Consider the following 288,358-nt stretch of genomic DNA (forward strand, 5'->3'; position numbering starts at 1 on the left):
TTCTCACACCAGATTGCACATTTGAATTAAACCTGAAGTTTTTAGGTCTTCTCCCCTTACTGTGGAAATGCTCCCACTGCCAATTTAAGGAATTTTTGTGGGCCACAGGGCTCCAAGAACTAAATGCAAAGCTCTTGAGAGAGCGCAGGATTTATTTAAAGCTGCACTGCAATCGCAGTATTACAAGGACAAGAACTGCAGGAACGGTGGGAAGAAAGGAGGAAATAAGATTAAGGGCTAAGGTCTAGAAACTGGGTCTTTTCTGGATGTTTATGTAATATTTGTTGATATTTTCAGGGACTGGATGACTAGGAATAACATAGGTATCTAGACATCTGTATTTTCTACATGACAAGCGCAGCAGGAAGGTATGTACTGCATATGAACAGTAAATGATTTTCTGATTATAATCCATTTTCCTAACTATTTCCATATCAAATTTCCTCAAAATTTCTTAAATACTCTTGATCCAGTTGACTGAGAGTTTTTTGTCACCCTTAACACTGTAGTATGGGATTTCCTCCATACAGTTCAGAGACAAAATCCATATATATTATGGATTATAATCCATATAAAACAGCCCCTAGAAATCTCAGGATATTTCACACTTGATCTTCACAGTTTCCATGCTTTACCTCTCTTGCTTTCACCTCGCAAACTCCAGCTAACCTCACTTTCCACTTTGCTTTTAGGTTAAGTCATCTCGTTCCCTGCCTGAGACCCTGGCCACCACCAGGAGAAGTACTCCAGTCCTGTCCACGGTGGCTCTTCAGTGGCATGCAGATATTCACTTTGCTCAGGAATTAAAATCTCACCGAATTTGGGAAATCATAGCAGCCCTGTAAGATGTGTGTTTAATTAACAAAACCTGAAGGACCCTTTGGGGAGAGAAAGGAAAAGAAGCCACCCATATCAGGAAGGTTTTAGTGAGTTTAGCTTGAGCAGAGGACGAGATCCAAAGCCTCTCTGCAGAGAGTGAAGCAGGGGATCAATGTTTTTCCACCTCCTTCAAAGAGACCACCTTGTCCCCAAGGTGAGACCTGGGGACCAAGGGTTCTGTCAGGGCCACCAGGGTCAGCTCTTCCTGGGAGATGTCTTGTGGCTTGCTGTGGTGGCTTGTGTGGCTGGCCTCCCCCTGACCCTTCCTCCCTTCCCTGCCCGCACACCACAATTAGATTTCACTAAAAGACAAAACCTCTCTTCCTCCCTTTCACTGTAGGGGTCCTGGGGAGGGGGAAGGGATAGAAACATCATCTACATGGAAAATAATTTCCTGCTTGCCAGCGTATCTGAAATTGATGCAGCCAACAGCATTCCTTGCGAATGTTAAATTAATTTGGAAAGTCTCAATGTATTGTTCCTTACCATGAAAAGCACTCATCACTTCTGGCTGGCTATCTGCCCTGCCTAGGAAAAGGGGGGGACGTTTAACAGGCCACAGCAAAAACATTCATGGGACCACAGCCTGTGACTTAGCATGAGAGATGGGAAATACCTATCATCCAAAATATTGGGCAGCAATGACAGCTTTGTCTCGAATGCAGAGAATTCAGAATCTATTAATGCTGCTGCACCCACTGTGAAAGGAATATTGAATTGTCCTTAAAGGAAAATAAGTTAATTAATGATGTTCTTTTGGCTGCACGCTTATTTAAAGCCTGCTTAAAGGTGCGGTATCTAAAAGCTCTCCGGATAACAACTGTATAGTTATGGAAAATAATATTATCAAAATGTCAAAAGAACCTAGAAATATTTTAAAACCTAATAAATCATCTTCTGATTAGTTTGAACTGTGCATGTGAAATTGTACCGGGTTTGCTTAAATGCTATAAGGAAGCAAGAATGATTCAAATTAAATTCTGTAAAGCAGATTTCTTTCTTTGCTCTTTTAAAACCCACTATATTGTCAAAATCTGATTCTATATTATATTTAATTTTCTATTGCTGCTTTACCTCACTGTAGATGCCTCCAAGAGTAGCCAGCCTCTCTTCCAGTGCTTCTAGACTATTAGTTCTATTTATTTTTTTTACATTATTGAACTTCCTTCCACTTTCCACCTGCCTTATATTTCAGACGATGCTGTTACATATTAAGCCATTCTGTCTTTTACCTATCCAGTAATTTTAATTTTTTTTTCTTTCCCTCTCAGAATGGATTTTTTTTGTTATTAAATCCACTTTCCGCATCAGCCTGCTAAGTTGAAGATTGACCTTTAATTTCATTTTGGTTTTAGGCTTCCATTTCCTTCCCCAAAAACTATTTGTGGTATTTAATTTCTAATTAGAAGAGAGTCTGAGTTGCAAAAAATCTCTAACCCTTCTCAACCTCCTGAGCATTTAGATCCAGAGGTTTGGGCAGCCACAGCCAGGCTGACCACCTGTGGAGGCTGGATCTGGACCCAGGCTGTGATTCCAGTTGCCTGAAGGTCACAACTTTGGGAATTATCGTTTCCATGACAGTCATTATTTAGAGAGGGCCCAGCTACTGCTTACAGTACACTAACAAAAGGAGCATGACTTTGGGTTTCCCAGTGATTACCCAATTCCCATGCAAGAAAGAAAGGTCTCCTAGTTCACCCACTCAGGAACTAGAGTATTGCCTCATAAAACAGACCAGAACTCCCATGTTATTGCTTGGTTCATTCACTGAAGTTTAATTATGAGATATCATGAAAAGAAGCATTTTAAAAACCCATTTTAAGAAGTGGCCTCAATAACCCTCATAAGAGACCAGATCAGGAGACAAAACAAAATAGCTGAAACAGCATTATCTCCTTTATTCTGCAGAATGGGGAAGTGTCGTTCCAGGTGAGGGACCGTGTTAGGAAGCCAAAGGGTTGGCAGAGCTGCATTATCATTCATCTCGTCATTCCAGACAACGTTTGCTGTCTAACCAATTCTAAAATGCTAATTAGAGTAGGAGGTGACTCCTCCTTCCTGACCTCAAAATTTCCATCACGTCTGCTGAAAAGGTACAGCACATGTTAAACATATGTGTTTAATATGTTCAACATCCTAAATTACTTTCCCACTCTTCCCTCCCCCACGTTGCACCACCACATGCAGATGCCTCCTCCAGAGGTATGAATGGGCTTGCTGTCTTTTCTGACCTGTGCTTCAGTAGTAATACGGATAGCTGCCTATTCCAAACAGGGTTTTTTTTCAATTCCTGCCTTGCAAACAGAGCTTGTGCCCATCCGAGACCAAGAAACAAAGCTGGAAAGATTGAACTTCAGTCCTTCCATTTAAGATTTTTTAAGACTAATGGTGCCTCACAGCTCTATCCAAAAATCAACTCCTGTTTTACCAGAGATACCACAAATGGCTTGCAATTCTAGGCAGGCAGGGCAGACTAAAACTGGGAGTAAAGCAGTATTTCCATTTGATTCAGAGAAAAAAGACACAGAATGATCAAATGGCTTGCCAAGGGGAGGACCAAGAAGTAAAGCCACTTTTTCAAAGGTATGAGCTTCATGCCTTTAATATGAAGCCTTATTGTCCATATTTGCCAACAAAAAAAGCAATAGTACTAATGTTGAAGCAGGGGGAGAGGTCTAATCTGAATAATCTAGTCCTAAAGACAAATTAGTAAAGATAGCAAGAAAGGAAGCATGCTCCCCTGCTTTCATTTTCCAGTTCCACAATAAAGATTTCCGAACTGGGTTTACCTCATCTGAGGTGACCAGGAAAGCCAGGAAACATGGATTTTAATAGCACACACTGTCAGGTATATAGATCAATCACAGGGACAGAGAGAGACATATTCATGGCTTTGTATATTAATTAACTGAAGGTTACTTCCCATTAAAGGTGGGGGAAAGGCTACTTAAGCACCTTTGCTTAAGCAAAGATACTTTAGCAACCATATTGATTTCCTACATACACCTAAGCGGCAGTAACAGTTTTGCTTCACCAGCAAGGGCCTGACCTTCAGCCCTAGGTTTGCCTTCCCAGAGCATCCTATATAACACCAAATGATGATACATGATAACAGAAAGAAAGAAGAAAGATCTTAACAGGCCCCAAGTGCTTGACGGTTTTCAGGAAATGACTTCCCACATGTAGGTTGCCGGCTTCTGCTTAAAACCAACAATTCAATATACTGGATTGACATCAGCACACAAAGGCCTGGGCAAATCTCAGAAAAGCTAATCTGTCTCAGGGATCTTGAATATTACTCAGATCTCTGGAAAAATCAGTAAATCAAGCAATGAACACCTCTAACCTTCCTCTCATCATTGAATTGCAAGTAAAAAGGGTTTTTTTTCTGCAAAACCATCAGTTAAAGAGGAAAACATTTGCTGTTATCTCTGTGTCCCAATGTATATCTGTCACTAGAGAATTAACTCTGGTTATTATTTTTTTTATACACCATCTATTTTCACGTTGCCTGCTTCCCTTTTGTAGCCTGGCTATCTCAGAAGCTTTATTCCTAACCAACTTCTAACATAAACTTAAGCTAATTAGGTTTTTTGGGTGTATCACACGTTAGGTGAAAGACAAAAGAAATGAGTGCACTAGGTATGTCTGATCGAGTTTAAGGGTACAGCAAGGTGGTAGTGGAACAGTGTACATACAGTGTACCTGTGACTATCACGTGCAAAATCCACCCCCAGTTACTCCTTCCCATTGGTAGCCCTGGTCATGGAGAAGAACATGCTCACAAGTAATCAGAGAGGACACTTGCCATGATAGCTGATTGCTGAATAAAAGGAAATGCAAACTAACCAGAAACCCAGGTGCTTCTGTCCAATGGACCTATTTCATGAGGGTGAGGTTGATGTTAATGAGGGTCATATTTTAAGCATTCAGAAGGGGAAAAGTTGATCGCTGTTATGTATACTTTCCATCTGTGTACTTCTTGTATCAGATCATGTGGCCTGATTTCTTAAGCAAAGTGCTTACTGCAGAGCTAAGCTAGAGATGGAGAGATTTCTTTGTACCCAAGTCACAGCCCTTTAAATGAGATTTGAGCATGGCCTCCTGAACTTGCAATGCCTGTGTTTCCTTTGTATGTGAATCAGGTAGAGGTCCACAGGCCACATTAACTGGATTGCAATCTTCTAGTAATTACCAATAGGCAACCTGTCCCTTTGTGCATACCTGCTGGGAAAAATGGTATTTATCTGTATAACCTCTATCCCACATTTTAAAATCTCGCTACTTATTTAGATTAAATCTTACTGTCATTGTTTCTAGAAGCTATCAGGTCTTGTTGGGGAAGTAGTTATCTTGCTCCTCCAGTCTATTCTCAGTGCTAGAGACAAGGTTTTCAGGAGTTGCAAATCAGAATTTAAAAAATGTAACTCATCGGTCCATCAGGATTTTATGAAATCAGCTAATAGGTGACAGAAATAAGATGCATTGCTTTAGTAAATGAATAGAAAACAAACAAAGGAAATGCTTATCTTCCTGTTTTAATACATTACTTCACTTTTTTCTAATATTTAAATTCTGACCACCTGCAAAAGATTATCAAGAGCCTCTGTGGATTTGCAGGAATGCTTGCAGTACTTGGAGCAGATACGATACTCTCGCTAGCACACACTACTCCCTGTCATTCAGCGTGCTAACAGTGAGAGACAGGGCCATCAGCAATGCAATTGTTATTATTTAGTAAAAGCTGGTGGTGACTTATGAGTTTCAGAATGCAGCTTCCTCATTTGTTTAATGTTGAGAGATTACAGTTTCTATTCACTACGGTTTTATAACATGCAGGTGGGAAAAATCTCTTTTCCAAAAGCCTGTCAGCAACCCATGCCAATGCTGAAATATTCCTGCTCGATTCTCGCAAATGAACCTATGCCACGTTTGAGCACAACACAAGATCTAGATCCTGTAACCGATGCCTGCTGTCAGCTGCTGCCAGGGGCTTGGACACGGCGCCCATGGATGGGGCGTGCTGACACCACAGCCGGTCAGATGAGAGCCAGGCTGAGATCAGCCTCCAGTGAGTGCTGGGGCACAGCCAGCACTGGGTGGAGGTGGCTGGGTGTGCAGTAGGGCTGCCACACTGTCACAGCCCTCCAGCGTTGCCACCTGGCCCTGCCACCTGCCTGTCTCAGCTTCCCCAACACTGAGGGGGATAGAGTATTTCCTGATATTAGAGGGGTCCTGCACCAAGTAACTCTGATGTCCTGGAGGAGAGATCCATCTTTACACTAATGTTTTAAAGGGCAGGGGGATTTATTGGAATGCAAAACTGTAGGTCTGAACCACAAGATATTTGAGGCATGGGCCCTTCCAGCCTCTTTCCTCTGTAAAACCCCAGCCTGACAGCATGGCAGCAGAGATGGCTTCACGTGGGTGCCACCACCAGTGCTATGCCTCTGTTCTGCTCACCCATGTGGTGCCAGCCTACTGTCTGCCAAAACCAAGGCTTTGGTTTGGGACTTCAGGCTGAACTGTGTCTTCAGTACCTCAGTTCTACATCGCTTCAGATCAAAACCAGTCTGTTAAGCAGGTTGGCAGCCCCAAATCAGTTGGCCAGAGGGTGAGGATGGGCAAGTGGCTATGGGTTTCTGCCAGGGAGGATGTCACCTCACTCTGCTTGACTGCCTGTGCTCTGTTTACTCTCTCAAGAAGCAGAGTTGGCAGCTCCATAGTATCCCTGATGCAGCATGGAGGTGTGAAATAGGATGAGGCACTAACAGGGTTGCTGTTAGTAAAGCCTAAACAGGGCAAGTTGGTAAGACAAGTTTTAGGCAGGATAATACCCACAGTTCTCCACCAAGAGAGGTTCTTTCCTTCTTCACGGGAGAAGAGAAATCAGACACTCCCACCAGTGTTAAAAGGTCAGCACAGCTGGGTAAAGAAAATCTCCACGCTGAATGGGTCCCCACAAACATTTGCAGAGCGTGGGTACATAGAGGTGAAGACACATAACACATGTGCTGGCGCGTTATGTTTCAGGGATGACAAGGGGACTTGCAGTCTGATGCTGCCCTGCAGATTGATGGGTAACACTGGACTTTGGGCTGAACAGGCTCCAGCTAAGGGATGACCTAAAGGATGTTTGAATTATTACTGAGAACCAACAATAGGATATTGGGAGGGTGAGTTTGGGGTTACATTCAAAAGCCTTAAAGATCATGCTTCAAGTTGAATTCAGACTCAAAAAATAAAAGCCTGAAGTGGGTGGGTTAATAGCAGGATTGTGTGCTCAGTGCCCCTCCTTCTTCCCTCACTCATGTTTGCTCTTAATAGGAACAGTACCAATGTGAAATATAGGTTCTTAGCACTGATTTGAAAAATTGACTGCTGTGAGTTCCTGATAGATGACGAATGTGAGTATGTAGTCATAAGCATAACTTGGTTAGGGGACTTTGAATCTTTCTTTTGAGATCTGCTTGTATTCTCCAGCTTTGTACCATCACAACATCAGCCACTGCATGAAATCGGAGTGACGAAGGGGCCAGCCTGGAAGACCCTGGGTCAGCTTAGTGAAAAAGTCTCCACACTAGAGTGTCAAAGCAGTCCGATTCCCCTAAGCCCTGAACTCCAGTGAAAGTATGAGCCAGGTGTTGCTGCTATAGCTGATCTCAACTAAAAACCTCAGATGAAATCTGAGGTTAATCTTAGTCACATTAGCATTAACATTCTAAATATAGGCTTTCATTTTTCCCTCCTCATCAGTCTAAAGGTGCAGTGTATTTAGTGTGGTTTTCCTCACCTCTATACGAGGCAGATGCTATTCTACCCCTTTCTTCCTAGCAGGGAGCTGCTGAATGCTTCCATAGGGAATTTCCCCAGCAAAACATAGGTAGTTCATGAAAGGGCGAGGAGCCCTCCTGAGTCCTGTGCTTATTCACCACACCATTTCTCCTCTGTAGTTATGAGAAGGGTCAAAAAACAAATTCAGATTTCACAGCCTTCGTTTAGTCCCAAACAAGCTTGTAGAATACAATAGTTTCACACAGTGAGAACTGGCATTTTTGCCTTTTTAATGCTAAAACTTCTTTCCCATTGTTGTTCACAAATGCTGCAGAAGTGTGGACACTGATCTAAGCAGGTAAAAGATGAGAGCAAAGTTTGGAGGTTGGTGTGGGATTTAGTGTGGTACCTCACAGACCTTGTTAGCAGGTGTCAGTCTGGCCTTGCGGGCACAGGTGATGACCTTCATTTAGTCACCAACTCATGTTCGGGGAAACTGGAGCCTGTCATAGTTAGCCCTGAGATAGGGAGGACAACAAAACAATTGTATTCGCATGCCAGGAGATGAAGAGATTTTCCTTCAGATTTTAAGAACTGCTGAGGCAGGGATAGTTTACTTGTGCCTTAGAAAAGTAAACTTTTTCATTTGAAAAATAGTTATATATAAAAAGGAAGAAAGAAAATATGACTTAAAAGATTTCCTTTATAAGTCAGGTTGAAACAGACTGGTTGTCCATCCCTTCCCCCATACACAAAATTCTGCACTGTGTGTTTAATTATATCTCACATTTATTTTAGGCTTCATGTCCAAAGATATCCTAAGTCAAAGCAGAAAAATCACCCATCACTGAAATTCAGTCACCTCTGGGATGAAGAATGGCAGTCAAGGGGACAGCTAGTACACAGTAACCTTGGCCAAAAACCCAGGTGCAGAAATCTGCTACCACCAAAAGTGCCATGGGACCTAGCTTTTAAAGACTTTCCCACAGTAAATTAAATGAAAGTGCATTTATCTGCTTCAGCAAAATGAAATGTTGAGTTGACTGAGCCAAGCCTCAATCTCTTGTTCTAGAGACTCTGGGCATTTCGAGCATAACGCAGAAAACATTGTGCTCTGGCACTTCCAGCTTATGACAACAGTAGAAAAAAGTTGTAACAAATCAGTAATCAAGTAAGGCTTCCAATTTCTCCAGAATTTGCGCTCTCCAAAAACATGAGGTGATGGCAGATTCAGAGCTTAGATACCCCTGTTACATTTGCTCATCCATACCAGTAATACCAGTTATACCAGTTCAAAAAAAGAAAGATTGCTTTTGTCAGCGTTGGGACTCAGACATTTATCTGGCACAAGATACCAATACACATAACAAACATGCTAATTCATTGCCAGTTCAGTGCAATATCGTTCACCACACCAAATGATCCATTTACAAAGTTACTTAGACGCTTACGCATATAAGATTCTTCTGAACTAAAGATTCTCTTGTTTCAGTAAGTTTGTGATGGGGAAGAAAATTGATCCTGGCCTTCTGCACATATTTAGCAGAAGTACAGATAATGGGCACTGAGACATTACTGGTTTTTCTTGCAAGTACCGGATTTTTTCCTTCCATTTTTTTAGGCCCTAGAAAGACAAAATTTCATTGGAAAGGCAGATTTAATAAGTGATTAGAGGGTAATCACTATTCTCTTGTGATATGCAAAGGGCAGTTTTGGGTTGTGAGGTAGTCTGTGGGTCATGTGAATTTAATTGTCATATCCAGAGACTTATACCACATTAAGTGTATCCCTAGTGAAACAGCAGAGTTGTAAATCTGTGAGATAGATATATATATATATATGCACACTATTTTATAACAGAGCTATGGGAATAGTCCACTACCTATAAAATAAAGAAACACCGTTAAATATGCCAAATCAATTTCCTCATGAAACCAGCAACAAATACTTAGCTAGTTACTGCAAGAGACTCCAATATTCAGCTCAGGTTCCACGCACTGTCCCCCTTTCCACCATTTTAGCTAGTGCTTGCAATGCCGGTATAGAAAGTGTGAGGTTAAACAAACTATCTTGGAAGACGTATGAGGATAAAAATCATCTGTTAAGTTTCTTTTCCATACTTCTTTGAAAAAAACATCTTTACAGTAAGGGGAGCTAAAATAAGCAGAGAGGGACCACAAGATGGCTTGTACTCAAAAGCCATGATGCCCATCTTGTTTGTGACCTGGGGATCTGAAGCTGAAATCTTGACCCACTTGAAGTCAATGGGGATTCTGCCATAGCTCTAAATGGAATCCAGGATTATTCTGCATCCTCTGCAGCCTACACCTTGGCTCTTCTGCTGCTCACCCGGTATTGACTTTCCACTCCTTTACTCTGTCCCACTAGTGCAAGCAGACAAGCCTCCTACTTTCCACCACAGGCAACTCGGCTTTCTCCCTGAAAACTTCTTTCTCTGCTGCCTTCTGGAACTGTTAGATGATCTCCTTTCCAAGTTGTGGTTTAAGTAGAAGCTCAGCTAGATAATGTAAAAAAGCAGTTTTCAGACACAATAGTAGCTCAGTTTGTCAGTACAAGTCCTAAGATAGGAATCTTAAGGGTCTTTTAGTAGGCATTGCTGAAAAGACAACATTTGCCATTTCATGGTGATTACATTACTGTGATATCACCACTTCTACCTACGAGCAGATATCAGTTACCTCAGGTATCCAAAGCAAAGTGTTTGAGAAGTGTTTGCTGTAACAAAAGAGAGTAGTTTAAAAAGTGACTGAACAGAAGGGTGCTGTAAAGAAAAGAGGAGTCTGAAATCTAGTATGCCACTGCCCCCTTAATGCAAAATTTTTTGCGTTATTGTTACTATTTTGGCATAAGGCCTTGCACCGTGACCAGAGCTGCAGCCAGGATTTTCAGCCTTAACCCTGAATTTCCTGGCTTTTATGGGTTTAAAGCCAACCTTTAATGTTACTGAAATATGTAGCTGAATTGATTTAACACTGTGCTTTAGCTAAATGGAGAATCTCCATAGCAGTTACTTCAAGGGCCTCAGAAGCAGCTCACCTCCACTCGCAAAACTCCAAGGCACCCTTTCAAACGTGCCTTCCGATAACGTGCTAATTCCTGCAGTCCAGGGGCAGCCACTTCTACAGGAGACCTACGCTAAATATTATTCTTCTAATAGCAAAACAACCTGCTGGTTATTGTTTCACACAAACTGAAAGTTATTTGGGACCTACTGTTTTGCACAAGAGGACAGCAATGCCTACCTCACATTCTGCATCCATTCAACCGTTAATGAGCAGATCTAATGTTTCCAAGATGAACCTTTCCAATCCAAAGCTACTTGAAAAGTAATGCCAGTTATGCATGTGGGGACATGGGGTCGCAGCACTGAATGAAGAACCAGGTTATATGCATTGCACAGGATTTGGTGAATACATGACAGATGTGCAGCTTTAGGTAAAGGGGAATCGATTCAATATTTCTATTTGGAATTGTCCATGCTCAAAAAACCTTTTTTTTCTTTCTTGTTTTAAGTAACATTCTGCAGACAGAGATAAATATTCAAAAATTACTCTACAGTAAAGAAATGGTTTGAACTATGGTGTTACAGATATTAAGCATAAAAATGAGCAGTTGGCTAAGTTTTTCTTTCAACAAACCTCTTGTTTCTTTTTCTACAGGGTTTTGTTCTGACTTCTAGTTTTGTATTTTGTGAGCATAAAGCAATCCCACACACTATAGGGCCGAGTGTCTTTAAAACAAATCATGATTCAGAACTCTGGTGTGGAGATTTGAAGCTGATAATTATTGGCTTTGGCTTCTTACTGCCTATAGCTGAAAACATAAGCCTCACTTAAAAAGGGAAGGTTGTCCTCTGTAGAAACAAAACAACTATTTCAGAAGTGCCTAGTGCTTAAACTGAGCTAAAGGCACTATACACAGCACATACACGTGAAGAGAGTACACATGATCAAATGGGAGCACTTCTAGGTCTACACACCTGATCAGCTAAATCCCTTAAGAGTGTTCTGCTCTGTTGTGGAGTCCCAGGGTAGAAAGGCTTGGTTGCTTTTGTAAGTAATGAGAAAGGAGGAGGGAGGGGACCTTGTCCTCCAGGAAGATGGAAGGAATAAAGGGTATTCTTGTAAAATGTTATAAATGTTGCATTTAAATAGAAAAGTCTTAAATTGCAGAGCTGGTCCATGTAATAGAAGGATCAGTAATTTTAAAAGAGTGCCAGAAATGAGCCAATTTCACAAGCTATTTGAAGGATATTTTCATGTAACTTTTGGCCAAAGCAATGTTCCAAAAAGTCTGAAAATTGAATCCTAATTAGTTATAAGGATCCTTCTGGCTCAAGTTGACTATTATATTGTGCTCCATGCTCCCGAAGCAGATGAGAGCCATCACACCTTGCCAACATATGACAAGGAGAAAGGTAAACTCACCATGCCATTGCTTTCAGAAGAGTTTAAATCAAGAAAAGACAGAAAATTACACAAATCTTGAAGGAGAATTGCCATTCTTTCCACATAATAACAGTCATCTAGGATAATATGCCTGTATTTCACTTGTCAAAGCATGCTGTTTACTATTTGGACTTTTAATAGTGAATTTAGTGAACATTAAGAGACATTAAGGCAAAGCAAGCATTTTTATGTTCTATCAGCTCATTCCCTTGCCCCTCAATACACAGGTCTTTACATTCCTTTGTGTGTTCTGAAAAGACCTTATACATCTTTCCATATAGGTTAAGCTGACACTGCAGAAATGAACACGACCGATTTAAATCTTTATTAAAAATATAAATGTCCTGAATCATAAAGCTGCCTATTTATGAAACAGGGGCTTTGGCTCTTGCACGTGCTGAATAGGTTTGGGGGGTTTCTCTGGGGACAGGAGCATTCTTTGAGTTTTTGGTTAGTGTTCTCCCCCCACTACCTCCTCCTTGGGAATTTTTTCTTGTTGTTCTACAAGAAATGAAATGCTAATCTCAGCTCCACCTCTATTGGGTCATCTCCAGGTCAGCATATTAGAGAAATCAGAAGAAGAATGAAGACAGTCTACTCCAACTGCAGGGCAGGATGACCCAGTTATTAATCAATCTGATGGCAGCATTTGAACAATGACAGTCATCTGTCAGAAAGCAGGAGGTGGCTCCTCATTAACACACCACTCACCTGCCCTGAGCTACAACTCTTCTATAATAATATCTATCATTCATCTCCAAGGTGTTGCTTCTTTCTCTGGCTACATGAAATAACAGACACTATTTTCTGCCCCCTCCCTGATACTTAATTTCCTTGGAGCTTACTCAACCTCCATTGCCTTGCAACAAAAACAAAAACACACAAAAAAACAAACAAACAAACAAAAAAAAACCCAAAACAAAAAACCCAAAAAAAATACCAAAACTGAAAAAAACTAAAATACCCAAGCAAAATCAGAGAGACTGAAATTTCTTCTAATTAATTTTCTAAGACTTTCAAGCCTTGAAACTAAAATAAGTAAACTGAGTTTAAAATACCATTTTAACAAAGCAACATACCACCGTTATAAATTGGCCCCTTTCTTCCAAGTAACAGGTCAACCCTTATTTCTGCCAATCTGATTTCACCATGACTGTCCCAGCAGGTTCCTTCACACCAGCTTTATACTGTCACATACCTTTTAAAATTACTCTGTTTAGCTCTGCCAGTTTTCAATCCACATGCAGATGTTAAGCCAATATAATATTTTAAGCAAATAATTCTTTCATAAAACACTGCTTATCAACACACATTTTTGTTATTAGATGCACAGGCATGGAGGCCAGACACAGGGCTGATGACTAAGCACATGCAGACCCTGTTTTGCCATTAGCTATGCCTAGGAACAGGCTCACACCCATTTCCATCAGCCTCCTTGAAAATCTGGCCACAGGAGGTATCATTAAGGGGAAGGTAATATACAGGTAATATAAACCAAAATGCACCCCACCACTTGTATTCAGTATTATACACTAGACCAACAAGCTCCAAGGCACCTACAGATTTCTTGCTCCCTTGCCTTTGATTCCAAGTGCTTCAATCACTGTTCTCTCTTTAAAATCTCCTCAAAGCAAAAACTGGGGACCTATATAGCTTTTCATCAAAGAAAATGCCCATGGTGTTGGTTATAAGCACAATGGGCACTATAATTTCAACCCAAAGTTCCTACCCGCCCTACAGCTCCACATAACCTTCTCAGCAGCTCTCCCAACCCTTCAGCCCATGGTCTTCTCCCCGCTATTCCTGTAACCCCCCTGCTTCTGATTTCATGCAGGTTATTTGAGGATGAGCTTACACATCACAGGGGTCCTAAAGGACTGTGGATTCTCTGCAGTGGAAGTTGTAGCACCTCTCTTGAACCTAGAACTGGTGTTAAGTTGTTCCTGAAGTGACACCAAACAGCACAGCAGTCAAGGTGGGGCTCAGGTTTCTCAGCAACATTAGACTGCTACTAACCGTATAAAGTATGGCAAACTTCAGCGTGAACCAAGATCAGAAGCCTTGGTGCTGGGAGCAAGCTGGCTGGGGCTAACTATGCATTGTGAAAAGCTTGCAGTGAAAATGGACACGAGAAATGTGGTGGAGTGAACTTCCAAGCACAGCAAGCAATGTGTTTTTTAAGGTTGGTTTTTTTTAAAGTTTGCTGCCAACCTTACATGAGAGCTACTATGTCCGTTGTATAGTATACCATATATACAATATGGTATGAGAGCGCACCATACTGGATGTGCTTGTATAAGGGGGATCTACCCCAAGCTGTTCTGGGTGCCCTGTACCAGCCCCAACTGTGGACAAGTCACCTTCATCACACAAGCCAGCCCCTGGTGAGCAGACTAAGAAATGAAAGGCAGCCAGCTGCTTAGCAGTCCTTAGTAACAGGTAGTGCCTTGTCCACATGCTTCTGGAGGAGAGCTGCAATACAGCAGTTGGAGAGGAGGGATGAATCACTAACTCCGAGTGCCCCAAAAATATTGAGCCAAATCCCATCCAAACTAAGTCTGCCTGCTCAAATGGCCTGGAAATTCAACAGTGTCACAGAAGCACTGGTATTTCTCACCTCCTTTCCACTCCTACAGCAAGGACAGCATCTCGCAGGCTGTTGCCAATTCCAGTTCCAGTTGGGCATTAGTAGCACATACTAAAATGCAGAAAAAGCTACCTCCACAAATGCTTTCAATACTCAAAAAAAAAAAATCACTTCAAATTTGGGATCATTTTTTCTTCTCACTTTCTTGTTAGCAGGCATGCATTATACTTTTACTAAAAGGTGCAAATTCATATTTTAATTTTGATCACAAATCAAGGCAGCATTCTCTGTATTACACAGTTTCATAGCATTAGACACCAGCAAAATAACAACAAAAAGAACCCACAGCAAAACTTACCAAAATATCCAACAAGACAGACAAAAAAAAACCTGAAAAACAAACCAAATGGCCAAACACAACCACATATTAGAAACACTAGGGTCACAGTCTTTCTGTCTAAACTCTGTTTGTTTAGGCAGTTACATTGCCTGTTACTTACCCATGATGTTCTCCTTTTAGTTAGAGTGCTCTGTGGATGATTTGATGCTGCTAATGTCTAGTTTTCTGGGAGGAGAGTGGAGAAAGGAAACGTTGCTCCTGAACTGTGACCTGCATGGATGGCTTTCTGAGGAATGCACTCTACTAATTGTCTTCTTTTTGAGCTGCAGGCTCAAAATATAAGGCCTGTCTTTTGCTTGTGTTACTTTTTTACAGTACAGAACGGTACGTTCACAATGGTGCATTAAAGTAATAATAATGAAAATAGTATCCATCAAGTAATTTCAGTGCTGTTACCATGCCAGGCTGTAACCAGCCTGCAAGTCCTGTGTGGTTACACCCGGGCTCCATCCTCCTCCATGCCATTAGCCCTCCACCCTGGACAGCAGGGCAAACAGCACCCACCTCACAATTCCCAGGGTTGCAGCTTTTTTTTGTATCTAAAAGCATATTTGGCAGTGTAGTTTTTCCTCTCTCCTCTGCTATCAGCACACGTGCATTTTGGTGTGTGTGCAACTTCAGTGCAGCTAGAGCAGGAGCTCGTCAGGGAGAAGCACGCAAGCTTTCAGATTCACTCTCTTCTGAAGGAGAAAAATCTTATCATCGTGTTACAGGTGAACAATTTGATATATTTAAGTAATACAGCAAGCACTAGCATGTGAATTAGTTTAAAACTAATGAAGGTGGCCACACTGTTATTGAATCTTCTTCTCACTCTGCAGATGTGTCTGCAAATCCTTCGTGGCTGGCTGTTTGTGCAGAAGGGCCCTGCAGCACATGCTGGGGCTGGTTTCTCCCCTCATAGCTTTTTCCTCCAAATAGTCTTTTTCCCTAGGAAAAAAATCCACTTAATTCTTCCTCTTACTTTCATTTCCTCCTTCTATTGAACAGGGCTACTGTTAACACTAGTTCCAGACTAAAATGATGTGTCTTATATTTGGGGTTTTTTTCCCCAGTTTAAAACCCTACAAATGAAATATTCATGAGAGAATTTCCACCTGTCTTTTCCAATGTTGTATTCTTGACTAAAGTTTTTTTGTTATTTCATCAAGAAATTTGCATTAAAATCCTACTTTCTTTTAGTAATTTTGTTCAAGTGTATATGTTAATTTTTGTACAAGTATGCATGTATTTTTATACTGACTACCCTGTGCATACATACACACCTAGTCTCTCTATATATACAAATAATATAATAATAATACACATACCTCTTGTGTTCTTTGTGTTTATATACATATATATGTATGTGTGTGTATATAATCCCCTGTATGTATATATATATATATATATATATATAATTGCCTGGGCTTTACAAATGGATGCCAGCAAGTGAATACCTGTCTATTGCTCTGTCAAATGTGACTCGCTGGGAAAGCTATTGGGTTTATAGAAGAGGCAAACATTTCAGGCACGCCATTCTGGGGTAATGAAGCATGGCAACAAAATATACCTGTGCAACATTTGATAAAGATGAGCTGACACACCAGTCCAAATAGGTTCTTTTGTGTGTCTGCACGTGTCTACCATCATTGCTTTCATCTTAAAACAGGAAGGTAGCAATAGCAGCAGCAGCTGGCAGGAACCACAAGAGGAAGAGCAGCTCACACAATTAAACGTTGTTTACCTCTGGCCTTTATTTCACTCCTCTCTCCTCCTAATTTATTATGTGTTTTCTCCATCTCTATGCAAAAAACACAGGCTCAATTTTTCTTTCTGGTGCTATCTAGCTTTTTTTACAGGGGGACTAAACAAGACAATAGGTAAAATCCCATGGCATTTAGCTTTGGATCTTAACTTGAAATGCTTCTTAGTGGGGTTTTTATGGCCTTCATTGTTCTTTGATTAATGTAAAGTAAAATCAAACCCTACAGTTACACATTAGTACATCAACTAGAGAGAAGGCAAAACTGCACTGTGTACCTCACTTTACAGAAAACATCTTTTGTTGTGTTTAATCTTTGAAGCAAGGGAAGGGAAAAAGCCTCACGTGCTGCGGGGACCTTTGAAGGGAAGGGAAACATTGACTTCAGCTGCGGTGCTGAGCACTGCGAACAATCCACGTTACACCGCTCTCCTCCTTGGGGGCTAGGTAATAGCCCTTATTTAGGAACAGCTTCCATTAAAACCAGCAGGAATTGTCCTGCCATGTGAAACCCAGCAAAAAGGCTTTACAGGCTCTGTTTGACCCCCAAAGAAATTTGCTTTCCAAGGGGTGTGGTAACTAGAGATAACTAAATTTTATGGTAGTTGTTATGTGGGTCTCTACCATTTTTACCAAAAAGAGCTGGCTGCATAATTTTTTCTTCCAGGTTAAATTTAAAACCATGTTTTTATTGTGTAGAGATGCTATACATATGTGTATGCTTGCAAATGTTTGTGTTCGACTGAAATGAAAACTTAATTACATATAGTATTCTGGCTAACATCTACTGAACACGCTGAAGTCCTTCTATATATATTGTATATGGCACATACATGGTGGTGGATTTTTTTACTAGATATGCCCTGCTCTCATCTCTTCTTGCACAAAATCTCCTTGGTATGTGTGGCTTTTCACTCTACCGGCTAGTAAAATCATTTTTACTCTGGGTTTCCAGTGGTTCTTTTCTTCTTTCTCCACAGACATTTCTAAGCAGAATGCATAACAGTTCAGCTGAAGTAAAACTTTCAGCATTATGCCTTTTGAGTGGGGGAGTGAGACAGAATGAGTTTGGCCCCTTGTAAACTCTATACAGAAGCAACATATAACTGAAATAGATTTTTTTTTTTTTCCCTAGTAAAACTCCTGCTAAATCTGAAAGATGGGTCATAGATTTGACGTTGTGTTTTCCTCAGAGCAGCAGTATTTTTATTATTTACTACTAGTCACTGTGGCTGATAATAAATGCCTCTTAGAATGCTTATTCTTTTCAATTTTCATCAGTAGTCAGAGGATGGGAACTTCAATTTCAACCTCTGGTTGTCCCCCACCTCACACCCATTTCATGAAATCTATTGTATCTTTATCCAAGTTCACAAGTTAAATGACACATATGTGGCCTTTGTGTTCGTTTTATCTGACACTAAGACAATTCAATTGATGCTCCGCATAAAAAAAAAAAATCCCAAAATTACAGAGCATCTCTGCCAAGGGTAAGAGTAGGTCAAGAGCCAAAGGAATTTAAGCAAACTGTCTTTTATACACAGGAAGCTGTTAACATATGGAATAAAAGAACAAGGATAGCAATTGATGAAACATTTGGGAGAAACTTAGATAAACAATCATAAAAAAGATTTAGACAAGTGCTTGGAGTAGCCAAAAAAATAAATAAAACTAGTAGAGAGTGTGCAAGTCACTTCATCGTCCTTCCATTCTGAAATAGCTGAAATAAAATGACAATGAGCAGATAAACTGCAAAATATCATTATGCTTTAGTAGCCATTTCTTTCCATCAGAGCCACTGTTTTAATTTTCGTTCTTCCAAATTACAAAGTAACAATAAAATATCTTTTTCGATTTATGGCAATGAGACCCTTTTAATTGAATTTCAGAAATGAGTTGATTTGACTGATGGGTAGGTAATGGGGATATGCTATTTACAGTGGGAAACGCATTTCCAGTGGAAGGTTTTGAAAAAGCACAGCAAAATAGATATTTATAAGCAGGATTTGGGATGGCTTACATGCATACATACACACACACACACACACACAAATATATGTGTTCACCCTGAGGTACAACAAACAATATTTCTGTTAAATCCTAAAAGCCTCTACCAAAGAAAAAAAATTCATGAGCACTTAGATCATTTATTCCAGTAAAAGCCAAATGTACAATCGCTATGACCTCATTATAACTCTTAGTTTTTCTCACTGTGTATAGAGATATGGGATTGAGGGTGCTTTTTTCCTGAATGTTAAGCCAAATCTGGAAATACTGGCGACTTACAGGCCATCTTACTCTGCCCAAGAGTTAACGTGGAGTAGCCTACATCAGCCATCACTTTTTGCATTGCAATGGCAAAATTCCAGCTGACTTTAATGGAGCCAGAATTTCACCCCAGGTGCACTATTACAATTGACTAGGGTCTGATAGATTGATTCCTGAGATGCTCTGGATTCCAGATGTGGATCTCATAAAACTGTAGTGTGTGGTGTGTGCAAAGCTTCTTTTTTTTTTCTTTTTGCCCATTAAATAAATAATAATAATAAAACACAGTCCTTATAAGCAGTACAATGGAGAATGTGTGCTTGTTTTTTTCTCTGTCTTCCAAGAAACAGCTCCTTCTTCTTTCTCTACTACTTATGATCTCACATTTTTATAGCAAGGGGAACAAAACAAAACAAAAAAAAACCCAAAAAAAACAGCCAGTCAGCTGCATCTGGTTTAAAATATATGTAGAGGTAAGTCCATGTGTGCCTGCTGAAATTTTATCAGCGACACCTACAATAGAAAGTCTAATCAGAAGCCAACTGTGTTAAGCAACAGAGACTGAAAAATACCCTCAAAAGCCAGGCAGTCGACAGGACTGTAAGCCAGAATAGAGCAAAAGAAGCCTTCTCCTGCAGGAGAACATGGCATAACAAATAAAAGGAGAGGAAAGGAGGAGAGATATCCCACTCTAAAATAAGCCCTGAGAGACCTGGAAACCACATGGTGTCATCAGCAGGGCAGGTGTTTCCCATCCTGGGCCTGTCTTGCCTTGGGGAAGGGAGGGCTCCTGCCCTCTCATAACCAGGTATCTGGGCTGGTTCATCCAGTTGGCCTTCCTCTTCTCTTTTGCCCTTATAGATATTTGAGATAAGTCCATCTACATCCATCTCCATGTCTGTCAGGAGTCTAGGGAGAGGGAAAAAAAATTCTCTGCTCCTAGCAGCCAAGTAACTGTGGGACAGCTCCTGCTCAGTAAGGACATAAGGACAAAATCTGAGCCTTTTCCCTACTACATTCAGTAGTACCAGGGAGGAATATTCCTCACACCCCACAAGACAGAGATGGAGAGACAGGGACAATGGAAAAGCATGAAAGAGGAAGATGTGCAGTCAGCAGAGCTACCCTGCTGCTGCCTTTGGCATGCTAGGGTTTGGGAAGCTGAGGCAGAGCAGAAGTGCAGGAGCCCAGGCAGGGATGTGACACTTGGTGCAGCAGCGAGGGCTGGTCTCACCATGTTTTCACACAACTTGGTGGAGCACATATGTGCTGCACGTAAGTTAAAAACAGGCAGGAAGAGCATGGTCCATGTGTGTGAGCAACGGGAATGATGCTATGTAGCTTGTGAATCTTTCCTAGGGAGGATATGGCATCAAAAGCAGAGGACTGCAAAGGAAAATGAGTAAGGCAACCAAAAAAAGTAAACTGTCAAAAGGGGGATGCCTGATTTTGGAGTAATGTTACCCAGGGCTGTAGAATCTACCCCCACTCAAGTCACTGAGTGCAATAGCTGCAAAAGCAGGCTGCACATCATCAAGTAACATCCCAGAAATGGTTGCAGGGTGTGTTAGATGTGGTTGAAAGACAGAATGACAAAGAGGGAAGAGGTTTCATGAAGTTACATGGAGCACAGATTAAAAACACCATACTATATTAAAAAAACAACATATCCACCATCTATGCTATAAAGGCATGCCAAAAATAACTACAACTATCCCTCTGTTTGTGAGCAATACAGTGCTATTTAAAAACTCTCTGAAAAGTGCTCTGTAGCCACTGTATTAAAAGACATGACTGGTCTTGTATTTTTCAGCAAATGCCCCTGTTTACAATTCCTACTGTGGACACAGAGATATTTTGTGTGAATCTGTGTTTGTGTGGAATTATCAGATGCATCTGTCCATGGAAGGACAATCATGGACAAGGTCAAAGAAAAATATTCTTTAGAGTAGCCCTTAAGCAGGCAGAAGAATTAGGCCTGATTTATGAATGTATTTCCACAATTCACTTGAAAATTTGTAATGTCTGTGCAGCCTGGCAAGAAAAAAAGGTGAGGGTAATGTGAAGGAATGCTTCTATTCCACTTTATTGTAAAATTATCCCATGTTACCTGCTCTAATCCCCTGAAAACAAATTAAATCCTCACTAAGCTGACTTTAAATCAATAGTTTCATTTAAGAATAGTGTGACTTAATAAAAATAAAAAACTAACTGGTCCAGCCAATTTAAGAGGGGAATAAATCATTGCCCAAGGAAAAAAGCAGATTTGACTTGTATATGGGCCACAGTTTTGTTGAGGGGACTAACCTGCTGTCTAAATTAACTCAGGGTATATTACAAATCTCATCAGCCTCATTCAGAAATCTGCTCCACTGTACTAGAGAAGAAGATTGCCAAAAAAAAAACCAACCTGGAGATGTTATGAAATGAAACAATATTTCTGAGAACACTTAGTAAATCATATAAGAAAACACATCTTTGAATTGCCCTGAAAGATCACCTCACACTCCAGCATCTCCCTTGTCTAACTTGTTTGGAGAGGATGTTTGTGAAGTAAAAAGGATGCCATATTTGCAGCCATGGCAAGAGCAAAAATAGCTGGGTTAGAAACGGGAGAGAAAGGAGCAGAGCAATGAACAGACAGGCAAGCTGCCAGCTGTTTAATTCATTCATACAGCAAAACCAGTTAAAATAATAACTGAATAAATTATTTTAAAATCTATAGATTGAATTATCCATGCAATCTTTGCAGCTTGGTGAAGACATTACTTCAGTGTTATTAAGTGTGGATATATTTATCACTAATTTACTTTTTAAATGTTATGAAACTTGCCTAATAAAAGTCTTAAAGGTTCGGAAGACCAGAATATAAACAGAGGCCACAATGAAGCGGCTTACTCAATTCAGTACAAGTTATGCATTGCAAGTCACTGACAGCGGGAGAATTTAATAATCCTGACTCCAGTTGACTTATTCTAAGCGTTCCCGGATGAATACCTTTCTCTGTCACTTATCACATTTCCAGGCAAGCCTTTGAAAACTATCTTTTAAGTAACCTATGTAAGGGCACCCCACAAGTTGGCAACAAAGGACAGGACCGGCTTCTCCAGAAGCTCAAGAAATACTTTAACTATGCACCCGTCTTGCAGCCCACTGTGATAATCTGTAGGAGCTGACAACGTTTCTGGATTTTCTTCAAATACTTTGGTTCAAGGAAGGGATTGCGGTGAATCTGTGAGTTTACAGACCTGACTTAGAAGCAAGGACTTCTCATGCAGCACTCCTTTACATTTGTCTGATTCCCCCAACAAAATCCCAAAGAATGTCAATATCTTAATTTCATTTTCCTCCCTTACAAACATTCACGGACCAGGAGGAATAAACATTAAAGATTTTAGGGATAAGACCCCTAAGAAGTCATGTGGTGACTGGGGAAGAAAAATTAGGTACATGAAGGAACAATGACAGAGTATAGACTTTAATTTTGGCATCCTCCATGCTGTATCATCAGTGCAAGCTTGCCAGCATTGGCAGGTCCAACATAAAACTACCTTGCAGAAATGTTTCAGTGGAGAAGGAAAACAAGAAAAACACCCAAGTATAACATCCAAGTTTATAAAAATGAGGGAGCTGTTCTTCTTCAGTTAGTTTTATTCCTAAGCACAGACATTACCATAGCAAGTAAGAATATTTTTAAAAAAAAATAAAAATGCTCAGGAGTGCCCAAGTTTGGAAGGAACCCAAATGAGATGGACTTGGAGAGCTCCAGAGGAAACGGAGTTTATTACAGAGCAAAATGCTCCAAACTGCCCTGAACCTTCCTGACAGAATACTATATGACTGTGTGTTTACCAGGTAGTTTTGAGTTGCAGTTATCCATATTTGTATTCCCCTGTAAGTGCTCCTAGGCTCTGCTATCCCACTGTGATTTTGAGATATGAGGTCTTAAGGAGAGTTGGATCAAGTAGTGTCTCACAAGATCATCTGCACTGGGCCCTTTTTTCTTTTTTTCTTTTGGTTATCATTTTTCTTATCCTTTCTTGATTCTGAGCCTGCCTATTTATTTGTTATAGGGATAACCATCAGTGTTAGAGCTAGAATGAAGGATCGTCGTACATGTTACATTTGTATTTGATGGACTCCTTCTTGCTAGATAAAAATATAGTATGCTGTTGTACACTATATCAGACTGGAAAAAACAGAAGTTAGTTTTCTTTCTGTCTCTGAATTATTTAATGAGCTTTAGGACGAGCTTCCTATTCACAAAGAAGATTTATGGCCACATTCTCCCAAGTGGAAAGGCCTTCACTATCCTCTGAACTTTTCATTTCTTTTTTCCAAATTCCTTAGAAATGGGTGGTTCCCTTCATGTTAGCCAGAAGTCTCAAGAAATCTGTGACCATCTAGACTTGCCCCAATCATCAGGCCATCCAGTGCCCACATAACAATATTTTCAAAGCACACTCTCCTTTTGGGGTCCTCTATATCTTTTTAAAATTCAGGATCTCCATGCCACAATTAGGATGTTCAACAACCTACAATATCAGAAATGAGTGGTGGTTTTTTGAGCCAGGGAAACAAACATTTCTGTTTGCAAACCTTTTCTGCCTTACCGGTATTCCTCATGTTTTAAAACTGAATTTTCACCAAAAGGTATCTATTTTGCATTTGCAAGGTAACTTCAAATCAACTGTTGCTTGCAGTAACTTGTAATTTAATGTGCAAACTCAAGCCTAGTAAAGAGAGAAACATGAGGAATGCGAATCAGGGCAGAATCATACTGACAAAATGGTAACACTCAGAAAGCACTTGTAAGGCTGTACAAAAGGTCCAAATCTTGAAGCTGAATTTTGAATACTTGCCCTTTATTATAAGTTTAAGGCAGACCTTAGGGCTTCTTAACATTCAGTTTTGACAAGTGAATACATTACTAAGAGAATATAATTCATTGGTTTAAAATAAAGGGAGAATAAGTTAGTATGTAAAAACAATAGTAAATGATGCATTACAAACATCATCATTATGGTATTATGGATGATACTGTCCTGGAGCATAAGATCATTTATTTATTTATTTTCACCTAGTACAGAGCCAAGCACAGCTTCACCAGTTAAAAAGAACTAAATAAGCAGTAGTAATGAACTAATGTAGTGAACGTACCATATGCCTATATGGCATATACACTACATATGGGAAAGAAGCAAATAATTGTATCTTAAAACCAAACTGTTGCTAGAAGCTCTGCTTTGTCTAAGGGTCTCCTTGTTACTCATGCTTAAAGATTTTTCTTTCTCAAAATTCCAGGGTCCCATTATTTCTAAAAAGTGTTTGCAACCCAATGGAAAATTGTGTGCTTTGTTATTTAACAAGGTTTACAGATTCTAAGGGCCCTGGGACCATCCCATCTTCCTGGATTCACCATGCTGGTCAGACTTTCAGGATACACCTGGGTATACCAGTACACTGATGAACCAGTTGATGACACTACTTATTAAGCTGGGACAGCTTCATAAAGTACATTTTGTAATCTGTTTGCTTTTGCATTTTGATGTCCTTGTCATCTAAGGCACCATAATATTAATATTTAATCTGGATAACATAAACTACAAATGCTTAAATGTTCCTCATCACCTGGATGATTAGAAAATAGAAATAGTCATTCGAAGTTTTGGAGATTAAACCGCAAGAGTTACACATTTCTGAAGAGCTCTGGCACAATCTGTGGATGTGTTTAGCTAGTGCAGTCCACGGAGGGATGTTCTCCCTGCAAGTGGCCAGCTCAGGGGAAGGCTGTGTAGTGATTACAGAAACCCAGACACCCATTCCCATGACACAGAGCTTCTCGTGTCGCTTTCACATGCCTAATTCAATTGGAGCTGTATTTGTGGCATACAAATAGCTTCTCCTAAGAGAGCAAGATTTTGGGGACTCTGCAAAATTTCTTCTCAGTAAGGGTGTTTATTGTTAAATTGAAATAAACAAATGCTTTGAATCTTTAAATAACTCCTTCTTTCAATGTTTGTTTATGTAATCACAATAGATATTTGGGGTTCTGGATTACTTTTGCCCATTTCCCTTGTCATTGCCCATCATGTAGCTGACTATAATGGAAACTTAACAAGAGACCAAACAAAGAACTATAAATCTCTTTAGTTCTTGGTAATCTCATGCATTCCTGGCTCCCAGCTGATCTATCAAGAGGTCATTTGGTTGAAAGCCAACTTGCCAGACCTCCCTCCCTTGTCACTTTTTTAATTTCCTCTTTTGCTTGCTTTATTCTCAGTACTGGTACATTTTAAAAGAAATAGCATTTGCATCTTTTCAAGGAATGCCATTTTAAATAAGACATTCTTGGACAATAACAAAAAAGACCCTCTGTCTCTGAGGATGTGTCTTGACAACTTGTTTTTAGTGTTTGGGAACACATACCACTTTGTTCAGCCCTGCACAAGCAGATAGTTTCAGACAACTATTTAATAGTACCCTAAGAAAAAAAAGAAAAAAAGCAAAGGGAACACAAATCATTGGCTACTTATCCCAAGGCTTGATACTTACTGTAGACAGCAGTCTTCTCCCTGTCTGATGGCAGAAGTATTTTAAACACACAAGCAATATCTTCTCTTGCAGATTTGTATATAGTCTGACTCACAAGGAATCAGACACAGGATGGGGGGCAGCAGTCTTCCAGCATTGCAAGGGACAAACTTCTTGCCTGGCCAGTTTTCTTTTAGCTTTTATAAGTGAGAAGCACATCTTGGCCTTGATTGATCTAACAGTCTGGTTTTGGCTCTCTGGTCTTTGGTCTCTTTCCCAAGCTGGCTGTTGACAGGCAATGGAGTATTACACATGGGTTTTAATCTTCAGGAAACATAAAGCATATGTAGCTGGCTTCAAATCACCAGCTCTCCCATACCACAGAAGAGGAAAGATGGGGTTTAGGGGAAGGGCTAGAGTACAGAGGGGTGGGAATAGCAGGAGACTGCAAAGTATCGCATATAACCCCAGCCACTGCCACACTCCCACTGAGACTGAGGCATCTAAAATTACTTGACCAATGTCTCAGCTATTTGAAGCTAGGCCAGGAGCTGTTTGAGCTCTACAAATACCTGAAAAGATATAAAAAAGACAGCACGGTATTGTCTCTTCCTCTGCTCAACCGCAAGTATTTCCATTTACAAGCAGCTGGCACGTTCAGTCCAATATCACGTTTCGTGCTTACCTGAAATGCAGCTGGAAATCAAAACAGTCCTTCAGGCAGAAAAAGGGAAAACTTTGCTGCAGATGATGTCACTTCTCTCTCTCCTCTCCCAGCTTTTGTTGCTCTTGTCGTTCTTTGTGGTGAAGGGAAAAAGCCCAATGAACCCATCTGGTCTGCTGCCAGTCAGAGGATGGCAATGCTCTAATTTGCTCACATTCAGCCCCAAATTTGGGTGATGTGAGTTGAATCCTGTCCCAGATTCTGCAGCTCAGGCCCGTTTCTAGAGTACATCTCTCTCCAGCCAACAGTGCCAGAGCCCAGGGTGGGTAGCACCACCAGCTCAGCAAAGACCACTGTCGCCTCCTTTGACAAGTTCACAAAACAGGAGCTCTTTACTAAGTTACTTAGGAAATTCCCTGTATCTAGGCCAGCCTTTGACAGAAGAAATGCCTGTGGGTATTTGCATCGTCACAACACACTACGCAACATAATCCAGCAACGGGCCCAGCCTTTCTGTAATTAGACCAGAGGAATCCCAGCTCCTCCAGAATCCATGGCCTTTCTCCTTGAGCAACTCAACAGGTGAGGAGCAACCTCACAGATCGAGTTATGCCCCTGTCCCACTGCTATCTGATAGCTTTGGCAGGGGATAGGGGGTGTCAGTGGTTTATAAAGGCAATCCTCGAAGAAGGAGCCAGGAAAAAAGAGGTTCATGGGAGAGGCAGAGAGCTGTCAGATCAGCTACGCTAAAGGACAGGATTTCCTGCCTCCATCCAGCAAACACACTTTCAGATTTTTTACCCTTGTGCCTTTATATTATAGTATTATTACTCTTTATAGTTTAATAAGTTTCCCCATTGTTGTGACATGTGACAGCAGCGCCTGTGTTGGTGGATGAAGCAAAGTGGGAACAATGCCTTGTTGTCTGTAACAAATACCTGTCAATTCCAGATTGACAATTTCTACTTAAGCTAATTTACAAAAGGAAAGGTAAAACACCCTCTCTCAGGGTATTATGAAAAGAAATAATGCAACATTTGATATATGCTTTTACAATTAGAATAAAACCTAAAGCTTTAGCTTAACAGCATAAAAGAAAATAATAGAATGAAAAAAATTAATGAGACCTGATTGACAGTTGCTCAAAAAAAAAAAAAAAGTTATGTATCTGTGTATATATTCTCACTTATAAAACAAATTTATTCATCTGGAAACTGGGTGAAAATCTTCCTCCCTCTCTTCCTGACTGACCTAGATGTGCCACGAACCGCTCCAAAGGCCATGATCTGCAGGTGAAGAAAGTGGCTTTGGCCCCCAGGACCAAGCCGTTCCTGATTCACTCGCTCAGTGAACACGAGGCCATGTGGTTTTTATCAGTGCAGCTGGTATGTTTATAGCATTTAACGGAGCAGAGCGCAAGCTGTCCTAGAAAGGGCTGGGTATGCTTTGGAAAGGGAGTTCTTTACCAGTTCTCTCCTTCTTTTCTCGTCTTTTAGGGATTTAATGATGGAGTTTGGCTTTCTCGCTATGCTGACCGTCCTCGACTGAACCCAAACAGGGTGGAAAAAAACATTACATGTTATCCTTCAAACTCTTTGCACCAGCACGGCCAGGGGCATGCAGAAGGGTGCCCTGAAAGGGACAGTGATGAGCCCCCTCCCCTGCTGCTGTATATGCTCCAGCACCACGTGAACCATGGCAGCCCCAGACCCTGCAGGAGCACGTTGCGTCTAATGGACACGTTAGCGAGAGGCCACGTTTGCTGGTATATGGGCAGACAGACGGCATGTTTCAAGAATGCATTCTCTTAAACACATCGCTTTCCTATTTTCTACCTTCAGCAACTGAGAAAATGGGACTTCATTAATGTTATTCTAGACAAAGCGGCAGAGAATTGTAACTTTAGAAAAAAGCCTATATTTTTAAATTGAGAGAGACCAATTACAAAAGCTATAAACACTTTAATCATTTCTCTGAACATGTGGAAATACATACATTGTGAACCTTTTTCATAGGAAATGCTGAAATCTTTTCCTTAATGGCACATTTTCTTAATGGCTTTACAGTTTCTCAGTTCATTTCAAAGGGCTGTTATTTGTTATGTGGACATAAGTTTAGATTATGGTTTAGAACGCTGAGAGATGTTTGAAAGAATTATCTGGTGGATGGTGGCAGCTACTTTTGCGTTGCCTTCTGTTCTTGCTTTGAAATATATGGGGGTGGGGATGCAGGGGGCTGGAATGTCTGTATGCTAAATATTTCCCATAAAAATGTGGGGTGAAATCTTGTCCCCAGTCAAATCAGGAACATATCTTACATTTCTTCAACTGCCAGATTTTATCCAGGTATTTTACTTTATTAAGTGCTAAAGTAAAAATAAAGATTATAAAAAAGGATGTCTTCAGTTTTTGCAATAAGATATTTTTACCTTATGCTATGATTCTTTGATCTTTGGGGGCATAGTGATAGTAAGTACAAGGCTGAAAAAAGAAAATAAGTGTTGTATAAAAAGAAGTCACATCAGGGGCATTGCAGATAATGAAGTCAGAAAATTCGAAAACATTGATAATTTCTGGAAAAAAGAATACTCTTTGTAAAATATGAAATGAGGGCTACATGAGTGTCTTAGAATGATGTGGAGCTCTTGGATGAAATCCTAGCACTGTTGAATGCAATAGGAATTTTTCCTTTCACTGTAACAAAATCAGGTTTTCACTTGCCCCTCACTTTAAAAGCATGTGGAGGCGCAGTGCAATTTATTCTTTAGAAACAAATCTTGTCTGATTTAAACATTCTCATTCCTTTCCTGCCCTGCACTCTTCTCCTATGTCTTCCAGAGCTCTAAGCTTGAGCTCTTCACTACTCAAGTATCTCACAGAAGGAAATTCCCCCACGGGTCAGAGATTGCGCTCATTTACTGAATGCCTAATTGGTACAGTCTGCAGTGAATAACTACAGAGACCCCTCTACCACTGGTAAGAAGCCTCTTCCACTCACTCTGAGAGCATTTATACAAACTTGGGAAAGGCTGAATGAAATTTTTGGAGGTCCAGCAGATCACTCCCCATTACAAAACCCTTGTCCAAATGTCAAGTCTTGCTGGAAACAGTAGTCTTTTAGGGGTCTTCTGAATGGAAAAATGTAAAAAATAAAACAATGATGGCCCATTTTATGGTTAGGCCAGCCTTAGTGGCTGGATTTGCCATTACTTCAAAGCAAGGAGAGATAGCTAACACGATGCCACACACTGCTTATGTGAGAAACAAGAGCTGAAGCTTCCTTGGGAGCTCAGCCTCTGACCTAGCCTCTGACCAAGTGCCAGCTTGCCTTGAGCCTGTCTTTCCTCAGGGGGTACTTCTCCATCCCCTGTTCTGGTTTCCATTCCACTGTAAGGAGGAGGGATGCAATTGCTTGTGAATCCTAAAACATTTGGAGTCCTCAGCACTTTAAACATAACCTCTAAGAGGTTACTCCACTGTTATATGCTCTGTTACAAATATGTTGCTTGTGTTTGTTGATGGAAAGGCACACTCTGGGTCATTGCTCTGTTCTCTTCTATCACAAATCCAGATATTACACTAACACATCTTCTGAAATGACAAGGCAAATTTGACATGACCTGTGGGACTCCTCCTGTGAGGAGTCACCACTCAGTCCAAAACACAAAGAGTAAAGTTCAGCTGATGTGGACACAAATCAGTTAAAAGCTATTTTTTTCCCCCTACTGTGGTTGATTTCACAAGCAATGAAGACCTTTTTTTTTTTTTTTTTTTTTTTTTTTTTTTTAACAGTTAAGCCTGTAGCTTTCATTTCCCACCCCACCCCCACCCCACCACACACACACTGAATGTTCACCTGGTGTTTGGGAGAGGGCTACAGACCCCTCCATATTAGGCAGTAATTTGGAAGACCATAGCCCATTGCTTTTTTTTGTTTTGATGGAAGTGTCACGTTACTTATTCTACTTGCAGACTGCAGAGTCCTTGCAGTACTTATGCTCAGCAGAGTAGATCCAAATCTCCTCTCCATCTGCATCGTGGACTGTCACTTGCCACATGCAGGCTTTCTGCATGCCCAGTCAGCTCAATTACAGTGTTGACATGGCAAACGTTACCCAAAAGTTTTAAGGTAATTTATATAATTTTTGCAATTAATCTGTGGTTTACACATTGCATAAAATTATTGGAATGTCCTCACTTATTGGAGAAGAGCAGATGAATTCCCCAAATATCAGTCTCTAAAGAACATATTCAAACAATGATGTTGTTCTATGCCTGTGGGGGAGAAGACTGAGCCTGGCAACCAGATGTCCACCATGCTTCACACCCAGAGAAAGAAAATGCATGTGCTTGTGTGTGTGTCTGCATGTATGCGTGTGTGTATGTATGAGAGAGAGAGAACCCTGGGAAGGAATATTACTTTTAATAATATTTTTATAAAGTCTTTTAATAATAACATTTAGTTTTGATAATCTTCCTCACATTGAATAAAACACACTTAAAATACATTGAATTTGCCTTCCTCGTCTAGCACAACGATTCCTATATTTTAATCCTATTTCATTAAAATTTCAATCCAATGACTTCTTAGCTGTTTGCAACAAGCTGGGAGGTCTGCAATATCTCACGTTGCAGTTCCTCCCTCTAAGTTGTATTTCACATTTCATCTGTGGATTGCACATCTTAAGAACTATAACTAGTGCAACATGAGCTACTTCAAACCAACATGTAAATGGTGCCTGAAGAGCCAAAAGCTTCCCTCTCGGCATCAGATAGCCTGGGAATATCTATGAAGAGCTATGGTTGGAGCAGCATGCATGTGGCTCATGGAGAAATTACAGAGCTCTCTCAATGGTGATTTGATGGATATCACTTGGAAGGAGAAGAGGGTCCAAAGGATGTGCTGGGGAGAAGATCCTTGTGCTTTCCTCTCCTGGGACAGCAATACCAGTCACACAATGGTGCATGAAAGCCTTCGTAAGGCCCTGGGGGTTAAATTTTTTTGTGAGCGCTAATGTCCATGCTCATTCTGCCTGGGGAAGCTGAGAAGAGTACTTAGCATCTTCCAGGGAATGACCAGCATGCCTGCACCCATCAGATTCAATAAATGCATGCTTCCCACCTGAGGAAGGAAGGAAGGAAGGCAGAAGGAGCTTTATGCAAAAAAAGAAACATGCACCACTCACATAGTAAGAGAGAAGCAGTAACCGGACTCTCAGGAGGACCTTTAGCTCTGAGACTTCAGTGGATGCCTAGAAACACTGTGCACAGCCCAGACACATTTTGATCAATATACAAAAGGGGAACACAGAGCTCCTCGTGTCCAAGAAATCTACATAGCCATCAATAAGATTGGATAGTTTTATTGTTTTCATTAACCAGTGTCAGATTTTAATGCCAACTGAGGCAAATGTAAAGAAAGGCTTGCTTAAGATATAGTGCTGATGTGATTAGCCTTTCCACCCACCCCAGCTACCAGTGACCAGGCCACAGGTACTGACATGACTGTCTTAAAGTACTGCCCAGACACCACAAAACCTGTAATTTATTTCTTCCCCCTCACGCCTATAGGCAGGAGGCAGGGAAGTCCCATTACACCCATTTCACAAATAAGGAAAAAAAAATCACTGAGAAACTCAGCAGACAGACTCAGCCCAGAAGTTCACCCAGGATGAAAGAAGGTGCTAGAGTCCCTCCTAACAGGCTGGCCGAGCCTTCTTCTTCTTGACATCTGTATGCGATTTGCTAATATTCCCAGAAGTGCAGATGTTACAACAGCCTTCCCTCTCACCAGTTTGTGAGGATGCTGGGAGGCCCTTCCACTTTGAAGGTTTCAGGTCACATTTAGCCTAAATCCATCTCTTTGCAATCAAACAGAGAAACACCTGTCAGTTTTGGGGAGCACGTTTTGGCTTTAGGAGGTGAGGGACACTGAATGCGGAGAGAAGAACAAAAGAACATCTGCTGGTGCTCGCCTCAGGGCAGGAGATCAAAGATTACCCTTTTTCAAAGGTGGTCGTACTGTCCAGGAACATAAAACAAAATAAAAGGCAAACAGTGATTGATAAGTAGATTCTATCACTCCATAGACCCCTAACAACAGAGAAAATATTTATTTATATTTTTATATATCCCTTTATATATTGCTGCTTCTCTCCCTCAGCGCTTGTCTTTTGATTTCAGCTTGCTTATTATTCTTTTTCATTACTGTATTCCCCACACTTTGGATTCTGGTTTATGTTCAAGTTCTTGTTTTACTAGAAATGCTACATCCTGGTGGAATTAAAATCCAAATTGGATTTAGACCACTGCTTAATTTGAGCTCCAGTGTCCCAGATGTTGGTTAGGTGCTGCGAACACTGCAAAATCTAATAATGTTTCTCACCTAAAAAAGATCCATTAATATAATGCTAGGAATGTGACGTGCTGAGAGCCAATGGAAGCCAAAAGAAATCTGAGTAAATGTTGCCAAAGTGCTTTTTCTCCCCTTGGTTCCCACCTTTTCCCTGGGCTTTAGGTATTGCAGCACATGTGGAAGGCCCCTATAACACTAGGAAATGCTATACAGTTGCGATTTCGTAGAACAAAACAAATAGTCTTACCTCCTCTAATATTTAATCCAGATTTGTAGTTTCCCAGTGTGCCGCTGTAAAATCACCCCGTGTGGCGGGGTCCTTCGATAGCACGGCAGCGCCAAGTCTCAAGGTGGCTGAGCTGAGGGTTATGTTTCAATTTGGCAGTGTAACACCATTTCCATAGACAAATTAACATTGTTTCATTTCATTTTGACACCATAATGTCTTTTCCATAGACCTGCACTGACATTGTCGTGAAATCATTGCATCCCAATCAAGTGAATGGGAAATTAGCACCATGACACAAAACATACTGAGAAAGTAACCACAGCTTAGTTTATTTGTCAAACTGAAATACCTCAGCCACCTTCAAACACATTTTCTGAAGCACCAGAAGAGCTGAGTGCAGGAATCAACACAAACAAAACATATGCTGTAAAATATGTTCCTTCCATTCAAGATTTAGGAAAGCTGCTAAAAAAAACCGGCCCCTACAGCAGACTTTGCAGATTAGGGCTTATGCCCTCCCTTCCCTTCCTCTCTCCCTCTCTCAGCATTTATTTTTTGGTGCTTGCATCCGAGCTGAGGGTCTGTAACTCCAAGGAGCCAGTGTGACCTCTGTGTTCCCCAGCTGCTCAGTGCGCTCGGTGCGGCAGGTGCTGGGGGACGTGGCTGTTAGTATTTTGATCGGACCGCAATGGAAATCATCCTGGGGTTTCCAGGGTCTGAGCTCGAAAGCCTCGCTGAAAGCGCTACCATGAGAGCTAAACTGGAAACCACAAGAATCTCTGTTTATAGCAGAAATGTCCTGTTTACTTTAACATAGAGAACAAACAGAAAAAAAACCAGTAGCCCAAATCACGGATATCTTCAATTTTTTACTCTCAGACCCCATCCTAACAACAGAAAAAGTGCTCATGTCCCAGCCTAAGCATATTAAAGGGGTCACATATACAGTATTCCCTTATCTCAGTGATATGTTAAATGCTAGAATACCAACCTACATAACAATTTTCATTTCTCTTCATCCCATACACAAACATTAGAAGTAGCCGAGGTTACACAGCCACCACTCAGAAATGTCCAAAATTGCCTCTCTCACGTGTATCAAACACTATTACTCCACTCCTGGTATCTGTCACCTTTTTCTTTTGTGCCAGCCCATTAGCAGACCTCTCCCCACTCCCAGAACCTTCTCCCTCCTCATTGCAGCTCCCAGCCCTCTCTGCCCTCCCCTGTGCCTCAGTGTTTCCCCTGCCTCTCTCTTCCTGCAGCTTCTTCTGCACATCTTGTCCCTGCATCCCACATCCCTCCTGCCTCCCGTCATCTCACTCCTCAGCTTTTCAGGCAGCTGCACTGAGGGAACAAGGGACAACTCTTCTCATTTTCTGTCCTGTGACTGAAGCACACCACAGGTAAGTTACTGTAACTATAATAGCCAGAAGCAGCTTAAGGAAAGTCCTGCTCTGCCAGGGCTAGGCCAGACTCTGATGCCAAACTTGACTGTATCTCTGCTAAATGTGAGTAGAAGTAAGATTTTTATGGAAGATTACAGCCCAGTGAAACATGGGCAGATATTCTCATGGGTTTTAAACTTTAAGAGTTCACTTCATCTGTACCTGAACCATTTTTTCACATTGCTTTCCTAAAAAATGTGGTCTGAGACAAAGACCTGTTTTAGAAATATTTAGTCCAGAATGTTAAAGCTTAGCAACTGAAAACACATTAAAATAACGTGAACGTACTTAGCAGCCTTAACCATAGCTTTACAACGGACCCACAGCTGTAATAGCCTTACCATGTTTCTACAGGGTAACTGTGTACATGTTCATGGATGTGCCTCACCTAGAAAGCAGATGATTACCCTAAGTCAGTAACGGGACAGCAAACCCTGCAACTCACACTAGAGGAAGAGTCTGTTTGGGGCACTACAAATATATGGACTAAAACCAAAAAGGGTTCATGACAACACAAGGCTTGGAGCCAGAAGAGTAAAACCAGTTTGAATACAGAGACAAAAGTAGCTGGGCTCAGACACAGGAAGTATGTTGCACACATATGCATCACATATGTAAGACTGAACCATAGAATGAAGCTAAGTAGTTCAAGCCAGTAAAAGCAGATCCAGATTCTCCTTGCAGATCTGGACCCCATACCTCAAAATAGCCTTTCTTCAGTGTCTCCAGCCTGCAGGTATTTCAAGAGAAAGACTTGAGTCTGTGATCTGGACCTTGCTGATCTTCTACCTAAGCCTCAGAGAGCTCTGTCTGGGACATGCCCAACCTGTCCACCCCATTCAACAGAGGAAGTATCCCTGCTGCCCTGGGCTCCACTTCTGTGACATTGTCAGGTGAGAGCACCAAGTGATAAAGAATGGGTTTTACTTTGCCACAATTACATATTTTGGGCTTTTTGAACCCAAAACATCTGCACCACTTGCCAAAATCTGTGATTGCAATAGCTGCCTGCAAGACTTCAGTTCAGTAAAATGAATCTCTCCAGTAAGAGGAAGGTAGTACTTCTAAAAGTGATGGTAATTTGCATTTTGTGTATCAGCTCATACCTTGTGCTCCTTTTTGAGCTGCAGGGACCACGGGGATCATTTGAGCTATCAGCTTATTTAACACTCATTCACCCCATCCATGGATCCCTGCCAACATGATACTCCTGAAGAGGGTTCAGCAAAGGTGATGCCTGAGTGGGACTGTGCCATAAACCTCTCCTTGCAGCCTGGCCTCAGGCACTTTCGCTTGCTTGTACTTGTGCAAAAGGAAGGAAGAAGCACAAAGTGTGGGCATGGGGGGGGGGGGGGGGGGGGGGGGGGGAGCGGGGGAAGGAGTAATTAATTTCTACATTCAACGACAAGGTAATTGTGTTTCACTCCTGCCACCTCAATCTACTCTCCACTTTGCCTATGTAGGAAGTGAATTACATTGAGCCAAATTCACTGTTTTAAAAATCATCTAGGTATTGCCTTTTAATTTTCAGTGTCTTTTCCTCTTTGATGTGTTCATATAGTTTGCACTTACACTATGCAACAATCTCAGATATTCATGAAGAAGCAGCTGGGCCAACTCACCTGTCACTTCACTCTCTTTCGCGCTGCCCTGACAGCACGCAGCAGATGATCTCTAGTGGGTATCACCCTCTGGAAGATTTCTCTTGCCTGATGGGAACCCTCTGTTGTCATCAGGCTTTTGGCCAAAGCACTGACTTGGGAGGTGTTTGCCTCTTCCCAGCTGGCATCAAATTACTTTAACAGCCTCTCGGGTCTTCTAGAATAAGTAGGAGTTCAGGATTAAACTCCCGCCCCATGCGTAACAACTGTATCCAGAGCCACATTTCTTTTACCCATCCCGCCCCTAGGGTGAGTGCTCGGATGGAGCTGGGCCATGTCACGCTGCACAGACTCATCCCTCCCAGTTGGTGGCCCCAGGCTCACGGTGCTGCCTGGGGGCCTGGGAGCACCTCACTGAGCTGCCTCATCCCAAAAAAATGTACCCATACTCCCTCTCCCTCCGAGCAGGGAATCCTCAAAAGGCAAACTCTGACCCTCTGGCCCCATACTTGCACCCTCCATTGCTTTTTCAGCCAGAACCATGGTCTATAATGGTCCATGGACTATTTTACCCCTCTACAGTCTTTTTATACAGCTCTAAGTGGCCAGAACAGAGGCACAAATCTTGCTCCCAGACCTTGACCCTACTACTGTACATGGGTTTATTCAAAGTATTTCATGGTGAGGGACTAATTAGGAGTTTCTAACTATAATTCCCAATTCCTCCATTCCTTTACCTTAGCAAAATCACTTTTAGTTATATTATGTTCTAACTCTTTTGTATGGAGAATGCACCACAAAAATCCAGTCTGGCTTTTGTGATTATTTTGAATTGCCTTTCCAGCATTTTTTAGTCTCAAGTTTATGCTTATTCAAATTCTAGTTAGTCTGTTTATCAAAATCCTATGCAGAAAATATGCTAATTGGCAGAGAAGCCCTTTTTTTCAGTGTCAACTTGCTTGCACTGGATTCCTTACAAATGGAGCCACAGTTTATTTTACAGGATACCTCCAGCCCACAACTTCCTCAGGTATCCGATGCAAGCTGAGAAGTGCGCCCAGCTGACATCCTCCGGGGCCTGAGCTGATTCGTGGGCTGAAGCCACAACTGTAATAAGTGCACTGAAAAGATTACTAATGAGGAAGCTGCTTAGAACAAGGCTGTAAGCGGTCACGTTGCTTTCATTTTAAAAAAGCTAACCATGCAAGGTTGCCGCATCGATATAACTCTTCCAAAAACTGGCATTTGTGTGTTATTCAGGACCCACGTTGTTATTGTTGTTGTTTGGCTGGTAGCTTGGCTGGGAAAGGGAGACAGAGAAAAACAAAAAAATGAACTTGGGAATCATTTCAAGGCCTGAGATGCGGACAGGTTTGCCGAGAGATATCTTGGAACTGTACAAGGTAAACACGGTCTAAATCACCTGCTTTGGGAAGATAAGTACTGTGAGTTCTCTAAGCTAAATGTACACCGCTGAAATTTGATTGAAAACTTTGCGATGTGAAGACTGAAAATCACAAGAAGGAGGCAGGCAGCATTTAATCTCCTGTTGGATGACAATTCAAGATAGACTGATAGAGATACCTGCTGCCTGATAAACCAGTCAATATTGTAGATGGTAGATACTTGCAGGAAACAGACACTGCAAAGGAGGAAAAAATCCTCGGTATTTTTATATTTTCATCCTGTTTTCAGCTCCCTGCTAAGCAGGACGAGACTTGTATTTTTCTCTGTTAAGTTATCACACTTCAGATGCTGCAAGCATCCAGATTTCTTTTAAAGGGCATGTTGTTTAAGGTAGGAGTAACATGTATACAAAATGTATGCACGAAATGCAAGGAATTCTAAGTGCCTGAAAACCACAACATGACAGAAACCAAAGGTGACAGATCCTGCCACAGCTCCTTTTTCTTTTTTTTTTTTTTTTTTTTTTTTCCCTATTGTGGAAGAATCATTCGCACACTAACCTATTCCAAACTGAATGGGGGTGTTTTGTACAAGCAGTGGGTCTTTCAAACAAGCGTACCTGGCTGTAAGACCAAGAAGAAAAAAAAAAAAAAAAAGACAACAAACCAGGAAGTTTGAAAAAGCATGAGGAAATCACAGGCAAGCAGAAAGCGCTATTTACACTTCTGTTTGAAAGGACTTGGATAAGTCAGTATATATATATGTTCTCACCACAGCACTTCAGTTTTTGTGTGCACCTATCCTTCGCGTTACGTTTATTACGAGAGCTAAGACAGCAGGCTTTCTAACAGCTCTCTGCTGCTGCTGTCTTACTATGATTTTCCTATCTTTTAATTAAAAGTATATTTCACAGCCAAGCCAAATGTTTTATAATAACAAGAAGGAGACGCAGAGAAACAACAAGGAAAACTTCTGACCTGCTGTGGACTGAACATACTTCTTCTTGCCATGCAAGGAGACTAAATCATCACATGTGTTGCTGATGGACATTCATCATTATTTCTTCCCAAACTGGAGGCATATTTCATTTTCCTGAAGCCTGGATTTTCTCCAAGTTTTTCAGGAAAATGTTGCTGCCATTGGAGCTTGTTGCTGTATGTCACCACCTGCTGGCAAACATCAGTTGAGGGTTTCTGTCTTGATTGCGCAGCTGAAACAGTGTAGACAAGGACTTTTATCTTCCTTGATAGAGACAGATAGGTGGCCGCAAACAGAGCATATGTTATTTAAACAGATTTTTGGTCTTGAATGCATATATTCAGACCAAGCCTGTTTGTATAACATGCAATCTGGATCCTGCAAACCATTACTCAGACAACTAGTTCTTAATAAAGGAGAAGAGATGCGATTGAATAGAAAAGGTTACCAATGTGGGAAAATGTTCACGGACTCCACTCCCCTGTTTCACAGACCTGAGTTTGCTAGAAAAATAAACAAAAACTGCAAAAATACATTATATAGGCTGCTGCAATATTTAATTAAAAATAATGTAGAGTGAAAACTCACAATAACCTCCTAGAGGTAGTCTCAGATTTAAATTTCCTGTCCTATGCTATTTATTTTGCAGGCTTAACAATGACAGCTTGGACTTTTCTATTCTTCTTTTTTTTTTTTCTTCCCCCAGATGTTTTTACAAATCAGCCTTTTGAATATGAAAGTATGTTTTGAAGCACCTAATATTTATTCTACCCACCCTAATAGGTAAACGTGCATTGCAGTGTGTGTTCTAATGCTGATAATTCATATCATTTATCTGATAGATCAGGAGCCATTATGGCCTGTTGTGTAAATTCATATTTTGGCACTCTTTAAAAAGTGGATTATTATTGACCCGATAGACCGTAACAGCTTCAAAGAAGCCATTACTGTCTATTGTGTAAGTCCTTCATGGCGCATGTTTTATTGACCCTTTGGAGCCATCATGGTCTGTCTTGTCAATCCGGATGCCATGCAAGCGTATTAAGGCTGCCTGCGTAATATCCGTACAGAGCGGTAGTCACATTATTGATGCATGCTCCTATGAAATTACATTTTGAGCCACATCGGCCAGCTGTTTTTTCCTCAGGTTCTAAAACACCTATTGTTCTGGTTCACATCCTGAACTAGAGACTAGGGCTACAAAAATTGCCTGGAGATAATGAAGCCATTACTCTTTTTTTCTTAAAAAAAAAAAAAGTGAAAATCAGGCTCCCCTTCGCCAGGAAGAAAAGAGAAATGGCTGTGGGTGGCCAGACCACCACAGCTCTTCTTCATGACCCCCTCTCTGCTCCCAGCTGCACACATATAGGACGGTGCAGTGTAAAGGAAATGTCCCCTCCTCCTTTCATGGCCCATAAAAGCCACCTTACCGGACAGTAGGGTGGCTGGCTTGCCTGTGCAGGGGGAAGGCTGAGCAGGGTTTGCTTTCTGCAATAAGATGAGCAACCTGCACAAGGTGCGAGCAGGTTTGCATACAATGAGAGGCAAAAGGGTCATATGCACCCGTGTGCTCTGAGGTGCCTGGATGTGAGGGCTTTAATGAGAAACAGAAAGGGAAAAAAATGAGGCCCCAGTGGAAAGCTAGTCCTGAGGGAGTGCCTACTACTGCTTCCAGGCTGGAAACATTCCCCTGGCCAACTCTGCAAACCAAACTCCTGCAAATCCTTCCTGTTTGGCTAACCCCTCCATAGGGGAGCAGTGAAGTCCACCCTGAGCATCACTTTGCCCAGCACACATCCATCAAGGCCAACATGGCTCGTTGTCAGGAGCCTGTTACCTGCAGACTGTCTCACTCCTTTTCTTCAGTGAGTCCCAAATAAAGACCACACAGAAACCGCATAAACTGAACCCCCTCCAAAGCAAAGTCTTCTTGAGGCCAGATCAAATTCAGCTGAGTAGCCAGTGGGGCTAAGTTCAACCTGCAGCTGCCTATATGCTTGAATTATTCCTATGCCTGGCATAATAAAGATCTAGTGTTGGCAGTGGTTGCTTGTCTTATACATTCATAAATATTTATCCAAATATTAACGAGCAGAAAAAAAATTTATTTCTTTTTTTCCTAATTGTAACATCAATTCTAATATGTTTTGTTACTTAGTCACCCCCACAAGTAAATTGATTTTCTTATCCACCAATAGGTATTTAAATGTTTTACAAGTGCATGCCAGAATCCTGAAATGAGAACCATGTTTGGAACTCATAGCAGGGCTGGTATTTGTCGACTTCCCCCCCCCCCCCCCACCCCAACACAGCAGGAGTTATGTAATAAAAATGCATCATAAAGGATGGGTAGTGGGCTTATGCAATGTACATCTTGGAAGGAGACAGTACACAGATGCAATGTACACATGCAAAATGCATGGTGTGCTGCAGAAAAGCATTTGCTCCTACCGTTCCTCTACACACACATTTTCTCCTCTTTTCACACACACCACTCGTGCATAATATTGGCATAATTTACAATTTCCAATTGCAAGAGTAGATATCTGATTTCCAAGATGCCATTCAAGAACTCCTCATGAAATTTAGTTTCCAATTCAGCGGCCTTCTAAACCACTTGGCTGGTGTAATGCACACAAAGAGTCCCAGAAAAAAGTCAGCTACCTGCTTAGCCACCTTGCTAAATTGAGGCCTCACTTTTGATAGATCTCAACAACTTTTCATCACCCACCTAGATAATGAAAGATGCTGGTAATCTGACCTTGCATAGTAACTGAAAACTTTCTCATCGATATTACTTGTGACAGCTGTTTATTTCCTTGGAGGGGAAGACAAAGCCTTTGGTCTATGCAATTCACTAAAAGACCATTTTATTAGTCCAGCATTTCCTTGTGTGCAGCTGGAAATTTTATCGGGTGCTCACCAACAACCTGCTGTGCGTTAGTGTCAGAGGACCACAGCAAATAACCTCTGGTGCATATAAGAATTAGGCATGAGACCCTTGTCTTCCTGCATAGGTACCCATAAGCTCACTAAGTGGTATATATGGGAGACGGGGCTTGTCTGACCTTAGTGGAATTACATTAGTAATCCAGGAGGCTTATTTATTTTGGGCAGCCCAGAAATGACTCTCAGTGCCCTCTCAAATGAAGGAAATAGAAGGTTTTGTCTGTCTTTTGCATGGACACATTTCGTCATTTGCTTTTTATCCTGACAGTTGTTTATTTGGCATTATTCTGACAAAGAGAATAAAAAGGTCTCCCGATTTAGTAAAAGTATGCAAAATCATTTTGCCTTTTTCCCTAATAAGATTAAGAAGAATTTAGGTAGACCTGATATCGATGAAGTTCATACACAGGATACAATGTTTAGCAAATAAACACGTTTCTTTTATAAATGCTAGCTTTACCTCTTTTCTAATTCACTTATTTTTAGAGCTAGCAATTGATTTGTTCAGAGGTAAGAATAGCAGCTTCACCACCAGCTTCAGGGGAGTTATACCCGATACACACTGGTGTAAGCACAGGCAAAATTTCGACCCAGTATCCTGGCTTAAGGGCTCCTTTCCTTCTTCTCCAGCATTTCTGAGACAAGGGACAATTCATAACTTTGCCAAATGAATCCACTCCAAGGAGAGAGCAAGGGGATCCAGCAGAGCTCGAAGTCTATGACAGCCAGGTCTCAGTTTAAGTCAGGAATAAGGACTGCACCTCCTGGGCATGTTATGTACATCTTACTGGTCCCCATGTTAGCTACAGGAAAGGTTGACTAGACTAGGCAGCTTCATCTCAACACTATAAAAAACTGCACTCATACGCCCCACTCATATTCCCCCACTGCTACAGTTCAGATCAGAAAAATCCCAGAAAAACCTGCACTCACCACTGTCGCAGTTTTTCAGGGTTATAATAGAAACTACCAGGATCTGACACCCTTCTGGTTCAGTGCATAGCCTTATATATGCAAAAAAACAAATGCTCACAGTCTGGATTTTTATATTTACATTGTAATGTTCCACTTCTGTTCACAAAACCATGGACGAGCAAGCCTTTGCCTGGCTCTCTCAGGGCACACAGCTGATGAGCTGCCTGAAACAGCAGAGCCACTGAGAAAAAATACAACCAAAATATTCAGCATCAGGATCACCTCACTCATAAACTCCTGACAGACTGAACACACTGGAGCTGGAATTACTGGAAAGATGATGATTTACCTTCAGACTTCCCAACTGCAGCCGACTCTGAATCCTGCCACAAAAGGCAAACAAAAAACAAGAAAATATTTGATGACTTTGTGTTTTTCTATGACAACCAACATCATTTATGACCCATTATGTAATGACACGAGCATTATACATTGAAAAGCTGTCTTGAAAGACATTGTAAATAAACATTTCTGGTTTGCAAACAGGAAGCCAGAGATATTACTGTGGAAGCTGAGAGGATGGGGTTAGATTCTTGAAACATGAGTGATTTGTTTTTTCCTTCCATCTCTCCCAAACTCGTGGTGTAGTCATATTGTTACTAGCTAATGCATGTCATTTTCTCACCACCCTTATAGCTAAAATATAATTAGAAAAAAAAAAAAAAAAAGAACAGCAACAGAAAGACAGACTAGATAGATACAAGCTAAGGAAAAGTGGCAAAAAGATGAAATGGGAGGTATAAAGTATTTGGAGCCACAGGGATACAAACCAAGTGTGGGAAGAGTCTAACCTCCAGCAGCGGCCCACGGCAGTGACTTCAGCAGAAGGCACAAAATAACCAAGAATAAATATTCCCATGGGGAGACACCTACAAATTCCATATCGCATATGCAGGTATGTTCTGCACCATGTCAGGGAAGGGTTTTCAGATATGTGTCATCGTCTTGGCAATCAGATTTGTACAAAGAGAGGCAACGGTTTACATTAGCCTAAGCATTTCTGGAAAAAGCAGGGTTTGGGGCTCAGCATTCTTCTTTAGGGCTGAGACGAGCAAGAAACTTCAAGCTAGGCTTTGCTGCTTATTTTTCAGACCTGAAGTGCCCATGTGCTCAAAATCCTGTCTGGGTTTTGAGCTATGTTTCTCAGTCCAGTAACTATCTCTCCGCAAACCTGCTCGACTGCTACCCTTAAGACATTACAACTACCACAGCGCTACTAACTTACTGCCCTTGGCCTGAGTGAAGCGAATTCCTGACAGCAGTAGGTTTTCAGTGGCTGAACTGCACTCTCTCCTCACCGCAGCCTGCACAGGGGGTCACACCGCCGGCTCCAGCGCAGCCCCCCGGGCCAGCCAAGCATGGCCTGCCAGCCAACACGGCAGCCGGAGCAGGGCTAGCCACCAGCTTCCAGCAGAGCAGGATCAGGCGCTTTCTCCTTCTGACATATTTCAAAACATCCCCCTTTTTTCTGTGCTAACTGCTTAGAACAGTTGCCTGGCCCAGGCATCAAATAAACACTGGCTTTTATATCCCAGCACTGGTGTTATTGTGAAGGAAGTGTTCAGTCAAACAATACCGCTGAACAATATCTTTTCTCCTACTGATGTCGTGTAACAATTTTTTTTTTTTTGCTTTAACCTGTATTTCTAACCCATTTTAAACCTCCCATTTTTTCACACAGTAATGGGAAGATTTTTCCCCCCTCCTTTCTCTGCCTTTTTCCCCCCACCTTCAGTAGATGAACTTTAAATGCAATAGTGTGCTCATCCTGAGTGACCCTGCCTGCTGGGAGTAATTGTCTAGAGGAGAATAGAAGAATCTAAGAGCTTTTGTGCAAGGGAATAGAGAAGACAGACTTTATTATGATTCTGAATAGTAAGCGCACTCTCTTGTTTTTTTTTTTTTTCTTTCTCTCTCTCCCTTTCTTTTTATTTTTTTTTTGGGGGGGGGTCTAACAGCTGTTTCCCATCACAACCGGTGTTTGAAAGACACAGCAAAATTGAGTGTATCAGTATCACAATTAGTTTCACAGGCGGCTAATAACTTACTTGCCAGCCATGCCTGATTTAATCAGGACAGTCCTGATTTATGGTTGTTTGTCCCAGTGTCCGATTTTCCCTGCCAGCTCCATCACAAGGAGATGCACACAGCCTGCCTCTGCGCTCCATCAGGGCCACCGGTTCACTACAGTGGGCTCGCTGCACCGGAGGGGAAAAAGGAGGAGGCAGCTTAAATGAGAAGTCTGGAGTCCTCTAACACAACTCCGAAAACATATTCTTCTGACTGCGATAAACAGAGCAGCTCACAGTGGTGCAGGCGTGCCAGGCTGACTCGTAGGGGCTTGTACATTTATCAAGGTATCTCACAGTGGCCTGCTACCCTCCTCTCCGCCTGTGACCCGGAGGAACCTCCTGGGTTAGGGTCAAGAGGTGATTTTAGCAACACATTATCTCAAGCCTGCAAGGCCCCGAGCTGCTGCGAGTGGGTCTTCTGTCAATGGTGCCAAATTATGCGTGGCTCATTTTTGCAAAGTGATCTACTGCTGCTGCTCATTGGGGACAGAGCTGAGACCATCCAACTCATTTTTCTTAGGACTGCAAGCTGGTCTGGAGGAAGTCCCAGCAGCGAGAGCCCGCCTCATGCCTTTCTCACTCAGCAACTCTACTCCTTGGAGCTGAAAAAAATGTCCATGAGAAGCTATTTAATGAATCGGTTGTAGCACTTAAAAGATGAGGTCTGAAGTAGTCTTGCCTATGGATGCAAAAAGGAGAAAAGAGGTTTGTAGGAGGCTTTTAGCTAGGCTGTTCCTCTCTCTTAAAAGAAATAGGCAACTCCTTAAAGAACACAGAAAAGTAAGCGAAGCTGTGTTATAAACAGGCACCAGAATTAACACCTGCACAGCCCTTCAGGGTGGGTTTCCCCACAGTCACCTGCAGATAGCTCCAGTGCTTCCCTTCACATGCCTCTGCAAGGCTGTTTGCTGGGGTGGATGCCAGGCCAGAGCAGCGACTAAGCCACCACCCAGCCGAGCCCACTGCCCATTGCCGTCTCACTTTTACCTTGGGCTTCTCAAAGTAAGGCAAGGTAAAAAGTCTGTCTGTATTCACTGTTTTGCCTGTGTTTCTGAAATGGAGAGAAGGTTGAGGTCCAAATCCATGGCCGCAGTTTCTACATGCCACTACAGTAGCAATAACCCTCCGGGATTTCTAACGAGGAGAGCTGTAGCACATCCATGTCAGAGGGAGCCTGTGCATTGTTATTAGGAGTATTTCCAACCTGCAAACAGAGGTTTTCTGCTTTAGTTTGTAAGATTGTCATGGAAAATCCCGTGTCACCTGTTTTTAAAGAGGTACATTACACTCCTATAGTTAGCTCTGAAACATGAAAGACAAGATGTGCCTTGTCATCACCTTCTTAAGTCAGGGATCCAGAAATCTCAGGCCCCCGGTTTGAAAGGGGAGATGCAAACAGACACTTTGCATTTTCCTTATAGGCACTGGGGGATCACACTGCAAGGGCATTGCCTAGGGCTGGAGCACAGCCCTGGTCCTTGCCCTGAGGAGCTTACAGTTTGAGTAGAAAGGCAACAAACTCAGTGGGAAGCTTGAAAGGAGGGCTTTTTTTTTTATTATTTTCCTCTTTTCTTACCTTACATGTAGCATTTGGTAATGCATAACAGAGAACAGAACTATTTGAAGCATCACAACTAGCCAAGCCATAAGAGAGGATACTGACTAGTTCCCTAGATGACAAGACACAAGCAGAGACCACAGCACATGCTTTTCTCCAGCTGCAAGAGTCAAATCTACATTTGCAAACTTCTGTCTCCATGAGGAGCAAGAATGGGGGCATCTCATTTGCTAATTTCACTTAATTTAAAATAGATTGAAAATGCAAATTTGTGTTCAGGTTTTCCAGCTGAATAAAGGATGTCCTCCACAATACCTTTCACAGGAGGTATTCATGCTGCTTCAGATGGAACATTTCACTCTACCTCTTGGGTTTCCTATCAGCTGTTCCTAGTCAGCTCTCCCTTCAGGATGGAGACTTGCTGACTTGCCCTACAGCCTGGACCAGTCTCTCTATATGGTCCTTGGTGGAGGACCTAAGCTTTTCCCAGAGGACTTCTTTGTTTCAAGTTTCATGTTTCAAGCATGTTTCAAGTATCAAAACCTTAACTGAGGCCTCACTTTTAGGTTTTATGGTATTCAGCTTAGGTCCTAAAGCAGAACCTGGGTCTAATGTGTCCATACCAGCAGGTAGCCAAGCACTTGGATTTGAGTGCCAACGTCACCATCTTCTTTCAGAAGGGCATCATTGTTTTCTCATCAAAGGCAGCAGAAAGTGGGACTGGAGCTGCAGTAATTCCAGTAAGAAATCTGCACTTGGGATTACTTCTTGCCATTCTCTTTTCTTCCTCTGTTTACACAAAAGACAGACCACGTTCAATGGTATCAGTGCAACCCAACCACGATACTCATTGAGCAGTTAACACACAGGCACATACAAAGAGAAAAAGAAAAAGAAAAACTGACAGTCTATCCATCTCACTTGGCATGTTTATATGTCCTTCTTAACCATAAAAAAGAAGCCTGTTTACAAAGCAGAGTGTCGGTAACATTGTGTAAAGGAACACTTATCTGAGAAACTTTGATCTCCTCCTGAAGCACCATTACTCTGAGACTGAAGGGCTAATGGCTCTTTGGGTGGGAGAGAAAGTTTTTCAACAGGAAGAGAAGGAAGTTTATTGTGCTATCTAGTGGACACATTTAGAAAATCCTGTTCCTCGGAAATAAGTCGTGGCTGTGTCACCAGCAGCCTTATCCCACATTGTGCAGGCTGCTGAATGGGGGGGAAATAACAAGACGTTGAAGCCTCCTGTAATGGGATAGCGGGGAAGTTGTTACTCTAGGGCAGGCCTGCTATCTCACTCATTTAAGTAATGGACATATTAATGGAGCTGAGAGCTAAACCAGACACATGGCCTGCCTATTGGAGCTAAGGTTTTCCATTTACAGACTCCGGGCTGCATTTTACAATACTGATTCACATATCTAGGTCCTACTTGAGTGAGTAATCATACTGGCTTCAGAGCACAAGCAGAACATTGGCCTCAACAACAGGAGTAAAAACCACTGCCAGGAGAGTGATGGGATCAGATCCTAAACCGCCTAGTGATGAGTTATCATTAAAAATAAAAATATGCATGCTTTTTTTGAAAAGGATTGTGAATTTCTGGGATCCAAAAAGTGGGCTGAAGAACACACATCAGGCTAAGGTAGGCTCGCTTTCAGATAGGTCAGAAATTCCACAAGAACAACATCATTTACTCCACTGCTTTTGCAAAAATCACAAAAACTTGCCCAATCATTTTTTTTTCTTCCTAATTTCAAGTTTGCCAGCTCTCCCTAAGATGCTGAGGTTCACCTGACGCTTCACTGCAGTCAAATATTTGGGTATCTCCTATCCTTCCTGCAAACATCTTTCTCTAAAATGTTCGTTAAAATGCACTGTCAAATTGAAACTTAATAGCACAGACCTTCCTCACAAACATGAACAGCACCTCCGGAGGCTCACACATCACCGCCCTTCGCTTGCATCTGTCCTGCCACTCTCCATTTTATTTCTCCATGCTGCCGCTTGCACTTTTCAAATTCTTCTCTCTGTCGCCGAGTCCTTCATTCAAAGGCCGCTGAAATCCTTGGGAGCCCATCCAATACCTGCCGCTGGCTTCGGGCCCTGCCACGGCAATTCTGCTCTGCAAGCACTGAACTCGTCCTTCGAGGCGCTGAGCAACCCCATTAACTAATCTTGTTAAAAATACTCCTTCACTAGCCAGCCCGTGAATAGTCGCATCTATTGTGTAAATGTGTATTTCTCTTCTAAACATTCCTGGGGAGACAATGTCGAGATAGGCTGGAGCTGTCTTTTGCAAGTTGGCCTGTTGAAACAATTAGCTTGAAAGACAGACTTGAAAAGATGAGGGGTTTGCACCCCCAAAAGAAAAACAGTGGCTTCAAAAGAGTGTGATTTATTTGAAGGGGAGAGAAAAACAAAAGGAAGCAGATTAGTTGGGCTCACCGAGTTTCCACCCTGTAGTTTCCTTATTTTGCTAGACTGTGAGAGACCACGGCCGGGCTCTGTGGAGAGCGCACGTTTGAACCCAGGTTTACTCATGACGGATACAGCAGTCACAGACGTTCAATTTATATCTTTCTTCCGAAAAAACACGGCGTTCGTAAGCCGCCGTATTTTTTGGTGGGAGGCAAGTAAGGCAACTGTTATTGCGGGGTGTTTAAAATAGATGATACTCCATTTGGAAAGCAAGATGAAGTACCCTTCTATCTGGCATAGCCTTGAAACATTTACAGAAAGCCTTTTAATGGAGATTTAGTGCATGTATAATAATAACACAGAATCCGATACCCTCTAGGAAAAAACTGCCCGGTGCTCCCTTAACAACCACAATTGCCACACAACTTGTTATACCTCAAGTTAATAAACCGGAATTAAGGTTATGAATAAACTTTAGTAACCAGCAGGAGCCTGTGTCTTTTACCCCTTGTGACCGTCCCACAAGCAGTGACGCCCCTACCCTACGTTTATCCCTTGCTTTACCTTTCTTGGGGCATGCAGCCAGCCCCGAAAGCTCTGGCACTGACTGAGATATACTGGGGCCAAGCCAAAAACAAAAGAAAACAAAATAAAATTAAAAAAAAAAAAAAAAAAAACACAAAAAAACCCCAAAAGGACCAAAAAAAACCCCAAAACAAAATAAAGGAAAACAAAACAAATGGCAACAAAATAAAACAAATTAAACATAAAAGCAAGGCTAGGTTAAAAGAAAATAAATAGCGCACAGTAAAACGAAGGGCTGTTTTCTGCCGTGCCCCGGCACCCCCGGAGCCCCGCCGGGAGGGGCCCGGCCCGCAGGGGCGGTGGGAGCAGCGCGCAGCCGAGCGGCGCGGGCGACACCGTGTGGCGGCAGGCGGGAGCGCACCCCCCACCGCCCGTACCCGCGGGGCGCCCGCGGGGATTCCGGTGGCGGCAGCGCGGGTGGGCGCCTCCTGCCGCCTGTCGGGCGCCCCCTCTCGGCGCAGCCTCTCCCGCGCTCTCCCGGGGGCGGGCGCCCGCGCCTTCCCCTTGCGGGCCCGCGGTACTGGCAGGACGGGCGCTGCCGGCGGAGCGCTGCCGGGAGCCAGCGCCGCTGGAGCCGCCGGCCGCGCCTGCCGTGCCGCTCCGTTGCAGGCAGCTGCGGGCAGGGCAGCGGGGGGGGCGGTGTGCGGGAATGCGGCACTTGCCTTTGTCAGCAAGCCGGCGGGCTGGGCCAGGCAGGGGGAGGGGAAGCAGCCCCCCTGCACCCCCCCGTCCCCCACAGCTGCCCGCTTTGGAACCCAGCTGCCAGCGTGGGGACAGCAAGGTGGCCGCGCTCCGCCGGACCGTGCCCGGGCGGTTTCTGGGTCAGATGTCCTCGGGGGGGAGATGGCTTCATTTAGACAGAGTAGGTGATGATGAGAGATGGTCCATCGGGCCAACAGAATTACAATGCATGTGGCTGGGGCCTCTGCAAGTCTGTCCTCAATTATTTTTGTTTATTTTGGTGCTTCCCCAAGTCGTTCGGATCGAGTGTCTTCACTCATGCTTTTTGTTCTTTCAGGAACAGGCACGAGAATCCAAAACTCAGGCCCTGTCTGACAGCACATCCCGGTGCCAAACAGGCCAAGACGGCTGTAATTGCTGTCAGGAATGAGCTTTCAACAGGCCCCTGCGACAGAGGCAGTGAAGAAAAAAACAATCCTTGCTCCCCAAAATGCCCGTAAACTTGGATCTGCCGACAGAGAACGGCCAGCGGTGGAAAGGGCGTGCTGGGCATCACAGCCTTCGCTAATGGGCCTCCTGCTTATGAAGCTCTTCAGTACCGCCACCTGCTCTCCCCAGAGGTCTTAAATAAGCAAAACCAAAAATCTTAAAAAGCTTTGTAGCATAGGTGCCCTCACAGGTAGAAAAGGGGGCTAGATGCTTCGTGCTCTTCAGGTTATATTAAATTGGAAGTATATAAATATTCCGTGCTTACTGGTGAGCCTCCCGTCAGCTTTTCCCTCTGCTAATCACCACAGGAAAATTTCAGGTTGCTGAACACAGATGTCTAGCATGATTTCAGATGCTGTGGGCTTTCCCATATACTGCATGACCCGAAAGAGATGACATATGAGCTGCAGAAGACCCGCATCTTTCCAGAGAGGTGGCTGATTGCCAGGTGGGATAGTCAAGAACATCTAAAATGGCACTAGAAACACATGTTTAGGCAACTTTATTCCACCCAAGCATCCAACTCTTTTTGCCTCATACCTCTGTTAGGTACAGACACCCAAGAAGTCTGGGTGGGGCCTTTTAAACATCCTCAGTGCACAGCTGAGAAGAATCAAGGTGGAAGATCACCAAGAATCAGGTAGTATTTGTATGAGGACCAGCATGGGCTAAGAAGTCACTAGGGTTACAGTGGTGGTTGCTGCACCTCTGTGCTCATGTTCCAAGACTTCAGCACAGATTTTGCCTGCGACAGGGAAGCCTTCACCCCAGGTTTATAACCTGTTGTCTTAACCCTGAGCTGACCTTATTAGTTTGGTGGAAGGAGTATACCCAGTTCCTGTCCATCCAAACCTCATCTCAAGTGGCAGACATCAGAAGATTATCCACCTCCAGCTCTAACCAGGTCAAACAAAGCAGCCAGTGTCCACCCAAACCCTCTGTTTAGCTCTTTGTTTTGAGACAAATGTTAAGGACAGAAAGTAAGTCACTTTCACTCCAGCAAAATGCATGTTGAGATGACTGATCACAGAAGAGGAAACAAGGTCACAAAACAGAAAAATAATGAAGAGTATTTATAGGTATGGCCTTTCAGAATGGAGCTTTTCTCTTAAGATACAATGTCTAGGCATATAATGGGAAAGTCATCTCCTCTTCGGATCAGCGTAGAGAAATTATTGAAGTATCTTCTTCAGAAACAGGGCTTTCTTCCTGCCTCGTCCCTTAATCTAAGGAAATACCTCCAATGAGAACTCAAATCAACAGATACACAGAGAAAAGACCCTTCTTGAGCCTACTAGGAGCCATTGCACCTTTCTTCTCCTCCTCCCTGTGGTTCTGTTTAAAGCGAGAAATGTCTGGTGCCAGGAATAATGCAACTACAGCTTTATTTCTGTCACCCAGAGGAAAGAGGCTTCTTTCTTACTGTGGTGGTTCAGCTTCACCTGAAATCTGGTTCACTCCTCCTGCGGCATAAATGGAGCAAGGAGATTCTCAAACCTCCCTCACGAATTTGATTTAGGTAGCACGTTTTCTGCTAGTTGCAATACGTCATAATCATAATCTTAAAAATTAATTATTATATCAAACTATACATATATAATTTAACATTAAATGATAACACCATAGTTAACAGGTTGCCTCCAGCATAACAAAGAAGCCAAACACGACACGAAAGTATTCTGAATGCCCAAGGTGGGTATAGATGCGTTTATGTTAAGCACAGCTTGTTTGGGGGGACTTTTAAAATACCCTTGCTATACATGTGTTAAATGCACATTTATCATTAATCTCTGAAAGCTGGTGCCTACTGTCCTGTGCTACATTTCTAACACTGCACTCTGGAAGTAGCCATTGGAGATGTATGATGTTTTGTCTAAGGCTAGATATAGCGTGACACTTTTTGCCTTGCATTGTGTCCCTTGGACATAATATAATATGATGCAATATAATACAGTGTTAGAATACGAAAGACTAATATAACAACTTCTATTATTATAGTTGAATTTAAACTGCCTTCCCCAGCTGGTGACTTTTCTATTCTCTGGCACAATGGTGAATTCCTGCAGTTTATGCCATGATATGAAAGGAGAAGCAAGCGTCAGCACCTAAAAATACCATAGAGTTGTTGATTTGGTATCAGGGTGCATGGATCCATCAAGAGCACAAGTCTGTTCTGTGTGGTGTTTTGCAGCACTTTGGTAATTCAGGCATTGGGGCTCTTGCAGGAGGACTTCTGCTGGACAAGCACCTGGGTGTGGTGCATGTGGCCTGGGAAAGTGGTGGTCCCCCTGCCATGGTACTTCTGCCCTCCCTTTCTGGAGCCCACTGACACTGACCCCTCATCCATTTCTTTTTCTCCTCTCTGCCAAAGCAGAAAAGTCACAGAGTTATGATTGCCCCAGTTCTTTAGGAAGAGATTGGTGAAGGCCAGGGAAAAAGACAAGTACTACAAACACCGATGTAGTATCAGCACTCAATAGCTTTGCTATGGCAGACAGGGTCACGAGGTGGCTGTGATATCAGTACCTTATAGAACAGGGGTCCTCAATCCAGCCTCCGGTATTTACAGAACCCCCCCCACCCCCCTGCCAGGGGTTGGGGGGGAAACCCAGCAGCCGCAGATGACTGCCTGCCACTGCATCCATGCACCGGCCCCCTGGTTAAAAAGTTTGAGGACCCCTGTTGTAGAGGAATGAAGCTGGGTGAACTAACACTGATAATATACAGCTGTAGGCTCGCTTCAGCGGCAGCGGGTTGGCTGATGTGGACAAGGTGCAGCTGTGGCTGGTTCTGTTAAGGGGTTGGGCAGCCAAGGAAGAGAGAGGAGGGAGGGAGAAGAGTGAGAAAATGCCCTGGATGAGGAGACACAAGGAGAAGGCAGCAGAAGTGAGAATCAGAGGGACTGGCCTGAAGAGTATGTTGGTATCTGATGGTAAAAGACCTTGTTGCAGCTTGATAGTTTTGAGAGTGCTGCAACAGTACCTCACCTTTTCCATGTTATTCTCCATTTCAATGACTAATGTAGGAAGAAGGGCCACTGAATGCTCTCCTGTATACAGGGTTTGCAAAAGTAGGGGTTTTTCAACTCACCTAGAAGGTCTCAGAGGAATTGGTTGAGGTCGGTGCCTTCAGAGGGCTGGAATAACCCTTTCATTTCAGTAACTGGTCTTCTCCTTGCTCCTAGCCTACCTGTATTCATGTTCTGGGCTTGAAGTAATGTCATTGTGTATGGGATTTTTCAGACAGTCTGAATGATGAAATGAGCTCCCTGTTGATAGATTTGTGGTGAAGGAACTCCTTGGTATTTGCTCTTTACCTGTGTCTCAAAGCAGACAGTTGATAGCATCCAAAATTGTCTCAGTGCAGCTACATCACTAAATGGCTTACATTGATCTTTCAATCCTATTGCTAAGAAACATCTAGATAGCCATCAAAGGACAGCGCTGCCTGTCTTAAGTGTGGGAAGAGAGCTTCAGGAGGCTAGTAAAGTCAGAGTTAGTAAACCAAAGTGGATAAAATGTTACAGAGCAAGAATGCTTCCAGAAGTCTGGCAAGTCTGGACTTGTATCCCATTTCTAAAGAAGGAACCTCAGCTGTGGCACCTCTACTATCAACTCTGAATGTACGCCATGGATACCTTCATGTAAGGAAGACCTCACTCAGCTAAGTCCCTCAGCTACAGAGAACCACATCAGTGAAAGCCACCACACTGACTGTGACTGAAGACTTACTGGATCCCAGTTCAGACCACAGGACTACCAACAACCAGCTTACTACCCCTTGTACTCTACACTGACCTGAACTACCCTTGAAAATTCAAATACTCCATATTCCAAAAATCTCAAAAACATGAACATTTGTGCCATCTCAGGAAGAAAAAATTACACACCGTGTCTTGCCAGTACAAATGAGACCAGTATTCTTGACCACAGTTATTCTTTTGTGAGTAGGTACAGCCTAGAATTTAGCAAGATATAAAGGCACTCCTAGCTCTATGGCTGAGAAAAGTTTTACCAGTTCTTCTTCTTCATCTGAGCATTCAGGTTCATGTAATTAAACATGCCAACAGGGAAAAAAAATAAAAAGTCCTTTGTCAGATTGATAGTTAAGCCCTGACTTAAAACCATAGCCTCAAGTGTGTTTGAATCTGAAAATCCAATCTGGCTGACGTTTTGTCTTTTAACACATGCCGTCATAACTCCAAATTAAAGGCAACACTTAAAATGCACCAAGCTATATCACACACACTTTGGCATGTAAAGGAAGCATAGGGCAACAGAAGGATGGTGTCAGACCAAATTTTCAGCCTTCTTTTCTTGGCGTTTTGAATTTTACTCAGACTTTCAAGGTTATATACATTTCATGGTTTAATTTCTGTTATTCCCTAAGGCACTGGTGCATATTTACCCACTAACTACAATAATTCCTTTGAAACAAAATAATTTATAATAGGCATATTACGATCCTTTCAGACTTACTGTGATCTAATCACTAGGCATGTATTTAGGAAATCTAAAATCCTTTCAAGACTTTTACCTTGAGACAGGCTAAGAATGCACAGTGCATAAACACACATTCGGAACAGTTCACATTTTGGTAAGGTGATCCATTCTCCAAGTATATATTGTATATATACTTGTATATATATCCATTCAGCAAGTATATATAATAAAGTTAATTGAACATTAGCCACCTTTCAAACCTTAATTGCACTGCTTGCTTAAAAAAGAAGAGTTTGCAGAAACGTTTTTGTAAATCAAAGGCATGTTCAAACTGCAGACAGAGAGAGATGGGAAAAGTCAGGGTTGCCTGGACTGTCACTTTAGCATGATTTTGAGTTTACAGATTTAAGTCAGGATCTAAAATGCAACTTAAATAAAGGGTGGTTTATCCCTGTTGATGGCCAATCTTCAGGAGTTTGTTAACGCAAAATCAGAAGACTGCCTTATCACCCTATGTATCAAAACCACTTTTTCGTAGTTCGATCAGTTTCCCTGTAAGCTGGGTGAACCCTCAAGCAGCTCCCATCCCTGTTCAGTGGAGCTGTATCAGCAAAACAGAGTCATGGCACAAGTCAACACACCACACCATTTCTGCTCAGAAGACACTTTCTACAGTAGTGCTACACCAGCCTGAATGTACGCTGGGCCTGCTAAGGGACTGATGATGATAAACAAGTAACTACAGCAGGGTAAGCAGGTGACAAGAGCCAGAAAATCTGGTAAAGTAGTAATATTGCATTTTTATATGATGAATGGCTATATTTACTTCTCTCATGTCATGGGATACAGACCTCATACCTGAGTGGATGAACCTAACCTGTGACTACGGTGAGGCAGAGAAACTTTGGGACTGCAGCAAGTATGCTTGTTACGGCTAACAAGATATGTTCTCCCAACATTGCCTAGTGAAAGAAGTCTCTCCCACCACCATCTCATAATTAAACAAAACTTCATATTATACCACTACCTTTTTGTAAACCTCCACTTGCAAATATCTGCAAGGATGTCTGTCAGTCATGTTATTTTTTGAACGTAAATTTCTAATAATGACTGCAAGCTAAAGCTTGAAAACGTGAACACTGAAGATTATGATGCCAGCAGATAAGTAAAATAAATCCAAATCTTTCCAATTTTTAAAACATTTCTGTAATCTTTTGCATGTCTTCCTCCTTACCATCTTAATCCAAATCATTTTTTTATAACTGTTCTTCTCTAAGCACACACCTACAAAGCACATGACCTTTTATTCTTCTTTAGAAGGACAAAAGTTTTATACTCACCAGGAAAAAAAAAAAAAAAAAAAAAAAAAGCAGGCTAGAAAGTAGGCATTTCTGTTAAACCAGCCAAGTTCTTTGCTGGTATTTCCCTTATACAGTAAAGGTTAAAACAAAGGGATGGGTAAAGGTGATTCTTTGAAATTAACTGGAAAATGTATCCTATCCAGTGGTTTGATTTTCCAGACATTTTAATATTTTGCCTATTTAATCCATACTCCAGAGCACAGAATAAAAACCTGAAGCAAAATTCCTTTTTGAAAGCATCCCATGGATCTCACCATCCCATACTTCCTTATGCACTGAGCTCCCCCTCTTTGGTTCATCCCTGACATGCCATGCTCAGCAAGGAGAAGAAAGCATCTTAGAGAGGGACTTGATAAATTTTGGTGCTCTGCAAAGTTCTGTGGCTATACTAACATCTAAGTGTTGGGAGGTAGGAGGGCTGTGAAGAATACGGGAAGAAGAAAAAGCAGGGGACAGCAAGCCACTGGATTAGGAGGAAAAAATTGGAGAAAGAAAGACTGTTCCGTGACCCTCACCCATGACTGCCACTCTGGTTACCTAGATTTCAGATGTAGACATGGTTATGGGTGCCTCAGCTTGTAGATGTCCATCTTGAGGTATTTCCTAGTATCCTAAATAAACCGTGTGTCAGGTAAAGGGTTTTTCTACAGTGGTACCAGATTGTCAGCCTAAAGCAAAGAACCTTATTCCTCTTGACATCAGGGAGTTTTCCCTGGTGTTTTCTCAGTAGGCAGCAACAGGGACTGCATTAAACTCTAATCAAAGTCTATTGAAACTTAGATGGACTTTGGGTAAACCCTTCAGAGACAAAATTAAATAAAGATAGATAGACAGATATAGACAAAACAGCAACTTTTTGGCTGGGATTTGAATTTTCATTACAGATATGTACTTCCAGGTTAAACACACCATAAGCAGATGTCCTCCCCTCCTCCTTCTTCTGTGCAGCCCTGTGGGATAGGGCATAGCCTAACCTTACTCCAATTTCTCTGTTTTCAACTGCTGAGGGACAGTGAACAGATCAGGAAGCCTGTTATTCCAAATCTGAAATTCCAAGTGCATGACTTTTTCAAATTAAGCCATGTGATACTGTTTTAGTTCATTGATTTGACAACTGTGACATTTAAAACAATGTTTCTGATACAGAAACTGCTGGAAAAGCAAATGAAAAATGTCCCAAAAGCAAACCATTGTGGAAAGTAAGCACAGCTGGACCCTAATTCTTTAATAAATTGGAATGAATATTCCCAGAACAGATTTTCAGTATTTAGCTGTGTTTTTAAATTGCAAGACTTCTGAACTTGCATGACACCTGGAAGCCATACCGTCCTGACTCCCCAAACTGAGTATTTCAAGAACTTTTCCTGTCTGTATGAAAGAAAAGCATCTGAGTTCAAGCATGATTATCCCTATTTTTTAAGCATGAAGTTTAAAGCTACAATACACACAATTTTGAGATAATTTAAGCTTCTATTGGTACAAGTATTTGCTTACTGCGATTTTCAAAACTACCAAAACAACTTAAAATACCCCAAAGGTGCCTTTTGAAACGTCTTGCACGTCTACTTTCTGCCTTCCCATCTCCGGTCTTCTCTTGTCCCATTGTCTCCATTGCCAGCCTTTCTTCGATTACTTTCCTCCAAATCCCAGACTCAAAAACACTTTTGTTTTTCCCACCTATATCTCAGCACGTTGATCATACCTTTGCCTGTATTTCCAAGACCATTAAAATACATGCAGTCAGTGATGGATATAGTTGTACAGTTTGACCACATAAGCAACAATAGCCTAGCGTATCTGTAAGATGCAAAGGCACCATGAAAATAGAAGGGGGAAAAGAAAAATTAAGGTATTTTTATTCCTCCTAGGTGGAGGAAGAGATCAGCATGGAAGTTCAGTTTTCACACTCTCTCCCTGCCCAATTTGTTGGCCAGTCCTCTTTCTTTCCCACTCATCCATGAGGAGTTGAAAAGGGCAGAACCCAAGCAGCACGAAATGGGAGTAAGACGTGTAAAGACAATGAAACAAAATGAATAGACATAGGTAAAATAATCCTAAAACAATGACAGCTCTCTTTATTGTAAAAACCGAGATGATAAAACGGATAGTAAAACTTTTAATTGCCTCTTTACTGCACCGTGCAAGACTGCTGCCGTCAGGGTCCTGCAGTCAAGCCATGGCTAGGCTGAGCAGGTTTTTTAGAGTTTCATTCTTCATCTGCGGATTTCAGAAATGAAAGGATTGTTCCTAGGAGAGGAAGTTAAAATGTAAATTGCCTAATTTCTTCCTTAGGCTGGCATAAATCAGAAGTATCAATTGAGTTAGGCTGGTTGGAAAGAGCTCAAAATCTGGTCAGTAATCTTCAAAAGAAAATGCATTTCTATTGTACATTACTAGAAAATTAATTTTTGTTGCCTCCATAAGACAACCATAAGAAAGGAAGAGAAAAGAAAAAGTTCAAAGTACTGTACTATGTCCCCATGGTATCTTTTTGGAGCACCAGTCAGTCATCAGTCCTAAAATAAGGTCCTCCAAGGCTGCAAAGGACTCCAGCATTAAAGGAATCCCAAATCTGTGGCCAGAAGCCCAGGGTCCCTACAGCTGACCAGCAAAAAAGGGCAGACTTCCACCACAAACCTGTCAAGCTTGAAACACTTCCATGAAGCCTTTCAAGTTATACTAATCGTCCCTTTTTGAGTTTTGTCCTGGCTCTACTCAGCTGACCTGTAGTTGTGCCAGAAGATTTTTATAAGTGAAGAACAGGAAAGCCTGAATCAAAACCTTCCAATTTTAGATACAGATGATCTGCGAAGCCCTGTCGGAGTCTGGCCTGAGGGGGGTTCCAGCTCTTCATTTGCCATTTACAATTTTTTTCCCTACATTTATTTCAAAACCACAATCTTCCTCCTCTTTTAGTCTTGGATACATTTCATGAACTGAATGCAGGATGCCACTCCTGCTGACTGACTGATGAAGGCTGCATCTATTTCTAAATTAAAGTGGAGAGCAGACTACAGCGTACCTGAGCCAGGCTGGGGTGAGAGGAGTGCTTGAATGAGAGGGGTGGTTGTGGTAGAGGAGGGACAAGTTGGAGATTTAGGCTCTGTACTTGTTCTCGGGTTGGTGATTTGGGACAGACCGCTCTGCCCTTTACCAATAAAAGAAGAACAAAATTATCCCTCTGTCTGCTGCTCCATGACACAGGAACATGGGGAGGAGAAGGTATTTGTTTGCAGCATTCATCCATCCTATAGATCCTGGAGCCCACACCCCAGTGTTATGCCCAGGTCATGCTGCTGCATCCCAGCAGCAGCCCTTCTGGGAGCACAGGGGGCTCCAGGCTGCTGCCGTGTGTGCGACAGAACCGATAGGCACACTAAGATGGATTTGACACTTCTCCTCTTAACACAGGAGGAAAAAAAGATTAAAAGAAATGGGCAACAGGATGGCTAATAGTGCTGGTATGATCACTGGCAAGAGCAGCTGTTACAAAGTCATCCTTGGAGCGAGCTGTGGAGTGGTGATGTTACTTTATGCTTAGTAATGATCAGTGTTAACTAATATTTGTCTGCTGAATGCCTGCAGGTCGTTGTCAAGGATCAGGCCCCCACTCTGGCTGGCCCTGAATACAACCTAATAAAAAGCCACCATCCTCCAGAGCTTGAAATTGAAGCACAAGTCAAAAGACAATAAGCGAATTCTGCAAAGAAACAGGTGGACCCCAGGGTAAGAATGAAACAAATGTGTGATGACATGGCCTGAAAATGGCCAAAGAGTTACATGCAAGAGGATGAGAAATGCAGCTATTTCTGTTAATTTGAAGACTCCCTCGGACAGTCTATCCAAGTTAAAGCTGCCAGGTCTTTTGATGCTTTTTCAGAGTTGAAGTTCCCCTCCTGGTAAGCAGCTGTCAGGGAGGCAGGGAAGAGGTAGACTCTCTCTCGAGGTGACGTGAAGTGAATGTGGGAACAGCAATGTTGATACCTAAGGCTAACTCTCTGCACATAGTCCATTTGAACTGCATCTTCCAGAAGCCAAACCAGACTTCCCAGGCAGCTAATAAAAGGGATTTGTCTTCTGTACAAACTGGCTGCTGCCAAACGGCCACTGCAGGCTGAGGAGCCGGTCCTTCTGCAGGCTTATGCTCTTCAGAAAATAATGATGGCTTTGCTGTCTCTGCTGACCAGCTCTGTACTGAAATGGGAAAGGCTCCATACGTGTAATAGTAGCTCAGAGACCATGGTAATGAGTATGGTATAAAAAATGACAGATAGGTGGATGGACAGATATCTCTTTATCATTTCTCTGAGCCATCCAATTTCCCCAGGCACAGAATACACCCCGGAGATTTGGGTTTAAGGCAGAGAAAGCTTTACACGATGGATTGAGTGTTGTGTAAATATGTAAATAAAGAATAGCTCTTTAATTTTTTATGAGGAGTGCATTTTAAAGCCCTGCTTTGGCCTCCTTACTCAGGCAAAATTGCCACCTAACAAAATGGCAGTCATACCTGAACAAACATAACTAAGATCCACACATAAAAAAATCTGCATTAAAAATTAACTAATGAAAAAATATTTGGATAATATTAAGAAAAGCAAAAGACTTGTGCTGAATATCAGGTGACGGATTCCTGGGGTATGAAGCGCATTAGGCTGCGGAAGATTCTCTTCATAGGCCACACGCTGTGTGCTCAAATCCCAAATAAACAGGCTTTGCACAGGGTAGCTAATGGGGTTTGGGGGCAAGCGGAGTGTCAGAGTCACCCCAGTGCCATGCATGACGTGTCTTTAGGCCATCTGTGCACAGCAGCATGTGCTGGTGACACCATACAGGGCTGAGCTTTCCAGCAGCAAGAATGGCACCTGAGCATCCCGAAGGTGCTGGGCCCTCTGTACCCCCACCAGGCAGACTGCCAAGGCAGCCTGCGATGGGGTTTCGGCACACAGGCTCCCAAACTGGAAGCTGCAGTGCCAGCATGCCGGCTGGCCGAGGGAAGCCGAGGGCCAGTCCATCCCCGCCACTGCACTGGCCCTGTGCTGCTGGGTCCCAGGCCGGCACATCCGCACCCCACGTCTCAAACACACAGCCTGCGCCTCAGCGTGCCGGCTCAGGGGTCTCTGGTGTGACCCTGGGGGGTCTGGTTACGTACACCCTATGCAACTGGTTTCCGCTGCAGCGACAGTGTCCCTACACGATCCCTCTGCCTGCCTGGTCGTAAAGGGACCTGCATGGCTGTTCCCAGCTTCAAAGAGGAGACAGCAGCCTCCTGCCTGCCTGCCTTCCCCCATCTGGTCTGCCCTTACACACTGAAAAGGGACATGGCAGGGGCAGGGGAGGGAAGGGAAAGGGAAAGGGAAAGGGAAAGGGAAAGGGAAAGGGAAAGGGAAAGGGAAAGGGAAAGGGAAAGGGAAAGGGAAAGGGAAAGGGAAAGGGAAAGGGAAAGGGAAAGGGAAAGGGAAAGGGAAAAGGAGCCCCCAGAGCCATAAAGGACACGTTGCAAGTTATCTACATGAAGGGGGGCTAAGGCAAAGCAATGTATGTGACTGGGAACAATCCTGAGGTGGTAGGAGAGCAGACAAGATGGCCCACTCATAATTGCTTTATTCTCCCTCCAGTATCTCCAGCAAGATGTGAAAAGTTTCACCAATTGATCACCATCACTCAAAGAAAATTCTTTTTTTTTTTCCCCCAGAGCTCTGGTTCTGCTTGCATTTCAGAAAAAAAATCTCAGAACTGTTTTCCTGCAAGAAGACCAAGTGAAAATATCATCCACAAGGAGAGACTCTCTGTCATTAAAAACATCCGTGTTTTGTTCATACCACCAAAGACACAGTGTTCTGCCTAACTAAAGGTCACAAAACAGCAGAAATTTGAATGCTTCTATCAGCAATCCAAGAAATTTCACATAAAGCCTGTAACCCATCCAGTAAACATATATACATACATACATACATACATACATACATACATTCAGCTATACAGGTATTTATATACACACACATATAAGGAAGGAGAAAATTTTTCCTTTAATAACATGATCTTGTTGTTTGGCACCACTGTTTAAGAAAGGGGTTATTAATGAAGTCAGCAGAAGTGCAGCAGTGTTTGTTAAGGCAGCGAAAACACCCTTTCCTCCGTTTTTCAGCAGAACTGAAACCCTCACATACCATCCACACTCTTGCAGTATTTAGGTGTAAATAACACCCGGTGTGTACAAAGCTCCCCCTTTCATATTCATTACTGTCATAGCTTTGAAAGGAAAAAAGCAGAGGTCATTTATTAGAGGTTACTTTTCATGCAAAACACCCTGTGGTTGCTGTCATTCAGAAGTACTTAGTCTATGCCCACAGTCATCTATTAGCAGGGCTTCAGGTCATAACCTTTAGTGGCATTTGGAATCCCAGAACCTCTGATTAGTGCAGGATTTACATATCCTTCAGTAAAAAATGCTCAGCTATAGAAATGCATGAAGTGTTGTAAATTTGTTTGGCCTTTTGTCTGGAATACATATGAACTCTGCATTCAAAGCAGGGTGCATTAAACTATATTTGTTTATCATGTTATAGCTCCTCTATTACCGTGGCATCAGTTAACCCATTACAGACGAACCGCCCTTTCAAAATGGACTCCTAATTGAGCACAAAGAGGAGGTGGACGCTCGTGCAATTAATAGGTTCAGATTACGTGAGCCAACTGTTAGTGCTTCTTTAGGCCTGTTATACTTTTCTCAGAGAAGTAGCCATGCCCGTATCAAGTTTGATTTAATGGTCTCTGCTGGGATCCATATCGTGAAATTTTACTGGAAGGTGTGAGAATACTACTGCGTCGTTGCCTCGGCAGATGGTGGCAAGGTGTAACCAATCATGCACTTTTTGAGTTTCAGTAGCGCAGAAACATCATTCATTTGCAATACAGGATCAATACACGGTATTTTTTTTTTGTTGCTGGAATTTGGAAATAAAGCCAAATTGCACTGTTCTTCTAACAGAAATGTCACTAACAAGCATTAGCATGACTAATTGGTTGATTTAGCTCAGCAGGGAGGATTTGTCAAACAATACTAAGCTGGTTTCCCAGATATTTGAGTACTTGGGGTGCTCTTCTACATTCTCATGTATTTCAAGGAAAACATTTTTAAAGGGTATAACATTCACAGTGCACGACTAGATTCAGTCGTGTGTGTGTGAGAGGACCTCAACTGAACTGAAGTTCTCTAAGTCATACGCAGCGAGAGACCATCTGTATTTTATTCAGGTCAGTTATGACTCTCTTACCTGGAAGTGATTTCTAATAGCAATAACCAAAGGGGTGGCCTGGTGCGGTGGGGGCTTCTCTATACCATCACAGAGCTTCACCAGGATGTCCCAACCTTTGAGTCAAATAAAATTGCAGCTGGAAGATCATTTAGCCTGTGGTCTTCCTGCTGAGGTAGTTAATTCAGATGTCAGTGAGTGCCAGTGAATACACAGCAACCAAAATACTTGACAGGGGCACTTTCCACACACACACTTTGACTTTGAGTGGGTTTATGTCCCCTCTAGCTAAAGCTGGAGACATTTTCACCCTAAATTTTCCAAAACAAGTATTTAGGGTCTACCTCCTTACACTAAATAAATATATGGCCATGCATATGGGTTGGTAGACATCTTTGGCCCCCAGTTCCCTTCAATTTACAATCCAATTGAGAGGTGGCACTTGGAAGTCAGTATCAAAATTCTTTGTTCAAAGAGCAACTTCAGCCACCTCCCTGCCAAATCCAGCATTATTTCTGGATGTCTCAGTGTTTCATAAGCTCAGATGTGAGAGGAATTTCTTGATGTCCTGTGAATATCAATGAGAGACACAGTCTGGAGGGATGCTCCCTGCATGGACAGAGCTTTGGCAGACTGATCCGTAGTCAACAAAGAGGACACCACCTCTGCAGGTCTATGACATGTCTTAATAACCAAATGATTGCCCAGTTCTGTAGGTACTCTTTCACCTGTCTGCAACAAGTTGAAAACATCTGAATGGCCTGGCCTCCCGAGTATAAAACTTGAATTTTGATGTCACAGCTGTGCATTGTTTCATCCGGAGGCTGCAGATCTGGAGGAAGGAGGTCAAGCATTTAAATGTATCTCCTGGTTTAAACTGAACTCAGCCATAAAGAGCAGAGAGACTCCACATTGGGGTGATTTGCTGCAATGGCTTGGAACCAACCCACGCTCCAGGGGAGCAGAAGGACACAATCTCACCTTCAGATGGGCAGCAATGGGGAGAGACTACTGACACATGAACTGTATCTGAGGTGATAGTAAACTTGGTTTCTTTTAAATTTGAGAAAGTATTTCAAGGCATTAGGAGCTGAAATTGAGAACACAGGTCTAGTCATACTCCAAGAAGAACAACTGATCCTTTGGCTCCATCTTTCTTACTACAAAGGAGCAATACCTTTTCCATCATAAGAGATATCAAAAAGCCTATCTGTGACAGGCAGAAGTCTGTCTGGAATACCTACCTAGGAAATGTCATTTTCCTGCAACAGCAGGTTCTGGCATGGGTACCTTCGTTGATCAGGCTTCACAAGCCCCCAGGGATACCAAACTCAGTGGGGTGGAATCATGTGTGCCTCGTCTTATTTTACTTTCCACGTATCCAAATGCGCAGCAGAACCAAAGGAAAGGCAGATACCATTTTTCCATTCTGCAGGATTGGAAAAGGGTATGACGCAGAGCCAACAATCACATGAGCTCAGAAGCAAAGCTAAGGACATTTTCTATGGGAATCTGAGGTGGAGAATGTTCAGCTGCAGGACAGGCTGAAAATAACATCACGGGTCTAGCCATGCCCCCTGTTCATGGTTTGAAAGCCTGAAATGCTACCAATTTTCCAACATTGTAGTCAGGTTGTAGGAGGCAGGACACTGCCAGGTGAACAGAGTATCTGGTACACCTGGCCTACACAGAGGGAGCCTGAAATGCACAAGAAAGGATCTCTGCCACTCTCATCCAGATGCGGCACTGCCCCAGCATGCCCCAGCGCACTTTAATACCTAGAGTAAACACATAAAAAGCACACTAGTAAGTGTCAGGGTTGCTCTACAGGGACACAGATGAGAGCTAGTTTTCTGAGCTTTCATGGGATTTCAGAAAAAACTCATCAGTCATCCCCTGATGACAAAAGAAGTTTCATGCATGGGACAGTGCTCACCACCCACAGAATAAGAGCCCTGGGGGACATATCAAGGGTAAGGAAGGATTAATAATGGGAAACAATGACAAGTAATAGAGAATAGAAAGTAAGAAGCAGTAAAAGACATGAAGGAATGGGATCAAAGCAGTAAAACCGTGTTGAAAGCAAACTTTCTCACATGGTTGGTTGAAAAGAACAGGTGGCAGATGGGCACCCCTTCACTTATTCTAGCTGTTTGTCAGCACAAGTAGGAAGGCATACCCTTGAGCCTGACGACTTCTGGCTGCCTGTGGTATGTACATTTATTCAAAATTCAAGGGAGCAACACTCCAAAACGGAGATTGTTTTGATAACACAAAGAAAGAGAACTCGACTGACACCACAAACTCTGTTCCACACGGGCCAGTGATAGAAAAGGTGACCAACTCAAACAATTTGTAAGAGAAGCTGCTTTCTTCTACTAGTTAAGCAGTTAATCTGCATTCATCAAAGCTTTTACACCAACTTCAGACGTGGAACACCAACAGGCCTCTAGCCCACTTCTAGTTAAGCTGGAACAAAAATGTTTTGCTAAAATGAGACCAAAGGAAACCATTTGTTTACATAGAAGTCAGGGAATGCTTTTTGACCCACTTCAGCAACAGAAGACTTAATCCCATGTTGCATGGTTACAAATAATACGAAGAAAATGAATTTAATTTAGATATAATTTTGTTAAGATAAATACCATATTTGTTATCTCTTCCTTGAGTAAATCCTCTACCCTTTAAATATTTTCCTTAAAACCTTGTTACATAAAAGTACAATATTCAGGAAAATATTTGATACATTGTAAATGTTAAAACTGAAGGTGATAAATAAATTCAAGTGCTGGTCCGTCCCTGATCCTGAACAGGAGGAGCCACTGTTGGGGTCAGAACAGAGAAAAGCTGCCACCAGATCGCTACCATGTCCCATCGGTTACTCATGCAGTTTTGAAGTACCAGACACCCACTGTGATTTAGCTAGATGAGATATTTTTAGCTTCTGTTGGAACTTGAATGTGAATTACATATTCTCAACTAAATAAAGACATAAAATTAAATACAATTTTAATGAACTTTCTACCATAAATGAACGTTCTGTGCTTGTATATACAGACACTTATATCTCCATATATGCATATAGATTTTAGTGGATTATTCTGATCGTCTGCCTTACAGCTGCAGCACATTTCACTGTGTTTCAGAATGCCGCAACCCGTCCCCTGTGACTGTGAGAGCAGAAGACACATCCGTATGTTCTCCCCTGTGCTTTTCTCTCCTCTGCTTCATTACTCCCCCACATCCTGACACTTGCTCAGACAAGAAGGTCTGATATTTTCCCCACTTCACAGGTTAACTCAGTTTATTATACCACCATTCTTCAAAATTCGCCACCCCTGCCCATGTTTGCAGTGCCTGTGCACTACGGCGCCTTCAAAGATAACTCTCTTCTGTCTTAGGTGCTTGTGCATTGACCTTATCAACTTCCCTTGGAACCACAGTCATAAACAGCACTTTAAACACGAGGTTTATTTAAAAATGAAGTGATCAAGTGAGCACAGCATGACCAGGGCCCAGGGAACATGTTTTTTATCCCTAGCTTTCGCACTGACTGGCTATTAAGACTTCAGGCAAGTTACTGAGTTTCTCTATGCGTATGCTTAGTACTCAGACACGTCTCTCTTTAAACTTCACAGTCTCAGAGACAAGGACTGTCTTTTACTCCAGATTTGTAAAACGACTGGCACAGTAAAGCCTTGTTAGTAGTTGGGATCTGTAGCAATACCACAAACGCTGTTAACATTTTATAATCAAATACCATACTGCAAATGCATTTAGCGCCTGACAGTCAAGTAACATAATATGTCCTGGCCGCATAATCAACGTTAACTTTCACTTAGAGCCATAACACTAAAGAAGGCGTTAAAGTGTGGAAACCGGAGCAGAGTCGAGACACAGCCTCTGTGATGTTTGTCTGGCTTACACAAGCGTTTTCTGCCTCTACCTGAGCTGCCACAGCTTGACTTGCTGTCCCTCCCGGCAGGCCAGCCTGCAGGCGGTTTATCAGGGCTGCACACAGTGGCCAACCTGCCTGCAGGGCTGAGCTCAGGCTGGTGGTGGCCTTTTGGTCAGCCCAGCGTGGGGCAGCGTGGGTGCTTCTGCCTGAAAAAGGTGCCGTGTAGAAATAGCCTTACTCAGCAGAAGGCTGAGAGCGAAGCTGCTCAGGAGAGCAGGCTGTAGCATAGGTGAACAAACAGAGACAGGGGAGAGGCAATCACCCTCTCTAAACTGCCTGCAACACCGGGTCCTGCCAGGGCTCTGCTGTCTCCTCCTGCAAAGAGGAGGTTACGGTAGCTATGCAAACATCTACTGACCTCACTTCGAGACAGAAACCTGTGGCAGAGATAAAGTAGGTGACAAACGCCAAAGGCATGATTTGTCAGTTTTATTTATAATTTGTAGGCATACACACATATCGTAGCGCAGAACTGGGACCTAAACAATTTGTGTGCATTGATTTTTGCACTAGATTCAAGCTGTTTGGCTCACCTCTGACATCTCTTTGCAGAATTTTTTTAAAACTATCATGTGACACCAAGCAAAAAATCTCTGTTGAGCTGTCTCTATCACAAGTGTCTCCCCCTCTCTGAACTTTCCTAGTAAAACATCCATGAGAAACACAATAATGCCACTTTTAGTCATTGTCTCATTTTCCAGCTGTTGGTAATGGACACACTGCCTTAGCCCGTAATGATAAAACTGAAACCACACTCTCTGTGTTTACAGGCCTCCACTCTTTGGAAGTGGTGACATCTATGCCAAATGGCTACAGCTATGCTGTATGGCTACAGCTGGAAAAAAATACACCAATAAGACACTTAGCTGAAGTGTATTTTATCTCAAAGAGGTGAGAAGTATTATGTAAAAAAAAATAAAAAATCCTGTAAACAGAATGGTGCCTTTTTGTAATTTTTAAATACTAAAGATTTATAAGAAAAAGCAAAAAAACAGTTCTATAGTGGATTTGGTCTTTCTGTATTGTAGAGTGAAAAATCCCTTAAATCATTTATTTATAGGTGCTGCTCAGTGAAATATCTTCTAAAGTGGTTGGGTTGAGGGGTTTTTTTTGGAGGGGAGGGATGTGAACTCAGGAAATCCAGCCAGAACAACGTATTTACATTCTGTGTATGTGCAAACCAGTGCTGCTGGGACTGAGACTGCCTGGTGACCACTAAGGAAAAGGCTGTAGCCTGCAGTAGGGAGGGTCCTTCTCTTCTGTTCCTGTGAGTCTCACACATTGCCATAAATGACCATCTGAAGGCTTTTCCAAAGGACAATCCTTGATTAATGGACAGTTGAGATCATGGGTGGCATTTCAAAACCGGGAGATGGCACGGTCCCAGCTTGATGGACTCCAGCAACACACGGCTGATGGGAGAACCCCCGGGTCACTGGGTCACACGTGTGACTGCCCTAAATTACACCTGTAATGAACTGTTTTTCTGAGTGAGCCAAGATTTGAGAGACCTCAAAAAATACAACAAAGTTGGTTTTGCTGTGCCCCCCCACTGCCCCAGGTTGCACATCAAATGGTCCTTGGCTGGAGGCCCTCCTACCAACCAGAGTAATTTTGAAGGCGTGTTACCCACCAGTTACCCCTGCTAAACACTGCTGTGTTTATGCCTCCTTGTTTCACTACCCACAGGAGCAAGTGCAAAGCATGAAAAGAAACTTCTCTTCAAAAGCAAACAATGATAATACCCAGGAATTACTACCCCTTTTGTTTCCCATTATTATACCCATCGCAATCTGGATGACTGGGAGGTGGGGATGGGAGAAGAGAGAGCAGCAGATGTTTCCAAACCTCCCAGCCAAGCTGTCTGGGAGATGTTTCACATCTGGGAAGGAAACCGTGTATGAACTGCAGTAGTTACTTAATCCCTACACCCACAGAAAACTGGAGAAGAGCGTAAAGGCCGAGGCCGTTCTGTTTGTTCCCAGTGGAAGCCCCTGTTTTGGCAACCCAACGGTGAGCCTGGGCTGAAATGCACCGTTTCCTTCTTACCTCGCCCCTCCCTCCACCCCCTCAACCTCAATTTAAACTGGACACCAGGCAAATGTTTTTCTTAGACCTGCAAGCCTAATTCTTTGTAGGTTTGGGTTGCTGGGGTTTTTTTCAAATGAAAATGCCTAGTTATATGTAACATATGGAATTTATGAAGATGGCTATGTATTAAAGCTAAAACAGAAAAAGAAGGAATGGAGTTTATTATTTTGCACAGTGAAGTGGACACCCTATATGGCTAATTCTTGAGTTAAATGACTTTTCCAAGAAAATGTTTAGTCTTTCATTGAACAATTATTTTAAATACTTTGCCACCAAGAAAGTAAGGCAGTGTAAGTTTTACGAACAATTTTTTTTTTCCTTTCACGGAAACATTTGCTTGACTGATCCCTTACAGTTCCAGAAACAAATACGAGTGCATTTGCTTAAAATAACAAAACCACACACAATACTTAACTCATTAGGATGATTTAGCAGTGGTTCAGTATTTCTTTTGGCTGAGTGCTCTGGATTAAATCCCATGTATACAGTCCTGTATTTTACACCAATACTTTTACTTCAGGTTATACAGTGATCTGTCAGATGCTGTGCCCCAAGTACAGTATAAAAAGATATCTGCTTGTGGAATGTCTCTGTCAAAAGGGCATGTGCAAAATAGATTTTAAAAATGAAACTTGTTTAATGCATTACACTTTATGGGTGTTAGAGCAGAGAATTAACTGAGATAGTAAACCCATACTCCCCACCACTTAAAAGATAAACATAGTCACTGAGCAAAGGATATATTTGCAACTACGAGGAAAAATTTTGCCTCAATTCTAGAAAAACTATCTCAGACTGTCCCCTTTCCTCTTCATGCTGAACACACGTAGAAATAAAATCTGTAAAACTGTAAATTTAATTAAAAGACACCTCATAAAATATATTAGTACAATCTCTATGAGTACTCCTCTGTACCACTTTTATTGGCTTCCCTTTTTATGTACCAGAATAACCCTTTGTGAAATCTCTCCTTAAATATCTTTAATTTATCTCTCTCTGGCTGGTAGCACCCAGACTTAACACCCCCACGGTACGGGGACGGGTGAGGGCAGCCTGTGCGCTGTGTGTCGGGTGGTGAGGCACCCACTTTTCCAGCTGGAACTTGCCAAATGCCGCCCTATGACCCCACACAACTGCCTGCTGCTTGTGACCGCTGAGGTACCAAACCCTTACGCTGCCTGAGGAAGGGTGACAGAATCCTGCCCGAAAGAGGAGCATGTACGTACAGGTCCCATTCTGCCATCCTTCCGCAGATATGTGTCCTACTGGCTTAATTAGAGCTGCAGGGGAGCTTCTAATTTTTCTGGTCACACTTTATTATCCTCTGATTACTAGCCATTAGTATTCATCTTTCTCTAGGTTTTTTTTTGGGGGGGGTTGCTATTTTAAAAAATAAAATTTAGTATAATGGCCAAGAATGAAATATATGTTGAAAATCAATTTATCCTTTTGTCAAAGTAATTGCTAGCTGGGGGTGATAATTTCTTTCTTCGGAGCAGATACAGGACTATTGTCTTGGCCTTCTAAATTGGTACGCCATACCCCATGCTGTCTGCAAGTTATCAGTATGGAGCCATGCACAGTGGATGCTGAATATACTATGCAATGGAGGTGTCCCTGTCTAACAAAAACTAAATCTTTTTTTTTTTTTTTTTTTTTAAATGGAAGAGAAATAATGAGACAACTGCACGGCATTTTAGTCCACATTTCTCTATTTCCTTCCCATAAAAGCTCTCAAAGAAATGCAAAGCACCATTGAAGAGTTCAAAGACATACCTCAGAATGTGACTGCACATTCAAGGCACACTGACATATTCAAGACTGGATAGCTCTATTGGAGAGGGGGGAAAATAGAGAAAGAAAGAGGGAGAGAGAAAAGAAAGAAAAAGGCTCAGCATACAAAATACAATATCGAGTTCTACTGTGTGAAACTCACTGCATTCATTTTGCTCACTGAGCAAACTAGGTCCCAGAGTATAACACATACAATAAATCTAGCCATTTTTTTCCATAGGAGCTGATTTCTAGAGAAGCTAAAAATTACTTGGTGTAAATGATGCAGAGGCTGATGCAGCTGAATTTATAAATTGGGTTGAAAAGTTTGACATGCTGAATTAGATTATACCGTATAATGCATCACTAAGTAATTGATATGTACATTACGTGCAAAGAAAGCCCCGCTAACTCAAGTGTAACTTTTTTTTTTTTTTTTTTTTGCATTATTGTGCAACTTGGCCATCAGCTCATTGTCGGTTGAACAAATTTTCAAAAGGAGATCTTGTCCTTTACGAGCTGAAAAAAATACAATTTTGTTACATTCTGGTATTATAAAAATAAAATACAGGATAAAGATATATAAAAAGGTAGAAAATAAGTAGAAATGCATAAAAGCATTTAAAGGTCTTTTGTGGGTTTGTGGGTGTTTGGGTTTTTTTTCACTTTTAGGGAAGTTTTCCCTACATTTGTTCAAGAAATGTAAGAGTCCAGATGAAAGATGTGCAATACCACAGCACCAGCTGGAAAGGTGACGGGGAATGGATGGGAACGGGGAATATACGAATTCCCCAGTTAAAAACAAACAATGTAACACCAATGTCTGTGTTCTGGGAGCATAACAGAAATCTTAAAAAATCCTACCAGAAAGACATCTCAGTTTTATACTAGCTGTTCAGCATATTTCCAGCCTTCCACCGATGATCTGCATTTATTTCAAGGAGATGAGAGAATTTCCCTCTGCAATTACTAGCATATCTGCCCTGATCCAATGCTGGTTACAGCACAGGGTCTTAAATCTCTGTGATCTGTCTGAAATGTTATTAAATATTAGATTTCCATATGATTTGTTTTCTTATCACTTTACTTGTAACTTTACTGCCATTCACCTCCAAGAGACCGGAGGCTGCAGTTTTAATCTCAATTTGTTATACTAAAATGCAAAATTAAAGAAAAATGAAGATAGTTGATTACCAAGGAATGTAATTGATAACATTGTGTCATTTTTGAGTTTTAATATTATAAACTGAATTTTATGACACTCTACCCTAATGGTGACATATTTAACATTTTAAGGCTGGATATAATAATTTTATGGGACAAAATGGGTATTGTTAGAGGATTATACAGTAGTACTTTGTCAAGTCCTTGTATATTAAATACCAAAACACAACGATAAAATAATAGTAAGAGTCTCACCACTTCTTGGAGAAGAAAATCCATCCTTAATGTCTCATCTTGGCAGTGCTAGGTTAATGGTGTCTTGATGATCTTAAAGGTCTTTTCGAACCTAAATAATTCTATGATCTCTGGTTCAAGACCTCCTGGAGGTCTCTGGTCAGTGGAAGCACAGGGTGCAGCACGTGCCACTGCACCTCTGTGCATGGGGGTAACGGACAGCTAGCATTTACAGCGTACTGGCAGTGTTAGTTTGAAAGTGCAAAATGGGCATTTTTATATCTCAACAGCTTCTGCTTTGCTTCCAGACAATTTCAGGTTGGTATGGGCCCAAAGGACGTACACCAAAGGAAACAGGCACAAGTGGGATTTCAAACAGCACAGGTGCAGCCAGGAATGGATCACTTTGGTTTTCCTCCAGTGTCTGACCACTTCCCAAAAAACCCAAGATGCTCTCTTCCATATCACCAGCCAGGTTCAGACTTCCTTACAAACAAGTCCCTCTAATGCACTTCTGGCATGCTGCTGATAACGATGCTTGTTGATTTACATCGCATTTTCCTTCCGTTGTTCTCTTCCCCTGACCTCCATCTACCTCCCTCTCAGCCCATCCTTAAACTGTGGAGACTTGGGATACAAGGGAATAAAAAACACGTAGAAATCCAAACCTGTGTTCAGAGCAAGCTGCCTCACTGGAGTGTGTTAGGTCACCAACGATTACCACATTGGTACACATCTGTTGTGATGAAGGACGGTGACCTTCTGGACTGAGAAGAGGGAAACCAAAGAAAAACAATACATTGATAGCAATATTAGATGTTATGACTGCAGTATGCGATGCACAAATGGCAGTAACTCTGGAGAGTAGATGTAAATCATAAGTGCAGGCTACAGATGCACAAAGAGGAAGGATGGGTCAGGACCTGCAGCCATGGAATTCTGCAGATCAGGAGATGAACCGAGTGATTCCATTGTGCTTTGTCTGCCTGAATCACTATTCACCGTCATTCAAGCCATGTTCCTCCTTAACAGTCTATACTTAAAGTACATATAATAAAATGAGGCCACTGAGACTTGTACACGGCTGGCTCTCTCCACTGATTTTAATTCACTAAGTAGAAATGCTGCACAAGGTCAGTTTATGTGGAAAAAGTCTGTATCAGCAGAGGCACACATTGACCCTCCTTTCAGGAGGAAAGGATAGGATTTCAGATTGGGTTTTCTGTATAGATGAGTAGAGTCCCACAACGAGAAAGGTGTCTAGAAAAAAGAATGGCAACTGAGATTTTTATACATATATATATAAAGGATTTGAATAGCTATGTTATGTTTTTGTTAGTTACATAGGTCTCTTTGGGGATCTATAAAGATTGTGGATTCACAAAAATTAAACATTTGAGAGCTGTAAAATGAAAAGTGTCAGATAAATGAGGTCTGGGGGAGTTTCCGAGTCCATTCTAGCTGGGGGAAAAGCAAGAAAGGAAAAAAAAAAAAAAAAAAAGGCTTGAAGCCTATGCTTTGGATATCCCTAAATATGAAAAGACAATATAACTACATTTGATGTTCATGAAGGTGTTAATGTTAAAGTTGACTGCTCTAGAAAGTTCTGCCCAACAAACTCTGGTGCCCTTGATGTAGGGCCCCAAGCATGATATTTTATTGCTTAAATTGGTCATCTCTTACTGGTGAGACTGAGGGGCAGAGTTCTTTCCCTAAAGCCTCCCCACCAAATGCGAATCAACAAAGGTCTTACTAGCTGGTGTATTTTCCTGGCCTGCTTCCAGATTCACATCCCAGATGAATATCCTAACACCTCCACTGTCTTTGTCCTGCTCCCTCCCTGTCTTTTGTGTTACACACAAAGTGAAACACACTTCATTTTAATGTCAGATACAGTGTTTTGGTGTGGTTTTTTTTAATTTATTTTTTAATTCTAGAGTATCCTGGGATAGGAAAACTTTAGAGTACAGTTTAGGGAATTTTACAGGGATGCCTACCTATAGCAAGAGAAATAAAGTAGAGGTTAGTTCCTCCATCATATTCAGTTTAAACCTACCAGTAACCTTCACAAATATTAAGGACAAACTTCATCCAAAACAGAATCCAAATAGATTCCTTCTCCATCTACGGACAGTCCTGGAAAAAAAAAAGTCATGATTGTCTTCCAAGGGGAAGATGATCTCAAAATAATTTCTGATATGTTAGTTTCAAACAAATGTCAGTTCCCCTGCCTGCAACATTATCGCAAGGCTCAGCACAGAAGAGAAACATTTATTTAAACATGCCAGTTTGGTTCAGAGTGAAAGATAATTCCCCTAAAATCACTTTCAAAACAGAAATTAAGATCAATTAAAAAAAAAAAATCAGGCCACATTTGTGGAACAAGAAAGGAAATAAAACCTGTCTGATCACATTGAAAAAGTATGTGCTCATTTTGTAGTACAAAGCAAGGAAGTGAAGCTGGCTAATTTTCTCTGAGTTTTGCTTTTTTTTTTCTTTTCAGAAAACAAAGACAGAAAAAAAAAGAAAAGGAAAAATAAGCGGGGGTGGAAACGTGAAGGGAAAAGGAAACACTCTCTCACAAGAAGACTCTCTCTAATTCCACCTTTGGAGATGTCAGCAAACATAAAAAGCCACGCTGGCAGTGGCACAAACCGTTACAGATCCCAGCAGCCATATGCATGGCGCATGGGGCTGAGGTCCCAGGGGAGCAGCCGGCATCCCGAGGTTTAGTGCCTGGGACTGGGTGGGCAGAGCGGGCACTGGAAGGGGCTGGAAACCAGCAGGATGAGCCATTGCAGCGCCAGGGGCTGCAGCAAAAGGAAGAGGACTTGGTGTGCTTGCACACTGTGGGGTGCTGTTCTAAAAATGACTCTTCCTGACACATGATTGCTGTGACTTGGCTCACTGTTCCATCAGAATAGCAACAATAATAGAAAAAAAAAATACAAAAAAACCCAACAACCCCAAACCAGTCTTCTAGAAAAGTTATTTTCTTCCAGAAAAATTCTGGTTACGTTCAACTTGGAGACATAAAAGCCCAAGCACCTAAGAGGTCCACCCGAGAGCCATAGCACCCCAACCGTAATTAACGGGAACATTTTTACATTACGGCACAATATAGTCACAGTGTTTGGACTTGTCAAAACAAACAAACCATATTCAGTGAAATCTGTGGCACAAAAGAGCTAAACAAATTATGTGGTAGAGGCAAACGTGGCCACACCATCAGCATTCAAGACCTGAAGAAAAGAGTGGAAACTTTCAGGGTCTGAATGCGGGAGTGGAAAAGCTAATTGAGCACAAATGAAAGGATCCATTACGGCTGAAAGAATAAGTGAGAGTACAGGCAGGACAATACTCTCATTTATGATTCAGATATCCATGGATAGCGCAGTACAGCTTTAAATACAATTTACAGCCTTGATTACAAATGACTATGTGCATCAACTTGGAAGGAATGCAAAGACTGTGAGCGAGAGAAAGAGTCTGCCTTGTCAGAAAGGAAGGGGAAGGGAATAAGTGAAGGCAGAGCTGGGCTGGACACTCAGAAGCAATTGGAATGTGCAGAATTATGAAATAGCGCTTTTAAAAACTTGAAGATGAACTGATTAGTGGGCAAGAAGGCTCACATTTAAAATAACTGAATTGCCCAGTGATAAGATTATAAAGGGAGATTTATGTTAGATAATCACAGCCAGATCAGGGGGAAGGGAGTATCATTCTATCCCTGTGTCTTCCAAAAGCAAAATATAAAAATATGAATGTGGTAAAAATAATAAGTACTGGAAATGAAAAGCAAGGACAGGCTTCTACTTTTATGGAAAGCAGCAGCAGCTTTTTTCCTTAGTCTACAGGAGACCCAAAACTGGTCGGAAACCACCCAAGCTCTGAATTACTTTTCGCCCAGAAAATGTCTGTATCCTCACTATTCCCTTTTAAGCTGTGTTATGTTTTATGGACCAAGCACTACTTCTGTTAAATTGACAGATTTCCAAGAGTTTGAAATTTCTAAAAATCTTATGAAAATTGTAACATGATTCTGGCTGTGTAGCAAGCAAATTAGCACCAGCCTCTCATGGATGGACACTAGCACCAAAGACCGTGCACCCTGAGGTTGCACAGGCTGTATGTTCTCATGCTTTCTATTACACATCCATTCTGAGCTCCAAGGGACGTTGTGTCCCACAGCAGCTTGCAACAGTCAGGAAAAAGCCAACAACCCTCCACAGGTCACAATTTTCCAACACTCCCAGAGCATGCCTGAAACCAGAAACTCACTAAAAAAAACAACTGGTGGGAGCTACACCTCTGCAACAAGGAGACAGGCACAGGCAAAAGCAAACAGCAGGGTGAAGTTGTGACCTTCACACCTGCAGGACATCAGTGCCTGAGAACTCAACCCTGCTATGCTCTTTACTGGTATCGGCTATACAATAAGGGTAAAGATGCATTTACCCCTTTCCCTAGGTGGCTCTGAGATGTTGTTTCTTCCACGTGGAAATCACTTACTCAAAGTGATCTCTGCATCCATGATTGTCAGGCTTAATTACTGCCAGTGCACCATATGCCAGGAGTGAATCCCAAATTTAAAAAGCCTCCGTGCCTAGTGCAATATGCAGTAGTCCCTCAACTAAATAAAATCAAGGAACATATATCCCTGCAACATCCCAGCCAGCTCCCACCAAACGCTCTTCAGAATCGGTTTCCAAAATTTGCAAGTAGTGAGAACGATCAAATGTCAGGACCTACCTCTCCTCTCATAACCAAGAGCTGCATGTCTTCATGATTATGTGCATGGGAGTCTATAACTGTGTACCACGGAGGAAGAAAATGAGACACTTCTTTATGACTAATTCAAGATGATGGAGCCCTCATCTATCAGCCCAAAAAGTAACTGCACAAAGGACAAAACCAAAGTCTCCTCTGTTTTCCTCATCATACCATTCATTGCAAAGCACAATAATGCTGGGGCAAGTGTGTGTATTTTTACTTCTTTTGTAAGGATTCAGCTGGCACCTTTCTTAAGCAAGGCAGTTAGCATGAGTAGCCAAACATAGTACCATTTCCCCACAATTATTCATTTTTAAGGACATTGTTTTTGAAACAAAAAGAGAATGAAACTATATGGCATACGCTCCCAGTCTCAGATTGGGTGTGGAAGAAAATAATGGCCACACACTGCTATACAATTAGGTCTGTCTTGGAAAGGAATTATACTGATGTTTTTCTAAGCAATGCCAGGTGGTTTATTCACCAAATAATGAGACACTAAATGGATCTAAAGATTCTTGGCAACTGGTAAATGCTTACCTTGGACTCCCTATTCCTCTCTTCAAGAAACGGTTTGCTTTTCCCAAGAGTTTTCTTAAGCGGCTCCTCAGCTGTGATTAAAAGCAAATAACAGTGGACTGAAGGTTGGTTAACTTATACTTATTTAATGATACAGCTCAGGGAACTGTGAGTGCACATCAGATGTCTCTCACTGATTTAGTAAACAGCTTCAGCCATCAGAAGACTGTGTTTTCAAAGTCCATAATTCTCTTTTAAAAAAAACCAAACACAAATATCCTACTTAAGAAAATAATTAAATTTTGGCTACATTATTAGCAACAGCACAAAACCCATGCAATCCTTCCTCCCTGCGCTGCAGGAGGAGGGCAGACAGCCTCAGCAGCAGAGCACACCTGGGCGCAGGAGGTGGCTGTGTGGGTGCCCGCGGGCAGCAGCACAGCGAGGGCTGGCGGTGCCCATAGCCCAGCACGGAAGACCAGGGAAGCCAGGCTCCAACCTGCCTCCAAAGCTGAACAAGAAAAGGAAAGGCCGTATCTCCATGGGCTTACAGCAGCCTCCCCGCTCCATGTCAACTGTGAAGCGAATCTGCTCCATGTGGGTAAGAAGAAGGACTCTGAGTGGACCCAGCTCCAACGTCTGCCCAAGCGCCACTCATGGTGGGGCAGCCAAGGGCATTGTGGAAACTCTCAGGGTCACCCCATCCCCCCGGGCCCAGAGGATCACCAGCTGAACTATCCCTTTGATCACTGGGAAACACGATGTTTCAACAGCAGCTCTTGTCCCCCTGTATGTCTCCCCACCCTGTGCAGCTCCATCATTGAGAACTGGAAAGCAACCCTCTAGATCCAAAGAAAACCAACCTGGCAACGGTGCACCTCCCGTATATATACAAAGCAACATAACCCATAAACCCGGGGCTGATGAAGTCAGGCTTAAGTGCAGGTTTCTCCGTTTCCCCCACTGCTGCAGACAAGCACCCTGCAATGGCAGGGGTGGACAAGGCCTCGTGGGCTGGGGCAGATCCCAGGGTTGGGAGAAGCACCAGCATGCAGCAGGCAACAGCAGCTGGATGTCACTCAGGGGAAAGGCTTTGCAGAAATGCGCCGTTTTGTAACTACCAGCAGACAGCAAATTGATTAGCCGACAGATTTTTGCTTCCCTTTCTCTTTGTCAATTTAGGGAGCAAAGCACATTATTAAAAAAATTAATGATGTGAAAAAAAAAAATCCTGTGAATAATTCTTCACTTACGGCTTCTCCTCCAAATATTTGGTATTTAGAATTAGTATTGCTTTGGCCATCTCTGTCCACAGATCGCACCCATTTCAAGAGATGACTGTTCACAGCCAGCAATTCAGAATTTCATTTATGTGATTACAAATCAGTATCTATGTAAAATCCTACATCTCAAGTACATCTACTTAAAAGTAATTTCCTAGAATATTTCAAAAAACTCTAAACATACTGAACATTGCAAGGCTTCCCAAGAAGAACTAATTACAATGCCCAAATTAATATTTGAAGAAAATCTTGAAGCAATGGCTCTGTTCTCATTTAAATATGTGACTACTGCCTTTATAATGTGCAAAGCATTATAACCATTTATATATGTTCCAAGTGATATATTACCAAGTTGAACCTAGTTTCCCCTTCTTTTGTTCTGGGTTCATAACCTTGCTGTATTATCTTCCATAACTACAGCCTGCTAATGCATAATTCAAGCCTCTCCTATTGACAAAAGGCGACAGAAAGAAAGAATATTTCAATGCCACTTTCCCACGTAGATAGTATTGCTTTCACTTCAACTGGTATCATTTCCATACTAAAGCCAAATCATTTAAAGTATATTAAGTATCATTTTCACTGCTTCTTTGCAATTGATTTACTGGGACAACTACACCTGTTTACCTCCATCTTCTGAGACTGCTTTATTGCAAGTTTTTTGTTGGGGTTTTTTTGGTGGTTTTTTTTTTTAATAAGATGGGGGATTTTTTGCCAAAACAAGTAACTTCAGTTAAAAACATTATGAGCTCATGTATGACATCAGCTTCACACTAATCTCTTCATTTAGCTAAAGCCTGGCTTTAGGACGGGTGTCAGTTTCCCCAGATGTGGGTAGGGAGCAGGACCGTTTTGCAATCGTCCTGCAGTCCCTGTTCTAACCCCTTCCCTTCATAAAATAACTATGTAAATAGGCCTATATCAAATTTCTGTGCAGTGCATCATAGACTGGAAAACAAATGTGTCCTTACAATCAGCCATGCATCTATGCAAAAATCCCCTTGAAGTTAATGCTGTTGCTTCAAATACATGCAGGTGGGGAGAAGATAGTTTGCCCTTTTTAAACGTTGGCAAAGGATGGAGAACTCCAAAGGCTTTCAGTCTCTTCCCAGAAACAGCTTGCATCCTTCCAACAGTACAGAAGTGATATGGACTCACGGATAGACAAGAATAATTAAAAACCACCATTAAAGGCTCTATAGAAACAGCAAAGTATCAAACTTTCCACATTTACCTGGGCCAGTTAAGATTGTCAAGTTCTTGTGCCTCCACAGACCCCCACTCAGCCCAACATCCTCCTGTTAGAGCATCTTTTGGAAGGATACAAAGGACACAACTTACAAGTGCCTGTAGGGCAGTGAGCAGCTACTCTTCCTTTGTACCAGCCCAGTGGAGAGATTGTCACCGCACCCCTCAGGCACTGCTGTGGCCCAGCACACCGCACTATGCGGAGCTGTGCGGGCTGAGGCTCCTCCATAGCTTCCCACACACCTATGCGTTTAACTGGGCTGTGGAATCCTGCTCTCTCACATCTAACTTGCCCTGGTAGGCGGCCTAGGCTCAGCCCGAAGCCAGACTGCCTACACATCCTACCTGCCCTTGTGGCAAGCAATGTCCACCACCTAGCCAGCACCGCTTGTTTCGTATCTTGGTTGCAGTAAGAGCAGAAGTTCAGGGCAGATTGACTAAAACCCAAGAGTGCCTGGGCCCATCCCCATGGCAGGTAATGACTTTAGAGCACTGTGTGTGTCCCCTGTGCATTGCACCTCACTTCTCAAAGCAGCAATTCGTTTGCCAGGCGGCATAAAGGCATTCAACCAGTTAAATGAGGTGAGCAGAGAGTGAATTTGCCCTCAAGCCCAGCTCAGAGTCACTTCTGCATGGCAACCCACGTGCAGCTTCTGCATTGCAAAATACCTCTTACCATAACACACCGAGCACCGACAGACACCTACCTAAGAGGCCCTTTATATAATAAAGGAAACTGTAATCTTACAAAAAAAATCTTCCAAAAGCAGTATGAAAAAATATCAGAGGCCCTACAAGCCACCTGTACACCCTGGAGCCACATTTACCAAACCAGCCATAACATGGCCGAGTCAACACCCAGCCAGGTTTACAGACTTGGTGCTTCTTCCCCTGCCACCTCAGTGCTCACCTGTTTCTTGCAAGTTTAAATTCCTGAAGCGCTTTACTCTGGCTACAGTCAAAATCATTTCTCTAACCCCAAGAGCTTGTTTTTTTCTTTTCTAAAAACTCCCAAAGACTCGTTTTCTGCAAAATACTCAGAAAATACAACTTGAGAAACAAAATTAAGGTGGGTTTAATGGCGCCTCCAGCTGTGCCCCATTTTAAAGTCACTGTTAATTTAACAGAACCAATGCAAAGGAGAACATACTCAGTTACCCAATAATTTAAAGTCATGCTCTGAAAAATAGCATTTAGGACAGCAACACTTCTGCCGCTTGGACTATTCCCCCTTCTACTTGCCTCACCTTACAAGACAAGTAATTTCTCCTATCATGTGCTGTCAGAGGAGACAAAATGAAAATAACTTAAGTAACTTTGCAGGGAATTCCTTAGACATTTCTAACCCTGAAAGTGCTAAAACTTCCAGGGGCAGTGCAGGAAATGGAGCAGCCCATAAACAGTGTGTCAGCCTCGCCAGCAGAGAGTGAAAAGCCTATGTCATTTCTGACACTCGCTCACTACCTGTCCTTCCCCTACCCTCAACACTAACTGGCAAATTGCTTTGTCAAACATCACATACAACACTGGGCAAAGAACTAGGTCTATAAAATCACCCATCAGGCTATCTTCAGCAATAACAAATGGTGAATCCACTGGAATTTCATTTGGGTCTGCTTGATTTAACCCTAGTGCTGCACTCAGCCTAGCCCAGGAAGCTCCCACAGGCTCCCTGCAGGCCACTTCTGCCCATCGATGACCCCTGGCCAGTGTCGGGGAGCCCTTACTTGCCCCGGGCGAAGGCAAGAGCTGCAGTGAGCCTTTCCAGAAGTCACTGCCCAGAGCTTCAGTTGCTCATCACGCGCAGGGTCCCCCAGTGAGGCCTGGAACACTTCCCCAGGTAAAGAAGCTTGGGGCCGCTCCTGGGCTGCTCCCATTGTATGGTTGGCACAAAACACAGAAAACCAAAATGTAGCTGTGGCAAAGCAGAGACACCCTCCTCAATGGCAGGGCTCCAGCTAGTCCCGATCCCTTTCAGGGCTCTGTCTTGTGGATGCAGCTCATGGGACACGAGCGAGCTGAGCTTCCCTCTGCTTGCTGGCTGTGAGCTGGGAAAGCAAGCGGGTCAGGGAAGGGAGCCCAAGGAAGACCCATGCCCACGTGTCTCTGCTGGAGAAGCAGCAAGTGCACGGTCCCCAGCACCACCCCAGCACCAGCGCAGGGCCAGTGGCAGCAGGCTGCCTTGTGCCCTCAAGGCAGGGATGGTGAGCAACAACAGACCGAGCACCTGAGCAAATTTCCACGTCATTCCACCTTCTAGTTAGAAATTGCCACAAATCTGCCACTGCAAAAAGCCCCTAGAGCAGGGGTCCTCAAACTATGGCCCCCCAGGGTCCTCAATCCGGCCCCTGGTATTTACAGAACCCCCCCCTCCCCCAACCCCCCCGGCCGGGGTTGAGGGGGGAAACCCAGCAGCCGCAGATGACTGCCTGCCACTGCATCCACGCGCCGGCCCCCTGTTTAAAAAGTTTGAGGACCCCTGACCTAGAGCCTGCCAGTAGATCTATTATTCCTGCAGGTACAAAATGCACTTAATACTGCGTCTGCACTAGGCTTCCTCCAGACTGTCTCTCTAACAATGCAGTCCAGGGATGCTCTGTACTCTGTCAGTGAAAAAAAAGTGGGAAAAAGCAATCATTCCCATGTCCACAGCAAGCTTCTGTGCATTTCTGGGAGCATGGCCACACAACAACTGATTTGCCATCTGACAGGAGAGGCAACGAAGAAACCCCAGCAAGAGGGGACGGGATTCTTGGCAAACACCTGATGTGGACTTCTTACTGGCAGAAACTTCCCACCACTGCTCTGCAGATGTCACCTACTCCATGATGCAAGCATCCACCTGCATCTGTGTTCTCTAAGGATGGAGAGGAACACATGAAGAAGAAAAGTTTGAGAAAGCAGTAGACAGCAGACTGGTTACCGTTTAAGTCCACGGTCCTCCATGGGTGAGCTGACCTCACTGACGTCCCACCACTGGCTCCCATCTGGAAGAACAGACCCAGACCCAGCGTCCCTGCACCACCAGCATGACTCATGAAAGCTTGTGGTAAAAGCCAGAAATGGTTCAGTTCTCAATCTACCTTCAAGGGCGGTCCCTAGCAGAAGCAGGTTTATCAGAGCACCGCTCCAGTGCTCTGTGGCAAGCCGTAGGTTTCAGAAACCACTAGTGGCTCGTTAATTGTCTCAAGCAAGGCACAACACTGCCCTTTCCCAGAAAAGTAAGTTGCATTCTGGAAGTAAGATCAACTGGAGGGCCAGCGTCCCTTTTATTTTATGTCATACCAGAATAAGAAATATTTAGAAAATAAATAGTCATTTTTCTCTGCCTTGACAAATCTTCTAAGATTCCTGTGGTACTTCGGTTGATGATGATGAAGTATGACATGCAAAGATTTTCACTTACAGAACAGGAACATGGGTACCTCACATTTTCTAAACTCTTGACAAGTAACTCACCTTTGTAGATAACACTGATGACACAGGAACAAACAAATCCAGCCATCTGCACTGATCTTACATGAACCCCAACTTAGATTTGAGATACAAAGGATTTCACAAAGGAGACAGCCAAGTGTCTGAAGCCATTTTAATACCGGACATTTTTTCTTAACAGCTTTGAGCATCCCCAGCTCTTTTATCCAATATACTATGAGGCATCTTAAAATATTCTGTATTAGAGAACGCTATCTGAATGTACCCTCTAGCATCCTCAAAGGATTGCTCCAGTTCAGCATCTGCTTAAAACACTGCGCCTTCTTGCCTGCCTTGTGGTTTTTCCCTTTTTCCCTCCTGCTTGGGGCTGATCAGTCTGCTTGTTTCTTGAAAAGAGCAGTATGTTTTTCAAAATGCCCTGGGTATTGGAGAGACCCTTCAGTCCAGCCTCAGCTGGACTCACAATTATAGTCCTATCTCTGGTTCATCCATCAGTCAAGAGAGTAAAGATCCAAAAGGGCATTCCCGTATTTTCTGTCAGAACATCATTCAGGCTCATACCACAAAAGGACATTTTTGCAGCAAAAGATGATCCACTGAGTTTAAATTCTGTGCTTATTTACTGATGTTTCCAATCCATCTCCCCAGACACTGCCTCCGTATTCCTCCCCTCCCCTTCATCCAAATGGAAGCCCTTTGCAATGGGCACAGACCTCTTTTGGTTAGGTTTCAGAGTTTCTGCTCCATCTCCACATCCTTCTGATCTCTCACAATGTTGACTTTGCACATTTTGGCAATGTTTCCACTCTGGCAAGTCTCCTCTAAACTTCTCGCTCCGGTCCTGGCTTCGCCTTGGTCCTGGCCTCAGCTGTGGCCTTTCTCAGACACTGCCTTCTGTCTCCTTACTTGAATTTCAGAGGGTCAAAACAGCCTTTTACTGATCTTTCACGTGCTTTCTCCATCTCCTTTTCTTATGGCCCTATGGGCAACATCCACTTCAGTATTCAAACCTATACAGCTGGGTCATGTTAATGCTCTTGATCCCTCTACCCAAGGCACAATGAAACAATCGCCCGTTCTGCGCCTGCTTCCTAATCCCAACACATCATCTTTTTCTCTCTCAATAGCAAGAGTCCCTCATTTTGACTAGTAACAGGTAACCAGTTTGGAAATACTTGTTTATACCCAACACACAGGGATTTTTTTTTTCTTCCCATCTACAGATTGCCCTTCGTCCACCAGCCTCAAATTAAGGGCAATTTTTTTCTGGGGTTTAGGGTTGTTTTTTGTTCTTTTGGTCTTTCTTCCTTTCTCTCAAAGGCAGTGCTAATGAAGTTGAAGAAAAAAATATAGATATAAATAAATTTTCAACAGCTACTGTCTACCTTGACAGCTAAGGACATCAACACATGGTTGTAGTTCCTCTCGAGAACGCTAGCACACATGCAGCCCCACAGAAAGCAGCTAATAGGGGAGTATGTCTATGCTTTCACTGATCTTCAACTGTTTTACAACCCGAGCTGCTCCACAAACGATCACTTCATAATTTATAATGAAAAACTGAAGTGGAAAGAATTTTTATATATATTAACATACTCTATTTCATTTGAGCTACTCTCTAAATATTGGGATCAAGCAGGCTTTCCTTACCTACAAGCTCCCAGTGAATCCCCATGAGATTTGCCTCTGAACATTGGACTGCCCTGAAGTATGGGGCTGTCAAACACAGTGAAATAGAAAGGAGAGAGCACAAGGGAAAAGGACTCTATGCAATTCAGTGCTCTCCACAGAACTGCTGGCTTAAAAATACTGGCTTGCAGCAGGAGCGGGAAATTTGACTTGACATAAAATGCAACCTTTCCTACTTTTAACCCAACACATTTTAGGTAGCAAGAACTTAATAAAAAAGTTACCTCCTGCTTTGTTCCAACTCTTCTTGCAACAAGATTGCTTTTTTGGGAAAGCCCCAAATATATCAATGAATTCTAGCAATCCTGTTGGAGCTGCCTGAGATACATACAGTTTAAGTACCCCAGCATCGGAATACTGCAAGGAAGGAGAACAAAACCCAACACAGGCCTGGTCACAAACCTTTTGAGCATGAAAAAAGGAAACAGGGGGATCCACTCCCACTAGTTTTGTACACAATTTTGTACAATGGCTCAAAACGTCACGCACACTCTGATGTGCTGGGCACGACAAACATATGTATGGCCTCCACCACATGCAGTACCCCAAAGCACTAGAAGGCAGCAACACATCTACAGGGATTACCACAAAACATGCATGATGCCAACACCTGAAAATCCCTCCAGTGACATGACAGATTTTTTATCTGACAGTTAATAGTGGAACACGTTTTTGCACCAACAAGAAGATGCCATTTCCCAAAGGATAATTTTCTTAACTAGTAGTTCTCATACAAGCAGAGTCTTCCATAGGATGGGGGCTGCAATTTGCACTAAGGCTTTTCAGTAAGGACTTTAAGTGGTTTTGAAATACAAAACTAAAAACTGTTTTGGCTTTCTAATTTGCTTTCCATTTTGCAGTATGTACTGATTTATTCATAGCATTTCTGACAGAAGGAATTTCAAGAATTCCAACAGCACGATGGCAATGTAGTAGCTGATTAGCTCCATGGAAAAAGTTTCTCCAAGTTCGACTTTCGGTCAGTGCACACCATTCAGGATACAAAACCACTCTGGCAAGGAAGTCTTTCTTTCATTTTAGCTATAATAAAGAAGATCTTCTACACTCCAGCTATAATAAACCACACAAAAACCAGAGAGAGGGAGAGAGAAAGACAGAGAGAGATGGCAGATACACTGAGAATCTGCAGCGTAGATAATCAAACCCTTTATTGTCTAAGTTACATTAGACTTGCAACACCATAAAAACCTGTTAAGAAGAAGAAACAGTAGATTGGTAGAGGTAGTAGAAAGTCCCTGTAACAGTCATAAAAGGGCTTTACAGGAGCGTGTCATGCCAAAAAAAGTTATCACATTGCTTAAAAGAGCTGATCAAAGCCCACTGACTAAATAAATAAGGAACACAACTCATTTTAAATACTATGGCCTAACTAAAATAACAAATCAATACAATACAATGATAAAGAAGAAAACAGAAATCATGGGATTCGCTTCTGAAACGGTCTTTAAGGTTGGCTTTCCCCCACCCACTCTTATTTCTTGTTTAATTGAAAACCTCATTTCTGTGCTATACGCAGCATATAATTATTTAAACTGATTTCCCCTACTGTTGTTCTTCATGGACCTAAATTATGATTGTAAACTTTGCTGATTAGTACCCTGGTAATGGCAGTGACAGCACTAGCTTCTCTGTCAAGAGATTCTGGAAGAAAAGTTCCAGAAAGAAGCTTTTGGCTCTAAATATTAACTCGGACTTTCTAGATCAGCTTCCCAAAAAAATACAATTAAAAAAAAAAAGAAATTACAAATGTACACTACACTTTCGTGCCATTTTGGGTACATAGGCATTTTTAATAACTAAAACACAAACAAGTAGGCTAAGCAACTAGCTTTTGTGCATTCCTGAACTGTCACCATTACTTTCACTCATGGAAAATATGACTCAGAAAAGCAACAAAACAAAAGTGAAACAAAAAAACAAAACAAAACAAACAAACCAAGAAAGCTAGTGCAAACCCAAAATAATAATCATTAAGCAACACAGCAAAATATTTCATTTTTTCTTTTTTTCTCCTTTTTTCTTTTTTTTTTTTTTTTTTTTTTTTTTTGGTGTACAATGGAATGTGTCTATGCGACCTCCCTCAAAATAACTTCACAGAACAGTTAATTACAGTCACTTTTAAGTACTTGCACAGACATTCCTAACTACACCGAGACTTACAGAGATTTCTGGTATACATCTGGTGTAATAGCATAAGGAAAAAACTAGTTTAAAAAAAAATACATAAGAAAGTTAATTTGCATTGTTGCAAGTGTTGCAAAGTAACAAAACCTGTCAAGTATTTAAAACAAGTAACAAGTAGTATCCAGAACCAATTACTGACTAGATTTTTAAAAAAAGCAACCCCCCCACCCACCAAAACTGTTAGAACAGAAAGATCACGCTTCAAGGTTTTTTCTGCTTTTTTTTTTTAAAAACAAATCTTTGTGTCAGAAGCCCATTTCTACAAAAACAGCACTATTCCATTATTGTATTAAGTAAACTGTTGCTCTCACCTGTATTAAAGGTTAGCATCATTTCTGTACATGTAAAATTATTGCTTTTTTGAAAAATATATTTAGCATGCTAGGTTTTTTTTTAATCCATTTCCTGCCTTTACAAAATGTTACAATTTAAAAAAAAAAAAAAACTAGTAAAGCTTTTGCAAAAATTTTCACAGAACATTTTCTTTCAAGGCAGCAGTAACTTTTGATAATGCATAAAATTATATGTGCAAAATCTGAAACTCTCAGAAATATTACCATCACACATAGTGTCACAGCAATAAGAAAAGAAAATATTTATATCTGTGGAATACATTTTTAATTGCTTGCACTGCATGGTTTAAGAACCTGTTATGTGCCACAACCCCACCTTGAAAACTTGCAGTTAAAGAGTTACTGTAGAAGAGGTATATAAAGCTTTTTTTTTTCTTTTTTTTTCCTAACACCACCAGTGATCACCAAGTACAAGACACGACACATTTATATGAACATTAACCTGCCACCACAAAAGAAGTTCCTTGTCTTTCCAAAACGTCACTGGGCTCAAGGAGGAGCAGTAGCTGGCTTGCTGAACCAAACACAGGAGCAGAGAGTACCTTACAGGCCCAGAGCTCCCTGAACTTGTTCAGTGACACTGTTTCTCTTCTAAACATACAGATCAGCGGCGTTAAGACAGCTGAGCATTTTCTTTTTTTTCTTTTTTTTTCTTTTTTTTTTTTTTTTTTTGAAACGTGAAGACTTCCTTTGTGATCAGGTTGAAGAAAGTAGCCCTGTTACAAAAAAAGGTCCTGAGAGTAAAACACAGAAGCCTGATTTTTTCTTAGTGTTCGACTAGCTTTTCTTTTCCAAAGCAGAATAGAAGCTTTTCTCTGGAAGTGTTTCAATTTCCATATTCACATACTATTAATGGTGCGCAGTCAAGAGCAAGAGCACTAGAAATGCAAGTGGTCCCCAAACTGTAATGAAACAAACCATTGCAGAATGACGGTCTTTCTCTTCAGTCCCTTTAATCCTTCATCAAGCATTGCTTTCTCAGCACCGAATGCCACCTTTTTCCTGCACCCCCCATTCTTCCTCTCTCTGGTTTTGTTTTTTTCTAATTTGCTTTTCAGCATGACAGGCAGTGGCAGTTTCATTAATTAATACTTCTTCAGCTCTCAAATCCTCTGCTGTTTTTCAAATGTATCAAATAGTCATTGTGAGCATCAGGGAGGTTTTTGTTACAGTGCTTAACTTCTTCATGCTGTCCAAATCACATAAAGTTTAATTTTTCCAGTGTCTCAAACTTCTTCTTGATTAATATAGATGCCTTGTGCTGCCACAGTGCTTGCCAACTCCACTGTTTATTATAAAGGAAATAAGGAACCATGGGACTGATTAGTACGTCAATTTATATATATCTTGTGTAGCATCTTCATTTATTTTAAAATGATTAACAGCGCAGAGGCACCCCCCTCCTTGCAGAGCGCTGGTTTCAGTCTCGCGCAGCAGCTCCGGGTGAGGCGATGGCTGGCGGCGAGGCTGCTCCGCAGCCGCCGGAGCAGGGGGTGGCTGCGCGGGGGACTGCTGGTGCTGCCCGTCGGGGTGGGGGCCACTGGCGCGGGGGCTCCTCCGCTGGGGCTCTAGGTTCCCTTCCGGAGATGCATGTGGGTGACCTCCGCAACACCGTGGTCGCCCCCCTGCAAGAAGCATGACACAAGGAAAAGCTCATTCCCTCTGCTCCCATGCGCAAACCCTCCAGCAAGTCCTGCTGGCGTTCGTTACCCTTTATTAGCATGACATACATTAATTTTGGCCCACCACATCATAAGTTTGGGGATTTTTTGTAAGCATCTCCAGCAAGAGCAAAGTGTGTCAGGCCCACATAAAGTCCCTGATGGACTAGAAGAGCAAGTAAGAGCGTCTGACGGAGCAGTGCAAAAAAGGTTGAGAACAAGGAGGGGAAGAAGAAACCCCCAAAAAGCAGAATTTTGTGGTAGCCAAAAGGGATTCCTAACTAGATCAGCATTTTAAAAAGGCTGAAGCTTGAGGTCACAGAGGCAGCTAAAAGAAGAAAAACTGAATTCTTGTGCAGGTCTGCCAAATGCTAAGGCAGCTTTCCCCCCACCCCCCGCCTTGTCATCTTCCTTTTTATTTTTTTAGCCAATTTTCATGAATAATTACCACGTTGAACAAAAAAGCAGGGATATTCTAAAATCAAGTGAAATTAAAGATAACATCATTAATAAGTTGGAGCCTGCAGCTCCCAAGAAAAGCTTTAAAATGACATTTAGAACATCACTGTCAGAACAATGCAGTTTACAATCCTGATCCTAAAACAACATGGCAAGATTAATCTTACATAAATGCATTATCCTTAAGCTAAAGTCTTGATGAAGTGAAACAGACCATTTTAAATTAATGCAACATAAAATACGGCACCCATGTAAAATCCAAGCAAGTTTCAAGCTGTGCCTATGGCAGCCCTCGAAATAGCTAAAGAAAGCCCAGCTCTGGTTGACATAATGTATTAAGTGCATCTCTTTTGTTAATAGATTTAGAAAATTCCTAATTAAACCTGGCCCGAGATTCATGACATTTACCAGTCAAAGTTTGCTTTAAGTCGGAAAGATTTGCAACAAAATTAAAGAAAAAAAAAGCTGCTGTACAGACCACAGTATATTTGAAATGTAGGAAACAGTAACTGAATGAGAGATGTGATAAAACTTCCTTAGTTGGATGCTGAATTTCCTGCAGTAAACCAAGAAAGATGCTTTACATTTTTGCACGGCTGCATCATGCCTGAGAGACAGAGCCACAATTCCAGGAGGAGGCATTCATCATTAAAACGTCTCGTATCGAACCAGCTCTACATACACGGGGGAGTGCAGCAGGGTTTTGCCGAGCCAGGGCAGGAGGGAGGGAGGGGAGGGGATGGCAGGCGCCTTGGCCCGGTTTCCCTGGGTAAGAACTGAAGAAAGGGGTGTAAAGAGCAGCACTTTCGGGGGATGGATAGCCTGGGCAGTGGAGGGATGCCCTGTGAGTCTGGGCACCACCGGCCCACGGACCACGCAGCACAAGGGACCTGTAAAACAGCTAAACCATCCTCCTGCCTGGCAGGAAGGCAGAGATGGGTGGCTGGTGGTGGTGGGTGGGTGGGTGGGTGGTGGTGGTGGGTGGACCCCTCTGATCCACGGCTGTCCTCCCAGTTTCACTGGGAAACAGCACCTAAGCTCCACATGTGCCAAAGCCCAGCCAGTAGCTCACCCCCTTGTACTCACACCAGCTCAAGGGGCAGTCAGATTCTGAACCAGCTGATACGTAGCTGGATTGAATCCTTCCTAAAGCGAAACCTTTACCATTTTAAAAAGCAGGTTTTCTTCACTTTCAGCATTTTAAAGGGGAAAACCAGCAGATCTTTAAGTGAAACCTATAGCTTCCATGCCAAAAGCTGCTTTCATACCAACTTCTAGGGCTTTTCACCACTTAACAGGAAAAAAAATCAGTTTATGTGCATGTTAATATATTGCAGACAGATTACTGCATGATGTTGAAATAAATTGCAATGACCAGTTTGGAGCACAGATACTGCTCTGGTTTGCTGGCAAGGGGAAAGTGTTGGGACAAGAACTACAGCTGCTAATCCTATCTATAATGCTCAAACTAACGGACATACAGTACATGTGCATTACTCAGATGCCAATATAGCAGCCTCTGCGGTTCCTTGATTGTTTGCATTATAATCTCCATATGTATGAACGAGATAAATTAGGTTGCCATTTATTTGTTCATTATCTATTATTTTGATTAATGGAATTCTTGTTCTCAGAATAACTATTTAAAAATAACGTTTGCAATAATGAGGACTGAACTATTAATCATGATCTTAAGAAGAAACTCTGCAAGGAACTGGGGCAAGACATTTCATACGAACAAATGTCATAATTAGGACTTCTAACAGACAGTGCTAAAATTTCAAGTAAAAAAAAAAACCAACCCCAAAAACAAAAATAAACCAACTGAACTCAGAAACCAATGGTTTAAATAAACTTCTAACCTGGTTGGTTTGTTGGGGTTTTTTGCGCTCCTCCCTTCTCTCCAAAGTTGCCCTCAGCCTTTCCCCCAAGCTCCTTTACATTATACACGCACGCGTGTGTGTATGTATGTGTATATATATAATAGTGTTCTCTTGATGGCTCTTTTCCAATCTGTCTATCCCCCAAATTCTGACTATTCACATTTGCGCTATCTCAAGTATTGAACATTGCAAGAAATATTTTAAAATACTTACAGTGGAGAAAATTAAGGCTTATGAAAGAATTTTACCCCTGTCACGCAGGAGCTACATTGCATGCCTCTCTTTCCAGTGAATGAAGCCTAAGAACTGTGGTGTCCACCGGTCTTTCACAGAAAAGACCATCGCTGCCTTCTGGCACAGGGAAAGCTTCAGCCAGAGATACCCACGATACCAACAGTTCCATTTTTTTTCTGGACTGTAACTTTTAATTTATTTTCTGTGAGTAAAAGGGTGTTTTTCCAGAGAAGGAAAAGGTTGGAGTTTGGAGGTTTCACTTGTTTCACTTGCACAAAAGGCAGAGAACTTGGTGTCTCTGCCTCCAGCACTGAAAATATGCTTCACACACATATACTCGCAATTAGACGGAACTCCTCCTTCATTGCTGACCACCAAATCATACCTTTTGAACACCCAATTACTTGGCCCTTAAAATTTCTAGAGCATAATGTTTGACACAGAACGGATAGAAGATAAACTATATTCCTAAAGCGGGCCAAGTTTTTATGTTTTTAAAAATGCAGCAGCAGAAGTTAAATGCAAGGCATATGTACTAGAGATCGCTACCGCTGCTGTCACCATTTTGCAAAAGCAGGCTACAGACTGACTCCTGGGCTACTGAACACACTTGGGAATTGGCCTTCCGGCTGCAATGCTGCAGCATCAGGAGGCAGTGTCCCTGCAGTGACCCTGTGCTTCAGGAAAACTTTGCTTTGAGAGCTGCAGCGGCTTGGAGATACACCCAGTTGCAGGGACCCCTCTGAAGGGGAGACAGCTTTTGTCTTGCCATGTATAAGCAACCGGAGTACACTCCCCGAATTCATGCCTACTAAATCAGGTCTTTGGATGCTGCTTAGTGTATTCCAAATTAAGATACATATTCATTTTGGATAAGCAAGCTTAATTATGTATATATTGGGATATTTAGCATTTATAAGAATATTCAGAATATTCAGTAAGTTTAACATGGCAGCATTTCAAGAGACTCTACATGACTTTGCACAGATTGTATTGACTTGGGGTATGTAATGAGCATTTTTTGTCCTTTACACAAAGAAGAGTAGGAAATATTCCAAAGTTCATGGGAAATTCATTTGATGTAAAAACATCCTCCTTTTTTTAAAAAAAGCATTCAGGTAGAAGTAAGAAACCACAATAAATAATGTTATGAAGGAAATGAACATCTTATTCCCTACGATTTGTTTATATTCCATTGGTGCTGACAACAAAGCATGAAACACAGCCCAGTGCCAATATTATCAAAACTGGGGGTGTATGATCTTCTTTACACACCCCTATAGGTGGCCTATTTTTCAGTGACGCTGAAACCTGCTTCTCCTGTTGGTGGTTCACTACCCTAAAGTAGGTTTCCTATTTAGACACCTAAATATAGATTTAGCTGGCTCATTTTTGAAAAAGTCTGGATGCAGAACCTATTTTTAACATGTGGAATTAGAATTACTCTGTGAGAAAACTACTTTATAATGTAGCACTGTTGTAAGCTACTGTGCTGGGGGACTTTAAAAGCCCTATCTAACATTCGTTCATAGAGAAAGCCTTTAGAGATGATCTTCTGGTTGACTACAGAAGGCAATGGGGGAACTGTGAAATACTAATGTTAATATTTTTATTCTTTAGCAGACTACTCGGGGGAAGATATTTTACCTGTGAGGAAGAAACGTCATGTCAAATGAATCACTTAACATTTAAAAAAAAACATCTTCCATTCTCAAGCTACTGTACATTCGCAACTATTGTTTCTTGCTCGGAGCATGTGCATGGCACTTCTGTAACTTGAACTGACTGTACACCATAAACTTTCATGAATAGATCTGTCCCCAATTAAGAAACGAAATGAAGACACGAGTGACAATGCTTAAAGTGGGAAATCATAATGTTACCAGAATGCTGCAGGCATCGTTCTCAGTGCAAGCTCGTTTCAGTGCTGCTAAAGGCCCCTACAGCTGCAGGTAGAAATGAGCACATTCCCTCTCCAACACCCAGGGACTGTGCAGGTGGAGTCTTCCGGGGGAACGCAAAGCCTCCTTGTGATGGGAACAAGCAGAACAGCAGACAACTGAATAATCCTATCCGACACAGATGCTGACAACCTGAGACAAAGGCTGATACTGAAGAGCAAATAAGACAAAAGGAAGGGAACCATCTCCTGGAGAAGTGATCACACCACAGCTTCTGTGGAAGAAATACTAACTGGCAAGGGACGAAATGATTCATGAAGCTAACCCCTACCCAGTATTCTGCTGTATTACGAGATGCTGTAACTTCATTAACTACTCTGAAGACAGACTGACATGCACTGACACTGCAAGAGCAACGTACAATTGCCATCCAAGAAGTTAGCCAATAAAATCTTGCACGGCAATAGTTCACAAAGACAAGATTATAAGAAAATTTATTGTGCAGTAATATAACTGGAATTACAAAATTAGTCCAGATGTGGACTGAGCTGCCACATCTCTTTCTGGATAGGTACAGCCATTTCAGAATTTTTTGAAAGGTACTTCCAACTTTAACCTTACATTGTCTTTTCGAGGAAAAAAGCACAGATGCCTTCAGAATCCAATCTCAACTACATGAGACTAAATCATGAGCATGAAAAGATGGAAGAGCATTTTAAAGGTGCTTAGGCTTCTTAAACCTACATTACTAAACTGATGAGAACTAAACATTAGTTGAGCTAGTTTGCAGAGCTGCAGCGTTTCACTGTAACATACTTCTACTCAGAAGTATGTCTTTGCACAGTTTTATTAGATAAGCATCATAAGGACAGCGCTTTCTTCTACTTCTCCAACCTTAGCGTAACTTTGCTGCTACTGTCCCACAAAAGCAAAGCAAACATTGCCTGCAACTACTGAAGTGTTATGCCATCTTGAAAACTTTATGAGGAGAGTTGTTGGCCACTCCTATGGTCTGACAGCAACTCAGATACTCCTGTGGCAGCAGCTGGGTTCCCCATGTAGACTTTGGGCCAGAAAGACACAAGTGCAACAAAGAAAGTGCTAAGAGTCTCCACGAAGGGAGCTGCACATGAACTCTGCGATGTGGTGGTGCCTGGTGAGGATGTTTACTGAGCAAGTAGAAACCAACTCCTAAACTTCACAAAGGCGGGACTAACATTGGGATGCATTCTTTAAGCATGGCTGAAACCACACACCATCGTTCAGTGAAAGACAGGACAGGGAAAGTGCTGCAGTCAAAATTAAACTAAAGATGTGGATGAAAGGAAAAGTCAGTGACGCTGGAGGCAGTTTCACAATGAAAGAAAAACGCCCATGAGAAAGTGTGCCCTGAAACCCACTTGCCAAACTGGAAGATGGAGTGGGAAGGTCCGGGTTATGACACTGGTCTCCAAAGATAGAAGATACACGAAACAAACTCACTTTAATGGTTTTCTATGTAACATCTTTGTCATGTATAATTCAGAGTGCTGAGAAGTGTTTGTTAAGACAGGAAACTGTATACTAGAAACAGGAAAGCGCACCGTCACACAGTCCACAGAACTGGAGGATGAGAGCTTTTCAAAGGGCAGATACTGGGTATCAGGGTACAAATACTCTTCAGAAAAAGACAGACTAAACATTAATTGTATTGTTACAGCAGAAAACATCTTAGATGTAAAAGCAAATTATTTCTAGGAATTCCTCATGTACTACCTCACTATTACATTATCACTGCGCGTTACAGAGTTACCTATCCCTCCCAGTCCCCAGTAAGACAGTAACACGTTTATTTAAACACTAACTACCTGCCTTACAATTAACTGACTCTCTATATAAGAGACTTTGATAAAACACTTAAAAAATTTAAGAGCTAAAAATCAAGCAACACCACTATAATTTATGTGTGTTATAAAACGGTCCGTGCTTTAGTGATGAGTACTACTGTGCAACTTTTTCCCAGCTACCACATTAAAAACCAAACATCCAATTAATTGTAAAACATACTTGTTTTGGGGCGTCTGTGGAGGTGGTGTGAACTTCAGTACCTCGGAGTCCATTAGACTCAAATACCACTGTGGGAACAAGGGGGCTTGTTAACAGATGAACATTCAAGCTTCGTTAGTGTGTGTACATTATTTGAGACCATTACAGATTAACCACGTTCAAAAAAAAGACACCAGCTACTAGCCTGTGGCCGGAAAATACCAATTTACTGTAACACTTAGTGTAAGAGAGTGTGCTAATGGCAGCCTAGGGCCACTGCCCTTTTTAATTCAGACTTCAGCACTGAAGAAAGCAATCACTGACAACATTAATTATCAGTGTATGTGTAAAGGGACCCTCTTCTTGCATTACTTACCATTTGGCCTCTGTCATTTTGCATCAGACTGGCTTATGTATGCATCATTCACACTTTTCAGGAGGAACCCGCTAGTCTCACTGTCTCATGCAATGCTCAGGAGGTCTGTCGACACTGGTGGCTTTAGCTTTAGCCTCCTACAGTCTCAACCACACACCGCGCCAGGTGAAAAACGGCTGGTAGGGATTTCCCATTTTAGGGCTGACCGGTCTGTGGAAAAATCTCGTTTCCTGCAAAAATGTTCCTGTCAACAGCAACAATGAGGCAAAACAAAGCCTTATGTTGTGCTGAAAGGGGTACTTTGATTTCAATTTGTGCTGGTGGCAAAAGAATTCATTAGCATATTCATTTCTGAGTACCCTACTCTCTAATTAAAATAAAACATTTGCAAACAGACTTATCTTAAATGCATTGCCATTTTATGGAGTTCGGGCGGGGATCAGGTAAGCAATATCCGGAGAACAAGAGCAATAGTCGTAAAAATAAAAAACCTGTCTATTAGATTTAGGAACTGGAATTACTTAGGGTAACATGGTATGTGAAATGTAATTCTTGGCATTTTGTTAGCCGGATCCGAAAGCACAGAAGTGGGAAAGGGAGAAAGCAAGAGCGAGCGTGAAAAGGTACCTGTGTGGGACCTCTGGTGAGTCCTGAGGTGACTGGGTTGGGTAAAGCATTTTCCACATTCTCTGCAGACGCAGTCTCCTTGGCGTGTTTGTGTCCTGAGCATCCCTGTAGTCAGGAGGGAGGGAGGGAGGAGGGGGTGGGGGGGAGAGGAGAGAGGAAAGTTGAGAAGAAAACATTATGCCAGAAGAAAACATCATTAGTATGTCTAATGTGTCATTATGTGAGGCTACCTTCAGGCCCTGGATGACAACTGTCAGCCTTCATCTAGGCACTGGCTGACAGGCCAGGCACACACAGGACTGCAAGAATGCATAAATTACATTGAATTAAAAAATGCTCCCCATGATGTGCCCGCACCAGGACTGGCATGTCAGGTGTGCGCTTTTCAGAGCAGCTGGATCCACTTCTCAGCCATCACCCAGCTTTGTCAAGCAGTACATCAGGCAAATCAAAGTGACTCCAGCGTGGCGGAGACAAGTCACATGGATAATAGGAAGTGAGTAGGACCAGAGCCCGACTGTCCCCCCCAGGCGGCAATACCTCAGAGACAAATGCAGAGCGAGCGGAGCCATCGCAGACTGATCAAACCTTTCACCCCTGCCTACCTGCCTGCCGGTGCCGCTTTGACCCCAGACCTCTGAGGCACAGACGAAAGACATCTGTGAATGAAAGTGTCATTCCGGACATTTTGAGCTGATAGCAGCACAGCAGCCTTCCCCCAGCCCTGGGTAAACATGTTTTCTAGGCCATTAGCATTTGTGGAAAACCGCTCAAACCTCTCCTTTTTCTCCAAAGGTCAGTTTACAGCATCTGACTTAAAGGGCTGGTCTTTGTCTTTTTGCTGCTGATCAAAAAAGACACATTTGACTTTTATTGGGCCTTTTTATTACTAAAAAAAAAATAAAAGTATGTTTGAACATCATCTTTTCTATTTTGGTAAAACGGCCTCCTCAGAAGCAAAGAGTTGATGTTTCCATTTGCCAGTGGAATACTTTGACTTTTGAAGAAATTCTCAGATGGTTGTGAGTGGAAGCAAAGTTTCAGCTTTTCTTTCATTTTTTCCCCCCATTACAGCATTTAAAAAGAATAAAATTGTGAACAAAAAAAGGTGGCAACAAAAAACCTCCCCAGAATTGAAAAAAATCAACTGCTGGATGCCAGAGGGCTTATGTGAAATACAGATGCTGTACCTGAAAATGAATGGAAAAGAAGACAAGTTGCTGTTTACTCGGCTGGTATGGCACCCAGTGTCCTGCAATGATTTTCACCACAGCATCTACTGGAATGACTGGCTGCAAAAAAACCCCAACCCACTCACAAAATGTTATAAGCAGCGAAATTTTCTCTTTTTATAACAGCACTTCCTGCAGATGGCAGCACAGTCTGTATAATGCAGCTGAACACAGTCCCAGCAATTAAGTTCCTGGCAGTCAAACACAAGATCGTGATTTAGGGACAAAACCAGATCACACATACACCCCCCTCAAAGGAACACCACCACCCCACCCACCCCAAATCACATAAATTTCATTGAGAGCCTCACCGTACTATAATGACACCGATTTGCCTTGTACGGCAGTCAAGTTTAAAGCAGATTTTTTGGTCTTTTACTAGTATTTTCCCCTCACTGGCCAGAACTACATCTGCCAACTTGAAAGCAAAGCTGCGTGAAGCGTGTTGACGAACCAGACGGCCTTTGCTGGACCACCATGCCAACTGCTGGGACATGGAGGGACAGGCAGAGCACAGCTCCGCTACCCGCAGTGCAGCTCCCATGGAGCCCAGGAGACCTGGGTTCCTCAGGTGGTTTTTCTGCCACCTCTGGAAAGACATTTAACCTCTCCAGACCCCAGGTCTCTCCCTGTGAAAGGTGAATACATTTGCCTCAGCAGTCATCAAGGGCCCGATCTGACAGCCTGCATGGAAGCACTGCTCCCACTTGAGCTGTGCACGAGGGAAGGTTTAGGATTCTGTTGCAAGCCAACATACCCTGTACAAACACCAAAGGTGAGTGGGTTAAGACTTTCATCTAACCCCTCCCTGGCACTCACTTCACAGTAGTTATTTAAAAAGCAGGTGGGAGGAATGGATTGCTTCCAGGTATATTTGCCATTGTTGCATTTCCTAAGGAGCACCATAAGGCTGTTGATAGTTCAGAGGTTTCGGTGATGGGCATCATTGCCGCAAGACAATAACCCTATGAGTCATCTCTCAGGTTATCCTACATGTGAGCAAAAGAGGGTGGATGACTACAGGTGTTAGCAAGTTCAGGTAAATGAACGTGACTATCTGTATGGGAGCTCCTGCAAAAGTGATGCTCAAAGCTGGTCTCAAAGAAGCCCCAGGGGAAGAGTACATCTGCTGCCATAACCCATCCTTTCCTAATATGGCGATCACAAATAAAATAACCACTATTAAATATAACAGTAAGATCCTCTCTACGAGCATTTGAGAAGACTGGGCAGTGTAAAACAAACCTAGCCTAAGTGTAGTAAGCTTTGTGTTTGCAGCTGCGTGACAGTAGTACGTACAACTAACACAAATGTAAAAGGAAGGATCCCAGAAATAAATCCAGTCTCTCTAAAGTTGAACACTGCACTACCACACGCTAAAATACTCTAATGTGATCCAAGATGAGGTTGTTTACCAAACACCCAAGTCTTTTGGGGAAAAAAAATGTGACAAATAGTATACTGGAGTGGGATTTTTACTTGTCCTTTATGTCATGACTGTTATATTAAGACTAAATTGTTTGATGCATACTGATGCAAAGGGCTCGGTCTAGGGCTGCATTATTTCAGACAAAGTTCATTTACCCTCCTCCTCTGTCTGCAGTAGGTAGGATCTCGTTCCTTCTGCCCGCAGCAGGTTTTTGTTTTAGTACTACGAAAAAGAGCCATCACGCCAATTGGTTTGGAGAACCATCAACAACCTGGAAGTTGTATATAAAATGAAGACAAGCTACATTAAAAAAGAGGTTTCAGATTCCGAAAATTTGATTGCTGTAAAACACCTGGAATGAAAGAAGAGATTTCAAAGCAGAGATGGGCACTAAATAACTTCCAGTTAAAGTGTCTCTGGAAATCACTGACTGGAAAAAGCATTTTGGCAATAAAATCCCTCTTTTAAAAAGCAAGCAAATAGAGACCTCCTTGGAAACCCTGCCCCTACTTTACTTTGCCCCAACATTTCTCATGGTTTTCCCGGTGCCTGAATTCACTAAGCAAGCATCTAGTTCCTGGCTTTTACTGCTTCCCTCCAGCCCACTGGATCAGTAAGATTTCTCTGAGCAGGCCAACACAGTGTACTATTAAGTAACATCAAGGAGGGCACCCATGTGAATGTACCCCAAGTTAACGGTGGAACAATCAACTGGTATTTAGAGCAGGAAGTGGGCAGGGATTTTAGATAACATTCCTAGGCGACAGGATGGCAAAAGCCAAGTCAGCTGAACAAAGAGAGGAACACGGACTCTGCAGTTTCAGAAACTAGGCACGTCCTCCTCAGCTTCGTAACAAAAACCAGGAGCCTGATGTTAAGTTACTATCATCACGCAGCCTCTAACCACCTGTGAAATGATCTACTCAATAAAAAAGTCAGCTCCTACACAGCATTACTTTTTAAATGATTGAGCAAAACTGACAATGGAGTGGCTGAAAGGTACACTTCATGGACTATTTCAGACAGATCTTGCCTTCCTGTTTTCTCCCTAAGGTCTTTCACCAAGACCTGACCAAACGCTATGGCTTATTCCTTGCCTCACAGCTGCCAGAGCAGTCAACTTGCACACACCTCCCGGACACTAGACCATAGCTGTCCTTAGACTACCAGCTTCCCAATGTCCTGGGTTTCATCCCACTTGCAAAATGGGGTCACAAGCTCCATTTCACACATGCTTGTGACAAAACAGAGAGCATTATGTTTGGTGAGGACACTACAACGCTGGTCTGGAATGCGTGCTCTTTCCACGTGGGGTTCAGTTCTTGCACAACTTCTACAAAGTGAAGACGCGTACAAATAAACAGGATACTTTACGAATGGTGGGAGGTGGAACTATGGCTCCCATTCTCCCACCCTACACCCCTGCCCCATCTCAACAGCAATAGATTAGTGTGATTTTCAGTTTCCACCGAGACAAACTATTTCTGGCAAATGATCAGAAGAATATGGTTTCAAATGCAATACATAGGTTTCTTTTTTTTTTCTTTCTTTTTACATGGCAGTTGACTGTCAAGACACAGAAAGAAAGCTCCGATACTTCTTTAGTCCCTGAACGTTTAAACTGGCTATTTGCACAACTGCCTTTCCTGCCTCTGTGAATTAGCAGGCACATATTCGGCCCTACCTCTTTTTAATTATAAACATACAAAAAGATCAAAAGAATAATTTGAAAAATATGACAGCACTCTTTTTGATATGGACAAGGAAGATCTTAAGACTTTTGTCATGAAAGACAAAGGATACTGACAAATTATTATCTCTTGCTGTTGTTGGAAGATTTGTTTGCAGATGAAATTGAACAAAACCTCCAAAATAACATCACAGATAAGCCCCAGAGGATGTTTACTTTGCCCGAAGCAAAAAGATGATGATGTGTGCCAGCACCAGCACATCAGGGGGATCTTTGTGTGACAGCACATCTGTGTAACTTTAGCCTGCTTGAAGCGAGGGGACAAAGGAACAGTAATACTCCAAGTGGAACCAGATACATTTAACCTGCAACAGAAATGTGACACAGTGCACAAGGGGGGATGCTGCAATGTCAGAGATCAGTAAACAAACCTATTCAAGCCTATCCAGAAATGATAAAAACAATGAACTTGTAATCCCAACTGTTAAAGGGAGAGAAGGAAGAAACTGTGAAACTGTATTGTGGCTCTGAAAAAAGCAGGAACAAGCAAGCTGCGTCCTCAGATATGGAGGCTTATGAAAATCTTACCTGCGTGATCCAGGACAGGGCTGTTGGCACCGCAGGTTTGGTACAACGAAGCAAGGTCCTTTGGAATGTATGTTTTAAAAATATTTAAAATGTCCAAACGTTTCTCATGCCCATCTGATCCCAGATCCTGTTTGCTGGAGTGTAAAGCCGGAGAAACTCCCGCGGTGCTAGGCTGGGGCTGGAGCAGTGGACTTGCTCGTGCTACTGCTGTGCAGTTTGCCAATGTCCTCATCTCACTCCCAGCCTTCACGTGAGACTCCCTCTGAGGCACCAGTGGCTCTTCATGTTTAGTGTACTGCTCACTTTTACACAGAGGATGATACTGTGGTGGTGGGTTGAATTTGGCCTTCATGGAATCAGACGCACAGTGCTTACCTGGAGGGGCAAAACTAGTACTTCCTTGGGGAACCACATACTTCTCCACTTGCTTACTGTTGGTGGGCTGCGTGCTAGGCCTGGATATGACCGTTTGAGTAGGTGTTACACTTCTGCTACCGGCTCCCATTTGCGTAAGTTTGGAATTTGCTTCATATTTACTTTTTTGTTGTGCTGCTATGCTGTACTGCTCCTGGGAATGGTTTAACTTGGGCTGTCTGTACCCATCCAGACCTGGTAAGCGTGGACCACAGTGGCTGAAGGCATGACCGTCCTTTGACTGATGTGTACTTCCAGACTTGGCAGTCATCCCAACAGAAAGAGAGCTGCTTTTGGACCCTGGCAATGCACTTGGCACTTGAGTGCGCGTAAATCTGGCAATGGGCAAAGGCTGGCACTCCTTACCACCAAGAACAGGAGGGGGGCCGGTACGCCCACTCCTTGCCAGAAAGACCAGGCTGTTTTTAATACTCTTGAAGCCATTCTGTTGAACCCAAGGGGGTACCATTGAGTTACAGCTGATTTTGTGCAAAATTCTTTTGTGCATCCATAAGACTTCAGGGTAGTAGGTCTTGTGACTGCAGAAAGGACATGGGTAGACCATTAAAGCAGCCTGCAAAGATGTGTTCAAATTCTTATTGCATGAATTATCCCTTGTTGATTTTTCACTCAAATCGAGTGGAGCTACCTCTTGAGCTTCAGCACCTTTTTCTATCAGAGGATGTTCCCTGTGCAAGTCTAGCAAATTTTCTCTAGCACGACTAGCCTGCACTTCAAGTGATGTTTTCAAGTCCATGACGATGTTTGAGGATGTCTGGCCCACACCCAAAGCAAAGCTAGCAATGCGACTGGAGCAAGGAAGCCCTTGGCTGTGGTGAAATGCTGGCATCTTCCTGTCAGCAGAACCTTTCAGATCTTGGTATTTCAGAAAGGGCTCCTTGATGACACTCTCCAGTGCTGACACCAAGGCAGGGACCTCTGGTTTAGATTCCCTGGCTTCATTTTCTCTGGCATTGCGGCTTCCCAGCTTCGGGAATTCATCCAACTGAGATGTTACCATTGGAGCCTCCTCTTCAGAGAACTTGCAGTGGTATGGCTTTTCATCTGAATGGGACAAACAAACAAACAAACAACATTCCTTGTCATTTTATGCAAAAAGGTGCCAAAAAAACAGAGCAGAATTCAAGACTAGAATAAACTAGCAGGAGAAAAAACAAACTTTGGTATTAGTATCATAATGACATGCTACAGACTAAATGTACTGTATAAGCAAGAAAATCTTGAAATACGACATAACAGTTCAATTTACTTTTAAAGATGACTGCAAAATCTGGATAAACTCTCTAATGCTGCACATTCATGACATTTTGAAGAAAGAACAATTCAATAATATACCCACGCTGAAATTCTGGGACTGTGAGGAAAATAAACCAAGATAATGGAGGCAGATAAGACTGACCTAGTTAAAGGTCTGTCAGTGCTTCCATTACAAACCCCTATTTTCAAAGAGTTTTATAACTCAGCAATAAAAATTGGCTCCATGCAGAAAACAAGCACATAAGCAGGTACAGCAAACTGAATAAATTGCTCACTTAAGAGGGACTTTTTCAGTGGTCAAGTATAAAAGATGAGTTACGGAGGATGCAAATTTTGAAAATTTTGTCCATCAATTTAAAGTAGATATACTTGGTTTTTAACATACGTCTACATTTGATCCAACTTCAGGAAAATTTTGACCACTTGATTCACTGAGAGATAAGAAAGTAAACATTCTCAAGCCATTTAGATTACAGAATTCAAACCAGAGTTTTGAATCTTCTCATTTTCTTCTGAGCTTCTCAGCTCTCCAGAGTAAATTTATCTATTTAACACGTGTTCTGGAAAGGGAACACACTGGGCAGTAATTAAGGCTGTTAGGGTGAAAGAGGAGAACAGTAGGATTTGCTTTGCTGGGAGCATGGCTACTTCTGCCAGCTCTCCTGATGCCAATCTCTCAGAGCCACTGATGAAGCCGTTGAATCCCTCCAAATCAGTTCACAACTCAACTCCACAGAGATTTTCATCACAGCAGTAATGCTTACTGCACTGAATCCATTTAACATGTAACTGAATTGAATCATCTGACAAACTTTCAGTTTCAATTAGCATGCAGTTAATGAGCCACTGCCAGGCAAGTGTAAGGAGACTATGCTCCATCTAAAGTGTCACCAGTCGAAAGTGATCACCACATCTGCAGGAGGGGTGAGAATGGGAAAGGAGTGAACTGCTCTAGAGCTGCATATCCTCTTGCATCAACTCATAAAAGCCAGTGCTTCAGAAAATCACGCGCCGTTCTCGTTAGCTCAGCGTAGTGCCACAGGCATTATTCTGCACGGCACAATGGAAGAAGCATGTCTTCAGCTGGAGTTTCACTGCAAATGAAGTCTACTTAGCCTCGCCTTCATTTCAAGCAAAAAATTCTTAAGCTTTTGTTTAATTTGAGGTAATTAGGTTAAAAATAACCCCGTAGATTTGCAGCCTTGCAGAGCTGAGTGCGCACTCTGCTAAGAGCATTTTCCTTTCAAACCCTCTAAGGGGGGAAATTCAGGGGGGGAAAGCCCCCACAACCCAGAAACTTGTTTTTCCCGTGTTTCAGGAGGCAAGGTTTTGGGAAAGCACATGCCCAGCACTACTAGCCAAATTTACAGTTTGAAACAAAGACACTGCATGCAGCAGTGAAATCTGACACTGCACATCTGTGTTATTTTCAAAGCACATCTGTCAAAGCCCAAAATATTTGTGCTCTTAAATAAGATTTTCAGGCTTCTCTTTATGATCACAAGGAGTGGCTCCTTTGATCACTGCAGTAAATAATACAGCAAAGCAAAAACAAATCAGTTGGTTGTAGGAGTACTCGGCAGAGACTGAACCAACCTACAGGCTACGCTGAGCAGAGCGGGCAGAGGAGGGAGGTGGGGGACCACCACCAGCCCCGCTTTTGTGGCCCTCAGAGCCCCGAGGCTCCGGCCACTCCTCAGTCCATCTGTACAGCCGTGATGAAGGGGTGCATCAGCAGACACCGTTATCCCAGGTTGCTGCGTACCTCTGACACTCCTTGATGATTTCTGACTTGGTCAAAATTTTCATACTGCAATGTTACAGCAAAGAGGACAAAGTTGTACAGCCTGTGAGGTGGCACAGGTTAGGTCTGGGCTTGGTCTTTAGGTCTGGACTTGGGAAGCGGGGGAGGAGGACTAAGCAGAGAGTCAGACCACAGTCCTCAGCAGTCACCAGTATAAAGCCTGGGACTGCAAACCTCACGGTGGCTACAGGTCTTTTAGCCCTATTGCTTTAGTGCAGCCATCAAAGGAGAAGGGATTTTCCAGGCAGGAAGTGTAGCACAGAGTAGGAAAACTATGAAGACATTTCTCAGGTGTATCTCGGCCTGCAGTTGCCACAGTGCTGAAGGCACACAGTCAGTACAGCGTATGAAAATTTGTAAGGTTATTACAAAACACAGCTTCTAAAACCTCTTCGCAGCATCTTGCTGTATTTAATTCCTCTGATGTCTCACACGAACAGTATTGAACATACTAGGAATAATTTTAAAAGCTTAGATCAGAAGCCTCAATAGCAATATTTGTATTAACTGCTCAAGCTGCACTTCTAGCAAAAAAAAAAAAAAAAAAAAAAAAAACCAAACCACAAACACCACAAACACACACCCCCCAAAAAAAAACCCAAACCAAAACACAAAAAAAACCCCCAAAGCCATACCCCTATCCCCTTCCCTCGAGATTTGGACAGACTTTTCACCTGCAGGCCAACTCACACTTCTTCACCAGCACAAAGCACAGCTTAAGCTTTCCCCTAGCCCTATCCTGCCCTCCACCCAGGACCTGACACTCCAGATATCAATCAACACCCAAGCTGAAACGCTGCCACGTGCCATCCTCCCTGTCATGGGTGGTGGTCCAGGCTGGGCTGCGAGCAGGTAGCAAAAGCCAAGGAAGAAGAGGGGATGCAGGCAAGAGCAGGAGGAGATGGTATGCAACCCAATAATACAGGCAGCGCCTTTTTAGAAAAATAGGTTAAATTTATTTCTGCATGCTTCCAGCCGCTTGCCCCAGCTGAAAAGGGGTATTAACAATCCTTTTAAATTACTGGTATAAAATATTGCTCTAACCAGTGCAACACAGGCATTACTGTCACCAGAAACTTTCAAGATTTTATTATGGCCACGTCAAAGCAAAAAGCCATGAATGGGACGCCTTTTGCATGATCTCCAGGGACTATAACTCACATTACCCATTGAAAGAGTTCTTGGCTAAGCATGTTCTCACTTTTTATCCTACAGTCCTCATGTTTGTCTCAATTCTTTTGTTTCTTACCCAAAACAGCCATTTACCTGTTTACTGGAGAGTGAGAAAGGTCCTTTTACCTCATCCCTGAAGTGTTACAGTTTTTCTGTGGCATGGATACCTGGCCAACAGCTGAAGCAGAGGAATTGTACAAGGTGCCTAGCTAGGTGGTGACTGCTGACCCCATCTCGTGCCTTCAGTTTGGCCATAGCTTCAAATATTGATGGCATTGCCCATGGGAGAGCAAAGCTGGACAGCATGGAACCCTTACCTGTATGGGAAGCCATGGTCTAGACACACAGGAACATTCAGGGATTCAACCAGTTCTTCAGAAATATATGTAACTGCCATCACTCAGTTACATATCTTACACAGTCAGATGAAGTGACTCCCCTTCCCCATGCACACCTGTCTCTTCGCTCTCTTTCCTCCCCTCACATGTATAAACTCCATTTGTTTCCTCCCTAGATCTGTTTTTCCACAAAACCAAATTTCAGAATGGGCTGCACAGCTGTTTTATTTCATGAGGCTTCCTATAAAGTAAACCAGGCTACAAGCCTGAGGACAATGAAACCATGATTTCTATTCAGAAGTGTAGAACTGGCTAGAAATTGGCCCCTTTTCTGGCTAGCATTAATAGCACTAAGAGTCGATAGGAAAGGAGCAGATGTGATGTGTTTGATTCTTAGTAAACATTTGATAGTGATTTGCACTTTGAGATGAATGCTGTAGCTCGATTTGAAAACTGGCTGCAAATAAATCATGATAAAAGCAAAGGATAACAATGAAAGAAGGTGCAATGTTGCAAAGACCTGTATTAGGTCCTATTTCACTTGGTATTTTCTCTAATGATCCAGAAGAGACTCTAGACAGCACGGTAACTTAAATCGCCAGGAAACATTGCATTTGGAGGAGCTGCAAAAATAACGGGACAACGAAATAATGCACAGGGACTTGGAGAGAATAGAAATGCAGTCTGAAAATAATCAAATGAGATTCATTCTGGGAAAAAAAGCAGGCTAAGACAAGTGAAGGGAAACGATCCAAAAAACCCCATGCAGTGGGAGGGCGAAATCTGGGAAGCAGCAATGTTGAAAATAACAGATGTTACAAGAGATGGCAAGTTAAATATGAGTGTACTACGTGAGGTTCTTCAGCTTAGCTTTCACAAATAAATGTACAATTTATAAAAATAAAATTAAAACTATCCCTCAGAAGACAACACATGATGGCCACGCTGGTCACTTTATTTTTTATGTATATAGAGAGATATATAGATACATATAAACCAAAATACGTATACCATAGCAATAGGCAGTATGTAAGAGCCCAGAATATGCACAATACAATGGGGTATGGCAGGGGGAAAAAATAAAGGTATTTTATCCTTTGAAAGGAAAGTCCAAGAAAAATACTCCATGTCCCCAGAATGTGTGTGCAGATCTGCAAATACGGACAAGTCAGAAGGAGTTCAGAGAACTGCAACAGAAAAGTAACCAGCCAGAAAATAAATATGAAGAGTTAAATGTCCCTGACATGGCTGAGGGAAGACGGGAGGGTGACAGGCCAATGCCTGCAGCCTCCTCAGGAGCGCCAAGCTCCAAAAAGAATTATGTCATCCTGAGCACTGGAGTCTATCACAACAATCGGATATAATTGCACATAAGAAAACTCACAGTGAACAGAAAAAAACCCACACTATTATGTGTGTTTGCAGCTTGTGGAATAAATGTCAAGGGCAGAGGTGGAACAGCACTTGGACTGTAAAACCTGTATGGACAAAACACGGATTATCAACACATGATAAAAATTCATTCTTTTCACAGGGAGGCAGAAAGCATGACTTACTCCTTGCCTTCACTCTACCAGCACAGCAAACCAAAACCCCTCATAAGCTGATATCCATACGCTACAACAGCATTGTAGACATATGCCAAAACCAGACTTCCTTTCGTACTAATTTCCTATGTGCTTAGCTAAGGCAAGGACTGCTGGAGCATTCAGTGGTGAGCCTGTGACTCTCCTTAGCAGCAGGTTTATCATCTGAGCATAGGTCAGGCTGTCCAAAGAGACCCAGTATCTGTTTTGCAGAGGATGATTTGTCTTACACCAGCCATGGCCCCTGTTCTAGCTGCCCGCATGTCTAGTTTTCATACTCCACATGCTACCTGCCATCTCCCCTGGCTTTCCGCTCTGGCTGCATCACTCGGCAGATCCCCAGCGTGGTGGCAAAAGTGGCTGTAAGGTGAGAGACAACTCCTACAAACCCTCTTAGGTCATCTTACAGCCCAAGGCCACGTGCCGCATCTTTATACTTTGTTAGATGTTTTTAGAGGCAGCTATGCCAGCTCCCCAATAATTCCGAAAAAGAGATGACCAAGGATCAGACTGGAGTACTCAGTACTGCAGAACAGGTCAGACTGGCAGGTAAGAGGGTGATACTGAAGGGTAGAAAGCACACGATCAACTAATACCCCTGCTTTCTCTTGGACTAATTTTAGAACTGATGGTATTTTTGCCTGAGGTTTGAGGTTTTTATCAGGACAGCAACCCAACACAGCTCCTTGAGACACTGGTCGATGCAGGCAGTTCATCAGTCAGCCTGCTCAGCCCTCCCCACAGAGGTTTCACTTCGGCTATGCCAGGGCAAAAGGGAAGCGATGCCATCCTGCACCACAGCCCAGGAGCACACAGAAAACAAGTCCCAGGAGCCCCAGGAAATCCTGCCTTCACCACATTATCAGCAAGATGTTTCTTCTTTACACCACACTGCTTTTCCTTATTACTTCCCAGCATTTTTTTCCTCTATTTTTGTTGTGGCTAGATGTTGGGGAGTTGCCTTTTCACTTCCAATCAATCAGCTATAGATTTTTAACAACACTATACTTTCATCCTTAGCAAATAAACCCAGACCATGCATTTAGGAAATAAACCCAGATCATGGACTTACCAATCAGAACTAGCAGCCCTGTGGTCTAGTTTGCATTCACAGCCTCCATTCTCCTTTTCTACATCTACACCTTATAGTTCCTAAAATGACTTCTCATTGACTTTTCAAACTCACAGCCAACAATTCCAGGCCAAGGACGCAAGAGAGCAACTGTCAGCTTTCAACCAAGTATTTGTTGGGAAAGGATGCTCACTACAAAGAAGCATGATCTCACAAGTAGAGAGAGAACTGCAGTTTTGTATCTCTGTGTTTTGGGAGTGGGTCCAGGGAGGGGAAATTATTATCTGACCAATGCAATTTTAATTCTTTTAGGCACCCCAGAGTAATGAAATTTAGCGCTTCCCCCCGCCCCCGCCCCCCCCCCCCCCCTTTTCTTCCCAAATGGTACTACCACTGCAGCCACAATGATTAAATGACTAAAGCTTGGAGCCCTCAATTCAACCTTTTTTATGATCATGCTATTTTTCAGCTGTTTCTCTTGTACACTTGTTTTCAGGCTTTCCTCTATTGTTGGAACAACGTATGGATTTGTTCCCAAGTCCCGTCTGCTTCATTTCACTAACTTTACCCTCTGCAATTTCCAACTTTACCTGCAAGGTATTTTTTACCCTCACTGTTGAATGCTTAGAACATCCAACTGCCATGCCATGAGTGTGCAAACAGCTGGAAGGCCCCATTATATTTTTTGCCTCCCTTCCCTCTGCAGAACTGGAGGACACCGCAGGGGATGAAAGTGGGACAGGCCAGCCAAGCCCACCACTCCTAATGCTCCCTGGTCGCCATTTGACTAATCTCTCCAGTACTGTCTGGGAGGACATCAGCTGCTTGTGGAAACAAAACCCACTGAGCTCTTACATTATTATCTCTATTATCATCAGAGATATTGATTTCATTCATTTTGCATTTTGGAAAGAATTGGAAAGGTCACTGACATGATTGGGGAAAAAGCAAAAATTTTAGCTGATTAAATTTGAACCTTAACCTTTTAAGATGAATGAAATCTGTGTCTGACAACAGTTATGGTATAGGACATGAAAGACCCCTTTCTACAAGGTATTCCCTAGCTCAGTAAAATTACAAATTCCTTTACACAGCAGAAATGCTTTCCAGTTATGTCACACTTCAAGGAATAGGGTCTTTTTAAAAAAAAAAAAAAAATTTTTTTTTTTTTAAAAAAAGGGAGGCCTGAAACCATCCCCCATTGGAACAGCCACAGATGCACATGTCAGCAAGGTTACTGGAATTTCAAGCACAATCAGAAAATAGGCACCAACAAAGTAACTGGGGAACTAGTAGCGAAAGAGTATTGGGTCCAAAATCTGTCAGGCTGAAGTACACGTTGTTAGACACTGGAGGCATGATGGAAAAACAAGTCTGAAAGTTCACAATTAACTTTTCGACTCCAGCTACTTGCATGCAGTTTTTCCTTGAAGGATATTTGGCTTTGTTGTTATCTAGGATACCCATCCTACAAGCCTCCCAAAGGCCCACTGGCTGCAAGAGCAGCTCCATGTGCAAATTATTCACCCCTCACATAGTATCCTTTCATCACCCTCAGCTTCACACAGGTGCACATCAAGTGCAAAAAGCTTTCTGCTGAAGCCCAATCACAAACTCTCTTCTAGGGCCAGGTGCTTTGGGATCTGTCTCCCAGCTATCAGTATCAACCCTTCCAGAGTAATCACAGGCTGCACTTGAAGGTGAGGGAAGGAAAGCATCCACAGCAGAGCAGAGCACGTAACAAAGTCAAAGTGCACGTGTGGGTAAAATGGCTGCTGCTGGCAGTGTGCCACTGTCATGACATTTCCAGTGTTCATCACATCTCTCTGCACCTCCTCAGTGTGATTTTTTTGTAAGGTATTATATATACGGTGCACAGAATTCTGGACAGCAGCAGAGCTAGCAACAACCTACCAATCCTTTCACCTCGGTATTTCTCACAGAGGTCCATGAGAGTAATCTCTGCCCAGCAGCAGGGGAAAAGCCCCATGAAATAACGTGTACTTATCTGCAGGTGAAGCTGTAGCTCCTGTTATCAATAGTGCTTCCAAGTACCTTTTCCACCCTTCACCCACACTAGCTTGACTCAAGGATAGTTAAGACTTCAGTGGGGCTTTTGCTGGTTAAGAAGAAAGCTTTAAAGACCTGAGAAGAGGTGATACCGGCCTGTCCAGCCTCACCCAGCAAGGCTGCAGCTACGCATCCGATCCCCATGTTGTTGACACATCCTGCTCGCATCCCCAGCACGGTCCCTTCTGGGACTGGTCTTCCCAGCCATGCCCCACAGCCCCTCTTTGCCCTGTGAGCTTCCAGAGCATCCCCATGGCTTCCCACCTCACATAGGGCTGCTCCAGCTACAGCTGGGCAAAGCATGGTGCCGAGAAACCAAAGTCAGTTGTCCACATCACACATGGCTTTTTGCAACTGTGCCCCCAGCTCACAGAACTTCAAACCTGCCTTTCTTTCTTTAGGAACGTAACACTAAAGTGCGTAAGTGGATGCAGAGGAAAGGGTCCATCACTCCCACTGACCGACTAAACCAGAGCAAAGGCAGTATTATCAGCTTAAAACGTACAGACACCTTCACAGCTCCACATCACTGTCTGGATCCTGGAAAGTGCTCACCTATAAATTACAGGTAAAATAGAAGGAGAGATGAATACATACATAGGACCAATATGAAAACATTTGCAAGGACTGCTTGCCAAAATGAAAACTGTACAATTTGGCATTGCCTCAAATGTTGCTGCTCATAATATACTTAAAGAAAATTATGGGATATAAAACCCCTGGAATGCTCTGCAAAATTAGGAAGTGATTAGGCCAGATGATAGCAATTTGACTCGTAGTACAGCTTTGTCACAATTCCAGAGTTAATAGCAATACAGTATGAACTGGTCCAAAACCTAAGCGGAGCACATCCAGTATGCTCTGTAGCTGCTAGGCATTTCTCCCTGTGTGGCCCTGCCTGTGAAGTTTGGTGCAGGTAGAAGGAAGAAAAAGAAAGGGTGCAAGACCATTAACACAGCAGGATACATAATAACATTTGAGAGGGCTGGATCTGGGCAGAGGCTGTTGTGTTTTCTTAGGTTTTGATTCTTTTATTTACTTTTTTCCCCCCCTCTCTTTTTTTAGTCTAAGGCACAGAAAGGTAAGTGCAATTGGTTTTGATCGATCAGAACTACTTGCAGAGGAGATGGAAAATTATGACTCAGATTTTTAAATATTACTTTTTTTTTTTTTAAAGCAAGTGGCAGCTCGCCTGTACATCCACTCCAAACATAGACCCAAACAGTTGTAAATCTTCCTGGAAATTTTCCCTTTCGTTCCAACAGTCGGACTTGCCACAATGTCTGCTCCAGAGCATATTCTTGACCGCCACCTGTTCCTCTTCCTTCAAATGCATTAAGGAGAAAGAGGCTTTCCAGGCCAGGACTGCAGACTGGCAGCCACTCCATATAGCTTAACATTCCTCATCCAGTATTTCATTTCCCCTATCATTTGTTAAGTGTGGGTAGCATATTGCCATACATCATAAAGCTCTTTACTAGAGCTGCTCAGTCTAAAAACAGAGGGTACAGCTGTGCTGTAGGCTAGCATTCTGCAGAAATACCTAAGCTACAGCCAGCAAGCCCAGCATGGTAAGTGTGCTACCCCTGTTATGGAAATAAGGAGCTCTGCATGACCTAATTTACCTTGTTTCTCCTGCTGAAGGCCACGCTACCAACTAAGTTCACAGGCTTAAGGCAGTTAAGGACCACTACTGTGCATGTCAGTCACATCAAATACAGTGGCACATCATGGAAAGGTGAACTTAGATTATAAGTATTTCAAGTATGTAAAGTATGCACTTATACTGTACTTGGACAGAAAATCTACTTCCTCGTGTTAGCAATTTTTTTCAGGCCTTCAGAGGAAAGAGGGCTTTGGAAAGAGAATGGAAGAAAATAGGGCTGGAATAGGAAAAGTCAGATCAAATCTAAGACATATGCTATACAAACTGAACTATCATCACTGGAAACTGGATGCCCTTGGTGAGGGGTGACATTGCTGGATCATAGTTGCCTCCACTATGTGGTGTCACAAGGATGCGGCAGGGCAGATGAGGGGCTGAGCCCAGCAGGATGTGGGACATGCAGAGTTTCCTCAAGGTATAGGAAGGCTCTAAGCTACTGATAGATCAAAGGTTGATTTGAACAGCTCTGCCCTGGATGGACCAAAGGGAACCGGAGCTCCCAGGGAGGATGGGACTGCATGCACAAGGGCAGCCTCTGGCCACTTGGCCAAGGCCACTGACTCGGTCCCAGCTGCAGCTGAACTGCACTAAACGTGCTGTGTGCACACCACACAACCTACAGCCCTGAGCCAGAGGCCTCGAGAGAAGATACTCGGGTCCTGCCTGCCAGACCCAGCTCCCCTCCACCCAGCCTCTGGCTCCTACTGACCACGCATGGCAGGGGTATTTGCAGGTTAGCTAATTGCTAGGTGAGTAGCCTTTCCTTTCCCCTTCCTTTTCTTTCCTGTGTCCTCCCTTGCTCCTTTGTGTAGGAACAGAGGAAACGGTAACAATAACTATGGGAGGCACTTCCAGCAAAGTAAAAGGCCTTTCAGACCTGGCTTGAAACAACTCTGTGACAGCCTTACGCAGATCACTAAAGACATCAGCCATTTACTGGCAACTTCCATAATCCCCTTGAAGAGCTAACAGACAAAGCAGGCTGGAACCTACTGCCACCAGCACAGCGGCAGAAAGGGCAGCTGCCTGCAGGCAAAATGCACTCTAAAAGGGATTTGGAGTTTAAGCATTTTTCGTGACACTTTTCCTTTTATACTGAGAGATAAACTTGAGAGCTCACAAGAGCACCAAAGTTCCGGGCTCACTTAAATTCTTGTTTTTTGAAGTCTCACTAATCTGGAAAAAAACGTAAAGGGAAAAAAATCCCAACTTTTAAGATGTAATTTAAAAGACAAATAAATAAATTTCAGCATCTATTCATCACTGGTGTATAGGCTTCCCATTTCATAAAAGAGGAAGCCTTCTGTTTGGAAAGGAAGTCAGATGAGAATCATCCCACGGTGCACGATGTAGCTCAGAAAGGTCAGGAAACAAGGGAATGTCTCAAAAACGTGTTGAAAAAGGAAGAACCAGCTGCAAATGTGTTTTAATGAATCTTTCAAATAATACAAACATTGTTATGCTAAAGGAGGATGGGGGAAGAAATCAAATCCATTTGAAAAATGGCAACAGCAACCTTAAAATAAGCTTCATAAACAACAAAATAGTAATTCTGCACCTGTGAGTCTTGATTATTTATATCACAAACTCATTTTAATAAATAAAGAGCTTTGTTTTAATGCTAAAACGTTATTAAATACTGAAATTAACTATTGCATATAGCACATGGCAAGCCTGCCAACTTTTCCAATTAGCACTAAGGCTTAAGCTTTAAATGCAACAGAAGCAAAAGAAATGCTGAAAAACACTGCCACAGGCTGGCTTAATTTGGAATTTCTCCTTTTCAAAAGGATTAAAACACACACACACACACACATCCAGAAGGGCTGGAGAGTACTTCAGCTTTTTCTCCTTTCCCCAGCCCTCATTCTGTTATGCACCTTACAACCAAGCAGGAAAGTATGCTTAAGGGCAACTTACAAACTTGAGTTTGCTGGATAAGAACTTCTACATGTGTACCTGCAGCAGCCTGCAAACACCATTTTGGGCGAGAGGCTCAGTGAACTTCACTGACGTCTCTTGCCTCCATATTGAGAGCAAGCCCCTAGAAAGCAGCATAAAAAATCCCTGCGCCTGCCGCAGGATTAACAAAGGAAGATTTTAAAGTGTCGGTGATCGGCTATCTATATGAGGTGTCCTTAAACAGAAAGATGCCTGCCGCTTCGGTGCAAAGCTCAGACACGCAAACCTGGCAGGCTGGAGGAGCACACTGCTGGGAACAAGGAACAAGCTGCATCAGTTCTTGGGTGAGGGCTGGGGCCTGGTGTATTTTTGCTGGAAGCAGTACTGACACCTCCCCTCAGGAGCTTAAGTGTTAATTATTCCCCAGCGGTCAGGTCTTATGGGGACCCAATTTTCTGGAAACTCAGGAAGGCCATCTGCTTTCCCAGCAGCACACACAGGTCTGGTCAGAGACACTCCAGCAGGGCTAAACAATGCAATGGGGACGGATAAAGGGAACTGAGATAACCAAAGCACCTCCCCACCCCACCGCCCGAGACCTGTATCAGTTGCAGGGTCTGTTATGCATGTCAAACTCCACAGAAAAAAAAAAAAGAAAGAGGAAAAAACAAAAAAAAAAAAAGGAGGAGAATTAAGATACCAATAAAGGCAGAGCCCCTCAGATCACCTATATCAATTACTCGCCATTTTTCCACACTCTCCTGCCACAAAAGGCAGGACACCCACCATCCCAACCACAGCTGACTCCTTAAGACTGCTTCCAGACAAAAATAAGACTTGCCTAAAGGAGAATGGGTTTAAGACATTAATCTGGTTAATTCAGATTCTTACATAGCTGAGAATCATACAGAAAACCAGATGTTTGTGCAGGTATTTCCAAAACGAGAGATAAACAATTACACGGCGTGTGCATATGCATGTATCCCCAGTAGCATCACACACAAAAGTACTTACTGCCACAATTACTCTGGCAAAGAGATTAGGCCAACGTCAGGAAAAAAAAAAGTGTTTTCAAAATCCTCTTCAAAGTCAGAATCATTTTAAATCTATTCACTAAGACACATTTAATCCATTACTTAATCCACTCGCACACCTGACTACACACAAAGTCCAGGTGATAATTAGTCTTTACTGCACAGACATTGCATCAAGCCAATTTCAGTTTTCATTCTTTCATCAAAACACACAGCTTCCGACGTGACTCCGAGCAGTTACAAGAGAGGTTACGGGGCTAAGGGAATCACCTATCCCCATGAATTAAGGAATACACTCAGCACTACTAAGGCATACTTCACCTTGGCACCTTCACCTGCATACAGGTAATGCTTTCAGTTAAAATCCCACCCTACAAATTTATCACCCTGTGCAGCACATTTGACATCTTCCTGCCACGAACACACCGTTGCCCGCTGTCGTGTCCCCAAGAGCACAGTTAAACCAGATTTTCAACAGTACACCGCCTACGAGAAAACTGGTATTTTCACCGTCACGGAGAGCGCTGTTATTTTCCCTGCGTGCGCGTGTCAGCCCCTGGCTCGGCAGCAAGCAGGCACCGGGCAGCTGCGGACCGCAGGGCTGGCGGGCAGGCGGAGGAGGAGGGGCAAGGGGGAGCACCCGGCGCCGCCGCTCCGCCCGCCGCCGCCAGGTGGCGCCGCCGCCCAGCGGATGAGCCGCCGCCGCCGCCCGCTCCCCCCGGCGCTGCTGCCGCCGCAGGGGCCGGGCCGCCGCGGGCTGGAGCCGCTCGCCAAGCCACCGCCACACACCTTGCAAAACCGCCTTGTCGCCTTTGCGTTGGGCTACTCCGGGTGCTGCCCGGGCCTCTTGCTCCAAAACCCTACCCGCAGCGCAAACGTACCCCCAAACTAACAAAACCCCAAACAAAACAACAAGAAGAACAAAAAATGCCCACCAAAATACCCCCCAGGTGACAGCGCCCCCACCAGCGGCTGCCCTGGGCCACCAGCCCCAGGCACGGTTTAACGCAGCAGGTGGAACCTCCCTCCCCTCCGTGCGCACGAAGCCACCAGCACCCGGGGCCTCAGCTGGGCCCTGTGCACCGGGGGCCGCTGCCAAAGCTCGGGGGGGGGGAATAAAGTAAAACAGAACAAAACAAAAAGCCATCAAACACACCAACCAAACCAAAAATAAGGGCTTACCCCGCAGAAGCGTCCCCAGGCAGCAGCAGTGCCACGCAGGACACAGCTCCCAGGAGAGGCAGCGGGTCTCGTCTCCAGGGGGATTCCTCCCTGCTCCACCACCTGCTCGGGCAGCCCCATTCCTGCACTGAACGTGAGCGGGGTACATGAGCCATGCCAAGGCACTGTCACACACGTGAGTGCTCACCACCACACTTCCGAAGGACAGGGATGGGACCACCTTGCAGCACTGGAAGAGAACTAGCCATGGGACCAGGAAGGGGCAGCCAGCATCCCACAGATCTTCCCATTACACCTACCACCATCGCTGAACTTGGGAAACCTGGTCCCCTCTCCAGGGAAGTCTCTGAGCTGAGCTCCCCGCCATCCACAACCAAAACCATGCATGCTGTTAGCTGCTGTGTGAGGGGGATGCAAGTCACCCAGTGTCACCCAGCTTGCCAGTGCTGTGGGGTGGGGGGCAGCTCCATCCTCTCCAACAGCAAACGCTTCCTGCAGGACTGAGCTGTGCCAACACATTTAACAATGACAAACCACTCGCCCTAGGTCAACGTGTTTGTGACCACCAAGAAAACAGAGAAAGTAAAAACCTCCTCACAGCTGAAGCTGTGTCTGGTCCAGTGATGTGGGGTGTAATTACAGAAACACCCAGCACAGAGACAGAAAGCATGGTATTTTGATGGGGTCTTCTACATAATGTACTGTATTGTACCTTTTTTCTTTATGTTTTTTTTCAAACAAAAAACTCCCTTGAAATGAATAGCCCCCAATAGGCTAATACAGGTTACTTTACAGGAAGCACCATGTTTGCACATGGTAGAAAAGCATCCATTTTGAGGAAAACAAAATCTCCAACACAGAGGTTTTGTCTTTTGTTCAGTGCTCCTGCTATGTAGAAAGATCTCTGTCAAAACAGGTCAGAGTTTGGGCAGTCAGCAGCAGGATAAGGTAATGCCAACCCCTTTCTTTTCAGGGACTCCTTCTCGATGCATGGTAAGCGGTTAGCCTACACGCACCTCTGCAGGCAAGGATTGGCTCAACCTTCCTAACGCAGCCACTGGGGGAAACACAGAACCATGGCAGAAGAAAATACAAAGGCCTCACAAACACAAAAACCTTTGCCTGCCGAGTGCTGAGAGAAAATACTTGCAGATTTAAAAAGTTCTATAGGAGTGGAAGCACCTTCACTTACATACAACTCATCGGAAAATAAATCAATAAGCAGTAACATGCACAAGAAAACTGTTATCTGTGGAGATGGTATTCAACATTTGCAACCAGGTCAGTTTTTAACTACTCTGGACTGCTGGTTTATGGTCCGAGACAGACAAGCTAAGATGCTGCAGCAACACATTATTAAATTTAAAATATTTGGCGAGAGCGTGTGAACAAAAAAACTTCAGATGTTGTCAAATGTAGTGAGAAAAAGAAAAAAGGACATTTTTATGTTCTGAAAATTCAATTTCAAGCCCAAGACAAAGACCAGGAGTAAGATAAATGGAGCCAACCCTTTACTATCAGGAAAAAAAAAAAGAAAAAGAAAAAAAAGGGGTTGGGGGAGGAGTCTCCGATACAAAGGCCTAGGTTAGTTAAAGCAATGAAGGATTTTGGGTACTCCTGTTTTTTAGCACATACTTCATATGCTTTCCTTCACTGGGCATAGCTTTCAGCAGGAAAGTATATTTCATCATGTTCTGCAAAACGTGGAAACACAACCTGTCTCCAGGCACCCAGGTGCATTTGGTATTATGATTGGCATCTGTTTTCCATTTCAGCCTACTGAGGAACAAGAGCAAACCATGGACTCTTCCCTGATGCCGCACTTTTCCGTCTGATTATTAGGGAACGGAGAGCAACATTAGCAAAGTCAGAACATGTAATTTAAGGATGTTTTATGAAAGCTTAACAAAAAGCAGTGCTTCCAAAGTAAATTATAAAAAAAGTTGCCTGGTTTAAAGATTTAGGTTTAATTCACATAATAATACTTCCATTATTTCAGAATGGAAGTTCCCTGCAAAATATCATCATAAATGAGCACAGAGCTTACCAGGGACTTTCCAAGGCTCTGTCTTAATTTTGTGTATTTGTTGATGAAATACTGGCTTTCCCAAGCTCTCTGTTGACAATTATCTCCCCCCCACCTCTTTTTAAAAAAAAAAAATAAAAAGCCTTTAAAGTTTTCTTTTGCCTATAATTAAGAAATTCTATGCTATGAGGTACCTCTTTTCATCTCGTTTGGGGTTTGCAGGCAGGCTTCCCATGAGAAGGGAATCCTTAGCATGGTTTCTAGATTGTAGTGATCTGTCACAAGCGTGAAAGCCACCCTCCACAGCAGCATGCAGAACTCAGCAGTAAGTGCCCTCTGCTCACCAAGAAGCTGAGTCAATCTTTCAGTCTCTGCTGGGTTCCCACAAAAGGACTTTACCCAAACACTTTTCTCCTTTGCCTTTCCTGTTTGAATCCTCCTATCTTTCTGTATTATCCAGCCTACAAAAAAGTTAATTGTATCTAGTTTTGCCTTAGTCAAAACCATAGATATGCCTCTTGGAGCCCTTTCCCCCACACCCTTCCAGCATCTTGAGAACACATCGTTCTTGCTACTCATCAGTACTCTTTCTCTGTCCTTCTGCCTTGCTGCATCCTCTGCTTCACAAGAAAAAAACATTATCTCAGAGGGTGGATGGTTTTGTAGTTAAAGGCATCCCAAGACATTCCAAGTTAAGAGTTTTTGGTTTTACCACATAGTTTAGTCCCATAAAAAACTGTGAGAACGTTGTTGAATCCCTCTGAGATTAAAGCTGTCTATCCTCTAGAAGAGGAGAACTGTTACTTAGAAGCGAGTGTCTATTAGTTCCAACTAACTGAGATTTGTCCTCTACCTGACTCAACTCTCCACATAAGAGTCTCTGTTCAGTTGTGGTCCCTTGATGACCTGCCCTAGCCAGAACAGGGAACTTAATAAGCTGGTGCACTGCCAGTTTTTGGAGATGTAACGCACTGAGAACAGCCATACTGTTCATAACTCGAGTCTTTGTGATCTAGTACAACTGCGTATTTAAATTAGAGTTTGTAGTCTGGTTATTCCTTCTTTCCACTGAAGTTACCCAGTTGCAGTGAAACTCTTAAGTAATTATGTAAGGCAAAAAAAAGTCCCAGCCATTATGAAATAAAAGGTAAATTTAAAATAAACAGCACTTTACACTCTCTTCGCCCTTGTCCTCCCCCTAATATCTCTGAACCCCACTCAGTTTTCCCCATCATTCTTTACACTTTCAGCGTGTTATATCTGTGGTTATGTAAAGTCGAAAAACCTCCTTTAGGCAGTAACTCTTGCTGAATAAATTCATGCTCCCTGATCCTGAACATAAAATTCAGACTTTAATTAAACTACCAGGAATTTCATATAGCTGTATATTACCAGCACTTGCATTGTGCTAGATGTCTTCTTGCTGCTTAGTGCTGGACTTCAAAGTGAAGCAGAGTTTTACCCTAGAAATATTCTCAACAGAAACAACTTAAAACATTTAAGAGTACAGAGTACTTTTAATGTTGTGGTAAAATACAAACCTTGTTTTCAAACAAATCAAAAGTGCAAGTACCATAGCAGCTCTTCTAAAAAACTCTTCATGCTGTTTACCTAAAAAATGCATTTACTGCACTGTTGTACTCCTGTATTTACAATGAGAAGTGCCTTTAAAATGGAGCTGAATTTTTTATGTGTACCCTATTTTGGTTCAAAATTGATCCACTGCTATTGGTAGCAAATCTAAGCTGTAATGTTAAGAACATAAAACTACACTTTTAATAGGAACTGTTTCTATGTAACCTAATTAGCCAGGTTACTATCTGAGTCATCTTGTTACTAGGCTGAAAACCCACAAAAAACAAAGCAATACTTTGTCTAACAACAACATTACTGAATCACAAGAAATTAATTATTTTCTGTGGAAAGCAGTGATTTAAACATTATAATATCACACTGCTACAAACAGTACTTCTAAAATATGCATATTTGGATCTTCACTCATTTTAAGTAGCTTTCATGAAATTTTTCTAGCCTTCATTTTGAAATTAAGTATGAGAAATTTCATGTATCATCATAAGCTCACTTAAAGTTGCTTTCAAGTTCTAGACTGACGGGTTATACAATCCAAGCTGAAATGCACCAGGAGGGGCTGTGAAGAACTTCTCTACCCCTCTGCCAGTCTTCTCAAACCCAAATCCTTCCTGATTTAGTTTTCTCCATCCCGCAGACTCCCTCTGTGAGAGATGGCTGCACCCTCAAAATGGAGATCCACCACTGAACAAGTCTCACCTCTCTTTGAAACACCCTCTGAGGAGGCTTTCCATTCCCCCAAGGCCAGAAACTCACTATCAACAGCCTCTTTTACTGTGATTGTCTTATTGAGGGTGGGTGCCAACCTACCTCCTCTACCAAGCTCCTTCCTGCATCTAAGAGGATCTAAGAAATCCCTTATTTGGTGTGGCCTGTCCTCTAAGACACGAAGACTCGGGGTGATAATGGGTCAATACAATCTAAAGATAGATCAGCCTGCTTTAACAGCTTAAGAGCTGTTACAGGGAGCTGTGGCACGTAAGGCAAAGAACAACTCAGCTCCTGCAAGGTGCTGCTCGGAGTGGCAATTCCCAGCCTGGCCAAGAAATAAATAAGTAGAATAAAAATAAATAAATCTGAAAGAAACGAATACACATACAACTTGTGCTCATCACTATTTTACTACTCGTCACAAAGTTGACCTCAGAGCTGATGACCGTAACTGCACATCCCAGATGCAAAGCCCACGTTTACTAGGTGATGCTGGCCAGAGATAGAAAGGATAAACCACCTCTGCCTACTTGCTCACCGAACTCACTAATTGCTGGCAATGGATGCCATCTCCACCGCATCTCCTGATCATCAGTTTAAAGGGAAAATAGGAAAGCTGTTGGACTGGCAGCTCTTCCCCCTTCCCTTGCTGAACTCCAGCACCGGATCACCAGCTTGGCAGACTGTTACAGGTCTTCACCCAGTCTTAACCTACGTGCCTATCAAGCACTGCCAAGGAAGAGCCCTGACACCACACTGCAGCCTCGGGATACACGGTTTGGAAGAACGCAGAAGCTCGACCTTCTTAATTAGTTAATTCCCCAGAAGGAGTTCTTTCCATGAACATCTGCTCTTGCAGGGAATGTCAAGTTTTGCTGGAAGAACCAAAAGCAGTAACAAATCCACAGTACCCATAGGACTGACATTTTTAAATAAAACTTGCATGATAGTTACAATAAGGGCATTTTTCTTTAAGTGACCTTGTCGCAGCCCATCAGTTTAAGACCCCAGAGGCGGCCCACCTCTCTTACCCGAGGTTGCTAAATCGTCGCTCCTGCATGCCGTTTGCAGATCTGAAAAATCTTTAGGTTTGTATTTTGCAGGGAAAAGGTAATAAAGAACAGGCTATTGCAGGCATATCTAAAAAAACAACCAACAAAACGCAAAACCTGAAAAGTGCTAGTACTGCTAGATCACTGCAGATATTTGGTTCCAACTTCTTTCCGTATTAAAAAATATGATGATATTTTGGACCTGATAGCAAATAATCAAAATTGCTACAGTTCTTCTCTTGTGAGCAAAACAAGTCAGGAATAGAAATGTATGAGCCACTGCCCCATGTGTTCCAGTGGGACTTCGAGGCGCATCAGACTGTACTGAGCAGCGAAGCATCCCTGAAGCACTGTAACTCCAGTTAGAACTCGTAATTCAGAAATCTCCCAGTGACCCCATTATCAGTGTAGCATAGAGAAAACAGAGCTGGTCTCGGTATATGAAGGCAATGACTATTCAGGGAGCTTTAATCAGAAAGAATTTAACTGAACAAACAGCCATGGCTCCCAGAGAAGGGCTCAGTACTTATAAAAATTGAAAGTAGCTGACCGTACGCTTTAGAACAATAAGATAAAATTATTACGCTAAACCCCTTTAATTAATGCATGCGACAGAAGCTGTGATTTTTAAACCCTAATCTCCCTGTCATTTCAGTTTTTAAGAAATAGTAAGAAGCACCCATCTGCTCAAGCTGCCACATGAGGCCCAAAGTTCTGTTCTCACACCAGTTTTGTGCCGGATGTCTCAATAAATTTACTGCTTATTTACATCAGCCAAAACGAAGAAAGCTGCTGATCTCCCAAGTTTGCCCTCCTGCAAAAACGGCCGAAATACATTTTGCTGTTACACACACCATTTTCCCCCCAAAAGCAGGGCCTTGTTCCCCCTCCAAAGAAAAAACCCACAGGGCATTCTGAAAACCCTGACAGATGTTTAATTATAGGCACTAGCAGGCATTATTTTGAGAAGCTCAAACACAGAATGACTGTAGCTGACGACCAAATGGCTAAAGTGTCTGCTGTACCATAGTAAAGCAAAAACTCTGCTAATCCACATTTTGCTAACTCAAACACCTAATAATTCACATGCAAGCAAAAGGCTGCTGGTAGCACAACACGTCTGAATAACCATTTAATAGCAGGAATCTGTGGTGTGATCTCATGTTACTAGGGGTGTATGATTAAATACAGCAAACAGCAGTCAGTGTTATGTTATGAAATATCAAACCCAACTCTTACTCTCATCACCCAAGAACAAAGTACCTTTTGTAATGCAGGTGTCCCCTCTCTTCCCCCCGCCCCCCCCCCAATTCATGAAGTTCATTCATTTAAATAGGTCCTTTAGTCACTGATGTAAATGAACAGGGATCTACAGAACATCTGTGGGCTGTGTGGCAGGAAGAGAATAGAGATGGCACTGCCTTCTCCACTGTTATTTCCAGCTGTTTCTTACAAATTTCTCACTGCTCGCCTGAAAGTTCCCACACTAGCTTCCAATTAAAGAACTTTCTTTTATTCTGAAAGTTAGAAAAACCTATTTTGACTTATTACCAAAAAACCCAAAATAAAACAAAATCTGAAAATACAGACACCTGAACTTGTGACTAAAATTTCTTGGATTTGCCTCTAATGCAGCGAGACCTGCCCCTTCTTTGCCGAGTCAAATACAGTAGCAATTAATCTTCATCCCTCATCCACCTTCACAGCTGAGAGTGAGGTGTACCGCGCTTCGCCATGCTGTTGAATCGTGTACTGAGCACGCAGCAACATGAAATATTGTCTTAACAGATTTAAGCATGCCTCAAAGCACATTGTTCTGACAGCGCCTGGGTCTCCGTCATCACTCTCGTAACTATCAATGATTCTGGTTAATTTTACAATCACAAGAGGTACAAGCCTCCATCTGGTTAGTCTACATATTATTGCAGAGTTGGAATCATACTGATCAACAAAATATGTCGTCCAGTAACGCTCCGTTAAGGTGGACTGGTGAGTGGAGAACAGCCCTACTTTCAGCTATGCTGAAGACCCACGGTGAATACAAGGGAGCAGAGCACAAGGACTCGTGCTGTCCTGGGAGAGGCGCCTGGTGCTCCACTTCTGCCTGGGGAGGCACAGCACAGCAGCTGGATTAGGATTCAGGTGTGCTGGCAGGCCAGCATGGCAACCTAACACATCAGGTTCAGTCTCCTCCATGCCTGCAGCATATACGGCAAAAAGCTGCCACAGTTCCCTCCCTGGAATGAAGCTGAAGGAAAGAGATTTCCTGGTTTAATGCCTGTGACTGAAGTGACCTTGTGAGCACCGGTGGCCTGGTTTCCAAACACTTTTTGTTCCCTGCTTGCACAAATGCCAAGTAAACAGCACCCTTGCCCACAATGGAGTCGTGGCATAGCTGTTACTACAACGCAAGCCACCGCCAATGCCTGTCACCCCTCACCAAGAAGCCCTGTCTCATAGGTCTGATGGGGAGAGCAGCCACAGTGTCACTGCAAGAATCCTCACACCAAGAGTTCCAAGGCTACATCTGTGCCAGAAGCCAAAACCAGACACCCACAGGACTGTCGGCACGGATGCAGGTATCCCGGCAAGGCTGATGTTTGTGTTGTTACACCCAAAACCTCCTTCCTCTACACAAAACCCAGTTCAAAAGTGCCACTTGGCTGACACTGTTGCATGTGCACCAGGTGTCCCTTCCACTAGACCTATACTGATGACACTGCTATAAAAGCTAGCACAGACAATTCTGCTGGCAGAGCCTCCAACACAGAGCGCATCTAGGTCTCCTGCAGAAGAGATATTTCTTGCTCATCTTCCAATTTCAGGTTACTTTTGGCTGTTGTCACAGATCAGGACTCCCCTCCATCCCCTTCTTTCAGTACAGGGGCCAGTGTTGATTTCTCCAAAGTCTGGCTGAATTTTATTCTTACCTTCTAAATATGTCCTTCATGTGAACTGGTAAGCAGCATGTTCAACTGCAGAACTACATTTGTGCACATTTGTAGCTACAACACATTCTCAAATCAGCAAAAACCCAAATTACTGTGCTTATAAGCAATGTACTCCATAAGCAAAACAAATACAAAATTAAAGAGCCTTTTCTCATTTTGGACTTCAGAAAACACTTCTCCAGTAGGACACCGAGTAAACTGATTTAAATGTTCTTTAAATTCCAGCTTATTCTGTAATGCTAAATTTGCATCTGAGGCTCTTCACAGCCCAGTATACACAACATAAGATTATACAATGGAACTCCCTTATGCATATAGTCAGGAAGCAAAACACCTCAACCCTCGCCATTGTTTCAATCTGGGTTTTTTGTATTAATGAACCAGGCAAACAGAAACAGGCAATGAGCAAAAGGCAAGCACCCCTTTTTTTCTCTCCTTTTGTGGAGAACTCCCGCACAGCTCTACTCACATCTACTCACCACCAGCCACAGTACAGAATTCCCCAACCGTATTTTATTTCATTCACCTAATATTACTCTAAATGTCTGTAAGAAGCTTGTTATGATCCCACTGAAGTCACTGATGATACAACTATTAACCTCAAAGGAAGGAGAACTGGTCCAAAGAATATAAACAGGTAATAAGCAATAAATTCAGAGCCTCTCCCAGCTCTGGACAGCTGGAGTTTTTAAAAACCCAGTGGCTTCATGGCATAGGCAATGAAAACCAGGTTATAGAACTCAGCAACAGGAATTAATAAAAATGACCAAAGGTCATCTGTAGCCTATCAATCACTGTATCATTTACAGTTCATATTACAGTAGAAAGGTACGAATGTTGTCAGTGTCGTACACTGGCTACTCAGATCTATCATGAATAATTGATAGAGGTTATCCATTTGAGTCCCAGCCTATTATTCAAAATTCTAATCCTGCCGTTCACCAACAGTAAAGAGCACTGCAGATGACGGATGGAGGGGCACTATAGGGAACTATTTTCAATGATGCAAGCAGTGATGAGGGAATGCAGGTTATCTGAAAACAAAAGCTGAATTTTTCTGAAACCGAAGGCACTACCCTTTGTGAAGCAGCAAAAGCAGCATTTCATGTCTACCTATTTTGCAAAAATTTGCTGTCAATAATAAAATACGTCAGCTAAATCTGAACCCGAGGTTTCAGTTTTAAATCTCTTAAAAGCTTGGTTGTTTGAGTTGAAGGCTGGGAAGCGCATTTGCCTCACATTCCCTTATGTATTTTGCATTGAGCATCTAGTATGCATCTTACTAATAAAATGACTTTGACCTACAATCAAGGAATAAAGAGCCTTACTGTTACAGACCAAGGTTTTGATGTAACTTTTTAAGTAAGTAAATAATAAACCAGGAATAGCTATATTTACAAAGCACAGTGGATACCTGAGGAGCTAAGACTTGCAGCACAACCCACACTGTATTAACCCTAACACAGCCATTACCCAAGTAACTTTCTCCATGACAGCATTAATTCCAACAGTAGCAAATGGCAGCATACCTCTGAAATCTGGAGCAAGTTTAATACACAAAATAAGAATCTACTACCTGCTAACAGTCCTGCTAACTAAGCCTTGTAAGATAGGGCAATTTATTTACAGTTCACCGTGACTGAAGAACCACCATCTTGGACTCCCCAAGTCCATCCTGCAGGGTGCTAAAATTTCGTCTTAGATTTAAGGTCAAGCTCACTGAGCTGCCTCTGTATGGTTTACAATGTCAGAACAATCCTTTACTGCAATGACAGCCTGAGACATGGAATGGGATTGTCTAAAAAACAGCAGCCCCACTGTTTACTCCTTACAGCAGCAGCTCAGCAGCAGCATTGGAACAAGCCAAAATACAGTTACATCCTTTGACAAGCACCACCTGAAACGCCTTCCTTATCTTCACACATCGCAGGACCCCAGGACCCAACAGAAATGTAACATTTTTCCATTAAATGAGAGGCAAGTAGTCAAAAGAAAGACTTCTATGAAAATTCAGGGACACCAGAGCCTGCTTTTAATTCCCACTGCTGAAACACAAGGCCCTGTCTAGACACCAGCCTTAAGGCGCTCTCTTTGCATATAAGGCAAGCCAGGGTATACTGGAAGCGTGAGGATTGTCAAAAAACCTGTTTGGGCTTTGGCAAATTAGTAGTATATATTCTGTAGACAGCACAGTTCTTAGGCTTATGTCTGATAAGCAAAAAAATGCTACAGTCTTTTTGACAAACTTAAACCACCCTTGCCAAAAACTATCCTCTCTCCAGCTCACCCTGCTAGGAAACTAGGCTGAAGAAGGCTTTGTTCCAATCTCCACTTTTTCCTACCCAGAGATAAAACTCCTTTTATTTTGACTGAGTTTTGGAGCCTGCATACTTTGGTCTTGTGGACTCCAAGGTCAGTAACACTGGTTTTGTACCTGACTTCTTACAACCTCCCATTTATCATTTACACCAATTCCATGCTGCCACTTTTTGACTAGAAATGAATTAACATCCTGCCTGAACAGGACAGCAGCACCCACTCTTTCATGCTTCCTGTAAATCGCAGAATCAATCCCACTCCCATCTTCACTTTAAAACATTTTTCTCACACCAAGTTCTTGTACAACAGCTTGCATATAGTGGTCAGGATGTAGACACCTTACACATGTACAGTTGGTGGTTGCTTTTGATGGGTCAGATTCTCAGCTACTCCAGTCCTGAGGCTTATGGATACAGAATTCCAGGCAAGCGGATCAAACCGGTCTGAAACACCACTTTGGTGACAGGATAGTTGAAGAGACTGAACAGTTTTCACTAAGAAATTCACAGCTGAATTGGCTGAGCCCTTGGTACGGTGGCAGGGCGGGGAGAAGGGAAGACGGAGAGGGAAACAGATTTGATCGCACACAAATGATTTACCACTAACTTAACTCTGTTGCTTCCACATAATTCCTCAGCTAGTTACAAAGTCAAAAGGCCCATGCAATATTTGACATGGACAGGCAAATACAAACAGCAACATCTAGTGCATCAGTTGTGAAGATTGCCTTTGCCTTGCGACATCTGAGCAAAACGCAGTATCTAAAGGCCAAATCAACTTCCTAACGTTGGAAAAAACTAACTGCACTTAAAATGAAGCCTAGTAAAATTACTGCATAATCAGAAGGCAGTCATTTATTAATATGTGACGATCGTATATTTCTGGGTTTTTTTAGTTAGGGTTAGATCTGAAATATGAGCCTTATATGGAAAGAAGCTTTGATGATTGTCATTTATTTGGGAAAGCTTTTCCAGCCTTTTTTGTTCCATGCAAATGATCTGAACGTTTAAAGCATTTAAAGAATTTCATATCTAGGTACTAATAAAGAGATGTTATCTTTTCCATTTTTTATATTTTTATTAAGCTTTTAGTGAAAATGTGGCTTCTGAATTATAAGTGATTCAAAAATAATACATATACAAGCAAGAAGCCATTTTCACAGTCTGGCAAGCAACACATTTCCATAAATAACAAAACATACAGGGTCATAATATCAGCTGTTCAGCAATTTTTAAAAGTCTTAATGCATCTAATTTTGCAGTAACTATTTGCCAGACTGTTTTTATTTATGGTTTGAAACTGAATTTAGAAATGCTTTCCCTGCACTTTAAACACTATGCTTCCAACTGACTGGCTTTCTCTCTGTTTTCTCTCTCGGCTTCTATGTATCTGTGTCCACACTGAGTGGATGATACTGGCCCAGAAGCTGGGCTTACAAAGGTTTGTGAACATCTGAACCTGCTTCCCATGCATTTGTACGTGCAGACTGCATACACATGGGCTTATTTGTTTGCATACATGGTCAGCTGAGCTGCCCTTACCTGGCTGTTCAGATGCATAACATTAATTGCATTGTACATCAGCTTTAGATAATTAGACACAGCTGTATGTCTGAAAATAGTAACACGCAGTGGGAAATCCTGCTGGAAGATTCTGGTCATAAACACTTTCATAGTTCTCAGATACACCATTATCTACTCCTTATCTCCCTCTTTTGATCTCTATTTAAATTTTTCTTTTAGTTTTCCCTTGGGGACTTTAACAAGCATTCCACTTGAAAACGATCTTGTGACACTGTCACTCACCTTCTTTCTAATAGAAAAAATCATTTATCATATATATGTATATGTAAAATTCTGTGAAAATGGAAGCTGTTTCCTTAAAAGAACCAAGGAAAAAGGGGGAAAAAAAAGCCCAGCCAACAGTATTTTTAATCAACTGATTAAAAGAGCTGATGGACAAGAAAAGGTTGGGGTTTGTGGGGGTTTTTTTCTTTTAAATTACATGCATTTCACTTATTTCTCCCTCCCAAAAAAACCCTGACAATTTTTCCAGAAAAAGACCGGAAGCTCCTCTTCTGGGGTGGAACACCAACAGAAACACCACAACAAACACCAAAATTCTCCCAAATCTGCTCAATTAATCTTCTTCCACAAATGTAAATTACAAGTCATGTTAGCTTAGAAGCCGATTTCGACAGTCTCATCACCTCATAATTCAGGGTGACTAAAAAAAAAATTCCATGTTACATTTGTTCATGAAAATTATGAGACTATCTGTGTTACTTCTCATCTGAACATACAAACAAGTCACGTCTCGGACAGCTTGGAAGAATGGCTTTTTTCATTTTGTTGTACTGGCGAGAGTGTTTAAAAATAAAGGGGAAAAAGATTATACTGGCGATCACGAAAGCATGAGAAGTCAATGGGCACAAAGGCATACACAGAAATAAATACAGTAAAATAAAAATAAACATGTTTATCCAATCTGACTGCTTATCTGGCACCCCATAACCAGAGTACAGTATTAGTTTAAGAGCATAATCAAGTGATTTCTTCATTGGTTTCAGGAGTCCAGATACAGAAGACTCTATGAGAAGAGCTGTGATAACACATGTTAACCCCAGAAGTTAATGCAGAGAATATCCCTTTAACTGTGATGAGCCAAGATATTTTTTTTCTTCCTTTTTTCTAACTGCCACTAACGTTATTTCTGGTCTTCTGCTTCAAGTGAGCACCAAGCTACTAGGGGATTTCCTAAGTGGGATTACCCACGTTTCTTCAGTTCCTGCTAGCTGCTTACAGTTGCACCTGACAATTGAACAGAGTTGGCTGTCAACAACCAGCAGCCAAAGGTGAGGAAGTAGCAGAGAGATTTAAGCTCTCTCAGAAGCAAAGCACGTGGATGAAATGTACCCTCAGGGTGGGATTTCTTCTTTTGGCTGAAATTGGTAAGGACTTCCAATTCCTAAAAAAGAACAGAAAATCTAAGCTAGCCTAAAAACTTCCACCTTTTTGTCAAAAGAATCTTGGTTTTCTGTTCAGCTTTTGCTGAGGTACAGTTACAGTACAGAATATAATTAACCCCTGAGTAAGGGAAGAATGGGAAAATGGTTTTCCTTTTCTTCTCAGGAAAAGTCTTTTGGGGTGGGGGTGGGCGTCAAAACAGAACAGCACCACAAAGTAAAGAGAGGAGTAATTAAGCTTTCATAGAACATCTGTATTACATTTGCACATGCACTCACTTCCAGGGAAGAGACAGACATCAAAACTAATGGAGAACATCCCAACTCTCCGAATGTGGGAAGAATGCTGTAGCCTTCCCAGCTGCAGTCCCGAGACTGTAAAACAAGAGATCGGCAAAGGAGCCCATTTCTTCCCATATTGCTTTTACTGTTGTTTTTTGGCCAGGTATTGTTACAAAGTTCTTAAACAGATTCATCCTACTGCTCCATGTACGAGAGACTTATGTACACCAGGACTACTGGAAAACAACAGCTACAGAATAAGCTTCATCATCTTCTGGTTGTTATGCACAGTAATTGGTTCCAGGGTCAACACTGTGATGCCACAACAAAGGGCTATAGCTTAAGGGTAAAGAATCAACAGCAGGAGTTAATGGAAGTTCTGTTACTATATAAATGTCCCCAAAATGAAAGAAAGGCAGGAAAAAAAATGTTCTGTATACACAAAACTGATCATAAATCCAACATGCAACCTTAGCTCTCAACAAGCTGTTAATTTCATTAAAGGAAAGAAACATAGCAAGTACTTTCAAGTATCTGTAACAAAAAACAACACGTTAAGATTTTGAAGCTGGTTTGACAAACAGTGCTTGCCATGGGTGTCAATTTATTTGTGTGAAAAAGATAAGCAAAAAAAGGTGTCTGGAATTACAGTATTATTCATAAAATACCCATTACTAGGGTATAGGCAACTTTGTTCAGAACATACTGATTGCTCCACTAAGCCTAAACATCTGGGGCAAGTTATGTATCTAGCTTTAGTGCCTTTGAAACATCATGCTATGTTTAAGCCAAGAGGTCCAGCCACACCAGTTTTAACAGTCATGTTTTCAAAGTCCAGCACTTTATCATTTTGAATCTTCCCATTCAATGACACTTCCGATAAAAATAAAAATATTCTTTTTCCCCACACACCAGGAAAGTGAAACAGACATAGAAGAATTGCAAATACCTTCTTTCAAGGTATTTCTCCCAATGTATCAATTCTCTCCCAACACTCAAGCACTCAGATGAAAAGGCACAAAGGAATAATTCAGTCATCCTTGTGATATCCAAGGTAAAACATTAAGACATGCAACATATCAAAACGGAATCGCTCACTTGTACACTTTGCTGTTATCATTTCCCCTTCTTCCCTTTTCAGTTTCTGATGTTCTCAGGATCCAAAAGAAACTTTCACCTGTTTTCCTTTCACCTGCTTTGCCACCATGCCCAGCTTTCAGCACTGGGACTGCTCATGCAGGGTTGTGGCAGGGGCACCATGTAACCTCCTGCCCTGATGCACTCTTACACCCCAGCCCGAACAGGATGACACTCAGCTACGGCACCTCCTTCCTCAGTGCTCCACTTTCTCTCCACATGCACTCTGCGGTCACTCATTTCCTTCCTTGAAACAATACTCTTTTTTTGAGCACCAACTGCGCCCGCACAGGCTGACTCCCCACAGCATGCCAGCCCTCCCTGGCACGGGCTGCTCCAGGCCTCAGCCGTCCTGCTGGCCCTTCTCCCACTAGTAAGCTAACACCATGACACCACTTAAGCAAACACAGCACGCTTACCTCCAGCTTATTTCCTTATGCCATTGATTCAGCTTTTTTCCAAGGCTGTTCCTAAGGCTCCCATTTGCTACCATTCCTACATAAGCCACTGATGGTTTGCAGCCCTCAAGAGCCTGAATCCAGACTAAACCCTTCAAGATAAACTCTTCCACTGCTTCCTCTGATGCGCAACTGCCTGATCATTGCAATGAGCTGGATCAAATGGCAATGCCCCCAGCCAGGTCCCACCTACCACCCCACAGCCCCCAGCTCTCGGCAGGGCCAGCCTGAATGCCCGGTTCACCCACACCACCGCTGAGGTACATTGGGAAATGGCACTTTGTCTCACTCTAAATTCAGACCCTCAACAAAAGAAATTTAGATCAGTTATCTTACAATGTATATGCTGTGTGATACTTTTGATACTCTGCATCAGACCAAACATAATCAACATCAGAATGCAAATTCACAGACAGGGCAGTTTTTTCAGAAGACCACATTTCTGGCTTGCGCTTTTGCATGCCCCTGCTCCCCACTCCAGCAGGGATCTCTGGAAAGCTGTCAGCATCAGACGACTGCCTGGAAGTATCAATGAGCTTCCGGAAGAAGTTGTTTACATCATTTGGATGCATCTCTAATAATAAAACATCAGCTCTTTCCCATTTTTATGTATTAGTCTATAGTGGCTACATACACTCACACACTTTCTGAATTTCTGTCTTGCCTTTCTCAAACCTTTTTCAGCTTGATGGAGTTTTTAATTACACTTTTGGCCCATTCCAACCTTCACCTCCCTTGGTATCATGTTTCTTTCCTTTTGGCTTCTGAAGGCTTCAAAGAAAGTTGCAAAACTGGAATTTGAGTAAATACTGTATAAAGAGTACTTTTTCCATGATGCCTTGGTTGACTGAACTCAGTACTTCAGCTTACTAAATATATCCGAAGAGGGTTTTTTAAAAAAATATATCTTGCACTAATGTAACTGACCAAGAAGGGTCAATCTGGCAGAAAATGTTACTAGCACATAAAATTTCATTATGCATTAATAACACTTCATTTCCATTACAAGCCTTAATATTAGGCACTTGCATGCTGATAACACCAGGAATAAAAAAAGCTAACAGCTTCACTTACAAAATAAAGTAAGTATGTTGGAATTAGAATATGTCACATCTGTATGAAAAAAACAACACTCTGCATTTCCACACAAATAACTGAATTGAGGCTTCCTTGTCAAACATATTTAGCACTACAGTAGGAAGTAGTTGATCCTCACTTACATGCACCCGTTTTTCTGTCCCAAAACAATCCAAGTAAAGATTAATTTTTTCCTGTTACAACTTTACTTGCCATTCCGTGTTTCACTTTTTTTTAAGGCTTCTTCAGGCTTCAACAGTACTTAAGGTTAAGATGTTTCTGGGAAATTGCTGTGCATGTGGATACAGGCATGTGCAAGGACAAGAAACTTCTGCAAAGTATTATAAGGGGTTTACGATTAATGTGTTCCATGTGCAGTGTAAGCTGTACTTCCCGGATTCTCTTTTAAGGGAAGAGAAGGATCTATTTGCTTCATTATCTAGTAAAAAAGGCTTTGCTACCTACTGAATAAAGGCTAAATCACAGAAAACTGAACACACCTTTGGTACAATGGTGCTACATACCTAGCAAAAGATGGAAAAGGCAATGACCAAATGCAGCACCTGCTCCACTACCTTGGGGTACAGCAGAGATGGGAAGAGATGAAGTCTTTCACATCCCACTATCATCCTGATTCATTGCACTCAGTCTTTCACCATCACAACACTGGCATGCAACCTCTATTGTTAAAACACACAGAAAATGTTTCAATGAGGGGATAAAGAAAAAAGCCATTCAGACCTGAGGTTCACATTTCTGAAAGAAATCATATATTTCCCTTGTGGTTGTGCCCCACCCCCCCAAATATTTAGGTTTTGCTGACAACAGCTTGCCTCAAATGCTATTTAAGCAGTAAGACATCATAAGACATATGCTATCCTGAGATAACACACACCTCTGAAGTGCTGTTAGGTGTAGCTGATGCCTTGAACTGCCTGATGAATTTGTTATCTCAAAGAAACATAAGGTTTGGGTGTGTCTTATATTACAAACTAAACCCAAATTTAGTCTTAAGAGGAAAAAAAAAATGAGTGATTTTGTATCCGAGAGAGAGATCTGACTTGGAGTAACTACCTCTAACTTATGGCTTGCAAAAAAAAGAATAAAATTACAGCTGTGGTATGACCAAAAAGTCATTTTAGTGGCTATGTATTTTTCTGTTATTTGAACTAACAGAGATAATGAAGTTTGAGATTACCAAACTGGAAAACACAGTTCTAAAAAGTAGGAGGGCAAATCTTCCCCCATGGGTTCTGTATGCACAAGCAGTATCTCATACTATAAAATCCATGTCAGGCAAGCACCCATATCCAAGTTACAATAAGCATCCACTGAGAGAGTACTTTTGTCTTTCACATGGACACTTTCTCAAAGCGATTCTGCACTTTAAAAGGATAGTGTTGGATTTTTGCCCTTAGCATTACTGAAGCGTAACCAAATCCATTAACAGAGTATCCACAAAAGACAATTCTAAGACTTGCTCCTCCCCTAGTCTTATCCTGTGTAAAGTTTGCATACTACAGAACATTTCAGGATATGCAATTTACACTGGCATCAATTACTGAGAAGAAAGATTTCTCTATTCTTCTCTAACCTCAAGCCATTAGGTGCCATGTGGATCAACAAAGTAGTTAACAATGTCTCCAACCTGACTGCTCACATACTTAAAATCGAGCCAGCAGTTATGAGTATCACTGGATCAGGGCCAAAGCATTCAGCAATTTGCCAGTTCAAACCCATGCTGTCTATAAAGAAGGAAAACAAATTCACCATGAAAGTTAAGTTGCCTACACATTTACAAATCCATTCCAGCCACTGAAAATCATGTCTAGAGATGGGTCACAAAATACGGCACAGTAGCAGTCACACACCGACTGCAACAAGGATCCAAAAGTCTCATTCAAGAACTAGGGCATTAAAAATTATAATTAAAAACGCAAAAGTTTTCCTCCACAGTTTCCATAAAATTCACTATATGCTTTTCATCTCCCTAAAAAACCAGGCTTGCTGCTCATAAAACTTGTAGGCAATGAAAAGAAAACTAAGAGTAAAAAATTTACTGATGCTTCCATTGTAAAGGGTTCCCTTGAATGCAGCCAAGCTGGTCTTGACTTTTACTGGTATGCCTGGTACCACAGTCAGGCCCATTCAAGTTAAAGCAATCCAGTGCCCGGCATGAGACTACTGGGTTAAAAAGTAATGAAGTGAAGTCAAGTGAGACCTAGTAAAACTTGTATTTGTAAAATGCACCTGCAGAAAACAAATTATCTGCCAACACTAGGCTAAACCACGCATTATTTTTATACCCCGTGCTGCCCTGGGACTCCCCCAGGTTTCAGGTCCCACAGAATTCATCCCACCATATCCACTGAGAGCATCTACTGCCAAATCTAACCTGTTTAACAAAGAAAACCTGACTCTCAATTTAAGATGGATGAAGGGCAAACTGTGAACCATAATGTTAAAAGCAGCAAAAAGATTTAACATCAAAGACATCTACACAAGCCCCTCGTTAGCAGTCATTTACAGATCAGTAGAATCCCACTAAACACAGCCACAGCACTACTGAAATACTTGGAAATCAGATTGAAAACACTACCATTGCAATTTTCATTGCCTGACTCATTTTAGTAGCTGGGAGGAAGGGAGTCCTTGATCACTAATCAGAAACTGCTAGAAAATAAAATCACTACACAATATGATCTTATGACTGTGAATGTCACAAAGCAGTATTTCACACGCTATAGCTTGATGTAATAGAAACATCCAGTACTAAGAAATACCAGAATTGCTAAACTGGCTTTAACAAGGCAGCAAGGCCAGGGTAGGTGTCAAGAAGTGAGGATTTTGAGAAAGCTGAGTTACTGTGCAGCTGGATTCCCAAGTGCATGTCCCTATATGCAGATGTTTATAATACTTGCTGAAGAGCTAAAAGCCTACTATGAAAACTGAACCCCTGCACAACTGACTTAAACATAAAGGGGTATTTTTGAATGCACAAACTGAAACCAAGATGGCTAATAGCTTTCCACCCCCTTGGAAATATTTTTTTAAAAATGCCTGTGCTTGGTAAGCATGGAATGGAGATTGTCAATTCAGGAAGGACTAAACATAGACACAAAAAATCCTTAGAAGCAGCTGTTACAACATTTCCAAGTGCTCTGGAAGAAGTATGAAAAACTAAATCTTGCTTTGGGCAGCTTACATAAGTTTCACAGCAAAGCTCATCCTACTATTACCTACCTCTAAGAAAACACACCCACTTCCTTCTTTCTAACAGGTAAAATAAAGGCTGGGTAAACTTATCTCTTCCTTAACATCTTGGTACAGACTTTCTTCCAAGCTGAGACGTGCTTTGCTTTGGTTGCTTGTACCACAGACCTACAGCTACAATAAACTGTCTAAACAATACTTCTGTCTAATTGTGTCTCCTGTTACTGCATATAGTAACTTGCAAAAAAGGAACACTAAGAATTAAAGCTAAACATAGTAGAAGTATCTTTGACATACTGTATCAAAACGCCTGGCACAAAATTATTCAGTACTTAAACAAGACCCCCACTGAAAAGTTTGCAAGGAATAAAAGCAGTGCAACAGCAGCTGGATTAGTAACTTCAAAATGCTGCAAAATAACTTCTCTTTGAGCAACAACAAAGGCCATCTCTGTTGTGAGAAGTCATTCATCTACTAAAGTACCTCAAGCTCAGCCAGCAAGCCTTAGTTCTGACTCGAGCTGACTGCATGTTATCTGTTCCTCATCACCCTGCCCCGTTAAGAGAGGAACTTGAATTACTGTTTAATACTCTTGCTGGCCACCCACATTACATGAGACTGAGTAAAACAGGACCTAGTAACGCAGAGCATGGCAATCGGGAACAGAGTGGAAATTACCCAAGATGCCTACGGGGCAATCATTAAACATTCCTTAGGTGGTATGATGTCAGGGTAACATAGAGCATTAAAGGGTACAGACCGCATTATCTCAAAGCACTGCTGCCTTATTCCAGTCAAATACTTTTTGCATGAGCTTCCTGAAGCACAGCTCCCACTATCAGCCTGAAATAAAGAAGGCCCAAGTAACATCACGTGTGAGGTGCATGTGCCAAGGGCAGTTTTAACCACACTGTTCCATGTTCTATGGCTCTTCTGTCTTCCTCTCCCCTTGATACACACACTTCAGTGATTCCAGCTGCCAGAATTTTTCTTGTTACCCATTTCCTTGGGACCATCAGTGTAATTTCTCTTTTGTTCTGTTCTCTCAGTTCTTCCTCCCATTCATGTTAACCCACAGTTAAACAAAAGCAAAAAGCTATTGCTAATGGCAGCACCACAGGAATATATATACTCACATGTAAGAGAGAGATCCTCTGCAGTCCTGAGGAGCATACAAGAGTTCAAAGGGGAGGGAAGATAACAAAGTGCCACTGTGGTCAAAAACGATGCTTCACCCTGCAGTGCTTTGCAGAGAAACTTCAGATCATGAGAAAATACCACATCACAAGTGGCTTTGCTACCCACATCAGGATTGGTCTATGGGACTTACAGCAAGGCAGATATAAAAGAGAAATTTCTGAATGGCATCATTAGACGCGTTCAAACTAGGTAATTGATCTAGTCCTGATCCCCCAAATTTTGTTTAAGGAACAGTTTGAACTTTCTAAAGTCCCAAACAAGATCTAATGGATCTTAAGTACAGGGTCCTTGCCTCTGCCTAACTTCTACGATCTGAATCATCAGCTTGCTGTATTTTAAAGTCCAGCATTAATCCCGCTGGTGTTAACAAGCAAAACAATTAGTTTGGGTAGTAACTTTGAGGGGGTTTTATATCCCAACAGCCACTCCTCGGCAATGCTAAAATTAACTGGTAAAGTGTGCAATCACAGTGTAACGTTTTTATCTTTGTGGTACAGATCTAATCGAAGCCACCAAGACATCGTTCTTCCTTGAAACTGCCTCATTTCTTGGAAGCTTGATGCAGTAGTTACCAATTGTCCAGCACTCAGACATTCTCCAATTTATTGTATGCTTATTCTGCAAAACAAATATGCTAAGTAACTTCAACATACTTAAGACTGTGCATACAGAACAAGATCTTCACTTAGCGTAAAATGCCCCAACAGCACTGCCTTCAGTGGCACGATACCGTGGGATTTACAGTAAAGTGAGTCTGGCACGAGAAGCATCTAAAGTGTAGTTATTTGATTAAGATATATAGTAAGAATGTTTGATTTTTAAATAGTGGAGAGGACTTGCCTTGCACACAGAGGAACCATTTCTTCATATGAAGCAGAACAATGAAATCCTGGTACTGGATACTGGCAGCTATGTTTCATGCAATCACTTTGGCAGCAGAAAAAAACATTTACTAGGACTATCTTCTTCTCTTCTTTGGAGTTACTATACATTTTTATTTTTCTATTTTCACTTACTTAACTGTTTTACTCTTACTGTTCCACTCCTCCCCCAAATTACAGCCTTGCCATTTTACTGGAAACCTAAAGCAACTCTGGACAGTTTTTACTTTTATCTTAAATCAAAAGCCTTACAAAAGTAGGCACTTTCCGTTGAAGTTCCAGCTCTTGGTTTTGTTGTAATTTATAACTGAGCAAAACAAAGTCCAAATTTATGCTTCATAAATCCCCTCCTACTCTTCTTTCACAAAACTTCCTAATGTTGTTATGTTTCTGTTCAAACATTCCAATTTACATATGGGATTTTCTTCTAACAGGCCTAGGATAAATGGAATGTGTTACGTTCCCCTGTTTGTATAATGTGTAAGCAATTCACAGGCAGCAGTCTCTTCTTCAATTTACTAATAAAGACACTAAATCAGTGTCTGGCTGTGAATTTCTGAAGGGTTTTTAAAATGTAACAAATGCAAACAAAGAGCTCCAAAAACAGGCACTGCCTTTTTTTTTTTTTTTTTTTTTTGGCTTAACTTAAAACTAAGGAAGGAGCTAGGAGTTCGGTCAATTAGCAGATTGCTAACAAGCCAGCGGGTCCCCTGGCTGGTGTGGACAATGCAAGCTCCTTTGCTGTCTCCCACTGGTGTGACTACTCCAGATTTGGTTTTCACATGGAAATCCTGTTGGAGTTACCAGCCTCTGAGTGTGGGGCATCACAAGGCCTCACGGCTTCAGTGCAGGACACCTAGCACCCCGGCACTGCCTTGGAGGGTTGGAACCCAACACCATCCCACAGCTCTTGTCAGCCTTCCCTCCTCTGTGAAACCTCATCGCACAGCACAGCTCCCCTCACCAAGGTCCTTCTCTCTGTCCTCTATTCCCCTTTTTCTCCTCCCTGCACCCTACTCCCGCATCTCTTGTCTCGCCCCTTCAGGGAGTTCATCTTCTCCTGAGTCCCACCACACCACCACAAACCAAATGCAGCCACACACCAGTTTTGCATTCATTGTTTGGGTTGTTTGTAGGGTTTTTTTTGTATCCTGTGCAATCCTGCCTCTTGTGCCGACCTCATCTAGCCAGACTATGAGCTCCCAGGGCCTAAAGCTATGTCTGTATGGGGCCTAGCGTGCCATTTCTCACTCACCATCAGCCCCTTCCCACATTAGCCAACCTAATAAAAACAGCATGTGTTGAGTAAGGGTGAATCAGTCCCTCCTTAAAGCATTTCAAAAATCCAGTCCAACAGAATGAAGAAAAGAAAAAAAAAAAAGAAAAGAAAAGGGACAGAAGAGGCAAGAGATACAGGAAACAAAATGGACAAGATGGTTTTCACTGGAAGTGGCATTCCAAGGTGCAGCACCCTCTCCTTTCCCTGCCATGCTACCCTGACAAGGTCAGGCTAGAAGTAGCATTCCTCTCCTTTATTCCTATATAACACTCCTTTTCTTTTTCTTCCCCTGCCTAGATTACTTTCAACATTTACTTTCTGCCCTATCTGGCGCTTACATGCAGAGAGAAGTACCTTCATGGCACTCCCTTACTGATGGGGCTCAGCAAAGGCCTGTGATATACCCCAAGTGGTACTTAAATCGTTTTTACTTCTTCATCTTCCCACCTGCCAGCAGCAGTTACAGCCTCAAAAATTATACTTCCTTCTTCATTTCAGGACTGGAATAGTTCATAGTGCCTAATGCAACAAACTGTAACACCATCACTGCTAAACACAGCATGGCAACGAAAGGGACCCACACCAAGCCGTAAAAATACTCATCACCGAATTCAGCATGCAGGCTGAATTATTACTTTGGTGTTCCTAAAACTAAATTTTAGTTGAGAAGCTGGAAGATTTTTAAAAAAAAAAACAAAAAACAAAAAAAACCCCAACACAACACAATCCTGTTTTCCCTCCCTCTTTTATCAACCTCTACTCCCTCAGTCATACCTCCCAGGGTACTTTTTAGTTCAAAATGAAAATCACACACACCCCAAGAAAAAGCCTCAAGCTGGGGAAATGCTGAGCAACAACTCACAGGTGCTTCAAACAGAGCTGGATGCAACTCAGTGGAAATCCAGGTACAGTTTGCTAGTGGCTTGATGCCAAATAAAAATGAAGATTCATCTGAGGCAGGAAGACCTCAGGAATGTTCAGACTCTGCTCCTAACAGCAAATGTGCTCTGAGCTACCACTTCCCACATGGCTGTCACACAAAGCACATACACCGTACACATATATCTCTGTATGTAAGGTATCACACATTACACCACGTGTGACTCTAGAAAACTAATTTTTACCCTCCTCCCAACAAGATGGAAAGAACCTTGTAACCAGCTAGCTTACGTCCTAGCAGCTCATAAGCAGGGTTTGCAAACACTACCCCCATGCCTGAGAAATCTGTACATAGACAGCAGTGACAAATTACCTATGTGTTAGGAGCAAAGAAGTGTCTACCCTAGAGGCTCTCAACCCCATTTCACATGTAAAGTGCAACTCTTGCTCTTCTCCAAATGAGCCCTACCAGTGCTACCCAGACCCTTTCACCCTCAGCCCCAACATCTGTTGGCCCCCTGTGACTACAGAGGTGCACTGCCAGTTTCCCTGCTGCAAGACACTGTGCGTCAACAGGACTACTCAGTTTATTCCGAATTAAACACACAAAAATGTACTTTCATCTGAGTCAAGGCCACAACAGTCAACCATGCCTGGTAGTCTCAAGGCCCTTTTCTGACCCGGGATAACATAGTAATGTGTCAATCAGGGGAAAACCAGTAAAAATAAGAAAGGGGGGGGGGGGGGGGGGGGGGGGGGGGGGGCGGGAAAACAAACCCACAAACAAACTCAGATATTATATAACCTTACGAGCAGCACAAGAATTTCCTGACCATAACCTGAGTAAAAACAATACCACAGAAGGCACGTAGGAACAGGAACAGAGGGCTGCTTCCCACCTCTGCTGCAGAGGTATGCTGTCCGTGGGGCTGGAGCATGGCTCTTGATGGAAAAGCTTCGCCTGCAAGAATATCTACAAAAAGCTGCAGCAGAGGATAGCAAACCACAGCACTTCTAGGACAAAATGTGCTTCAAAGCCATACCAGAACACCTGATTTTAGCAGGGGTGTGCATGAGGGCAGAATTTGGCCTACATTCTGTACACCTTAAGTTTCTCTCTGTAGTGGAGGGAAAGAAAGCCTCTCAAGTTAAAGCAGCAGTCTACAGAAGCGTAAAACTAATCCTACAGCTTGCTGGATATCAGTCCCTTAGAAGACAATATAAAGGCAGTGTTAGTAAATCTGCATACCAAAAAGAGAAAACTGAGAAACTTAAGTCTTGAAAATTGACCTATGAAAGTCCCTAAAAAAAAAAAAAAAAAAACCACCAAAAAAGCCAACCAACGCCAACTCTCTCAAATCCAAAAAATCTTTGTCATGTGTAAAAAACGTTCACTTCATTGACACAATGATTTTACTTAAATAAACTCTAAGAAGCAAGGGTAACATGTCTCTTGGTTGTAAGGTAAAAATGTTGCTTATTAGCCAGTTAAATACTTGATAAGCTCTTCAGCTGTGATGTTAGCAAATATAAAACGCAACAGCCACCCTCTAAGCCCACCAATACAAACACACTCCTTTTCCAGGATATGCCTTTATTTAGGCCCATCAGTCTGCTGCTGCTTTACAGTTAAAGAAGGACCAATTTGGCACCTAAACAAACAAGTTTCCAGGTGTTGACTAGTGACACTGGTTAACCCAGTCACCTTAATTCCTGTAAGAGAAACTGCTGTGTGACTTTCAACTCTCACCTTCCACTCCTACAACAAGAGCTCAAAGCTTGAGTTGAGGCAAGAAGCAGGATGGGTAAAGAGATGAGATGGCTCCTCTTCTTAGAAATAAAGTGCTTAGTACAGACAGTGCGTAAGAACAGCTTTCCTATTTGAACATCAAGCAAAAAAGTTCTTCTGTGTTTTCAGCCCGTCTCCAGAAAGACTGTTTTCTATCACAGCAGTTTCTATAAGGGCTCTGTACATTACAATGGTAAAACATGGCAGCCCCATTTAACTCCAGACAAATCTACAGTTTTATCACTACATCTTGTGTCAACTACACCGAGGTGTTTTGGGCGGCAGCTGATGGATTTTCACACAACGTTAAGTATGTATGCTCCCATAAAGAACTCTGTTTAAAGTGTCCCAAAATCCAACGGCAGATGGGAAAGCCACATTTTGAGTCTTTTAATTGGGCAAGTAATCACAGTGAAAATGTTTAAGTCAGCTTGTCGCTAGGCCTTTTTGGAATTGTGGTTTATGGAAAGGGCAAGAAAGTATTAAAAAAAAAAAAGGGGGAGTTCTTGGTTTAATTTACATTTCTGTTCTAGTGTGCACCCAATTTGTCCACTGGGGACTTGATCCAAGTTGTAGCAAAATCAAGTTCAGGACCGTCTTGTAAGTTTAAGGACAAACAGATGGGGTTAATTTTTTACAATTTCAGTCCTTTGGAGCTCACTTCACTCTATGCCTTACATTTTGAAAGTTATATTGCCAAGCAGTGTTGGCCCCAACTTCAGTTGTCCTAAAGACATGGGACTTTCAAGAAAGAAGTGCAATGACAGAAAAAAAATAAATATAACTAACATTGCTTCAAAACTTTATGAAAAACATGTAACGATACACAATTCTGGAAAATGTTGCTTTGCTGCTGTGGGGTCTGTAGCCAGGAGAAAGCACAACATTATGTAAAATCCTGAAAGAACACAGCTAATTGAATAAACCCGCCCTCTTCCACAATGGTGCAGATTACTTCATCTGTGACGGTCTTGAAAATGTGTTTAAAACTCTACAGATAACTATGTTCTTCACAACAAAAGGAATGAAAATGAGAGGACAATGTTATTGTTCACCAAACAGAAAACAAAAAATCTGTGCAAGGCTAGTAAGGAAAGAATGGTTAATCTCACATTTCTAAAAGGGTATTATAAACAAAGAATGGTGAACAACAAAAATAAAATATAAAAAAAAAAAAGGATACAAAAGTGCTTAATGGTGTTCTTTTAAATATTTACTTTGCTGCTATTTGGAGAATAATTTGTTCCATTTAGTAGTGTTGGACTCAAAGGACTGCATTAATCCAGAGAGATTAATTATAGCCTTTGGAGTTATAAACACAATTTGGAAAGTGAAGCAGAGAAGAGGAGAGAGACACCTCTCACGCCGGCAATTAACAACTTCACATGCTTCAGGGCTGCACCACACACTCTGTGCCCCTACTACACCTGCACGCTACAAGCAGAACAGTGTACAGGACACCCAGAAACTGGGGAAAAAAAGCCAGAGACATCCAGGGAAGACATTACCCTACCCTACAGTGTTGCTATAGGCAACTAAAATCCTTCTCAGGTGTCATTCACCAAAATACAAGTCCACTTGCACCTTATGAAGATGTCCTCTGATCTTGCTTTTATTACCTGCACCAGAAACAAAAAGTCATCATGTCGAGACAAGCAGCAGTGCTCAGCAGACACGGGACCCCGTCTGCACTGCCTTTAAACCTCTCATGTGCTTTCACGCATCTCTCCCTCTGCTCATCACCATGTCCCATTCTGGGAGACACAGGGACCAGTGACAGTGAGCAGGACAAGGCTGGGAGTGATCTTACCTAGTGAAGGGTTGGCTGCTCCCTCCTCCGAGCTCTCCTCAGCCCCCTCCTCCCCCAAGCCAGAGGTGGCCGAGTCCTCCGGGGCGGATGCAGAGCCAGGGGTGCTGGGCCCGCTGACAGACCCCGAGTCTCCTTCCTCGCTGCTGGAGCCGTAGCGGTCGGGCTGGGGGGCTGTCCCGCCCTCGCTGCAGCTCCTTCGCTCCTTGCGGTGCACCCGGGAGTGCAGCACCATTTGGTGGTAGGTGCGGAAGATCTTCCCACACTCGAAGCACTCGGTGGACTTGTTCTGAGTGGCCCGCCGGCTCTGCCGTGAGGCGGGGCGGTAGTCCAGGTCCCCCTGGGCAAGAGGGCAGCTCTCTGCTGGCGGGGCACCACCAGCTTTCTCCGGGCGCCCACTGGTGCAGCTCTTCTTCTTAGGGTTGCTGGAAGAGCTGGGCGAGTCCTGGTCTCGCTTGCGCTTCTCCTGGTTGACGAGGATATACTCTCTCTTATCCTTGTCATAAGTCACGTCTGCATCCGCCAGGGCCTCATCCCATCCCACATACTTCACATACTCTGAGGGCTCTACTACTTTTCCTTTGGTGGCCAGCTGCCAAGCTTGGTAGCTACTGACCGGATCCAGCTCAGCTACTCTTTTCCCAGGCTGTTCTCTTGTAACTCTATCCAGCCCTACAGATGGCCTTAGACTGAGACACTGCAAGAAAAACTGCTTCGTTACCGAAGAGCTTAGGCTCCCATCAATTAAGCCCTCGGCTTTATCCCCAGCACTGCCCCGCTGTGCCCGGTAGTGAACAGCATTATGCGCTTTCAGGCTTTCCATATTTGTAAACAGATTTCCACACTTGGTGCAAACTTCGTACAGAGACAGGCCGGTCACAATCATCTCCTCCTGTATCACGTCATTGATAGTGGCTATGAGCTCCAAATCATTTTTTGGTTTGTTTTTGCTCCCGGTCTTGGGGCCATGCGACTTCATATGGTTTTTGAGAAACCAGGGTTCTTTGAATCTCCTGCCACAAATGTGGCAGCCGTGATCAAATGACCCCCTGTGCTTTTTCATGTGAGCTTTCAGGAACCAGGTTTGACTAAAGGTCTGACCACAGACCTCACACGGAAACTCGCCTGTGCTCAGCTCACTCTTGCAGTTTTCGGCATAGGCCTCCCCATTTGGGACCTGAGCTGTTATATGGTCCTTCTCTATGTGGTTTAACAGCGTCTCCTCCCTCAGGGTCATGTAGCTACACAGCCTGCACTTGAACGGTTTGTGGACCTGGTGCAGGTGCTGCTCCAGGTCCTTCTTCCTTTCAAATTTGTTTTTGCAGAAGGTGCATTGATAAGAGGTCAGCTTGCCATCCTCCTCAGCTGGCGCCACCTCTATGACCTCCTTCTTGCTGCTTCTCAACAAGATCTTGCTGCTATCTACCTGAGCAGTACCATTCAAGATCTTGTTGCAGGCGGACGTACTTTTAGTGGGGCTGGTGCACCCACCGAGGCCCTCCGAAACGCCCATCTCCCCCAGCTGCCCTTCTCCCATCTCTGCCTCGTGCCCCTGACTTAAAGTGCCTGTTCTGTGACTACGGATGTGGATCTTCAGGTTGCCCTTTTGGGAAGCTCTGTGATCACAGTATGGGCATTTGTAGGGCTTCTCACCCGTGTGCTTCCTCATGTGCTGTGATAAAGAGCTCTGAAAAGGGAAACTTTTACCGCAGATGCAGCAGCTGTGGCACATGGTCTTATCAGTATCCATGTCATTCTTGCTTAGCTTGCCTGGGCTGGAGGATCTCCGTAACTCCATTTCTGCCCCTCTACTATGATCCATCTGTATCACTGCAACATCAGGTGAGTGCGGCAGGACGACAAAAGCATGTCCGGCAGCAGAGGAGGGCTGGACCACGTTTTCAATCATACGGTTCTGCAGGGAGATGTTTTATTGCTTCATTCTCAGAGTAATGTTTCTCCTTTCAGCTGCTGGAGTCCGAAGCACCAATTTATTTCTGTGTGCTCTGTAAGCAGATGGCATAGATCACCTGAAATAAGAACAAAATCAGACAAAGGTACAGAAATTGCATAAGCATGTTCTTAAATATGTTTAAACCTCTTCATATTTTTAATAGAACGGCTTCTATCACTCACCCCACATTCAGAAGCACGCAATACTACAATTTATTGCACCAAAAAGCAGCAGCTTCTCCTTTTGCTGATATTCTAGACTTCAACAGCAAGCATCATTAATAAGCAAGTAAAATCCAAAAAAGAGCAAACAGCAAACATTCATTTACATACACTGACATCACAGTGTCTTTAAAAAAGGGCAAACTCTAAAAATATTTTTTATTTTAAAACCAGGCAGAAGTGGCTAAAAATACACCTTAAATGAGGAAAACATTTCTTGAGGGGGTTATTACACTTTAAAACTGTGGCTTTACCATCATGTGTAATTTCATGTAAAATACTTACTTGCCAAAGATAAAAGGCTTTTCTAGAGACTTTAGCAAGTATCATATTCCTGCTGGCAACTGCATTACTTCGTGTCTCAGACAGCTCTGCTGTGCCTGATGTGGCATGCACAGAGCAGGCGCAGAGGCTGACGACGCTCAGTACTTTGATTAGAGAGAAAACAAGAATCCAGAGCCTGACAAAGCATTCAGAAAAAACTATTTCCTGACGGACAATGAAGAAAAAAAAAAAAAACACCTCAAAGTGTAATATTTAGTCTCAATCTAACAAAGTCAACTGATAATGTGTGTATGTATCAAATGATCTTAAAAGTGAACAATTTATGTCAACAAGACACACAGGAGACCACAGCACCTCAGTGAAACAGAATCTTAACCATAAGCAAACAAACAAAACAAGAAACAGCTTTGATTAACAAAACAGATTAACAGAAGTCTAAAAGCTTTTGTATCTTGTCATGATTAAATGCAAGCATCAATATCTGCCTCAGCAATGCCAGCTGCAACACACCAGCAACTCTCTACCTTGTATATGCAAGAACCCACGGTTAAGATCTCCATAGATTGCTTCATTTCCCATTACCACACTGTAAAACAAAAACCTTGCCCCCTTCCTATCCTCATTAAATACTACAAACACCACATGGCTAAGATCAAAGGATACTATATTCTCTAGTAAATAGGGAACCAACCCGTTACTACATTAAGAAAACATCAGTTTCTTAAAACATCGCTAAAAATGCACCGAGCAATAAAAGGACTCTATAGTCACACATCCATCACTCGACATCTATGACAATAAAGAGCTACAGATCTACAGCTGCAAATTTTAAAGTTTCTCATTGTATTCACCTCTGAGCCTCTTCGATATGTAAATAGTCTAACCCCATCACCAGCAAGAGCCTAACAAAAAGCAAGGTAAAACTGACGCAATACTCATCTCAGTTACATTATAGAGTAACTTCATTGTGTTTAAGTTAATCTAGCCCTTTTATATGCTGCAAGACCATTTGTTTCTGAGTTTGATTTTCTGTGTATCTAGTATCTATTCAGTGCGTGAGGAGTTATCAACAGCACCTACCCAAACTACTTTTTCCTCAGAAAGCTGACAGTAGTAAGTAAGGGACATGTTACAAATGCAATTTCATTTCCCGAATGAAGAAATTTTATATATGAATGATTTATTATGACTGAAAAAAAAAAAAAAGAGCAGATCAGATCACACTAATTCGGAAGTCCATATGAGCAGGCGGTTCAGAAGCAAGTGTATCTAAATTAATCTCTGAAATTAGCCACTTAAAACCAAACTGAGGGGCAGCCTCAGAAGAAACTCCCTGGGTATATAAAGGATGAAAGCCACTGGAAGTTGTGGTGAACCTGCCAAACAGCACATACAAATGCAGAATGCAGTTTACACAGCAAATTTATGGATGAAACAATTCAGAGTTACACCTTACTTATCTGACCCATAATCTAAATCTGCCAAGTAACAAGCCATATTGTCTTATAATCAAAGAATTAACCTAAAACTCACTAAATCCTGAAAAGAAACACCAGGGTAACTTCTTGAATTTAACATGATTGCAAACTTGAACAAGCAACAGCTTCTTCTGAAATGTTCTGCACCACTGCAGAAAAAAAGATGGCAAGCTTCAGGGACAGATTTTCCCAGGGATTTTATACAATATTTTCTACATCATGCATTTTCTATACTTTATACCAGTGAGAACACTGCTTATTGGTAGGCTGAGTTTTTGACTAGTGACCTTAGTTTGGGGGTTGGGTTTTTTTTTTTTGTTTTAAATGTAGATCCCATTTTAACCAAACTTTCTACAGTGTTTCCTGTCTGAAAGTTCAAAAGAGCTTCAAAAGCCAAACTTAGACAAGAACGCTGTATGCAGCAGTTCAGGGGCATGTAAATCCAGAGCTTCAGAGTCCCTCTGTTTACTTGGCCACAGCTTCCCTGCACCTAGTCTTGACATATTTCACTTTAATTATTTAGAGTATTTTCATTAATTAAAGTGAAATATGAAAATGAGGATATGAAGAAGGCACTACTTGTAAGATGGATATTAGCCCACTCACAGCTCACAGGAGATCCCTCTAACCCTATATTAAATGGGGGGGGGGGGGGGGGATTATTTTATTATTCTAAAATACTTAATGGAAGCATTATCATCTTCAATATATCAAAAAATCAACCAAAATATTCTCAGAAAATTGTTTCATTTTCATTACTTTAGCTTAGCCAATAAACTGCAATTTATAACTTTAAAAGTTGAAAGACAGTATTCCTACATTTTAATTATCTGAATTCATACACATTAACAGAAGTCACAAAATTTCAAGCTTGATCTTCCACAGACAGAAATTCCAGGGGGAAGACAGATGTTCATCCAATCTAAGTTGCACTGTGTGGAGATTTTTTATCCTTTAGGCCTTGGTAAATCGATGGACACAAACATATACAAACAACTTACAATTCCCCTCTCACATCATTTGAGTACCACTTAAAAGGAATTCTTTTAGAGGGGCTCTTTCCAGAACAACAAAGCCAGCATTCATTGGAAAGAAGGAGCAAAAAACAAAATAAAACCTACAACTTTCGAAAAAAAGCTTCAAATCAGAAGACTGAACTTAGAAAATGAGGAAAAGACCATTTGTAAAGAACCCTACTCAATAGAAAACAACATTATGGCCTAGTAATTTCCACCTTGTCGTTAATTACTAAGCAATTATTTCAACATCAAAGATGGCATGGGGATGAAAGACATCAACTGGTAAATCAAATTACACTGATCACTCTTCTGCTGCCAGTAAGATTTTGCCATAGCTATTTCTGTTTCTTTCTAGCTGACTGCAATGATAACAATTATTTGTATTTTGAAATAATTAAAAACCTGAAAGTGCTGTGAAATAATTCTCTTTCAGCACACGTGGAATATGGCCACCTCCAGCTACCCTAAGGCTACTAAAAAATGTTTCAACTCTCAGTGTTTTCAGGTAGTAACCAGTAACCTTTCATTGCTTTGGTCCAAGTTCACCCTGCAGTTCCTGAGCACCGGCTTGTCACACAGAATCCATAGTGGAGCCACATCCAGCCAACAGATTTCGCCCAGACTGTCACAGCACGGAGATCCCCCACTAGCACAGAGGCAAGCCATAGGGAAATGCAAGTGAATGTGAACTGTAAATTCATATATAGTCTTTTAAATATTTTGTGTGGTTTAATGGCATTGTAGCCCATGCCAAATGCCATACAACTCCTTGAGCTGGGGGTTGATACTCTAAGGGGCATATAAACTAGATTCACTTCTTTTTGTTGAACTAGGGATCAGCAGTCCACAAAAGAAGTGGCTGGCCAGTGTCGGGGAGGCATTTTCATCCCCTTTAAAATACACTGAGGCACTTAACGTCATCGCTTGTTTACATGCAGGTTTGGTATATAAAGCAAGGTGGAAGAGAAACACAAAGACCCAACAACAGGAGGTTGCGGCATGCCAGAAACGTTTTTGCTCAGCCAAATATTTTAGTTACAAGGCTTGTTCCTGCACCCACTGCCTCACAGAGAGTCTTTGCCTTGACCCACATGGGAACAAATAAAAATAAGACTTTTTTTTTTTATCCTCCCACCCTCTGAAGGGAAAACAAGTTTTCCTACAAGCTTGAGCCACGTATTGTCAGACTCAACTCTATTTCAAATGTCTAGGCATCAAAACTTCTCTAAAACTAACTCAGAGAGAGTTCTTGGCTTGAGAGAAAATACATTTGGCCAAAGCAACCTGCTCTCACTAGGGAGCCTGGGTGACTTTCCCAGCATCAGCCACGACCTCCCCAGCAAGGCCATGGTAGTCCATCCCGGCTGGCAGAGTGGCAGATACACTGGTGCATAGTTGCATCGTCCTCACAGCTCCTACAAGACTCTCACATAGTCTTGACGTGAAGCATGCATAAAAATACAGAGGAAGATCACTTTAAATGAAACAGAAGCACTCTGAAATACCTATTCTCTTCATGCCACCTGCACATCCTGGAAAAGGACCAGGTACACTGTGAGGACTCCCCGCAGGGCAAGACAGACCCCTTTAGGGACCTTTTATGCCTCTTGGAAAGAAATTGGAAATAAACAACACAAGGAAATTGAAAAACAGAATGCAAGATACCATACTGAAAAAGTAATTGCAAGTTCATTTCTTACATACAAATAACCTGTGAAGTGCAGACAGAGGAAACATGAAAGAAAATTCCTGTTCCAACATACAGAAGGCTATACATTCTTTTTTAAATTCTCTATTAAACCTAACTTTAAAAATTATATTGCATGGGCTGTAGTGGCAAGAAGGGAAAACTCTTCAGTAAGTAATAAATAAGAACATAAAATCTGGGAAGCTACACAGACCTATTCAAACAGCACAGTGAATATTTTAAAACAAACTGCGTTCAGTTTGGGTGTGAGTATTCCAAGTCTCATGTGAAAGATAAATGCACTAGAGAAATATCACCCCTCTAATCTCCAAGATGTTTAAATATACACTGCAATCACTCCACCGTGTTCCCGTGCCAAAAGAAACAATGACTTTTAAAAAAAAAAATAGACCAACACTGTGAGGCGTGATCTTGTGGAAAAAATATCTTACTGAAATTCCTTCTAGATGATGAAATGATAGGACATAACATGTAAACATCGCAGTGAATTTGAGAAAGTTGTATCTTTCAAAGAACAGCAGCCTGGACAGCTGATCTCTCCTGATTTGAGAAGGCTCAGGTTGCCCCAGAGCCAAACTCTGCTGTTCAGAGTGAAGAGGCCAGAAGAGAGTTAAGTGCAGGGAAAGAGTGGATGAAAGACAGAATGTTTTACAAGTGCGACACCAGCCTTCGTGCTCACTGGACCACAGAGACCTTTCTCCCCCTCCCTGTCTTCTCCCCAGGCTGCAGAAACACGGTCCTTCACACACATCAGCCTTGCACTACCTGAACACCCTCCTCCTCATTTTGTGGTCGTGGCTTCTTCTGAACACCCAGATCCCATGAGGGTCATCAGTCCACCACCCTGATTAAAGGCTCCATCCTGCCATCCTCATTTAGGCACCAGTCCTACTGAAATGCCTCTTACAGACCATGTCACTAGCCTAAAGACCCTTTACTGCCTCAAGCATCCTTCAGACTACACCAGAGGGTAGAAAAGTGAGCATATGTTTAAATAGTAAGCCATACCTGAATTTGCAGGAAATCCTGGCATTCTGCAACCTACAGACTAAACTTGCCCTTAGGTAAAAGGCAGCATACTCTGAATTGATTTTCTGAGAGTAATCCAAACTAACCCAATAAAAAGCTATCCAAAAATCTTGTGCCAGCTGTAGAAGGCTCTCAAATTTTCAAATTTCTTCAATTATTAAGAGCAGCAATCTTGACAACAGACCTCCTGAAGTTTGTTTAAGCTTGCCAAAACTGACACAAGATTGGAAAGGAAACATAAAAAGCTCCTGGAAAAACAAACAAGGAATTTCTATTAGTCCACTTCCACTTAGGCTTTATAAAAACCTTCAGCAACATTTTGCAATACTTTTTTAATTATTTTAAATCAGCCTTCCCCTGCAGCTGGGGAAGCTCTTCCCACTTGAGAAGTTTGCTGTCTGAACCCTGAGATATTATTTTGAGCTTCACTAAATACATCATGTGTTTTTGTGTCTTTCTCCCTCCATGAGCTAATGACATTTTGCAGCAGGCTTCAGAGCAGCAGCCAGGGCTGCAAAAGCAGAGTCGGGCCTTTCTCAACCAACACCACACCCTTCGCAGAGGAAAGAATACACTGAAATAAAGATAAAAACATCAATGCTGGAAAAGCTGGAGGTAGGCATTTGCAGCAAGGTGATCCCTCCCAAAATAAAGTCAGCAAAACCTCTGCAACCCAGATTTTTTGTGGCTCCTCAAGAAGCAATTGAGGAGTGAGAGGGGTGAGCGCTTTTGCACTGGAACAGGGTATGTTGAGAAACACAGGGCTGTCACCCACTCAGTACATATTTTGTGTTTTAGTATACTGTGCGTGTTTGTCTTCTGGGAGACAAAGAAATGTACTTTATTAGTTACACTGTAGTATTCTAAGCAATGAATTGAAATATATCATTAACATCCAGGACAAGCTTTATCTTGCTACCAAAACAATGGGACTATTCTTTGAACAAATTGAGGGGGAAAATCCCATAATGACAATGAAGAGTTCCTCTCCCTAAAAACTGCGCTGCACAAGAGTAACAATTAGGGGCTTATATTCTACAGACTGGGGTTGCGAATAGCTGCATGAAGTGATGCATTCACTATTGGGAGAGTAAGTACCATTGATGACAAGGCCTTGGGGCTTCTGCTGTTCGCAGACCAATCAATAATCCATTATGAACAAAATACATTTCCCCTCTAATATGAAGAAATGAATAAAAGGGAACCAGTATCACTAGTACTTTCATGGAAAAAAACAACAATACAGAAATCACAAAATGCCATCACAAGACTTAAAACCAGTGGTGATGTCTAACACTGACAGACCTACCCACAATAACCCTTTATTTTACAGCAGTTGCTGGAGACCACTACACTATAGTCCACAATTAAAAAAAAAAAAAAACAAAAAAACCCCCACACAAAAAAAACCCACAACCAAAAATCACACACACACCCCAAACAAAAACCACACAAACAAAACCCCAAAAAACCCAACATCTTTTAAAGACAAAATTCTTTCAAGACTACTTATTCTGGCTGTAGGACAAAACAAAAAAGCAACATTAATCTTTCAAGGCAAGAAGATAAAACCAACTTCACCCAAGTATCTACCAGTTTGCTGCAAACTATTTTCTAACGCAAGGTAAAAACTTCTAATTAAAAATAACTGTCCAAATGTGATTGGTCAACCATAACAAGACTTTATTGCAGCAGCTGTGTTACCATCCAGACACAGGGCCCTGAAATTGTTCTCCCATTGTCACTGTCACATGCTTCGATACAATCAAGAGAGGATGCATTTAAATAGCACAACCATAGCAAAACTCAGCATCCTCAGTCCAATTCCTACCTAGACCTCTCAACACAGCACCAGAAGGATGAAGAGGAGAAAAGCTGTCCTGAAAAATGACAGATGAAGTATTTAAATTTTAAAAAAAACAAAACAAAAAAAAAACCCAAAAAAACCCAAACACAAAAAAAAACCCACCAAAGCAAACAAACAAAAAAAAACCCACCCTGATTTTTTTTGATGGGTAACAGTAAATTACATCCAAAGGAAACATTAAGGTCAATATTACTAATGCATAAGGCAGTCTATGTCCTTTTTCTGAAATATAAAGACTAGTAGTTAAAGTTGACCTCACAGGGTGGGGGGCTAGGGGGAATGAATACACAATGTGATTATTGATCAGCCCTAGAAAAGCCAAGAACGGCACTCGTGCAGATGTGATTTTTTTTTTTTCCTAGGGTCATTAATGATATATGTTGGAAAGTCAAAGGCTCTTATTTTGACGTGCTGTAACAGCATCACTAATTCTGAATATAAGCATCATCTTAGATTCAAAAAATTCTTTTAAAAAGCAAACAAAAAAAGCTTTCCATTTTACTTCAATGTAACAATAATGTGTTCCTATTTGGCCACACCCACTGAGCAAGTTACTTTAATGTCTTCATATTCTCAAGTACTGTAAAATAAAAGTTGAAACAGCCACAATTCTGATAGTAGGAAACCAAACTATGTCAGTTACAAATACAAGCAAAGTCACCTCAATACTGTGTATTACCTCCTTACTCAAATCAATGGCATTGATGCTGTCTATTCATGCATGTCTATAGAGATGCACATATACATGGGCAGCACAGCATTTTCCCAGTGTCCAACAGCACTTTTATATTTAATGATCTTGTTAGGGTTCCCACTGCAAAGCAATCTACCCAGACTTGTAACATGGCCATTTTAAATCTTCAGCATGGCAGCTGATTTCAAACTGTATGGGCAAGATATTTTCCTGCCAGTATACTGTTACGTGCTCAGTTTGTATGGTAAAAAGGGGGGGGGAGGGGGGTGGGGAAGTATCTTGGTTTTATTTGCAGCATCATGACAAGGAAAAAGTTAGTTTTATTTTTACATTATCTGCAGAAGGACAGGGACTGGATCATCAGCTGGAAGAAAATGCAGGACTGCAGTACATCGCACACACATACCCCTTCTTGCTACCCCTCTCATCTGCCCCATCAATGCAAGCTACACACAAACCACATCCTCAGCTGCCGTAAGTGCACACAGTGCCATGAAATCAATTTGTATCAAATGAGAAGCTATACCACTAGCTAAAACCAGAATGCCTTTGTGCTGTCTCAATCAAGACCTGAATGCAAGAAAAACATAAGCATAATTAAAAGTAAACATTTTGAATTGTTGATTTCCTACCCTAGCAAAAGTTAACATGAATCAATGTTGCCGTAAGTGCCCAAATTCCTCCCTGTCACAAACTAACAAATACACCAGTAAGGAACAAACTTCAGTGTTTTAGTACATTCATACAGCACTAGTGTAATGACTTGCCCATAGCAGACCTCAAACTTAAAAACCTGTATGTTTAACACCAAGCAAATTTACTAGCTCCAGCTATGTGTTCAGCAGGTCAATGGAAGGTAAAGATTATTTCTAGGGTGCGTTGCTATGAAATAAGCTGTGTGGAGAATTAAGAAATTCAAGGTAATAAATTAGTTTCTCTTATACCTAATATATCCTACTGCTCCAATTCCTGCAGTAAAATCATTACCTTATAAATAGAAGTGTTGCCAAGCGTTAACCTGTTAACAGATTTAGAATTATAACAGTGTTGTTTGATTAACTATTAAAGCCCTACTGTAACAAAAAATTATTCCCAAGTAACACCGGCAAGTTGTTTGTTTACTTCCCACCCACCAGTATTATAAAGGAATTGTAAAGCACTGAACCAAGCTTTTTGGCTAGACTTCTCTCTTCCCAAAATCCCATTTTACAGAGTAAAAAGATTGCAGGGGTGGGGGGTGGGGAGGAACAGAAGGAGAAAAGAAAGGGCAGAGGGGAAAGGGAGAGAAACAGTGCCCTGAAATACAAGAAATAATCATACGCAATAAGTCATAAAAGCATTCTGTTAAACATTACCTTCTGAGACAGCACTGTTTAGCACTGAGAAGCAACGCAAAACTCACAAAACACACACTGCCAGAACCTCATTTTCCGTTGTTAGGTTACTTATTTTTATTTATTTATTTTTATATATATATATATATTTAAAAAGTATTTCCCTGTAAGCTCTTGCAAATCACAAACCACCATGGACAACCTCTATTTTAGGAAGCTTTCTTAAACATATAAGAACTTAAGCAGGTAATTAAGACTTTCAATCACAGTTTTTCCATTCTCTGCAGCATTTCTGAATGTCAAGCATGCAGAGTATGCCCAGGCCTGAGCGCAGACACTCTGGACTTCAGAGATACCAAACCAGCCAAGCTGAAGCTTGCTTTGACCAGCTGAGACTCATGATCCACTGTGTTAAACTACACGCAGCTCTGGCTCTGTGACACCAGCCCCAAACTGGCAGAGGACAGTGCTAAAGGCAAATGGTGGATAACCAGTGTCTCAGAAATACCTTCATTTTACCTCCTTTTACCTAAGGTACACAGTACCCCTGGAGATCATTTCATCCACAAGTGTAACTTGTAGTAGTTCAAAAGAGGGATTACAAGTTTCTAAGTTCACCAGCCGTTTTAAAAGATGAGAAGGTGTCTGCTGTTGCTTCACTAATCCATTAATTCAATTTAGTTTTCATCATTAAAAGCTATTTCCCATGCATACGTGGTACATCTAACTTCAAAATATACTGAATCTTGTGCTGGTCCATCACAGGCAGCACAGAAAAGCAAACAGGTGTAGTCAGTACAACAGAAGTGACATTACCATAAAGCACGAGTTGACTTACACAGTAGCGTAACTACCTTTTTTTTTATTTCTTTACTTTTTTAAACACAAAGGGCAGAAAGCAATAGTCTTGTATACTGAATTAATACAAAGCACAAAACGTCTTTTTCTGGATTTCAAAGCTCCCAGCCAAGAGAAGAGAAACTAAACCCAAAACTGAATCTTTCAGCTGTCAGTTGATCCAGCTTATTGTGGTATGAAGTGCTGAATTATCTCTGTGGAACATCACTGCAATGTATCATTTGAAGAGACAGATTCTATCCGCTGCTTATAAATACAATTTCAAGGCACATTTTAGCAACCCTGTTAACTTTGCTCTCATTACAGCACAACATAAGGCATGCTTCAGATTTTGGCAGGTCAGGACATTTTGGATATCACAAGATAAACCCTGACAACTCTGTTGAGAATTACTCTGCCTTCCTTACATAAACATGTACATATACATCCCCTCCCCTTGCCATTTAATCAAAGACTTTGAATCTTTGGGCCATCCCCTCACCTACAGTGTGCAAGCCATCTCCCCAGAAATCCAAAGATGGGCAGAAATCTACCCAAGTGCAGAAAATTATTCTGTGTTACATCCGCCAGTAAAGAGAAGGGCCTGGATGAACATCCATTCCAAAAAACATTCCTGAGCTCACTGTAAGCCTTGGAAACTGGAAGGTAGAGCTAAGTGCAGAAAGGAAGCAAAGGAACAACACCCAACCCCTGTTCAGAAACACTTGTACAGCCTCAGCACACAAATGCTGAACAACTACTTAAAACCAGAACAAAACCCCTGAAATTATCATTCATAGGACAGCAAGCAAGCAAGTTTGCAAAAAAGGAAGATCTGCTACACAGGCTGTTGCCACTTTGTTTATTTTTCCATACACTAGAACTAAAACTCGCAAGACAAATCTATCAACTGGTAAGACAAACACAAATTACACACATTAAGAACATAAAAATCTGTTTGCATCACTGAATAATATAGACTTTTTTTCTCCTTTCAAAGAAATGTGTCTATGTACCACACACACACCCCAACACCCTTCCCTCTCACACACACTGCAACAGAGAACTCAAGACACCGTCATTAGTGTATCTGCATCACTTCATCTTCTGCTGCAGCCCACGTCCCTGTCCATCCCACTCGCTCCCACACCACTTCTGCAGCACTGACCTCCTTACTTCCACTCTCCTACCTGCTCCACCCCACCTCCGTCACCAGCATGCCTCCAAGCCCCAGCTATCCGCACACACCGCCTGCCTGTCAGATCCCTTCTGGATCACCTGCAGGCAGCTGCCAGGTGTGCTGTCCCTTTCCCTGGCCACTGCCATCCCGTGGACACAGTTTAAAGGCCACTTCTTTCCTCCACTCCTCCCTTTCTGTCTGCTCCCTCTTCAGCCCTGCTCTCTCAGTTCTCCCCAACGCTTCTGCTTCTCCCAGAAGCACCTCTGCCTGCTTCTTCCTCTCAAACCTGTTTGGGCCCTTCATGACTAGGTGTTCCATTCAGGCTGTCCCTCACCTGCACGGCTTTGGTACCAGCTCACTGCCCCTTGTTTGCCAGGACATTTCAGCACGAGCTCAAGTGCCTTCTCCTTGCCCCTTCTGTTCTCTTCCGTACAAGATGCCCATTCTTCTGGCTTTTCTATGTCCTGTTACTACTGAGTCATCTCTGGCCACCAGGTTCATAACTTGCTCCCCCCTCTGGTCTATTAAATGCTGCTAAGAACACAATGCTCTCCCAAAAATCAAAGGATGCCAACAGCCAGGTCAAATGCCTCACGTCTTAGGTTCAAGTGCCATTCTTCTCTCTCAAGGACCTCCACAGTGCCACCCTGCTCTCTTTTGTGTGGGCAGTGATTCACTCTCCCTAATGCATTTTTTTGTATCAGTTTCCCACTTACAACCTTGTGTTTTGACACTGCATTTAGAACTGGGTTTTTATTGCTTTATTCATTCTTAGAAGTGTATTTTCCACAAATGGTTCAAAATTATTTTCCAAAATTAAATCCCTCCCTTAAGTTTGTTGGGTTTTTTTCCCCTAATGCACAATACATGTAGTACATATTGCTATGTTCTAATTGGTATGTATAACCCTCAAGGCAGGGACTTGAGATCTTTTGTACACTTTTTATACAGTGCCAAATGTTCCGACTTCAAATAATTTCTAAGAGTAAATTATTATTATGAAGTCAAGCTTCACCTTTTCAAAGAGTCACAGTCCCTCTTTTCATCAGAGGCACAGCCAGAAGTTGAGAAACCAAGATTCTTTCCCATGAGCACCAGAAGTAAACTAAACTCCTCTTCAGCCTACCAAAAGTTCATCCCTTACTGAACCAAAAGGACCACCTGACAGTAAGGAAATGAACAAAGCATAAATCACATGTCACTAACCTCTCACCTCTCTGCCTTTCTGAAAAAGGTTTCCAGCCAGTTTTATCCATTTACAGGATACTAATAACAACAAGCAAGAAGCCTAATGACAAATTGTATGTGCCACATGCCACCAAAGGAAACACTTACCTCTCCAGTTCTTCAATTCACAAGCAACTGGAAAGAAGTGGGCTATAAGGAACTTCAAATTGAAGTGTAAGATCCCTAGTGGTGAGTCTCACTTAAGTGAGGCATTCTTCTTACAGGGGTGAGTGCTTTTCTACACCTGGGACTGTAACTCTGATTTAAAAGCTTTCCAAACTCACCTTCCTCCAGCACGTGCATGCTGCTTTATACCACACGCTACTGTTCTGCAAATAGAAATACACTCCTTTACTTCTCAGGGCAATGCTGAAGCAAGTAGATTTTCCATCGGAGAAGTACAACGTAACTGTGACTCTAACTCCAAAAGCAGAATATGAGCCACACTGCTAAGTCCTTAAACCTGTTACACAACAAATAAGCATGGATTATGGCGTGGCTGGTTCATTATGGGATGTTTTGTGATGTTATTCCTAACAGAGAAATGCTGTTTGTCTTAGCCACATATATGAAAGACGATTCTCCTATTTTTCATTACACATCTTTTTTATCACTTTCACTTTTCTGCAGCTCACCTATTTATTACTCACCTACTCCCTATTTAATATATTTTTACAGCATAGAGTGCTAAGTAATCATGATGTAACAGCACAGTATTATACTTGCTCAGTATACAAAAAACTGCTTGCACTATAGTTACTTGATATTTCTTACTATCAAAATAAGATATAACTATATATTATCTTCAGTACTCCACGGCTACTCCACTTACAGTGCTGAACACAGAGCATACAAATTAAAAGAAGCAATCTACACTGAGAAGGTTTTTATTTCAGTAGAAATATCAAGCAAAACTAATCAAAAATGCCTGACTATAAGCACATTTTTAGGCAGGTGTAATTAATTTTGGCAGATTTATAATAGTCAACTACAATGTTGGCCAATACCTTAGAGGAATTTGGGGTTTGTTTTTTTTTTTGTAACAGGTTTAGGTAAGTACACCCATATTTACTTCCTTAGATAATGGGTACATTTATCAAAGTCACTGTTTATAATCTGAAGAGAAGATTTCATCACAAGAAAAAACTTTCCATATTAAAAATAAAAATCCCAGCCTCACCACTTGACTAACAGTAAAAAACACATTCTGTAAAGAAAAACACACATAGCATTATTACTACTGTGTATGGGGTCACAAGCACAGCACCTTATCTATAATCATGTATTTTCTAAACATGAGGAAACTTTCTTCCTAAAACCCATGTATCAGGCTTGTAATCAAGTAGGACAACTCCTTTCAACATCACAACTCTTAAAATGCAGCTTTACTACTAAATGGTAAGTGTATCATTCCTCATTCTATCACACTTCTCTACTGATAGGCTTTCAAGTACCTCCTGAATTTCCTATGTGTGATTAATTCAATTAACATATAAAGTCAAGGTGTTATTTAAACACACTATCCAAAACCAGGTATAGTTAAAACTTGCATGGAAAGCACAGTAAAAATGCTTATAGTACTGCCAACTCAAGAGCACCAAACCTCATGGGTCAAGCACTCAAACATACCTCCAAACACTTAGGAGAGGTTTTTTAACATAACTTAGCTGTGGATTCTCTTATTTGCCTTTTGAGCTTTCACAGTACACTCAGTCATGTCTCAGGATTCTTCCAACAACTGCAAAGCCAAGGAACTTTCTGTTTTCAGAGGCTTACACCTTCTGTTTTGCAGCCACCAAACTGCAGAAAATAATCCCAATCTTCTCCATTAACAAAATCATATGAAGTGGAAACACCAGAACTGAAGCAAACTGAAGTGGCATTCCCTTCCTCTTCCACCTCACCCATGAAACACCCCTCAGAAGGCTATGGCAGCTTACCTATAAGCATCTAATGCAAGAGGACAGAATAATTCCTCAACATACTCATTTGGTAGATGGCCAAATGTACACAGCATGCATAGCCCCCTCTTACATGCAATAAGAAAATCAGGCCAAAAAAACCCCAATTACTTTATTTGGTTCAGAAAAATAGATTCAGATATAATGTCTGAGATGCAGGTTCATAAATATTTTCCTTAATCCTTGCAACTAGACTTAACAAAATTAAGAACACTAAAGATAAAATACAGTGTTAAAAAACATCTTAATTTGATGAGCCTGTGTAACCATAAAAAGATCAAGGTACCCGCTGACAGACACCCAGTGCCATATAGTCCTTGGTCCCAGCTACTTCTCCTGCAGGACACTAGTCTTTTGTTTTATCTGCCAGCTGCCCTGTAGTGCAAATGTGGCACAAACATTGCAAAACCTTGAATGGTACTAAAAATACCTTGATCTTCTGCCAGAATGTTTCTAGTAAACATAAGCCTGAATATAAGTAGAATAGATGGCGATAACACTATTGTAAGACAAGACAGCTCTGAGGGAGCAGACAAACCCCACTGTGTCTCACTGGGCTTGTCATCTGCAAAACTGAGTCTGTCTTGGGTAACAGCTAAAGCAGCTGCAGCAGCTGCTAACACCAAAACCAGTCAGAGGAAAGGACTGGGTTGTTTTGACCCAAATTATCAGGTATCCCATTAAAGAGAAGTCAACAGGCCAGCTCTTTGAGACACACTAATGATAATGATGTCGGAACATAAAGGTCTGGATTAGCATCTACTTCATCATTATATTCTCTAGCATATCTTCACCTTCAAACTTGCGAAGACAACATTCCTCCACATGCTGCAGACTATAAACCAAAGGTACAAAGGTGGTCTCATGCTGGTACCTAGATGCCTCCTCATGCTGGCTTCCAGATGACTGGACCAACCAAGGCTGATCCAGCCTCTGAAGCAGCGTTTGGCCACCAAGAGGCCCTACCACAGAGCAACATGGTACTTCTTACACAAGGCAACTGCTCTTCGGGAACCCCATTACAGCAGTTTTATATAGTGCTTTTACTCCACAAAATCTCTCATCTCAGGGCTAGTGGAGAGATTGCCAGCTCACAGGATACACAGGCACACTCGAGGCTTTTTTGGTTACAAACTGTGAGTAAAATTCTAACCTGTCAGACAGGTGTCCATCCTGACTTACCACATCAACTTTAGTGGAGTCACTGCACATTTACACCCATACCAGAAGGGCCACACCAGCTCTTCAGTTTTTGTTTTTAAGTGCAAAGCTGCCATTTAACTCCTTTATACACTTGCAGTTACTTCTCTTGGTACCACCAGACTTCTTTTTAAACCCTGCCACATTTGCAAACGGACAAACTCACGAAAGAAAAGCCTATCCAAGGCTAAGAAACCTGCAAAGACATGACCTCTAGGCTTAGGAATTCATTGAGCTGCAAACTCGTCAAACTAGGAGAGTACCCCAGGAGGAGGTACCACCAAAGGCTTGTCCCACTTCTCATGCTCCTTCCTCAAGCAGCCACCACCAAGAGCTGTCAGAGGAAAGACAGCGGAGCACACGAACCTTCAGCCTGACCCAGCTCAGACCCTCTTATGTTCCCATGACTATTAATAACAAATCTCAAGCCATCTGCTGCTGTACAAGAAAAGGCTGAAGGCCTCCCCATGCTCAGACTGTACAGCCCAGCCACCTCCAGTTGAAGGGAGGGGAATTGCTTTTATGTGACCGCAGAATTTCAGGGCAAGCCTTATCTTTCATAGCAAGTTGCAAAACAGCCAGCACCACCAGCATCTCCGGCAAAGCGGTGCGAACACGCCTCGCCAAGGTAAAGCTGACTCCCTTCCCTGCCTTCTTATGAACATATGCCAGGGGTCAACAGTCTCCAGAAAAGCTGACAACACAACTTTCAAGCTGGGAAGGCAAACAGTGCTGCTTCCCCAGGACATAAAAAAAAGCTCTAAAACCACGCACACATCGCCTCCCACTCTGCTACCTGCTCTGTTTCTGTGTCACAACTTCCCGCTGCAGAGGCTGCCAGGAACACGGACACTTTTCTTACTGTGATCCAGACACTGCCATGGATCCCTACAAGGAGCTTCAGAGATGTCCTCCTTGTGCCTCCACTGAACTGACTCAAGTGACCAACTCAAGCCAAGTGTCTTGCACCCAAAGGGGAGGAACAGATATCAAAGAGAAAAAACGTACGTATATAATTGCAGAATTTTGTTTTCTTAAGCAATGACATTTTAAAAGATGTCGTAAGATTTAAAGGGCCTTCAGTACCTGAACACCATTAGATCTGAGTGAACGGCACGCTACTATGAAGAAAGAGAGGATATCATCAGTGTATTTGCACGCACTCACACCAGCCTTCACAGCTTTCACTGTATGACCAACAGTTTCTGTTTGAAACAGTGAAACTCATCTGTAGAGATTTTGCAGCTAACAAGCATTTGATTTCACTTTCCAGCAACAATACAGCCATCGTATTACAAATACCATCAAATGAAATTTTAATTATTTTCTAAGAGTCACTTGGTAGCTGTTAATGAAGGCAAACTGTTAGGGAAATCCTGCCAAAAGAAAGTAATGACCAGATGTGTATCAGTGCAGCAAGGTCTAATATAACTGAAAAACAACTTTAAATCATTAAAAAGAGTCAGTCCCATCAATTACTAACATTCATCCCAACAGTCATTTTAAAGACTATTTCCTAACCCAGAATCTGTATTAGCCCTCAAAAAAGTAGTTTAGAAACCATGAAATGTATGTAAATATCTGAATAAGAGAAAGAGCAATAATTTTAAAGGTTTTCCCCATTTAAATCTCAAATTGTTTTCAATAACTTCTATTAACCTCTTTTTACAGCTTTTCCAGAGTTCATCATGCTTCCTGCAACCCAGAATAAAACAAGCTGCGGAGATGTCAGAAAGCTATAGATGCGCACTAATTGCACTACGTTAATGAAGTCTGTCATCTACATTAACATTGTAAATGAAAATGACACAGGCGGATCGGGGGATCTGCTTGCAATAGTTCGTACCTCGGCTGCCACGCCTGTGCGGCAGCAGCTCATTACGGCAGTGAGCTATGCGACACGAGCTGTTGCTAGGCTCTAGATACGGTGTCACTACTTATACTGCAAAAACAGCGATTTATAGTCCAGCTTAGTTTTAAGGGCACAGTGTGAGGCTTTTGAGAAAAGACTCACATTTTGTACCGGTGTTATTAGATTGGTGTTTTTCACAAAGCCAAAGTGAGCTATGTTTCCCTATGCATTAAATAACTGAAAGGCGCAACTGAACAAGCAGCTTTTACCACCTTACGTTTCCTTGTAACGGATCTGCAACCCAAAAATACTCAAACGACTGAACTCCAAGGCATAAACCCACAGTATATCTTCAGCACAGCACACAATACTGAATTTAAAAGCTATTTAATTTGTAAATGCTTTTTATTAGAAGAATGCTTATTGCTTCACTGGTTCCTATTCCCATGTCTCCAGCCTATTGAGCAAATAAGTGAAACAACATCTATGCATTTTATAATTAAGTTATCTCCACATTATTGTTCCTGTTCTCCACTGGTGAAAGCCCTAAAGGAAGAAATGCAGCTGCCAAGCACTGAAGGTGATCTTCATTTAAAGTACCTTACAGAACAAAGGCTGAAGCCAAAAGTTGGTTTTATTCATTCAGCACAATAAAATATTCCCAGGGAGAGTCTCCACAATGATCAAATATCAATCGTCAAACATGCACAAAATCACAGTTCTTCACCCTTCAATTTTAGTGTCCACAGGAAGATTTCCTGGAAGTATTACAATTGTTTTTATTTACAATTAGTTGAATCACTTATCTAAACAAATGCAACCAATAACTGAAAAACTACATGCAAGGATTTAATTAATCTCTTAGTGTCTTGCCCTGAAATTTGTTCTAACATTCTTTCAGCTGGCCAAGAGAAGCAAGCACATGTCAAGGTCAGAAAGAAATAGTTGGTTCTTGCTTCATCTGAATTCCAGTTCTGGGCAACAAAAAAATGCAGCAATTTAAACAGGAAACTGGTTTGATAGTTTTGAATTCACCTTTTCCATGAATGGAGAAGCAACAAGCAGTGAGTCTGCCTGCTTCTGTCTTACTTCATCATTGAGGGAAAGGAAGAAAAAAACATTTTTAAACAAGCCTCAGATTTAGTCTTGCTGGAGAAGACCTGCAAGCAGTGGCTGGTTTAATAAAGCTATTCTTCAATTAAGTACATGAGATGTAAATTGCAGAGCAAAGTAGTATGTTGCTTTCCTAATACTACAGGGTTTGCTTCTAATACAAACTGGACTCTCTTGTACAAAAAAAACCTGAAGACAATCAAGTGCAAGTGCCACCAGGTCACCACTCACTGTCATGTATGTCACTGTAGTTTCATTGACATTGCAAGCACTGTGTGGCTTAACTTTGGCTGACCTAAAGCTTAACTGCTGCGCTATTTTTTTTAATCAATTTTATTGGAAGAAAAAGCCATTTTATAATGGACACTGTTCATATTTGGTACCAAGATGACAAAGCATGCACAATCATGAGGATATTTCCTTAAAATCTGAGCCACTACAGTAGTGATTTTTAGGGGGAAAGAATACTTCCAGCGCCATCACTTCCTCGTAAGAATAGCCATAAGAGAGAGTAGACCAATGCCCCAACTTCAGAAGACACAAAGTGACTCAGAAGCCGCCAACGGCACCCTTGTTTGAAAAGGCGTCTTTCCTGACCATGCTTTGAACAGCCCTCTTATGTCATAAGCCGTATGTCACAACCTCTCCATTAGTTAGCCTGAACTGTACTGTTTCACCCTGATAACATCTTGGTGTAGCGAGTTCCATAGATGAAATGTCTTTGAGGTCAGCTCACTCTTGCACCCAGTCACATGAAGACATCTCCTTTCACTCAAGCATTGCTTCAACTCCACAAACTATTACAGGCAACATTGGTTTGGAATGTAGGTTCAGTGTCAAACACTGGTAAAATAACCTGAGCCTAATACAACCTTTCCTCAATAACTACATTTACCTTGAAAGCAATGTTAAGCCAGTTTTACAATAGAGTAAATTTTATATACTTGCATGTGCACAGATACACAATACAGACAGCCAAAGAGAAGTGTAAATTGACATTTTCAAAGTAGCCGAAGAGACTCAGGCATGTTATTTTGGAGGCTCCTTTGAAAACTTCATCTGTGCTTTTTGCAAGCCTCCTCATTTGCTTTTTTTGCAAAAAGAAAAAAAAAAAAAAAAAAAATGTATCTCTTGCGTGGGGGTGAGGAGCAAGAGAGAGGCATGAAGGTTACAGAGTGAGTTTTTGAAGGAAGTATTTTGGTCTACCCTTTAGTGCGCGGGGTTCAGTAGGCTTTAATTGCTACTTTGTAAATGCCCTATTAAAATTTAGTAACAAGAACTATTCCATATTCTCTGAGGAAATCCATGATGTTCTGAGCCACACACCTTGTCCGTACTGTACGGCACTATTACAGGGTGCATTTAAAATTGCTAGTTTAGAAAAAGTTTCCTAAAAGATGTAGTCTTAGCATTTTCATGTTTTGTTCTGTACTGCCTGAATAGAAATACCTGATGCACATTAATCTATAGTGTCCTAAAGTGGCCTGCATTAGAGAAAGCCTCGTTCGTTTCCTTGTTCCTCATAAAACCATTAAACTGCTCCAAATGGTAAAGTCAGCATCTCATAATTATAATTCTAAATTAAGTCTTTTGTGTTGTTATTCTCCAGGAAAACTTGCACCTACGTTTTACAATGAAAGGAAAAGTATCAAAATAGATCTTACTAAAGGTTTATGAATTAATCCACTGTATCACTGACGAAACATGCACAAAGCCAAAACCTGTTCCATTGCCACATTCCTTTTTTCCTTCTACAAGAAAAAAAGCTGACCTAAAATGATTTCCCTTTCTGAAACCAAATGCAGAGGGTGGGCTGTGCTGTAAATACAGGCTTTTCAGATATTTCAAAGAAAAAACAAAACAGAACAAAAAAACCCTGACATTATTAAGAACGGAACAAAGAGAAACTTAAGTCATTAACTGAAACTTTACACAAGCCCCAATTCTGCAAACACTTATGCAACTGAGGAACTACATACACATAAAAAATCTGATTAAATCCAGTGGGGCTATTCTTACTTTCAAAGCTACCCATACCTATTAAGTGTGAGTAGAATCATGTCACAGTAGATTTAACAAAAAGTTTAGTCAGAGATTTCCATGTGAAACTTCTAACGTTTCTTCCAAAAAGGCAGTACTTCAAACACTCAGTCAAATTCTACTCATCTGCTCTAAGCGAAAAACCCACAATATTTAAAATTAAACCTGAAATCTCCCAAATGATGTGCAAATATTTTTCAAACAGTTAATTGGCTCTGGAGATATAAGGTTACTAATTTAGACAAACACTTCAAGTCTCAGGTATCTCTATAAACCATCATGCCTAAGTACTTAACAAGAAGTTGCTCTTCAAAGTGCTTATTACTGCAATTCCCATTGACTGCAATGGGATTCCTAATTACTCAGCTCTTCAGAGTACGGGAATACTTAATACCAGGACACGAGTGCAAATTATAGAAATCTATAATTAGGACATCCAGATTTTACAGTTTTTGTCTGAATAACTAATTTGTGCATTGCTCTAGAGATGATAAACTATCAGACACACACACAAAAAAAAAAAAATCCCAAAACCTTAGAAATTATGACACAATAAAAAGCACACTCCCTTTGAAAGAATTGTACAACAGGATGCCAACAGAAGACTGAAACTTTGATCTTCTTTTTAAAAATTATTCATATAGTGGCAGAAATATTCTTAACCCTCCAAAATATATTCAGCCAGCACAAGGTGCCAGTGCTTTCTCAACAAGCATTAAACAGAGGATGACTTCACCTGAGAAGTCCTTTAATCCTTCCTGCATTACTTTGTTGTCTAAGCACAGAGCAAAAACTTCCCTGTCGCATCTCTCCCTGTATCTGCAGACTACATTCTCTACAACTTGGATGCAATAAGCTGCAGTTCATTTTTCAAATGTAGAATCAATACTGTTAAGTGGAATCTGGGGGGGGTTGTCCCCCTGTATGAATGCTTGCAACCATTACTGAGTCATTTCTCACCTGCTACCTTGCATAATATCAGCATCTGCTCTTTCAACCTTTGCCTTTATTTCTGCTGCTTATCCACTCTCAGAGCCTGCTTCCAGACTCATTTTGGAGGCATGTAGTCATAGCAAGGTAATAAAATAATTTCTTTGGGATGATCACTTTGTGCTGGGTTAAACAAACAAAAAAAGCACATCAAACATCGAAAAATAAAAAAGTCATTCCTGAGCTGGACAACAGGGACGGGGTGCAGAACAAAGCCCCCATAATCCAAGGAGAAATGATCAGCAACCTGCTACACCACACAGAGACACACAGGTCTATGGGGCCACGCGAGATCCACCCAAGGGCACTGAGGGAAGTGGTCACTGAGCCATTTTACAACAGTCCCGGCTAACTGGGAAAGATAGCAAATGTGACACCCATCTACAAGATGGGCCAAAAGGAGGATCTGGGGAACTACATCCTGGCTGCGGTGCTGGGGAAGGTTATGGATCATCTTAAGGCACGTACAGGACAACCAGGCAATCAGGCTCAGCCAGCATGGAGTTATGAAAGGCAGGTCCTGCTTGACTAACCTGACTTCCTTCTACAACCAGGTGACCCACCTAGTGGATGAGGGAAAGGCAGTGGAAAGGTTGTCTACCTAATCTTTAGTAAAGCTTGCGACGCTGTTTCCCACAGCATTCTCCTGGAGAAACTGGCTGCTCATGGCTTGGACAACTGTCCTCCTGCTCACTGAGTAAAACATCTGGCTGGCTGGCCGAGCCCAAAGAGTAGTGGTGAATGGAGTTACATCCAGCTGGTGGCCAGTCACAAGTGGTGTTCCCCAGGGCTCAGTACTGGGGCCAGTTCTGTACAATATCTTTATCGATGATCTGGACATCAGGATTGAGCGCACTTTGCAGGTGACACCAACTCAGGGAGAGACTGTTGATCTGCTGGAGGGCAGAAGGGTCTGCAGAGGGATCTGGACAGGCTGGACCGATGGGCCAAGGCCAGTTGTGTGAGGTTCAACAAGGAGAAGTACCGGGTCCTGCACCTGGGTCACAACAACCCCATGCAATGCTACAGGCTTGGGGAAGGGTGGCTGGAAAGCTGCCTGGGGGGAAAGGACCTGGGGGTGGGGGTGGACAGCCGGCTGAACATGAGCCAGCAGTGTGCCCAGGGGGCCAAGGCGGCCAACAGCATCCTGGCTTGTATCTGAAACAGTGTGGCCAGCAGGACAAGGGAAGTGATTGTCCTCCTGTACTGGGCACTGGTGAGGCCCCACCTCGAATCCTGTGTTCAGTTCTGGGCCCCTCACTGCAAGAGGGACATTGGGGTGCTGGAGCGTGTCCAGAGAAGGGCAGAGAAGCTGGTGAAGGGTCTGGAGCACACGTCTTAGATGGAGCAGCTGAGGGAACCGAGGTTGTTCAGCCTGGAGGCTTAGGGGAGGCCTTATTGCTCTCTACAACTGCCTGAAAGGAGGGTGTAGAGGGGTGGGTGTCAGTCTCTTCTCCCAGGTAACAAGCAACAGGACAAGAGGAAACCAGGAGAGGTTTAGATTGGGTATTAGGAAAAATTCCTTCACCAAAAGGGTGATCAAGCATTGGAACAGGCTGCCCGGGGAGGTGGTGCCGGAATCACCACCCCTGGAGGCATTTATGTAAGTCGTGTAGATGCGGTGCTTGGTGACATGGTTTAGTGATGGACTTGGCAGTCCTGGGTTAACAGTTGGACTTGATGACCTCACAGGTCTTTTGCAACCTAAATCGTTCTATGATTCTATGATACTTTCATTGATTTTTCTTCTCCTCAATTTTAGGGTGCTAGTGAGTCAGCTCCCACATGAAACTGATGCTGAAAAGCTGTCAGGAAACTATTCATCTCTTGCAAGTTATTAAGTGTTGCAAATGTTTATGTTTTAATTTAGAAAAATTATCTGTTACCAATACTCCAACCCTCTTAATCACTGATTTCTTAACATAACACACCCATAACCAAAGGAGAAATCAATACACGTTTGATAATCACCAAACATAAATTGCCCATTTTTAGTATCGATCAGCAGCTTTTTTTTTACACGTGCAATAGTTCAAGGGAATAACAGGCACTTGGCAGTATCAACACTGCGCTGACAGAAAGAGAAACTGGCTGGCACTCATGCAACATCATGTCAGTAGATACCATGTCCATCAAACACTGACAGTTTGGCAGATCAGGCACTCTCTGCCATAATGTCATAATGACTTCAATTTACTTCTCTGCAGCACCCAAGGGCTGAGATTTCATCAGCCATCCAAGTCTCTCCTCTTCAAGAACAAGAGTCTCTTGCTTTTACATCCTTGACAGCTCCATGTATTTCCTTAAAGTTTCCTAGCAGGCATAACCAGAACAATAAGAAACACGAAGCTGTTACTGCTTCCCTCGTAATTTATACGAATAACTGAAGTTTTATTTAGCAACTGAAATTTCACGCTCAAAATTCAAAGAGCGGCAAGTTTCAAGTGCTGAAGAATGAACAGAAACAGAAGAAGGAAACTCAGTAAAACCTGCTGGCGCAGCAATTTTTACAAGCCCGAGGTAGGTAGGGCTGCCTACATGCCTAACTGAAGACAAAGACACTACAGTTTGACATCCAGAGATGTACTTCCATCCATCAAGAGGAGGCAGTAACAGTTTTCATTGAGGATGGGCAGCAGCCCAGAGATCAAGCCAGCACTCATTCCTCTCCACCTGTGGATGGAGGAAAGCACAAGCAGCTGCTGAGTTCAGGCCCCAATGAAAGAAAACAGGTATATCACTGCATATGAGGTCACCAAGATGTCATCAATCAGAAGATACTCAGGTGTTTCCTCATAGTTAGTCACATGCTGTAACAGGGACAATGATTGTGTCAATTAACAGTTGAAACGAAATTGCTGTCCAAGCATAAAAATGTTAAAGGGTCCTTAACTTCACTACACCACTGTTTTTAACTAGGCAGGTATCTTTGCCTCCTTTTCCTTTCCACCTCTCAACTCCCTCGGGTCTTCTCTGCTGGCCAAGATAACTAGTTCAGTATTTCACATGGTCTTGAATAGTACAATTTGAATATTTTCCTTCAAAACTTAACAAGTGGAACAAAAAGAAATGCATCAAGCCTTTTCTTCTGAAAGAACAGAGAGACGCAGAATTGAGACATCAAATATGGGTTTCTGTATGCAATTTCTGTTTGCCACAGGAAACATTTTCTTCTTGTAAAGCACGACAGTTCAACGTACACTTCTCTTAAAGTGGAGGTAAAAAAAACCTACCCACCTGAAAGCAAAGACAGGGGGCGAGGACACAGTCTTTCCACTAGAGGACTTCAAACAAAAACATCTCATCACTTCCAGTGGAGGTGAGCCACCACCTCCACACCATATCCCTGCCCTCCCACAGCTGCAGGATGAAGGCCTTCATGTTCCCACCACTCCCTCCTCTGCCCCTCCGCCAGGGCTCTGCCCACCACTGCATGACCGCTGCAATGAACAAAGACACCATGCCACAAGGGACAAGGGCTCTTCTAGGAGATTTGGTTGCTGAAGAAGCCTGGCCCATTGGGCTTGAAAGGATGGATAAGAGACCCACACAGCATGAGGCACAACTTCCATGTTGGTGGGTCACCATAAAGGAAATGATGCTTTCACTTCATTTTGCACTACTGCAATGGTTACATCCTATGCGCAGAGGGGGGAGGGGAAAAAAAAGCTTGATCTTATCTTCAAATTTTATTTTAAAAACATAAATCAATTTCTCATTCACCTAATAGCTTTACAAAATGAAGTCACAAGAAAAAATCCTAAAGAAAAGTTTATATACTAGCACACACCACTACAAGTGATTGTTACATAAATACAGAATAATTACATCTTAATTCCCTGCTTTAAGAGACAGATCTTGTTAATCTAAAGAAGTATGCAAACTCTTTTTTTAATGTTGTAAAACTTCTCCAGATTATTAAACCAGTAAAATCAGGTACTGCATGACCTAGCTCAAATATGCTGATGCCTGCTACTCTACGGGATGCCTCACCTGTCAGTAACCACAGGAAGAGTAACTAAGCACTGAAGTTAGTTACTGAGGAGTAACTAAGGACAACTGAATCTGACTGCACCCTGGTGACTGCATCAACTTGGCCTCACCATGTTTTAGCACAGTTGCCAACTGCTACATCCCAGCCAAATCCCTTCCTCCTTACCCTTGCAAAGTTGCATAGGACATCTAGCACGTTAATGATGTCTCACAGCAGACCTGGTTTTCACATGTATCAGTGTCAAACACACAAAAAAAAAAAACAAACAAACAACAACACACCCACACCTCTCCATATCCACTCAGCCAGTCCATAGCAATCCTTTCCTGAAAGAAGAGGTACAGCAGGCTGAGGAACTGACCCAGCCCAGGGCCTCTGTTAAGGTCACCTCTTCACCAGCAGTCACAGTGAAGTGCCATCTCCATGCCCAAGTACATATACCATTGTGCATGAAAAAAAGAACACACCCCCACAACTCTACCTTTGGCTGGGCAAGAGGCTATATTCTCTGAAGATGACCTTGGAGCTGAACTTTGCTTTCAAAGCCTGAAAGTTTTTCTCCTTTCACACACTGGGGAAGATTACATGTCCATACATGTCCCCAGATACTGACAACACAATTTAGTGAATACATCAGTCTTGCTTATGAGCTTTAGTATGTGCACATTGCTACCCAGACCACACAACTGAGTAACTGCTCACTGTTATTTTCCTTCTGAGACCACACAACTGCTCGTCTATGAAAAAAGCAGCAAATCCAGGGTAAAATGAGGTCACCTGACACTGCAGCCAGCAGTTCCCTGAAAATGTTAAAATACCATTTTGGTTTACACTAAACCTTTTAAACTTGCAATATGATGTCCTTCACCTAGAACCTTCTAAAACAAACATTTCCTATGAAAACTAATCACCTCCTCCAAAGATAAACCCAATGCTGATACATACTTTTGTAACATTTATGCTGTTTTCAGGAGGAATAGTTAGTTTTTTTAATAAGTAATTCTCACTGGCTTCTTTGCCTTGGAGTCAACTGCACACCAGAGAAGAGTCATCTTTGCCGTGACACCTGCAGTGACTCTCTCCAAGTGCATATGCAAGCAGACAGTGTCAAAACATGCTTCCTAAAGTGATGCCTGAGAGAAGTTTTGGCCAAAAGACATCCATATAGGAGTTGCAGCACGAAAACTCAGGGAGGGGAGCCGCGATGTGCTTCCCTGCTCAACTGCTCCTACTGTCACAACAGGGCACGTAGAGCACTGGGGCAAGATGATCTGCCCTATGCTATGTCAGCACTGCACTTACTGTTTCATTTACCCAAGCTGGCACTTCAGCTTTCCTTCTTTTGCCTTCTCCTCACTGCTTTCAGAAAAATCTACAGGAACAAACACTCCCAGCTGTTCCTTCACGTCCCAACCCTGCACCTGCAGCAGACACACTCTGCCACCCTACAGGTACCAGGTGGAAGCCTCAGCCGGGACCCAAGCCCCCAACTGACATCAGCTGCAGAGCTATCCTCCACACTGGTATCATGTTATACACCCAACTAAGCTTTCAGGTCATCTTAAAGATGACAGTGTCCCTTTGGATAACTGCAATGCTACCGTCTGGGCTGCCTGAGACCCCTCTGATTAAGCGTAAGTTACAGCTGAGCCTGAACATCTTGAAAAACACAGCCAGTGGGGAGCTGTAAGGATCCAGACAGTTTATAGATCTGAAAACTACATCTGAACATTCAAGTGCTAAATCTGGTGCTCAGGGGCACTGCAGATTTGTGACACTTCCAGGAGGACTCTGAATCTATAAACTAATGGATGGATTACACTGATATATAAAGGGGTTTCATGCAGTAGACAAACTGTTTCTCCTGCCACATAACATAAATTACCTGGGTTTACACCCTAGTTAGGAACGTTTCAAAGAGAAGCAGTTTATTCTCTTGAATAAGTAAAGCAATTATTTGTGCTCTAAAATTAAGCAACAGTGAATTGTTAGTTGTCTCTGAAACTAAACCCCTAGCTGTACAGACTGACCCACATGAGCAAACCTTTGCAGTCACTTCAATAGGTTTCCAAGTGGCCACGAGTATCTATCTGCCTACACAGATCAGCTTGCCAGCCCAAGGCCGAGTATTAAATTACAAGCTTTGTACTCATGGCACGTATGTTGATTAAATAAGTAAATAAATATAGATCCATTTTATTATTGGTAGCACAGGAACTCCATGCAGAAACTCCAAAAACCTCTGAGCTCTCTCTAGTATTAGTTTAAAAAATATCACATCAGTAGCATCCTTTAATGTTTAAACCAAACAGCCACATTCATCCCTGGTTAAACTCTGCCAACACTGGAAATGAACCAGAGATTAATTTAGTTCAGTGAATCTGGCTTTTAACCTAGACAATAAAATTTACTTTTATAAAGACTCACATCCTAACTGGCAATGTAAGGATGCCTTAGGGTACGCTCTGGTTCTTGCCAACACCACATATCCACCTCTGTAGCTTTAAAATAAATCTGTGACTCTTGTTTCCACATGTATAGGCATAGACTATGCTTATACTACCAAAAAAATCAACACTGACTTCCAAGGGTTAATAATACGATGCTTGCTAATGTATAACCTCAAAACTACAGATAACTACAAACCAGCTACTTCTGCAAAACTGGAAGTAGGAGAAGGGGAGGGGGAAAAAAAGAAAGAAAAAAAAAGGAAATCTTCCACTCTTCACCAAGATGAGAAAAGCAGAAATACTGAACGGGTATAGGATTCTGAAGTCACTACATTAAACTGCATTCTTACCTTTGGCATTAACTTTATCATACACTTACTGCCATTCTAGTGAGCAAGTACATTTTTCAACAATACTTAGCGAGGCATCTTCTGTCATATTTGGGGAACTACAGAGAACAATCCCTGTTTTCTAAAGCCATCATCATGATACCGCCTTCTTTTTCAGCATTACCTAACAAGTCTGGTACTGTTTTCTCTTAACAGCTGACCTGTACTTTTAACAAATTCACAGAGCATGCAGGTGTATGCCCAGTATACACAGAGGACCAACCTGGACTGACTGCACCCCAAAATCTCTGTGTCAGTGGGTAGCGAAGGCAAAGAGTCAAAAATTCAGCCTGTGATGCGAAAGAGGAGGCAAGGGGACAGAAGCACATCACAGCCTGCTGTCATAAACACAAAGTGTTGTGCATCACCATGCACGGCCAAGGAGGCACTTGAACCTATGAGGCTGCAAGTATTCTATTTGCCTGGTTTTAAGCAGATGGCCAGCATCACTAACAGAAGTGAAACTAACAATTTCACATTTTTCAAGTCCCAGTCTGGTAATAACGACACTTTGTGTGTATGGGCGTGTACCCAGACAATGCCAAGCTTAGGATTATTGAGTCATAACACCACCCCACGGGGCCAGGCTGGGTAACCATTGCTAGCACCAGCTAACTCTTACTCACAAGAAAGTGCCTCTCAACTCATTAAGACTCCTCTGATGAGTAAGCGCTCACTGATGTCAGTAAAGATTACTCAGTGAGGGCTTTGAAGGTTTTATTTTGTAGTAGAGTGTGTGTGTGCACATGCACAGGAGCAGACGTGACTACCTAAAAGCCATGAATTCACCATCAACCTACAAGTCAGTATGGGTTACAGAGAAAAGCAGTCAGAAAGTGAGATCAATGACCCTATGCCATGACCTCAAGGTAGGAATATCCTCAGCATAGGCTGTACCTACCTACACCAGGGCTAAACATGACTCGGGGAGTACAGGGCTGAAGTCTGCAGAGGCACAAGGCACATGCCACGAGCATCTCTCCTGCCCCTCAGTCCCCTGCCATCCTGCTTCACTTTCTATGCCACAGTGCATATTCAGCATGCCAAGCGCTAACCTCTAGTCTCATGTATGCTGATGTAAACCTAAATTAGTATGACTGAAGTCAGTCAAGAAACACCAATGAAATGCAGAGTAACTGAGCAAAGCTTAGTTTCTGGGGTCAAGCTGATATGTCCTCAAGTTACAGAATCTGTATCATTTTCTGACCAGTATTTAGAAGAAATTACAAAGCCATTTACATGTCCACGGGATACGGCACCACTTTACTCCCAGCTGCGCTTCTCAGAAAACACATATAAAAGTGAGCTTTGTATCTGTGCGTATTTACTATGCCACGCAGCTCTTACTAATAAGCTGAATTACCAAAATCAAAGAAAGTTGTTACTGCTGTTTGCAAAAGCAGAGTATCTTCGCAGTGAAAGAAAACTGCCTAAATAATACTTCACCCCACAGATGAGCACTGTACTCAGCTGAATACACCCATGCTACACGGCACGTCAAACTTTTTCTTCCTTGGTTGCTCTCATCACTTGTGTGACTTTTCACTGTCACCTTTTCACTACTAACCCTCTGTAAAAGATACAAAGGTGGCTGATACACAGATGAACCACCCTCATTTTTTCAGGCAGCTGACAGGTTAATTTCTGGGATGACCCACGTACCTTGGCATTGACCACATTTCTAGGCACCCACTGAGTGATGAGGATGAGGAACCCCACAGTGTCCTGCAAGCCTGGGGCAGGACCAGTTCCCTGCACAGAAACCGACCAAGTTCGGAGGATAGCAGAAAGCACTTCCACAGCATCAACACACAGGCAGCCTTCAGTACTGGGAAGACTGTCACCAAATTTTTGCCTTGTGTTGTGGATACACATTCAAACACCAGCTGAGGATCAAACGCTGAAGTTGGCTTCCCCCCTAATCTAGTAAAATGCACAGTAAATTAAATTCTAATAACTTATTATTGTGAAGAGGGCTATGATAATTAACAGACATTTATTAGCGTTTAATTTGACAGCAGATATGCTTTGAAGAATTTTAATGACCCATTAATGGATTCACACAACCACATGTACACAGAGAAGATACAATCAAGTCCTGGGACTGTTTCCTACTATGTTTTGTACACATCCCAGAACAACAGCAACAGATCATCGCTACTGGGTGCCACTGTATGACAACAGCTATAATTATACTGTCCTGATAAATCATAATCTTCTGTAAACCTAAACCGCTGACTTTGTGTCAGATAAAAACAGATACCTGCCGTGTTCCCACATACCTTTACTTGACCATCATGTTGCGGTTTGATTTAGAGGATGACTGTTAGCAAAAGGAACTGATGAAAAGTACAGAAGCTTGGAAAAAGGAACTGCTGCATGTCCTAATTTTATCTCCTTCACAATGCTTAAAACATGAAGTTATTACTTCTTTTTAAGAGACCAGAAAAATTATACCCAGCTCATTCTTTGCAAAAGTAATCAGTGAAGGCCGTAGCAGTAAAAGTCACATCTTGAAAATGTGCTTTCAGGACAGATTCATGATTATCCACAAAAAAGACAGGGGATGAACAACAGACTTCCCAAGCGCTTTTTTTTTTTTTTTTTTTTTTTTTTAAATGGCTGGTTTTGCTGACACACCTTTCAGAAACCTAGCTGGTCCTAACAAATTCTATTCATTCACAGCAATTTCTTTGTTTCCTTCTTTAAGGAAGGTTGCTGCCAGTGCTAAAAAATAATCAGCCTTAGGTGGCTGTCCGCATCCTGCCTGCCATCCTCCCAGCCCTCCTATGCAAACAGCCCAGTTTCTCAGCGTAGCCACACGCTTCTCATGAGCCCTTTGCAACGTTCACATCGCTCCCATTTTCATCCTGAACACAAACCTGCTTCCCTTCATATCTCTCCTTCATAAACTCTCACGCTCAACATGCCACATCCACCCACTCAACCCAGGTCTCCACCACCTTCAGGTTTTTAATGTTGACACCACCTCAAGTTCAGAAGCGTGCAACAACCAGGCAACGGGGACTGCAGAGCAAAGTAGATCAGGGGGACAAGAGGCACAAGAAGGGGCTACCATAAACAGTGATTTGTACAGTGGGAACCAAGTCTTAAGTCCCTTAAAGTAACTACACAAAAGAAAAAAATTCAGTTACTTCACACACATGCGAACACATGTGCTTGGCCAACCTCCTCTTCTTCTGCTTAACATCTCGTCTCCATAACCACCACCACCATTATCTGCACTGTAATTTTTCCCAGTACCCATGGTGATGGAGCAGGACCGCACATGCTAGGCACCAGGTATCTCCATATCTTGCTCCTACACAGCTCTGAACACTCCTGTCTCCCCCTTGTGCTGCTGCAGGATGGCAGAGACCACCCAGCAGGCCACTGACATGGGAAATAATGAGATCCCAGTTAGACCACGTTACCCATCCCAGACAATGGCATCCAGCAACACTGTAGAGGGACACAAGGACTGGGGGAGCTCCAGCTGCCACATCAATCTCACCACTCATGAAGAAAAAATAGCACTAAGGGGCAACAACCCTTCTACTAGTTACACAGATAACCAGAGATTCCTGAGGAAACAAAAGACACTCACCTACCAAAACCCAGTGTCCCTAGGTAAAGGGGAAACCAGTTCTCCACCTTCAACAGTCTTTATGGACCTCCACAGCTCCTCCAAACACCCATTTTCTCCTCCCTTATTTCTGCATGGTCTTGTTACATTCTCCCTTCCTTTAAGGCTGTGTTCAGCTCCTCATACCCTGTGTTTTCCTCTTTTGCGGCCTGCACCATCTCCCTCACTGCCTCTGCCCATGTAAACGCTGATGCCACCTGTGAAACGTGAGAGATCTTTACAAGTCAACGAGCTCATCTTTGCACAGCTCCACTATCCCAAACACGAGGTGTAAGCTAGTGGGCAGAATTACACAAAGAGTAACTCTGGGTACCTGGTCTTCAATGAACTATGCAGAGCTGCTGTAAGACTCCATGAGGAAACTCTTGAGTTACGCTACTCAAAATCTACTAGACCCTTAACATCACAGAAGTAAAGCAGGGATAGCTGTGTGAAGAGCATTTTTATTGCTCCTCTGCAAAATTATTTTTCATCTATCTTTTCCACATTCATATACCCCTACACAGGCATTTTTTCCAGGAAATTACTGAAAAAATTCACAAACTGAAAACTTCATTTTCTGTATTACAGTGAGAAACTGAGATTTCAGGCCTTCAAATACTGTTCTGTTCTCCAAAGTGTAAAATACACTGAACAAAGCAGAATAAACTGGGTTTGTAAGAACAGAAAAAATCTTTTTTACATCTAGCATCATCTGAGCTGTCACACTCACACTTTTCATCACCTTGTCCTTTTTCTTAAACGTGGAAGAGAGTTTAGTTTAAGAGAGAATGTGTCCTCTCCCATGGGGACAACAGAGGACAGAAACTCTCCTGAGTGATGTTGGTTTTTTTTTTTTCCCCTGTGCAGAGGTAGTACCAACTGAGAGGGCAGTGTTCCCAAACCTACTGAGCCAGCAGGACCGTTGAAGGGGTCCCTACACTCTGCAGAGTAACCTGCACTGGTCTGCACAATAACCTGTAAGAGAGAGGACTCAAACCAAAACCTCAGACAAGTTTCTTGATCCTGCCACTGCCCTGGGCTGCTCATCCCTCACCATGTCCATTACACTCTCTCCCCCATCTCCCATGCTCTGGGAGCACAAAACTCACATACAAAAGAGCCATGTTAAAAGGACAGCCTTCCCCTTCAGTCTAGTGATACACGCCTTGATGCCTGGGCACCAGTGTTGGAGCCCGCAGGAGGCTTGGACAAGATTTTTGAAAGGGGGGAAGAGGACCTGGGCTTTAGAAGGGTAAGGAATTAGCCTGATTTCTTACATCTCAAGGACCCCATTTCCTTCCCTTTCCTCTGCCTACTATACCACTGGGGACCAGCTGGTCCCCAGTGGGTTCCTCTTTAGCTAGTACCATCCATTCCTCTCTCAAACCAGGTTGGCATTTCTCTTCTTAAACTTCTTGTTCTCCCCATTCTTTTCTGTCAGAGCCAAGGAAGCAAAAACAGTTACGAGTCTCTCCATCAATCTTCTTCAGTGCTCTAAATCTAGCTAAGAAGTTGCAGAAATCTTCACCTGCCACTTCATTGCATTTCACTTGGCAAGTACTGAAAAGCCAATAAATATCACTAGATTATCTTAAGCTGTACACCAGGACAAGGTAGGAAAGAGTGTGAAAATCACAGTCTCTCCTGAGCTAGACAGCAGAAGGAAAGAGTAATATCTGAAGGACTCCATCTCCATCATGGCTCTCATCTAGAGGGGAACACCCTGCTTCGCAATGCCATGCCTAGCTTAGGTACAAACGTGTGACCTGCAACATACAGGTGGCAGTTGAAAGATTCTACTATGCAGGGATACACACAGAGACAATTTCTTTGCAGGTTAGAACAGGACACACAGAAGTCATCAGCCTATTGCTCAGGTTGCACATCATACACATTATTGTGACTAAAAAATGCTGTAGCTTTTGCACTGAAATAGGAGATGAAACAGCAGACAGTTCAGTAACAAGCATTTAAAGTTTTGTGCTTAGTGGCCTGCATGAATTTCACAGATTACCTTAGCGCTTTCACTGTTTTTCAGACTTCTAACAAGCCAAGCCACCCCTTTACAATACCCAAGCTACTTAGACATCCACCTCAAGAGCATCAAAATCTGAGGAAAAAGGCTGCCCACAGCCTAGAAGATAGTTCTGAGCTCCAGATACACTCCTTTTAAGTGCATGACACTGAAGTGAAATATTAGCAATCCTTGCTTTTTGCACTGCTTACTTTTGTGATACAAATACATGGCAACCTATAATCCCTAATCAACCTAGAAAATAAATGACTGATAAACCAATCTGCTTGTAACCCCATTAACAGATTCTGGCTCCAGTATCAACAGGGTAATTTGCTGAGACTATTTTTAATCCTGACTGCTAAACCATTAATCCCACGATTTCCACATAGTATTCCCACCCACCCCACCCCCCAATTTACCCAAGGTTACCAATAATTTTGCAGCAAAATGAGAAGCAGATAAATAACTAACATTTGCAAATACACACCGCCTGGCACTGGAGAACTGAGGGACTCCGATTACTGTGTTGATCCCGTTAAAGCCATTACTTTCTAATTGGAAGGAGTCATTCAGAAGCAAAGCTGTGTGTCTGGCATGTCACTTGACACCTGGTATGTACCATTCACAATAAGATGAACTCTCCAATAGGCCTGCCACAATGAGAAGTAGGTTATTTCATCATACCACTGATAGTCATGGCTCGCTCTACTAAAATCTGTTCAAATTTAATGGGACCGGGGTTATCAACATAAATTGTCACGTTTTCTCAAACTTGATTCTCCAAGTATCATTATTAATGTCAATATAAATTATGCATTGAAGATCACAGCATTAATTACAGAAGTAAAATTTATCTGGGGGGAAAGAAAAGAAAAAAAGAGACAGAGCAAATCTAATTAAAGTATTTATAGATTTTGTACAGCTTTTCTCAGTAGCGATGAAAACACTTCTCTAAAAATGGTCTTCAAATAAGCATTCACAGTCATAAAAACAGTATCAAGAAAGTACTGTGTTAATCAGCTAAAGGTACAGTTACACACAGGCTGCTACAAAGGGGCTGATGTGATACTACGTGAGACTGGTAGTTTATTCAAGGATGTATCAACGTGCCATCATAACAATCTGGAACACAGACCCTTGGTTTCATTAAGCAGCTACACACAGGAGAAAAAGCTGTATTTAGTTTTGGAAGGGTGGTGTTTAATGCTCCTTTCAACTTCTACAAATTACAACATCAGCCATTCCTAATTGGTATACATTAGTATTCAAACACCACGTTGAAATTAGAAGCTTAGCAGTTTTCTGGTACGCTTATAGATACTTCACACAGACATGTGAATAACCTTGTTGAAATATTTCTGTATTCCAAGGTTAAAAGAAATGACTTTAAGAGACAGATGGTGAGCAACTGGTACCTCCCCGAGGAGTACCACCGACTTTCGGAAGTTCTCATGCGACACACTGTATGGGGCTAACTCCTATTTACCACACGCCTTGGGACTTCCGAGTAGAGCCCCGCCTCCCAAAACCCTAAAGATACACATGGCTAGGATGGCAAGGGGAAAGAGAGCCTAAAAATACAACTCCCAGGGGCTCCAAATCCGAAGAGAAAATAAACTATGCAATTAGGGAAATAAGATCTCTTAAGTCAATACCTTAAGCTGCCTGATTCATGGTTTTATCATACTTGTCGCTGCCAATACTGGTACCAGCTCATGAATACAGGTGCCTCTCAGTCTACCGCAAGGGAAGCCAGAATGCATCCATTAAAATAGACAACTAAGAAACCTCTGTGCAAAGACTGGAGCAAGAGCAAGGGAGAAAGTCTTCCCAAGCACATCCTCAACCATCAAAGGAGCAGCTCTAGTTTCAGCCAGCAGAGACCGTAACACCTCGCCCTGCAATCTTATACAACGCACCATGTCACCAGCTATTGTTCGTAACTCTTCCCTCGAATTATTTCAGCATTCAGAGACCAACTATTTCTTAAGGAAATTATTTCAGAAGGAAAAAAAAAAAAATTTGCTTACTCATGAACCCAATATCATTAGAACAATGAGGCAAAACAGCTAAAGACACAGTTACATTGCACAACCTTAAATGCATCATTCATTGTACATTTCAGAAAAAGAACATTCTGAATCACTGAAATAAATCAGAGCATAAATGTGACTTGTTGTCATTTCATACAATATGGGTTAAATGCTGCCATATGGTGAGTACACACACGTTACCCTTTTAAAAAAAAAAGAACATGGCTAATTTCTTTCCCAAATCTATTTTTACATAAACAAATGTGATTATTTTAAAACAAGGTTACAATTGTGACCAGAAAACCTCAATTTCCACCAGCCTCTCTTTCTTTACTGAAAACTAATGCCACTTCACTGCTCACTATCTTTTTTAAAAAGACAAGGAAAAATTACTATTAAGTCCCTGTAATAAGCCAATACAAGCATTTCTATGCAGTGTAAAAATAGTGACAAGCTAACTCACCATTCTTGATTTTACCTGCCAGAAAGGCAAAGCATGCGCGTGTGTATACAATACATTAAAACTCACTGATACATGACCCGATTTTCAGCAAACACTCCCAACAGGACCTGCCCAATAGACAGAGCTCTCATTTTCTCTGCAACCCCCAGTCATATACTGAAATACACAGTTTCAGTACACTCCTAACAAAAAAACCCAAAACCAATAAAAAAATAAAAGGACCAAAGCAAACATGTACGAAATACATGCAGGGTAGCTGGAGCAGATGCTGTTGGTTTGAAAATTGTCTGTCTAGCCTCTGTGCTGAGTATTTGTTTTTATCATTATACTATAAAGGAAACATGTCAGGAATCTAAAAATAGCTACAAATTGTAATTACATATGCTTTGTAGTTTCTGTTTTACTTTGAAAAGAAGATTAAAAGCTAGATGGTTCCAGAAACTGACCTTAAAGATTTCGGGAGCCACGAAATTATTCTACTTTGCAATTTGGAGTACACTGCTGGAAAACATTTCCTTTGGGAGTAAACATGACAGCAATACAGAGGAGCAAGCTCCTGACACCATACAGCAAGATGGCAAGAAAGAAAAGGGAGAAGAGTAAACAAAGAAAAAACTAATTTCTTTAGAGATTCTAAGAGTGTCCTGATTACGGATGTAATACTATAAGCTTTAATTAGGAGCTAAGTGCTGTGTGCTAAATTCATCCCCACACACAGCCTTGTAAGTACAGTGCCACGCTGCTAAAGTTACCTTGGGTTTACCACGACTGTACAACAGCAACGCCAGGCCTATGGCTTCTGCAACAGCCATAAGGAAAGCTGGATTTTGTTGAACAAGCATTAAGCTACGTAATATCCTGCCAATACAAATTAAATTATTTTCCATAAGCAATCACTTTAATGAAAGGTTAGCAAAAATGGATTTTAAGTAGTCATCAGAACATAAGTAGTTCTGAATCCACAGTAGAAAGCCTCTCTTCCTCCACAACATTTGACTTTAAACAGTTTAGACCAGTGCTTTCATTAACAACACACCACGTCAACAGCCACCGTCCCAGTGTCCCTGCAACAGGCACTATTTGCAATGTTAGCTCACAACTTGGGAGCGGTAAACAAACAAATTATCTTACAGCAGCCGTGTGCTACTGCTATAAAATACCTGCTAGAACTTATTAGGCAATAAATAGTTTGGCAGCAACTTAAGAGATGCAAGCATTGTCAATCCACACACTAATTTAAGCTCAGAACATATGCTTAATGCCCCGAGTCCGTTTGCATAAGTGCTGTTGCCGTAATGCAGTTTCAGGAACGCAAGGAGAAACTGCTAACATGAAGTGTGTAACAACGTTGACGGGCCTCTACAGATAACCAAGATGTAAACAACATCAAAAAATGAATAATCAAGATTGAGTAATCATCACATCAGAAAAAAAAAAAAAAAAAAACAAAAAAACCCCAAACATAAAACCAGAGCTCATTGGCTTCAAATAGCAAAGCAGGTTCAGCAGATCAAGAGACCGAGCATTTGCTGACTAACAGTTAGGTAATGAAAGTAAACATCTGCAATGAAGTCATCATCCTAATGAAAGCCATGGCAATGTTAACTACCTGGACCATAATCCACGAGCATGTCTTAATGCGGGCTCACTATCGTAATATTTACTAGGACTGCTCCTGCTGGAAAAGGAAAGGAAGTCTCACTTTTAACACAGAAGTGTCAATCAAGAAATACTGCTGTTAAGTCCTTCTAACTCCCAAGTATCGTACTGATGATGCCCAGAGTTATTATGCAATTACACTCGGTAACTGAAAAATAGAATTTTACCTTCAGTGACTGAGTCAGAACAGTTTTATCCTAGCACTGAAGTGCATAAACATCTGCAGCACATAAGATGCCTGCTTTGAAAAAGCAATGTTGCTCCACGGTTCAAACATTTATTTTGCAGATATCTAATCAAATAAACGTGACTTTTTTTCTGGGGGTTTGGTGTTTGGTTTTTTTGGCCATGCAGTGATTAATTATCTGGATAATTCTATGGCTGCAGAAAAAAGCAAAAAAAAAGAAACAACCACTGTAATAAGTTTTAGCTGATTAACTGCCGATATTGTTAAAGATTTCAGACTCGCCTACAAAAGTTTAATTCCACCCAGAGACAGCCTCATGTACCTCCCAGCAGTCAATGGGAGTGGCAGGCGTGCTTATTAGGGGACAGCACTGAGCTCACAAGCAACAAGGCAATTTATAGGATGTTTGTGCATGCTCTTGCGCAACTGAGGAACATCACACAGCTATGAAAAACAGTAATAGTCCATTTCCCCTTTCTGCACAGAAAGCTAATACCCATTCAGGTTTAAAAGGTATGTATCTGCAAATTCATACTTGTGTCTCAAAAACAGGCACATTTTACTTGTAAAATCTGCAAGCTCAGACAAGTTGCTTCCTGCAAAACACAATCACTGTATTTCAGCTTTCTATTTTGATGTCTTTAAGAAACAACATAGTCAAACCCAGCTTTCCAGTTGGAGTACACGCATACAGCCTTCATCACTGGTCTCACAAAAGCCTATGCACTGGCTCATTTTGCATAGTCTATGGAATTCTAGAGAAGTCCTGGAAGTACTTGGCATGAATGTAAGCCTTCACAGAAGTGAGGCCTTTCAAAGTTAACAGGTTTTGGATCACACTGAATACAGATGCCCTCCATTAGATAAAACCTCAGTATAAAATTCACCAGTTAAGATCACAAATAACTGTAGATAACTCTGTTGGTAGCCACCTGTATGTAAAGACATTAAAAAAAAAATCCAAATAAACAGACTACCTAAAGTTTGCAAGAGTTGGTGACTACATCATTCATCCGTTGACACACTCCCAGCCTGTCCCCTCCCCTACCAGCTACACAAGCACCCACAGCAAGGTGCATTTTACCCTTTTGTCAGTCAGCTGAAGCCAACGTCCCTGCTTCCAAAGCAGATCTATAATGTTAAGACATACACATCTTCCTCTGATAAAATGAAGGATGGCTGTACTTATGGGCAGTTCAACAGGCAGAGATTCAGAGCGATGGCATAATCGTTTTCAACCCCTTCATTGAGTACTTCTGTACCGATAATTGCTATTATTAAATCTTGGTGACAGCACGGTACTATCACCAACTATAAAAACATACCATGAACCTAATTTTTAAAGCAATGACATTAGTCACTGTCACAGGAAAAACTTTAATCTACAGAAATCGAGTGTCACTGCTGTTGCTCCATTCCAGCCAGCCATACCGTCACTGAGGTCACTTGCAAATAACAATAGGTACTTTCACCTTAGTGCTGTAAACTGTTTTATTTTCTATGATGCAGAGAGTAGCTGTTGTTCACATTCATGGACGGACTGCACGCAGCTCCTGACGCATATTGTTTTAGTCGCCTAGAGCAATTTTGAAGGTCGCGCTGAGCTCAGATAGGAGCAGTGCTAACAAATACCATTCCTCTCTTTAAACGTGTTTTGGATCATTCCTTAAGACAATGTTATTCTCACTGGTGTTAATTTTTTCTCTTTTCTTCTTTTGCAAGCATTCTCTCTGTGTATTAAACTAACAGTGTAGAAGGGGGATATAATGCCCTATTGTCCACACAGACCACACCGTTACTTATCACTAACTACACGTCACCTCAACACCACTCAGTCTTACAGGAACTGAAGGCCTGAAAATAAATCCCAGGCAAGAATTTTTAGAGATATCTAAAAAATATTTTATGCCAGGAGCTAGTAAAGGTGCACACCGCACCAGTAACACAAAGCTCCACACAAATCACTTTATTGTACAGAGCTCATTCAAAATGGCTATGGCAGCTACTCTACTGTGAAACTAAAGACATCTCCTGGAGTAACTGCACTGCAATAACCACCACACCACAGGTGCTCCGACACAACTTCAGCTTCCAGTTTTACTGGGGGAAAGCTCCGAAAACCATGGTGGGTGCACAGAGCAGCACAGGACCAGGCCAGCCAGCCATGGGTTTGCTGTGACAGAGGTGAAGGACATGCCAGCAGGAAACCAAGCAGCAGCACTCACCGAGAGACAACTTGTCCCAGCCAGCTGCCGCAGACAAAACTACAGCAGCAAACCTCCCCAAAATACTCCCTGCCTCAGTAAAACTTTTGCTCCCATCACCACCACCACTCCTCCCAGGTGCTGCTCTCCCCCCAGAAGACCCAACACCTCTTGCAATACAGTTATTTTTGGCCTGCTAACAGCAGCCAGCCTGGGGGACAAAAGGGGGACGGGGGGGGGGGACGGGGGACACCAGAGGAGCTGGCGTGCAGCTGCATCCAGCGCCCACTACCACCCACACCCATGCATGGGACACAGGCCCAGCACCACACACTTGATGTGGCACACTGATGAATACACGTATGCACCTGCCTCAACAAAGCACCCCCTGCTCCTGTACAAGTGGATACACACCTGCAGCCAGGGAAGCCCCATCCCGGCGTGCACACGTGTACCTGGCCCCCGCCATACCCAGCAGGACCTGCAGGCACACACATCTGGCTCACCTGCAGCGATGCAACATACTCCATCCCTGGCCCTGCACACGTGCACACACACCTGTCCTGCTTGCACCACCACCATCACCCCTCCCAGCCCCACATGCACCTGCCCTGCGTGCAACAGCGTGCCCCCTAACATGTCCACACACACCCTTGGGCCCCATCCACACGCACACACACACCCCCCCGCAGGGCTGAGGGGCAGATAAAGGAGAAGCAGCTGCAGGTCACTGCCCCTCCCTCAGGGTCAGCATCCTCCCGCTCGGTCCCCTCCCGGGCGCACAGGGCCTTACCACGCTGTGGGAAAACAACGGTCACACATCAAGGCACGCAGACCCCGACACCTACACGCCACGGATGGGAAGGGGGGCACAAAGGAAATCCGACAAGATCCTGAGAAACATACACACACCCCCAAACCAATCCACCTTATGCCGTTCAACTTCTGTTTAAAATTATGCTTTCCTCTTTTCTTTTCTTTTTTGGGGGGAGGGGGGGGGGTGCGGGGGGGGGAGCCAACGAAATACACGGTTGCCAAGTCGAGTTAATGAAAAACCCTTTGGCTGTTAACTCATTTAGTGCAGCAAGCATGAAATAAAGTCCGTGGCACGGGGCCAAAGCGCAGCGGCCCTTTGCGGGGCAGGCTGCTGGGACCTCTCCCCAGCCGCCAAGGAACCAGGCCAGAGCACAGCCGCCAGGCCATCGTTTTGAAGAGCTGCGACCTGCCCGCAGAATCAGCAAACCAACCTCAAAAAAAAAAAAAAAAAAAAAAAAAAAAAAAAAATCCCGATAAAATTTTTCGTGAGAGCACTTCTGCATCCACTTCCAAGAAAAGCCCAACTCACCCAACCCCACCACCCGGGGGGAAGCGGCGGGGGGATGCGAACAGCGAGGCTCGGGCGGAGGGTGCGCCCCCCGGGCAGAGGCTACGGGCAGCGGCGCGGCAGCTCCTCGTCCCACCCCGCCGCGCCCCGACACCCCGGAGCGGGGCCGGGCCGGGCGGTGGCGGGGGGCGGGGCCGGGGGCGGGGCCACCCCTGCGGGGCGGGGCGCGCACCAGCAGCGGGCGGGGGCTCCGCGCCGAGCCGGCCCCGGCCCCCCCGGCCGCGGCACCCCGCGCCCCTCCCTGCCGCGGAAACTTCTCCGCTCGCCGGGGAAGAGTTGGGCTCCGCGGCCGCGGGCGCTGCCGGTGGCCTGGGGCGAGCGGGGGGCGGCGAGGAACGCCCGGCGGGGCGGGCGCGGGGGAAGTTGCGCCTCTCCCCAGAAAGGGACTTTGACCTCGCACCGCTCGCCCGCGGACCCCGAATTACGTATTTTTGTCACAGGTCGGATCCTAGCGCGCGTCGGCACAGTGTCTCATTTATGAACTCACCAGCCTAATTTCATTATTTAATCATGCGCCCAGCAATCGTGTTTCCTTAAGAAAGGACTGACCTATTTTTGGCTGGAGATAAACGATCATGTTAACAGATGTTAATCTTGTAATCTGTTTTTCCTGTAAGCACTTCGCATACCCGCGTTTCAGACATTAAAAAAAATAATAATATTTTTAAAAAATTTTCCCAAACGACTTGACGTCACGATCCAGGTCTTAAAAAAAAAAAAATCTCGCAATGGTTTCAAAGACATTAAATCTTTTTCACTTTATAAATGCTGATTTGTTCTGCCTCAACTCCCACAGGCTTTTATTTGCATTTCAAATTCCACAGGTTACACCAGTCGCCTTTTCAGAAAATGTAAACCAACAATAAGGCAGCAAATGGGGGGGGGGGGGGGGGGAGGGGGGGAGAGGAACCCTGCATCTGGATTAAATAAATACCAGAATTAATGTTTAGAAAGCAGTCCGAGCGAAATTATATTTGCACGTCCAGTGCCCGAGCGCCACCGTATCTATAGGGGTAATGTAAAGGATAAGCTGTGGGCACACACAATGCGCGTTCCCCAGAAGATCCCTGTCTGATGCTGGCAGCTTATTAACGCTCCTAATAAATGGTGCTGACTCCAAACCGACACTTTTCGGCTTAAAACACAGGGTTTGTCTCCAGCAGTTAATTGCAGAGGTTAGCTGGTTTGAGGGGAAAAACAACGGCCGGCTGTCATGCCCCGCACGCCTCCCCACACGTACTGCCTCTTTTAACACCCCACCTTGTTCCCTTATAGCAAAGTTTACCCATCCAAACTTTCCTCAACTTGCCCAAGTACTTAATTCGCATTAGGATCGCGACTAGGCGCTATGCTAATTATCACCGAAGATAGTAGCGGGGGGAGGGAGGGAGGGACGAGGAGGAGGAAAGCTTTTATAGCACAAAATGTCTGGAACTGCATTATTTCTATTCTTCTTTTCTCCCCCTCCCTCCTTCCACTTCCCTCCCCTCGATACCCCCCCCCCCTTTTTTTTTTACATATACATTAAACTCCCTGCCTCTCTCCCCACCCCACCCGCATCAAACGGGCTATTTTCCTCTTCTGGAAATAATCGCTCTGGAGACATTGTCCTTCGAGCCCTTCTCGCTGTCTATATGGGCATAATTGTTTTCTCTGCCCGCCCACCCCCAACTTCCTTTGATAAACTGTGTACTTCTGTAACGGGGATCACGCAGCGATCGGCGAGCAGCGGAGCGGCGAGCAACTCAAAAACAAGGGGGGGGGGGACACGGACGGACACCGCGCATTTCACGCTGACGCCGAAGCAACACTATCGGGGGGGGGGGGGGGGGGGGGGGGGGGGGGGAGTAGAGAGCAAAAAACCCACTTAATAATTTAAGTGGCTACTCGGGGCTCAAAGACCCAGCACCCACCTTCATTAGCCGAAGCATTTTACTTTAAAGTGAGGCAATTTGTTCTTTGTTTCCTAATGGATTAATATCGCAGTCCGCCCCCCCCCGCCCCTGACGGAGCGTACAAAGCCAAAAGGCCCCCCGCACCCGCCGGCCCCCCCGGCACCACCACTGCAGTAAAGCCGACCTCGACCTCCTCCTCCTCCTCCTCGCGAAACAGCGCAAAGTTACCATTTTGGGGCCGCTCCGATGACCGGGGGGGGCCAGTCCCCATTCCCGAAGGCGGGGGGGGGGGGGCGCGAAGTTTTTTTTCCCCCAGGGGCGCAGCCCGAGGACCCCCGCCCGCCGGGCCAGCCCCCCGCCCCGCCGCCCCTCACCTCCTCCGCTGCCGGCGGCCGCGCTCGGGGAAGGGCGCGCCGAGCCACCCGCCGCCCTGAAGGTGAAACCATGCGCCGCATGCGAGCGGAGCGCTGCACATGATCCGCCGAGCGGCTCCACTGGCGCGGGCGGGGGCGGCCCGCCGGCCCCCGCCGCGCCCCACGCCCGCGCGCCGCCCCCGCCCGCCGCGCCCGCGCGCCGCGCCCGCGCCCGCCGCGCCCCGCCCGCCCCGCCGCCGCCGCGCGTCCCCCGGCGGCCGCAGCCCGCGGTCTGCCCGGTGCGGGGCCGCACGCCGGCCGCTATTGTCTGCGCGGCGCAAAGTTGGGGCGCGGGGCGCCGCCGCCCCGGGGCCCCGCCGGGCGCTGCGGGAGCGGGGGGAGGCCGGGCGCCGCGTTGTGCGGGCGCGGAGTCACGTTCCTGCCCACCGCCGGCCCGGTTCCCACGTACCTCCGCCGCGAAAGGTGCGGGCTGGAGTTGCCCCAGATGCATTTCTATTAGAAACTTTTTTTTGTTTTGTTTTTTTGGGGGGGTGACAAATTCCGCTGGTAAAGTATTTATGGATCTATTGAAATGCACAGAAACAACAACATTAAAGTCCTCAATCAAGATCAAAGAGGAATACTGTTCAACAGCCACGCCGGGGAAGTTGAAAGACCTCCGAACAAATCAATGTGCCATATGGCTTTTAAAATAAAAAAAATAATAAATAAAAAAAAAAAACAACAAAAAAAGCAGCATCGCTCCTGCGTCTGAAAAGTTCAGTCCTTGCTTTCTTGCGTGTTTGCGAAGCTCAGTTTAATCACGCCAAATATGTGTGCCACGGGCGAGGGGAGTATGTTTAGTCTCGGCTGGAAAGCCGAATTTAATCTGCCGAAGCTCGGTACTAGACATCAAGGGTGTGGAGGCGGTTTTTTTTTTTTTTTTTTCTCTTTCTTTCTTTGTCTCGTAATGTGCGATGACGTAGAATTGACAAGGAGGACTTTTGACGAAGGGTCGGTGTTATCTGAACGCCTCGGAGCGCCCTGGGGCCGCCGCCGCCGCGGGCCGGTGGAGCCGCCCCCACCCCCGGGCACCCCGGCTCCGAGCCCCCCGGCTCCCAGCCCCCCCGCTGGGGCCGCCCCCCCCCCCCGCGCTGCCCTCCCGCTCCCCCTTGCACTTGGGACGCAAACTGCTCCCGCACCGCTGGCAACGAGCAGAAAACAAAATTGGGGCGGGGGGGCGGGGGGGGGGGGGGGGGGCGGGAGGCTCTAAATCCTGCCCATTCCAGCGCTTATTACCAGAACCCTCGGAATAAAGGAAAGGGGCGGGGGTGGGGGGCTGCGAGCGAGAGGGAAAGTTGGTAATGAAGGATACACGAATCATAAAATGTAAGCTATGTGTGATTAATGATCTGCACTAATTTGAATAGCAGGCGTGTTAAAGGTCATTGACAATTGTTGCTGCTTTCAGCATGAATGCCTGAGTGGGATGTATTTGGGACAATCAAATTTAATTCTAATTCACAGGGAAAAAGAAAATTATCGGACGTGCACAGCAGCTGGTCAAAACACGGAGAGGATGCGCTTTAAAAAACGCACTTTGCCCGTCCTTCAAAGGCAGCTTCATTACATTGAGGCAGTGTTGTTAAATGCCTCAATAGTAAATAATGTATCTGGAATGTCTGGATTTTGTTTCTTATGCATCAGCATCTTTCCTGCACACTTTTCCAATCACAGGCCAAATTGTGTTCCCAACGACTCCAGACTTGCAGCATTTTGTGGGAATTCTAAGTTCACTGATGCCAGATTTACCTGCGAGTGGACTGGAGCAGATGTCACCTCTCTGAGCTTGAAGAGTTCACCCCAGGCACACGCCTGCAGCACAAGAGTGTAGATTCTCTAATCACAGTTTATATAGTAGTTTAGCGGGTTTTTACACAAAGAGCAAGAAATCTATTATAAATCAGCATTCCTAGGCAGTATTTAGAACTACAGTATTAAGCTAATAATTTCCATATGGTGAAAATTGACAAGTCAGAGCAATGAAAGGTACATGTGACTTCCCAACTCCTCTACCTAAAAATGCGATTTTTTAAGACCGACTCCTTTTCTCTCATGATCTGTGTAGATTCTTTTCCTTAGACAGTAAAACGTGAGCACACACCACACAGGGCTTGCTCTGTTGCTTGATAGAGTAATGCTTAAAATGCTTAATATTTTCCATATTTGCTTCCACAGGGCCCAGTCTTGCACTCCTTGTTCCCATTAACCAAATAGGATACTGAGGCTACGGGGGTGGAAGGACTGGAGAACCCATCTCAAGCTTCGTAAGTAAGGGGTACTCCACTTTAATGGAAAGGCAATTAAAAATTCAGAAGATGCAGAGACTTTAAAAACAATCAAGCGGTATATTAATTTCACGGAAAGTCACTAGCAGAGTTCCTCTGTCCATGTAATTTTAAATAGGAGATTTTCTCACATTTCTTCTGCTGAGTCCAGCGCTTCTGTGTTTTGAAAGCAAAACCAGAACAGTATAAGAATTTATAAACTTAAAAGATATGCAAAATACATTTGCATAATATCATTGAAGTCCGAAATTTCAGATAGCAAAGATATTCTTAATTTTCAAATTGTTAGTAACCTACCATTACCGTGGGTGATTAATCTGTTTGCAGATGCTGTTTACCCATTTCATCTTTGCCAGAAATCTTCCAGGAGATGTCCTCCCATTTCAAATTCTTTAAATTACAGTATTTCGTATGAGAATGTCAGTGATATTAATGGCTCAATACATGTTTTGCTATTTATAGACTCACATGTATAATAATTCTGGCTAATGAAATACTTGGAGCAGGAAAACATTTATTTACTTTTGCTATGGTCTAATAAATTATTTGTTCAGCATTTGGGACCAGGCTTTCTCAAGTTAAAGAAAATGGCATTTTGATGAAAATCTGTGTGGTGACTTGTCTGCATAACTTAGCCTTAGGAATGATTGGTGGAAGTTTAGATAAGAAAAGGTTCCCGAGAAACACCATCGTAGAATAGCAAGAAAAAAAAGCCGTCTCTGTAAAAGCAAAGCTGAAAGGATGTATAAATGCTTCAAGGCAGGCAAACAAGCCGAGTTTGGATTACATTTTATGTATATGTGAGAGAGAGAGAGAGTGTGTGTGTGTGTGTGCGCGTGTGTGTGTGTGTATACATGTCACATCCACAGATATATTCAGTGATATGTAATCTAGGGGAGTCAGCCACTTCAGCTGTCGCTGTATGCTTACTCAGGTTTTGCGCCAATGACTGTTTTTCATTGTTACAAATCTACCTGAAATTTAGAGAATGTACCTAAATAATGCTAATCCAGGATGTTTTGTGGCTCTCAGTTTTTCTAAGGGATCTGTCTCTCCATGTCAAGACACCGACTAGTATTTTCCTTGGGGTCTTCTGTCATAATTGCCTCTCAGCGACCCTTTCTAAACACGGCCCTTAGCTTTATAGTTGGATCTCCAGTCTTGCCAATAAAACAATATGTATCTATCTTTATCTAAACCAGAGGTTTTGCTTTCAAAGCATGCTTGGGTCAGAAATAAAGAGCACACAAAGTCTGATGACAAATAATCCTGTATTAGACTTCGCATTGTAAACCAGACTTTTTCTTGGTGTGTTTGGAAATGCAAACAGCACGTGCAGAAGTTACGAACTGGAAGGCACTGGCAGCTCTTAATACCCATGTACATCTGCAGATCACTGCACAGAAATGTTCCCAGTGATGCTGTTCTATAAGAAACTAACATTTCTGACGCCAGTTAAAATGGGCCATTCTAACAGTGGTGTGTTTTCAGAGTTTATGTGAGTGGCACAAATTTCACTCTGTAACAAGATGGTTTCAATCAATAACAAGCATATACTCCTAGATAGAATACACCTACTGCTCATGTGCACCACAAAAATCTTTCTGTCTTCTTTAAAGTGCCTCAGGAGCTGTGCCGTGTCCGGCTGCTTCCAAAGTTTGTACTACAAAAACACACCATGACCCAGCAAAGTTTTGCATGCCACTGTATTCTGGGTCTGTACGGACTGAGGTCAAGCTCTTGCACCGCGTCAATTTAGTCAGGTGTAAATCTAGTGAACGGATTTGAAAATAATTTGCCATTTAGAGAGCTGCACATATTTCGGGATCTGATGAATCTATTAACATGTAACTGCAATAAGCGACTGGGGCATATCTGATGACAAATTGTATGGGGTGTCAGGATGTGGTCATATCCTCTTTGCCTTCTGCTCATACAAGTCGTCCCCTTGTTATTAATGGAATTGCTTTAATAACAAAAGATGATAGGTGTTTGTCTCCATCATCTCGTTTCTGGCATGTAATGAGATTTTCCTTATGGCAGAAATAATTCAGAGACATTTCTTGAAGAATCAACGTGTTTAACTCTGCTGTCTTTCATATTTGCCCCTACCGTCAACACAGTTGCTAGCATATACCGTAATTTTGATTTTTGTGCTTTGATCCTCTCAAACCCACGTGTTTTTTTACATAAAGTTATTCAACATCACTTTTACAATGACATCAAGGAAGAGAGCAGAAAAAGTTAATATTGCAAAGTAAGTACAGCCTCAGTGTACATGGTTATTTTAGGTTCATGCTAAATGCTCTATATAGTACCAACTTTTCCAGCCCTGGCAGTCAGATTTTCTCACCCATATGTAATTTTATAAACTACATCACGGCTTCACAGCAGGTAGAGAGCCCACAAACCTGTTCTTAATTTCAGCTTAGCTGAAAGAATCTCAGCAGCAGCTGGTTTCAGAATAGCTGATACAGGCTTCCACAGATGTGGCCCATAATAGGTTCAGAAATAAAAAAGAAGTAGGCCAAAATGTAGAATTTAAAATTTAAAGGAAGACAAATTCAATAAGGATGCCACTTTTTAAAGATTTTTTTTATATATATAAGAGATTTTGGGGAGGGCATATTTCTGTGGCCTGGGGTTTTTTCATGCTGTCTACCGATCATAATACTGCAGTACGCTGATTTTCTGGCAGGCTGGACCTGGCTGTTAGCAGGCTGCGCTCTCTCGAAGCAAAGAAACAGGCTATTTCTGAGTTTGTGTCACCTCCCCTCCCCCTCGCCCTTCTTATGTTCCTCCAAGCATAACTGATAGTACTGGAGTGCTTGTGCGCTTTTTCTAACTGGACCAGACAAAGAGGTACAACAGCTAAAAATGACCTCTGATGATACAGCGAATGTGCTGCTGGATAAAACTGGGGAAACTGGTTGCTAGCTAAAACAGTGTGTTATTTGGTGATGTTTCACAAATTTGAAATAAAGGAAAACAGAAAATAGTTTCACAAATGTTAATTTCTGGATTTTAGCAAGGGAAAGGCTTTAAACGATTTCTGTACCAGCATGGCAAATGCGTTCATGTACTTACTATCTTCTGCTGAGTAAAAAATACCTCAAAAGTAAAAGTGGAACAAAACAGTCACTTGTTCTCACTAACAAAATTTCCCTTGACATTCTGTGCAGTGGTGTAAGTGTTTGAATAATCTTGGTTTATATGGTCTTTCAGCTCAGGCATGCGAGGAAAAAAGAACTTCAAAAAGAGAATATTTTACCTGACATGTACTATTTTAAGGCTTCAGTAATTAAAGAACTGCAAAGGTCAAAATAGCCATCAATATCATGAGCAACAGAGCAGAAGTAACATGTTTAAGAGGAAGTTAGTTGGTTGGCTGTAACATAATATGCCATAAGCACTAGGATGTGGATCTGCAACGACGAGCAGCAGAAGAAACAGAAAAACTTAAACAGCATCAGCTATTTATTTTGCTGAAAGCACATGAGAACTCGCAAATAAGAAATAGAGATGCTTTCGAGTCTAAATCCCAGATTTTATTATCTCACTGCAGAGATGCTACAACCTGTACTGAGGTCTGGCCACACAGATCCATTCACAGGCTAGAGAAAAAGTTTGCCAGTGCCGTCTAACCTTTCAGCGAGCCAGACAAAAACTTTGGGTTTAGAAGCTCCCAAACTTTTTTTCAAACCACAACTGTGTGGCATTTGCCTGTTTTTAGCATACTACTGCCCACCTCTTGAAGTCAAATCATGAAATACTAGATCAGGGTGGGTATCTAAGATGTTGCTGTGTATCTGCTTACTTGTAAAACTATGTGTTTCAGCCTGTATTTCTGAACGGCATAAATTAAAAATGAGTAGAAGTACAATAATTACGTCTGAAGATGCAGCAGTTTGCAACACTATAAGTCATAATAAAGATGCACAATTCTGGAGAAAATTATTTTGAGAACAGGAACTCTTCCAAAAACTTCCCACTATTTCTTTCATTGCTGATAGACCATTTTTCTTCCCTGTACATTTTTATGCCAAATTGGCTACTTATTTAATTTCCCCATAAATCACAAAAAATTCATGACTCGCTTTTCTACATTTGGATCCACAAATCAACCGAGTGAATTTGTTCTACTGAGAGAAAGAGAAGGAAGCAAATGCCCAGGTTTATTAGCATTAAATTGTTGGCATAAAATTGTCCTAACTTTTAGGAAAAAATTGCAGCAGGCTTCTAGTTTGTTGCTTCCAATGGGTTTGAAAGACAGAAGTGAGTTAAGAGAAGCTGGTCCACTACAGACTTTGTGAGGCATTTGCCTTTTTCCCCTGTTAAACTCCAAAGCTAATAAACCCGGAGCATTCACTAACAAGTGAGGCACTCATGTCAACAAAGGCCTTACTTAGAGACGGCGAGGTTTTGAGAAACTTCTGTGGCAAGGATTTGAAGATATTTTAGTCATATGCAGCATACTTTGAACATGCACTTTTGCTTCTCTGTTTCCTACAGTATAATCCCCTTTGCTTTTCCCCCTCTGTGTTTTAAAACGAGCACAGAAAAGGCCAAGTGTTAAACTACACTATTTAATTGTCCAGTAAGTACACAAATTCTGTTCAAATCAGAACAAACTTTCAAGCAGACAGAAAGGGGTATTTGGATTTCTGTTTTATCACGGAAACCCAGCCGAACACCAGTGTGGCGGGGAATATAGCCATATCAGACCAACAAAAGGTTCCTAATGTAGCGAAGACCGCCTCCCCCCTCCTCTTCGATGACGCTGGCTGGCATAGCTTTTACTATCGGAATTGTTTGCAGAATAACCAAACTAAAGCAGCTCCCTACGTGGGTGCCTTGTTCAGGAATAAGCAGCACATTTATTCTAAAACACTTATCTCGCTTCCTAAAGAGATGAACAGGCTATTGGGAGATATTTCTTCGTTTTGAATGTTCTTGTGGAGCAATAGCTCATCTTGGTTTTTTCCTTCTATTTTCATTTGCTTCTCTGACAAAAGCAGAGATGTACGCACTCAATAAAGCAGTTATCACATATGCCAGAAACTCTTAGGTTCCTTCTACTGTGCAAAAGATTCCCGAGTATTGTTTTTATTGCAAAGGATCCCATTAATATCAATGGTGCAAGCATCCTGTTTGCTCCTAGGGGCTTTATATAAAAAGGGTTACGCTTAATAAAGTCAAATGCAGTAGATCTGCTCTTCACATCACTAGTATGACAATGTTCTCATAATACAAGATGTACCGTTAGTCATTTTTATTTATAGATATATGTATATACTTTTATATATATATATATATATATATATATACACTTCTATTGCTATGAGGTATGTTGTCATGTAATATGCCACATGTTTTCCCCCAGACATTAGAACATATCATGCCAAATCCGTCTATCATCTAAGGAGTCCAGGATCCTATTTATTTTGGTGGGACTTGGTGTAATAAAAATAATACATTGCAAAATAAGCGTGGTAACAACACTGCCAAAAACGCTTGCAGAATGATGCTGTCAATGTTGTCCAAGCCAATGTTTCATCTCTCCAGAGGAGAAAGATGCATACAAGTGTGTACTGGCAACCCCATTTGGTGTGTCTGCCTGGTCACTAAAGCTAAAGTTTCTGTTTGTTTGTTTGTTTGTTTGTTTGTTTGACAGAATTAAATAGAGTTGGGTTCACCATTCGGTACTTAACTCCCTGAAGGCTCCACTAGGTAGAACTGACCTAACATATGCATCTATACTTCCATAGTCCAGACAGGAGAGACAGCATAAGGCATAAATGGGAACAAGGGGTCAAGGGGCTCTGAAGAGAGGCCAGGAGCCCTCTAGCAGCACTGTCTTGCTGTGTAACCCCAACCACCGTTACGGTGGTCCCAGTGCCAAGTCCCTGTGAGGTTGGTGACTGGAAACTGGTGTGAAGAGCTGAACACGACCTCATGTTCCCCCCGCTGCCCTCAGCCGTAAGCACCAGCAATGGGTGGCCGGTGATACCTCAACCATGACCATGACCCGGGGAGTTGCTCTGCCACAGAACCCAGAACAAAGCTGGCTGGTTTTGCAGACCCCTGCCCCACTGCCCAGGTCAACATCTGCTCCTAAAGCCTGCTCTGTTCCCACCTCCGCCTCTTGGAGAGGCAACGTGGCAGAGCATAGACAGTACCTCAGCACAATCCTCGTTTCATTGACAAGCGCCTCTGCAAGGAGTATATAACTATATTGCTTAGCTTACTTTCAAGAGTTTTCTACTCAGAGTCCGCACCGCGCTGCTGTAGGGCAGGCACAGTAGCCATAATCTGGTTATAAAAAAAGTGCCGGTGAATGGGATATTTGCATGAATGACCTCATTTTTCACTTGCTCACTAGAACATTTTTAAAAGGAAGTATTTGCTTGGTTGGTAGCCAAGTGTTTTCTCCTTGACTACCAAACGTGTTTAGTCCATATTAAGGGTAGAATTCTCTCTAAAGTTCACCGGTGGTTTCTAGACCCTGAAAGATTTGCATGCAAGAGACTGACAACAACAACATTCTTATTTAATAATTTTCCACCATATTTAAAAAAAAATGTGGTTTTCCAGATCCTGCTGACTTCCAACTGCAAAGTGGAAAATGTCCAAAAAAGGCATTACTTCATCTAATGCCATTTATTTAGCACACATACAATCCTACTGTCCTTGTTCTGCTTTATCAAAAGCAAGGGGATGTGTGACTAGTTTGTATAAGCTGAAGTTAAACAAAGTTCTGCTTCTCTGCACGTGCATAAGTGCATTCAGCAGCTTCTTCAGATGTACAGTTAATGGGAAATTCCGTGGGTTTTACACTTAAACTTAATCAGAGATATAATGGAAGAATGTAACCATCAAAGCTATTGCGGAGCCCTCCTCTCCCTGACCTTTGGGCCCATGAACCCATGAATGAGTTACATTCATCCACATACTAGCGCATTTTTTTCATCGCTAATGCAAAGCGGGTTTAGAACTCCAACTATTAATCTAGGTTGAATTTCGGCCGGTTGCTTGCAAGTAGATACTAAATCTTTACCAAGGGTGTGTAAGACTTGTCCTCTTATCACCCTGAGCAGCTTGGGTCCCTGGTGCAGGGGCAGGCCCGGTGGAAGAGCCCCCTGCTGAGCAGATGACTGAGTAGAGAGGAAGGACCATGCCACCCAGCAGAGCTGACATGGCTGATCTTGATCCAAGGTGATTGCTGGCTGGCTGCAGCTGCATCTGCACCTACCCACCTGCGGTACAGTGCGCCACGTTCCCTCTCCCTGGGCACCGCCTGCAGCCTGCTGCAGCATGGGAAGTGGGAATAGCGCATCTCGCAGTGCTCGCAAAGCGCTGTGCCAGGTCTGACCCCTGTTGCAGCTGTATATACTGGGTTTGAGGGGGACCCCCTGTTCGCACAAGCCAGTTTTTCTCTCTGAGCCTCATTTTTTTGTAGCTGCAAAATGGGCCAGTACATTTAGAAAACTGCGCTCACTGCTGTCGTAATGAAATACTCAGACCTTTTTTGACCCCAGCAGAGCAAACCATGGCACAAGTTATGAATGGTACCTGTGTTTGGAATTGTGTTTTGGCATTTTTACCCAACACAGCACATAGCAAGGGTTATATCCATCCAACAATCTCTGCCAAAGTGTTTTTGCACCTTCCTTGAGTTGGCTGTGCAATCAGAGAGAGGCTGTCACACAGCTAAAAAAGAACAAATAAACTTTGAATAGAACAGAAAGTCTGTCCCGAGACAAGCCAGAGTCAAAAAAAGGGTCTAATAGCAATCGAATATGGGTTAATTTAGTTTCTTTCAGTACTCCAAGGTGGCAGATCAGGAAAGCATAAGCTGAGAAGTGCTCACTGAGATAAAGACCTCTAGGATAAAAATAGCCTCATCAATGCAAACTGAATAAGAACCGAAAGATTTAATGGTTCAATCGAATTACACTTAGGGGCTTTTTCAGTGAAAAGTTAAACTTTTGTTTGTGTTCAGATTTGGGAAGTGAATAAACAGTGCCTGAAAGTAAAGAAAAAAAGTATTCCTGAGCCCCATTGATGCAATTTAATTTTGTTGTTTAAAAAAAAATAAAAAAAGAGTACCATCCAGACACACCTGTGTGCCAAGGTTCGACCTGATGCAATTTGATACAGGTGAGATATTAAGCCCCGAAGACCAAGTTAACAATGGAAACAGTGGCAGACTGTTAACAGCAGTAAGGGGTAGTGGCTGCATTATAACAGTAAGTAACACGTTTTTGACAGGATAGTGGACAACTGATAAACCCCCGAACCTGCCTGCTGGCTGCCTTTAATTTGCCTGTAGTTTGTTTAGCAAGTGAGACTCTAAGAGTGACCTTATGCTTACTCATTAAATCTGCAAGTCACTTCATGGGGAATTAGAGCAGTAAAGCAACTAGAATATTTTTAATATCAAGAGCGTTTTGCCTCGTTTCTTCATTGTCTTTGTAATTTAAATATCCTGTTGTGTAAGCCTAAAGGCAGGAAGTGAGCTATACAAACCCTTACAATAACAGTATTAGGTTGCAGATAAGCCCATGTGCTCAGTGGTGTCGGATATTTTTTTTTTCCTGGGGTAATAGAAATTTTGCAAACGCTAGAAGAGATATTTTCTCTCAGAGACACATTTAAAATTTTTCAAAATAAGGTTTGTTTGTTACACACACCAAAAAAATGCTTCCCTGATAACAAGAAATTACTTTGGTCTGTAATGCCAGGCTTTAATTATTTAGCTTCACGCTGTATTTGTGTTTCTACCGTGAAATCCAAACCTTTTCAGCAGGCAGAGACGCGGTGGTGGTGTAGGTGCCTACCTATCCTCTCTCTCATTCTTTTCCCTCCATCTCAGCACTGTTTTAATGCAAATCAAACCCCTGGTGTGTGCATAGCTAGCACAGATATCCTTACACTTCACGCACCTGGCAGTCAGCTTTCCTGCTAAGGCTGCTGCTCAACTGGATCGTTTCCTCTCATGGTGATTACACTTGGCTCTCTGCAATAAAGGACAAGAACTTCTTTACAGATGATAAACACAAGCCTTTTTTCATATATATACACCTGGAATTATGGGCCCAAGAAAGAAAGTTCTGTTAATGGTAATATTTAGAATTTCTCAAATTAATCAAATAATTTTTGTAAACCTGATACACAACTAGCATTTCAAACTGTAAGCGATCCATGTAACCTACCAGTGCTGCATTTAACAAAAGTAGGACATGATTTCTGAATCTATTCTCCTTTAATAAGATTATAATCCTGACTGTCCTGTTCTTAGTGCAGTCAGAGCTAGCGTTGTTGCTGAGTGGCTCACGAGCAGTAGGCTCATGGGCTTGCATAACTCATCCCGAATTACACACGGTGACTATCTATAGGTGATAATCTTGAACATGATAAGACGTTTGATCTTTGCATATATTTGCACAAGCACATTTGCACCTGCATGGCACATACGTGTCTGTATCACATGTACAGCATTATGTGTAATGGGATTATTACATTTGTGTGTATGTGCAGTGTGAAAAGAAAAAGTTGCCTGACACTTTACCTTCATAAACCAGTCTTCACAGACAGCTACATTTTATCAGAGTTTAGCTATGTCTGCTAATTTGCATGTGGTGTCTGCTTCAGGCCCAAATTCTAATGAAAACTTCAGCCAAAACTGTTTAGCTGTTTCTGAAAGTGAGGTTAACAGAAACCAGTTTTGCCCATCATTAAACATTCTGGATACTCTCTGGGAATTTTTCTAGCACCTCCACAATTTGAAGCCAGAGTCTGAAAGATCTGAAGAAGCTCCCTGTACTAGGGCTTTGCCTTTTGCTATTCTCGTTATACATTTGGCTGTGTTATAAGTCTGTGAAAAATCACAGTTTGCACATGCTCCATCACTACCTCTTCTATTGGAGTTGCTAAATTCTAGGAAGATTCTGCTGTAACTGAGGATGCTCAGGTTTCTCACAGCTGGTAGCGCCAACAGAACCACATATGCCACATCCTCAGTTATAGACTAGTGTCCTCACTATTCCATGCTCGAATATATTATTCTAGGATAGATTACAGGGGCAAAGCCAAAATTTCACTATAGTAAGAACTCAGAGCAGTAAGGTTGGGATGAGTTCCAACAGCAACTGCTAAGAGGGTGGTAAATTAATTTGTGATCGCGAAGCATTCAAATATTGCAGAACTGGTCACCACAGAAAATCTCATGAGTATTTTAATTATTCCTTTTTGAGAGGAGCGTTTAAATAGCATACGGTAAATAAGGCATGGGGTGACAAACTGCTTTGAAAGTAACAAAATATGCAATTGCTGCTAATTTCTGAAACTTAAATGATGCTTTGCAATAAAATTAGTATGTGGCTGTGCAACTAAAGGTGATAGCATAAAGCACACATACAAAGGGCTGAGTGACCAGACACCCGCAGTATTGGCACTTTCTATATTATTTTGCCTTAAGACAAGACTTAAGAACACAGTAAAGAACCTAGTGCCTTTAATGTGTTTATACATTCATACATTCACATGCCTATAAGAGAGCTTGCCTCCAGTTCGAAATAATCAAATAATGGTGGAGCATGCAGTGATTAATAGTTAATTACATTTGACAATATAAAAAAGGCAGGAATAGCTAATCTCAAGTTATCAGAGATAATTATTTACTAGACAGTATGGTCAACCTACAGCATAGAGCTTTCAGCTATCCGCCCTGCCCCCCCCCCCCCTCCCCCCCGAATATTAAAATCTGTGATAACCAGAGAAGTACAAAGCGAGGGGCTTTCTGGAGTTTCCATTCATGTCTCAGCTAGCTCTAAACAGAACAAACAGGGCGAACTGTCTACAATAACCTCCTCTTTGTCTTCACCTCTTCCAGCTGCAGCAAGCAAGGAGCTCCATTTTCAGCTATGGAAATGAACTGTGATTTCATTTTTATGAGATCTAATTTCAGTAGCCTACTTTGAATAATAAACAACTATTAACTTTCAGAGTGCAGAGGAAGATATACAATTTTTAAGTCACATCCTGTTTCAAGGACCCAGGATATAAACTACTTAAGAGAAATCATAGAAACAAATGAGAGAGAACAAAATTGTGGCTGGTACAGTCAGCTTGTCAGCCTTTCTGCACTCCTGCCCTTGTAATTATATATGTCGCGGTTGATTCCCTGACTTCATTTGAGACCTCTTGGGGGAAAACAGAAGTAACGTAGCGGAGAATCATGTTCTTTTCCCAACATTTATTTTTTGGAGGACCAGTCTAGTGTGGTGCTTAAAAACCTCACAATAACTGCACAGAGCTTACTAGCTTGTTGAAAGGGTGAGTATGGTACCACTTGTACAGTGTTGTTTCCTGATAGCCCATTTAAGCAGGTTTTAGTGTTAACTTCAACTTCTTAACAAGCTTAAGTACAGCATCACGTTTGATTTGGTTTTGCAAATGTCTGGAACTTTTCATGTGGAATTAGCAGATCTCAGTCTCCAAGCCTAATGAACTCAGATAAAACTCAGCAGGATGTCCTGTTAGAAACTAATTTTTTTTTTTTGTGCAAAGACAGCTCTTTGGTCTTCTTTTCTTGCATTGCATTTGTTGACTTTTCTCAAAGGTTCATAAGATATCAGCTCTCTTATTGATCTGCTCTAGAGTCATTTGAAAACATAATTTTGAAAGCAGCATTTCAGCACCTCTCCTTATTTGATTTCTTTGCTGTGGCAAACAGTGGCACAGTTTTCCAGGGTATGCTGAAAATCAATGGGGCTTTTTTTATTCTTGATAATACATATTCTTTCAAATCTTTACATCTGTCTAATTGTATTTAAAATGCCTCTCTATATGTTACATTTTCTGCTTTATTTAAATCTGTCCTAGGATTCACATCCCTTCACTTTAATTTAGCTACAAATTGATTCTTAAAGTATCACATTTAATAGCCTTTGGGGTTTGATGCGCAAACTATTCTGACGTCTATTCATAGACCTTTATAATGGGACCCACTCCAGTTTATCCCTTGAACTGTCAGGCTCTTTGGGAAATAATAGCTCCTGACAGTTGTAGAGTTAAAATATAGGATTAATGATCAGCTTTTAATGTGCAAATGGGGTATTCAGCTTTTCTCTTACCCATCTTATTTAATGCAAATTCACTGTTGAAACAGGTAGCATGAGTTGCTTCTCTCGCTAAACATAGATTAATCTATCAGGATGAATTCCTGAATCAAAATAGAAATTTAGATACACACCACAAAGTAAATACAGGGCACTACATTCATGCTGACTTATAACCAAGTATTTTTTCCTCTGCCAAGTCCGTAATTTATTTTTAAGGTTTCAAAACCTCACTTTCACACAAAAATAAAAATAGCTGTGCATCGTGGCAGCCAATTTAACCAGCAGGAAGGAGTCTGCCCTTCTGTATTAAATACAGCTGTAGAAAGCCCCACAGACTTTGATTTAATCGTTTCCAATAGGCCAAAACAATCTGCTACCTGCACTTAGTAAAAAGTAAAGAAAAAAGAAAGGGATTTTTATAGCTAAGCATGGAGCAGTTCACATGTTTTCATTTGGAGATTAATAACGTTTGCTATACTGGTCCTTAAGAATCTCATGGTAATTTTCGGTTGCAGCATGCTATTAAAAAGCTGTCTACATATACAAAATTAGACTATTTTAGAAAATGTTATATCCTTGTGTAATTGGAAAATGCATTTTAAATTATGTTATAATAAGAAGCATTTGTCCATTATGTTCTGCAGTGATAAGCAGCACTGTGTCCGAGGAGTGGAGCATGGGGAGGAGACACTGGATTAAAGTGACATTTAGAGAACCTTGCACCTTTCTTAGACTATCTGGAAGAAAAAGGATTTGAGGGTAAGTTAAATGAAAGTAAAAACATATAAAAATAAAATAAACACTCATTCAGAAAAATCTTTCATATTTAAGCCAGTTGCACACCTGCCCATACCTCTCTAACAACCACTAGCTTTCCCAAGAACATGAAACAGAAAGGTGTCCCTCAAGATATAAAACTTAATCCTTGCAGTGCTTGAGTACCTTAAGCTGCCAATAAACCAGAGTGAAGTCTGTTGTCTGCAGTTATTCCTTTGAAAGGAGTAACATCAGAGCAGCAGGCAGATACAAGTACCCCAAGCAGTGAAGGAAAGAGGAAGAACAAGATGAATATGCAGCCCTTCACATACATGCGACTTTGTGTCTTCTCTTATTATTGCTTATACCTTTGCATACATGCTTTAACACACCAATGGAGAAGATTACAATTAACATTATTTCGGAAACCTTGTTCCAACAGCTCCTAAATGGCCTCCAGGGATTTATTTTGTTGTTTTGATAACAGTGTCAATTTACTTGGACATTCTCCTCCCCTCCATTTCTAAGAAAGCAAAGCAATCTGTCATTAATGCTCTTGAGAAATGTAAGCTACATTTAAATTAACCTCACAGATATTGTTTATAATATCCCTAGCTATTCTGTTCCTAATTTTCCATTGCCTTCTACCTTGTATTCACAGCTGTGCAAAGCAAGTAAAAAACAGCAGTCAGGTAGCAACGTTTTGCAGACTTGCTGCATTCACATTGCTTGGGTGTAAATTAGGGACAGTTCAGCAGAGAATTGGTGGCTGCAGGCATGCTGATAAATATATGTGTGTATATATATATATATATATATAAAATAACCATAGCAGGCAGAAGGTCACCAAATGAACTAAAGCTGTGATCTGGCACTCGATGGGCCGGAGGGTGCTTTAGCTGCCCTGTGCAATTACTGGTTCTTGCCAGCAACTTATTCCTCCCAAGTCCCCCTGCAGTATTGTCCTGGTTGTGCAGTAGGCTGGATGGTGGGCCTGATCCCCTGGGGAAAACAAACAAACAAACAAAACACCACCCAGAAAGGATAAAATAGACGAATAAATATGAAATATAAAAATTAACAGTGATTTTCCAAGGTATTCAGCTCCCTCACCCATTTCACTGCATGGCAGGACAAACCAGTACAAGGCCAAGGCCAGCATGAAGCAGTGGCAGGGGAAGGGGAAGAGGAGGTTCCTGACAGCCTTCCTGAAAAGTTGTTCATCAAATTATGACAGAAGAAACCAGAGTATTGTAAATCCTGGCCAGCAACCTGCCTTCCATGAGAGGCGGGAAGGTAGCAACAGAGCTACGTCTCAAACTACACTCTTTTCACGTCTTGCTGCCACTATGTCTCTCAGGCTTCCCCAGACAGAGGGGGAGTGATGTTTTCTGAACACAAGGTATTGTTGTGCTGCAATAGATACACTGGGAGGCAGTTTGTACTCTGGCTCGGATCTTTAATTTTCAGCATTCTGGTGTTTTTCGTTTACACTGGCTCCAGAATGCCCTCAGTTTACAAAATGGTTGTCACGCTCAGTGGAAGTTAAATCCACAGGTTCTAAATTATTTGACTGTTTTCTGTATTTTGAGAGAATTTTCTCTGGAGTTACGTTTTAATATACAGAGATGGCTTTTTTTTAGATTTTCTGCAAAACCCTTTTGGAATTCACTTAAATGAAAAATTAGACCTTGCATTTATCAAATTTCATTGATTAAGTCACTCATGGCTGATTTGGTTTCACAGTAGCAGCCAGTAAACCTTAATATTTCCTTTCTAGCTTACCTGTTGGGAGTTTAAAAAGTGCAGCTCACAACAAGACAAAAAAGGTTTACTAATCCAGTGAGATTGAGTTTAGAATTCAAGTAATGAAGGGGAAAATCACTGAAAGCCAGGAACTGCAATGTATGTCAGAGGGCCGGTTTGGGGACTGGGGTGGGGAAAGAGGGGTTCCAAGGAAGAAGGAGCTGCTGATGGCTCTGGAGACTCATCCATTTGAAGTATTCCAGAAAACAGATCCAGCAAAGCTAGGAATCACAACCCTTTCCCAGACACCCCCATCATTCATCAGCGCAACAAACTCCAAAAAAAGCACCTGTGAACCAGAGGACTCTTAGTGTTTCACTTCATCCTCAACACACATATTGTGGCTAATGTTTGGGGGAAAAAAGGGATGGGCCTTTGATATTGGGACATCTGTCTAGTAGCGCAGGCAGCAGCATGAACTAACGTGAGCACTGAATCCCAGCCAGCCATGGGTTTGAAACCCCACCTGTCCTCCCCCTTTTCCCCAGAGCTTACTCTTGCCGTACTAGGAAATAAAGGAATGTTTCACATACCCACCCAATTCAATTACGCTTTTATTTTTTTTTTACCCCAGCTATTAGCCTAAAAGGAAGTCAGGATTCAATACACTTAGAAAACTGGAATATAAATTTCTGTGGCTCATGGGGAAGATGACCCCCACCCCAGCCCTGTGCAACTCACGGCTGCCCTGATTTCACGTGGCAAAGTGGGCATGCTTGAAGGGAAAGGTCTCTCCTAGCTCAGTTTGGTCCTGCGGCCATTCTATTGCCCAGCTTTTGTTTTGTTTTGTTGTTTTGTTTTGTTTGTATTTTCTGACCTTGCATAACTTTAAAATGGCTGTGCATAATTTTTTGGACAGTTTCCATTTGGGGCAGAGACCTTTCTTGGCAGGTTCAGCAAAGGCTGCAATTTAATAAATGCATTTCAAACTCTCTAAAAAACAGGCTTCGAAGTGTTCAGATACCAGTTTCAGCATCACTGGGATCACTACACAGCAGAGGATGTACAAGCATGTGTTATTTATGTTTGTCTGCAGTTTTACTGCTGGTTATGTGCTGTTTGAATATAAATATGGGGTCAAATTCAATCCAAGTCAGTGCTAATTTATGATGATATAAACCCCTAAAGGGGACCTCTGAGGTGGGAAATCTGTTGGTAGAGGAATTAACCACAACCAAAACCAACTGTATCCCCTTTGTGGCAGAAGGGGACCTCCTGGGGATGGCAGCAGCTCCCGACATTGGTTCTGCCAGCTGGAGGAGTTACAGGACGTGCTGACCCAGCACGTCTCCCACAGTCTCTGTAAACGGCCATAAACTAAAGCAAATGCCTGCACACATACCAGTGAAACGTCTGAAGGGGGAGGAGGACCCAGTGGGACCTTTATCTTTTTAGGGAGTGAATCCCACTGTGGCATGGGGGACTTGGTAATGCAGGAGGGGAGATAGTATGCCAGGTGCTGCCCACTTCTGCTCCCCTGCATGTGGCTCACAGACTAATAAAAGCTTATTTATTGCTCTAGCTGACAGCAGAAATATAACATAAGGGCAAATACGTATAAAAGTGGTGATAAACAATAGCATAGGAGAAAACAAATCTAATCAAATCAGATGGGACAGTTCACAGGGCAATTGGATCTTTGCCTTGTCACAGGAAAGTTCAGTCCTGTGGAGCTGAAGGGAATTGATTGGCTTGTATTCTCACTTTTCCTAAAAAGTCACAGTATAACACCAGCAACCTACAGGGAGACTGAGAAAAAACCAGCCAAACTCCTCTGAGGCTTCTCTCTCTCCCCATCCCCTCGCCTGTTATTTTTTAAAACAGAGAAAAGGGCAAAAGAGCAATCCTTGTAATTGCTAGCTAGTAAATCTAACTTCAATCCCTAGTGAAACAATGGGACAACTAGTTAAGGGAGGGGGGAAGGGGGCAGAAAATAATGGGGTCATGAGCAATTAAAAGGTTTGGCCAAATCCAACCTTTGTTTTAATGTAATTTTAAATCAGCAGAACTATATCTGGGTTAAATTTAACTGCTTAGTTTTTTGTATTTTCTTAAAAAGAAGTAATGCCAAAGAAACTCATTTAGTCTGGTGGAATTAGAAGATGTAGTGGGGAAAATATTTTTCTTCTTGCTTGCAACAGCTGTTAAACTTCAGCATGCAAACCATACAGGAGAAAAAAAAGCCCCTTTCTTAAGATTCTAGTATCTCTTTCAGTTCGTCTAAACTGTGAAAAAGCTCATAATAAAGTCCTAGTCCCTCCCTTAAAAGCCTCGGACCCCCAAGCAGGGGGAAGCCAGGTTTGGCATTCTTGGTATTACCAAGACTGAAAGAGATTGTTTGGTTTTCCTGTCCCTTTTGCTCCCCCCCACTTTACAAGTCAACACATTTTCCAGCTGAATTTATACTCTGTGTGCATACATATTTATAAAAGAAAGGGTCACAAATCCCAATTTTTATAGAAAGGAAACCTTTTTACATTACGTTTTAAAATTAGCGAGGACTTAACACTGCAATACAGAAACTGCTCCTCTTTTACACAGCCCCTGGCAAGACATCCGGGGATCAGTTTCAAGACAGTTTAAACTGATAGAGCTAGTGAGGGTCCTCCCTGTTCCCTGGGCCATGCCACGCCACATGCTACTAATGCACAGAAGTGCATTAACACCACTGCTTATCTGACCCCTTATTGAGCCCATTTAAACAAATAGCCTCTTCTTAATTTTTTTTTCCTCGGTTACTTTTCAGCTGGTTTGAGACTTTAAAATGAGTCACAGAGAGGTCAGGGGAGTACCAGGGGCAGCAAAAAGGCAGGGGCTGGGAATACGTCACCAAGTCCCAGGTGAGGCTGGCACGGTAGCAGCCACTGAGAAGGGTCATTGCTCCTCATCGGTGAGCATCACTTCTTACACTAGCCAGCTTCAGTTTCTCCCACACTCAAGGTTTATTTTGAACAATTTCACCTGGATCAGGAAATTAATCCAGCTAAAGGTTATCTGAAACAGGCTGTTTTTCAGCCAGATCTGTTCTCCAGTCCAGCTCACTGGGCATCCATGCCAGCATAGCAGAGGCTTTTGAAGAGCAGAAGCAAGAATGGGCAACCAGGAACAGGGGTGTGCTGCCCCCTAAAAAGTACACTGCTTGGAAACTGGGGCTGTTTTGTGAGGAAACAGTATTGCTGCTCAGGAATATTGAAAATGCTCTGTATTGAAAAAAAAGTAAATTTTAAAATCTGGTCTGTTTGTTGCAGACATGTCTATTAATGACCTTCTAACCAAAGAACCAGGTTTGAGCTCACTCCATTTGCTCTCCCCCCATTCACTGCTGCATGTTCTCAGCAGACAGCAATTATCAACCCCAAAGCCAACAAAAATGATGTCATTTTTAATTCATCAAATAACAGGTATCCCAAGGGTATCCTTCACCAGAAATGTAGCAGTTCTGAAACCAGTTTTGGCTTTGGTGGAGGGGTGGTAACTTTGTGGCTAAAAGCTGGTGAAAACTCGCAAGTCATCATGGAACAATGACTCTCCGACTGTCTCTGCAATGATAGGCTACCACCGTGAATAACAGCTGACATTTCAGAGTCAGGGTGACCGTTGGGTATTTTCTAGCTCCTTTTTTTCCTAACCAATAAGTTTCTGAATAACTGTGAGATACAAGGTAAAGTATGTTGAAGACATCAGATTACCTATATGCCCGATGCTGTCATTTTAACCAAATTGTTTTGCATACGGCCTGATTTTGTATGAGGATGTCATAAACACGTAACCTATTGCACAACGTTGTTTTTAAGTCTGACAGCAAAATAGATGAGCTCACAATATGATGCAGAGAGTACGTGTTAATTCTTCCATAGGCTTACTGGATTTATTCGGAGAAGTTACTGAGGCTTCCTGCAAAGATTGTTTAATAGCTTCAGTGGAAATAGTCAAGCTTTCATAATAATACTGCTGAACAAATCATGACTTTCTAATATCCAACCAAAGCCTGATTACACTCATTGAAATACTAATGTCAATATTTATTAACTAATATTAAAATCACTGTCGTCTCGTTTTTGCAGTTAGTCAGAAAATCATTACACATCCTTTTTCAAAAATCATTGACTTTTCCTTAGCATGGAAAACTATTATCAGTCTTTATAAAATATTTATGGCTTTCCTTGACATTCTTATAATATCCCTAGCAGAACAATCAGCATTCCTTTCACTGAAAATAAGACAAATCTTTTCTCCCTAAAAAATAATTAATGAACTAAATGTAAATGAAACCAAGCCAGAAAAGTAAAAAGCTACAGCTTGTTCATCTGCTGTTTCCTCTTACTTTAGGAAAAATCAGAGGGATCTCTTTTAGCTACCTTATTACTATTATTTGGGGGGAAAAAAGAAGCTGTCTTGAAGTGTCACTGAAGGGCAGATTATTATTCATTTCACACCTAAGAATATGGAGAGAAATTATTAGACTAAATGGAGGGGCTTTTTAACAATTCATTGGTTTTTCTATGTCCTTGATTGTTTGTACCACCGTTTCTTCTTTAACAATACGCCCCCTCTCTGAGGTCCAGGGCAGGGTTATTTTCAACTAAGTGCTAAATCACCCATATTTTCATTAGAGACTGCCAGAGCTCCATATGATCTGAATGAAACATCACACTGGCATGCTACTCTAGTCTTACTTGATGCCGATTTCCCCTCCTATAACTGGTTTAGAAATCCTGATGTGTCAGCTTTCATCTCTCTGTTTGCATTTTCACCTGTAAGATTAAAAGGGACACCCACCCACCCATTCACGCCCCCACCTACCCATTCACACCCCCACCCACCCAATATCCCTGCAGGAGCCATGTATCAGCAATGCCCCTTGTTTAGTTTGCAATTCTGCTTTTGTACAAACTTTTCACATGCAATTGGCTCGTTCCAGTTCTCTGTGTACTTAGCTGTATTGCCATGGCAATAGGAAAAACATGATGATGCAGATTTGGAGAGAAAGGAAGGAAGGAAAAGAGATAAAACACCACTGTCATCTCAAGGCTAGATGAGGTCAGAATTGGATAATTTATCCGTGATGTTAAGAGACATGCAATTTGAAAGATCAGAGAGGTTAAAAGGAGTCCTGAAGTGGAAAATTTCCAATTCATAAACATACAAAGATGTTCAACATGAGGATCTGGATTTCCCTAAATTGGGTCAAATAAGTCAGCCTGCACTCAGGCAGGACACATGATAAAAATCCTTGACTAAGGAGTGGGGGATTTGGCTAGCACTTTTTAAAGCAGACATAGCACAGAAATTAAGATTGAGCTTTTGTCTTTCTGTTTAAATAATGTAAAAATATATATTTATATGCATAGATATATAATTTTACATTTTTCAAACATTATTTTCATATAAATTAGTTAAATAGCCTTTTGCTATTTAGACAAAAATGGTCATAAAAATAGGGTTTTTTCCCAAATTTCCAGCTATTTCTATCTTTTGTGTTTAAAATTATTTTGGCCTAAGTATAATTTCCCCAATTTTTGTATTTACAATTTCAACATCCTGATGTGTTGCTATTCAAGCATCTAGAAGCATGGTGAGTGGTGAGCCAGCCCAAGTGTACGGAACAGCACAAGAGTTTCACCAGAGAGTTCAAAGTCTAATCTTGCGGTCATTTACTCATGTGAATACTTTCAAGCTCAATAGCATTACTCTGGTGACAATATTACTCGTACAGAAATTGAACCTTTTAAATGCTTGCACACGTGAATAACTATGTATCTGAGAGTCTTCTGTAAACTACGGCCTTGTGTCAAGTTAACCATATGTAGATGTGTTTCCAAGGATGAGGAGGTTCCCAGGGTGATGATCCTGGGGTTTTATCAGAATAAGCCTTATTGACCACTGTATGAATAAAGGGTCATGCATGTGATCAGGCCATTAGCAATGTGCAAAAATTCCACAAGCAATACTGATGAAATGTAAATCTAAATTTCGAAGAAAATGCAGATTTGATTTTTTTAACAGGGAATTTTAAGATGAAAATGTCTCTTTAAAAGTTCACTGCAGCAAGATCAGTAAATATAAATAAAACATGTGAAGCATATTAATCTTAGTAAAATTGAAGAAGCAAGCTGTCAATGACTGTCAGACACAATATGAACTGACAGTTGCATGGCTTACTGTCTGACATTGGGATCGTTACCTGTCTGTTTCTCTATCAAAGTACCTACAGGGAATACGAGTTTGCAGATTGCAGGCATGGGTGGGAGTGGGGAAAGGGGAAGAGTGGTTAAAATGGAAGCTTAATGACAGCTGTGAAACATATGTATGGAACATATTCATTAGGATTAATCATCAGTCTTAAGGAATGGCTTACGTCATTCGTTATCATCATTACTGGAGAAAAGCTTTAAACCAGCATCTATAGCTTTCAGATCCCACTCCTCCCTCAAATCAAGCTCAAACCTGACATTCAACCCTTTTATGGCTGCCACATAGACAAAACCTATAGCTGAAGGTTTAATTGTGTTCACATATTAATACAATTTACAGGGAAGGGTCAGAGAGTAGCAGCAGATCCTCACATGAAAGAATGCTGCAGGCTTCTCCACCCTCCTCTGTCAGTCAGGCTCCCCTAGCCAGCCACCCCCCTCCCCCCCCCCCCGGGGATAACACAGAAACCTCCTGGGTCCACCTGGCAGATCAGGCAGGAGAAATGACTCACGGGAACTGCACTCCCAGGAGTCCATCCTGGGAACAGCCATCTTGGTAGGAGTTGATTATTCATTGAAACTATGGCGTGAAAGGGTGACTGGGGTCATGGAGAGCATTGACCGTATTCCCTCTAGGCTGTCAGGATGGTTAAAGTTTGCGAGATCATTTACGTGATCAGGGAAGAACTGCTGGGGAAATTTCTTTTCTTGGCAGTCCTTTCCTACAAGTTTCTCCACCAAACAATTCAATGCACACCTGCAAGTCCTTGCTGAGGGTTAAGAGCAGTGGGCTAAGATTGTACAGAATCACTAGAGAAGCTCGAGGAAGCATCATGCTCACAGGAGCCAGAGGAGAAAATGGGTCAGGCCCATGTCCAGACAGAATCACTGACCCACCTTTTTGGACAATTGGGTGCACAAAGTTGCTAATGTATGACCATCTCCCATAATAGCAATTGGCTGGAGGGCCTGGGGCCAGGCTGGCACACATGCAGGCTGCACATGCTGACTTCTTGAAGGACTACTTGATGCTATAAAGAAAGCAGATAGCATTGCATGCAAGAAATTCACCACGGTGCATTTAACCCCTAAGGAGCAACTATAACCAGGCTTGCAAGGAAGTTAAGATCCCATTAGCTTAAGACTTTGGAAAGCACATCAGAGAAAAGTTAGGAAAATTCAGCTTTTTCCTCTTCAGATCTAAAAGTGCACCTTCATATGCTCTGAGAAGCAGCAACCCACAGACCCAGCATTCCCATCTTCCCAGGCTGGATGGCTTGGCCAAAGGCCCCTGTGGGTCACAGGAATCTTACTGGATAAATGCTGACTAAACCAAAACACAGTTGGGTGAACAACACGAACTTTTTCTATTAGATTTTGCTTGGTATTAAAATATGTATCCATTTCACTCATGCTGAAAGTCTTCACATCCCCTTGTCATAAACATTCATGCAAGAAAATAGTACTAGTACATCTTTATGGAAAATTTTATGCACATATATACTGAAGGCTTTCATTGTGAAATGTATTTCTTGTGAGGCTTCAGACAAGAAACCTGATGAAGGTTGCATTCGTCCACTGTAGGAGCAGAAATAATACCATGTGAAAAATCACCATCAAAAATGCAGCTCTGGTGGCAAGTATTTAATATCAGCTAGAGAGTAAAAACCAGCTCACAGGTAGAATCTTTGCAGCATTTATCAAGAATTTTAATAACAAATACATAAAAAATAATGCAATCTCCTTCTAGCTGTAGCTTGTTAAAACTTGACTGAATCTCAGAATTTCAGCAGAACATTACATTAAAATTTCAACTGCCAAACAAAAATAAACCACACTGTCAATGATAATTTATGCAGTAGAATTTCATGCTTTTCAGCTAGTTCCACCAACTTAACTATTAGGAAAAAAATCACACTTACAAAGTGCATTCCAAAGGACTCCCTCTGTTATACCACTGAAGATGAAGAGAATGGGTAGAGCAAGTGGAGGAATCTTCACTGACCCCATGCAGCTTGTTTTGTTTTGCTTTTTTTTTAATGAGTGCAAAACTTGATCTCACGCTTGATAATCTCCATTAAAATTCACTGAAAAGTAAAGAGGAAGAAACATGTATTTGCTTTGTCTGGTGACAAAAATATTGTCCTGATATTTATGTTTACTAAAATATACATAACTTTTTAATATTAACACAGTCTAGATGATAAAGTACTAATTTTCAGTCCTTCTTTGAGTACAATTCTCATGAATAATTGTGTATAGTTATTTCTACTATGGCAGCATCTGTAATTGGCAGCTACAATCTCTTTATAGAAGACACTTTACAAAATATAGAGGGAAACCTTGTCCCTAAGAGCTATAGTGCTGAATACACAACTTCAAAGGGAGGAAACCATATCTTCTGATTTCATATTTGCTGAGGATACAATAGGGTCAACATCATGACTGGAACATTGTGTAACAAAGGTGATCTCCAAAGGCATACTAGCTCACGCGAAAGCAAGAAATAGTAAAAATTACACAACCCATTATTTTACATACCTTTTCAGACTGTGGACGAAGTGGATTTTAATGTGAGTTAGCAGACAGGGACTGGGTACCCATCATGATTCGTAATCATCACCAAGTCCTGAGCAGATGTTAGAGGATCTGGACTTGCTATTGTTCTGCGTACAGGTGGAATTCTAACATATAAAAATTCTCAATACTCCCACTTGCATGTCATTGCAGCATATGCGTGGAATTCTTAGGGTATTAAAAAATGCAAGTGCTTAATTCGTACTGATTTAGCAGAATACCAAACTCTTTGGGACAGCAAAAGCAAAAGTTTCCTAAGGTTATGGCCATAATTTGTATGGAGATTTCTTCTGCAGTGACGGGGCATCCAGGCAGTGACTATAGGCTTTCCTGTCTCTCTCTCCCTCTTCTCTCTGGTGTCAGTCATGGTGTACGCGACCAAAGTCTGTCTGTCGGTGCAAAGGATCTGATCTGGGGACTGCAAACAGGTCTTAGTAAGGGTCACAGAAAGGCATAGATAGGAAATGGAAGACTTTTGGGGGGATATTTTTCTAGTACATTCTTTAAGCAGCTATAGATACAAGCCTGCTTTCATTCTCTGCCATGCTCTTTGGCTTGGGTTTTCAAATAAACCTAAGAGAGTTCAAATCTCAAATCCTAGTGAGCCATAATAATACCTTTCTCTTAGCCATACTCCTTTCCCCATGCTTTGATAACCAACCACACTAGTCCTTTAATGTTAAGAGGAGACTAGATGTTCAAAGGTTCACGTGGAGGAAAAGCCTGCCCATTGCTGAAATGGTGTGATGTGTGATGCCTTTCAGTGAAGTCCATGGGAGAAGATCACCATCACAGCATCCCTCCTGCCTTCCCTGGCATTGCACCCTGTGCAGCAGTAAAGGACACGCACAGTGCTCGCCAAGCGCCTGTGAAACTCAAGAGACTGAAGGATAGGCTCTTGCAGATACTGCAGTGCTTAACTCCTACTCTACCTAAGTGGTGTAAACACCTTGTGCTCAAATAGATTGTGGAGAGTAAGAAATTGGCAGGCAGTGGGCAGGGAAGAAGCACCCCTAAGAACACATGATTTTGAATGGAATATTTAGGCAGATGAAGAGATTTCTCTCCTCTAAAAACCTGATTCACAAGGGATTTGTTAGCTTGGGATCAAGGCTTTATAACCTCTTCATAACCATGAAGATGTGCTCTCATTAAGGCAGAAATCATCCCTTTTACCCAGCAAAAATTTGCATTTGCACTAGACTTACTGCCTTCATCCCTGACATGGTAAAATTCAGCCTCTACTACTGACGTGCAGTTCTGCAATGTCTACTTGTCACCATGGGCTGCTGCAGGGTGTGATGTACCACCTTTTCCCTAAAGCTGTAAGAGAAACCACAGTGCTCCTTAAATTGTCTTACAGGTCTTGCTAACACAACTGGCCCAGGATGCTGAATGCTCACCTCCTACACCAGTGGCTGGACATCCAAATATAGTCAGCCTAGGTCTCAGAAGAGCTCAGTGTCTTGAACTGAAGTCACAGAAGACATAGGTCCTCCACACATTCTTTCAGGAACAAAATACAGGTTTTGGCACCTAATCTAGGTTTAAAAATTCTCTCTGAGATCTGAAAAAAACCTTTCTTAGTATAGCACATTCTAGACGTATAAAGTAAGTTTAAAATACACTTAGTTCATATTCCTTACTTTTCAATTAACACGTCATTCTAATGATTTGTCAATAAAAGTAATGCAGAGACTAGCACTGACTTCAAACTTGTCTGAAACTATGAAAACAAACCATGACTAGATGGATAGGATAAACCCAGGGTGTTTCTCAGGTATTCATGGACATACAGATTTGACCTCAGGATAGAAAAAGAGGATTGAAAGGAATTGGAGACCAAGAGAAAAATATGACTGAGGCCTTGTTTCTGTCACATTTACATAACAATAACAAAATCTGTTATTTATATGAAACGGTATCTTGACTTGTATACAATTAAAGCAATATAGGCAATGACATTCTCCCTCATCTGAGATTTTTGGAAATACTGAATATTCACTTATTCTTAATGTGTTTCTTAAATTGATAAAGAGGCAGAGCTGGCCTCTACATAGGCAACGGTAGGAAATAAGTGAATCGTCGGGTTCCTAGGAAATGAAACCTAGACATTATTGTACTTTGCTAGGGTTGCGTGCCCTATTCAAGACCATAAGGTTTCTGTATGGAACAAGGAAAGTCTCATAAACACACATATGCACACCTTCCTCCTCTCTGCTCCCTTATTTACACATTTTATATGTGAACCAATAAAGCACACATTTTTCTTCTACACTATTCATATTAAGCAGAGTCATGACAGATTACTGCAGACTGGTAGAAGCTTTCAGTGGAAAATGCTAACCCATCTGGAGTGTTGAAGATCACCTGATTGTTTCAAGATATTTTTAGTAAGAATGGTAGTTGGTCTATAAATTAAAAATTAAAAATCTCTGTCCTCTGCCAGATGCTTTTACTACCTTGTCAAGAACTTCACATTTTTCCCTGTTGGTGTTAATAGGATGGTTTGAGGCTTAAGTTTTTACTGGAAGGCAAAATACGGTTTATTCTGTGTTTGATAGGCAATTTACATGTTGATGTACACTTCTCCATCTTAATGATAGCTCTATAAACCTTACAATTTTGTGGATTAGGAAATAATAATCTGGTTTAGACTGTAGCAAAGTACATCATTGTTTCACTCTGGAGAAAATTCTGGGTTCAGTTTATAATTTTTTTAATATATATTCTAATCAATTATTGTTGATTTTACTCACACGGATAGTAACCTATTGTCAAGGACCTGAGCCTAATTGTACCAATAGCATGAACTAGTAGGCAAGTTTAAAACTACCCAAAACTGTACTGTGAAATCCATATTTATTATTCAATTCCTAAAAAAGTCCTAATTCAAACTTCTAGTGATCCACAGAAATAGGTCATACCAATGTGAAGTTTTTCATATTGGTTGCCCCATCATTATTTCAAGTGAGACTTCAAGCCCATCAGCATCTGACCTGAAGTGTCTTGCCTGCGTCTCACCTGCTGAAGCTAATGGCAAAGCATCAGCAAGATGATGATGTGCGCATGGTTTTCTCTGGGTAGGTGCCTACCATAAGGAACTACCTTCTTTCCAACAGTGAATATACAATAATAACTTATGTATTGGTAACACTACCCTGCACAGGATTACACTTTGCAAGAATGAGATTTTTCTCATTTTGTGTTCCCATCTCTGCAGACTTAATTCCTATCTCCTGTCACTTTCTCCTGTTTTTCAGTTCCTTTCCTCTGTCTCTTCTATGGTTTTCCTTCATCTCTACCTCAGTTTTAATCTAAATTTCCCCATAACTCATAATATCTACTTAGTATTGATGTTGTCCTAGTCCTGACTCACTCGCTAGCCCTGCTGTACCAGGAGTTCACTGAGCACACTTTAGTGGTCAAGAAAATACATGGTATTTAATAAACTGCAATTTAAATAAAACTCAGTGCTTCTGTCCCGTGACATTGAGGTACCTCAAATATGTAGTTAAATATGAGCAATGCTCATTTAACAGTTAATAAAAATATCTAAGGATGCAGAATGACTAATTGGGGGTCAGAAAGTGGATCAGGTACTGAGCTGGCAGCAGAAGCTCAGAACTGTATTACTTGCCCTCTGTTCAACGACTTCTGGTGCCCTGTGTCTTCAGTGACTTTCATCTGGAGAGCTCAATACACATGCATGTAAAGTCCATGCCTCTAAGAAGCAGAGAGTATTGTATTTATCTGTATCTCTGCTGTACATGTTCAGAAAGATTTGCATACTTGTAAGATTCGTAACTTGTATATATTATAAGGGCACATCTGAGGAAATGGTAAGCAGATCCCTTGGTCAGAGATGTCACAGTGTTCCAGAGTACCTTAGTTTGTTTCTTCACTATAACCTTGAAATTTAGACTAGGTATATAAAAAGATTCACTCAAATTCATCTGAGCCAATACATATCTAGACTGAAATAATGCATAATGTGTGATAATTTGCTTTTCACAACGAAACTGAGACCAAACCCCAACTACAACCAATATAAACTCTGTCTTGCTTTGATTTTTAGAGAAACATCCAGAGCTTCCAACACACCCACAACAGGTATTCAAAGTAAAAGCCAACAGCAACTGTTTGCACACATCTTTGCAAAGTAAAACCACGGTCATTATTCAGTTCCCTTTCTGTTTCTTGCATTATCCTTTAGAGTATATTGCCTCCTTAATTCCATGTTACCAGCTGCACATATTCTTGGAGATCCAAGTCTTCATACTTAATCCAGAGTGGACAAGTACTAAATCTGTACCATCATGCTGTTTGAAGTAATGATAATTAGAAATTAAGCAACTGTTTTTAGGTTAGTTTTACATTTAGCATCAATATTAAGACACAAGATAAACTTAAAAAATAAGCTCTCAGTAAACAAGTCTTCAGCAGAAAATTACTATAAAAAGCAAAAGAAAGCAATAAAAAATTAAACCCTTTCCCTAGCGTTTTAATCGATGTCTGGAAAAAAAACATAATTTGATATGCAGTTCTATTTAAGTTCACTATTACATTTCCCATTTAGTTTTAAAATGCTGTAGAAAGTCTATTATTTTCTATTATATTCTGCATAATGATATAATATCTCCTACAAAGTGGATTAGCAACCTTTGCATATTAAAATGGATATCTGAATGGATTTTTATCCGATGTGCAGGTATCGCACAGATTTTGAAGACAGTAAGAAAGCAGGTACATTTTTTATTTCCATACTAGTAGATATTCTGCTGTCCCATATCTGCAAAGCTAAAAGGATATTCTTTATCTTTTCAAGCATTAAAGAAATGTTGAATAATTCATTCCTAGAAGTATTAACTCTACCAAAAATTATGAAAAAAAGGTAATTTTTTATATTAGTTTCCCAGTTTGAAGACATTTCAAAATATTTGTGAGATAATTTTACAAATGTAATGTCCTTGGAAAATGAAACTTGATGCCTGCTTCCCTAAACAGACTTGACTCTTTGTTTACTTTATGTATTATTCAGCTTCTGCCCACTCTGTCCTTATTGAAATAAATAGATGAAATTCCTGAATAGAGACAGAATGGATATTCTTAATTATTAGTGGCTATCATAAGATATTAGATCACTGGATTCTTGGATTACTTTATAGTATGTTTAAAAATTTGGATAGGAGAGATGGGAGAGAGAAATAACAGGCTATTAAACCATTTTTTCTTCAACCCTAAAAATGAAAAGTTATTTTAAAAAAATAAAAAAATTGTTGGTGGTGAGAAATCCAGTTTTTGCAGCTTTTCCAGCTAGTCTGCATTTTGGCAGGCAGATTCATCACTGAGAAGACACTGAAAAGTTTTACCTTTACTCTGCTTTTACAACATATCGCTTCAAAAGACCGAGTGACTTAGGAAATAAAAACTCATCTTTGTGGAACAAGACAACAATTACAATTTATTTCTCAAGTGTTTTGAGCCCCTTCTTTGACTTACTCAGCATGCTGGTCTTTGAAGTGAGATTATGGTACTTGCCACTAACCAGGCTTAAGGCCCCAGCCTGGTCTGAGAGGAGTACACTTTCTTTATTCCAAAGCCCTGGAAAGTAATTCTCTCCCTCCACATGTTTTAGGCATGCCACTTTAGACAGTAATGGTCCCCAAGACAGGTACTGGCTCCCATTGGGGTTTGGTAGGTTGCCTACCCCATTGAAGGCCCCATCTCCTGCTGGTCTGCAGACAACACAGCACCCTCAGCATCACCACCTCTGCCCACAGTCCTCCTGGTGAAACCTAAAAGCCCTAAGTTCAAAAGTGGAAAAGATGGCAGGATGAAGTGAAGCAAAAAAGCACAGTGCACAAGAAAAAATCTAGATCGTTTTAGTGGCAGAAGCAGAGGTGTTAATTCATCCTCTATCCATACCTTTAATTAAACAGTGCCTCAATAAATCAGGGCAATATGGGGGAAAAGCTGTAAAAGACTGGGAAGAAATTAGAAGAAAGGGAATGGACATGTCTGTGCCCTGGAACTAGTTTTTACATTAGGAAGGGGGTAAATTATGCATTTTCATCAGAGGATGCTACAGTAGAAGACCTGTCAGTAAAAGATATTGAAGGGCAGTAACTGAAAACAAATTCCTGTCTGGCCAGAAAACAGGTGTAGCAAAGTCAGCACTATGGTAGAAGCTCTGCCCCACCTCCTCAAGCTTTCTGTGGGTGGGAGATCAGGATTTAATTTGGATGGGAATTTTGTTCTTTGTACCCAAAGCTTAGTGTCTCTGCTTGCATAGCCCCAAGGTGCCACCTAACTGGTTCTGGTACTACAAGAAACTGGATTGCAACCAAAAGCCCTTTTTTATAAATGCTACTGAACATACATTGGGTGGTAATACCACGATTTTCAGTAGCTAACAGCCCGAACTTGATTCAAGTCAGTGACCTGCAAGGAAGAGGTACCATATCCTAGTGCCAGTCCTCTGAGCCAGGTCCCCATTTGCTTTTATCTTAATGGCTGCTCAGCAGACTAGTAATTAGAATCCCTCCATCCCTCCTTTTTTTAATTCCTTAGAAACAAGAAGAGTTCCCTGTCTATACTTATGTCCCATGGGAAGCTGTACATAAGAAGCTCATTTTACTGTTTACAGTAAGTTACACCATGCAATTACTTCTCTGTTTCTTTCCCTTATGTATCTTCATCAATTTTATAAATTGAAAATGTATTGGCAGGGAATAATTGTAGTCTTGACATCTAACTTGTGCAATATGTCACCAAAGGAAGTCTGAATTGTTTTTCTTTTTTAAATGGCTATTCAAAATGAAACCCACAGGGCTCAGGACTACTTTCTGTATCAAAGTAGCACAGAAAAGACGTGATTATTATATTCTACTGTGATATCAAATATGTATGTACAGGTGGAAGGACAGTTAGCAGATAGCAATATGCAATTAGTTATCAGGAAATTATTATGAGATTTTTTTTTTTAATCATGATATTATACAGCAGCAGTAATATAATTTTCCAATACCACTAAAAATACATTAAGTGATTGCAATAGCTTCTTAGTGGAGGGAGTCTGTATCTCTGTGCATTTAAAAGGCATGCATCATTAAAACACCAGAAAATATATACCTGCAGATCAATTATGCTATATTTCTGTGAAGCTCTTTTGAAAATGGTACAGTCTTTACTACTCTTTAAGTATCTCAATCTAAAGCTCAGAACACCAGGGAATAGTTTTCACCACACTTCAGGTTAGAAGACTTGTCTTTAAACTGACTAATGAACTCTGTGTGATGTCTGATCCTGCTTGGCAGCAGCAACATGGTGAGGCCTGCATTTTGCTATTCTTAGAGCACTATCCACAAGAGCTGGGTTAAGGCTTGAATTCCTGCTCCATGGTTTTACCCTGAGGAATGGAAAATACTTACTACTGGTAGACTCCAGGTAAGTGGATAGGCAATTATCTGTAGGTTTTAAATAGAAAACACCTATCCCATGTGCTATGATGCTGTGTGATTGTGTAAGGGTTGGCTGACAGGCTCAGAGGGCTTCTCCTGTACTGCTCATTCAGCATTACTGAAATGTCGTTACCTCTAGGGCAGCCATGTGACAAAAGCAAAAATCATAGAATCATAGAATCATTTAGGTTGGAAATGACCTTTAAGATGTCCACAAGCTGTTGCAGATGAGGGAATTTTTTTGCACATGCACTAAAGCAATACTTACTACTAAATGCTGCTATGGAGTCTTTCCAAATGCATGCAGAACAGGTCTTTAAGATTTCATATATATTGAAAAAGAACAAGGTCTTAAAAAAAATATCAGTCAGGATGAGTTTGGTACAATGCTCTGGGTGATGCTCTGTTTGTGTTGAGAAAGGAATGTACTCTGAATAATTAGAAAAGATAAGGCAGGCACCTGAAGGAGATAAAGAGACCATCAAGTCAGGAACAAAGCCAGTTGAACAAAGAAAATGGAAAGCTCTATTCCACGTAGATCCCACCTATTATGAATGGAATGATTGGGTGTGAAAATCAAATGATTTTGTATGTAAAGATGTTGTAACCTCTCATGAAAAACTGTATAAAATACCTAACTTTTCACTGAAAACTTCGGAGCTAGTTTGTCTGGTGCGAATCGGCTAGCTCCCCAACGTTGCACGAAATAAATACCTTTGCTGCTTAAAGACAAAATTCATCTCTGAGCAGTTACTCTGTGCTGTTTTGGCATCAATTTGGCAAGGCAGGCAGGAGAACTCTCCACCGGTGCTGGAGGTCAGGGTCCTGGGGAACTTCGGGGCCCCCAAATGCATCTTCTGTCGGCGAGACTCCCCTACCCCTCGGCTTCTCACACAGGTGGACAAGGACTTCTGCACCACATAAAAAGTATTTATATTTATTCTTCATTTTGAATATTCAACTGTCTTAAGATTTGGGAAGCTAAAAACTTCCTTTAGGGTGTCTTAAGATTTGGTTTTACCCCATAAGACGAGAGACGGGATGCCGTCTTGGTCTCACAAGGGTTGAGAGAAGGGTCGCCTTCTGAAAAGGGTAATAGCCCTATTTGATTGTCTTAAGATTTGGGAAGCTGAAAACTTCCTCTAGGGTGTCTTGAGATTTGGGGAATTCCTAGAATGTAAAAACTGAAATAGCGCTCCGCTCTGTGTCTTGTTTGTTTTATGTGTTGTCTTGTTACATGTTAAAAATTAGAGTTATGAATTGTATGTAAAAAAAAAAAAAAAAAAAAAAAAAAGTAACCGGTAATTCTAGACAAATAGCTGAAAACTTAACATGCTGCTTAGGGCCAGAAAAAAATAGAATTTGTTTTTTGGCAATTGTACATTGAAATGCTTACTTTTGTGTGGTAACGAGAACTGTCAGCATTACTAGAGCTGTACGTAAGGGCACGGTACCATGTAACACACTGTGTGACCGAGGGCTGCCCGCAGAGTGTGATGTGTGTGAGAGACGTGGTGTCACTGCAAAGCGAGTGGGGAGCCCCAACCTGCGTGTCCGTGTTCCCCACGAGGGGCCTGCCAGCGACGAATGAAGCAATTGAAAAATAATTTATGAAATGTTGGAATGCATAATTAGAAATTAGAGCAGGAGACTGTGGACAGACATTAGAACTAACATCATTTGGAAAAAGCACGAACTAGCCTCTGCCCTTAGTGTCGTAGGTGCTGTCTGTATACTCGAACAAAGGGTGGCAAGTGTCTAAGATATATTATCTCCTCAAAAAAAAAAAAAAAAGACCAAGAAATAAGGCTAAATAGAGGTCTTGAACTGTGGTGTATGTTCTGAGATAAGTACGGTGCCTCCAGTAATAACTAATACATTGTAGACAAAATATATCAGACTTATTAGGAAGATGGGGGGCGGAGCGAGCAAAGAAATAAGTACCAAAACACCCCTGGGATGTATTTTGAAGCATTGAAAAGAATTTGGCAGAATTCCCAGTGTAAATTTGAAGAAAAAGAAATTTTTAAAATATTGTCAGAACTGGTGTCCTCTGTATACATTAGGTGATGGTGAAAAAGATGGCCACCCGAAGGAAGTCTTCATTACAACACAAGTTTACAGCTTATGCTGTTTCTCCATAGAGAACAAAAGTGGGATGAAGTAACGTGTGCAGATATGTTTATGTGGCAGAAGGAGTGCAGGATTAAAACCACCCGATCCTTTGATTATGGCTCTAGAAAAGGATAGGGAAAAACTGAGACCTAAACTAGAAAGATGTTCTTGTTGAAATTTTTGTGTAATATATGATTGCTATGTATTGAGAAAAAAAAAAAAAGAAAAAAGAGCTCAGGTTGTGGTTCCTCCTGTGGAGCAACCAGAATGAAGCACATTGTAAGATAAAAACTTTCGCTAATGTAGGACCTGAAACGGGGCGGGGGGAGTCAAGGATCTTATGAAAGTGTTAGAGTATTGGGGTGAGTTTGTACAACCCCCCGTACCCGCCCGAAGGTGCGGCTGAGTCCTGCTGGACGCATGGCAGGGTGTTTGCTGTTTGCCTGCAAAGGCGTGATACATAAGAACACAGACTTAAAGCAGCAAGGAGCAGATTTGCATTCAGGGTAAGAGTTAAAGCAGAAGTGCTGCTGCAGAGGCAGGCTTGTGTAACCTGCAGAGCAGGAAGAGCATCTCCTGTCCCAATCCTTCTCTCCTGCTCCAATCCTTCTGATGGTGAGGAGGAAGGGGTTGCTGTTGCTGACAATGGAGCAGAAGGACCTGACAATGTCACCCCAAGTGCTGCAGCATTTGCAGTACAACAGGACCGGTAACGGCCCCTTTAGGGCAGGCGATGGGTCTGAGGAGAATAAAGGTGAATCTTTGATGGGGAAATTTGGATGCTTGGAAGTTGGTTGCAAATAGGACTGGATAAAGGTTCGAGTGGATTTTTACTAGGTAATCGTGAGGTAGAAAAGTTGATAGAAGGAATAGGGGACGTGTACAGAAGCTAAGAGAAGAGCTGTGTCGTGCTAAACCGGTAGAGGAGATGAAGCAGAGACAGAGGAAGAATATCAGGCAGAAGTGAATGAGCATATTGTAGGGAAAGTGGGCACTGGAAGCGAGATTGCCCTAAGCTAAAGAACCAGCAAGGGGTTCTGGTGAACTAGGGACTAGAGAAAATCAAGGTGGAATTTTTAGTGGATACAAAAACAACTTATTTGGTGTTAAACCAGTGAAAAGAATTTGTTACAGTTGTGGGAGCTGCTGGCCACCAGGAAAAAATATCCTGAAACCTTTAAAGTACAAATTAAGAAAACAAATAGGAATGCTAAATTCACCAAAATCTTTGTTGGGATGAGATTTATTAGAACATCTAGATGTTTAAAGGAGAAATGAAACTAAAAGTTAAAAATGATAAAAGAATTGAAATCTTGAGCTTATCTTTAATTCATCAAAGTGGAAAAGAGGACCTCCCTGAAGTGAAAGAAATCTTTAACCAGGAATATCTGGGAATAAATTCCAGGTAAGGCAAAAAATGCTTTGCCTGTTACAGTAAAAATGAAAAGGGGGAGGCCTGTCTAGTTTGGATAAAACAATATCCCTTGGTCAGCAGGGCTGGGGGGGATATTGGCACAAAACCTGAAATAAAATACACTCTGTAGTAGTTCTGCTACTAATTTAAATCTGTGTGTTTTGCCATGACAGTGACTTGTTATGGGATGTGCAGATGAAACTCTGCATTGACAATGAAGTACAAGGAATAACGTTGATTAAGTAGCTCCTACCACAAACAAGGGCAAGACTGGGTTGGCCTGTGTGTTTGCCACCAAGAAGAATCTTGAGCTCCGCTGCTGGCTGCAACCCAGTAGGCGCTGAGTGGTGAGAACATATGCCATGCCAGACCTTGATGTGAGGAATGTCCCCCTCCGTTATAAGAGGGTCATCCAGGAAGGAAGAACATAATAAGACCCATTGGGGCACTGACTCATAGTATAAATATTTAGACTGACAAAACTGTAAGGAGAACATGAATCAAACTGGGACAATTGGAAAAGGAAATTATCCAGGGCAACAGTGACAAAATGATTTCTCAAAACTCCCAAGAAAAGGGGAGTTTCAATACATGCTGGTCATGACAGATGTCTTTTCAGGGTGGCCTGAAGCACTCCCTTGCCAAACCAATAAAGCTAACGAAGTAACCAAAGTACTACTATAAGAAATAGTACCAAGATTTGGGGTTCCAGCAGTAATCTCTTCAGACAGGGGCTCACACTTTTGTGCACAAATCGTACAAGCAATAAATAAAACATTAAAAATCAATTGGCAACTGCATACACCCCACAGACCCCAAGCAAGTGGGCAAGTAGAAAAAATGAACCATCTTATTAAACTTTAAATTGCCAAAATATGCCAAGAAACAAATTTATATTGGTACCAAGCTTTACCTATTGCTCTAATCAGACTGAGGGTCAAACCATGACCAAAAGAGAAGCTGAGCCCATTTGAAATCTTGTATGGCAGACCCTATGTGATACAAATTATAAAATAGTGAAGCTCTAGATCAAATAGGTAAGCAGTATGTGTATGATTTATGTTGTAACTGTAGGGAAACAATTAAATAAAAATGCTACAGTAGCATTAGAACACCAGCCTAAGCAACCTGACTATAAACTACATCCATTTAGTTCTTGTGATTTGGTATATGTTAAGAATTTTTCAGGAAACCCTCTGCAAGAAAAGTGAGACGGACCCTTCCAGGTGTTACTGACTAGTTCACAGCAGTACGGATAAAGGAGCAACCCACTTGGATTCACTACTCCCGAATCAAGAGAACTCCTGAGAAAACTCTGAGAAACCATGGACTTCCGAATGAGGAGGAGCACCTGCTCTCAAGCCTTCTCAATGCTGACTCTTGGACTTTTGATAAGTGTAACTTCATCTCAAGCTCCCATTTTACAATGGCCATGGTCTGATGCGCAATTTATCGAATCACTTCCATGGGTTGGCACACCGCTCTCGATGAACCTAGAGCCTAACCCAGGTCTAGCCATTTAAGTTTTATCTAACAACAAATCGTATATGCAACAAGACTGGAATAAGACTCAGAATTCATTAAAGTTGTTAATATAATAGGACAAGAGACAAAACAAGTCAAGCTAATAACACCTATGAAAAACCGGTCACTTACATTTAATCGTATGGAAGATATAGACAATAATGTTTGGCCAGGAAAAAAAAAAAAAAAAGGACCAGTTGCTTGCCTATAGGATAGTGTTAAAAAGGATAAAAGAAACAAAGCCCAGTGCTGCCTTAAACTATTGTTAGATCAACCAGTTTCAATTATGTGTTTATGGGCTAGCAAAGACAGAGGTGCTTCTGAAATGTTTATCATGTAATTAGACAATCAAATGAGCAAAAGCTACTATTAGACCCTACCTATTCACTAAAAAGAGTTCAGATAAATGTCCAGACAAATACATCTCACATACAAAAGCATTGCCATCCCTATATATGACAAAGTCTTAAAGGATGGATTGGGACAGGACTGGGTGTGTTAAATACCATAGACCAAGAAGTAAAAGGTTGCACTTGCCATCCAGTGTATCCAAACTCAGCAGTGGGTACAATCCATAGCCGCAGGAATACTGAGGGAAGGAACATCAGGAATACTATCTCAAGAAATAAGGGAAATAATAGCCAAAACCAGCCTCACCACTCAGTTTGAAAAAGATGACCAGGCTTGCTGGCAACTAGTAAACTTCACCTACAACCCACAACATGAACAAATTGAAGGGTATGTGCTCACAATTTGTGCAGCAAAAGAACAGACAATCTTTCCTGTATTGACATTAGGAGCCATACACCAGAAAGTCATTGTCAGACCCATGGACCATAATGTCTGGGCAAGTTATGATCAGACCAAAGGCAAATGTCAGTGTATTAGCATTGAGGCATGTATCCCCAGAGAACAACTGGGATACATCTGTGAAAATGCAGTAATACAGAATGAAGATCTATGTCTAGATATTAAAAAGGGTATGTGTACTTCTGAAATGTTTCCACATATTGAAGCCCAATCACAAGTGTTTTACGTAGGAAATGGATGTGCATGTGTTAGAACTTCTTGTGTTAACATTACTATTGATAATTGTCGTGAAAAAGTGTATGGTACCAATTTGTGTGTATGTAATTTTACTAGAATTGTTGGCTGTGACTTTGATTATGTTGTTCCTGTAACTACTAGACAGTTAATTGAAGTTGATTATACCTTGTATCACGATGTACCTAAATTACAGATAGGCATGAACATTAGTCTCTTTAAAGCAACGCTCAGGCACCACGACATAGAAAAACTGGTCCAAGAAGTAACCAGAATGGCCCAACGCATGCTTTGGCAGGTAAAACATGACTCTGGAAATACAAAATCTATCTTATCCAATGCAGAGCAAGTAGGAGAACATTATTGGTGGGACATCTTCGCAGGACTTTCCCCTAAAGCAACACAAGTATTCCACTATTTAATACATCCCATACTAATCACGTTGGGAGGAATGATCCTATTATTCTTCATGAACGTCTGTCTGTGGTATAAACTGAATGCCATAGTTAAAAGAACGCAAATAATATGGACAATGATACATGTCTACCAAAGCCCTTTGTCTTTGAAACTTGATGAAAGAAATCGTAAGTCTTAAGAAAAGGGGAGAATGAAACAGAACAAGGTCTTAAAAAAAAGATTAGTCAGGATGAGTTTGGTACAATGCTCTGGGTGATGCTCTGTTTGTGTTGAGAAAGGAATGTACTCTGAATAATTAGAAAAGATAAGGCGGGCACCTGAAGGAGATAAAGAGACCATCAAGTCAGGAACAAAGCCAGTTGAACAAAGAAAATGGAAAGCTCTATTCCACGTAGATCCCACCTATTATGAATGGAATGATTGGGTGTGAAAATCAAATGATTTTGTATGTAAAGATGTTGTAACCTCTCATGAAAAACTGTATAAAATACCTAACTTTTCACTGAAAACTTCGGAGCTAGTTTGTCTGGTGCGAATCGGCTAGCTCCCCAACGTTGCACGAAAGAAATACCTTTGCTGCTTAAAGACAAAATTCGTCTCTGAGCAGTTACTCTGTGCCGTTTTGGAATCAATATTTCCACAATATTTTGCACAAAGAAACCACTTTATCTACTTGTACCAGTTTCTGCCTAATTTTGTAACTGAAGAACTATCACCCTGAGCCCATCACTGCAATCTTAAGTGTTCCACAGATTAATGTGTTCCTTTTTCTTGTTGTGAGAGAGGGAGAAGTTATAATCCTGCTTCTAAGAGGGGATGAACTGGTGCTAAAAGCTCAAAATTGAAATCCTCTGAGATGTCTGACTTGTATTTTAGAAATCAATGGTGGTTAGGTGTACCAAAAGAGGAGTGAAATGCCTCAAAGGATTTCAAACCATGTGGCTTTCTCTGGACCATGGCAAAGCAGAGAACTAAATCTCGATGCTCCTGTTCTGTGCCTTAACCAGAAGGCCATCATTTGGCTCTAACAGTAAGGGGTGATGAATTGGATCAAGCAGGATATAAACCAGTATTACAACCTCAGGCTGAGTTGTAGGTCAACTTTGCAATCAACTCAAGGCCAGGATTTTACTTGGTGTCTTCCCCATGTGTCTGGAAAATAGGATTAAACATAAAAATATGAAGTTACACAGGGTTTTTTAAAAAACATTCTTGTTAAAATTGTTTAACTTGGTTTACCACTTCTAATGTTTGTGACTGTAATGCTGAATTACAAAAAAAACCCCTAAGACTTTATTGGAAGTGAAACTTCCTAGTAAGAGAGTGGCTTAGTCAACTAAGTTCTGGGTTTGATTTTTATCCTCATTTTAATGATCCCCACGGTGACTGGAGGCATATGGCATTTAGTCAAACCAAGGACAGTAGAAATACTGTAAACCTATTTTCCCTCCTCAAAGTGCAAGACTTTGGGTCTCTTTGTCTACAGAATTTGCTAGAAGCAAAGTGATTCTGTCATTTTCTTATTATAAGATACATTCAACCTACACATCTTCCTGAATGTGGCCTTGAGGATGTTGCTTTCTCTTTAACTGAGGATATTGCAAGAACAGACAATGCCACTTGCAAAAGAAGCATCTACAAAACTCATATACATCTGCATTATAGAAGAAAAATCACTCCCACTTACTTCTGTTAACTGTGCTAATTGCCAGTACAGCCACCAATCCTCCAGGCAAGCTTTGTGGATTAAAAAAAAAAAAAAAAAAGTGAAAAAAGCGCTTCTGTTATGTCTGATTCTTTCAGCTCGAATAATGAAGCTTTATAGCTAAACAGTTATACTTGTACGGAAATGTGATGATAAACTTCCTAATTGCCTGTAATTCTTCTGGGGTGCTATGTTCACAGGGATGGTATGACAGCAACAACAGCAGCTCCTGCGTGGGAAGAAGCTGCAGACCTGCAGAAGGAGGGCTCAACCAGTACTGAATGTCAGGAGACCTGGGAGCCCTGCTGCAGACTCTGACAGACTAAGTTAATGATTTGGACTTTTCTGCCAGTGCCGCGTCTCCAAAACCAAAGTTTTTTGAAGATGTGTTTCATGCATTGACGTTTGACCTATATGGATCCAGCTGATTCAGAACTCAGAATGAAATATTGCCAATGGCAAGATGGTGGCCCCAGGTCTACATTTGCCATGTGAAAGAGGAATGATTCAGACCAAACACTTCACGAACTTCAAGTGATTTCCTTAGTACCTGTTAGGCAGGCTTGGAGCCTCATTCTGAGGACTGAAGTGCAATGAAGCCAAAGAGGATCCCACCTCTCAATCTCAGTCTGAAGTCCTAACCTACGTATTTTCCACATTCTGACTGGCAGAAAACATTTTGTGAAGCACATATATCATTGCACTCACACTCTCAGCCCAGACCCATCCTCTGGCTCTCAGAGAGAGATGGACAGCTGGGTCTTCTGAGATAGTCATATAGGTCTTTCCATTTTCTCCCTGTCCTGGGAATGAGGGCCCCAGCCACAGGCTGTGCTTCACTACCTGCAAGAAAGCCACTGGCCTCATCCTCCCATCCACCCTCTGGAGATGAGCTCAGTGGATAAGCCCTCCTAGGCATAGGTGGGATTTTGTAGCATTTTGAATGACTCAGGCCAAGGTGGTATACACTGATGACTACTTAAAATAGTCATGAGATAGCTGCAAAACATTTCTACATAACTGTGTTTCTCCCAGCCTGACAAGACAGTGTGTAGTAAAACACATTGCCCAGGTTTCCCTTTGTAGGTGTTGTAGTGTGTGGCGCAGTGTACTAAGGTGCCTTAAGGCTCTTCAACCAGAGGTCAAAACACATTTTGCTCCTGAAGTTTCAAGCCATTTCCTCTTTACTTCTGACCCAAAGGAAAAGAATGTGAATGCTCTGAGGCTGCTTTAAATTGTGCAGGGACAAAAAAAGCCCCTGAGTAGTCAGAGAATGCAAAGCGTATGAGAAGAGAACTTAAGCTATCTGTTCCATCCCCTCTCGGCTGCATTAAGGGTACCTTGGTGACAGCTAAGTTTGTGACTCCTGGTAATTATCTAGGTCATTTTCATGCAGTATTGGCTGATAATAACAGAGTTGTCATGAGAACAAATTCTCTTGTGACAGACAGTGATTTTAAGGTTCTGTATCCTCTGCAATATTAGATAGGGGCACTAAAGTCCACCGAAGTCAGCATTACCTGGCACGCTGTTTGAGTATGTATTTTTACTACACTAGATGCTAAATCAACTGAGAGATTTTGCTTACAGTCAAAAGCAAGTTAACAAAGAGAATGTTTTATAAAACACTTAGAATTGTATAACTTGCCAGAAGTTTCAGTAGTGGAAGATCACTGAGTCTGACTTTTTTTACAGATTGCCAGCTGTCCCCTCACATGCATTCAGTCTGGCCACATTATTTGAAAATATTTTTTAACAGGAGAAATATTTTTTTCCTTTCTTTTAATATCTTTATCAAATATTATCAAGCAGTCATTGCTTTGTTAACACAATACAATGAGGGTTACTTATTAAAATGTATTATACAAAAGGTTTCATTTCAAAATTTTAAGAAAGGCTAGCTGAGCAAGATAATTTATATTGTCCAGAAAAGACTCCATTAGTATAAGACTATTTTTTCCTTGTAGTGAATGAGCTGCTTGGTGGTAATTAGATAAGGAGAAAAAACCAAGCCAATACACAGGTATTTGCTTACCTCTGGAAGGACCTAATGTGTATAGCAACCTTCAGCGATGAAGGTGATGAGGCTGCAGGAGTCCTTGCAGAGTCACTCTGCCTGTGGCTTGAGTACTATCCACCCAAGCAACTCCAAGCCTTTCTGTTCATCCAGAGCCAGATCAGGCATGGAAACAGCCTCACTTGTTATGATAGTTGGGCACGCACTATATGCAGCATACATCAGATGTGATGGGGGCCAGTCTGAGCCTGCTGTTTCTCTGGGATCCTTTGGGGTAAGTGAGCTCAGGACCTTGTGGTGGGAGGGCTGACTGGGAGGTAAATATATCGGCGCCCAGGGAAGTTGTAGCGTACCAGAGTGGACGTTGCTGACTGCTGAGGTGACACTACTACAATGGCTACCTAGGACATTTCTGCTGTGACCATTATTGTGTATAGTCATCAATACACTGATACCAGTAACCCTTGGCTTTATTTCTTCAGAATAAATCTTCCTCGGGAGCCCTGCTTCCTGGAGAGTACGAGGGAGCAAGGTGATTGGTAGAAGTCTGTGCATTTACCAAGTCACTACAGAAATAATAAATTAATAAATCTAATATTATCCATTTGCATGGGAAGATCCATGAGTGCAGTTATTGACTATGCAAGCGGTTAAACGGCACCAAGTACTGGGCAATGGGACACGACAATAACATGTGCCAGGGATGACTAGACAGGGAATCTCACTCTATTTATTGGCCAACTGTTTCATATATCCGACAGGAATTGCAGGGGCCAAACCTCTGCCCATTAAGGGAATACTAAACATATATCCCTATCCCATGGCCTGGGAAAACTAGGTTTCAATCCTTAATACTGAGTGATGAGAAAAACCGAATCAAATACATTTATGCTTTCCAGGACCAGAGTCAATAGGAAAAGCAGATGCAAATCCAGCTGAGGTCATGAGAACAGAGTACCTGCCCCTTCCTACAGCTGTGCTGCTGGGGAGTCCCCTGATACAGCATGCTTGCCACTTTCCTCTCTGTCATCCATCTCTCCCCTCTGTCCTCTGCTTTGTTGTAGTTCTGTACTGCAGTAGTTTCTTAACAGTTCCCCACTTCAGATAAATTCCTGGGAAAATGTTAGTGTATAGTATTGCATGAGCTTTTCAGCCTGGTCTGCACTGCAGAGTATGTTAATTCTGATCAATCAGGGATGGAGGAGGAGGAAGTAACAGCAAAGGACCTGCACGCCCTTTCCCATTAGCAATGCTGGGATTACGTGTAAGGTCTTGATAACACCATTCATTCTTAAAGGGCCACTTTTTGTCAGTCTGGTCACGGCATCTGGCCATGAAAGCAAAGGATTTGGGTCTGGGAACCTCCAAACAGGGTCTTTGTCTATACCTTATAAACAATTTCCAACACTTTCTCCCTAGTCTGATTTTTCCATGACCTTTTCCCTTTGTGCCTGCCCTTGGCTATAGATTTGGACCCTGTGCTATGTCTATCTTTTCTATGCCTCCTTGGCTTTTTAGGTAACTTCCCTTTTGGGATCTCCTGCTAGCAGCACTACCTGTACCCTTTCTCTCACTTGTGCCTGAGGTCTCCATTCACTTGCTGTGCTTTAGCCACAGACATAAGCAGAAAGAAGGGACCAGGGATTTGCTTTCTTTAAGATGCATTAAGACAGCTGCTTACTGGAACTCACTATCGTTTGCTACCATTTTATGCCAACACAAATGTGGTGCATCTAGTAGGGTTTTACCCACTTAAAAACAAGCACCTGAGATGCAGAACAATGAAGAATGAGGCCAAAGAACTTAATCCCTGCTTGTTTGCTGCTTAGGAGGGGCAAGCAACATGACTTTATTATAGGTGACAATTACAAGCCAGAGAACAGGTAGGCTTTCTCAGTGAACCCTGCTGTTGCTTTGCATATCCAGCCCTAGGACAATTCCTTAGTCTGCTGATGTTCTATAGGCAAAGTTAGCATTCATAAAACTTTAAGTCTTCAGTACTTGATTATTGTTTAAATAAAGCGCTTATAATAAAAGGAAGTAAAGGTTGATGTGTATAGAATATTTCATCATGGTTTCTCATTCTTCCCTTCGTTCTTCCTCTTTCCTCCCATTGTTTATTGTGATCCTTTTCTATGTTAAGCTTGAGTTATGCTGTAAGATCCTTTAGTTGCTTAAAATGATGTGCATGTTTATTGTGGTATATAAATATATAGACCAGGTTTACCCTGGTGAATAGTGGGTGCTGTCCCAGTGTGATGGAAAATAGTAATTCAGTTTGGAAGAACACCAGTTCAGAGGACTGGAGCCAGTAACACTATATTCCCAGGGACTGCTGTGCTTCTGATAGAGCTATCTACATCTCTGCAAGGTTCCTCAAATATGCTATCCCCACAGCAAATGAGAGCACAACAGAGTCAGGGAGAGTTTCTCCAGGTAGTATTTATCTTGCAGAGACAGTGGAAAATCTGATTATCCAAAGGATAATAACGCTACAGCTCCAGGATGCTACTCTTCTCTGCTGCATCAGACTAAATCCGGCTGTGTTCAGTGAAGTTACTCTTATTTTCACAGTGCCAAGGCAGTACCATGCTGTCTCTCTCCTTCTCATCAGCTCAGTACCCTCTGAATTATTATGGACTCACACTTCACAACAAAGTCTAGCGAGAGTCCAGGGTTTTTTAAAAAGTATGTCCCATCTACTTAGCAGAGATTCCTAATCCTTTCATACAGCTAATTTGGCAGAGCCAGACTCAAAAGGCTTCTGTGCTGTTATAAACCAATATTTTTAGAGACAGTTGTAACTTAACGTACCCATTTGGCTGCCTCTCACTGTTTCTCATGTTGAGACCATCTTTAGATGCACAAACTTCCTTCAGTGATAGGGATGCTGGTGGATAGGAATAAAATGAGTTTTGTTTTTCTTTCTCACGTGTGATATCTAACAGGTTTTAGACTCCCATTATTGACAGGAGAAATTGTACTTTAATATGGTTTAATTGGCTTACTCCTAGGGCTCATGTATGCTGCCTAACACATATTAAAACTTTACTTGCTCAGCCTGTGCTGGAATATATAATAGACTAGTTAAAATGAGTGAGTTAACACGTTTTTGAGAAAAATACCACTTTACAGAAAGCCAAGACACTCTGTTAATGACTTGGATATTTCTTCTAGCTCATTCTCCAGCAAAGGGAATATAGTTTTTAAGTTGTCCACACCTATGGCATGGGCTTACACAATAGGAGAGGTGAGAAGGCTGGCCCGTGGGATTGTGCATGGAGGTGAAGTGTACCTCTGGCCTGCTGGGCCGTGCACTGGGCCATGGCTGAGCGCTTGACAGTGGCTGAGCCTCACAGGAGGATGGAAGCAGGGCCAGGTACCTCTGGCTGAGGTCCTGCCACATGTGAGGCCACAGTAGCTGCAGGGCCACAGCCTCTCCTGCATTTAGGCCAACCACTTTTGCTGGAACATGTGGTGAAGCTGAGCCACAGCACTGTAAAAGCATCTCAGAAAGAGGATGATGGCCAGGGGATATTAGGATAGATGCCAAATGAGCAGGTTCTCCATAAAATGAATGCAACATGACGGGTCTGGGTGTCAAACCTGATGACAGTGGCTGATCCTATGGGCACCAAAATTACTAGGAAGTTGCCATGACCTGCCTTGGCAAAAGTGTCAGTGATGTTAAGGGACTCACTTTGGAAGCCTCCTGTCAGGCCTGTTCCCCATCACACACACATCCCCCACCCCCCACCCCCCCCCTAAACCCCTGATTTCAGGAAACCCTGAGCTATGAAACCAGACCTTGTTGCTTTTTGCCATTTCTGTTATTCACAGCCATCTTGAGACCCATCACTCCAAATTCATCTCAGTCCATGTGACCTCTGGATTGCTTGAGCCCCCTAAAAGTAAGTGTCTCTGGTCGCAGGTTGTCATATCTGGAGAATGGGCCTTTGGTATTTTCATCACTTTGTACTATTCTACTTCAGGGTTGGTTTGTTGTTGGGTTTTTTTCTGTCTATATTTACAAATTCCAGCAAGCTAGCGGTAAGAGAAAGGTGCTTTTTACAAGTCTCCCATTCAGCATTCATGGCACAAATCATGGAAATTCCTTCAGGCTATGCTGGTGCCAGACTCTGTGCACTTTTATGTATGCTTAATAACATGCATCTATTTTCTTATGACCAAACGATCTTGGTTTCAGTCATATCAGGGATGAAATACAATTGCATTAGTAATCCCATATGTGCAGTGCCTGATCTCCTGTTTCTGCATGTTTCTTTAGTATCTTTTCCTGCCTCAGTGAGGAACTTTTTCTTTTCCCTTCAGCTGTTCTTTTCTCCCTTTTTAGCCTTTTCCCTGCTGCCTCTCCCTCCTTCTTTTCCCCTCCCCCATTTACACTCAACCTTCTGTTTCTCCTCGTGTCCTGGCAGGAAGGATATAATGCAATCGCTGCTATACAGTGACAAAAGTAAATATGTAGCTCTGAGTAAGAGCAACAGGGTTGAACAGCCCTTTTGCAATATGATACTGCATAATCTGCTTCCCTTCTAGAGATAGTTGCTTGAATGCTAAAGAGTTCCAGCTCCACTGCTTTTACAACTCAATAGTTTTTACTCTGCTTTTCTTTTGCTTTGCATAAAGAAGTTCTTTTACCGGGACTGGTTCTGGAGCTATCTTCCAGCCTAAATCTAAAATGGGAATAAAAGGCATGGGTTCGCGTTTCAGATGATTCGCTCGTCTTCTGAATGTCCGTATATTTTTCCGCACGTAGGAGGAAAAAGGAAAGCTGGATAATTTATGTGTGGTAAAGCCACACACACACACACAGACACAGGAAGACTTCTGGTGCTAAATCCTTATGACTAAGCACCCAACACAGTAAGCGTTCTCTTTACACAACTGCTGGTGGTATGTGGGCTTTTTAACTTTCCCAAAGAAAATCATTAAGGGTAAAAATTTTTGAAAGAGTCTACATGACTCGGGGGTCTAAGTTCCATTGAAAATCAATGGGACTTCTGCATCTAAAATCCCCCCGTCGCTTGTGAAAAATCAGTGATACTGAGTGGTGCCACTGAAGTGTATTTTATGTGTCTCCTACAAAAGAGATGTGCGACCAGAAGCTTAAATTATGGGTTAGCTATTTTACATAACCAGTTAAATAAAACTAGTTTCATTAACTTCTTTACAGAAACAGATGCTTTTTAATATCTGTGAATTTCATACTTTAAAGGTCCAGGAGAACCACTGCAAATTCACCTGGGTCAGGAGACAGGATGTGGTTCTGGGTACATTTTCTTTGGCTGTAAAGCTGCCCTACGAGATCCTCTCCCATACACTCTTGCATCCCCCATGCAGCTGTTCACTGTCACCCTGAATTGTGCTGATACAACTGTCTGGGAGGCTGCAGTGTAAACTCATCATTAAAAATTAGCCTCCAAAACCCTCAGGTTCTCTCATTTCCTTGACCATTTTATAGTGCAGTCTTACAGTTTTATTGGCACACATCAGAACAGGATAAACTGCAATTCAAGAGCAGAAGCTTATGGGAAAACTGGGACTGGCAACATCTTTAGTCTCCTTCCCAATAAAATAAAATGTACATGGAACCACACTCTGAAGTCACGGCTGCATTGTTACTCTTCCAGCAGCAGTACCAAGTTAAAGAGTACATACTTCCAGCTGTTAATTACTGCCTCTTTGCTGCCCCTCAGTTTGCCAAGCTGCGTGGTCACTGAGATCAGCCAGCTGATCCAGGTTACAAATGTATAAATAAACAGATAAATATGGATGAATAAAATACAAGTAAATGACAGGTGAGTCAATCATAAATAAGTATACAGATTTTACCTACTTCTACCTTTATTATTACTTCTTTTCTGGGTTGTAGCAAACAATGTGGAAGGGAAAAGTGGCTAAGCTGGCATTACTTGTAAAACATAAATCTTCATAAAAGCCACTGATGACAATTCATATTGATTTCGAGGGTGCAGGCTGAATTCCTGCATTTTGCAACCTTTGCAATATATTGCTGGGAACAGTGGCAGGAGAGTTGTGGCGCAGGGGAGATAGAATAGCTGACAGGGAGGGAAGCAGAACCCTGAGATTTTCTAAGAGGTAGGTTTTGGGTTTTATCTTTAAAGGAAATATCCCTTCTGAAACATAAGCATCTAAACTACTTCTGCTATTCAGAAAGCATCTGAATTTACATGACTAGGAATAAGGTAATGTCTTAATGCAAAATAAATGCAAAGCAGCTTAGAGTTTCAGCAGTTTCTTTCTCTGAAGATGACACTAAACACTAACGTGTCTCAAGTACTGAGGAAGACAAGCTTTTAGTCCATGCTGATTTCCACAGATTTAACAGCTGAAACTGTGCACCACAGCTACAGTGCGTCACACATACCAGAGAATAAAGTAAAAAATTATAATACCACCAGGAAACAGAAGAGAACCAAATTCTGCACTAATGAAAGTACTCTTCATGACACCAAATAACTCTCACCCAGTAAGATAAAGATGAAATCCTATAGCCAAGAACCTAATTTATGGGCCAAGAGTCTCTCCTTAAAGCTCATATTTCCGTGACACTGCTTTTGTGAAACACAAGACCTGTGTTGTACAAGTAGGATTAAACCTAAAGCCTTATTTCAGCAGACTCATAGTTCTAGTTAATATGGAGCTATTTCAAAGATCAAGCCCATAAGAAGTCCTACAAAGATGTAATCAGACACAGATGCTAAAATTTTCAAAGTTAAATCCCTTGTTACCAACAAGGCTCTGGGAGGAGCCTTAAGTATTGCAAACAAGCATGATAAAATAATAAAAGCCACAGTTCTTGAATTCGCATGACACTCTCGAGCTCTCAGATGACAATAAAAGCAACTGCTATCCCTCCTGATTGTGAAGAAAAAAATCTTAAAATAGAACTTTAAAGACTGCAGCATCAGCAAACAAAACATGGAAACAGATCATGGAAAAACAGAACTAGCTTTTGTTCTAGTTGGTTTTAATCTCAAAATTCTTAAGCCAATCTCTAGATTTTGCTGACTCATGGATTTTGGACAGCTGGAGCTGGAAATGCCTAGTCTGGCATGCAAATCTTGTCAAAAGTACCACTGCTAAGGTTTGATCTGTGGATGTTCTAGATACCCAAGACATTGAGCTTACTCCATGGTACACTATTTACTTAGATGCTTAAATATATGTTTCAAGAACCAATGTAAGGCAACTGAACTGAAAATATTGGCTATAGTTAGGATAACTCAGTAGGGTGGGAAAGAATGGACATTTTATATAGTTTTTTAATGTATGTTTTATTAATCTGAGGGTTGTTCAATTGATTTTTGACATATCCTCTTTCAAGTACAGCCACAGAAGACACAGGGTATGTTACACATTGAAACAGAGGTTGGAAAGAGAGATGAATACAATTATTTAGAGTGATAAAAGAAGAATTGAAAACAGGAATAACATTACATACCAGGTTCTCTGAGGCTGGGACTTTTCCTTTGTCACAAACCTAGCAAGTTGTGGCTGCTACCCAGAAGCAAATGAAGGAAAACCAGAAACAGCTAGGTGAGGAGGAAAGACACTTCAGGGTTGTGAAAACTGTCAAAGGACACTTCAAATCAAAGCAACAGCAGGAAATGCAGTACTGGAGGAGTGGAGTCAGTGCCAGAGCTGGGGCCAGCCCCAGTGAGCAGAAAGAGTGCTAGTAGCAATGGCATTGGAGAACTGGGAACAGTGATGTGTCTCAGCAGCAGCAGCTGAAGAAACCCCTAAGTGCAGAGGTAACTTAGACAAAGCAAAAAATTGTTAAGTAAAGATGTTTTGGCACTTACAGAGAAAGCTGAAAAGTTATGAAAGCGTGAAGTGGTGCACAGAGAAAAATCGTGAGAAGGCTCTTATCTCTGTCTCTGGAACAACAGAGCTGTCTGGCTGCTGTGTTTTTAAAGTCTCAAGCTTAGAAAAAAAAATGTTGAAAAACAGAGAAAAGAGAACTTTAGCATGAATGAGAAGTGACTTATACATATCTATATAAATATATATAGATATATATGCACACACACAGAGAATTGGATTCCACTGCAGAGATTGGAGCTGTGGTTTTATGAGCTGAACTATTTTAGCAAAGAAATGACCGATGAATATCTTCACATTATAGTCATATCCTGATCGAAGGCGTTTGAATCCCCAGCAGTAATTCCATACTATATTAGAGAAAAGTAAAGGAGGGACAGTGGGTGCGCATGTGGGTGCACGTGTGTGTAAAGGTGCTCATCATCTAATCTCTAAGCAGTGTTTTGCAAATGTACTACAACTCAGTTATTGGATATGCAAACTTAAAAAAGGTCAATTTTTTTTCTACAATATGCTCAAGCAATGAGTAACAGAACCACATATGAACAAGGTGGAAGAAATATCCCTTAGCATGACCTGCCAGCACACTACAGAGGGAAAGAAAGGGAAGGTGAAGAAAGACAAGGAGTAGGAGTCAGCATAAAAAAATGAAAAAAGTGAAAAGACTAAAAGCAAGAGGTGAGGAAAGCTACTAAATAAATATATGTACTACTAAGCAAGTTAATGCTACTCCTGAGGATCTTTATTTACGTGGTTAGCCTTTACATGCCAGCTAATCCTTCTAGACACTGACCTTGCTTGTCAGCAGTGTTTGTGTAATCTTTGAATAACAATACAAACTGTTCTTTTAAATAATATCTCCAGGTTGGCCAGATGAGAGTTTTGCAATAGCAAAACATGTAAAGGGCCCAGGGCATGTTCCTCATCCCATGGTGTGCGTTAAAGCCCCTTGCGCTCATGCTACAATTCAAACAAGCACTACTGACTCAGGCTACCTCACTGCAGTACAACGTTCAGCTCTTGGGTCATTGTATACATACCAAAGAGAGAGTATACATATCAAAGCATGCTATACTGCAATAAACTTAGATCTCAGGCAGATGGAATAAAATTATATATGGGAACGTGCTGAAGCCATGTTTTCACACAGCATACTGCAGCTCAAATATTTCTGCGTGTTGGAGACATCCAGGTCAACTGCAGCACGAGCTCAAGTCTGAACCCCATGTGATGCAAGCCAAAGAACACTGCATAATACTTCTTTCCTCCAACCTGATCAGAAGTAAAGATTTGGGTTTAACAAATCAATGTCAAAGACTAAGTCATGTAAAAAATACAAAAACCCAAGACGGTCATGTATAGTCACTTAAACGCTTTTCAAACTAATTCTGCAGCAGTTATCTAGGCAGAAGACGGAAAGACCTTCAAGTCTGGAAATTTAAAGATACTTTAGTGGCTAAGGAAGCTCTGCACAAAATACCTAACACAGAGGTTAATAAATGTTAGTCAAAATTGCCAATAAATTGATGTTTAGGCCTCTTATAAGCTCACTCTGACAAAACAAAGTCAACCAACAGTGCATTATTTTAATAAAAGGTAATAAACAAGATATGTGTGTGGAATTTTTTAAGTTTAAAGCTCTTTTAAGTGTTCATGGAATAATATAAAAAAATCCACAGTTGGTGCTGTTACCTGACCCTAGCTTATGTTTAAACCAGCTAAGACCAGTACAGGCGAGACGTATCACAGGCGAGAGTGCAAAAGGCAGTTACGATCTGCAACTTGTTTTCTCTGAATATAAAAATGTGCAAGGGGTAGTTTCAGATCAATTATTCCTTTTCCAGCAAATTACTTTCTCTGTGATAACATCCAGCAGTGGAAAGACTAATTTTAGCTGGAAAGTTCACAGAATCTTACAGAGTCACAGCCACAGTCACAGCTAATTTGAGGCAGAGAAAGTTAAAACACTGTCAAAATAAAAATGCTTCCTTCAGCTGATTCATTAGTTTGCATATCATAACAAGGACTTTGTGTTCTTGGGTAAGGTTAGTGCCTCGAGGACATCCTGCAGATGTGTGCATTCCCGGTCCGACTTTCTTTAATTCGTTATGCAAACATCAATTCTTTCTAAATGCTGTAAAAAGAAGGACTTTTTATTGCAGCTAAAAACCATCAGCATTAATGATATAGCTGTTCCTGTGATGCTGCTTTTTAGGATAAAGCAGGACATCACATTCTAGGCAGATGTTTACCTGTTAATGAATGTTATATTTCTCATTAGGAGAGGTTTAATTGGCAGACGAACCATGAAACAGCTAGCAAGTGAACTCAGTAAGTCCTGCTCCAAGTCAGGAGGCCTGGCATTTTTTGACATGTTAACTATTTTTCCCCTCAAGGAAACTGTGAGCTTTAAATACCCTAAACAGCCTAATAGCAGGAAAGTCCGAGGCTGGCCTGTATTTTTACTTTTCCCTTTTTCCTTATACGGGTGCAGTTTAAAGGTAAGAGGCAAGGACAGGACTGGCAGCGCAGGGCTGGATTTTGGCAGAACTCAGTAAGGGCCGAAATCTGGGATGTTTCACCTCAGAAAGGCAGCTGTGGCAGCTCCTTCATGAGCAAGGCAGTGCCCAGCTGTGCTGTGGATTAAGCAAACTGATTTTGGTGGTCGGCTTGTCCGTGTTATTTTACCCAGGCTGTCCCACTGCTGGATGTTAATTTCTCTAAGCCAGGGCGGGAGAGGCATGCCCTCCTCTGGCAGGCCTGCCCCCCCCCAGCCGCCTGCCTCCCTGGCCCCTGGCCCTTAGAACCCAGCCGCCGGCTTGCTGGGGGTCACCCACCGCTCCCCACCACTCCTCCGAGCCCCCAGGCTCCCCTCCGCTCAGGCTGCAGGAAGGGAGGAGAAAAAGGGTGAGGAACTTCTCTGTAGGACTCTGGGTGGTTGTTTGAAGCCAGATGCTCTTATTCTGCTCTGGGTCAGGACTGTAGGGGCTTCTTTGCCTTTTCTTGAGGCACCTTCGATGTGGCCCCCACCTGGTATTTGGTGTCAGGCAGCAAGATGGATCCGGAGGCGGAGTCCTCTCTGCCCAGCAGGGCTCCCGGGGCTTCCAGGTGATCATGGACGCACTAAGGGCCATTGGTCTATGTGGTCCCCATCCATTTTCCCAGCCCACGTGAAGAGATCAAAGACAGTTTGGTTCTCTCAGGGATTAATGCTGTGTCCTTTGATGCTGTGCACCTCAAGGTGACTGAAGGAGCCTAAGTGCCCTGAGAGCAGGACCCTGCCTCAAAGTTCTGCCTTCGATGCACCTCTGCCACCTGCTCATGCACCAGAGAAAACCAGAAAGGCTCTCCCTGACAGGTAGTGCCATACCTGGATGTTGTGAGCCATACCAGTCTTGTAGGCTTTGTCCAGAGGGTGTCCAGGCCTCCAGTTTATTTCCCAGGGAAATAAAAAGAACCCACAGGGACTGCCAGGTTTTCTGCTTTCAAGATAGCCAAGCCTGCAATACCAGATGCTTGCTGTCTTGCTCTATCACTGCTGCCAGATAGAAGCACAATCAGCCGATGAGGGAGCAATGGAGAAGGCAAACAGATTATACTCCCAACCCTGACCCGTGTAATCGCTTTCTCTTTCTCCTTTTATTCTGTGGCCTTGTGGATAATGGTGTAACACTTCCTTCCAGAGGAAAGTGGGATGCATGTGAAACAGAGGCACTGTGGTGAGCAGATGCTGGAAGGGTCCTGACAGGAGTTTGACAGGAGGAGCCTGTGGTGTTTATGGCAGATCTGAAGAAGGAGAATGGATGCAACTAGGACGCTATGCAGATGCCTTAAGAGGCTGCAATGTGCTGGATCGACCAGGCATTTCCATCTCAAGACTCACAAGCAGGACATTCCCCTTACAGTACGAACCAGGTTCCCACATGAAAATGAAAGACTTAATTTCATACATGGCATTTTAAGGATAAATTCATTAAATATTGTGACATGCTCATATTTTTTGGTAATAGGGACCTCCTATGCAGCAGAAGGGAAAAGCATATTCTGCAGACAGACAGCATTCTGCCACATTTATGGCATCTGATAATGAGTTCTTAATCAGTGAACACTGTCCCAGTGAGGAGGTCTATTTAGTTTTGGGAGTCAGTGAGTCAGTGAACAGTGACAGGCAGAACCATGCACTGATCCAACTGTAGACCAACAAGCCTAGCTAAATCCAATGTAAGTAATCTGTAAAGGACATTTTTATTTAAATAATTATGTATTATTCATTATTATCTTTTTGTCTTCCCTCCTGTTTCCTGGAAGTGCAACTGTGGAAATACAGTAGTTTGGCCCAAGTTCTGTACTTCTGTGAGGGCTGGTAGGTGTCTGCCATCTGTACTGGGCTCTGGGCTCTGGGTCTGATATGGCACCGGACTGGTCAGCAATTAATGCTGCTTGCACGGGCTGCAGTGGTCCTTCCAAAGCAATTTCTGCAGCTGTTAATAGCTGGAACATGAAAGCCACCTGGAAATAGTCTTACCACCTCAGCTTAGACCATTAAGTGGATGTAATGATAGGTGTACCTATATATACATGTATCTATAGTGGTACTATTGCCACTGAACCTAGTCATGTTTAGGAATTGATTTTCACTTCCATTTTCATGAAATCTTTGCATCATTGCACTTTGTTTTATAAATTTTTCAGACAGATTTGGTTAACACAAGAGATTAATTTTTCATTAAGTCAAATTTAAATTTCATTCATATGAGAGATTTGAAAGCTGGAATAAACAAAAGGGGTAGAAGGTAGGCTTAATATTACTAAATGTAGTGACTAAGGAGACTAACATCAAGTTGGTTACTGGCTTTTTCAAAGAAGTCCTAATGAGTAAGGATAGGCAGACAAAATTATGTCCTTAAAATAACAATCGACCAAAAGGCTGGTCTTCCAAAACTGTGTACCTAAATGCAAGAAAAGTAGAGGGTCCTAATAAACATGAATAAAAGGAAGGCTTCCCATGTTTCTTTTTCTGACTCGAGCATGTGCTCAAACAGCTATTCTTTGCATCGTGAATAATTAGTGATATTCTTCCAGTTCTGGAAGAATCAAAAAATGTAAGGACTGCTTGGACATAGACCAGTAGATACAGTGCAGCCTTGCACTTCTTAAGACTGATCCTAAACAAATCCAGCATAAATAGGAGTTTCACCCTTACCAATGTCACCCAGCAGCACCCTTACTCTGCCACAACAAGGCCAGCATGGCACAGAGGTAGTCTGGCATTGAGTTGCTCACACACTTCTTCAGTGGTGGATCAATGTTCCAAAACACTAACCAGCTACTTGCTCTGTCTAAAAAGTTTTTAGTTTGCAGTGCAGGCTCCTGAGGCACTGGACTAAGCAGAATGGCTCCGACTGCAGCTTGCAAGATGCCTTTTCCTCTACTGACAACTGATAATTGGCCTTTTAAAATGCAAAGTCATGTTGTGGTCTGTGCACTAGAGTACTGAGCAGTCTCCTGGCTGGGAGCTTCCCTTGGTCCACTGCTGATCCTTTTACGTGTCTCTGGAATCAGCTTGCCAGGCTCTTTCAAAGTGGAGTCTCCAAACATATTTTCAGGACAGAAGGGAAACAGGACAGCTGTCTGCCTGTGAAAACTAAATGCTTTGAGGAGGAGCATGTTATAAAACCTGTAGACATATTAGGTGTTTAACAGCAGACACAGCCAGCTGATTTTTTTGCGGAAGGCATAGTGCAGAGGGATCAGGCAACCCTGGGACTGTAGGGTGTCTCAATTTCCAAACCACATCTCACAAAGAGGTAAGAGTTGTTTCCCTCTGGTTGTTCTTTTCACCTTCACCCCTTCTCTCCCATCTCATCTCCTTCCCCCAAGATGCAAACATCCAAGGAACACATTGTATGCTACTGGAATGAGTTTAAAATATCAGGACAAGCCAGCTGTGAGTGTATGTATGCAGTAGACAGGCTACGTAGCTGATTTAGAAATAAAACCCGATGTACAAGTCAACCAGCCCCGTAGTGAGATAGAAACAGGGCTGTAAGGTAAACACAGCTCAGCACTTTGAGGCACAGGATGGAAAACACCCTTCTTTCTGCCCATAAAAACTGTTTCCAGGTTGCTCCTTCCCATGGGAAGTGGGGAATAAACTGTGCTATATTGTAATAGGTTAGAGTTGCAGGCAGGTAATGACAATGCAACAGCAATTTTCCCTTAAGAAAATGCAATCCCCTGCATCTCTGTGAAACTACGTTGTCCAAGGGACACAAACTCTCCTATTAATGTATTGACATTTTGTTCAAGGGTCTGATGGGCCTGATACAACCCATACCATAGTCCTGCCTATTAATGAAAGATCTTGCTTTAGAAAAAGTTACTGCAGCATTTTGAACACTGTCTGTGTTATTATAAGGCAAGTCAGAGTATGATTGTCTTTCAGTTAATGATGTGGCAGGGCGTGGCTTTTTGCCAGGTTTAGGTTAGATTCCTTTCAAGTTGCAGCCTTTAAGATCCACCTGGAAAAGCAATAATTAAAGGGAATAGCAAATTAAGTGTATTAGGAAGGGGAAATGATTTACTAACCAGGGGGAGAAATAATTTATTAGAAAAGAAAACTTTTCCTTTAAGCTGAGAAACTCATATTACTTCTTTCACAAATCATTTGCTCTGTTGTTGGTAACTCACTTTTTAGCTTTTCCTGCTCCATGAAAAAGCTGCCTGCCCCACAAAGCTGCAACTATTTCTTTCCCTGGGGCACCATTCCCTGGCATATGGGGGCCCATCCTGACATGCACTTTCTGTTCCTGCTCAAGAAGACTTTCATTTTCCCTGCAAAACTATTTTGGAACAGGACGGAGGGATGGAGAAGAGAGCTGGGGAAGCATTCTCGGACAGACCCTACATGCCCTACAATGACAGAAATAATGACAGACAACCAGATAGAGCAGTCTGATGGAGACAACTCCCCTGAGGCTCCCATTCACAAACCAAGCCAAAAATATACAGCTTAAGCCAACAGACTAAAACTGAAATGCTAGAAATCCCAAATCAAATGGGAGGCAGGCTGCTGTACTTTTCTATCAGATGAGCAACCAAGAGCAATATTTGACTCATCCCAATTACTGCTTATTTCTTTAAAAACATTTTTCTGGAATGTATTATTGGATCTCTGCACCGTAGTTATATGGGAGACCCTAGCGTCCATGACAATTAAAAAAGCCCATGTTTATTAAAATTCAGTCGCAGTGGCACAACATAGCATGCAATTATAAACACAAAACAGATGCAACACCATCTTCTCTATAGTCAGCGAAGATTGCAATCTGCAAAACCATGGAAATTTGTGTCCTTGATTTAATGGTTTAAAATGCAGGAAAGCTGTTTACATTCACTGTCAAAATGTTTGCATTACATATGCTCACTGCCCCTGTAGTGGAAATATTTTTCCGCTAACATTGCAGAATAAGCACAAAATGAAGATGCACCACTCTTGCTAACAAAGTGCTGGCATAATGCAGTTTCACCTCTGCTAAAACATTTGTTAATGAGTCATCACACTGCACTATTTGTTCCCTTTACCTTGGATTGGCTTCCTGAGAAATTTAGCATAATGCACATATTTTCAACTCTGCTGATCAGGTAGCCTTCTGTACAATACTACAGACACTGTTTTCATGTCCTAAAAGTGTTAGTGATACAGATATTTTTTTTTAAGGTACTTGACTACAAACTTTAGATTACACAACTGAATTTGGAAAAGTTACAGGCACCTTCCATGACACATGTTTAGGATCAAGTATGTAAGCTGAATATTTTAAATTCTGTCTTCAGTTAAAAGGTACAGTGTCGATTTTCAAGTGTCTATAACCTGAAACCAGAAAGGATTTAGGAATGCAAGTCTCAAGGAGAGTCAGTGGCATTGTTTTAAACCTCCAGCTAAGACATCAGTGAACAGACATTGCAAACATATAATATTCTGCTACCAGAAAGTCTTTTAAATGCATATCTAAACGCATAGGCACAGTGTTGGTAATGCTTAAATTAATTGCTATGAAAATCAGTTTCTCACAAGTCTGCAAAAATTCATTTCATTTACATTGGCACTGTACAGACTTGCCTATCTTTTCTCATGTTTTCTTCAGCTTCTGTGGGACTATTTCCAAGATTAAGCAGATGTGCAGACCCAAAATCAATGTCATAGTGTTTTATACTGGCTGTAGAACATGATTCAGATACTTTTACTATGTGTCCAATTGCAAATAATTTATTTCCACAGATAAGCCACTGGTACCAGTACAATATAAAAGACAAGTGTATTCCATCCAAAGTATACCAGGTTCATTTATTTTTGGTAACTATATTTTAACAGGAATCGCTGATAATGTTTGTTTCATCTTATGCAACTATATTGAATGTATGAAATACATGGCAATGATGAAACCTTATGCAAGAGTTTTCCACTCTTAAACCTTATCAAGAAAAGCACATTATTTAGTCAAATGCACACTGTGAAAGATTCTTGCAGTTTTGTTTGATTAGCTCTTTTACTGTGCGGTTTCTTTGCTTTTAAAGAAACAGATGATGACTTACATCAGAGCACATCAAGTGAATTTGGTAGATATTTGACTGCACTAAAGGCTTCTCTTGACTATGTTAAAAGTTTGTTGTCAAGAATATTTGCTAACACATTCTCAAGCCGCCATCCTACAGCCAGCCAGCACCTGTTAACAACAATTTGCCTTTGGTTAAATACAGCAAAATAAAACAAACAGTAATTTTTCCTAATTAAGTCAAATACTACTTGACTGGAAGAATCTCTCCCTACCTGGTTTGACTTGGATACTACAAAACCAGGGTCTTCTGACTTCAGCTCAGTAAATTTGCATATAAGTTTAGAGACTTGACTATACCACAACAACTTGCCATTACAATGTGCTTAAAATATATTATCTCTGTCAGTCAAAGTACAAGATGGCTAGGACATGTGAATGGTTGCTGTCTACACATGGACAACAACATGGATTTCTTCCTGTCTTTAACAGGAATGAACCAGGCTTTCTGTCTTTACAAGTGGGCATCCACACTGTGTTTTTTCACTGTGAGCAGATTCAGTTAACAACTCTAATCTGTTCCTCATGGGGTAGAACAGAATATTTTGGAGACTTTTATACTCCGTTTCTGAAGGTGTCTAAACAATGTTCAAACACATGCATGTTCAAAAATGCATTTTTTGCCTGTTTGCTGATGCTCACATTACATGAAGATGGCATACATGTATTGAAACAAACATGACTCATATTTGAACTGCACGTACACACAGAATAACGTATTTTAATGTACTAAAAATGCAATCCCCAGAGACAAATATGCTGAAATAGATCTTCAGCTGCTCAGACTACAGGTGTGTTCTTCTGCATCCAAGTGAGCTGTTCTCTGTCCTGCCTGCTTTGTGGCATTGCTGGTGGAACAGACCAAGGTGTTTCCAGAAAGTTTCTATTTCTCCTGTATTCAGTTTTTCCAGATGCTCTCTGAAAGAGAAAATACCATTTTTTACAAAGTTGTTCATTTGTTTCTCATACTGAGATGTCATAAATTGTAGTTCAAGCTTGGGAGTACTATGTGGAAGTATTTTTAAATTAATCACCTTCTGACAGATTACAAACAGCCCTTTTCATACAGTGTATGCCTAATTTCTATTTGTGGCATTTTTTTTTTCAAAGCTTTTTCTCTTAAATGCTGGAAGATGCCAAGAGTCAGTAAAAGACCATGGGCAGCGTCTAAGGAAACTTGCACAATATGTCTAAGATGAAAGCTACTTGGTTTGCTGTTTTGCCTCGAATTCAAAACTTAGAGTAGGGTCACTAATTCTGTGGCCTTTCAGCTACTCTCAGGGTGATTCATGGGTTTGTGTTGAAATGCTATAGCAAATTTAATGGTTTTGCATGGTTGAAGCATGAAATAGGGTGGAACCTGAGTGTTTCCACTGGGTGTAGGTTTGAGCTTGGGAGAGTTTTGGAGTTCAGAATTTCAGCCAAATTGCTTAATTGTAAAGCATTTACTTGCATGAGGGCTTTGAAAAAAAAAATTGTAGTTAACACTTTTCTGAAAAGGCTACAAACTCAGTAACATCAAAATACTTACATACTCATACCACTTTTATTTAATTGACTAATTTAAAAGAAATCAAAAAAGTAAAAGGCAGTGTCTCACCAGTTTCTTAATGGAATGTTTTGCATTTTCTTGCTCAAATGTCATTAATTTCTGAGAGGATGGAAATCAAATGCCTTTTTACATTTTGAACTGAGCAAAACAGTTCACAAGGCCTAAACTTTGTTTGCTTACTAGCTATCTTGGCCAAAGTCCAGGCAGGAGTCAGGATCCTCTCTCCTAAAGAAACTCCAGGAGTCCTCGGCACAAAAGTCAAGCTTACTCTTTCTGGATGGGTGGAGTCTAGCATTCCTTGCATTATAGTGACATGGAAACTAGCTCAATCATAGAATCATAGAATGGTTTGTTTTGAAAGGGAATTTAAACACCACTTAGTCCCAACCGCCTTCCATAGGCAGGGACACCTTCCACTAGACCAGCTTGCTCAAAGCTCCATCCAGTCTGGCCTTGAACATTTCCAGGGATGGGGCATCCATCCTCTGGAAACTTGCTCCAGTGCCTCACCACCTTCACAGAAAGTAATTTCTTCCTAATATTTAATTTAAATCTACCCTCTGTCAGTTTAAACCCATTCTCCCTTGTCCTATCACTACATGCCCTTGCAAAGACTCACTCTCCAGCTTTCTTTCAGGCCCCCTTTAGGTACTGGAAGGCAGCTATAAGGTCTCCCCAGAGCCTTCTCTTCTGCTGGCTGAAGAACCCCAACTCTTTCAGCCTGTCTTCATAGGAGAGGTGCTCCAATCCTCTAGAGCAACCTTGTTGTCTACAGTTTGATGGTTAAGGGGCATTCCTTATGGGGAGAGTTGTGAGTTCAAGCACTTTCTAACCTAAAACCCAATTTCCTGTTCCCTGAATAAGTCCTGTAGTCCCTTACAGTGAAGAGTGCCATGGTCTCCTTCTGGATTTCAGGTCCATCAACCTTGGAGAGGTTCAAGTTTTGACTGCTACTCGTACAGAAGTGTGAAGCTGCACACTGCAGGCTGCATCCTAAATCCAAGAAAGAGGCAGCATTTGAGATTTCAGAGAGCTCTGGAATATAAAAACCTTTCAAAACCTTTCCACTCCCTAGCTGGAGTTCATTCACAGCTGTGAACCCTAGGGAAGCACTCACTATGAAGTGCTGCAACACTTACTGTAGTAGTAAAGTAACTGGGACCTTTTGATAGTTTGGGCCTTGCCTCTCAGGTTGTTCTGTCTTCTAAGCAAAAAGTCTTCTAGAGCCCTCATTTGGAGACTAGTAAGTCTCATGCAGCTGTAGTCTCACCCACATTGCAGCCTTTCCTCCTTCTCGTGATTCTCAAGGAGTGCAAGACTTAGCAAGAAAACCAAACAAAAATATTTGGGCTACAGAACTCCACTGAATTTTCTTGGTAACTTCATATAAATCCATTTTCCTAGTTGCAAAGTTCTATGAAATTCAGCTACTTGTATATCCTTGAAAGCTTTCAGTATAGACAGATCAAGGTCGTGCAGGCAGGGTTTGAGAGAAATCTTTTTCCCTCTGTTATTGTGAGTAGAGATGAAAAAGGTTCCTTTCAGGTGTCCACCCCAACAAAATGCCAATTGCAAACTTTATAACTTAAACATCATAATTTTTCCTCCTCTGGCAGTTTAGTTTACATACAGTCAATATTGCATTTCTTAGCAAATGAAAATGTGCCATCCTTCTGTACAATGATGAGGAAGATAAATTTATGAATTTCATATGCTTAAGTACATTAATACATAAAAATCCATTTGTAATGCCCAGCTAGATTTGTTGCTGAGTGGTTTTTATGCTGTATGTGATTTTTAGTTAGCCTTGAAAGTTAGAGCTTTTTAGAACCCTTAAAGTTTACTGAGTCTAGACTACAATCAAACTCTAGCCATTATCGTGTCTCACTGATTCAATATATTCAGAAGCAAGTCCTCACAATAAAAATTCTCTACCTTTTCTCACTTCCAAAAATGGTTAAATTGACATAAGCAATCCAGCAGTTTATAGGACAGAATCCAGGGATCATAAAAAATAATTCATGGATAGCCAGAAAAGATAGAGGCTATATGTGTTTTTTAAAAGTAAGAGCCACAAAAAGAAAAAAACCTTATGTTTAAAGCTGTAACTGTATCTATTTACTAGATGTTTCTGCTGTATAAATGTCTTCCTTTACACTCTACATAGCAACTACCTGAGCGTTCCCCCTTCTTTCAAGATGGTATCCAAGTGACAAAAGAAACGAGACAATTAATAAAAATATAACAGGGATCTGATTTAAGTGTCTCACTTGTGTCAGCTAAAATAATTTCCTTCCACTGCACAGAGTGGTTGTGATGGGACAGCTTTGCTCTAATGAAGGTGGAAACAATATAAGAAAGGAAATAAAGAAAAATTGACTACTGTGACATTTGAGCATAATATTTAAAAGCAGTGATGTGAATTATTGATCTCACCTGTTAATAGCAACAATAAATTTCTTCCAAAACAACATTTCTGGAAAAAAAAAAAAAAGTCTTCATTTCTTTCCAGTTATCTTGTTGAAATGTTCATTGCAAGGATAAATTGATCCCAACCAAAAGTAGCTTCATGGGTGCAGGGGGATTTGAGAACCACAAAGTAACTTGCAGGATAGAGAGCTCTGTTTGAACTTCAGAACAACTTTGACTGGTGAGGTTTGTCTCTTAGTTTGACTACAGATTTTCAGGCTTAATGACAATAAACTGTCGCTTAATGCTGCTTTATTTCTTTTCAGCACTTGTTAACAGGATCCAGGATTACCTTCAAGCACTGGGTAGGGGATATACACGCACACTCAAATGAGTATATTGGTGTGTGTCTTTGAGAAGTGTAGGTAGAGATATGACAGTTTCTATGGTAACAACAAGACTTTTTTTATTACTAACAGAAAAATAGGTGTTGAGATAACCTCTTGTAAATTTGCAGTGCATAAGTTATTTCTAGGTCTCAGACACTGCTTTCAATTAATACACATTTAATTTGTAAATAATGGGACAATCTTCTTTAAAAGGTATACACTTCTCAGGTATTTAACGAGAGGTGTTGAATTTCAGATATGTATTAGAAAAAATGCTATTATGAGTCAGAGGGAAAACATTCCCCAAGGAAAGCTTTCCGCTTGCTGTGGGAATTCTCATGGTATTATTTTTGTAACATGGTGATTAATTTATTGTTCACCAGAAGAACTCACTGCTGAGATGAAACATTAAGGAAAGTTCAAGTAAACACAATGAAACTGTAGCTTGATTCCTGATGATGGTTTTGGTTTCAATATAACATTAAGAAATCCTCCTTTTGGTAGGTCAATAGTTATCATGACATGCAGACATCCTATTGTCATTATTTATAGTTAAGCATGCAATTTTATAGGCAAAATAGTATGACCAGACAAGGCTTCTGTATGCTGCCTGAATGGGGTACAGGAGTTGCTCGCAGGCGAAGATCGCAGCTGGGACAATTCTCTGTCAGAGGAAGAAAAAAGAAATGCTTCATGTGAACATCTTTTGCACAAAACCTCACATTTTCAGCCGGCTTTACACCTGATGTAGAATCTCCTGTTTCAACAGACCAGGGCATCAGAAAGGAAAAGGGACATACTGGGACAGAAGAAGGAATGGTTGCAGTACTTGATACCCTCTGTATTGTGGGTTGCATATCCCTCATAAATTGGGTCAGTCATTCCTATCAACTCTAATTCATGTAAGCAGGGCATGCATGGGTTCAAAGCAGCCTAGGAACTACAGGTAGGAAGATGACTTAGTGGTTCTCCTGAGCTTTGAGGCTGTAATGTAGTGTTTGATTAGCAGAGCCCAAAATGTGACCAGACACACAGTGATTTTACTCCTTTTTCTATCTCATTCATTCGAGCAAGGCTTTGTGCAGGCAGCCTTGTAAATGGTAAGAGTAAGGTCTGTAGCATCTCAGGGTTTGTAACTTGCCCCTCTCACAATCTTGCAAATAATAATAATCATAGCCTGTCCATCCTTTTTTTTTCTTTACAGAACAATATGGTGGCTCCTTTGCCTCACAAGAGAAAGAAGTGCTGCTCACTATAATTGAAGCAATGCCAGCTGTTTGGAGCTGCTGGAAACTCTAAACTGAGCAGCCATTATTTCTCAGCAGAAAAATGTTTCTAGAAGTAAGTCTCTGTTTATGGATGGTACTTATCCCGCCGCATTACGGTGCTCTCTGAACAAGTCATTGTTTCTAACGTGGTGATCTTCAAGACAGGTAAACATCGTTATTTTAGAAACACACAATCTTGCAGACACAGAATCGAGATTTTTTTTGTTTATACTACAAAATTTTATAGGTCATGCCTGCATCCACATTTAATCTAGAAGCCAGATAAAATCCTGAACTTCTGTTAGTCAGGTTAGACCAGTTCTTCCAGCAACACAAGGCCTGCAAAGTACGGGTCCACTGCTATCACGCTTGTGTAGACATTCCTGTGTAGACGTTACCAGTCTCTCTACAAGCAATTTTTCATTCACAATCCCACAATTACACTACTGCTTTTGCAGGATTTCACTAGCTGTACTTTTCAGCTTGGAGGTTTGGGACTATAGTCATGATCAGTTGGGCTTTTGAAAGCCCTAGTGTGGTTCAGAAATGCTTTTTTTTGTGAGTTCAGAGTAGTCATCCACACAAAGAAACTTCAATTTGAGTATTTTCCTGAAGCAGTAAAATAAAAACCACACAAACCAATATCTAGATGCTTAAAATATACATTGGAAAATATCAAAGCAAATATGGAAGGAAAAGAGGAACAGACAGTGGAAATACCACTGCAAATGTATATTATGGTGCTTTTCAAGCCACAAGGTACTCAGGGTTTTCAAGAGAATTTATGACATTTTAAGGGAAGAAAAGCAAATAAAATGAATTTGAAGTAAGTGAAATAAGATGTGCTCCAATAGGAAGCTGAACTTCTTCAAAATAATATGAATAAAAGTGTGCAAAGAATGTCCCTAGTATCTTCCAGGTTTCAGTATCTTGTACTTTCTACTGATAATGATGGCATGAACAGTGAAACTGTCCATTTCATGCATCACTAGCGAATGATATGGATTACTATCAGTACTTGCAATGATTGCTGATGATCAGAACGACCAGGATTTTGCCATTTGTTTTTTCATTTGTTTGTTGAAGAATGGAGTCTCATTGTGGTATGTAGACAAAAATTTTATCCCTTAAAATTGAGATATAGTGAGTAAGTAAGAGATAAAATGAACGAGAAGCAGCAGTTCCATGAATATGTAGCTCCTCAGTATGACTAATAAAAGTTCTTAACACTTATTATGGGCCACATACTGCACATTAGGAAAGCATTTCTTGCTGTCCAGCTCTTCTCACTGCCATCAGCCACACAGGACCTGGAGAGGTTTTGGCAAGTACCTTTGCACTTAGATTTCCTCAGTCTTCTTCTACCTGATGGAATTTCTCTGCTTTATAAACATTCATAACCATTTTATTAAACAACAATCAGCAGTCATAAGATTAAGGTTTTGATCCCACTAACATCTAACCTAATCATAAGTAATTTCCACCACCTTTTTTGTCTGACCACCATACTTTATTCTACTACCTCCCACGGGCACAGGGAATAGCTAAATCATTCTTTGTTACTGTCCAGTTCCTTATCAGTCAGAGGACTGAAAAGTTAGGCTGAGTTTTCAAGAACCACAGTTAGCATTGCAACAGCATCTAAACATCTGTATACACTGACTGGGATAAAATGTCTCTCTGTGGCTTTTCAGTCCTGCAGCTTTGATTCCCAGATTAATGAGTGACATACCCTAATGATTCACCAGTGCCATTTCTGTGTAGGTGCTCAGGAGGTGAAATAAATGAATAAATATCAAAGTATCTCCTAAACTCTTATCTTAGGACAGCTCACTGAATTGGTCAGTGACTTTCAGTTTGTTCAGTTCCCTGAAGCAAAGGTGTCTTAAAGGTCTTGGTACCTCAGTGATGTCAACTTTCTCTGTAGTTTTTCTTCAGACCCAACAGATTGGCAGAGAGTAATTGAGAGGAGTTGCAACCTTCCTCTGTTCCTCACCCCACTGCCTCTGCAATGCCACCTGGGTCTTGTCCTGCTGCCTTTAGGCAAGGACATCGGGCTGGGTCCAGTACCCAGCCCTGGGAATGCTGTTTTCCGCAGCTCAAAATCCCACCCTTGGATGATGGCTCCTAACCTGCACCGCAGACCACTTGGGGCTCTTTTCAGCAGCCCAGAAGGGCCACTCATTCCCACAGGTGCTGGTCACTGGATACCTGCAGTAGCTGCTGCCTGCCGGTTCCTGCCTGTATCACCTTCTTTTTTGTCAGAGCCACGTGAGCAACAGGACCTGGGTCTTGTCTCCAAAACAGAAAAGGTTCCACCAATCCTTTCCCATCCAAGCTGCTGAGCAGTGGTATAGTTCATGGTAGGCAGTGTTTAAGATCTGATTGAATTAGGAATCTGAATGAAAGGAATTGTAGGACCTGACTGAAAGGCCCTGCAGTTCTTGGGAGGAGCAAAGCTTCCTCACAGTGCAAAGCAACACTTCCCAGAGATAGCCCCATGACGGCTCCCTGCAGAGACAGTGGGAGAGGGCAGGCTGGAGTACCTATCTGACATGTCAGAAGGAACACATGCACTCCAAAAAGGCAAAACTCAAGCAAAACAACTGCAGAGTTAGCAAATCAAGAAACTTGCAAGAGAGACACAGTCAGTCAGCAGGGCTAATAAAAATTTCAGCAGAGATCCAAGCGGACATTTCCAGGCTCTAGACACATCCTTTAACTACTGTAGCAACAGTGCTGAATTTCCTAGGACTGTGGAATACAAAGACTTGCAAAGGATGAAAAAATAAGCAAAAAAACCAGGCATGAGGTGCACATGGCTGTGTTCATCGCAAAAGACAAGTGATAGTGAATAAATGAAATAATTTTTTATGCTGCAAAAGAATCTACAAAATGTTTCTTGCAAGAATTTTTGTAGTGATTTGAAGACATAATCACCTTTCTTTCATGTTTTGTTTGTTTTTTTCTTTTTTTTTTTACCCAAAAGCACTTATATTCTGGAGTTACTTGGGATGGCATTCATATTATTTCCAGCTTAGGAACTGGGGCAATTGGTCCTGGTCCTAAAAATCCTTCTGCACATGGCTAGCTTTATAAGCATGAGTAGTAGTTCTGTTGGCTTGCAGGAAGCTTGACTGAGGGTTGCATAAACATGTAGGTAACTGTATCCTTCTGTGAACTGAAAAGATCTGCTGAATCTTCTGAGGTTAGCCTACCCATAATAAAACTGGGTCATAGTCATCTCTTGATCAGCTATGCCATTTAACCTGGTGCATAGCAATCTCATGATAGGGTATGCAAAATCTTTCTTTCTTAGTCACTTGAACACTATAGTCGTTAAAGGGAAGTTAGCATGTCATTTTATCGTCCAGTTTTTCACATAACTGAAAATAACACCTTATTTTCCTGCATTGTCTGATTGCCAAACTGAGCATGGTTAATACTGGGGTTGCTTTGAATTATATGAGTACTAATAATTACCATCAAAACTAGTAGCATTGTGGAAGCACACAATGTAGTACGCTGCAGGTAAAGATACTACCAAGCTGTCAATCAGTGCTTAAATGCATTTGGTGTGGTGACATTTCTGTAAGATGGCCACGATTCCTCTTTTTGAACACAAGAAATTTCATGTGGAGTAGGAAACCCTGGTTTTCCACCCACTTCCAATTGTGTTTCACCTGCTCACAGCCCCTTACGAGATCATGTAGAAACAGCAATTGGGAAAGGGTTTTTAAGCATTTTGGGGGGGGTGGGGGGTGGTCTGTTAAGATACAAAATATGTGGGCTTTATCCAGGCAGGATTTCTGGTTTTATTGATTCAGAGCTAAAGCTTAAACGTTTTTTAAGGATTTCTCAAAATTCTGATTTTCAAACAAGCGACAATCTAACTCAGTCGTCATTTTCCAAAAATGTGCTTTCACAGCTATTAAGTATGAGGAAATGTCGGTGTTCTGAACTTTGCCAAAACTTGCTTTACAGATGCAGGCATGAGCACCGAGTGCATGGCCGTGGTTGCGCGGAACGCAGCTCCCTGCGCGTCATTTTCAGACCCCAGGATCTGAGACCAGGCTCCGGGAGCTGCGCCCGGGCCGGCGGCGATGCGGCGCGCCCCCTGCTGGCCATCAGGTGCACTACCGTTTTCTTTTGTGATGTGAAGATGGGGGGGAGACCAAAGCAGCGGTAAATGCAGAGGTGCTTAAAACTTCCTCAAAGGTATGGCCATGGGGCATTTCTAACCAGTTAAAGCTTGTCTCAATAGCAAATCTAAGGAGAGCTTAGTTTTTGTTTCTGAAATAGTTTTTCAACTTATCCTGGCAGTTTTAGAGAAAAATGGTGGTTTTTTCTCTGTCAGAATACCAGAATGGTTTAAACCAGATTAAGAATAAACAGCCAGAAATGCACTGTTTTCTCTCTAAAATAAAACCAACCAAATAAATGAGTAAGGCTTTCTGGGTGCATGGAATTTGACACAAAAAGCATTTGAAAGTATGTCCCAGACCTCAGCATTAGCTCTTGGCTTCTCTGCACTGAAGAAGAAAATTAACTGGTTTAAGAAATGCATATGAAATTTCCCATCTGGCTAACAACATGGATGTTTCTGCTCACTTGACAATCTGAAAATGCTGCTGAGATGTTTTAAAGTCAGTGTTTATATCTAAAAAGCCAAATCTTCCATGGCTAAGGTGGCCCTCCCTGCTTCCCTGGGATATAAATTAAGACAATAAAGTCCACCTGAAACTCATTTTCAAAGGTGCACAGCCATGTTATATGTGCTTTGATAAGTGCTCCTCAAAATCCATCTTCTTATGCTGATGCAAGGATTTAATTTCAAAGTTGTTTTTTTCTCCATCAAGGAACATTAAATAATTGGGTTTAAAGCACATAAATCTGTTGTTTATATTTACCTGCTAATCAGCTTAGCATTGCTAAATATATGTGTCATGTGAAGGTATACTGCTACAATTCTTAACTTTCAAAGGCTTCAGGTACTTTGGAAAAAACTGATGATGTTATGACAGACAGGTAAAGAGCACCATAAAGCTGTCTGCTAGATACAGCGTATGCAGAAGCAATTTGCCTTCTAAAACTCCGAACATGATATTCTCTAATATTTCCTGGCAGATCTTCAGTAGCTAGAAAATAAGCATTTCCATATGTAAGAAAATATTCCTTTGAAATGTAGATTTTTCTTTACAAGAAAAGAACACGGAGAGAATTGCATTTTTAAGCTAAGGGTTCATTATTATTTATTTTTCTGCTTTGAAAAATGTTGTGCATTTCCCATACAGCACTTAGGTGGTAACTGTAATTCTAACATGAGGTAAATTACTCCTAACAAACCTCTTAGCTGTCTTTGTCCACTAAGAATAATCTCTCAACAAACAAATTTGGGCTAATACCTTAGCTCCTCAGTGAATACTTGGATTATGTTAATACACTGCAGCATATCTTACTGTGTTTATCTAAAACTTAAAATATGTTCACAACACTGTCTCTCTTTCCAGTGCTTTTATAGGGTGTTTTCCCCTTTAAGGAAAGCAGTTTAAAATGGTTGCTAGTCATCTCAGTTGCTGCAACCACATGATGCAATCTATTGTCAAATTAGTGGGTGGCAGCAAGTGGAAACAGATTTCACCAGCAATAAAGCCCGTCACATGATTTCATCTGTTCGCAGTCATACAATCTCCTAGCCCGTTCCTCCTGTTTGATCTGAAGGCCCCGTCTGCATGGAAGCTGATCTTTGCTGTCTTAAATGCGACTGCTAAATAACAGGGTTTGTCTTTGTGGTCAGTTTTCACTCAGTGGCATTTTGGAAGTGTACAGGGAATTAAACTATCTAGCACAAAAAAATTTTGCACATTTTTTAAAAAGTGGGCCAAATGCACAAATGTTTTGCCAAGTAAGAGCTAAACTCAAACAAAATAGAAATATTTGCAAAAAAGACCAAATCTAATTGAAGTCTTATAAAAGGAAGTTTATACCTTTAAAAGCTGAGCCTACTGTACATATTTATAACATGTAGATGAAAACTATATCAGCAGTACATATTAAGTAATCTTTCTAGTATTAAGTTAGCAGTAATCACATATGACTCAGCAAAAAGATGGGGGGAGCAAAGGTGGAGAACAACTTGGTAAAAAAAATAGCTACAAACTTGTCATGTAAATGGAAAATCAAAATATTTCTAACCAGAAGCATTTTGGGTTTCTTACATAACAGTGTTAAGAGACTTGATTTGTTATTTTAAGTGTCATTAAAGTCTCCATCACAAAATATAAAGCTGATCACATGTTGGTTGTTCTTTCTAAGTTTACAAAATATCTTCAGCCCTTCTGTAGAGCCAACAAATTCCAGGTCCCAGGACCAAGGTCTTGGATTTCCACATTCATCTTGCAATGATAATATGAGTGAGAGTGGGGAATGGGAAGCAAAGATATAGCAGCAAAAAGCTTTCTCGAAAACCATATGAGGGTGACAGAAGACAGAGATTTGCCCTACCCCTCTGTATACCACACCTGAGAGCCATCTGAAGCAGTCACAGGGACTCAAGGATGCTCCCACCCTCATACCACAGGCATTCTGTTTCCCAAAAGATTTCTGGAAGAGAGCGACTGTCTTGTGTACTAATAACCTACAGGAAAGACCATTTGTCAAGGAGTGCAAGTTCCCTTCCAACATGTCAACACCAGGGAAATGTGGTTTCTTGCAGCCTCCTGCTCAGGGCTAGGCCTTTAACAGAACAACACTGCATAACTGATTGTCCGTCATATTGTTCTACAATAACTATCTGTCCCACTTTGAAATGAGGACTAATGTAATGTTCTTCAGAAATAGCTCTTGGCACCCTGGACCACCAGTCAAACATTGATTATTTGTGAATAATGTGATTTCCACTTAATAGATTGGTCCCTTTAATTAAACATAAATATTTGTGCTGTCAAGTAACATTCAAAGGCCAATGCATAAATTTTTCTGGAGAAGTAAATGTCACAGTCTTCATTTTAGAGAACTGCAAGGTAATGTGAAGATCAATCGGACCACCATTTCCTTAACAACTATGGAAACGCTAGATACAGTGCACAGCATGTGTTTGAATTTCTCAGCCCTTACTCAGATCAACTTTGACTACAAAAGGAATCTGGCTATAAAATATATCTGACAACACCTAATGCTGTATCCTCTATAAACTCTTTCCATTTAAATTTGGTTCTCTTGCAGTGTAGGAAATTGGGAAGCCTGGAAAAACATAGAGCGCTGGATTTAAATATGGGTCCAATTCAGAAAAGCACTGAAGCATGTGCTTACTTTCGCTAGGGTTTTGATCTCCACTAAAATTAACCATGTGCTTAGATGTTTTGTTGGTGTATCTTCTAGGTTCACTGCTAAAACTACTTCATTTGTGGGGTAGTTTCACAGACATAAAGAAATACAATAAACTTGAGAGGTGATAGGAGACAGAAGTCCCCAATCTCAGAGCTGAAGGCCCTCTTTTTGTGTATGTAGTCATTCATGTAAACAGATCTGTATTTCATTGTATTTAATTTCATTTCAAACATATCTGTATTTCATGTAGTCTTTCTTGTAAACAGATCTGCTTGCAAAAAATATTTATGCAAGGAGATCAAGTATTTGCACATCTAAGGACCCATTTTGCATGGGCAAATAGTTGTTTACACATACGGATGAAAAATAGGGATATACAGATATGCAAGTGACTCCGAAATCTTGACACACATTGCCTTACAGGATAAAGCTGGATGAAAGTCAACAGGCAAGAATTATCCAATTAAAAGTCTGCAGTCGTGTATGCATTTGGAATTAGTTCTAAAGGCTCTGCAGAAAGAATCTACTGCAGTAAACATTTCATCATCATTAATTCTGTCCAGATCCATTCAAAGCATATCTCTTTCTAAAGATCCATTAATACATTTTGGATTGAGGGGAAAATCAGCAAACTTGTTCAGAAAGTTGCAGAAATAAGATTGATCTTGAGACACATGTAGTGGAAAAATATTGGGACTTTATTCACTCTCAAGAGAAAAAAAACCAAAACAAACCAGAAGAAACAAAACTATTGAGGATCTGAGAGCAAAATCTGGCTCTTGGTATTTTAAAACAAAAAAACTCAATGTGCGCTGGTTGCTTTAAAGAGAACCTTTTACTTTCAACCACAATCGCAGATGTGATGGGGCTGAAGCGAATATGTATGTCTGATAATATTTAAGAGCTATGTAAAAGATGCATAAAAGTGATCTGAGACATTTTTTCCTCCAATAAATCAGATAATTGTGAGTTATGCACTAACTGCCCAAATGGATATAGGAGCATTCCACAAATAACTGAGACTTAAGTAACCTTAAACAAAATGTAACAGTTGGCCAAACACTAGTGCTTGTTTACAGCTAATACATTAAAACCAGTAAAATAAAACATGCATTAAACAATAGTCAAATGTAAAGAATTTACACATAGTTGCCTGATCTCTCTGTGTGGAAAATCATCAAAAAAGTCTGCAGTAACTAATGAGAGGGGAAGAGAACATCTTACCACTTGGTGTAGTAAAGAGAAAGTTCACTGCCAGAGCATCCTCATCTCATTCCCCACCCAGACCAGTGCCTTTTTTATCAAGTCCCTCCTGGTGTAAATAGAGCTAACTGCATAGGACTTCCTTAGTACAACAGACAGTATAGTGTGCGTAAAAACTCCCCACTGTTTGAAGCTATTAATGCTTAGATCACAGTAGCACTGAGAAGCCTCTGACCCAGGCCACATCATTCTAGGTTTAAGGCAAAAATAGGGGAAGTAACAGTCTCTGCCTCAAAGAGTTTAGACTCATTTATATGGCCCCCTCGGGCAATTTCTGTACCATTTCCTAGATTTATCTTCTATATAATGCAGGCCCAATTTCATTGTCAAAGTGCTATTTTTGCAATATTTTTATGAGGGCTTGGGTTTAGCTACCACCTTCAGCACATCTTCAAGCCCCTGTTGGTACCTGCTGGTGGGTAGGAACTGTGAGTGAGTGGGACCAGAGCTGGGGTGGGCTCCAGTGAGAAGATGCAGTGGCAGTGCCACGTGGGCCAAGCAGGGCTGGCTCACACGTGCAAAGCCACCACACAGCCCTCTACACAAAGATGTGCCCCCCAAATTTGCATTGCTCAGGCTAGCAAGGCAGACTTAAGAGAACATAAATATATCTTCATAAATACATCATGAAGACTAACATCAGGGACAAAGACAGGATGCTAAAGCTAAGAACAATTTTGGCACAAGAAGAAATGGCTATGAAATAGCCAGGGGATTTAGAATAAGTTTCTCAACCATCAGCATAGTGAGGTTTTGAAGCATCCAGCCTTTAGAAAGCAAAAATGGGGCACAAACCTTAGGTATTTGTAAGACAAAGCACAATCCATTCATGAAAAGCACAGTGTGCTGCTGCGACCACCTGGAACAGCAGAGGACTGGCCCTGATGAGTAAGAGCTCGGGTTTCTAAAGGGTATTTTCTAAGCATTCATGTATTTATCACTCTCAGACAATCCAGGATTCACATAATGTTGACAACTGTAATATATTCTTTGTAAATTGCAATTGGATCTTTGAATCTCCAGACAGTTGAGAAACTAGTTTCTCTCACCTGTTTAATTAACCATGTCATGTTTTCCAAAGAGAATTAATTGTCTCAGTGAAGCAGTAAGGAGACTCAAAGGTTCGAAAGAAAAATAAATACAAGCACACAGTAGAGTAAACATTTATCCAATAAACATTTTCACAGCTGAGTTTCAAACTTCTCATGTTCCAGCTTCTTATATTTTATAATCTCATCCCACTTGGTCCTGGCACCACATCTCTTTAAGATATGCCTCATGGGAAAACACTGCCTTGGTAATCAAAACATTTAGACTGTGAAAGAAACAGAAAACAATTCTCAAGGAAGTTTTATGGTGCAGTGACTGTTCCGAGACCAAATTGTAACTTTTCCCTGCCTGGTCCTAACAACTGATGAATTGAATTGGTTTTTTATCAGGCTAACTCTACCCTGATCAGCTCAAGTATTGGCAGATGTTCCCTCTGAGTGCCAGTAACTCTCCTGGTGACAAGCACAGTGCATCTTCTTGTTCACTTTTTTACCCCTGAGACTGACTGTTGCTGCTTTCCATAGCCAGTTAACCCTGAAAGGCTCAATTTTAACCAAATTGAGATGGCTTTTTTTTTTTTTTTGCAACAGCTTTCATTTCTGCTTTTACCACCCTTTTTTTTTTAGCATTACTCTGAGAATGGAGTAAACAGTTGCACGTGAAAAGGAGAAATGAAAATGATCTTCAGATAGCTGTTCCTACAGTGGAAAACATTTTTAGTGTTCAGCTGTGGTTATGAGATGGAAGAAAACCTTTAGGGTATCTGTGAGATGGGTAAAGCGGCAATCATTGAAATGATGATGTTAATCATTGTCAATTCAGTCCTGAGAGGGCTGAGGCCCTTTCCATGCCTGGAAGTTTCTAATTCTCTGTAACATGATTCCACACAGAATGTTAAAGGGAAAGATCAGCATTTAACATATAAGCTGAGCAACTTTTCCCTTAAAAAAAAGAATTGGCATAAGTAATGAAAACTATACATGCATTTCAATGAGAAGAGTTTCAGTCTGAGAGGCAAAACCATGGTGTATTCTGTCTTTGGAAATATCCTCATAATTTTGCAAACTTCATAGTTACAGCCTTGAATATTTCTTAGGTCTTAGAAAAACCGTTGCAGTACCTGCATTTAGAAGCAGGTTTTAGTGCCGGTCTCCTCAAAGGTTTTCTAGTCTTTTAGGTCTGATAGTCGAAAACCAGACCAATATACTATAGCTTTAGTGAAGTCAACAGAAATAAACCATTTATCATAAATAGCTAAAGGTCCCCTTTTGCACTTTTCAGCTCTGAAAAGCCATAAATCTCACAGGAAAAATAGACAGCATGCTGTCAGTTAAGTATATATTTAGAAACCTAATGATATATTAAGTATGGTTTAGATTTTATGTTAGTCAAACAAAACTGAGAAACACTTTCCTTTTGGATTGTTCCATTTTGGTAAGGTTCAGAGTAAATCCTAAATGTTTTATCAATGCTTTAATAATTCCATGTCTGTATGTCCTTGATCTCATTTTCACTTTTTCTTCCACTCGTGCTTCTGCATGTGCTTGTCTGTCTGTATGTAGATCTGTTCCTGTTCTCCCTAACTAGATGGCAAAATTCCTGTAGGTGCACTTTCCTGGTTTTCTGAGCAGCAAAGACCTGGTAGCCCCTGTGCAGTCCTCAGTGTCCAGCCCTTCTGAAATCAAGATCCAGAGGGCCTCAGCAATGGGACAGACTGCAAACTCTTGAAAGACCCAGCCCTTTCAGATTAGCCGAAATGCAGAATTCCCTTTCCTGTGAATAAAGGAGGATGGTCAGAAAGTCCAAGGAGCCATCTGATTTTCTTTGCTGAACACTACTCCAGCACTTGGGGCAGCTCACCAACACATCTCAAGATGCAGCACAAACATCTCCAAACCAGCCCAGTGGGCAACGTCAGAGGGAAATGCATTTAATCCATTTGAACCATGCAGGTACAACTGGCGATGTGGCTCATTTGTGTTTTTTGAACTTGTGACTGGCAAGACTGTGATTGCTGCTTGTTGAACACCTGCCCAAGGAGACAAAGGCTTTGAGCTTCCTCACCTCCCCTCACACACACACACCTGCTCCTGGGCAGCCACAGCCTGGCCATCAGTAAAAGCAATAATCTCTGCAGCATAAGAAACAAAGCAGGCTGCTGAGCCTCACATGTACCAGAGAGCCACCAAGAGGAACTGAACAAGTGATTTTCTTAAAGATGTACTTATAAATCATTAAAGTGACACGGTACAGGCTTGGGGTCCGTTTTGCAAGCTAGAACGGGAATTGTAACATCCGTATTTCAAAACTCACACTCACCCTTACACTCCCATTTCCTGTGGATAGCATCCAAATTTAACCTCTCATTTCTTGAAGAGCACTGTCTTGTATTTGTTTGGTAGAATAAGCAAACAGCTGACTACAGCATATCCAGGGAGCTCTTTTAAAACTATCTCCTAACATTAAGATAAGTGCATTTCAAACATCCCCCAGGAACTTCAAACATACCCCATTTACCTGCTACCAGCTGTTTTGCTTACTTTTATTTTAGTGGAGCTGGCATAGGCTTGTCTCAATCCTTTGTGACCCGCCCAAGTCTGAACCCAGCTCCACCTCTGTTGTGGTGAACACGGTGGAAAAAGGCAGGCTGCAACGAGCCTGCTGTCAAGTTGCTTTAAGATTTCCCTGTGTATCTTTGAGGAGCCACGTTATCTCTGACAACTGGTGGCCAGGCACCCGAGTACACCAAACACACCTGGTGGGAGACCATGATGCACACTAAGGGCCATTCTCCAGGCAAGTTACGTATACAAAATCGGTGATCAAATAGCACACTGTCACAGGCACTGGCAGCTCCAGTTATGGGTTTCACTGCCTTGGGGAATTGAGACAGGTTGCCTGTAGCAGTCTTAGTGCATTTAAGTTCAGGCTCCAAAGTCACTGCTCACAGCTGAAGGAAGACCTGGAAGAGGCGGGCAATCCAAGCAGTGACACAAGTGAGACTTGTTCTGAACAGGAAGGCCTTAGCTAAAAGTTGGTCCCTGTAAATGGCAGCAATAACAAACTAGTGAGATCTGGAGCTAAGCATCCTTTTTAGGGGCTTTTATATAGTGGCTGTGGGAATGGCTCCAGCTCTGGTGTTCATGGGAGCAATGGGGAGGTACAACCATGCAACCCATCACATAATGAAGAGCACATGCAATCCTTGGCAGCAACTGTTGAGGCTTATAGCCCTGTTTAATATGCATCTCTCTCCCTATACTCCCACAAATTAGAGCCTAACTTGCCTGCAATGTAACGGTCTGGACCTGATGAATCAGGAGTCTTGTACCCAGCATGTTGCTCTGAAACACGCAGGCATGGAACCCCACACATCCCCTGATGAAATTTAGACCTGACCTGCTTGCAGTCAAGCTAATCCCTTGACAGCGATGTGTGGTGAGGATGCTGGTTGCTGTAGTAGCTGGGCAATCAATACTTAAATATTTCTGGTTTTCCTTCGGTGACTGACACAATGCACTGCTTTCTCCACTGCAGCCTCCTCAGTCTTGGCTGTTAGCAGGTGGGAAGGTGACTGCTGATAGATTAGATTTTGGTTCTTGTAGCCATTGCTGCTGGTCACATAGCTTCACTTTCAGCAAGAGTTTTTTAATCTTCCGCCCTGCCCCCCCTCCCCCCCAATATAAATCTGAACATGCAGGCAGTGTGTCACAAATCACGACATTCCAGTTCCCATTTACCACAAACACCTACACACTGGTGTGCCAGAAACAAGCGTAGTGGCCAGTGGCCCTTCGCTGCCTCAGATTGCACTTCCAAGATTTGGGATTGCTGCAAGAAATTGGTCGCAGTTCTCCTCCATTAGCAGGAGTTACAGGACCTTTGAAAACCTCACTGAAGTGCTTAACAGCGTCTTTGTAGGAGCTTCAGGACAGGTCCCCATGCGTGCAAGGCCTGGCTGGAATAACCAGGGGTTAACAGACACTCTCCAGAGAAATCTGGCTCCGGTGTTTATGCCAAGGGTTTCAGAGGGTGGCAGGTCTGGGGAAGGGAGGGGCTTTCCACATTGGTAGGCCCATCTGAGAACTTTTTAATCCTTATTACTGTTACACTTTTCTATGCCTGCCAGCCCGCAAGAAGGTTTGAAAGTCAGCCTGACCTCTTGTGTGTCTGATCTAGATCCAACAGGGAATGAGATCAGGGAGTTGTGAGAAGCAAGCTTAATGGGGAGACTGCTGCAAATGTAGCAAAACAAATAATAGAGGCTCGAGTTTTTTGTTGTAGAAAATACAGTGCTATGGCTTTTGGGTGCCAAGAGGCAGTTCTTTTAATAGCTACATTCTTTGTAATGCTGATGAGTGGCAATATAGAAAGATGAAAGTAGGAGGGCATTGTATTATAGTCTTACATATATTATGCCACAAAGAAAATGCGGTTGCTGGGTGGGGATTCTTCACCCTCCTCCTGCTGAGCTATTCATACAAACTCTCCTCGGTGGATAGCAATTCCCATTCCATCTCTCCTAAATCCCAAGGGGTTTGCCAACTGACTTTCAATTTTTCAAGTGGAAATCGCGGGACTGAATGGTGCATTGAAGTATTTCCTCCTACACCTCACTGCCCCTTTAGGAAGTGAGCAGACATTTTTTCCAAAAGATGTGTGCCATCTCCTGGGAGCAGTAGAAACTGCAAGCCCCTCGTATTGAAACCCCCTGAACGTTCTGTTTGCCTCTTCTTGGAGGGCACTATATAACCACCACGAAAAGGTCTGCATAGCTTGGACTACCCTCCGCTTCTACATTTGTTGAACTGTCCACAATTTACGCCAGAAAAACTCGAATTACATTGAAAATATCATCGTTCACTTCGTCTATCGGAAGATTTGGATGCATGCCAAATAATATGACAACATAAGATCCATCAATACATGATATTACTCAGTTACAAAGTAGTGGTGGACCTTAGCATACACTGATGTGACATTTTAATGCAAAGGTACGAGTGCTTAAGCGCAGCCCAGGGCATTGCTCTCATGTATCTATTTTGTCCTACAGGACAAGTGCAAGAGGCAGAAGAAAAACATCAGACATTTCCTTCATAAAGCACCATATAATTCTTTAGCGTACTAGGGAAGATATGTTTTCCCTTAACTTATAAACTGCAGCTTGCACGTGTCAAACAACAGACTCATCTTCTTATCACCTTTAGGCTTTTTACTTGTTACTAACATACCATTAAGCTTTCCCCTGTCAAAAGGCATTACAGGGAATAAAATCCATGGATACAAATAAATATATTTTTGCATTTTGAATTAATAGTTGTATAGGTGCATGAATCCTTTGTCTTTGAACTGGCCCTTAAAACAAGCTAGTTATTTCATGTGAGCTAACATGAGTAAACATGGGTTCAGTCATAAAATGTCTAGCAAATATACCTGCAAAAATCATAAAACTTTTGTTTCATAAAGGTAGAACAATATCTAGTTTTAAATAATTAGGGATGACACACTCTATGCACATTCAATTTGCTTTCATCTGGTAAACACTAGATTTAATCATCTTAATTTTTTCTCACTTAATCATCTTAATTTTTTTTATCACTTTCTATTTCTTCCAGAGACCTGAGGAACTTTGGACAAGAACCAAAGTGGGATCTCTTCCTGCAAAAAATGTCATCTGAAAATACCAGCGACTTTATATAATGGGATCAAAAAGTAAGTAAACAGTCTTCAAACAAGATATAGCATGACGTGATTTATAAACTAAAGCCATTGTTCATCCTTTCAGTTTCCTGAGATACACCAAGTTTCAGTGGGAGATTAGGTTTGACAAAACTTATGTGTGAATGAATCACTGGTACGAGAGGTCACTCTCATTCTGTGACGCACCGTCACAGGCGTGCAATGTGTTTTGGTTGATTTAGTAATGCACATGCACCTTTCTATACATATCCTCTGCTAAGGAAAGCAAACGCTCATGAAACATGGTCTTCAATTTGAACTGACAGACTAGAAAACAGAAACCAGCAATGACTCAGGAACAAGAGATGACCGTGTCAGACATGCACAACGACTAGTGGCTGAGCTTCAGCAGAGGTCATCTCTTAATGCCCTGAAGTCAAGACAGGATACTCCAGTTCTCACTGCCAAATTCCCAGCTTCATAGGAATTTTGCTTCGTACTTTGTCTTCTTCTCCCTCTTCCTGAGATCTGCCAGGTGCCTCCAGCTGCCATTTGGGCTGTCCTCACCTGCGGGGGAGGGGGGGCGAGGGGTGCATCAACATTCACCTACACAGAGGTTTTAATAGACCATGCTCTTTAATTTATGTCCATCTGATTGATCAATAAAGTAAGTTCTAAAGCTCCAAACCACAAATAAAATACAGTTATTTCACAGCCTTCACAAAAGTTGCCGCCCCGGGAAGTGGAGGCAGAACTTCAGATCACCATCTAGTGACAGCAACCTGTGCCCCTTGCAGCTGAGCTGGGGCTGCTCAACTCCCCACGTCACCCCCCAGCCACCAACACAAGCTTCTACCACTTAACCCCCAGCTCAGTGCAAACCCTTTGGCCCATTTACCAGTGCGGAGGTATAAAGTACTCACACTGGCATGGCTTAAGTTTTCAGAGAGCAAGAGGGTAAGAAGTTTTTGCATGAACAGGCAATTTTCTAAGTTTGGGAATACATCATCTCAATAATTCTAACAGAAAAATCACTAATCACATCAAAAAACTAAGCAGTACAAAATCCTGTAGATCCAGACTTACACCAAGATTTTTAAGTTTGAGCAGCCAGAGCTACACCATCATAGTTAGGTGCCCAAAGAGGAGGTACCTGGCTTGCCTAGAAGCTGCAGATCTCCTCAATGTGCATGGCAACTGTGCATTTCTCACAGTTTTGAAAATCTGATCATTTTCATTTAAGCACCTTAAGTATGATGTGAGGAATCTGCCTGTAGGAATCAAGACTTTCAAGGTCTGAGTTTACACACAGGAGTACCCTGCTGGCTGCCTGCTTATTCTGGCAAGGTGTAATGTGTTTGTTATGTGCAGTAAGCATTTACTTGTCTTTCGAGACCATTGATTTTATGTATGTGGAACGGTTAGCTGAGACAAACCACTCTTTTCCAAACCATCAGCATGATGCAGGACACTGTTCCATGGGCTCTTGTTATAACATCTCCATTGCCTGGGATGTCTCAGAAGTAGAACTTTGGAGGGTGGCCAAAACCACAGGGAGAGTATATTTCTAAAGAGACATTACTGCTACGCATACTCTGTCTCTGACCTGGACTTTTCTTTCATTCTCTCTTGAAATGGCTTCTCTCAACAGTGCCTATATTTAGAATTCTAACTCTTTAAAACTAAGATTCTGTGTTTATGTGGGTGGTTGATGTATCAAATTTAGCATAGCGATTAAAGAAAGGGTATTTTATTTTATCCTGTTTTAATTTAGTTTAACATCCATTTGCATGCTCCGCTTGACAAAGAAATAAAAATGCTTTCTGAAGCTAATTCCTACAGTTAAAATTTGGCTAAGCTCTTTGTTCTGAGGGAGGGTGTAGAATACTCTGGGTCCTCCACGCAGTTGCCTGGAACACAATGCACTTTTTAGGGTGGTTCTACTTTAGAACACTTATTATGCAACTATCACTAATAGTCCCATTGATCTAGGACTATTAGTGGAGTATGCAATCCTGATGTAGTATATATTAATTTTTGTTATTGAAATAAACAAAGATAACCCTAAATACATTAAGAATTGATGACATGAAGTAAAACAGTACTGTTTTTACAGTCAGTATTCTTGATGGATTTTTACTCTATGCAGGGACATTACGCAGCCAACACCCTACAGGTGAGCTCTGCTTGGCACTGAAGAGTCACCACCATTTATGTCCCCACACCACTTCTCCCACACTGTATCCCTGACTAATTGAAAGGTACAAATATCAAATAACCTTAAAAAATATTCTAATGTTGAAAAATAAAATCACAGTGACAGCAGCTCTGAACTGAACACTGGAATATTAGAAGGTAGAAAATGAGGAGAGAGCCCTCTGACTTTATATCTCAGTGACTGGAAGCAAGAAAAATCATCAGAGTGTATTAAGACTGAAGCAGTTGGTGGTGGTGGGTTTTTTTTTTATTATTTTTCCTCTTCCTGTTTAATCCCACAAGCTGTTGACTGCTGAGCTCAGGCTCCCCAGGCTGCTGTTGTAAAAACTGGCAGATGTCGTTACAGAAACCTTCCTTCGGCAGACAGCAGCAGTTAAACTTGCCCAGCGTTACCCAATAAGGAAGGTTGCATATCCATATCGTCAGTGGGAAACGGCAGCAGAACCCAAGAGAAGGAGGGGGAAGGAAAGTTTGAAAGGTTGCAGGCCATTGAGACAGATACAGAGCATGGAAACAAAACATGTTTTATTTATTTGGAAGGTCACTGCCCTCAGTTGGAACAGAGGTTTTGGAAGCGTATTAGAGGAAAAGTTTAATCTATCACGAGCACTAGCTAAAGCATGTTTAAATTCTGTTTATGAAGCAGTTTAAGTAAATTTGGGCAATGGGAGTTAGGAAATTGTAACCACATTTGTCTAGTAGATTGCAGAAATAATAGCAGCAAAAGTTTAGGCATAATCCTTTCTGGGAAAAAAAAAATATCCAACAAATCTTCGTATGAAATTACCTAGACAACACTCCATTCCCAAATCAGTTAAAATGCATATATTGACTGCTATGAACAGTGATGTAAATGAACTTGACTCAAAACAACTATTTTCATATGCCTTTAGCTTAAACCTAAAATGCCTGTGAAAGACAGAGCAGTCAGGCTTGCCACAGAGCAGTAAAATAAAAGGCATTTTCTGGCAAGTCTTTGATTTCTTTCTGAACAGCTTGGTTCAGTCAGATAATTCTGTTCATAGTATCTTTTTAGTTTTGGAGTAATGCCATCAAATTCAATGGTATTATATGGATTTACATTGCTTAAAGGAGAGGAAAATATGTGTATTACATCACTAGAGTTACTCTAGCAGTGCATTTGGCCTAGAATGTGCAGCTAATATGCTAGATTATTTAACTGTTACTGAGATGAGACAAGCACAGGGCATAATCTCAGAAGCTATAATATAGCAAATACTATATTCATTTACTTTTAAACATTTCCATATATGATTTGTCTCTCTTCCCACACATGTGGGTGGTTATCCTTGAGGCCACGGTATATTGTACGTACATGACATACATAGTCAATCCATTAAAAGTGTTAAGGAGAGGGTGTATTGTGTGCTCAATATTAAAAGGAGAAATGGCACTCCAACTTGCTTTTGCTGTATTCCTTGCAAAGTCTGTTATCTTCTTTGTGCGAGTATGCACATGTTGTGCTTATGTTCACACTCACTTTGGGTGTCAGCGGGTTAAAACTGTCTATGGGTTCAAGACACTTACAGCTTATCCAACTGCATATGAATCAATGTGAATAATGCAAATATAACAAGCAAAGAATGTATCCATAGGTTCTAAACAGCATGACACAAGTGAGGTCAGTCATAAATTGTTTAGAGTGCCATGTTGGGGAGGAGAAAGGCCACCTCCACTGGAAGCAGGAGGTGTCCACTCAACAGCAGCTAGCTTGTCATTAGGAAAATGTTCTTTTGGTATAGTAACACTGACCAATATTTTAAAAATATGCAGAATGAAGTAATCTGAAATTAATCTGATGAGTTAGAAGCAGCAGTTGAAGCACATCTAATCATACTGCTATTAGATTGTCGTTTACAGTCACCGCATCTATGTGCAAGGGTAGGTGTAGTGAAGATAGAAGTGGTCTGGTATTATAAAGACAGTACTGAGTTGTCACTGTCTCCATGGTGAAGCAAATTGGCAAAAAAAAGAATTAAAAAATAGTCCTTTAAGGAAAAAGTGTAAGTAGTACATTATGGATATTCTGTAAAGTAAATGGTTGGTACAAAAAATGGTAGATATGAAAACTGGAAACCCTGGTGTTTACTTATATGTATGAAATGAAATAGGTCAGTGACTTTGTTTCCATGGAGACCATTATTGAAATAAAACAAACTGACACCAATGCTGATTTATTTTCCTATTCTGCACACTTTTTAACAAATCACTTTAGTCTGAGGTTGCTACCAAATGTAAAAAGGATGTCAGAGTGAACTTCCATAATGTGATCTTCTGAGGTTCATTAATGAAAGAGAGACCTAAAGAAAGATCTGCTTCAGAACAATTCAGCTTTCTGAGCAGGTGCCAGTTCCTGTTATCCTGTAGTAATGTAGCTGATGTGCTGTAGAGCAAGAGCTCATTGGGAATTATTAGACAAAACTGGTTTCAACAATTAAAAAGAAAACAGATTCATCAGATCAACAGCATTTCCCAGAAGGATGGCAACATTTCCTTCCTTGAAGAGACTCTTATATTTTCCAATTGTAACCAGACACAGAAGGACGGACTTGGGATTCAATAGTTTGGTGACTATGAATCATTCCTAGGTTTGCTGGTGGCCCAGCCTTTGTGTTGAATCAGACCAGTGCTGTAGTTATTGGGGTCTGCAACTCCAGGAAGTCTTAAGCAGCTGAACTAGTGACATCTTATTTGCTCATGAGTGCAGGGACATAGCTTTAATAATCTCGGTCTTATTCTTTGTGATGCTCGCTTCCCAAATACAGAACATAGTCATTATAAGAGTTTCCTATTTCACAGAGGTTGTTTGAAGTTAAATTCATTGAAGATTTTTATATGATCCAATAATAGGTTCATATAGACATGCTAGAAACATAGATCTTGCAGGTTTTCAACACAACCTACCAGATCAAGGATATCAGCTTTGTTATCTTACCATAGCACATAAATAGAAGAGATACCATGTTTGTTTAGCAATGTCTGTTGGATATGAATTGTCATGGATATGGGACTAGAGGAAAAGAACACGGTGCCGTAATACTTGTGACAACAAGATCAGTCTTTGGGAGAGGCTGAGCATACACAATTCATTTTGTTTCCTGATACAATTGTTTTGATCTGTTATAATCATAGTCAATCAATTTATTTAGGCAAGATAACTAGTGAGGAACGGCCCAAGTCAGAGTTTGATTATTTTTATCCTGTATATGATATTGCAGCAACCCTGCTGTTTCTATTAGCACATATGAGAAAACAGAAGATGAAAGAAGGCATAAACAAGTACAATGAGGAGTGTTTATCAGAAAACGTATGCCTATCTACAAGCTCACAAGTCTCTAAGGAAACAGAAACATAAAGAACTGAAATGACAACTATTAAACAAAGTGAATTTCTCTCTCCTTGTTTTGTATGATGAAGTCTGTGACTTCAGTGGAAGCAAGATTGGACTCTAGCTGCTTTCATTTATAGCAAAGGAAATGATGTGTCCCCCACCTGCAGCTTGAGCCCTGAGCCCAAAATGCTGTTTAATAGAATTTTTGGTCAGGATGAGATTTTTTTATTTCATACCTCCTTTCTTAAAGTCCTTTCAGTGAGTTTCAAGTGGAGATTTGGATGCTGTAAAAGTAAAAAGCAGTGACAGATGTTGTTACTTCTCAGAACTGAAGGTAGCCCAGTGCAATCTATTTTTTCATGTTGGTAGTGATTTCCAATATCAGGGTTTTCCTATTGGAAGAACAGCAATTGGGAATCATGGCTACTGGTTATTATGTACAACAGGGTGTGGGGTGGAGGACCATCAATGATCACATATTCATTTTTTAATTGAAGAAAAGTTATCTTTTAAGTTCACTGTATACCAATGTATTCAATGGCAGACCATTCAAGTTACTGAGTTATTTTTCAAATTATTTTATGAGTAAGATGATAAAATCAGGGTATGGGAAGAATGCTTTTTCTATCTCAATGTGGTAAAAAGGCCAGTAACTCAATGTCCTGAACCTTTCATATAATGCTGGGATCGTCTTCTTCTTACCTTCCAAGGCCTCTTCTCCGAGTCTATTTTTTAAAGATTTACCTCATCTGTTTTAATTATTTGAGGTAAATGCTGATTCCTGTAAGCTCCAGTAAATTTTTTGACAACTTACATTTTGTGGCTAATGCTAAGCTACCTCTCTTTCTTAAGGGTCCTCATCCCCTAGACGTGTTTTCTGAGATGTCACCTCCCTGGTCAGGGGAGAGATACCTTCCTTGAGGTACACCTTTCTGAGGGTTGTTACTCTTCTGCCACACTTGAACTCACTTCTTCCCTCTACATCTGCATCTCTATACTAAGTCCTCTGTTTTTGTTTCTACATGGTTTAAAAAAAATTGCGTTTTGACAAAACTGTGAATAGAAAGGAGTTAAGAAGATCAATCTGCATAGCCTTTGCTTCAGACTCAGCCCACTGAGGTCAAAGGGCTAAAATGAGTGGTTAATTCTAATCCACCTCGTAGCTCTTTACAAAATCCTGCCTTCTGGGCAAGCAAGGACATTCCTTTGAATTTCTAGTGACTGTTACTGGGATGTGAAACCATAAATGTCTACCATGAATGGATATATTCAAGACAAAATGTCAGAGTGGTGAAAAGAAGCAGATGTCTTCTTATCAGGGATAGCTTCAGAAAGATTAAATCAAATTTGCCATAATACCAACACATGGATGACTCTAAATATGTAATAAAGTACTAAATTCTTTTTTGTATAACATCCTTAAGTTCCCACAGTTCTTTTCCTATTTAATTGGCTTTTCCAGACTGAGAAAGATAACAAACAAACCAAGCCTCAGAAAGTTATCTTTTTTCTTCATGACTAAATTCTTTTCTCAAGAAGGAAAAGGTCTTGTAAGCTGAGGGATGTTTCACTTGACTTGAAAATGGATCATTAATACTGTTCAGAGGAGTGTAGTGCAGAATAAGTTCAGGAGAAACATTTACAAGCAGCCCAACCGAAGTCTTTGAAGCATGAAATTGCAATGGTACAACTGATAACAAGATTTGGCTAACAGTTTTCTGATATGTATACCTGGTTTCCACACCTACGTAATACCTGTCGGTGAATAAAAATAGGGATAGGGATACCTCTACCTTATTGTCAGAACTCTTCATCTATTGCAGTGTGGCTTAATACCTGTCTAATTGTAGTGCACTTTTTGTTCTTTAATCACAGACCCAACTTCTGTAAATAGTGCAGGTATACTCTTTCCCATTGTCAAAACTATCTAGAGGGCAATTTAGCTTAAAGAATTCCACACAATTCACCTAGAGATACAGAAAGGCATTTTTCGTAAGGCATTTTTTCTTTGAAAAATACATTTGAGCTACACAAAATGTAGGAAACACATATGATAGCCAAGCTATGGAATTTGCCCACAATGTATGTGCTTTGTGTCCTAGACTTTAAAAGTACAGGTGAATTAGGCTCTAGATAAACGAGATAAGATGCTTTATCTCTGGTAATTTTTGACTGTTACAGTGCTCCTCCTTACCCAGAGGAAAAAGAGGCATGCTTTCCTAAATCTTGCCCTCAAATAAACCTGGGATTGTACCCTGCTATCACAATTAATCTATTTATATGTAAACAGAACACATACACAGTAGGTGAGAAGGTATTTAGCAACATTAAGAATATATAAAAAGTGTTTGTTTCCACACTTTTGTTCATCTTTTGTCAAAGGAAAAAGATAACTCCTTGTCCTACTGCATGACTTGTGGAGGAAGATGTAGTATGGCTGTTTGTGCTCCCCTGAGGACTAGCTGAGTGAAACCAGTACAACGCAGGGCAATATCTCTTCCCTAGAAATATGTGTATGAGTAGCCAAGAGTATGTCTAAACTGCTGTACTGTTTCTGAGCTTCTAGGTCCAGGTATGCCTCCTGACACAGTATGGACCCCATACTGTGGTGAGACCTATGCATGCCTCAGACACTCCTGTCTTGTTTTTTGGTGCAAAACTCATGTTTCTGGGTTGGAGGGAGCCCCAGGTGTTTGGTAAGTGGCATCACTAGGGTCTTTCCGGGCAGCCGGTCCCCACTGCTTCAGCTAAGGGCAGCCCTGCACACCCCAGCTCTGTCAGCTTTCCCTTAGGTCCGCACAGAGAAAGCAACCCACAATTCTTCCTGCTTTTGTAGCAAATGCCATGAAGAAGGTTGTGGGGTGAATTGCACACACTTTTAACAGCTCCTGTGCTGTAAAGGATCTTTTGATTGAAGGTAATTTCTAATTTAGGAAAAAAAAAACCACCAAGGAAACAGCAAATCAGTTCCAGTTCGTGTAAACAGACACTAAATATATGCTCACCAGAAACACAACAAAAATTATGACTGCTGAAGTTAATTAATTGCTAAAATGACTGGTATACAGAGGGCTAAAGTCAGAACTGGGTCTTCCTCGAAAACCCATGACAACTCAGACAGACATTACGTATTTGGTGCGTATTGTATGAAGTACTTTGGCCTCTGCTATGCAGAATGTTACCACAACATATTAACTGCTCAGCAGATCCCAGGAGGAATGATGAACTGCTCCTTCTCACTTCACAGTGGAACAACACTGTGTGTACACCTATATAATTTTAGGTATGCAGATATACTGAACAATATAAGTAGTGATATCTATTATTTTAGACAGTGTATAAATATGTAGGAGATATTCAGTATCATCAAGTGTCTCAGATTATCCGCAAATACACTGATGTTGCTCATGTTGCAACTCTATATTCTGCTAATCCTACAGTGGCAAATAGGAATCAGCTAGATGTATGTTAAGTCTGCGATAACATCAGTTGGTCTGACATGACAGCAAAGAGCTTGGCATGGTTTTCAGCTCTGCCTATTTCTTTGCCCCTTTCTTTACTAGGTCATCTGTGTAAGACCCCAATGTTGTGAGGAGTCAAGATGACTCATTAAGAATACAGACTGGGATTAACATACAAGTAAAGAATAAAAGAGGTTATTCAGACAGCAGTTGCAATTACTGGCTAGGTGAGGAGAGCTTCAGCTGTTGGTGGGTTCATCTAGCTGTCAGTCCTATCGATGATCTCAGCCACAGTTACAAAAGCTGGGTCAGGTCACTCAGGAATTTCTCACCATTCACAATATAGCTAGTTCAGGTATGAAGTCAGTAGCCGCAATGTAGCTTTTCCCTAAAATACTAATATGGACTCCTAATAATAAATAGAACAAACAATATCTAAGACTAATACAAAAATGTGTGGTATTGTGGTGCTGGTTTGTTTTTTGGTTTGTTTTTTTTCTTTTTTCTTTTTTTCCCTGCTTTAAGGTAACAGTTTATTTGTTTTTATGAGCCAAAAACAAGTCTAGAAAAATTAGTAGTATTTTAGGGAGACATGATACTTTAGCTCACATGGGCAAGTAGATACTCGCCTGGGTAATCCTAGTCTGGTCCCAACAAGGCTGAGGCAGGAGAAGGTTTTATTTTTTATCTTCTACTAATGTATCTAGAGCATAGCCCACAGGGATATAATTTAACCAGTTGATTTCAAGTGCTTCTTTCCAGTATGGTGACTTCTTTGCACACAGTTTTCCTTCTACTTGTATGTGTGGTGCCATCCCTTATTTGGCCCCACGAGTAACGAGCTGAATGCGAAATGGATGACTCACACGGAGCACCAATCAAGTTGAAGAAGTCTGAATAAAAAGAAAACCCTGAAATGGGAAACCTCAAAATAAATCAGGATGTGTATATACAGCAGATGTGTATGTCTGCTGCCTTATGTGATAGCTGGAATGGGGATGAGGATCCTTTAAATATGCTCGTGGTAATAGTCAGGACATGAAGCCTAAGGCAAAGAACTAAATGATTTAGCTCAGATACCATTTAGTCAGGGGAAGCCAAACAGCTTACACTGTAGGCCATCTGAATCAAAACCGTGGGCTTTAAATCTCTCCAGGACAGTTTGTGTCTCAGACATACAACAGCACTCACCACCCAAGGCACCTGATTCCTTGTGGAGCAGCTCAAGGACTTCTCGCTTCTGCTGTCCCCTCTGTCCTTGTTAGCAAAGACCAATGACAGGACTTAATCCAAACAGGGACTGCAGACCCTGTTGTTGACAGTGGGTCTTCAAACGGCATTGGAAGAGCATCTTGTTGCATGGGAACAGCTGAACAGCAAATGCCAAGTGCAATCCTAGTGCAATATTGGAATTTCTCGGTAATTTCTGCCCCAAAACCCCAAGGTACCTGTCAGCAATGCCAGCTGTAAGGAGGGATGTGGGGGTGGGGGTGAGGAGCGGGAGGAAACAACCCATGTCATTCCTTCCTACTGCATCACTTTGCTTTGGTTTTTATTACCAGAATTTACTGTTAAAATTAAGCCAGGAATAAGTCGAAAGATCTTGCAAACATTTAACAGATACCATTAAAAACTTTTCCTCCTTTCTTTTTATTTGAACTTATTTTTCTAAACAGACAATGTGTTCCTATATTTACAATATTTTTACTGGGAATCTAAATGTTCTTTTTAAAAAACTAGTTTATTTAGTCTCAGTGTATCCTTCTGAAATAAATAAGAATTGTTTTACAGGTAATAAAACTGAAGCACATAAAGGTTGAGTGACCTGTTCAGGCAGAGAAATGCTTGTCAGAGACATGAAGAGTCTCTTTCCTGATTTCTAGCACTCTATCCTAATCAGAACAGCACTCCTCCTCTCTGTATCAAACAAAAAACAGAAGACAGGTTTGTTTTAGCTGAAAACGCACTTCTATCCATAGAGAGATATTTCTCACTGTGTTTGACTGATCAAACTATATATTACACACATGCTGTCTCTTCTTTTTCTTCTGATAGATTTCACAGGAGAGCCCAAACCAAACACATTAAACATAGAAGGCTTTAGAGCAACATTGTCCTGTTTCTTGTGGGAATATTCTGTAACAATCATATATACTGGCAGAACCCTCTATATATCTTAAAAGCCAGCAATGAAAAATCCTTAGTCGTTTAAAGTTTTTCAGGGTTTTTATTGGAAAAATGAAAAAAGAAAAAGAATATTATTGAGGTTACACCAGCCACAAATGTGTGTGACTCACCCGCTTGCTGTCACATCTGTATTCACACTTCATACTGTCCCTAAACGGCTCCTTGAGCAAGGAGAAGGTCATGCATTTGAGTACGGTAGCTGCTAATCAGACTGATACTACACAGAGAACTCAGTTTATTAATTTTACTGGAATAACAATATTACTGAAAAATGGGACTTTTTTGGCTGGGAAAAAGAGAAGGAACAGAACACAGATACAGTTAAAGTACAATTGAAGCATTTTTAGTAGTGTAACACTTTACTGGAACTGCGTGTTTCAGTTGTTCCATTGCTACAATGAAAACTGGGACAATTCCTTCTATATATAAACTGAGAACTTTCTACTGCCTTGGTATTGCTAAATCAATAAGAGAGACGATTTATTCCTGGAATTGCTACAGATATTTCTGAATGATAATTTTGTTCCATTTGGGAGAAAGCAGAGAGCACCAAATTTCAGGTATTTCCAATATCCTTGCTGGGACAGGAGACGGCAGGAACCGAACACAGGAGCAAAATCCATTTTTTTGACTCCACTCCTGCAACAAAGCCCAAACACAGAACACCACCTCTAATTTCACTAGATATTGTATTCTCACATGATTAACGTAGTTCATGAGAACTGCACACTCTGCTCCAATTTTCAGGGTTTTACCATTGGGCTTCCCATGGATGTTCAGGTGTGTTGGCAGCACAGCATGCAGAAAGCCACCACCGCCCCTCCCAGCCTCACCATCCCGTGAGCTGCGCCATCCTCAGGCCCAGCGCTTTTCCTCCTTGTTTTTACTTAGAAGGGAGAGAGCTGGAATTATAGCTGCTCATTGCTTAAAATGGCAACTGAGTGAAATCCTTCTTGGAAACGTCTGTAGGGCAAGGTTTAATGTGGCGTTAAGAGGTGGCATTTCCTTCTTCCCACACATCTCAGAGCTGGAATTGAGAGGCATCAGCTCTGAGTTTCTCATTAGCTACCATTCTGCTGCTGTTGTGTTTGAGCTTACAGTGCTGCAGGAAAACATGCTTGGTTTAATATTTTTTTAATAAGGTTGGTACCTGCAATATTTAACAGATTCTCTTCATACCAGCATTCAGAGGGAGCAGTGCATCTAGTGTATAAAAATTAAAGGTGGGTCTAAGCTGAGGAGATCAGAAGTGGGTCAGTTTGCTGACCTGAACAGGAGGATTTTTGTGGGGGGTTTTGGCTTGCAGGAATCCGTGATTTACAAATGAACTTTGCATCAGACAAAAAGACAAGGCAGTCAGAATACCGGATGATACTTATTTCTCTGAAAAGCATGCCGCAGTCATTCAGCTATATGCTGGCCACCTACATGTGGCTGTTCAGGGAACTTTCCTCAGGTATACTGTCAATGTATCAAAAAAAAAAATGAATGGAGAATTTAAAATAGGCATTTTATATCAAGCTGCCATAACTTCTTGTGCTGTCATAGCTTTCAAAAAGTGGGTGGAAAAGCAGAAGCCTACAGTTTTATTAAGCATGAATGACATTAAGTGTTGGCGTAAACTACAGGGTGAGTCAGTGCTGTTAAATGCGATGCATTATGTCCATCTCGTAGTCATATGACAGAGAAGGAATGCTGCTCACAGCAGTCACAGAAATGACTTGTCTTGGCAGCACCAGCAAACGCACAGCCCCAAGACATTACTGTGTAATAATTTCCCTAGAAAAGGAACAAAAAGTATGACTGAAGCTTTCCCTGACCTTAGAAGTTGAGTCAGTTGGTTAAAGTTGGCCTACTTTTGACTTCCATTTTCAACTTCTTTAACTAACGTTTTTTTTGTTCTGTGACACTGAATTTTGCTTTGTTTTATGTTTTTTGATCCAGGGAAGAGCAGTAGATCAAGGATAAGGTTTTCAAGCACGGAGGGAGGTAAGTGGAGCAGAATCTTGCTTTTCAGACTACATGTTTACTTATAGCATGCTTATTTGTCAGTGAATTTATCCTAAGGCTGCCAGGCAACACATTTCCTTTATTACCCATCATATATTTTGGTGATTCGTAATACCTATGAGTAAATCCTTAAGTAAAGAAGAAAACAGAATTACCATAATTGTTTGTCTCGTCATAGAGTGCCTTAGTCATGGACCATCTAGGCATTATGCAACCCCCAAAGTACTAATTTCTATTATTTTTTTCCTATAGATTTTAAACTTGCTTCAAAGGAATGGGAATGTTCTTATTTACTCTTTACAAAAGATAAGACTTAGGGTAGCTTGCTCTGTACAGTACAAAGTAGAGTTACCTGTTTTTTTCCAACCACCCAAAGCAGCTGCAGGCAGTTAGCGTAGCTACAACAACAGGGATTTTCACAGAGCTATAAAACTCCCTCTCTGGCTAGAGACAGAAGACAGAGTTGCATTCCTCATCCATATGGGTGGAACCGCTACAATTATTAAAGGGAATTGCTACACAACACTACCGTTTGGCCTGTGGAAATAGGAAGACTTAAGCTTTGGGTATGGGACATGCTCACCAGCCTCTTGCCTCCCACACGTCCACTCTGGGATTTCATCCGTCACAAGCAGTTAGCCAGCGACCCTCTAACCAGCTGCACCTGGAGGTGAAGGACACTGCGTTCCTGTGTTGAATGCGTGACCAACAAGCAAGTTTTGCAGCAATTTTGGTGTAACAAGGAACCCTTTTAAAGGGCATGTCCTTCAGCCATAGTCTCATGCCAATGAATCTCTCTTATTAAAAAAATTACTATTTTCCCCAAACAACTCAGTCAGTTGTGCCTGAGGACTTTTCTTTCCCATCCTTCCTCCCTAGTTTGTGGTAGTCGGGAGACACTCCAGAAATTTAGACACATTTAAGAGTTTAATACATCCTGCTGTATAGCAGTGACTTGGTTTTCCCAAACACAGAGGCAAAGCCAGATATAAAACCCAACACCTACCTACCACCATAAATGCTGGACAAATACTGCTTGTTTTAGTGGAAACAGGTTATTACATATTATGTATATGAGGCTGGCATTTGAACATGAAAATCGTGCAGATTGCCAAAATAGCAGGAGGACTGTCATCTAGCACAGGCATAGAAACACTGCAAATGAGCAACAATAGTCTCCTTACGGTAATCTGAGTGACCTTGAGCAATGCTGGAAGACACTACATAAATATTTCTGCTTGCAGTATACTTCATATAGGCTTGAAGTCTGAGGATTTGGAGCCTAGCCATCAGTTCAGAAACTCTGTGCCAGAAGCAGAGCAAAAACAACATTCAAGGTGCGTAACTAGCCAAATGACAGTTTCTTTGCATCCTTACCATCTGCCTTGCAACTGCTGGCAGGGAGACAAGTATCTTGTTGGGTGCTGTTAACAGCTCAAAGTAGAGCAGTCACAAGAACCAAGCCTACCAACTTTTCCCAAAGCTAGGTTTTTACAAAAGAACGTAAATCTACTTCTATTGATAGGGAGCTGCAGCAAGCACAGACAAGCTAGGTCCATGTTTCAGGCCCAGAAGTCATGTTTATTTTGTCATAACTATAGATGCTTAGGCCAGACACTGACACCTTCAGAGTGTGCCACAGTGCTGTATTATATAGTAATCCTGCTGTTTCCAGTGGGGCTACTTGATAGCAGTAAATTCATGTACAATTTCACTGGGTGTAAATGCAGAAACCAAGGGATGCAAACCAGTTTACACTAGTTGAAGACCTTTTCCAAAATCTTTGCTTTTCTCTAATGTGTGTATAAAGTTATAAAAACAATAAGTGGTTTTGCTTAGTTCATCTGGAAAGAGTGACATTTCAATAAGTCTCAGCAGAATCACAGATTAGAATCTTTAGAATAGCAAGGAAAGGGATCTTTGGTGATTTATTTAGAAAAACTTTATTTCCAGTGTTTCCTTTGCAAGGATGGAGGAAAAGGTAAAGAAAAGGGTGTAACGTTTCTCTCCCCAAAATATGATTTTTGTCTGGTTTCTGCTTTATTTAGCATGGATACCATGTCAAACATCCACCAGATGACACCAATGCAGCACGCACTATGCTAGCAGAGACTGGGTTGTTCTGTTGTTGCTATTCTAGAAAGAACTGAGATCTTTCCAAAAGAAGTGTTGTTTTACAACTAAGTTAATTTCTGGAGTTAGATTAAGGATGTGTGTTCTCATTTCTGCATTATTACTGATCTCAGTGATTTAGAAGACCTAAAGCCTCATGCAATTTTGTAGGTTTTTTAGATTTTATAAACAAATCTCCACCTGAGATCTTTTTGTCCTGCACAGGATGATCACATTTTATGTCCCAAGTTTCCTCAGTCTTCACTCCTGTGGTTCATGACATCAGTGATGTTCAGCAAATGAATAAGCCTTTGTGTGCCCCAGAGTCTTCTCTAATCTTGTGTATCCTGTATCTC

At 41.8% G+C, this 288,358-nt stretch overlaps 1 protein-coding gene across 4 annotated transcripts; it reads right to left on the bottom strand.

Moving 5' to 3' along the window:
• Positions 1–67,223: 67,223 nt before the first annotated feature.
• On the bottom strand, positions 67,224–191,928 carry ZNF516 (zinc finger protein 516). Of its 4 annotated transcripts, XM_055799223.1 has the most exons (8): positions 191,760–191,928; positions 145,097–147,123; positions 101,959–103,437; positions 97,020–97,124; positions 96,038–96,105; positions 77,662–77,732; positions 74,405–74,484; positions 67,224–73,608 (listed from the first exon to the last, which is right to left on the bottom strand). In XM_055799223.1, the coding sequence occupies exons 2-7, from the start codon at positions 147,000–147,002 to the stop codon at positions 74,436–74,438; spliced, it is 3,678 nt and encodes a 1,225-aa protein (XP_055655198.1). In that variant the 5' UTR covers positions 147,003–147,123; positions 191,760–191,928; the 3' UTR covers positions 67,224–73,608; positions 74,405–74,435. The 4 variants fall into 4 exon arrangements, with proteins under 4 accessions (XP_055655198.1, XP_055655196.1, XP_055655197.1 ...); XM_055799224.1 differs by lacking the exons at positions 67,224–73,608; positions 74,405–74,484; positions 77,662–77,732 and adding an exon at positions 89,280–89,478 and having other exon boundaries at positions 191,760–191,927; XM_055799221.1 differs by lacking the exons at positions 67,224–73,608; positions 74,405–74,484; positions 77,662–77,732; positions 96,038–96,105 and adding an exon at positions 83,747–89,478.
• Positions 191,929–288,358: the final 96,430 nt, after the last annotated feature.

The sequence above is a fragment of the Falco peregrinus genome, chromosome 3 (genome assembly GCF_023634155.1).
Source record: "Falco peregrinus isolate bFalPer1 chromosome 3, bFalPer1.pri, whole genome shotgun sequence".
In the NCBI taxonomy this organism is placed as follows: Eukaryota; Metazoa; Chordata; class Aves; order Falconiformes; family Falconidae; genus Falco; species Falco peregrinus.

Excerpts from the sequence above, each read along its gene's own strand:
- ZNF516 (XM_055799221.1), bottom strand. The coding sequence starts at position 147,002 with ATGATTGAAAACGTGGTCCAGCCCTCCTCTGCTGCCGGACATGCTTTT. Across the intron at positions 97,125-101,958 it reads CCCTGTCCTGGATCACGCAG|GGATGCTCAGGACACAAACA; the intron begins GTAAGATTTTCA and ends TCCTGACTACAG. Across the intron at positions 89,479-97,019 it reads TCACCAGAGGTCCCACACAG|GGGGGCGACCACGGTGTTGC; the intron begins GTACCTTTTCAC and ends TGCTTCTTGCAG.